General features: G+C 48.6%; 8 protein-coding genes and 1 long non-coding RNA gene across 9 annotated transcripts; 4 read left to right on the forward strand and 5 right to left on the reverse strand.

Moving 5' to 3' along the window:
- Positions 1 to 24,945: 24,945 nt before the first annotated feature.
- LOC118089962 (protein EFR3 homolog A) lies at positions 24,946 to 78,251 on the forward strand. The gene is made up of 24 exons (XM_060277540.2): positions 24,946 to 25,036; positions 37,485 to 37,537; positions 44,080 to 44,156; positions 44,559 to 44,686; positions 45,500 to 45,650; positions 48,816 to 48,937; positions 49,914 to 50,063; positions 50,233 to 50,370; positions 52,848 to 52,926; positions 53,225 to 53,360; positions 56,248 to 56,406; positions 57,857 to 57,971; positions 59,538 to 59,589; positions 61,302 to 61,474; positions 62,751 to 62,826; positions 62,973 to 63,134; positions 64,133 to 64,264; positions 65,863 to 65,930; positions 66,358 to 66,485; positions 68,585 to 68,673; positions 69,161 to 69,209; positions 71,133 to 71,236; positions 72,816 to 72,865; positions 75,563 to 78,251. Exons 2-24 carry the CDS (start codon positions 37,528 to 37,530, stop codon positions 75,666 to 75,668), a joined length of 2,454 nt encoding a protein of 817 aa, XP_060133523.2. The 5' UTR covers positions 24,946 to 25,036; positions 37,485 to 37,527; the 3' UTR covers positions 75,669 to 78,251.
- A 7-nt stretch (positions 78,252 to 78,258) lies between these two features.
- LOC148684930 (uncharacterized) lies at positions 78,259 to 81,135 on the reverse strand. The gene is made up of 2 exons (XR_015951699.1): positions 80,948 to 81,135; positions 78,259 to 78,641 (listed from the first exon to the last, which is right to left on the reverse strand). It is a non-coding gene; the product is annotated as an uncharacterized LOC148684930 (long non-coding RNA).
- Positions 81,123 to 89,544, forward strand: VPS28 (VPS28 subunit of ESCRT-I). Its single transcript, XM_035126050.3, has 10 exons — positions 81,123 to 81,162; positions 82,994 to 83,082; positions 83,769 to 83,797; positions 84,133 to 84,170; positions 86,050 to 86,139; positions 86,433 to 86,538; positions 87,102 to 87,203; positions 87,311 to 87,364; positions 88,485 to 88,576; positions 88,976 to 89,544. The coding sequence occupies exons 2-10, from the start codon at positions 83,046 to 83,048 to the stop codon at positions 89,091 to 89,093; spliced, it is 666 nt and encodes a 221-aa protein (XP_034981941.1). The 5' UTR covers positions 81,123 to 81,162; positions 82,994 to 83,045; the 3' UTR covers positions 89,094 to 89,544.
- Positions 89,545 to 91,559: 2,015 nt separating this feature from the next.
- On the reverse strand, positions 91,560 to 122,406 carry TONSL (tonsoku like, DNA repair protein). The gene is made up of 26 exons (XM_035126144.3): positions 122,326 to 122,406; positions 120,752 to 120,847; positions 119,473 to 119,615; positions 118,588 to 118,771; positions 118,213 to 118,342; positions 116,936 to 117,107; positions 114,906 to 115,020; positions 114,664 to 114,812; positions 114,320 to 114,472; positions 113,400 to 113,525; positions 112,152 to 112,353; positions 110,947 to 111,008; positions 109,653 to 109,742; positions 109,222 to 109,294; positions 108,927 to 109,090; positions 106,668 to 106,791; positions 104,772 to 105,475; positions 102,840 to 102,916; positions 101,970 to 102,120; positions 100,017 to 100,095; positions 98,985 to 99,286; positions 97,983 to 98,154; positions 96,341 to 96,519; positions 96,020 to 96,093; positions 93,851 to 93,984; positions 91,560 to 92,576 (listed from the first exon to the last, which is right to left on the reverse strand). The coding sequence occupies exons 1-26, from the start codon at positions 122,354 to 122,356 to the stop codon at positions 92,383 to 92,385; spliced, it is 4,080 nt and encodes a 1,359-aa protein (XP_034982035.3). The 5' UTR covers positions 122,357 to 122,406; the 3' UTR covers positions 91,560 to 92,382.
- A 12,597-nt stretch (positions 122,407 to 135,003) lies between these two features.
- On the reverse strand, positions 135,004 to 151,316 carry ZFTRAF1 (zinc finger TRAF-type and ring finger containing 1). Its single transcript, XM_035124719.3, has 4 exons — positions 150,841 to 151,316; positions 140,064 to 140,302; positions 138,825 to 139,036; positions 135,004 to 135,710 (listed from the first exon to the last, which is right to left on the reverse strand). The coding sequence occupies exons 1-4, from the start codon at positions 151,213 to 151,215 to the stop codon at positions 135,319 to 135,321; spliced, it is 1,218 nt and encodes a 405-aa protein (XP_034980610.3). The 5' UTR covers positions 151,216 to 151,316; the 3' UTR covers positions 135,004 to 135,318.
- Positions 151,317 to 152,419: 1,103 nt separating this feature from the next.
- On the reverse strand, positions 152,420 to 165,127 carry LOC118089800 (ras-related protein Rab-19). Its single transcript, XM_088676435.1, has 4 exons — positions 164,936 to 165,127; positions 163,377 to 163,539; positions 161,299 to 161,418; positions 152,420 to 155,376 (listed from the first exon to the last, which is right to left on the reverse strand). The coding sequence occupies exons 1-4, from the start codon at positions 165,125 to 165,127 to the stop codon at positions 155,252 to 155,254; spliced, it is 600 nt and encodes a 199-aa protein (XP_088532561.1). The 3' UTR covers positions 152,420 to 155,251.
- A 3,756-nt stretch (positions 165,128 to 168,883) lies between these two features.
- TMEM276 (transmembrane protein 276) lies at positions 168,884 to 172,614 on the reverse strand. The gene is made up of 3 exons (XM_088676434.1): positions 172,251 to 172,614; positions 171,187 to 171,289; positions 168,884 to 170,783 (listed from the first exon to the last, which is right to left on the reverse strand). Exons 1-3 carry the CDS (start codon positions 172,256 to 172,258, stop codon positions 170,268 to 170,270), a joined length of 627 nt encoding a protein of 208 aa, XP_088532560.1. The 5' UTR covers positions 172,259 to 172,614; the 3' UTR covers positions 168,884 to 170,267.
- Positions 172,615 to 174,913: 2,299 nt separating this feature from the next.
- LOC118089801 (flap endonuclease 1) lies at positions 174,914 to 197,135 on the forward strand. Its single transcript, XM_060277535.2, has 11 exons — positions 174,914 to 175,078; positions 176,897 to 176,987; positions 181,198 to 181,300; positions 183,197 to 183,242; positions 183,356 to 183,441; positions 183,853 to 183,986; positions 187,321 to 187,381; positions 188,633 to 188,767; positions 190,166 to 190,317; positions 192,299 to 192,448; positions 194,810 to 197,135. Exons 1-11 carry the CDS (start codon positions 174,997 to 174,999, stop codon positions 194,874 to 194,876), a joined length of 1,107 nt encoding a protein of 368 aa, XP_060133518.2. The 5' UTR covers positions 174,914 to 174,996; the 3' UTR covers positions 194,877 to 197,135.
- A 2,939-nt stretch (positions 197,136 to 200,074) lies between these two features.
- Positions 200,075 to 235,653, forward strand: KIFC2 (kinesin family member C2). The gene is made up of 19 exons (XM_035124613.3): positions 200,075 to 200,360; positions 207,185 to 207,272; positions 208,267 to 208,436; positions 209,857 to 210,112; positions 211,391 to 211,578; positions 212,240 to 212,305; positions 213,335 to 213,472; positions 217,581 to 217,778; positions 219,465 to 219,638; positions 220,664 to 220,811; positions 221,440 to 221,570; positions 223,551 to 223,662; positions 224,842 to 225,023; positions 226,640 to 226,744; positions 230,219 to 230,349; positions 231,156 to 231,279; positions 232,132 to 232,261; positions 232,925 to 233,154; positions 235,286 to 235,653. Exons 1-19 carry the CDS (start codon positions 200,217 to 200,219, stop codon positions 235,409 to 235,411), a joined length of 2,841 nt encoding a protein of 946 aa, XP_034980504.3. The 5' UTR covers positions 200,075 to 200,216; the 3' UTR covers positions 235,412 to 235,653.
- Positions 235,654 to 242,624: the final 6,971 nt, after the last annotated feature.

The following is a 242,624-nucleotide window of genomic DNA, read 5'->3' on the forward strand; positions in this document are numbered from 1 at the left end:
CATCAGCCCATCACCCATTCCCATCACCCCCACCCCCCACCCTCTGAATATACATAAGGGTTTGGTGGCTTCTGTTTCAGTGTATCTGACGAAGTGTGCATGCACACGAAAGCTCATACCAAAATAAAAACTTAGTTGGTCTTTTAAGGTGCTACTGAAGGATTTTTTTTTATTTTTTTTATCCTGAGTTTCAGGTATATCTGCTTTGAGAAGAGTGCACTGCCAGCAGGTAGATAAGAAAAAAACGGATAAGAGCAGAGACAAGAGTTAGTTGCGTAAGCAACGCGGGGAATACACAAAACGTTTGTTGTTGGTTACGCAGACATCCTGGCATTGGAAAGCCAATTAGCACAGGTAGTGCGATTTATTTATTTTTAAAGACCCTATTGTTCTGATCCATTGCGCAAGTGGTAGCACTGAATAGGGATAATTATAGCATTTTCCCTTAAAAAGCAAGAGTAGGTGAGCTGGTTTGCAGGCGAGGGGAGGGGAATCTCAAAAGGTAAAACCTTCATGAGGCCTCACCAGAAAGTCAACACAACGTGGCAAGCTTTTGAGTGCAGCAGAAGTCTTTGAGAAGGTGATATGATAGACATGTTCAAATATCTGAAGGGCTGACACATGGAGGATGGTGAAGTAAAATTTAAGCTGGTTCCTATGAACCCAGAGAAATGGATCCTGACCCAGGGAGAGCCCAAGGATCCAGGCAAACAGACGAATTTAAGCGTCTCCTGCCCACCAAATAACAGAGACCAAACCAGGACGTACGAAGCAAGGCACTTTTATTTCGCTGTTGCAACAGGGTCCTTCCTCTCACGCAGGAGAACAAGGAAGGGGCCCCAAACAGAGGTGTCTTGCCCTTAAAAAGAAATTTGAAATTGGTTTCAGCCCACCCCCCAGAAGCATCATCCATATGTCACAGAAGGGGTGTAGCCCAAGACCGCTCTCCCTAGATTCATCATAGGTACATCATGAACGGGGAGGTCTGGTGGCAGTAATCTGAGCAGTCTGGACCCTGCCCCCTGCCCCCAAAACCTAATCAACAAAATTGAGAGATATTTACGTTTCCCTGTTTCCCAGCCAAGTTAATCACACCCTTTTGTCTGGCACTCAGGTATCAGGATGCCAGGGTTATCATTTTAATTCCTGAGACAATGAGAAGGTTCCCCCCACCCCACTTCTTCCTGGCAGAGGAACACCTGGTCAGAGAGAGTCAAAATGGTGTCAGTCAGGCCTGTTTTCCTGTGCTGCTTCAGACATGTTTCTGTACATTCATGTACATGTTTTATGAACAATTATTAATATATATATATATATATATATATATATATATATATATATATGACCTCAAAATTCTTATAACAATGGCAGAAAGTCATGGATTCAAATGACAAAGAAGGAGATTCCAACTATATCAGGAATAACTTTCCAACGGCGAGGGCTGTCAGACATTGCAGCTGGCTCCGTTAGAAGATGGTGGGCTCTCCCTCCTTGGAGATTTTTAAACAGAGGCTGGGCGGCCTCTTTAGCGGTGATTCCGTCACTGCAGGGGGTTGGACTAGATGCCCTTTGCGGCTCCCTTCTAACTCTTTGGAGTATTGTGAGCCAATGGATCACAACCTCATTATGCAGAACTTCAGGGAAATTCAACAATTCTGCAAAATCTTCCTGGGCATTACAGCATTACAGTGTGTGTGTGTGTGTGTGTGTGAGAGAGAGAGAGAGAGAGAGAGAGAGAGAGAGAGAGAGAGAGAGAGAGAGAGAGAGAATCACCTGTAGCAATTGTGTTACTGGTTCCACTCCACCCCCTGTGACTCGGTGTCCCGAGAGAGAGAGAAAAGATTTCCCACGTGCCTATTTTCTCGTTTAATAAAGGCTCGAAGCTAAAATCTTTTCAAAGCCAAGAACGGAATGAGTCAGTGTGGTGTAGCGACTGAGCAGACTAGGAAGACACGAGTTCAAGTTTCACTTCTTCCAGGAACTTGCTGGATAGCCTAAGTCATGCTCCTTAGATTTCTCAGTCTCTCAGTGTCTCTTCCAACCCTACAATTCTATGATATTATCAGCTTTCTTCTAAATGTGACTGAGCTTATTCAGTCAGTCATTCATTCATTTAGAATCATAGAATCGTAGAGTTGAAAGGTACCCCAAGGGTCATCCAGTCCAACCCCCTGCAATGCGGGAATCTCAGCTAACGCGGCCATGACAGATGGCCATCCAACCTCTGCTTAAAAACTTCCAGGGAAGGAGAGTCCATCACCTTCTCAGGGTGTCAAGTCCAGCTCCTACAGTCAGAAAATTATTGCCTTTCTTGTAACTTGAAGCCATTGGTTCATGCAGCGGCCTTTGAGATATTTGGCTCTCCTACCTCCTCTCAAGGGACCCAGGTGGCGCTGTGGTTAAACCACTGAGCCTAGGGCTTGCTGATCAGAAGGTCGGCGGTTCGAATCCCTGTGACGGGGTGAGCTCCCGTTGCTTGGTCCCAGCTTCTGCCAACCTAGCAGTTCGAAAGCACGTCAAAATGCAAGTAGATAAATAGGAACCGCTACAGCGGGAAAGTAAACGGCGTTTCCATGTGCTGCTCTGGTTTGCCAGAAGTGGCTTTGTCATGCTGGCCACATGACCTGGAAGCTATACGCCGGCTCCCTCGGCCAATAATGCGAGATGAGCGCGCAACCCCAGAGTCGGTCACGACTGGACCTAATGGTCAGGGGTCCCTTTACCTTTACCTTTACCTCCTCTCAATCTCTTCTTTGCCAGGCTAAACATACCCAGCTCCTTCAACTGTTCCTCATCAGGCTTGGTTTCCAATTCCAGACCTTTCATCATCTTGGTTGCCCTCCTCCACAATATCCCAGTTTTCTGCGGTTACTGGATAGCTCAGTTGGTAGACCATGAGCCCCTTGATCTCAGGGTTGTGGGTTCAAGGCCCACGTTCAGCAAAAGATTCCTGCTTTGCAGGGGGTTGGAATAAATGACCCTCGTCATGGTCCCTTCCAACTTACAGTTCTATGATTCTAAAACAGGAGGATTTGGCAAGTTCACCGGCTTCATTTATATTCCACCTTTCAGCCAAGGAACTCATGGCAGCATTCATTAAATCAGAGAGATGGAATGTACCCAAAGGTCATCCAGTCCAACCCCCTGCAGGCTATGATTTCTCCCGTCCTCCATTTTATCCTCACAACAACCCTTCAAAGTAGGTTAGGACTAAGAGACGATGACTGGCCCAAGGTAACCCAGGAAAGCTTCATCGCTCACTGGAAATTTGAACCCTGGTCTCCCAGGACCTAGTCTGATGCTCTAACCACTATATCACGTTGTCTCTCTAGTGCCTGAGAACGTTCTGAAAGTGCTGTGTAACTGCTCAGGTTATAAATAGCTCCTAACTTACAAGCACAGCAAAATAGTGTGATGGAACATTGAATACACACAGATCTGGCAAAAGCTATGGGGGATTAGAACCTCTTTCATCAGGGGCAAAACAAGAAACCACCATGAAAGCAGATTACACCTTCGAACTTACAGAAGTACCTGCAAGGTTGTTGGTTTTTAATTATTATTTTGATGCAAATTATAACCCTGTAACTTTGCCACTATGCACTGATCTCACAGAAATCCTCCCTGACAATCCTGCTGCGTACAAAGAACGTCCTCTTTCCCTCTGGGGTTTAGGTTTGTGATGCTTAATGAACAGAGCGATGTGGCCAAGACAAACAGCAAACAGAGATAGACAATCCATCCTGGTTTGGTGGCTGCAATCCTGGCTCCACACCTTTAAAGTTAATAACCGGAGGCTCACTTGGAGTAACAAGTCCTGCTTCCTCCAGCATTAGCCCACTCCTAGGGGCTCATCTTAAAAAGCAGAGACATTACCTTGCCGACAAAGGTCCGTATATGTCAGAGGGCCTGGTATGGCTACTCTAGAGTAACGACTCCAGCATGGTCTTTTAAGGTTTTTATTAAGTGCTGATTATTTACAGTGTTCAGAGCAGTAAAAATGCATCCTTAAGGTGAGGTGTCTGAACTCCCGAATGGCGATTGGCGCGTTTTCTTCCAGCACCACAGCTTTGGCAGACCCAACCTCTTCCCCCTACGTTTGCGTCGCAATTCGGGAGTTGGGGGAATTGGCCTCCCCCCTGTGCGTCCAACTTCCTGTCCCACCTGAGGCATGGGCTCCACAACCTTGCCTGAGCCTCGGACACCACTTCCTGACTCTCCGCTGGAGGCAGAGCTCTCCTTACTCTCTCCCGCGCTTGGGGATGGGCTGGAACTTAAGATGGGAGGGACTTCCCTGTATCCCTCGTCCCTCACATCCATCCCCCTCCCAGGCTCCTCTCCCCCCCTTCCTAGTGGCTCTCCGCTTGCTGGGGACGAGTGAAACCCCAAGAAGTCTGTGGCATCCGAGCCTGTGGGTGTAAAAATTTCCCCCCAATCCTGCGATCTTTCTCCTTCCCCCTGAGAAGACGGGAATCCCAAGAAGTCAGTGGCGTCAGAGCTGGTGGGAGTAAAAATGTTCTGCCAGTCCTCTCCTGCCTCTGACGTCGTTGACCTCGGTGAAACCCACACCTCTTCTTCCGTGTCCTCAAATTCCGCTTCCCATCTCCATGGAGAGCTGCTGCCTGCTATCCCTTCCTCCTGCCCCTCCCCCTCTCCCTCCCTTTCCATGTGCCAGGGCTTGGGCCTGTGGGGGAACAGGGCGTGGAACTCTTCTACTAAAAATTCCTCAGGTACTTCCGTGGCTGGTATCCACTCATTGTGGGACGGCGGAGTGTCCTCCCATGCTATCAGGTACTCCAGCCCTCTCACCCCTCTCCTTGAGTCTAAAATCTCAGTTGCCTCATTGAGCTGACGGGCGTTTCCCGTCTCCCCTCCTCCCTCTGGAGGCTGATCGCTGTCCCTGAACCTGGTACTTTCCCTGTACGGCGACAGCAGCGATCTATGAAACACTGGGTGCACTCTCATGTCCTCCGGCAGTGCTAGCCTGAAGGCTACCGGGTTGACCTGTTGCGTGACCGTGAAGGGGCCCAGCCTCCTGGGTGCTAACTTCTTGCATCGCCCCCTGGTGGGAAGACCTTCCGAGGATAACCAAACCTTGTCCCCCACCCTGATGACCTCTCCCGGTCGCCTGTGGCGATCTGCCCCCTTCTTGTACGCTTCCTTGGCCCTCTCCAAGTGTTCTCTGAGCTGCTGGTGCACCGTCTCCAGGTCCTCTGCCCAATCCTCTGCCTGTGGGCCCTCTTCCTCCTCCTCCCCCTCCCTCTCCGGGAAAGATCTGAGGTCGCGCCCGTAGTTGGCCTTAAAGGGCGACACCCCTGTGGAGACGTGCACCGCATTGTTGTAGGCAAATTCTGCCAGTGGCAGGCGATCCACCCAGTCCGTTTGCCTCTGGCTGACGTAACATCTCAGGTACTGCTGCAGAATGGCGTTGACCCGCTCCGCCTGTCCATTGGTTTGCGGGTGCCTAGCCGTCGACAAGCTGACCTCCACCTGCAGGAGGTTCATGAGCCGCCGCCAGAACCTGGAAACAAATTGGCGGCCACGATCCGAAATAACCCTTAAAGGCAATCCATGCAGTCTGAATACGTGGTCAACAAACAGTTTGGCCGTCTCTTCTGCCGAGACCGCCCTGGCACACGGTATAAAATGGCACATTTTGGACATGAGGTCCACCACCACCAACACTGCGGTCTTGCCCCTGGACGACGGCAGGTCTGTGATGAAGTCCATGGACACTACTTCCCACGGCCTGTGCGGTGTGGCTAAGGGCTCCAGCAAACCTGCTGGTGGCGCTCTGACCACCTTTGCTCGCTGGCAGGTGTCACATCCCCTTACATAATCCCGAACATCCTCCCGCACCCCTGGCCACCAGAAGTGTCTCATGACTAGGTGAGTGGTTTTGTCCCTTCCAAAATGACCCGCCGTTGGGTTGTCGTGCATCTGCTTGAGGGCCTTACCTCTCAGCTGTTTGGTTGGCAGGTACAGGGCTCCCTTGTAAAAAAGCAAACCCCTCCTTTCCTCAAAGTCTTTGGCCTGCTCCCCCCCCCTCTCAGTTCTCTGAAGATGCGGGTGGCAAATTCATCAGCTGCTGTCAGTGCTGTGAGTTCTGCCTCGCTCACCACTGCTGCTCCGCAGGACCATGCTGATGGGGGGAAAATATGCCTGGGTGCCGGTGGCAACTCCTCCTCCATGTACTCTGGCTTGCGGGAGAGGGCATCCGCCCTGACATTCTGCTCTCCCGGGATGTAGTGGATGGAGAAGTTGAAGTTCGAGAAGAACTCTGCCCACCGTATCTGCCGCTGGTTGAGCACCCTGGCAGTTCTCCAGAACTCCAGGTTCTTGTGGTCTGTGCACACCTGGATGGGGTGCTTGGCGCCCACCAGGAAGTGTCGCCAGTGCTGGAACGCAGCGTGGATCGCGAGAAGTTCCCTGTCGAACACTGTGTAGTTGCGTTCCGGCTGGGTCAGCTTCCTGGAGAAGAAGGCACAGGGTCTCCACTCTCTGTTGGCGTCCAGTTGCAACAGAATCGCTCCCAGAGCCTTGTCCGAAGCATCTGTCTCCAGGCGTAGGGGCGCATCCTGCACCACGTGGAACAGGTGCTGGTCTGAAGCGAATACCCTCTTGAGGCTTTCGAACGCTGCTTGCGCCTCTGGTGTCCACCGGAACTTCCGCTTGCCTCTCAGGCAGTCGGTGATAGGAGCCGTGACGCGAGAGAAGTTCTTGATGAACTTCCTGTAGAAGTTCGCGAAGCCTAGTAGGCGTTGGGCATCTTTGCGCGTCCTGGGGCTGTGCCAGTCCAGGATGGCCTGCACCTTGTCCTTGTCCATCGCCAGCCCCTTGTCTGAGAGCTTGTAGCCTAGGAAGTCCACTTCTTTGGTGTGAAACTTGCACTTCTCCAGCTTCACATACAGGTGGTTGTCCTTCAGGCGCTGCAACACCTCCCTGACATCCTTCACATGCTGCACTGGGTCATTGGAGTAGATAAGGATGTCATCCAGAAAGACCAAGCAGTTCTTGAAGAGGAGGGACCCCAGGACGTGGTGCATGAAGGCCTGGAAGCATGCTGAGCCCCCTTGCAACCCGAAGGGCATCACCAGATATTCAAAAGAGCCCAGAGGCGTGAACATCGTGGTTTTCCATTCATCACCCTCCCGGATCCTAATCAAGTTGTACGCCCCTCTTAGGTCGAGCTTGGTGAAGATCTTGCCCCTGCGTGCCGCTGTCAGGAGATCATCCACTCTGGGCATGGGGAAAGCCACTGGCTCTGTCACCGAATTCAGCCGTCTAAAATCCACCACCAGACGGCGCTGTTGCGTGTCTTTCTTGTCCACCCAGAAGACCGGGCTGCCCCCTGCTGCCTTGCTTTCTCTGATGAACCCCCGCTTGAGGTTCTTGTCGATGAAAGCGCGCAGATCCTCCAGTTCCTGATCTGACATGGCGTACAGCTTGGCTGGGGGTATAGTTGCCCCTGGCACCAGGTTGATCTGGCAGTCAAAAGGCCTGTGTGGGGGTAGGTGGTCGGACTCCGCTTCGCTGAAGACCTCCTGCAGGTCCCAGTACGGCTTGGGTATTGCCTCACCCCCCTTGACGTGCATGGTGGCCACCGTGGCTATCGGAGGCCCCTCCCCTGGTTGGTGCTGCATGCAATGTTCCAGACAAAAGTCCGATCCAAAAGTGATGCATCTCTGGTGCCAACTTATGGAGGGGTCGTGGCGCGTCAGCCAGCTCATGCCCAAGACGATGGGGGGGTCTGAGATGGTTGTGACGTTGAAAGCCAGTGTCTCTGAGTGCCTTCCCACCGTCATTCTCATGGGGGGGGTTTGATGCGTGATGGCCCCTCCCAGCAGCTCTCTGCCGTCAATAGTGGCCACGTGCAGGGGAAAATCCAGCTGCAGAAGTTGGATCTGGTGCTCTTCCGCAAAGTTTCTCGAGAAGAAGTTGGCTGAGGCACCACTGTCAATTAAGGCGAGGACTGTCAGGGGATAGCCATTTGGGAGCGTGAGCGTGACTTCTAGAACCACTCCTGCTCTGGGAGGGGTGGGCTGGCTCTGCTCCTCTCTGTGCGGGTGGGCGGGCGGGGGCTGTTGTCTGCTGACTGTGCCTGGCTGCTGCCCCTTGTCTCCTGCAGCCAGGCTGTCTCGTTTCCCTGCTGTGGTGCTGCGTCAGCTGGGGAAGGTACAACCGTTCCCGCCTTTCCTTGCCACTCTCTGCGATGAGGGCAGTCTCTGACGCGATGCCGGGGGGAGTTGCAGAGAAAGCAATTCCCGCCTCTTCCCTCCTTGCGTCTTGGCGCCGCCGGGGTTTGAAAAGCCCGCGCGCGCGCTCCTCCGATCTCCATCGGTTCCGGCTCTGGGCTTGGCCTGGGCGGGTGTGGGGGCGGCCCCTGGGGTGGGGTTTGGTGATGTGGTCTGTCCTGGGAGCGTGGGAACCAAGGTTTTGCTGCGCGCGTCGCTTGTTTGTCATTCCATCTGGATTCCTGTCTCACCCCCACCGCTAGCGCCGCTTTGCTTAACTCATCCATAGTTCGCGGTTTGGGACCTCTTGCCAGCTCATCCTTAACGTCTGCGTGCAAACCCATGTAGAAGGCTGATTTCACTGGCTCACTTTGCAGATCCCACCCCAGTTTGTGCACCAGCATGGTGAATCTCGCCCAGTAGTCCCTAACTGTCGATTTTCCTTGTGTTAAGTTATGAAGCTCCTCTTTAGTGGCCTCCATTTCACTGTCACTAGCGTACATTATTTTTAAAGCTTCTAGAAATAATTTTGCGTTCTTCATGCAAGGATTTTTTTGCGCGATGAGCGGTCTTACCCATTCTCGGGCGGCCCCCGTCAAATGCTCTATGATAAAGGAGACTCTGTGCGCGTCATCTGGGAATTCTGCTGCATGCAATTCCAGCGCATAATTTATTTCTGTCTCGAATCCTAGGTACTCCCTAGGGTCGCCGCTAAACTTGGTGACTAGGCTCTGTCCCCTTCTCACTTGGACTAGCTGCGGCTGGGGCACCCCCCCACCTCTAGCGGCTTTCTCCTCTTCCAACTTTTTCTGTAGGTCCAAAACCATCACCCTTAGCTGTTTCTCAGTCTCCTCTTTTGTCCTCACCTGGTCCACCAGCTTGTTCAGCTCCTCCTGCGCCCCTCGCGCTTCCTCCTGAGCGGCATGCAATTGCTGCTGTGCGTGCGCTGTGAGGTTCTGCAGCTCCTGCTTCGCTGCTTCGGCCTCCAGCCTCCAATGCTCAGCCTCTTGAGCGCTCATCGCTGCACTCCAAAGTAGCCAAAAAAAGATTCGGGAGTTGCTGTCAGAGGGCCTGGTATGGCTACTCTAGAGTAACGACTCCAGCATGGTCTTTTAAGGTTTTTATTAAGTGCTGATTATTTACAGTGTTCAGAGCAGTAAAAATGCATCCTTAAGGTGAGGTGTCTGAACTCCCGAATGGCGATTGGCGCGTTTTCTTCCAGCACCACAGCTTTGGCAGACCCAACCTCTTCCCCCTACGTTTGCGTCGCAATTCGGGAGTTGGGGGAATTGGCCTCCCCCCTGTGCGTCCAACTTCCTGTCCCACCTGCGGCCTGGGCTCCACAACCTTGCCTGAGCCTCGGACACCACTTCCTGACTCTCCGCTGGAGGCAGAGCTCTCCTTACTCTCTCCCGCGCTTGGGGATGGGCTGGAACTTAAGATGGGAGGGACTTCCCTGTATCCCTCGTCCCTCACAGTATAGTTCAAGCTATGGTTTTCCCAGTAGTGATGTATGGAAGTGAGAGCTGGACCATGAAGAAGGCTGATCGCCGAAGAATTGATGCTTTTGAATTCTGGTGCTGGAGGAGACTCTTGAGAGTCCCATGGACTGCAAGAAGACCAAACCTATCCATTCTGAAGGAAATCAGCCCTGAGTGCTCACTGGAAGGACAGATCGTGAAGCTGAGGCTCCAAAACTTTGGCCACCTCATGAGAAGAGAAGACTCCCTGGAAAAGACCCTGATGTTGGGAAAGATGGAGGGCGCTAGGAGAAGGGGACGACAGAAGATGAGATGGTTGGACAGTGTTCTCGAAGCTACGAACATGAGTTTGACCAAACTGCGGGAGGCAGTGGAAGACAGGAGTGCCTGGCGTGCTATGGTCCATGGGGTCACGAAGAGTCGGACACGACTAAATGACTAAACAAAAACAACAGGGGCTCAACTGTGCTAAGGGATAACCAAGCAAGGCCTTCAGCCCCAGGTGGAAGGAGAATTGTCGTCCCAGCCTCCCTGTTCTGTCGAGAGGCATGGAGAGTTAGTCATGGGACAGATCCTCAGACCCTCTGAGCATGAGCAGAATACTGTAGACGGCTTTCAGACCAGCCTTGACGGCTTTAAAAGGGGATTTGACACAGAGGAGAGGTCTATTGGTGGCCACTAGCCCTCTATGCTCTGCCACCAGAGTCAGAGGTTGTATGAATGCCAGTCGCTGGAAACGGCAGGAGGGAAGATTGCAGCCCCACAGTTGCCAGACTTTGGCACCGGTTTAGAGTGGACAGCATTGGGTTTGGGGGCAATAGCTGTGACCGTAGGTTTGAGCAGCAATTGCTCAGTTTGCGGGACGCTGTGAAATGCAGAGTTTTAACTGGAAAACAATACAAAACAACTGCAACAGTTTGGCACTGGTTTGGAGGGGATACCAAATTTTTGGAGCTCATAGTTAATGTTAAGTACGAACCCCATGTTTGATGTATCGATTGCTCGGTTTTGTGGGGTGCTGCAAAACACAGGGTTTTCGCTGCAAAATGCTGCAAAAACAAAACAAAAACCCAGCTGCAAAACTTTGGACTGGGTTTAGAGAGGATCCCAGATTTGGGGGTTCATAGTTAATTTCCTTGAGATGGCCTCTCTTGTTGTGATCGAATCACTGCCTCTCAGCCCAGCCGACCTCACAGGGTTGTTGTGAGGATTGGAAAGGTGAAGTGTGGACACCAACTTCCTTAGAGGAAGGCAGGATATAAGTCATGGGAGATACGAACCCATTTCCTTAAAAGGATATATTAAAATTATTGCGAGAGTTCAGAAATCAAAAACTAATTGACCCCCACCCAATTTAAAATCTAAAAAAATCATCAGTATTATTATTATTATTATTATTATTATTATTATTATTAAGCTGCATGTTAAAACCTCTCTCTCTCTCTTCTGCTCTGGGTGGGGTGGGAGAATAATTTCCCCACCCAGAGCAAAGTGTTCTGCTGCTGCCATGCCTCTCCTCCTCCCCCCCCCACCTTCATCATGCACCTTTTAAGTTAACTTCAATATTTGCCCAGTTTCTTTTCACTTGCTTCTCTGCTCCCATTCATGGAGAGGAACCTGAGCTCTTTCCACATACCATAGGAAGGGCCCCTGGGATTGCGTCACCATGGGGTGGGGGGGTTCCCCAGCGACTTCACTCCTGCCCGCTTCCTCATAGCTGGGATGCCTCAGGCCATACGGATCCAGAGAAGGAAGAACAGGTTGTGTGCCTGTGTGTCTGAATGGCAAGTGAGCGGATTGTAAAATCTGGGCACTGCTGGGTTCTCAAGGGCAGGGAATCATAGAGAGCCTGCCGAAAGTCTCTCTCTCCCTCTTTCGTAACACTGGAACTCGCGGACATCCAACGAAACTGAATGCTGGAAGATTCAGGACAGAGGGGAAAAACGTAATTCGTTGCACAGTGCATAGTTAAACTGTGGAACTCACTGCCAAAGGAAGCAGTGATAGCCGTTGTTATAAAATCATATTGGGGGTGGGGGTTGCAGGACACCATTACTAATGAACAGAGAGGGGTGACCGAATCTGACAGCTGCAGTTACCCAGAATCCTTCGCAACACCACCTTCGCCTCTGGTCCACTCCAGAGACATTTTTCATTTTTCATAACACCGTCAACTTGGATGACTTTAAAAGAGGATTGGACAATATCATGGACAGTAAGAGCTGTTTGACAGTGGTGGGCTCTCCTTCCTTGGAGGTTTCTAAGCAGAGGTTGGATGGCCATCTGTCAGGGATGCTTTAGCTGAGATTCCGGCATCGCAGGGGGTTGGACTAGATTATAGAAATAGAATCCTAGAGTTGGAAGAGACCACAAGGGCCATCCAGTCCAACCCCCTGCCAAGCAGGAAACACCATCAAAGCATTCTTGACATATGCCTGTCAAGCCTCTGCTTAAAGACCTCCAAAGAAGGAGACTCCACCACACTCCTTGGCAGCAAATTCCACTGCCGAACAGCTCTTACTGTCAGGAAGTTCTTCCTAATGCTTAGGTGGAATCTTCTTTCTTGTAGCTTGAATCCATTGTTCCGTGTCCGCTTCTCTGGAGCAGCAGAAAACAACCTTTCTCCCTCCTCTATATGACATCATTTTATGTATTTGAACATGGCTATCATATCACCCCTTAACCTTCTCTTCTCCAGGCTAAACATACCCAGCTCCCTAAGCCGTTCCTCATAAGGCATCGTTTCCAGGCCTTTGACCATTTTGGTTGCCCTCTTCTGGACACGTTCCAGCTTGTCAGTATCCTTCTTGAACTGTGGTGCCCAGAACTGGACACAGTACTCCAGGTGAGGTCTGGCCAGAGCAGAATACAGACTAGATGACCCTTGGGTCCCTTCCAACTCTACGATTCTATGAGGGAGGGGCTATTGGTGGCTACTAGCCAGGATGGCTGTGTTCTTCCTCTACAGTTGGAGGCAGCAATGCTTTTGAATCCTGGAAGCCACAGGAGGGGCGAGGGATCTCGTATTCAAATCCTGCTTGTTGGTTTCTCACAGGTTCTGGTTGGCCACAGTAAGAACAGGATGCTGGTCTCAATGGGCTGCTGGCCTGATCCAGCAGGCTCTTCTGATGTTATTGCCAGCATCAAGCATAGGACTGGCTAAATGGCCTTCTGCAGGGATCAGCTGAAGGGCAGTGGCTTCAGCTCAGCTTCTGCAGGGATCAGCCCCATGATCAAGATCCTGATCTGGCTGCATCTCTGCCTGACCTGCAGCTGATGTTACTTACATGTGCCATCAGGTGTAAGGCCAGCAGGTGTGGTTTAGGGGAAGTGACCTTGTGGGCCAAACTGGCCCCCACACCAAGTCAGATCTGGCCTTTGGACTGGAGGTTCCCGACCTCTGACACAGCACAGAGTTAATCTAAAGAATGAACAGGGTATCGTCGTGGCCACTGACTTAGATGCATCTAAAAGAGGATGAGACAGATTCAGAGAGGATAAGTTTACCTACGAGATTGCCTTGTGCAACATCTGCCCACTCAGCCGCTTCAAATGGTGGCAAAACTGGCCCTTTTACAGCTGCCACATGATACCTGACCGGCATTTGTAAGAACTTCCTCTTTTAGTAGGGCAGCATCTACCCTTTGGAACTCCCTGCTTCTTGACACCAGGCAGACACCTTCACTGCAGTCTTTCTGGCGCCTGCTAAAAATATTTTTGTCGAGACGAGCCTTCCCATATGCTTAGAAAGCTGGTGCCAGTTTTAATCTGTCCCCGGCCTACTGTTGCCTTAACTTTTTAAAAGTTTCACATTATGGTGTATTGCTTGATCTTTTTCGTAAACTGCTTTGAGGGGTGGTGGTGGTGTTTACAATCAAGCTGGGTATAATTTTCACAAAATAATGGAACTCCTAAGGGTGTCGGCAGCTATACTGTCAATGCCACTGTGCCCTCAATTGGCAGCTGTCCTCTTGCCCTGGTTGTGGGTCTCCCAGAGTCCTGGGAGTCCTCTGGGACCGGCTACTCTCCGAAGGAAGGAGCTGGATTCCCTTGGTCTGATCCAGCAGCAGCTGAGCTCTTCTGACATTCTTAAGGCGACAGAAAGTTCCCGGAAAGTTTGTTTAGAGCTGCTGGGATCAGAGCGTGGACAGGTAAACCGAAGTCTTAAGACCTTGTCTTCATGCCAACTTCTCCCCTGTCTCGTGTGAGATATGATGAGGAAGATTGCAGATTATATAAGGAGTTTCAGCTTGAATCACCTTTGAACAGTCGCCTCTGGCTGACATCCAGAGGTTCCCTATGACTGGTGTGAGGTCAAGGAGCAAATTGTCCCTCCTCCCGGAGTGTTTCGGGATATTGCCCTTCTCCAGGTTGTTTTCTGCTGCTCCAGAGAAGCGGACACAGAGCAATGGATTCAAACTACAAGAAAGAAGATTCCACCTAAACATTAGGAAGAACTTCCTGACAGTAAGAGCTGTTCGGCAGTGGAATTTGCTACCAAGGAGTGTGGTGGAGTCTCCTTCTTTGGAGGTCTTTAAGCAGAGGCTTGACAGGCATATGTCAAGAATGCTTTGATGGTGTTTCCTGCTCGGCAGGGGGTTGGACTGGATGGCCCTTGTGGTCTCTTCCAACTCTATGATTCTATTCCAAATTATTGGAAATGGTGAAGGTGTGGCCCCAGTGTGTGGCAGCCACAGAAAACTCAAATTCCCATGCTAGGGATCATTAGGAAAGGAACTGAAAATAAAATATAATGATGCCCTTATACAAATCTAGGGTGCAATTGGAGTACGGTGTACAATTCCGTTCACCTCGCCTCAAAAGGGATATTGCAGAGTTGGAAAAGGTTCAGAAAATGAGCCAGGGGACGAAGTGACTCCCCTCTGAAGAAAGGCTGCAGCATTTGAGACTTTTTAGTTTAGAGAAAAGGCAAGCAAGAGGCAACATGGTAGACATTGATATCATTATGCGTGGCATAGGGAAAGTGGAGAGAGAAAAGTTTTTCTTCCTTTCTCATAACACAAGAACTCATGGACATCCAATGAATTTGAATGCTGGGAAGATTGGGGACAGTCAAACTACACGGCACCTCGTTAAACTGTGGAACTCACTCCCGCAGGAGACAGTGATAGCCACCAATTTGAATGGTTTTAAAAGAGGATGAGACAAATTCATGGAGGAGGAGAGAGCTACTGATGGCTACTAGCCAGGATGGCAATGCTCTGCCTCCATAGTTGGGGGGGGGCAGCAATGCTTCTGAATCCCAGTTGCTGGAGACCCCAGGAGGGGAGAATTGTTTCTCTTTGGGGGACCTGGTCAGCCCCTGTGAGAACAGGATACTGGACTAGATGGACCACTGGCCTGATCCAGCAGGCTCTTCTGATGTTCTTACAAATCTCATGAGAGATTTCTGGTATCTAAGATAAGGAATTCTCAGCAGGGATTCTTGCTAAACCTTCTTCCTGCCTTCCCCCTGGATAAAACTTCCATGCCGTTCACTTAAAGTACATGGCTTCCCCCAAAGAATCCTGGCAACTGTAGTTTATCCCTTGCAGAGCTACAGCTCCTGGCACCCTTAACAACCTATCAGGGCCGGCTTTAGGTAGACCCCCGGAGGCGCGGTGCCAGTAGGTAGGGCGCCGCGCGGCGAAGCCGTGCGAAAACCATGCTGCGTCCTGCGACGGCGGGGGCGCCGGAGCGATCTCCACCCCTCAGCGCCAGGGCGGCCGACCTGCTCGAGACTGCCCTGCAACCTATAGCTGCTGGGGTTCTTTGGGGGAAGCACTGTGCCTTAAATTTAGGGTGCGGCTGTGGTGTCAGTACTCAAGTTTAGATGTGGCCTGAAGGAATGTTGACCTTCCATTCTTCTCCATGCAATCTTCTTTTCCATGCATCCATTAATGCCGGCAGCCCAGCTGATAAATTGCACAGCCCATCCATCACCAGGACATCTTGTTACCTCCCTGGGCTCAGCTGGGTCTGGCCTGGCTGGCAATGGGCACATGCGCCCGCAGCACAGACACACGACACCAAGCTGTTGCTGCTTGGTTGGGATTCTTAAATGTGCTGTCCCTTCCAAGGTCACCTGCATATTCCCGGAGGACTGACTTTGCTGCTCGTCTTTATATACCCGACCTGAAGAATATGGAGCTGATGATTCAGCAGGGGGAACACAGCCCAGAATAAGTAAGGCGGTAGTACAAGAATACTTGGCTAGTTTAGATGTATTCAAGGGCCAGATGAACTACATCCAAGAGTATTAAAAGAACTGGCAGAGGTGATTTCAGAACCACTGGCAATAATCTTTGAGAATTCCTGGAGAACAGGCGAAGTCCCAGCAGACTGGAGGAGGGCAAATGTGGTCCCTATTTTCAAAAAGGGGGAAAGGGAGGACCCAAACAATTACCGCCCAGTCAGCCTGACATCAATACCAGGAAAGATTCTAGAGCAGATCATTAAGCAAACAGTCTGTGAGCACCTAGAAAGAAACTCTGTGATCACTAAAAGTCAGCATGGGTTTCTGAAAAATAGGTCATGTCAGACTAATCTGATCTCATTTTTTGACAGAGTCACAAGCCTGGTAGATGAAGGGAACACTGTGGGTGTAGCCTATCTTGATTTCAGCAAGGCCTTTGACAAGGTGCCCCATGATATTCTTGTAAAGAAGCTGGTAAAATGCGGGCTAGACAATGCTACCATTCAGTGGATTTGTAACTGGCTTACTGACCGAACCCAAAGGGTGCTCATCAATGGCTCCTCCTCATCCTGGAGAGTAGTGACTAGTGGGGTGCCAAGGAGTGTGGTGGAGTCTCCTTCTTTGGAGGTCTTTAAGCAGAGGCTTGACAGGCATATGTCAAGAATGCTTTGATGGTGTTTCCTGCTCGGCAGGGGGTTGGACTGGATGGCCCTTGTGGTCTCTTCTAACTCTATGATTCTATGCTGCCAGAAACAGCCAGAACATTTCCCTACTGGTGCTCGTGGTCTCCAGATCACAGCATGAGATGAAGCCAACGGCTTTGGCAGTGTTGGGAAGCGGGTGCGGGAGTCCTAGAGACAGTGACTAGGGAAGTTTCAGGACAGATAAAAGGAAGCATTTCTTCCAGTAGCACATGTTTAAACTGAGGAACTCCCTTCCACAGGAGGCCGGGATGGCCTCTAACCTAGATGGCTTTAAAAGAGGATGAGACAAATTCATGGAGGAAGAGAGGGCTACTGATGGCTCCTAGCCAGGATGATTCTGCTCTGTCTCCGAAGTTGGAAGTAGCAAGGCTTCTGAATATCAGTTCCTGGTAGCTGTAGGAGAGGAGAAGGCTCTTGTGTTCAAATCCTGCTTGTGGGACCTGAGAACAGGTGCTGGACCAGATGGGACACTGGCCTGATCCAGCAGGTTCTTCTTTGCCCTGATGTGCTCCCTGCAGCTTATTGCCTATACCTCCTCAGGTGGGAGCCCTTTGCCTACTGCCTGCCCCCCCCCCATTATCAGCTGTTGACGCCAGACTTCTGCAAGAAGCTTCGATAACACACCTCGTAAATGCAGTCATGGGGCTCAGACTTTACCAGTTGGTGGAGTTCAGCTGGCAGTCACCTGAGTGCAAAGATACCTGGAGCATGGAATAAACAAATGGCACGGTTTGAGGGTCAGCGGGTACCTTAGTGCACAAAGTTCAGCCTCTCTGAGCAGATTAGATGCCTAGCAGTCCAGTTTTAAAAATCATCTATCCTTTCAGGGAGCAATCCTAACTGCCCTCTCTCTCCATCTGCAAAGCCCAGTGTGCCATATCTGTACGGCAGACGGCAGAGGTGGCACACAGAGATCTCTTGGCTACTGTTGGCGGATGCCACTTCTGTCCACTGGGGAAAGGCCAAGAGAGGCCTGCCGGTCAATGCCAACCTCCCACCCAGCCGTTCACCCCGAAACAAAGAAGGTTGGCTTAGTTTGCTGGTTAATTAATTAATTTCAAGGGGGGCAAATGCATGGTTCTACGCTTACGCAGCAATAACCACACCTGACTTGGTAGCAGTACATGTGAAAAGGATCTAGGAGTCTTGGTGGACCACAAGCTAAACATGAGCCAGGAGTGTGATGCAGCAGCAAAAGTAGCTAATGCTATTCTAGACTGCATCAACAGAAGTCTAGTGTCCAGATCAAAGGAAATAATTGAACAGTACCGCTCTATTCTGCCTTGGTCAGATCACAGCTGGAATACTGTGTCCAGTTCTGGGTGCCACAATTTATGAAAGCTGTTGACAAGATGGAACATGTGCAAAAGAGGGTGACCAAGATGTCTGGAAGGGCCTGGAAACCAAGCCTTATGAGGAATGCTTGAGGGAACAGGGCATGGAGAAGAAAAGACTGAGAGGTGATATGTACATTCATCCATACATTCTTTTATCTGGATGCTGCCTTTCCATAGTTCAAACCATGCTCAAAGGCATGGGTAGGCAAACTAAGGCCTGGGGTCCGGATCCAGCACAACCGCCTGCTAAATCCGGCTCACGGGCGGTCTGGGAATCAGCATGTTTTTACATGAGTAGAATGTGTCCTTTTATTTAAAATGCATCTCTGGGCTATTTGTGTGGCCTGCCTGGTGTTTTTATATGAGTAGAATGTGTGCTTTTATTTAAAATGCATCTCTGGGTTATTTGTGGGGCATAGGAATTAGTTCATTTCCCCCCCCTAAAAATATAGTCCGGCCCACCACATGGTCTGAGAGACAGTGGACCAGCGTCCTGCTGAAAAAGTTTGCTGATCCCTGCGAGTCAAAGGCATCTTACAACATGAATAAAATTACTAATTCCAAAATGTCAGAGTTGTTATGACTACTCCTGAGTAACAACCTTCCACATGCTTATCTTTCAAAAGTCTTTATTAGTGCACATTATTTACAGTGTAGCGAGCTGCTGGTTTCATGTCTCCTCATTCCGAATCAGAATCCGGCACTGCCCCTTTTCGCGACTTTAACCAACATAAAAGCCTCAGGACAGTGAATCTCCTCCCTTTTCTCCTCCTTCTCAATACCGGTGTGTGTGTGTGTGGGGGGGGAACGGGTCTACGGTCTGTCCTGTTCCTGTCCACCCTTCCCGCCTCTCTCTCTTCCTGCCTGTGGAGCAGGGGCTCTCCAGTGCTGCCAGAGCCCTGGCACTCCTTCTCCGTCTCCTGACTCACCCCTTCAGGCTCCTCGCTTTCCTGACTGCTTGGAGCTGCTTCTGATGGGGGGGGGGGGTTCTCTGTAATCCCTCCCCCTTTCACAAACATAACAAAAGCAGTCATGAACAATAAATAAAACATCAAGAAGTACACATGCAAAGTAAATCATAAGCTCTAAAACAAAGATAGTTTGTTTGGAGTACTGTGTTCAGTTCTGGGCACCACAGTTCAAGAAGGATATTGACAAGCTGGAACGTGTCCAGAAGAGGGCAACCAAAGTGGTCAAAGGCTTGGAAGCAATGCCTTATGAGGAACGGCTTAGGGAGCTGGGTATGTTTAGCCTGGAGAAGAGAAGGTTAAGGGGTGATATGATAGCCATGCTCAAATATATGAAAGGATGTCATATGGAGGAGGGAGAAAGGTTGTTTTCTGCTGCTCCAGAGAAGCGGACACGGAGCAATGGATTCAAACTACAAGAAGGAAGATTCCACCTAAACATTAGGAAGAACTTCCTGACAGTAAGAGCTGTTCGGCAGTGGAATTTGCTGCCAAGGAGTGTGGTGGAGTCTCCTTCTTTGGAGGTCTTTAAGCAGAGGCTTGGCAGGCATATGTCAAGAATGCTTTGATGGTGTTTCCTGCTCGGCAGGGGGTTGGACTGGATGGCCCTCGTGGTCTCTTCCAACTCTACGATTCTATGATTCTATGATACAAATAAGTAATTTGTATTACTTAACCCCCCCACCAAACAATACTCCAGGCCAAGCAGCCTCAGCTTCTGCTGCTGGAGTCAATCAGGGACCCACCCAGATGGGCAATGATTGTGCTGCCTGCATGCTGAGTAGAGCCCATGTCTCTTTTAAAATGCTCTTGGGAGACCAGAGCAGCTCCGCTTTCTGAGATTTCCAAGGACAAGGCAACTCTGGGCCTATAGAAGTCCTAAGGAGCAGATGCACCATCTGGTGGTCACTACCGGATGTGACCACTTCGGTCTGTTTGACTACAGTACAGTGGTCCCTTGGTTCTCAAACTTAATCCGTTCCGGAAGTCCATTCCAAAACCAAAGCGTTTCAAAACCAAGGCGCGCTTTCCCATAGAAAGTAATGGAAAACGGATTAATCTGTTCCAGACTTTTAAAAACAACCCCTAAAATAGCAATTTAACATGAATTTTGCTATCTAACAAGGCCATTGATCCATAAAATGAAAGCAATGATCAATCTACTTTAGTATAAAATAAGACAGTATTGTTGATGATAAAAATTTAAATTATTTTTTTTCTTACCTGCACTGATGATAGTCATTGTTTGGATGGGGGGCTTTTATCCATTTCCGCAGTCACACACTCGATCAATCAGGAGCTGAACTGGGTTCCACACAGTCACAAAAACGAATTAACTGAAAAAGCCTCAAAAACAAAACCACAAAATAAATAGCAAAAACAAAAGCGCCAAACTTAATCTGTTCCGGAAGTCCGTTTGACTTCCGAAATGTTCAGAAACCAAGGCGTGGCTTCTGATTGGTGCAGGCACCCCGGAAGCAACAGCCGACAGCTGCATCGGACCTTCGGCATCTGAAAAACGTTCAAAAACCGGAACACTTACTTCTGGGTTTTCGGTGTTTGGGAACCAAGATGTTTAAGAACCAAGGTGTTTGAGAACCAAGGTACCACTGTGCTTACAGGTAGCTCTGGAAATCAGTTGCCCTCCAGATGGTGCTAAGACTCCAGTCCAGCTTCCATCAGCACCAAGCAGCATGGCCAGTGGTCAGGGATGATGGGAGTTGTAGTGAGAAAAACAGCTGGGGACCCAAGTTTGGGAAAGCCTGGACACAGCATCCTGCAGCAGGATTTGTCCCAGGCCAAGGGGTGAGAAGGCTGTGCCCTTGAGTCATAGAATCATAGAATTGGAAGGGACCCCAAGGGTCATCTAGTCCAACCCCCTGCAATGCAGGAATCTTTATGCTTGTGGCAGGCAGAATCTCAACAGGTGGACCATCCCGCCTGCTACGGATAGGCAACCCTGGATCAGGAAAGTAAAAATTATATACAGTTTATCCATCATTGTTGAGATACCCTTGTCCCAAGCAAGTCTGGGACTAGGTTTCTTAATCTGATAACACTCATAGTCTCTCCCTGGACTTTTGCTGTTTCAACCTAGGTGCTACCGGTACTGTACTCATCCTGCATGGCTGCTCTATAGTTTTGTTTTTCATCTTTTGATTTGTGTCTGGAGTAACAGTTGTTCTCTGTTTTAGAAATGTTATAAAATTAAAAATACCCAAAAAAAGAAGAAAAAGTGAACAGTTACATAATCAACCTATAATTACCACCACCACCTTTCTGTGAGATTAACCGTATTAAAGTCTGGATTTCCGTGTTTCTAGGTGGTTGGTGCCCAGATCTTAAGAATTGAGCGTGGGCCTCAGACTCAGATGAGGGAGTCCCAATTCAGGTTCCCTAGTCCTTCCGGCTTGCCTACCTCAAAGGCTTGTTGTGAGGGCACAAATGGGCCTGCGCATGAGTGAGAGCTCCTTGGGATAGAAATGTGCAAGCAAGTAAACTGATAAATGCATATGAGCGGCTGGGGAGCAAGCGTTGCCGGATTTACATATAAGCTAAACAAGCTATAGCTTAGGGCCCCCACTCTCTTGGGGACCTCCAAAAATTTTAAAGAGAAAAAAAAACCTGGATGTACATTTCCAAAATATAAGATAAAAAAGAAATAAAACCTACATACAGCAACAGTGTTTTGTTTTGTGTTGTGTTGTGTAGGCTCCTATGGTGTAAGTAATGGGTCCCACCCATTAGTGGACTACTATGGTGATATTGGGACGCGGGTGGCGCTGTGGGTTAAACCACTGAGCCTAGGGCTTGCCGATCAGAAGGTCAGCGGTTTGAATCCCCGCCACAGGGTGAGCTCCCGTTGCTCGGTCCCAGCTCCTGCCCACCTAGCAGTTCGAAAGCACGTCAAAGTGCATGTAGATAAATAGGTACCGCTCTGGCGGGAAGGTAAATGGCGTTTCCGTGCGCTGCTCTGGTTCGCCAGAAGAGGCTTTTTCATGCTGGCCACATGACCTGGAAGCTGTACGGTGGCTCCCTCGGCCAATAAAGCGAGATGAGCGCTGCAACCCCAGAGTCATCTGCGACTGGACCTAATGGTCAGGGGTCCCTTTATCTTTACCCTTTATGGTGATAATGATGCGTGTCCAGAGGAGGGCAACCAAAATGGTCAAAGGCCTGGAAACAATGCCTTATGAGGAATGGCTTAGGGAGCTGGGTATGTTTAGCCTGGAGAAGAGAAGGTTAAGGGGTGATATGATAGCTGAAATATACTCGGAGTCAAGAGTGAATTTCATGCTCTTTATTCAGCTCATAGTCATCAAGGAGGAGAAGAGAAGACGAATGGCTCTTTTCCCAAAACCATCTGCTTATATACATTATTTACACAATGGGCCTTGCGTGATTGGCTACTTCAGGGCTACACCTGTGGGCCAATTATATTGTGGATTGACTTTTGCCTGCAGCCTGATTGGCTGCTCCTACAGGCCAATCAGGTAGCAGATTCACTTCTGCCAGCCGCCTGATTGGCTGCTCCAGCAGGCCAATCAGGTTGCGGATTCACTTCCACCTGGAGTTGGATTGGGTAGCTCCCGCTGATTCTGAATCCTATTGTTCTAGGATTCAGCTCAGTACATAACACCCCTCCCCTCTAAGTTCCAGTCCTGCCCGGGAAGTTGCATTCGTAGTCCCCAAGGTCTGCTGGCCGCCTCCGTGTGCGTTGTGGCCTGGGGTGTTCCTTGGTCAGGGGTTCTGGTTCTGGCTCGTGTTCCGAGGCTGCTGGCTGTGCCGGGGCTGTCTGGTCTGGCGCCACTGAACCACTAGGTTGTAGCTCTGGTTCCGGTGTCCTTCCAGCCTCGGGGCGCCCCTCTGTGCCTACTGCTTCTGCTTCCTCTGCCCACCCCTCTCGCTCTACAGGCCTCACTGCCCTGCTGTCCCCTTGGGACCCCTCTGTCCCGCTCTCCTCCCGGGTTCCTCCTGGGAATCGTCGCCGTATCTGGTCGCAGTGGCGGCGCCAACATTGCCCCCCTTCCGTTAGTACCTCGTACGACACGGGACCGGTCACCTTGGTGACTGTGGCGGGTACCCATGCTGGGCCTGCCCCAAAATTCTTTGCATACACTGGGTCCTGGGCCACAAATGTCCGGGGGTTCCTGCCCTTCCCCACCACTACCTCATCCTGAGCTCTGTCGGGGTGAAGTCGGTCCAGTCACAAACCCAGTTATGGTTTCCCCCGGGGCTTGCCGTTTTGCGTAGAAGGCATTTCGGCAAGCTACCACCGAGGGCTGTGGTGAGAAGTGCTCCTTCAGCCGTTCCATTATTGTTTTGTAAGAGACGGTAGCGACATCTCTAGGTGCAAGGAGAGCCCGGGCGATTTCAAACGTCTCCTCTCCACAGACGCTGAAGAATGTCGCCCTCTTCATGGCATCGTTGGTGACTTCTTTCGCTTGCAGGAGGAAGTTGAAACGGGCAGCGTACCCTTCCCAGTCTCCTGATGCTGGTTTGAATGGCGAGAAGCTGCTGTCGGTTGCCATTCTGGGTTCCTTGGGTCCTGGAGCTGAAGCCTGGATGCACGGTGCGATGCAGCGGTGCAGCAGGTGGCGGTGCTGCGGTGCAGTGCGTGGTGGCGGTCAGCTCAGCAGGATCCCACCTTCGTCGCCAGTGAAATATACTCGGAGTCAAGAGTGAATTTCATGCTCTTTATTCAGCTCATAGTCATCAAGGAGGAGAAGAGAAGACGAATGGCTCTTTTCCCAAAACCATCTGCTTATATACATTATTTACACAATGGGCCTTGCGTGATTGGCTACTTCAGGGCTACACCTGTGGGCCAATTATATTGTGGATTGACTTTTGCCTGCAGCCTGATTGGCTGCTCCTACAGGCCAATCAGGTAGCAGATTCACTTCTGCCAGCCGCCTGATTGGCTGCTCCAGCAGGCCAATCAGGTTGCGGATTCACTTCCACCTGGAGTTGGATTGGGTAGCTCCCGCTGATTCTGAATCCTATTGTTCTAGGATTCAGCTCAGTACATAACAATAGCCATGTTCAAATATATAAAAAGATGCCATGTAGAGGAGGAAGAAAGGTTGTTTTCTGCTGCTCCAGAGAAGGGGACACAGAGCAATGGATTCAAACTACAAGAAAGAAGATTCCACCTAAACATTAGGAAGAACTTCCTGACAGTAAGAGCTGTTTGACAGTGGAATTTGCTGCCAAGGAGTGTGGTGGAGTCTCCTTTTTTGGAGGTCTTGAAGCAGAGGCTTGACAGCCATCTGTCAGGAATGCTTTGATGGCGTTTCCTGCTTGGCAGGGGGTTGGACTGGATGGCCCTTGTGGTCTCTTCCAACTCTATGATTCTATGATTATTTCATGTTACAGCAGGTTTCTAGGGACTAGATTATGAGTCTTTGTAAATTGTGTTTCTAAAAGAACTTTTGTTCTTGCCCAACGCCAACGTGTTTGCATTATTAAGTTTGTTATGAATAAAAAATCATTTTAAGTTAGAGCTTAATAATGATTTCACTATTAATATACTTCTTAATAGTTATATCACTATTAATATACTTCTTCTTAATTGTATTTCAGTTCCACAAATACTTGGATAAAATACATATTTTTGTTACCGTATGTGCAAATGGCTTTAGACACCTATTAGGTCCATAAATGACCCTATAGCATCTATTCAACATAAAAAATAAAAAACACCAGCGGCCATTTGTTGTGGACGAAGGGCAGCTGGACAGAGAAAGGGCCCCATTCCCTTCAGGAGCTGAGGGCCTCGTCAACCCTCAATCCGTCCCTCCGGCTGACCTACCTCACAGGATTGTTGTGAGGGCAGAAAGGTGCCTGCGCATGCGTGAGAGCTCCTTGGGATATCCACGCGCAAGCAAGTAAACTGATAAATAAATCTGAGCGTAGGAAAGGAGCGAGCGTCGCCGCGGGGTTGGACTAGATGACCCTGGGCGGCGCTAGGACCCCTTCGCGAACGCGGCGCTGGGGCGAGGGGACTACAGCGCCCACAATGCACCGCGCGCCTCGGCCTAGCCTCCCGGAGGCCCCGAGAGGCGGGCCAAGATGGCGGCGGCGCCTGCTGCTCTGAGGCGGAAGCCCCGGCGGTGAGTCCTGCCCTGGGGGGGGGGGCGGGAGGACAAGAAATATGACCATTATTGTGCTTGATTATTGTTATTATTGATTAAATCTCCGCCCGCTCCCTGTGAGGGGGCGCGTGGTCTGGGGTCTTTCCCTCCCCCCTCCCCAAAAATGATACCCCTCCCCCTTTTATTCGCTTTGGGGTTGGGGGGCGCACCCCATGGAGCTCAGTCCAAAAGCAGGCAACACCCTCCCCCCCCCGGGACACGCTCCTCTGCCTGTGTTCAAACACACCGGGGGTGGACTAGATGTCCTTTGGGATCCCTTCTTATCCCCCCCCCGCAGCTCCTGTGAGAGGCCCCTTCTCGATGGGGGGGGGTTGGGGGCGAGGGGCATGCGCACTTCCTCGTTTTTTAAGGTCGTGTGAGTTTTTCTTAAGGGGGAGGGTTGAGTTTTTGTATCTGAGCCCCCCCTTCCCCCCCCCGTTTGCCACCCCATAAAATTAACCTTTATTATACAACAACTTACATATAACTTAAGACAGTACATACAGTTTCTCATTTAACATAACACCCCATTTAACTTCCGATTCACCTCATTGTACTTTTCTACGTTTTGTTAATCTATACACATTTCATTATTATTTTACTTTCCCATTGTTTATCAAGAAGATTTTGCTATACATATACTTTCTCTATGTTTCAAGATTCAGTCTAGGTCTGTCAGGAGATTTACATTATCACAATAATTTTTATTTACATATTTAAACATATTTAGGGAAGCTTTTAATGTTTAATAGATTATAGTATTTTAATATTCTGTTGGAAGCCGCCCAGAGTGGCTGGGGAAACCCAGACAGATGGGCAGGGAATAAATAAATAAATAAATAAATAATAAGGCATTCTTTAAATATTACCCAATCTTTGCTAACTTTCTGATTTGATTTTCCTCTTATTCCCCCAGTCATTTTTGCGAGTTGTAAATACTCTATCATTTTCGCTTGCCGGTTCGTTTTTATGGGGATACAGTCGCCTTTCCAATTCTTTGCTACTAGCTGCTATGGTTGTGTACATGAAAAGGGGTCTGAGATTTTTTTAAAATCCCTTCCTCCTCCCCCCACCTGCCTCCCCCCCTGCTCCAAGTTGGAGTGGAAACCAGCTTGTCAGTTGAGCCATTGCCTCTCCCCCCCCCAAAAAAATGGGGTTACTGTCTCTTTCCAGGAAGTGTTTCTTGGAGGTTTCTAATCAATTTGTGCTGGATGCTTTCTTTGAGATTCTTGCATTGCAGGGGGTTGGGCTGGATGACCCCGCGGGGTCTCTTCCGACTCCACGATTCGGTGATTCTGCCAGCATCTGCTTGCTTTGTTTTGGTTTTAAAAGCTCCCCCGCCACCTATCAGTTAAAGACTCCCAAGTGAAAACAGAATAAAGAAAGGACCAAATTTAGAGAATACGGTATTAAGGTATAACCAAAAAGCAGGGAAATTATTATGCAACAAACCAGAAGAGGAAGTTGAGGGATGTCATGGGGGGAGGGGTTTTTTGGGTTTGGGTTTATATCTGAGATGATGTTATTGTGATGAAGATACAAATGTAAAAATCAATAAAAACTTTATTTTTTAAAAAAAACTCCCAAAGGGAGAGGTTGGGGCACCCCTGTCCCCCCAGATTCTCCGCAGAGGGAAGTGCGAGGCAAAGCAGGAACGTTCCAACTTCTTGCCCCCCACTTCCTGTTCTCTTGTGGCAACTCAAGAGCCTGGGCTGATAGAATTGCAGAGTTGGAAGGGAAGGGGCCCCCCGAGGGCCATCTAGCCCAGGCAACATCCCCAAGCTGCGGCCCTCCACCTCCAGATGTTTTGGCCTACAACTCCCATGATCCCTAGCTAACAGGACCAGTGGTCAGGGATGATGGGAACTGTAGTCCAAAACATCTGGAGGGCCGAAGTTTGGGGATGCCTGATCTAGCCCAACCCCCTGCAATGCAGGCAAAACATCCCTGGCAGATGACCATCCAACTGATGCTTAAAAAACACCCCACTGCCTTCCAAAAACACAGGCTTCTGTGTCTACACTGAAGGGGTGTCTTGGTCAGGCATCTCCAAACTTCGGCCCTCCAGATGTTTTGGACTACAATTCCCATCTTCCCCAATCACTGGTCCTGTTACCGTAGCTAGGGATCATGGGAGTTGTAGGTCAAAACATCTGGAGGGACGCAGTTTGGGGATGCCTGGTCTTGGTATTGCTAAGGGAACCCGGTGAGCAAAACCCAGCATGGCAGAGCACCCTTGGTTGTAGGCAAAGGCAGTAGGAAAGCGGGGCAAAAATCACATCTAGCTTTTCAGGATATTGCCAGAGAGAACAGCTGCCGTGAATTACAAGAAGTGTGCATGCACACGAAAGCTCATACCAAAATAAAAACTTAGTTGGTCTTTAAGGTGCTACTGAAGGAATTTTTTTTATTTTACTTAAGAAAACCAAAGTTATGGTTTTCTCAAGGAACACTAGGGCCCCTACATGGCGCATGGACAACCAGCTAATTGTGCAGGTCAAAGTTTTCAAATAATCCTGGCCTTATTTTCCAGTCTATGGGGTCATGGGGAGCACACCAGAAATGTCCAAAATTCTGACCCGCTTTTTCCACACAAAAGGTGGTAAACATATACCACCAGTCCTGGAAGTGTTCCAAGCTGAACCCCTGGCACAGTTATTATATGGGGCTCAGATTTGGACAGGCACTCGCCTTGGATCTTGATTCAAAACCCTAAAATCTATTTTAAATAATTGACTTTTTATTTCTATTCTTTGTATATCGTATTGTTGTTTTATTGCTATGGCTGATGGCTGACGCAAATAAAGATTCATTCAATCCCATCTCGCCCAGTCTCCCACTCCCGCTCTTCCTTGAGATTTGCCAGCCTCACAAGAAGCTGCTCTGGTCCTTCGTGACTTTGGCTAGCTCAGCCGGCCTCGAGCTCTTGCCTATCCGTGTATGAGATGGCGCCCATTTCACAGATGGCACAGTAACTTCTGTGCTCTGCCTTGAATTGATTCAGGCATTGTCTTTAGGCACTAGTGAGTGAGTGGAGGGGCAGAGGGCTTCTTCCTCCACCCTCTTCACCCCAAATGGAAGTCTAAAGGGGTGCCTTCAAACAGAAGCCCCAACCTCTACACTCAGAGTAGGGCTGCTAGAGGGGAGGCTGGGCTCTGCATCCCTCCTCTGGTAATCTCCCAGCTCACTAGTAACTTTGCAGACTTTTTTTGTAAAGTTTTTTTTTCCATTTCATTTTATAATGTATCTCTTCTTTGGTGATCACTTGTAGCCGAGTAAGATTGTCTTTCATAAACACGGTTTTAACAGTGAGTCCAGTTCTGGATCCACACGTCCTTCCACAGTGGGGACATTGGTTTCCGGGTGGGAGTTGGTCACAGTGTGGATTTGCAAAGCGTGCCTTCCTCTTAGCGTCTTTCTCCCTTGCATCCTGAGTTTGAGTGCCTTCAAAGCCCGTGACACCTTTGGTAAAGGCTGTTCTCCAACTGGAGCGCTCGCAGGCCAGTGTTTCCCAGTTGTCAGTGTTTATACTACATTTTTTAAACAGAGAGAACAATTGTAACTGCAGACAAAAATTAAAAGAAGAAAAGCAAAACTCTACAATAGGCATGTAGAATGAGTACAATTCTTCTTCATTTCATTTCTATACGGCTTTATATTTTATAGAAAAAAAATCTCAACGTGGTTTACAGCCCATTAAAACATCAAATCAAACAATCCAGAATAAAACAAATTCAGGCTTCAAGAAAAACATTGCAGATCCTTCTCTAAGTGACATTTTGCTTTCCCCTTATTTATTTAGATGCTTCATTTATATAGTTGCCTCATAGCAGAAGTACTCTGGGAAGCCAGTGTTAAAATAATGAAGTCCAAGTAAAGACTATCAAAGTTATCAGATTGTGAATATTTGCGGACATATTGACAAGGCTGCTGAATGGCTGAGTAAAAGCCCATGATCCTTTTACCTCTCTTTAGCTACTTGGATGGTTGGTGAGAGACAACTGAGATGTGACTAAATACAGTATCTTTATTCAGCCTTATGGAACAATTTCCTATTGTTGCTTCACTATAGAACTCTTCTCAGCCAAGACGGTTCCTTTCGGTCCCAAGGAACAGGCATTTATTACCTATAACCCACAATACACACTCAGGTTTTTTTTTTAAAAGTGCATCTGCCAGTATCAGTGTATCCTGGTGGAGTTTAACAGAGCATGATGTTGCTCAGGGTTTTTCTCTGGAGACTGTGCTGCAATTGAAGTGACCCCAAGGGACTCCTCACCTCCTCACCAGGCAAGTGCCGTCGCTGCGTATTTGTAGAAGCCTGCCAAAGTGTACAAATAGGTTTTCTGCATTAAGTTATCAGTGGATATACTTTCCTAAAACATTTGAGGGTAGGTACTTCCAGTCTTTAGCTGACCAAAATGGCATTTTATCTCATTTCAAGGCTGTGGACTTGGTGAACGGTTGCCCAGATCCCTAGAAATGTGATCTTCATTCCTAGAACCATTTGAGATGTTTTGCCCTGAGCACAGGTAGCACTTTGGAGTTTAAAATAGTTCTAAATTGTCGTGATTTCCCCCCACCTTCTAAACAGTGCCCTGGGAAACGCCCTGGGGCTTGTTGGCACTGTAATCACAGCAGAGGCAAATAACAGTTCTGCCGTGTTGCGAATGAGGCTGGATCGAGGGCTGTGCCCTTGACTGCATAATTCTGTGCCGTCCTTCCTCTTGTGAGGAACGTCACACTAAGATGCTGTGTGTCCTGCCAAGGTGGGTCTCTCTCTCTCTCTCTCTCTCTCTCTCTCTCTCTCTCTCTCTCTCTCTCTCTCTCTCTCTCTCTCTCTCTCTCTCTCTCAGTGACAAGGCGTGAAGGGACAGGGGCTGCTTTGTTCTCCGTGGGGTGCTTGTCAGGACTTTGGCACAGCTTTGGGTGAAAGTGCGGGTACTTCGTAGCATTGGGTGGTGGTGATTCTAGGATTTTGTGAGATAAAATGACAGCATGGAGTGGCAGTTTCTCTGATGGTGTAGTGGGAAGGTCATAGCGCGATGCGGTTTTTGGCTCTAGAAAAAAAATTGTGCAGGAAGGCAGGAAGGATTTTTAAAAAATCTGCCTTAAACAGTTCTAGGAAAATATTGTTGGGAATTTCTAGCTGGGCATTTCAGAACTTCTTCCACAAAGAAAAGGACATGTGCTCATGAGAATAAACCAGTCTCCTTTTTTTTTGAGCATAGTATTGGAAAGCTCTGTTACTGAAAAGGATGCAATGATCCAAACTCAGCTTTGATGAAGAAACATTAAAGTAAGGCATTCCCCTCCCCAAGACTATATTATTATTACAAGCTGCCATTAATTTTCACTTTTACAGCCCACACAATGAATCTTTTAAAGATTGCCGTTCTTTTTCTCCCTTTTCTCTTTTCACATGATGTCTGGAAAAGAAAATGTATTTTGAGGATTTTTTTTCCGGAACAGGTGGCATTGGTGCACTGTTTAAATCGGGGCATTTAAACAAAAACATATATTTTTTTAATTCAGTGGAGGTTGTGATTAAAAGTCAGATAAGGCAAAAAGAAAACCATAATTGGATGGAAAGCCAGTTAAAAGCATGGCCGATATATAGGTTAAGTCACACAGACTGCTCTGTATACTACATATGAGGTGATGATGCATATGGCTTCGCCTTTCCTAAAATAATATAGTTTTGTTTTGTAGCAAGTAGAGTGGAAAGTGTAGTTTTCCAGTCAGCTGTCTGTCTGGGTAGATAGCAGATTGCACCTCTGTAATAATGAATATGTAGAGGTCTTTAGACAATTTAAAACCACAGTCTCCCCCCCCCCGCTTGCTGTTAAGACAGTTTTGTAAGCCTGTTATGTAACGTTACAGTAGCACTGGGGTGAATCCTGACCCCCAGAGTCCCAACTCCAACTGTCCATTAGCCTGTGCAATTTAGATCCTGTCTCTGAGTGAAGATGGGGAACTGGCGACACGCTTTCCTTGGTACCATATGAGGCATCCGTATGTTAAGGGACATGAACTGTTGGCTTCCCTTCTGACTGTTTCATTCAGTTAGTTCTTTTCTGTCACTCCGCAGTGAAAAATAAATGTATGTTGGGATCACCAGAGCAGCAGAATCCTCACAGTTGCATCAGATTCCAACCTTTTGGTTCCAAAACTGTATTTAGCCACTCTGTAAGAAACATTTACAGGCTAAAGGAGAGCAGATGTAGCTTGAATGCAGATTTGGTTTAAATCAGGCATCCCCAAACTTCGGCCCTCCAGCTGTTTTGGACTACAATTCCCATCTCCCCCAACCACTGGTCCTGTTAGCTAGGGATCATGGGAGTTGTAGGCCAAAGCATCTGGAGGGCCGCAGTTTGGGGGTGCCTGGTTTAAATGCTCCAGAACATGCGTACCTGACGAGGGAGTCTGCTGCATCGCACCCATGTGGTGGGAAACATGAGCCCCAGCATTGAGCACTGGGCTGGATTTCAGATCATCAGAACAACTGCTTGTCGTAACACTCTCGTACAAGGTGCCCTATGGCCTAGAATGCTGCTGAGCCATAAAATCCCTTATCTACTTCAGTCCATCTGAGTATCAGTTCTAGGATTCTCAAACAGAAGCTCCCAGAAATTAACAGCTCAAGTTATTAGCTATTGCGTGGATATTAAAATCTTCTGCTTCCTGCCCACGTGGTTGCATGTCCTTCTCACACATGTTCATTTTGTTTTGCCTGCAAAATGGATCTTTGAAAGGCCAGCAGTAGATGAAGCACCACTGAATACTCCCCATCTGGTTTCTTTATGTCTCAGCCTAACTGACTTAGCAGGGCTGTTGTGAGGATAAAATTATATAATCGAGTGTACACTGCCCTGTCAAATCCTTGGAAAAAGAGGACATGCATTTGATAATGTTATTTTGCTTCTAGTAATAGAACTTGTTGTACGGCAGGTTTTGTTTCATGCACCTTAGCGTGTCCTCTGTCCTTCACATTCTGCTCCATTCCCGCAATACTGTACTCCATCCCACTTATTTTTGTGCAAGGCAAGATGTGGCCTGAGAGATACCCAGCTGCATTTCCCCTTGTTTTTAACCTCTGTCGTTGTTGTTGTTTAGTCGTTTAGTCGTGTCCGACTCTTCGTGACCCCATGGACCATAGCACGCCAGGCACTCCTGTCTTGCACTGCCTCCCGCAGTTTGGTCAAACTCATGTTCGTAGCTTCGAGAACACTGTCCAAACATCTCGTCCTCTGTCGTCCCCTTCTCCTAGCGCCCTCCATCTTTCCCAACATCAGGGTCTTTTCCAAGGATTCTTCTCTTCTCATGAGGTGGCCAAAGTATTGGAGCCTCAGCTTCAGGATCTGTCCTTCCAGGGAGCACTCAGGGCTGATTTCCTTCAGAATGGATAGGTTTGATCTTCTTGCAGTCCATGGGACTCTCAAGAGTCTCCTCCAGCACCATAATTCAAAAGCATCAATTCTTCGGCGATCAGCCTTCTTTATGGTCCAGCTCTCACTTCCATACATCACTACTGGGAAAACCATAGCTTTAACTATACGGACCTTTGTAGGCAAGGTGATGTCTCTGCTTTTTAAGATGCTGTCTAGGTTTGTCATTGCTTTTCTCCCAAGAAGCAGGCGTCTTTTAATTTCGTGACTGCTGTCACCATCTGCAGTGATCAAGGAGCCCAAGAAAGTAAAATCTCTCACTGCCTCCATTTCTTCCCCTTCTATTTGCCAGGAGGTGATGGGACCAGTGGCCATGATCTTGGTTTTTTTGATGTTGAGCTTCAGACCATATTTTGCGCTCTCCTCTTTCACCCTCATTAAAAGGTTCTTTAATTCCTCCTCACTTTCTGCCATCAAGGTTGTGTCATCTGCATATCTGAGGTTGTTGATATTTCAACAACCTCCGTCAGAGCAGCAATATTTTAAAGAAATGTTTTAACTCTGCCTTTATGTTTGGGGGAATCAGCAACAACACATGGTCGAGCTAGCTAGCTCATTTTACGTATGTTCATGGCTTTTTTTTGGACATTCATTAAGATTGAATTTTGATTATGGTATGGCCGATCACGAAATCAGAGGCATTAATTAAAGCCACGCTGCTCATAGACAGACATCAGAAGTGTACCCACAAAAGCCTGGCGATCCAGGGAAGCTGTTACAAAATTGACACCACCCACAGGCATAGTTTCGCTTCCTCTGTTGTGTTCCTTTGCTTCTGTACACGTGCTCTCTTCCCACAGTTGCGCAAAGAGCCAATTATCTTTTCGGTTTTGCCTCAAAGGGTAAAAAAGCTACGAACATACGTAAAATGAGCTAGCTAGCTTGACCATGTGCTGTTGCCGGTTGCCCCAAACATAAAGGCAGAGTTTAAAAAATTCTTTAAAATATTGCTGCTCTGACAGAGGTTAAAAACAATGGAATATGCAGATGGGTATCTCTCGGTCCGTCCATCCCCTGCCTTCTTGAGCTCTGTACAAGATCACATTAAGAAAGGAATGTCACAGGGGATGCATGTTGATTGTGAGGGATGCAGAAAACATAGTTCCTGTATAGAAAACTAAGGCATAATTCACCTCGGAGTTCTGCGCCAACTCCCCTGTGGCTATCAGGAGCTTCAGAAAAGCTGTGGTTGTGCACTTGCTCAGCTCTTTTCCATTTCATTAGGGCTCGGTCAGAAAAGGGAAGCATCCACTTGAAGTGCATCCTATTTCTCTACTTGAAAGCTTTCCCAAGGCAAGATTTAGAAATGTTTGCACCACTGAACTCTGGCGTGTATGCAGTTGCTCTAGAAGACCCTAAGCTAAAATGTATTAATAACCAAATTTAATAGCGTTAAGCTTACTAAATTAGAATCATAGAGTTGGAAGAGACCACAAGGGCCATCCAGTCCAACCCCCTGCCAAGCAGGAAACACCATCAAAGCATTCTTGACATATGCCTGTCAAGCCTCTGCTTAAAGACCTCCAAAGAAGGAGACTCCGTCACACTCCTGGGCAGCAAATTCCACTGTCGAACCTTTCACCCTCTTCTATATGACATCCTTTTATATATTTGAACATGGCTATCATACCACCCCTTAACCTTCTCTTCTCCAGGCTAAACATACCCAGCTCCCTAAGCCGTTCCTCATAAGGCATCGTTTCCAGGCCTTTGACCATTTTGGTTGCCCTCTTCTGGACACGTTCCAGCTTGTCAGTATCCTTCTTGAACTGTGGTGCCCAGAACTGGACACAGTTCTCCAGGTGAGGTCTGACCAGAAGAGAATACAGTGGTACTACTACTTCCCTTGATCTAGACGCTATACTCCTATTGATGCAGCGCAGAATTATTTGGCCTTATATCTAGGAGTTGGACGGTGGTACCCTAAACATGGGCAGTTTCTCTTTTCTGATAGAGTGGAGCCTGTTTAAGACTTCTGCCGCCTACCCTGTGATCTTAGGCATGTTTACTTGGGGGAGAGAATGCTATTAAATCCAGTGGGAGTTGTTCTCATGTAATTGTGTATCGGACTCCGCCTGTCGAAAGGTCTGGAGGCACATGGCACACCTTCGTTCAGAAGCTAAGCAGGTTTGGCCCTGCGAACAGCCTGAGTGGAAAGACAGCCTGGCAGCCCAAGGGGAGCTGCTCTGAGCTCCTCCGAGACAGAAAGGGCCATCAATGTAAGATCTAAATATTAACTCCTGGATGATCGGAGAGGGCCTCTTCTCCAGGTTCCCCATCACCTGGGGGCAATGGTTAGTTGTCAGGGGAAAAGGGCCTTTTTAGCAGTGACACCCCAATTTTGAAATGCTCTCCCAATAGAGGATTTCTCCAGTGCCTACTCTGATGTCTTTCTGGAGCTGGGCAAAGACTTTTATATTTGCCCAGGCTTTTAGCTCTTGCTGATCTGTTTTGTTCTGGCCTTCATTTTATATCTTCATGCTGCTTTGAAAGATCTGCCTTGTTTCAAAATGTGAATTCTGACTTTCTGCTCCTGCATTTTTATTAAAAAAGAATTTTATTAAATAATTCGGTCATACAAAAAGAAAAGTAAAAAGAAACAAATAAAAATAATTACATTTCCAATACAATTAACATTATTGTAGTATACATATTCCCCATCCCCTCCTCCCTCCTCCCTGTTACCCTCCCTCCCCCTTCCCTAATTACTTCTCAACCTGGGTAGGACTTATCCCTTCCAAATCTATAGTGGATCACACACTGCGCTTGTTTGACGTTTATTTACTATTATACAAATTCTATAGCTTACCAAAAGGTAAATTGGCTAATTAATCCAATAGTCTAAAATAACTAATACAACTGAAGTAACTAGGATCTAGAGCCCTTAAATCTCCAAGAGAAGAGTTGGTCTTTCCACAAAAGTATTTATATAATCCGTAAACAATTTCCATTTGCTTTCGTTTTTTTTCTGGATATGATTCTTTCATTATCTCATGTTTTTTTTGCCAGATTATAATATGAAATTAATTTTTGTAGCCAATCTTCCTTGCTGGGGACCTCTTGTGTTTTCCATGCTCTTGCTATTAGGAGTCTAGCTGAGGCGGTCGCATAACTTACTATACATCTATCCTTCATTTTATATCTTCATGCTGCTTTGAAAGATCTGCCTTGTTTCCAAATGTGAATTCTGACTGATGAGCAGGGTATAAATTTTCATAAATAAAACAGGTTACAGGTAGGTAGCCGTGTTGGTCTGGGTCGAAGTAAAATAAAAAAAATCCTTCAGTAGCACCTTAAAGACCAACTAAGTTTTTATTTTGGTATGAGCTTTCGTGTGCTTGGTATCTGAAGAAGTGTGCATGCACACGAAAGCTCATACCAAAATAAAAACTTAGTTGGTCTTTAAGGTGCTACTGAAGGAATTTTTTTATAAATAAAACAAATTTATTTCCTGGGAAATAAATCTCGCCAAGTCCAGTGGGACGACGTTTGCCTTGGACTGCAACCTTTCTGCTCCTGCAATTGATGGGGAAGAAGAGAGAGCTATGAAGGGCACCAATGTGATATCTGGCTCAACCCCTTTTCTGGCTAAGGAGATGTTTTGTCTGGGGCGGGTGGGTGTTCTTTCACCTTCTCAGACTCATCTCTGTATCCATAAGAGCAACAAACTTGGATTGGGAGGATATGGGTTCAAGTCCCAGCTCCACTGTGGATCTGTTGCGCAGCCTCGGACAAGTTCCTCCCGGCTTTGGTTTATAAATTAAGATAGATATGTAATTTGTAGTACGGTAATTCCAAACACTGAAGGTAGGCAAGAAGAAAACTGCCTTTAAAAGTATGCATTCAGTGCAGCAGGACGGAGCCAGGCAAGGAATGGAGCAGGGAAGCTCAGAAGTGCCTTGTAAATTGCTTGCTGTGGTTTCCCCTGCTTCCTTTTCTTCATCTTTAAAGCAAGGCTGGCTTATCCACTTATCCATTAAGTGGTGGACCTCTTGACATTGGCAAAAGTCCCCAGGCCAGGCAATGCACTTGCACTGTTAGCTCTGTTAGGTTTTTTTTCAGGCAGTGGAGCGGTTATTGTCAGTGGCAATGCCATGTGAGGCTTGTGAACAGGACCGGATTTAGGTTTGATGAGACCCTAAGCTACTGAAGGTAATGGGGCCATTTCTATGTCCAGCTGTCCTTTGTCAACAACAAATTGTCACTGGTTTTTGTGTTGAATATATGTTATGTGGTCATTTATGGACCTCATAGGTATCTCAAGCCATTTGCACATAACAAAATATGTATTTTATCAAAATAAAAAAATCCTTCAGTAGCACCTTAAAGACCAACTCAGTTTTTATATTGGTATGAGCTTTCGTGTGCATGCACACTTCTTCAGATACACTGGAAATGGAAGTGTCAGGCCCTTATATATATATACAGAGGGTGAGGGTGATGGGAATGGGTGATGGGCTGATGGGAGTGGTAAACCTATCACCCCCACCCTCTGAATATACATAAGGGTCTGGTGGCTTCTGTTTCAGTGTATCTGATGAAGTGTGCATGCACACGAAAGCTCATACCAAAATAAAAACTTAGTTGGTCTTTAAGGTGCTACTGAAGGAATTTTTTTATTTTGTTTCGACTCAGACCAACACGGCTACCTACCTGTAACTATTTTGTCAAAGTAATTGTGGAACTGAAATACAATTAAGTACAGTATATTAAGAGTGGATTTTTTGGGGGGGGCCAAGAGAGTGGGGCCCTAAGCTATAGCTTGTTTAGCTTATACGTAAATCCGGCATTGCTTGTGAACAAGACTAGGGGCTGGATGGGTTGTCTCTGGGGGCTGACCGCTTAGCTCCATGCGCTGTCTTCAATGGGATCTTACTCCCTCTCCACTGTTTAGCGGGAGTTAGTTGTAAGCCTGTTAAGAGCATCAGCTGCACCAAGTCAGTGGCTCTGACGCGACGACTTTCTTTTTTCTCTTGCAGTTTATCACATGGTGGAAAATAGAAGCCAAGCCTCACATCCACAATGCCTGGCAGTAAGTATGGCAACCTGTTGAAAATGTAAGCTTTTTGAACTGAGAATTTGAGATTCGGTCCTTAGGAGGAAATCTCTTCTGAAAAAGAAAAGCAGAAACAAAATGTGGCAGGTGTGATGCATCTTTGAACGTGGAGCTCTGGCTTCAGACATTGTAACAGACGTGCTCATTGCTATCCAGAAATGTATTAACTGCCTGGATTTTAACTGCTGTTGTGAATACTCCTAGCAGTTAGAGGGCTTGAGTCTTAAGCTGCTCTGCAATTGTAGCAGTCAAAGTGGAGCTCCCTCCAGTGCAGAGCTAAAACTGCTATTTAAATACTTAGCGGAAAATAAAATGGACACTTATCAGTAAAATCTGGCTAACTTTTTTTTTTGATAAAGACATTCATATTAGAAAGGTCAAGAAATAAATATTCCCACAATTGAAATGAAAGCTTGATGAAGAAAATAACTGGTGTGCGGTTAGTACTGGGGTTCACAATCATGCAGTCTTTAGATGTGGCTGCTATAATTAAAACATGCACAGAAATGGGAAATCCATTGTAGTAATTACTGGCCAAGATGGGCAAGTAGCTCAGCTACTTGTATTATTGTGCATCTTTATTTTTTGTACGCCTGGATATATCTTCCTTTAAAAAATAATCAGTCTTTATCCCTGTTTAATTTTTTAAAAAAATTTCTAAGTTATTCAGAAGCTCTGGTCTAGGGAGAAAAAAGGTTACCTCTCTTTAAAAGACAGACCATTCCTTTTCAAGTGTGACGCCCTTTTTAAAAACACCTTGTTCAGTGACTTAGAAACATCAATACTTTTCTATTCAGATATTTCTAAGATGCTTTGTGTGAGAGAAGCCTTGATCCTTCTTGCAGAACTAGTGAAATACAATGGCCTTTGATTTCAATATTTTTCATACTTTTGTGTGTGCACATGAGTACCGCAGCCTTTCCTTCTGTAGCTGGCGTTGTGTCTTGGCTGCCCTTGACAATGGATTAGAGAGAGAGATCCTCTTAAAGTACCATACGCTTTTCAAGTGTGAACAATGTATTCCTTTTATTGAGTGCAGCAGTTGATCAGCGTCACTCAGGCTAGGAAGAGAAGGAGCTCTTTCAACATAACAAACAGCAGCATGACATTGACTACACAGCAGATGCAACGTTACGGAAGAAATGTTCTGTACTTCTGGAGCGTTGGCGGGCTGCTAAAGTGAATGTCAAGCTTAGGGCTAATAGCATTTGGAGGTTGCTTGCGTGGAAGTGGTGAGCTCTTTTGCTTTCTCTAAAACTGTATCAGAAATGATCTTCAAACAGATTTAGTTATTTATTTGCTGTTTCTGTTTTTACTCTTGCCTTCCTCCAAATGGAGCCAGGGAGGCCAACAACAATTCAAACCATTCAAAACCATATTCTCACATGTATGTGTGTGTGTATAAAAATTATAATTAAACAATTCAAACACTGAAGACAGCATCAAGACCTCTCTTGATACACTGTACAGTTAGGCACCAAATGCTAGCAAAATTAAATGTGGTTTTAGGCGATGTCACCAATATGGGAGAGAATCTGATCACAGCTTCGTTCCATAAGAAGCGGGGCCTTAACTGAGAAGGCCCTGCTCAGCACCACCTCCTGGTTAACCTTGGCCATTGGTGACACTATGAGCAGAGCCTTCCCAGCAGATCTCAAAACCTAGGCTGGGGAACAATAAGGGAGAACCTCCTTTAAGTACCAAGGTCAAATAGGATTTAATACCCTGGAACCAATACCTTGAATTGGTTATGGTGGCCAATAGGCAAACAGTGCAGAGTTCAGTCTATCAGCATTTTGCACTTATTGCAGCCTCTGGACCATCTTCAAGGGCAGCCCCATGTGTAGTACATTGCAGTAGTCCATTTTTAAAAACGTGTAGGATGAGCATTCGGTCTAGGTCTCTTGGTTCAGGAGTATCGAAAGCCTGTGAATGCAACAAAGCAGTACATTACTGGTCTCGACTACAATAGGTTGTAGTAATAATCATGATGGAACCAGAGGAGGAGAAAGGTTATATGGCCCCAACTCATAATTCTTGGTGGGTGTCTGAGGCCCCGCAGTTCAAAAACACCCCCAAATGCCAGTATATTTTAATCATGTTTTTTTTTAACTGGCTGCGCTATTCTGCAAGGTTACTCAGTTGTTACAACTTTTCATAGAGTCATTGTTTTGGAAGAGAGGGGGGGTGTCTAGTCCAAGATAAACTACAGTCATACCTTGGCATCCGAATGCTTCGACTTCCGAAGGTTTCGACTTCTGAAGTCGACAACCCCCGGAAGTCTTTTCTCGCGCACGGCACATGCGCAGAAGTGCGAAATCGCGCATGCGCCGAAGCAGCGCTTCAAGAACTGAAAACCTCGACTTATGAAGACGGCCGCAGAACGGATCGTATTCGTAAGTCGAGGTACCACTGTATAGGATCCCTGACCCATGGCTGCCTAGCTTCTGCTTAAATACTGCCAGCAAAGAAGGGGATTGGGCTAGATCAGGCACCCCCAAACTTCAGCCCTCCAGATGTTTTGGACTACAATTCCCATCATCCCTGACCACTGGGCCTGTTAGCTAGGGATCATGGGAGTTGTAGGCCAAAACATCTGGAGGGCCGCTGTTTCGGGATGCCTGGGCTAGATGGCCCTTGGGTCCATTCCAACTCTACAGTTCTAAGAGTCTATAAGAGCCTCACACTGCCCCAGATGGTCCATTCTTCTTCTGCAATATAGGTCTTGGCATTTAAAAGTCTCTCCTAATGTTCAGCTTCCCCATGGTTTTTATTCATTGGTTCTAGGCTTGTCCTCTCGAGCAACAGAGAGCAAGTCTGTTCCCTTCAGATACCTGAAGGTTGCTATCATGCCATCCCTTAATCTTAACGTTCCTCAAGAGAGCAATCTCAGGTACCTGAAAGGTTATTGTACAGAAGCTGCAGCAGCAGCAGCAGGACCAGGCTGCTATCTAGTCCGGTGTGCTATTTGATGCCTGTCCTCCTGGCCGCATTAAACACCCAGCCCTCTGCACCAATGTGGGTGGCTGGGTTACAGTGTGTACCCGTCTGAATGACATTTATTGCTGCACAGAACCGTATTAGCTTTATTTCTGCAAATGTTAATGCAGTGGTTTTTTTATGGGTAGTATTTTGAGAGAGTTTATTTCCTTTCTCCTTTTACCCTACACTTATTCAGCTGTAACTAATAGACTTATCTTCTTCTTAGGACAATGTCCTTCCAAAGGACAATGGAGAAATGTCCTTTCTCCATTTGTGTGTCTCATTACAAGGTGGCTAGGCTAGGTTACATGCATGTCAGGTGCACTGACCCCCGGCCGTGTGGGGCCAGGCGCGCTCTTTCATTTCCAGAGCTTGGCGGTGCTGGTGCAATTGGATACGTTGGGTTCTCATGTACAGGGTCCCTTGGCGCTTCGGTCACGTGCAGGGCTAGCTGGATAAGTGTCTGCTGCCTGTACCTGAATTTGACATTGCCGAGCCTGGGCAGGAGAGAGCCGGGAAGGTGTAGAGGGGGCAGCTAAAGAAAGGTGGAACTGCAGAACTGCCAGGAGGGAACAGGATGAAGACGTATGTGGCAGTTCCTGTGGCTGAGCAAGATAAGTCCTATGACTACAATCCTGAATGGGAACCAGGCCCATGCGTGTGCCTTGGTGGGTGAATTCTTCAGAGTGCCTTCTCTTCCCCCTCCCTCCCTTGCCCCTGTTTTGTTATTTTGCTGAGAAGGAGCATTGCTTTCTCTTGAAAGTTTGAAAAAACATCTGTATACTCAAACCGTCCTCTTTCTCTTCTTAATATCTTCAATGCATGCAGTTCATTATTTGAGCAAACCCACTGGATTATTTCTTAGTTGAAAGGGGGGCGGCAGTGTGAAGAGAGATGTTAACATGACCCTCTTGTTCAAACATGGAGTAAACTGTGCTGTTGATTTTACTGCAGATATAATTTTAAGCTGCTTTTTGCTTGTTTCCCTACATATGTCTCCCCAGATGCATATTCTCCAGGTATATAAGTCTGTTCTTACTGTGTGGACCAGTTGCTGGCATGTACCATAACTGCATACACTTAACATTGGCGTTGCTGCCTCCTTGCATGGTAGCATAGCAGTTTTCTTGGTTTGATCGAGTGTAACTGCTCTGTGTGCTGAAATCTTGGGGATTTGACCAGTTGGAAGCTAATGCTGCTTGCCCCATATTAGACCGAAGGAAGGAATTTGCAAAGGAGGAGAGGGAAGGCAACTGCATGCGGGAAATGACAAGTGTGCACTTTAAAATTAACATTTCTGAATTCTTGAGTGAGATGTTCTAGATCAGGGATGGGGAACCTCAGGCTAGAGGTGGCCCTCCTAACCTTTCTGCCCTGCCCTTGGAATGCTCCCCAGTGCTTTTGCTGGGCTGGTTTGTGTCCTTGAACTCCCAGAATACCTCTCTTGCCAGGATGGAGAGGGGTGGGTGAGGGAGCGTAGTAGAAACTTGCCTGCAGAATGGAAGTGAAGCTTACCTGCACTGCTGTGCCCGCTTTTGTCTCCAGCCCCGCCCATCAAAGGCACGTGGCCCCCAAAAGGTTGCCTAAAACGGAATGTGGCCCACAGGTGGAAAATGGGTTCCCCACCCTCGTGCTAGACTACGTCTCTAGTTTGTTCCGGCTCATACCCCACTCTTTCCCATTTCCGAAAGCAATATTCAACATAGTTTACATAGTCTGCTAGTGTGCAGGAACCGAGCTCTATAACTTAGGGGCTGCCACAGAGAAGGCCCTGGCCTGCCTCCCTGCCAAATCAAACAGGTCCCGAGCTTCTTGGTGGATTTTGCAAGCTGAGCCTCTGCAGTACAGCTTATTCTCAAGAAACTCTGCCTTGGGTTGCAGTCGAACTTATCCTAATGAGCTGGGATTTTGCTTTATAGCAAGGACAACCAGCAGAGTGTCCCTCCACATGTTCTTGGACTACAGCGCCTATCATCTCTAACCACTGACGGTGTTGGCTGGGGATGATGGGAGCTGTAGTCCATCACCATCAGGAAGGCACCACATTGGGTCCCTCTGCTAGATCCTGCTGCTGCCGCCGGTCAATGTAGCTGCTATGTTTTTGGACTCTCTTTGGGAATGTGGCTGTGGCCGCTTCCACGATGAGCTCCTGCACTTCAGAATTTACCACTGTGCCATCGGTGATAAGTTTGAAGAACGCAGAAGTTAGATATTACAGTGCTGCTACCTTGGGACCAAGCGTGTATCTTTGGCTGTTTTCATGTACAGTAAGTCCACCCATATATTCAAGATCCTCCACAATCAGTTGAAGGGATCACAGACTAGAGTTTGGCTCTATCTCCAGGCTTTGAATGTAGCTTGCCAGGGAAAGACCCCTTTACAGATGAGTCCTGAGCAGGCTTTTTACGCAGATGAATTCCAACTTGGGAGAAAGGAGGGATATAGATATATTAGCATAATAATGATGTAAGACCCATAGAGCTGAGTAGAGCTTACTCCCAGGCAGCTGCAGCCTTAAGTTCAATTCAGCTGTTTTTACTTTGTGCAGATCTTTCCCTTGCATGCTCCCTATATATATATATATATATATATATATATATATATATATATATATGGAAATGAATATCTTGCATTTTTTTCTGCTAGTGAATTGGATACACTTTCTACCCATCTTTCCAAACTGAGTGTGGTTTTAGGAGCATGTGAAACCACTCCTTTGATTTCAAAGGATGTCCCCAAATTTTGTGTAGGCTTCAGATCTCCTTGCTGTGCTTTGATTTTGTGTTTTTGTCTTGTGCTTTTATGCTGTGAACCGCCCTGAGATCTACAGAGGAAGGGCAGAACGCAAATTTAATAAAAATAAATAAGTAATATAAAAATTTTCTGTGCACAAGCTACTGTAATAACTTCTGTATGTGGTGTGTGTGTGTGTGTGTGTGTGTGCGCGCACACACACACACACACACATGCTGCTTTTTTTTACGGCAGAGACTAGATTGTAACACGTACATAATTATATGTGGGCTTAAAAGTCACCACATCTATAAGCATCTTAAAGTCCATTGTCTGCCAAGGTGCATCTTGTGATCTAAAACTGGCTTAAAGCTGCACAGCTCCCCCCCCCAATGTTCATGAGGCATAGGCAAACTCGCCCCCCCCGATGTTTTGGGACTACAACTCCCATAATCCCTAGCTAACAGGACCAGTGGTCAGGGATGATGGGAATTGTAGTCCCCAAAACATCTGGAGGGCCGAGTTTGCCTATGCCTGGTCTAGGATGACTCTGGAGAGGAGCCAGTTTTCACTGCTGCCCTTCATTCAGCTTGTGCATCCAGTTGCTGCTGTCCCCACTATTAAAACCATTGTTAAAATTCCTGAACCCACCACATCTGTGGGGACATTTTCTCACAAAAGTGTGCATGTACCTGAACCTGTGAATTGTGGGTGTGGGTGTCATTGCGAGTGGAGATTCCATTTTGAAAAAAAGGGGCCCCATCTCCACAGAGTTTGGTTCTCATTGCAATTTTTTCCCCCAGGAGTCTGCTGCTGCTGTTCTGCCTTGCGCCCCCGTTACAAACGCCTGGTAGATAACATATTCCCCGAAGATCCAAAAGTAAGTGAGCCCTTGCAGTCTGTGTTTTAATTTGGGGTGGGGGGGGGAAGGGGTTGTATGGAGTTTGAGGTTTTTGTGTCCAGGCATTATTTTATTTTTATTTTTGGCTTTTGTTTAAAGATGTTATCTTGGTAAGGTTGGCCAGCTGGCCACTTCAGCATTGTGAAATCACCCAGGTTGTGATGATGCGAAGTCGACTGCTCAGTAAGATGGCACTAGTTGTGGGCCTGGATACAGCCGCACACGTTGTATGAGTTTCACACAATATACCAGTAGTTTAAAATGTATGCTTTGCTTAGACTAGCCTCGTAAGTCTCATAAAATGAACTGCAGTAAATACCAGCTTGTACAATGCAAACCATTTGAATTTAAAGTTGTTCCCTTGAACTCTCACCTTCGCAGGATGGCCTGGTCAAAGCAGATATGGAGAAGCTGACCTTCTATGCCGTCTCTGCTCCTGAGAAGCTTGACCGGATCGGTGCCTATTTAGCAGAGAGGCTCAGCAGAGATGTTGTCCGACACCGCTGTGGGTAAGACTTCTGCTGACACCCACTTCAAATCTTGCTTCCCATTTCCCCCCTGCCAGTACTGGCCTCCTTTCCTGTGGCAAATGAGAATCACCCCAAGCAAGGAGGCTGTGTGATGTTTGTAAATGGGAAGAGGGTGGCTCCCCCCGCCCCCGCTCTTGAGCTTTCAGTTTGCCACAGAATATCAATACAGTGGTACCTCAGTTTACGAACACCTCGGTTTACGAATTTTCGGTTTACGAACACTCCTAACCCGGAAGTTAGTAAACCAAGGTGCCCAAGGCCTACTGAGCGTCCGATGCCTTCGGGGAGGCCGGGCCTTCGCTCCGATGGCTCCTGGAGGCCCGGAGCGAAGGCCCGGCCTCCCCGAAGGCATCAGAGCGAAGGTCAAACCTCCCCAAAGACACCGGGGCGTCCAATTCCTTCGGGGAGGCCGGGGAGCGCTTCCGCGACTGGGTTGCAGACACGGAAGCGCTCCCCGGCCTCCGCGAAGGCATCGGAGCTGGGACTTCGTTCCGATGCCTCCCAGAGGCCGGGGAGCGCTTCCGCGACTGGGTTGCAGCCACGGAAGCGCTCCGTTAATTTGCTGCTTTAGGTTTTTTTTTCATTGTCTAGAACGGATTAATCCACTTTCCATTACTTTCAATTGAAAAGTTTGCTTCGGTTTATGAACGCTTCGGTTTATGAACAGACTTCCGGAACCAATTGTGTTCATAAACCGAGGTACCACTGTAGCAGATAATATCTGTGCAGGCCAGCTAGTAGAAAGGTTTGTGGGCTTTCCTAGCAAGCCTGTGCTCACCTTTTTGCATGCAGGTATGTCTTCATTGCCATGGAAGCCCTAGACCAGCTGCTCATGGCTTGCCATTCTCAAAGCATCAAGCCGTTTGTGGAGAGCTTCCTTCACATGGTGGCCAAGCTACTGGAGTCCGGAGAACCGAGGCTGCAAGTCCTGGGAACCAACTCGGTGAGTGAACACTCCTTGGGTGCCCCACCTGGTTCTGCCACTGTCTGGAGTCAGTTTAGTTGCCCTGGCATAGCCTTTGGGGAGCTGCACAGAGGATATGGCTAGGAAGAGCCAGAGGGGAATGCAGTTACTTCCAAACCCCTGGTTGTGTGCCCAAGCTGCAAGGCTGCGTACCTGCTTCCCTGGTTATGAGTCTGACTAGCCAAATGTCGTCCCTGAGCCTCCCCCGCCCCTGACTGCATACCATGAAATGGATCATGTCCCTCTTAAAATTGAAGTGGGTGATTACTGGAGACAGAGCCTTTTCTGTGGTGGCTCCTCACTTTTGGGAGATCTCCCCTTCGAGGCCCCCCTCTGTCATTTAGGCACCAGGCAAAAACATTTCTGTTTCCTCAAACTTTTAAAGAACTGCTAATGTAAGCATCCTTTAATTTAGAGGTGGATTGATTTCACCCTCAGTTTTAATCTGGCTATTTAGTTTTGTTAGGGCATCCTAAGCAAGTTTGCAGGTGACACCAAATTGGGAGGGGTGGCTAATACCCCAGAGGACAGGATCACACTTCAAAATGACCTTAACAGATTAGAGAACTGGGCCAAAGCAAACAAGATGAATTTTAACAAGGAGAAATGTAAGGTACTACACTTGGGCAGAAAAAAATGAAAGGCACAAATACAGGATGGGTGACACCTGGCTTGAGAGCAGTACATGTGAAAAGGATCTAGGAGTCTTGGTAGACCACAAACTTGACATGAGTCAGCAGTGTGATGCAGCAGCTAAAAAAGCCAATGCAATTCTGGGCTGCATCAATAGGAGTATAGCATCTAGATCAAGGGAAGTAATAGTACCACTGTATTCTGCTCTGGTCAGACCTCACCTGGAGTACTGTGTCCAGTTCTGGGCAGCACTGTTCAAGAAGGATACTGACAAGCTGGAATGTGTCCAGAGGAGGGCAACCAAAATGGTCAAAGGCCTGGAAACGATGCCTTATGAGGAACGGCTTAGGGAGCTGGGTATGTTTAGCCTGGAGAAGAGAAGGTTAAGGGGTGATATGATAGCCATGTTCAAATATATAAAAGGATGTGATATGGAGGAGGGAGAAAGGTTGCTTTCTGCTGCTCCAGAGAAGCGGACACGGAGCAATGGAATCAAACTACAAGAAAGAAGATTCCACCTCAACATTAGGAAGAACTTCCTGACAGTAAGAGCTGTTCGACAGTGGAATTTGCTGCCAAGGAGTGTGGTGGAGTCTCCTTCTTTGGAGGTCTTTAAGCAGAGGCTTGACAGGCATATATCAAGAATGCTTTGATGGTGTTTCCTGCTTGGCAGGGGGTTGGACTGGATGGCCCTTGTGGTCTCTTCCAGCTCTATGATTCTATGAAGGGGGAATAAGAAACCTCCCAAACATCAGGTGGATTACGGCAGGCCCTGATCAATGACTCCCTCAGAGACACAGGTTAGGAAGAAAGAAACCCTTCCCTCTGGCCATGGTTCTTGTGGATGGTGTGAGTTGGCTGCTGGGAAAGCCTGCAAGAGGTGTAGGTTTCCCTTTGACTGGCCTGGCACCTAGAGGACTGAGAAGACCCTTTTCCTCCTGCCCATCTGATGCTCCATTAATATTCTTTGCTTGCTTGTCTTTGAGACTTTTCTGTGCCACCTGACAGGGCTAGAAATGCACTCTTTCTATTTCTCCAGCAGATCTGTGCAAGCCTTTAAATAGAAGCTTAGCTTGCCCTTTATCTTCCAAGTGAAAGGTATTCTGTTCCCTCGCCATCACCGCTGCATTAGTGATGAGCCCTGAGTGCCTTCTGCTTTTGCACTCTCGACTGTCCTGCCTCTGATACCGTTTCACAGTAACAGAATCCAGTCTCCAAAGTGTTAGGAGTGTATTGCAGCAAGCCTAGGAGTAGCTGAAACGGAGTCAAGGAAGTTTTGAGAGTCAGGCCTGGTCCGAGGATAGGGACACCCGACAGCTAAGTAAACAGGATCGATGTGAGGATAAGGGTCTTGTGAGCCCAGCTCGAGTGCTGTATCAGGGATGCTCCAGGTCTGCCTTGGGTTACTTTTATGTATTTAAAATATTTGCATCCTCTCTTTCCATTTCAACAAAATGTACAAGGAGCTTCCAAAACAACACAAAACCTCATTTAAAATCCAATAAAACCAACATACCAAATCAATCACATAGCAGAATAGAGCCTAAAACAGCAAAGGTGCTACAAACAAACCAGTAACATTTCAAGGCAGCTTTTCAAAAAATGACCACACTACTTATTAAAAGCCTGGGCGCACAGAAGTGATTTGCTTCTAAAATGTCCAGGGGACGTATCTGAAGAGGCTACTTCATAGCTAGAGGTGCAACCACAGGAATTGCCCCATTGCTAAGTGCCTGAGCTCCAGAGGTGAGGCAATTAGAGAAGGGTCCCCAAAATAGATAGGAACTACTGGGTAACATCCCAACATTTGCCCTAGCATACTGGATTCAGCAGCAGCAGCAGCAGGCTATCAAATTACTAACCTGGTGTTTTTTTGGAAAGTGAAGCCTTTTCAACACACTCCCTGTTGCATACTATTTACCAGGTCCTGGAGTGTTTCTAGAGAGTTGTCCTGATGTGGTAAAAATACCAGGTCTCACCACATTGGAAGAAAGGTTAGCCAGGGGGAAAAGACCTGGGGATTTTTAAAAACAAGCGGATGCTTTGCTCTGTGGGATTGAGATCTGTGCCTTTTGCTGCCGGTGCCCTGAAGGTTTGGGGTGTATGAAGAGAGGATTGCCCTCCTGGGAAGGTTTGCACCCAACCTCTTTCCCCACCAAAGAAAGGTGATGATGATGATGATGATGTTGTAAGGGATGTTGTTGTTGTTCAGTCATTTAGTCGTGTCCGACTCTTCGTGACCCCATGGACCATAGCACGCCAGGCACTCCTGTCTTGCACTGCCTCCCACAGTTTGGTCAAACTCATGTTCGTAGCTTCAAGAACACTGTCCAAACATCAGAAATGCTTAGAAAAAAAGATGGATGAATAACAGACATGATTTTGCTGTGTTTCAGTTGGATAATTTCAACTGTGGCTGGGGGATTGCAGCATTTTGGGGCTGGGTGATACCAACTTTCTGATTGCTTTGAAGCTGTTGAATCCTCTCCGTTTCTCCTTCCTCTTCTGCAGTTTGTCAAATTTGCAAACATTGAGGAGGACACGCCTTCCTATCACCGCCGCTATGACTTCTTTGTGTCTCGCTTCAGTGGCATGTGTCACTCCTGCCACAATGACCCGGAAATACGGGACGAGTAAGTAACAATGTGCGACGAAGGGATGGGAGCACTTTCCGGTATCTGCTCTCTAAATTTCCAGGCTACTGAGAATCTCTGCGATGGCAAAGCCCAGCATCTTCCCTCCATTCATGCTCTGCCAAGCACCGTCAGTGGAGTTTAATTCATATGCCCTTTTCAGAGAGTATCGAGTCTTTCTGCTGAGGCTTGCCGGGGAAGCCTCTGCCAAACCAAAATGCTCTTGTAGCTTAAACCAAGTATCCAGGAGTCCATGAAGCTCAATACCCAAATGATAGTCATCTGAGATGGGCTGTTACCCTAGGGGTGGGGGCAAACATAAGTAAATAATAACCTGAGCCACTTTGCTCTGGAAAATGTATTCATCATGTTTTTAATCTCTCTGAGCATTGAATTGTTAGAGGGAACATTCTGCCAGTTGGAAGCTAAAGAGGATGTGGAGAGTGCTGGTGGACTGGTTTTTTGGGGGTTTTTTTGTAAGAACAAATGCTGTTTGATTGTTTAAATGTATATTCATAAATCAGCACTTTAAAGAAACACAGAAGGTGGCTGGGGCACTAGAAGCATGGCAGGAAGGATGAAACTGGCATAGAAAATGGCTTTCCTTGCCAGGGGCAGGTATGTCCATCATTCGTTGAATGAGGTTAGGGTGAAACAGGGCAAAAGAAAAGAAAAAGTCATGCTGGCTCCTGTTTTTATATGCTTGAACCTGGACCTTTATGTCCTCCTCATGTGTCTTCATCAAGTATATATGCCTGCATAGAGGTACTTGCTCCTGGGTCTCAGTAATCAGATTGGCTACCCCTGCTGCCTTTGGGCTTAGCCTCTGGGCTTTCCATCTTCCATAGAACTGTAGAGTTGGAAGGGACGCCCAAGGGTCCCCTACTCAAACCCCCTGCAATTCAGGGATCACAGCTAACATGCAGGGATCCTGCAGCTTTCCCTTCTATGAAAATGCCATTGTTTATTGTGCCAGGATCCGAATTGCTGGGATCAGGGGCATCCAGGGGGTGGTTCGCAAAACCGTAAACGATGAGCTCCGAGCCACCATATGGGAGCCCCAGCATATGGACAAGATTGTTCCCTCGCTGCTTTATAACATGCAGAAGATTGAAGATGTCGACAGGTATGCCCGTCTCTCGGGGGGGGGGGGCTGGGCCCTTTGCTGGCCCTGAGGAGGAGGGGGTGGGTTGGGTGTGGACAGGAGGTGCTGTGGCTGCGTCTTCTGTCATGGCAGTGGAGCACAATGTCAAAGCCTGGCAAACCTATCCAAGTGTGTGTGCCTGTTTTTGCAGCCGGATTGGGCCACCCTCCTCTCCAACAGGAGGCGATAAAGAGGAGAACCCTGCTGTGCTGGCTGAGAATTGCTTCAGGGAGCTGCTGGGCCGCGCTACCTATGGGAACATGAATAATGCTGTGAGACCAGTCTTTGCGTAAGCATCTGTTTACTTATGTACTTAAGTACATTTTTACCCTGCCCTTCCTTCCTAAGGAGCCTGGGGCAGCAATGCTAATGTTAAATGTAATGTAACAATGTAATGTTAAATCAATACAACAACAATCAAAACAAACTTAAAAACAATTAAAAGCAACCATATACCCCTGCAGCTTGTGATTTAAAGGTTGGCAGGAACAGTATCTTTCAGCCATCAAATGCCTGAGTAAAGAGAAATGTTTTTTCCTTTCCCTTCAATGTTAATGGTGAGGACCACAGGTGCACCACACCAGGGAGGGCTTTTCACAAATGAGGAACCACCACCGAAAAGGCCCTGTCATGGGTCAGTGCCGACTGGGCAACAGCCAATGGCAGCAGCAGCACACAACGGGGTCTCTCCTGCCAATTCTAAGGTCTGAGAGGGTTGTGTTGGAAATCTGCCGAATCTTCTAAGAGTTTCTTGGGGGCAGGAAATGCCTTTGAAATAGTTGGCAAAACTCCCTCAAGGCTGGTTTTGCTTTGGCTGCCGAAAAGTCCTGAGAACACTGTTTCTCTCAGCTGTTCTGATCTTCCATATTGCTATATAACCAGTGCTTTTTGGGGGGGGGGGATGCAGGGGGACGCATACCCTTAAACATTTTGTGAATCTAATAGGTTTGGCCTCATTGAGGGGCGGTATTTCAATATGAGTAGGAAAATGAGAGTACCCCTAAACTTTTTTTAAAGAAAACAAGCACTGTATATAACTGTCCTGTATACCTGAAGGAGCATCTCCACCCCCATTGTTTAGCCCGGACACTGAGATCCAGCGCCGAGGGCCTTCTGGCGGTTCCCTCACTGCAAGAAGCAAAGCTACAGGGAACCAGGCAGAGGGCCTTTTCGGTAGTGGCGCCCGCCCTGTGGAACGCCCTCACATCGGAGGTCAAGGAGATTAACAACTACCTGACATTTAGAAAACACCTAGAGGCAGCCCTGTTTAGGGAAGTTTTTAATTTGTGATATTTTAATGTATTTTGCTATTTGTTGGAGGCCGCCCAGAGTGGTGGGGGAAACCCGGCCAGATGGGCGGGGTATAAATAATAAATAATATGTCTGTGTCCCATGAGCCAAAAGCCAATCCTGAAGGTGTTCTTATCCAAAAGAACAAAAAGCAGCTTGGTGTAGTGGGCAGAGTATGGACTTTGACTGTGTCCAGTCCTCATTCAGGTTGGCTCTGAGCAGGTTGCCTAACCTGCCTTCCTGGATTAATATCAGGATAAAAATAGGATGGCCCTATGTGTGCAGGATACAGTGCATTTCCACTTAAATCCCCCCCACCTTCAGCTTCAATAAGCAATGCTGTATGTGATTATATGGGATCCCCCCCCTTCCTCCTATACAGACCTGCCCGTGCTCCTCATTTGAATACATCAAGTTTTGCTCGCTCATAATCCTTGCTGGTTGAAATTCCAACCAGCAAGCCAGATAGTGCAGCGACATTTGGTACAGCCATTTGCTGCTTAATACTCCTTGCATCCGCACAGCAGAGGACGGAGGATACTCTGGAACAGCCAGTGGCTGTTGCGCTTCCGTGCTTTTCTTGGGCTGAGGACTATGTGGCAGGAGCCCTTTCCTCCTGGATAGAATGGGGAAGCAACAGCAAAAAGAGGGAAGAGGGTGGAGATAATCCCTGGAAGAGAAAGCTTCTTGGTTGAAACAGGATCCTACGTTCCAAGTCACCATCTTTAAAATCCCTGGCATGCAAGTGATGATCTGGAGGTTACTCATCAGCCAGGAGTCTTTACATAGTTTGACATTCGACAATCTTCTTTGCTCGCATCAGTTACAAAGGGCAAATAGTTTGTGATTTGCCCCTTCTAATGTGCAGCCTCGACCCTTTCTTGGTCACTTTGTAGGAGTATTTTGAAGGGGGAACCTGCGATTTACATAATCATGCACCCCTCATAGCTCTTCACACTAAGAACATGTTGTTGTTGTTTTTGTAATATATTTATTAAAGATTTTCACAAACAGCAAAACATACAAAAATACAAAACACAAAAAAATACAAAATACAAAAAATACAACAATACAAGTAAAAATACAAAAAATACAAAAACAAAAATTCTAACTTATGACCCTTATTACTAATCTATTGACTTCCTCATTCCTCCTCCTTCTGCGATTCTTTACATATCATCCGTAGTAAACTCTAAATCTTATATAATTTCTAATTATTACTTAAAAAACAAAAACAACTAAGCACATGTTTTGTATTTGGACATCTGTACAAAAATGCACCTGGGGAAACATCCCTAAAAGTTCACCCCTCGTTCCAGAATGTCCCAATTCCTTTAAATACAGTGGTTGCTTATTCAAGCCAGCTGCTGCTTCTCAGAGTAACACGACAGCCAAACTAGGATTTGTCATCCGAAGAAGCCCATTGTTAAATGTTGAAATTGCTACAGGTGCTTAATAATGGCTTGTTTTTAACAGACATTTAGACCATCACAGACTGTGGGACCCCAATGAATTTGCTGTCCACTGCTTCAAAATCATCATGTACTCCATACAGGTATGTTTACCCTGTTTCTATTTCATAGTCAGCAATAACCAATTAAGACAAAGGAGGAAGTTAGGGATGGAACCAGCAGACTCTTTAACCTTCAAACTCTGTCATCTCTCACTTCTATTCAAACGCCTCTTTACAGTATAATATAGCATGGCTTATCCACTGGGTTCTCTGAAGCACCCAACTCGAGTGTTGTGTGAATGTGCCTTGGTATTATCAGTTAGAAAGGTCAACTCCGGAGTCATAGCTGTAATTTTGAAGGGCTATAACGAGCTTTTGCTGTTTCCTTCCATCTTCCCAGGCGCAGTATTCTCATCACGTGATACAGGAAATCCTGGGGCACCTTGATTGCTGCAAACGAGACTCTCCCAGAGTTCGAGCCGGTATCATCCAGGTCCTTTTGGAGGCAGTGGCGATTGCTGCTAAAGGATCCATTGGTGAGACTGGCTAATTCAGGATGGCTTAAAAACCTGGGAGTTTTTGGAAGGGCTAGTTGGTTATGGAAATGTGCAATAGATAGTGCCATGTCTAATTCTGTTTTCCCTCCTCATATATCTACTTTTCTCCCCCAGTAGAAGAACAGTAGATTATTGGAGTTTTTGGTTTTTCCCTTGTTTTTATTATGTATTTTGTGTTTTTGATTTGTTTTTTAATGATGTCCACCGCCCAGAGATCTATGGATGAAGGGTGGTATATTGTTGTTGTTGTTTTTATTATTATTATTATTATTATTATCATCATCATTATTAATTTTATTATTTTATTCTATTAAAAATCATATTCTCAGAATCTCCTTTTGGCAGCCTTGGGGCATGTGTGCTAATGTTAATTTATGCCTTTCAAAGAGCTGTGACCGGAAGTAGCTCCAGTAAACAGAGGTGTGACCCACGTGCAAGGACTAATTGCTGCTAATTGGTCTGCAGATAAAATGCAGGATCTGTGGGCGCAGAGAGAGAGGGAGAGAGAAGGCAAGTGGCAGTAGACCTGGCAGGAAGCCTCGGGCTCTCAGAGCAAAGACAGGAGTCTCAGTGCGATTGTGAAGCAGGAGGGACGAGTGGCCTTGGGGAAGAGGGTGAGCGAATGCCAGGATATTTGTGTGTGTGATAAATGGAGTCTCGGGAAGGGAGTCCTTGCGATGGAGCCTGGTGTCAAGCTCACTGCGTTGAAGACGTGGGGGCCACAGGATACCCAGATGGTAAGGATGCCCAATGTTGCAGAAGATGCACCCTGTGGATTCTCCTCGTTGTCTTTCTGTTGTTGACTTCTGCACATTGTTTTTTTTCCCAGTTGGTGGGTGTTTTTAATTCAGCTTTTTCCAAAACGGAAATTCTTTCAAGCCTCTCTTCTCTAGCCTTCCTGCTGTCATAAACCTGGTGTGACAGATTGCTGGTTTGTTGGTCTTTTGACTCTGGTGCTAACTTGTTGTGACAAACTGATTTTGTTGTTTGATTATTTTTTTTTGTGGCTCTGGAGTCTAAACTTAATGAGGAGTAAGAGGTGCAGAGTGTCCTCGTCCTAAAGCCCTAGAACTTCCTGGCCAGACATCATGTTTTGCTCCACATGTGGGCGCTGGCATCTTTATCATGGAATTTGTACTTTGAAACTTGCATGGGGCGGATTTAGAGATGTGCAAGCAGTGCGCACACGCTGGGCACTGAGCCAAGGGCGCAGGGGTTTGGGAAGGGGGTGCGATGCTCTGACAGGGTCCTAAACTCCTCCCACCTCCTTCCCAAACCTTGTAAGTGCTTTCCCAGCTTTTGGGGAGGAGATGAGAGATCTCTAGGACCCCGTCAGAGCCTCGTGCCTCTTTCCCAAAGCCCCTGCAACTTGTTTACCTTGCTTTGGGAGGGCAGTGTGTGTGGGGGGGCTTGGCGGGAGGGAAGGAGTCAGATTTTAGGCCTTGCACAGGACACCACATTACCCAAGTCTGCTGCTGCATGCATGCAGAACTTCCTGACAGTAAGAGCTGTTCGGCAGTGGAATTTGCTACCAAGGAGTGTGGTGGAGTCTCCTTCTTTGAAGGTCTTTAAGCAGAGGCTTGACAGGCATATGTCAAGAATGCTTTGATGGTGTTTCCTGCTTGGCAGGGGGTTGGACTGGATGGCCCTTGTGGTCTCTTCCAACTCTATGATTCTATGATTCTATGATTTTAGAAACCCTCACCAAATCTGGAGGCAGTTCCTCCTGGCAGCTGGGTTCTCCTCATAGCCCCATCATAGCTCATCGGTAAGGGGCTCTGGCTTTGCATTCTTCAGTGGCATTTCCAGTTGCAAAAAGATTAGGGGAGCAGGGGAAAACACGCACTTCAGGCCACCTCTCAACCCCCCCATCTCAAAGCAAGACCCTAGACTAGACTGGCCAACGCTGAGCTGTGCAGATAGCTGTGCAGATAAGGTGCCTGGCCTGGTCAACGGCAGAGGGAAATGTGTTTGATGGCACCTTGAGGCTGGATACTGTTTGTGCTCCCCGATCACAACTGTCTGCATCCTGGCCCGGTTAAGAAGAGAGCGGTGGCCTCACACATGAAGCGGAATGCTGTGGGTATACAGGCATGCATAGAGGGGCTCACAGACACCTGTTAGAACATGATAAAGGGTGTTTTTCAAATACTGCTGCAGAATCTAGTCCAACGGGGTTGGACTAGAGGACCTTCAGGGTCCCTTCCAACTCTATGATTCTATACTCTGATAGGGAAGCTGCACATGGATATTGATGTCAGGTAAAACATCAAAACATTTACCTGATGTTTTGGAGTCTGTCATACAGTTCACATATTTCGCTGGAAGCGGCCAAGAGTGGGCGGGGTATTATCATCATCATGTTCTGTATATGGACTTTATGTATTTCTCAATTTTTATTATATGATTTATGGTTATTTTAGTGACCCAGGTGGCGCTGTGGGTTAAACCACTGAGCCTAGGGCTTGCTGATCAGAAGGTCAGTGGTTTGAATCCCTGTGACGGGGTGAGCTCCCGTTGCTCGGTCCCAGCTCCTGCCAACCTAGCAGTTCAAAAGCACGTCAAAATGCAAGTAGATAAATAGGTACCGCTACAGCGGGAAGGTAAACGGCGTTTCCGTGCGCTGCTCTGGTTCACCAGAAGCGGCTTTGTCATGCTGGCCACATGACCTGGAAGCTATACGCCGGCTCCCTTGGCCACTAATGCGAGATGAGCGTGCAACCCCAGAGTCGGTCACGACTGGACCTAATGGTCAGGGGTCCCTTTACCTTTACCTTTATGGTTATTTTATTGTTAACTGCCCTTGGATATTTGGATGATAACTAAATAGCCTTTGCTTCTGGTGTGTTTGTCGTCCTTTGCACAGGCCCGACTGTCCTCGAGGTGTTTAACACACTGCTGAAGCACTTGAGCCTGAGTGTGGATTTTGAGCTGGGCCAAGACTCTGATGGCAAAGGTAGCCTCAACAGCCGCACGAAGGAGAGCGATGAAAAGATTGTCCAGAATGCCATCATTCAAACTATTGGTGAGTCAGTCAGATATTCGCCTTAGTGGGTGTATGTTAGCAAAAAAATGAAATCCTGTGTTGTATTTTTGGGGGGGAGAGCTTCATGATGGAGCTGAGCTTTCGAATCCAGGCCTTACATATCCAGGTCCTCACCACAAGGACTGTAGCTGCGACATCAGCCAGCACACTGGTTTCATGTTGCAAAGTGCTTAGAAGGACTTTCTACCAAGATGGGACACAGTTCAGTGCTTCTGTTCTGTTTTGAGAAATTGGGTCAGTTCACCTTGGGAATAACAGACATTTGTGGGGCTCAGAATAAACCCAGCCTTTCCAAGAGACCTCTCAGAAGAGAACCACATCTGCCACTCTTCCACTTTTATAAAGAAACCAGAGGCCTTTCTATTGGGGATAGTCAGGAATGAAATACCCCAAAAGGACATCACATTCTTTTTATATGCCACAACAGCAGCTAGAATTTTGATAGCAAAATATTGGAAAACACTTGAAATACCGACGGTGGAAGAGTGGCAGATGGAAATGATGGAATATATGGAATTAGCTGATCTCACCGGGAGGCTTTGCGACCAGGGAGAAAAATCGGTGGAAGAAGATTGGAAGAATTTTAAAGTTTATCTGAAGAAGAATAGTATTGTAATTAAATAGTAAGAAATGGATTTTGAGGTATATACAATGCTGTAGTTTAAGATCTGGCTTGGTGGTAAAGGAAAATATGAAATACGATAGATAATGGTTTTGTTTGGAATTAAGAATAAGTACAATTTATATAAGGATAAAAGGATTATGAAGTAGAAATTGCTAAAGTGGATTAGCAGTGAATCGCAGTAAGGAGGATCCGAGGAAGTCGCAGTACAATGAGTAGATAAGAGGTTAAGAATATGAAATTTTGTATGTTTTGTTGTTGTTGTTTTGTTATTTCTAGTGTTTTGTTTTTATTAGATGTTTTTATAAAATAATAAAAAATTTGAAAACCACAAGGGGAGCTGGCCTGGTCTGGGTGATCTTTCTCAGCTTATTCTCTTCCTCCCCAGCCACATGCTGGCTCCAACGCTTCATTTCTGGTTTTGTTTAAGCCAGAGCTGCCTATTACACCCCACACCAGGAAACTCAGACCTAATGACTGTCTTAATGTCAAGACTGACCAACATTTAAGGCAGAATTTCCCAGTTTGGACATCAGGGAACACTGGAGTGAAGTGCTCTGAGGCCCACATGGGAGGGGAGGAATGCTTGAGCCAGACTCTCGTTCCCAGCTTCATAAACTGGGGGAGATTGTCCAAACCAGACCAGCGACTCAGATTTGTTAACACAAGACAGTCGTTATTTCAGAAGATCTGGTGGGAGGAAGACGGTGATGTGGACTCAGATTTAATCCTTGAATTTCCCGGCCTTCTCTGTTTTATGAGCAGATGGCCCAGCGTTGCCTCATCCTTCCCTTTTCCGTTCCATAGGTTTCTTTGGCAGCAATCTCCCAGATTACCAGCGCTCCGAAATAATGATGTTCGTTATGGGGAAAGTCCCTGTGTTTGGGTCGGCATCTCAGATCGTGGACACCACCCAGCTGGGGTTTGTGTTTTTCCTCTTGCTTGTTCCAGAACTCTGGCGGCAGAGCTGATGCTCTTAAAACTGTGGCCTGCCTTTTGCGGTTCCTGCTGTCTTTGCAATTCCACTGGCTCTGAGGGAGGATGATCCCTTGGTGTGAACCCTTAGGGATACAATTAGCTATAAATAAAATAATAATTGTTGTTGTTGTTTAGTCGTTTAGTCGTGTCCGACTCTTCGTGACCCCATGAACCATAGCACGCCAGGCATTCCTGTCTTCCACTGCCTCCCACAGTTTGGTCAAACTCATGTTGGTGGCTTCGAGAACACTGTCCAACCATCTCGTCCTCTGTCGTCCCCTTCTCCTTGTGCCCTCCATCTTTCCCAACATCAGGGTCTTTTCCAGGGAGAAATATATTTTTAATTATTAATTAAAAACAATTAAGAATTATTATTTAATTATTAATTAAAAATAATTATTAATTATTAATTAAAAATAATTATTAATTATTAATTAATTAAAAATAATTATTAATTAATTAAAAATAATTATTAATTAATTAAAAATAATTAAGAATAATTAAGTATCTGCAATTGATTGTTTTTTCCCTGTATGCACATACTAAGCATTTGTTTCAGGTGTGGGAATGAGGATTACGGTTGATCCAAAGGCCTCCCAGGGAAAAAATAATTCCAAAAGCAGGGAGAGATGTGGCACGGCGTAGCCTACAGGTCTTGGAGTTCCAGACTCAAGGGGTGGCTGCCTGTATAAGGAGAATGTGTGAGATTGTTTAAGAGAGGAGGTGACCTGAGGGTGACAGAATCAGATGAACATGGCTCACAAGCCCATGAGGTCTTAATTCACTGAGGATTGTCTCTGGTCCTGCCTTTCCCTACGGGCTTCCTGCAGAATTTCCCCAAGAACCAGAACAGTCATGCAGGAATGGCGAAGGAGGTCTCAGGGAATTTGCAAGATGCATGCCTATAAGTCATTCTTCCCCTTACTTGTTGCCTTTTCTGACTCCTTCCCATGGCATGTAGGGAGCTGTAGTGTTTGCAGCATCCCTGAGTTTGCACATGTGACTGATCAGGTGGTCCTTGTGTATCTCAGCGCTAGTATGGCAGGAATGGGCCTCCAGGGCGTTCTGTCACTCCAGGTATCAGTGGGCAGGAAGCGGTTGCCGGTAATGAATCATAGCAGGAGGTTAAGAATGAGATATTACACCTGCCGTAATGAACTCAGCAGGAATGTAAGCGAATGATATCTGTGACGTGCCTCTCCTCTCTTGGAGTTGACTCCTGGAATGCCGTCTGGCAGGGAATTGCAAAAAACGTTGCTGCTCGCAATGTTCTTTGTCAGCCTGCTCTGTGTGCATCTGGGTATGGCATGCGTGGCTTGAGAGGTGGGTCTGGTAGGATGTTTGCCACAGAGCGATGGGGACTTGCCCAAACTTAGTAGCCGGCTGTGGCTCTGGCTGGAAACAACAGCAGAAGTGCAGCTTGCACTCAAGACATGCACAGCTCTAGGGAGTGAACTGAATCATGGAGCCACATTGATCTAAAGTGCAGCTCTTTTCTGCTCCCCTCCAGGGATTTGGGAACCAGGAGGATTCAGATAATGTTGCTGCGGTCTTTGCTTATGGTAAGTCTGATAATGGCTCCGTAGAGGAGGATGGGTGTGTGTGTGTGTGTGTGTGTGTGTGTGTGTGTGTGTGATGTGTCTGTTTTCAGTGGGTCACATGGCCTCGGCTTTTGTCATGGAGCAGGATGTATGGATAAGTTTAAATATTTCGGTTTCATTTCAGCTGTGGGTGAGAACTCTTGTTTTTATTATTTATCTATTACCCGCCCTTCACCCGGAGGTCCCAGGGTGGGTTGTAGTACTGAAACACAACATTAAAAACAACTTAAAAATGAGGTGGGTCCTAAAAATGGCGGGTGGCGCTGTGGTCTAAACCACTGAGCCTCGGAAGGTCAGCGGTTTGAATCCCTGCGATGGGGTGAGCTCCCGTTGCTCGGTCCCAGCTCCTGCCAACCTAGCAGTTCAAAAGCCCAACAGTGCAAGTAGATAAATAGGTAGTGCTCCGGCAGGAAGGTAAACGGCGTTTCCGTGTGCTGCTCTGGTTTCGGTGTTCTGTTGCACCAGAAGCGGCTTAGTCATGCTGGCCACATGACCCGGAAAAACTGCCTGCGGACAAACGCCAGCTCCCTCGACCTGTAAAGCGAGATGAGCGCCGCAACCCCAGAGTTGCCTGCGACTGGACTTAACTGTCAGGGGTCCTTTACCTTTTTAGGCAAGAGTAGAATCTCTCCCACCAACTGCCCCACTGCTAAGTTCACCCTCTTGTGGGGCACCTTGGCCCACATGAGGAAGCATGTCCACATGGCCAGTCAGTCACTGAAACGGAGGGCCAGGTCACACAGGGCACATTTCCAGGTCATGCATGGCGTTGAACAGGTGGCGAGAAGGCACCTGCTAGTTGTGCTCCCATACTCCTTCCCGAGGGCAGCTCACCTGTGGGCCTTCTGCCCTTGTTGGAGCCCAGATCCCATCAGCCCTGACTGTGGGCCATGCCAGCTGGAGCTGTTGGGAAAAGGAATCCAAGAACAGTTGCAAGAGTGTCGCAGGTTAGCTGCCTCTGCCCTGCTGTTGATGGACAGATTGAGGGATTATATTTCTATGCCGCTTTTCATTCGCATGAATCTCAAAGCAGCTCGCAAGCAATAAATAACAATATCGAATAATTAGCAAACGATCAGTAAAGCAATCACAATCTATAAAACACTATTAACAAAACAACAGCAACAAAGCCAAATAGCGTAATTGCAACAAAAGTCATGCTATGTGTAAACAGCAAGATATGATCCAGCCTTAGGTACCTGGATACACTGTGCAAACTCCTAATAATAATAAATAATAATAATAATAATAATAATAATAATAATAATAATAATAATTTATTTATACCCCGCCCATCTGGCTGGGTTTCCCCAGCCACTCTGGGTGGCTTCCAACAGAAAAATAAAACACAATAATCTATTAAACATTAAAAGCCTCCCTGAACAGGGCTGCCTTCAGATGTCTTCTAAAAGTCTGGTAGTTGTTTTCCTCTTTGACATCTGTTGGGAGGGCGTTCCACAGGGCAGGCGCAACCACCGAGAAGGCCCTCTGCCTAGTTCCCTGCAACTTGGCTTCTCGCAGCGAGGGAACCGCCAGAAGGCCCTCGGTGCTGGACCTCAGTGTCCGGGCAGAATATACCTTACGTATATTTGAACCGCTGCCGCCATTCTGAATATTGTGGATGACCAAGAACTGCATCAGTAACACTCGCTTTATCTTCAACTCCTTGGCAGGTCACCTCGGGGTACAATGCCAAAAGCATCATGACTGTTCTCTCAGCCCCGTTCCTGGACCCGCTGCTGTCCTCTTCGCTCACGGAAGACAGCGAGCTCCGGCAGCTGGTTCTAGAAGTACTACACAATCTTATCGATCGGCATGACAACAGAGCAAAGCTCAGAGGAATAAGGTACAACACCAGGGGGGTGAAACAGAGCAAAAATGCCACTTTGCGGTTAACAGCCTCAGGAAAATGCAGTGATGATCGGCACAGTTGCCTCAAAATTAACCTGCGAAATGGTTTTGCTGTATATAAACTAGGGCTGCAGTATTTAGACAAAAAGGTGCCTCTGAGATTGCAAATCCTACCTTGAGAGTTATTTCCCTGTGTGCATGTAGCATCAGAAAGGCAAGTAGTAATCTTTAGAACTTGTTCCTTCTCATATGCAGATGTGTTCAGATTTAATCAGTTAATCAGCTGATGCTTACACAGTTAATCAGTAAAGATTTATTTTAATTAATTTAAGATTAATTAATTTAAGATTTATTTTAATTCGGTGTTAGATCTAACAGGGGTTCCCACTGCCTCACTTTCTCTTGTGCTCCTTCCAGAAAAAATATGGAGAGTCACAACAAGAGGGGCATTTCAGTAGTGCTTCCCCAGGGGAACTTGGCAGGCAGTTGCAATTAACATATTTTCAGCTCCTTGCAAAGACTTTTGTTTTTGCTCAGGCTATTGAGCGTTGGTACTTCAGCTCTTCTGTTGGAGCATTTTTCAGTTGGCTATCTTTACAGTGATCATGCTTATTTATGATGGTGTTTCTCACTTCTCCAGTAGTAATTCTATGACTACTTTTGTGGTTCTTGTTTTAACTTCTGTGCATTTTTGTTTTTGAATTATAAGTCACTTTGAGACATTTTTGGTTTAAGGGGGACATATAACAACAACAACAACAACAACAACAACAACAACAATAATAGCAGCAGCAACATAAATGCATGCAGTCTCATTAAGTGGCATGTTGTATTAGCAACCTGTGTTCTATTCTATATTGCTTTTGGTAAACATAGTTTCTTCTGTCTTCTTCCTTTGAAGAGGACAAATTCTGCTGTTGTGGCAGAATTTTTCATATAGGTATTTTTAAAAATGAACACTTGAGTATGTGAACAAAAGAGAGATGACCAGAGTTGTTCATGACCCACCCTATTCCTGTGACTATAATTTGTTTTAAACTGTTTTTAATATTAAAATTTAAATTGCTCTAACAGGTCCTTATGGTTAAGGGCGGGTAAGAAATGGAAATACCTGTAATAAGTTGATGGTGATAAATTGTGAATTCTCTGGAATTGAACACTAACTTGGAAAAGATGGGGGGATTATAACTTGCATCTTCCTCTCAGCACACAATGATTATAATATGTTTAGGTTTTTTTAATTAAGAATTGTGCATTTGTTCCATATCTAGAATAATACCTGATGTGTCTGATCTGAAGATAAAGCGAGACAAAATTTCGCGGCAAGATGTGAGCTTCATGAAGAAGGTAATTGCAAGAAGTGGGAAGCTTTTCCTTTGCTGGGTTCCTTCTGCATCCCTTAAAGCACGTTGTCACTCTCCAATGATTTGCTCTTACCTTTACAAAATCCTCTCTACCTGCTGCGTTTCCTGAGATTTCCTTCTCCTTTGCAGCACGGCCAGCAGCTGTACAGGCACGTTTACATGGGCTGCAAAGAAGTCGACAACGTGCATAAGAACTTTGAGCTGCTCTACACGTCTCTTGCTCTGATAACGATTGAACTCGCCAACGAAGAGGTGGTGACTGACCTCATCCGCCTGGCCATTGCCTTGCAGGTACGTGCGGCAGGAAGAGTGAAAGGTCTCAGGGGGGTGTCCTTTGGCTGGAAACACGAGTTGTGCATAATAATAATAATAATAATAATAATAATAATAAATAAATTTTTATTTATACCCCGCCCTCCCCAGTCAAAAACCGGGCTCAGGCGGCTCACACCAATAAAATGACAATAAAACATAAAAAGCAATTAATTAAAATACAATATTAAAATTTAAAATGCAGCCTCATTTTAAGTAGTCCATAAATCCAAGCCATGAGGGAGGAAAACACAGGGGTCAGACTAAGTCCAACCCAAAGGCCAGGCAGAACAGCTCTGTCTTGCAGGCCCTGTGGAAAGATGACAAATCCCGCAGGGCCCTGGTCTCCTGTGAAAGAGCGTTCCACCAAGTTGGGGCCAATACTGAAAAGACCCTGGCTCTAGTAGAGGCCAATCTAGCCACCTTATGGCTCGGGATCTCCAGAGTATTGTTGTTTGTGGACCTTAAGATCCTCCGCGGGGCATACCAGGAGAGGCGGTCCCGTAGGTATGAGGGTCCCGAGCCGCATAGGGCTTTAAAGGTCAAAACCAGCACCTTAAACCTGATCCTGTACTCCACTGGGAGCCAGTGCAGCTGGTAAAGCACTGGATGAATGTGATCCCGCGGCCGGGACCCTGTAAGGAGCCTCGCCGCGGCATTCTGCACCCGCTGGAGTTTCTGGGTCAGTTTTAAGGGCAGCCCCGCGTAGAGCGAGTTACAATAATCAAGCCTGGAGGTGACCGTCGCATGGATCACTGTGGCCAGATCAGGGTGAGAGAGGTAAGGGACCAACTGCTTGATGCGGCGGAGATGGAAAAATGCCACCTTTGCTGTGGATGCAACCTGCGCCTCCATGGAAAGGGAGGCGTCAAAGGTTACACCCAAACCCAATCCAGAAGTTAGCCTGAAATGTCTTCCAGAAGGTGTGTCGGTGCCTTTCAGTGTTCTCCCTCTCCTTCCCCCCCCCCACCTTAAAGGATACTGCCATCCTGAACGAGGACAACCTGCCAATGTCTCACCGCTGCAGCATCATGGCGCTGGTCGCCGCCTACCTCAACTTCCTGAGTCAGATGATTGCAGTGCCTGCCTTCTGCCAGCACATCAGTAAGGTGCGCAGTTGCGCCTTCCTTCCATCTTCCTACCCTGGGATGACCCATTTCCGCATTCTTGGGGGCCGTCTTGTTTCTGGGAGGAAGGGGCAAGCAGTATATGTGGCTTTCTTGTTCTGTGGAGTTTTAATTGTGTAAACTTCCCTGGAATTAATCTGATGAGGGACAGGACGGCACCAAATTGGGAGGGGTGGCTAATACCCCAGAGGACAGGATCACACTTCAAAATGACCTTAACACAGGCATGTCAAACCTGCGGCCCTCCAGATGTTTTGGCTTAAAACTCCCATGATCCCTAGCTAGCAGGACCAGTGGTTGGGGAAGATGGGAATTGTAGTCCAAAACATCTGGAGGGCCGCAGGTTTGACATGCCTGCCTTAACAGATTAGACAACTGGGCCAAAGCAAACAAGATGAATTTTAACAAGGAGAAATGTAAAGTACTACACTTGGGCAAAAAAAAAAAAAAGAAAGGCACAAATACAGGGTGGGAGACACCTGGCTTGAGAGCATTACATGTGAAAAGGATCTAGGAGTTTTGCTAGACCACAAACTTGACATGAGTCAACAGTGTGATGCAGCAGTTAAAAAAGCCAATGCAATTCTGGGCTGCATCAATAGGAGTATAGCATCTAGATCAAGGGAAGTAATAGTACCACTGTATTCTGCTCTGGTCAGACGTCACCTGGAGTACTGTGTCCAGTTCTGGGCACCACAGTTTAAGAAGGATAATGACAAGCTGGAACGTGTCCAGAGGAGGGCAACCAAAATGGTCAAAGGCCTGGAAACGATGCCTTATGAGGAACGGCTTAGGGAGCTGGGTATGTTTAGCCTGGAGAAGAGAAGGTTAAGGGGCGATATGATAGCCATGTTCAAATATATAAAAGGATGTCATATAGAGGAGGGAGAAAGGTTGTTTTCTGCTGCTCCAGAGAAGCGGACACGGGGCAATGGATTCAAACTACAAGAAAGAAGCTTCCACCTAAACATTAGGAAGAACTTCTTGACAGTAAGAGCTGTTCGGCAGTGGAATTTGCTGCCAAGGAGTGTGGCGGAGTCTCCTTCTTTGGAGGTCTTTAAGCAGAGGCTTGACAGCCATATGTCAAGAATGCTTTGATGGTGTTTCCTGCTTGGCAGGGGGTTGGACTGGATGGCCCTTGTGGTCTCTTCCAACTCTACGATTCTATGATTCTAAGTATCTTTAGGATTTCATCTATCCTTCTGTTTTTGAACAGTACTTCCCTGTATATAGATATTTTGTCAGCAGACACCTCAGGACCTTTCTGTCTTTCTCTCTAGGTTCCCACCTGATCAAACCTTCTTTTAAATCCTTCACAGGGATGAAAGGCCATTAAGCTGTTAAATGTGCAAATTGACCCTTGACACATTGGCATGTTTGATGATTTTTCTTCCCCCTGAAGGATCATGATCCTGCTTGTTGACAGTCCTGTAACCCTTGAGTCTTCCAATGCATCCAGCAAAGCCAGCTTTTTGCGAACTGTTAATGATCTCCCTGAAAAGAGAAACAAATCTATCTCTGCAATTGTGATTTTGTTCTTTTCTGCGGATGGTTTATTTTTATTTTTGGGTGCTTTTTAGGTCATTGAAACCAGAACTGTGGAAGCATCGTACTTTTTGCCAGAAACCATATTCAGAGACAAGTGCAGGTAAATGTTGCATGTTTTCTTAGCATTGTGGCCAGTTGGTTGACTCTTGCAAATTTAATACCTAAAGCAAACATTGAGTCTCCGTGTTATTTCGCTTTTTCCAGTGCCTGAGTGGTTTCCTAAGGTATTTATTCTCTCTTGCTATATTCAAATGAAGTGATAGCTTGAAAAGCATACTTTGACAGTGTGAAATGGTTTAAATTTTGTTGACGACATATTTGTTAAATGAGTTTATGACAATCCTGATTGATTGGAGGGGGAAGGGACGGAATATTGCAGAGAGGGGAAATGGAGCGTTTGGAGGGGGGCCTGGCTGGCTGGCTGGCACGGAGCGTTCCCCTCCTTCCAACCCCCTGGGTGCTGCACATCCCACTTGCGCATTCTTAATTTCTTGCCTGAACTCCTCCTGCACTTTTGCTCTCGACAGTCTCCCCAAAGCCTTAGACAAGGACGACAAGAACTTGTTTTTCCTGACTCACAAGATTGCGGAATCCTTGGGCGGCAGCGGATACAGCGCGGAGAGGCTGTCTGTGCCTTACGTGCCCCAAGTGACAGGTAAGCAGTTGGGCGGTTCTGATCGTGGCGCCTGCTCATTCACCATGCTTGTGTCTCACGTCCGGCTGGTCACCTGCCTCTTGCCAAGAGCATCAAATAGGGTGGGAGGCAGTGCTCCAATTTCTGGAGGAGTAAATGTCGTTTGTTTTTTTAGCTTCTGGAAGCTTTCACACTCCAAGGATCACAGAGTGTCGTACAGAGTCAGATCTGTGCTCCATAAGACTCAGTGTCCCTACACTGACTGGCAGCAGCTCTCCAGGGTTTCAGGCAGGTTCCCCCCCCCTAACTTTACCCAGAGATGCTCAGGATTGAGCCTGGGACCTTCTGCTTCCAGTCCTTCCTTGAAACCTGGTGGACCTGCCTTCTTCTTTTCAAAGTGATAGTTAATAAATGTGAAGTTACACCTACTGCAAGGCTGCCATGGACATTCTCCACTTGGGGGATAATGCCATGAAGAGCCAGTGTGGTGCATAAGTGTCAGAGTAGGACCTGGGAGGCCTTTGGGGTCAATCACTGCCTCTTAGCCAGGGGTCCCCAGACTTACCTGGCTTTGGGCCGGAGGGCAGGGGAGTGCGTGCGCAGCGGGCCGGAGGGTGGGGGAGTGCGCGCCCGTGCGCATGCGCACACACACTTACTGGCGCGGCGGCGCGCTTCCAGGTATGAAAAATCGCCGAAAATCATTTGTGCGCATGCGTATGGGCCTCCCCCCGACCCGGAAGTGCACCGGAAATGACCTCTTCTGGGTCGGGAGAGGCCCATACGCATGCGCACAAACGATTTTTGGCGCTTTTTTCCGATCTGGAAGTGCGCCGCCGTGCTGCACGCCGTAAGAGCGGGCGGCGGGGTCGTCGCGAGCTGGATTGGGAGGCCAATTGGGCCGCATCTGGCCCACGGGCCGTGGTTTGGGGACCCCTACTCTTAGCCTAACCTACCTCATAAGGTTACTGTGAGGATTAAATGAGGAGGGGGAGAACCATCTACATGCCACCTGGAGCTCTTTGGAGGAAAAGGTGGAATAAAAATGCAATATAATAATAATAATAATAATAATAATAATAATAATAATAAATGTAATATTTATACCCCGCCCATCTGGCTGGGTTTCCCCCAGCCACTCTGGGTGGCTCCCAACAGAACATTAAAAACACGATAAAAGATCAAACATTAAAAATTTCCCTAAACAGGGCTGCTTCAGTTGTCTTCTAAAAGTCAGATAGTTGTTTATTTCCTTGACATCTGATGGGAGGGCGTTCCACAGGGCGGGCGCCACTACCAAGAAGGCCCTCTGCCTGGTTCCCTGTAACTTGGCTTCTCCCAGTGAGGGAACTGCCAGAAGGCCCTCAGAGCTGGACCTCAGTGTCCGGGCTGAGCGATGGGGGTGGAGACGCTCCTTCAGGTATACAGGACTAAGGCCGTTTAGGGCTTTAAAGGCCAGCACCAACACTTTGAATTGGGCTCAGAAACGTACTGGGAGCCATGCTGTCAGAATCCTCTCCCCCTCATCCTTCCTTGGTCCAGGGGCCTCTCCTTTCCTCTGTCCTGCACAACCTATCTCCTTGGATTAGTAATTGCAGGTGCCCAGATTGTGATTCATATGGGCTGCTTGACGATGGACGAGGGGGTCTGCCTCCCATGTAGGTCATTGCCATGAGCTTTCCAAGGGTTCCCCTGGGACTGCTGGGCACGGGGGATGGGGTTCTCTTCTGTAGGATGCCATGCAGGCCGGAGCAGTAACTCTTTGGCCTCCTGTCCCTGCCATCTGTCACATCCGTGGCTGCCACTCAAATTATTTGTAAACTTGCACTGTAACCGCCACTAAATGGTCACTAAATAAAACTACGTTAGCTTTGTCAGAATGCAGAAAATGGTGAAGAAGTCAGTAAGCTCAATGGGTTTTGTCTTCAATGTTAGTCCTGCCCAGAGCTGACCCATTGAAATTAATGGATTTAGCTAAAGCAGGTCCATTCATTTTAATGAGTACTCTGAGTAGAACTTAGTTGGCTCCTGCCCATTGTCTCAGAAGGGGCCCTTCCTCCTCCTCCTCCACAATGAAATAAAGGCTCTTTTTACATTTTATTTTGGGTTGTCTGTGTCTGCAGATGAAGACCGGCTGTCCCGAAGGAAGAGTATTGTGGATACTGTATCTATTCAGGTGGACATGCTCCCTGGCAATGGCACAGAGGACAAGGTGAGTTTATTCTCTGCCAGGTCGTGCGATGAATCTTAAAGGAACTTCTCATTTGCCCCTTTCATTGTAGAGAGAGGGCAAGAATAATTTTGTGCTGTCCATGATTTAGAATCTTGCTCCTGAGGCTATGTTGACAATGCAAATGTTCCGTGTTCGGTATCATTCTTACATTTAATTTCTTCGACCTCACAACTGTTTGAACAACCCTGCATTTCAGAATTTTAGACCCCTGACAAGTAAAATTCTTGTTCTGGTGATGTCCAGTTTTTAATTTCTAATCTCAGCTGCTCAACTTCCTATTTTCTGTCATCCCCACCCCCTTAACACCCAGACTTGTCACCAAGTAATGACTACCTATAAACAAGCTGATCTGTTCCAAATTTTGCAGACAGTCACGAATAAATAAGAACAAAGAATTGCACCCCTCCCACCCCCAAATGGTTCAGTTGCTTATGTGGTTTAAACAAACATCTGATCTTTTCTCCAGGTTAACAACACGGAGGAAATTACCTTTGAAGCACTGAAGAAAGCGATAGGTGAGATTTCCCTCAGTTCCCTGCATTCACCCTTACCAGACATTCCTATGATTTGAAATTAAGAATTTAAGAAAAGATCTTCATCCAGCATTTTGTAAGGAAGATTCTCTGATTGCAATAGCCGCCTGCTGCAATTACTTGAGTGCTTTTGGTGTAATGATAATGATAATGATAATGATGATAATAATAATAATAATAATATATTATTATTATTATTATTATTTATACCCCGCCCATCTGGCCGGGTCTCCCCAGCCACTCTGGGCGGCTTCCAACAAAAGAATAAAACACAATCTATTAAACATTAAAAGCCTCCCTGAACAGGGCTGCCTTCAGATGTCTTCTAAAAGTCTGGTAGTTGTTTTTCTCTTTGACATCTGTTGGGAGGGCGTTTCACAGGGTAGGCGCCACCACCGAGAAGGCCCTCTGCCTGGTTCCCTGCAACTTGGCTTCTCGCAACGAGGGAACCGCCAGAAGGCCCTCGGTGCTGGACCTCAGTGTCCGGGCAGAACGATGGAGGTGGAGACGCTCCTTCAGGTATACTGGACCGAGGCCATTTAGGGCTTTAAAGGTCAGCACCAACACTTTGAATGTTATCGGAGATTCCTGTTGAATCATGTCAGGCAATGTGAAGGTGTGAAAATATCATTTCACATTTGATACCATAAGAAGAGTCCTGTTAGATGAGACCAAATATCTCTCAAGTGTTGCATATCGTGTCCCGCAGAGCTCTCCCCACTCAGCTCACCCAGAACCGGCATTCAGAGACATAGTGCCTCTAAGACTCTTGGCTTTAACCTCCATGAATTTCCTGATTCCTGTTTAAAACTGTCCCGAGTTGGCAGTTATCACATTCCATCGCTTAACTAGTGCTGGGTGAAGAAGTACTTCCTTTTAGAATCATATAATTGTAAGGGATCACCAGGGACATCTAGTCAAAACCTCTGCAATGCAGGAATCTCTTTGCCCCAACATGGGACTCGAACTCACAACCCTAAGCTGAAGTGTCTCTTGCTCTACCCGACTGAGCTACCGAGGCGGTCCTGCCTGTCCTGAACCTTCAGCTTCATTAGGCAACCCTGCTGGGTTCTAATGTTTTGCGAAATAAGACAGTATGGAATCACTTTGGAAAGACCAATACTGTATCTTAGATTCTGACTCGGACCACTTTCATCTCTTGTAATAAACCTCTTAAAACTTTCCTAGTACAGTGGATCCTCTAGTTACGTACCGCTCTGCAAACGTAACTTTCGGGTTACGAACACAGCACTCAATCGCGACGTGTGCAGAAGCGGCACCTCTACAGACTTTTCGGGTTGCGGACAGACCCACCCCCCGAAACGAATTTACCAGTAATTCCTTTCCAGAGGGTCCACTGTAAAGACATGTATGCAAGTGCCTCGAAACCACAAAATTTATTCAAAGAGCATGGAGCACGTAGGATGGAATTCTAGGTGTCCCCTGAGCTTAAGAGAAGAATCTCTCGCAGAACTGAACTTGGGTGACAAAAGCCTTTTGGCAGGTGCTGATAAGCTCACCCCTAAAGGAAGCCTGCACTGTTTGTTGCCCACCCTGTCAAATGCAGCCCATGACTCGCCGCACACTGTGGCCCAGCAAGTGCTTGACAGAATCCCTGGTTTTGCAGTCCTAGCCAAGCAGGAGAACTAGGAGGAGTTTCAGGAATCCCTGACGGGCTGTGCTCAGCTGGATTGCTATGTATTTTGTACATATTTTTCTGTTGTGAACCATCTTGAGATCTTTGGATGAAGGGCAGTATACAAATTTAATAAACAATAATAATTGCTTATGTGTTGTGCTATTCTTCCCTAAAGAGTTTCTGGCAGTTACTTAATTTCCCTCTCTCTCTCTCTCTCTCTCTCTCTCTCTCTCTCTCTCTCTCTCTCTCTCTTTTCCTTGCCAAAGATAACACTGGTCTTGAAGAGCAAGAGAAGGAGAAGAGGCGCCTGGTAATTGAAAAGTTCCAGAAAGCTCCCTTTGAAGAGATTGCAGCCCAGTGTGAAAGCAAGGTGAGCCCAGGGATCTGGATCTCGCTGTGTGAGCCGTAAGGAAATCTGCAGAAGAGGAGCAAGAGGATTATCTTGGAGATAATCTTTTAGGAGTAAAGGGCTTGGAACAGACTTCCTACCTAAAATCTGCTAGATGACCTTGGCTGTTACACCAGGTGTCAGGCTTCAGGGAATCTCATCCCTCCCACAGTGTCAGCCAAGAAGCAGATAAACAAGAAGAGTTCTTACCAAGTGGTTTATTCAATATTCACAGAGACGAAGGAATGCCACCTCTCTTAGATAACGGCATTGCTCTGAGTAAATTCCCACCCCCTCTGTCCCTCCTATTCTACGCCATCCCTGTGCCGGCTGATCAGTGCTTTCTACCTCTGAGATTTCTGTTCTGCTACTCTCAATGCACCCTGGTCCTGGGAAGGTGGGGGCCAGGAATGCTTTCTAAAGACACTGAGTCTGTCAACTGTCTCTCCCTTGATGCTGCTTCTTCCTGCTGCTCTCCCAATATTTCCCAGCTTCTCCGCTCTATGACCTTCTGCAAACCACTGCCCTAAATCTATATTGTCCTCCTCTTCTCAGGAAGGTTCAGGAAGAGAGGGGGGAAGCCCCCACCATTCCTCCTCAGTCCAGTCCCTAACACTAGACTTTTCTGTGATGCTGTAATATCTGGGGGAGGAGGGATTTGAGAGGTGGCCTGGACCTAAATCCACTCTGCATCATCTTACCTGTCATTGTAACAGGGTGTCTGGTCCCTGCAAGGGAATTTGTGGCCTACAGTACATGAGGGCAGGGTGGGGCTCTACGCTGGTTTCCTTTCTGGCTGGGTAAACTGGAAGCATCCAAAGGGCAGAACACAAACTCCCCATTAAAAGTTCACCATCAGAATTCAAGGGTGTAGTCTAGCCAGACGAAAAAACACTCAAGGTGGGGGTATGAAGCAGGGTCACTAGTGTGGGTGGCTGGGGAACTTCTGTGGCCTGGGGAGAGTTCTGAGGATGGAGGGCTCTCCGGCCTGAGGTTCCTCACCCCTGTAGTAGTTGATAGGTTGCATTGAACTGGATCATAGAACTATAGAATTGTATAGTTGGAAGGGACCCCAAGGTGTTGGAGATTCATTCTCCGTGTCTGCAGTCATGGGATTGTTGTCTTATCACATGACGGTGTATGTTTTTCATTCCACAGAGTGGGACATGACAGAGACAGGATGTGTTACTGTGTTCCCTGAAGTGGGACTATTGTCCTTTGTTCATTCTCTTTGCTGTCTGATGCTAGAGAGAGGGAGGGAGCCATGTTCCAGTGCTCCGAGTGTATTTTATGTCAATAAAAGTAGATTAGCAAAAGAAAACCCACAAAAAACCACACTGGATTGCGAGACAGTTTGGCCCCTACTTGGCCAAGTGCTTGCGTGTCTGCCTGAGCTCCTTCCTGGGCTCCGAGGCCTGCAATGACACAAAACCCCATTTTTCTCCCCTGGAAAATCCCAGACTCCGGAAAGGGAAGCAGGTGGTGCTACCCTCCTGCATAGAACTACACCTTGAAATACTTTCAGGCTTTCCAAGAAATGTATTATGTTTTCTCCCTACAGGCAAACCTCCTCCACGACCGGCTTGCTCAGATCTTGGAGCTCACCATTCGGTAAGGGAAATGGCCAGGGGCTGGAGGTGGGGAGGGGGTCCTTCCCTGGAGACACTGGGGGGGTGGTAGTGGTCGTGACCACTCTGTAGCGTTGGGCATAGTGTTTCTGTGGCCAGAGGTGCTGACCTGTCTCTTGAGTGGCAAGAAAACAACGCCACAGGCACACAGCAGCTTACCATAAGCGTTACACTTCCTCGGGTAATCAGCTCCTGCAAGGGAGGGCCTCTATGTTTGGGACCCCTGATTTGTTAAAAGCTGGCACACGCCAGTGCTGTTCTCCTAGGCAGCGCCTCATGTTACTCTGGTGCCAGGCTTGCTGCAGGAGCACTGCGCTGCCAGAGAAATGTGGGAAGCCCAGAACCTCATGATCGGCATCTCCTCCCATCCCGGAGAACTGGGTTAGCAGAGGAGTAGCTGCCCCAGCGTGCCTTGGGGCTCCTTGCAGTTGAAAATGGCTCCTGCCATTATGGACCAGAAAATAATTCTAATGGGTGCTATGAATGGGGTAGTCTCCCTGGATATGGATACTGCCATAAGGAGGACAGATTCAAAAGAAGGGAGACTGCTATCCACTTTTTGTAATGGCACTTGCAATGTGGAATTATTTATGGTGATATAACAGATGGACCCAGGTGGCACTGTGGTTAAACCACTGAGCCTAGGGCTTGCTGATCAGAAGGTCAGCGGTTCGAATCCCTGTGACTGGGTGAGCTCCCGTTGCTTGGTCCCAGCTCCTGCCAACCTAGCAGTTCGAAAGCACGTCAAAAATGCAAGGAGATAAATAGGAACCGCTCCGGCGGGAAGGTAAACGGCGTTTCCATGTGCTGCTCTGGTTTGCCAGAAGCGGCTCAGTCATGCTGGCCACATGACCTGGAAGCTATACGCCGGCTCCCTCGGCCAATAATGCGAGATGAGCGCCACAACCCCAGAGTCGGTCACGACTGGACCTAATGGTCAGGGGTCCCTTTACCTTTAACAGATGGATAAGGGTAAAAGATGCAGCAAATTTAAACCTAAACATGAAACCCATGGAGGGAGGGAAGTCCGAAGCTTCAAAAGAGCCTTGTATTTTAAAGTTTGAAGTGGCTATGTTTTATATGTATAAAATGATCAAAAACCCAATAAAAAGATATATGAAAAGAAAATGGCTCCTACAGCGCCAAGCTGACTTGACATGGAAGATTCACGGTCACCGTTTACTCTACTAAAGCAAAAACCCTGACCATTGAGATTTGCCCCCATCCCTTTTTCTTTCTTTATGGTCTTTAGGAAGCAGGCCTGAAACACATCTGGTTCACTCAGCTTTTGTGTAATGTCTTGAGCCAATTGGGTCCATGTTCGGTTCTTTGCAGGGGCGTAGGAAAGGGGGGGCGGGGGGCCGCCCCAGGTGCCATCATGGGGGGGGGGTGACAAATGATCAAGGAACAATTACTGCCCTACTAGGGCGGTGCATAAAAACCATTTTTAAAAAAAATATGCCTGCTCCAAAGGTCTTATCTTACTACACTAGGGATTATATAGCTACATATGAAATTTAATGCATATCAGTTAATATCTTGACCCTCCTCCACGAAAATAGCTGTTTACTTGGCCGTTTTCCTATGTCGTGAAGGCTGAAATTTCAACAAAGCACGTGCCTTTGCTAGACTCTTTTCGGGCACCTGCTAAAAGCACCTCTTTTCGGGCACCTGCTAAAAGCATTCTTCTTTAGGCATACCTAGATGCTTAGGAAGTTGAAGTAATTTTAATCTTAATATTTTAGCTTTTGCATGTTTTAAAGTAGGGTTGTTAATTTTTCTTGATTTTACTGCTGTGGTGTTTTTTTGTTTTGGTAAACCACTCTGCCTACTTGTTAACAGAGGCTCAGAATCCACATTCCTTTGTAAGAAAATATGAAATAACATAAAACCATTTTTGCAGGCAAAAAAAAAAATCAAGTTTTTTTTTGGGGGGGGGGGTTGGCAAGAAATTTTCTGCACCTGGTACCACCTGACCTTCCTACGCCTCTGGTTCTTTGGGTCTGTTTCTTGCCACAGATCCTTTCCGGTCCTGTTGTGTTCCTTCGTTGAATTGCTTTATGGATTGCTAGCTGCCTTGAGGATCAGTTTGACAGAAAGGCAGGATAGGCAATTCAAAAATAAATAAGTAAGGCAAGGAGAATATCTCACAAGAGAGCCATTCTTGATCTCGCTCTGTTAATAGAGGTCCAGGTTGGCTGGGGTGACCTGAGAAGGCTGTGTTCTCCACTAAATTGATTCTATTATTATTATTATTATTATTATTATTATTATTATTATTATTAGTTGCAAACACATAAATACAGCAAATATACATAAATAAAACTAAAAAGAGAAATAGAGAATTTAAAAAGAAAAAAGAAGCAGAACAAAGAATAGAAGATAGAAAAGTAAGTAACAAATTTGAAAAAAGGAAAAAAAATATAAATATTTTCATTTCAACTTCTACATAGGGAGTTCAAGCCTTTTTTAAACAGCTTCGGCTTGGCTCCTTAATTCATATCTTGACTTCCCACTATCGATGAACGTACTTGGTAAATCAATTTTTTCCCAGATAACTGTTCAAATGGTAAATCTTGGAGAGACGGTCTGACTGACAGTCACTAAACTGCTTCCGATAGCTGAGACGAGACAGAACGTGCCGTGGGATCTTAACCCTCTTTTAATGTCTCCTTTGCAGCCCTCCTCCCAGCCCCTCTGGGACGCTGACCATCACGGCTGGACACACCCACTACCAATCTGTCCCGGTCTATGAGATGAAGTTTCCAGATCTTTGTGTGTATTAAAGAGTCTTCTGGCCTCTGCTGGGCGTCATTTAGCATTCAGAACATGTTGTGTAGAGTTCCTCTGTCACATTTTCATAGAGCTTTCAGACATAGCCCTGGACTTGGGGCAGTTTGGCTGGTGTCTACACCAGAGGTTTCTTACCCTGATCATTCTGCTCTTGAAGTTAAATCTATCTCTCTGTCAGAGTATTTCATGCTCTTTTTCTCTCTCTTTGGCGTAAAAAAAAAAAGTTTACAAGTGTAACACGGTCTCTTTTGCCAAATCATTTTGTGTTTCGGGGAATTTTAGACTAGATGCTACAGGCTCCGTGGCATTCCACGCTGTCTCAATGTCGTAGGATTAACCGGCAAGCTTTTTGCTGGTTTGTTTACTCTTCCGCTTCTTTCGGCACAAAAACCTCAGCACCCGAAGCAATGCTGGGTAGACACGTTGCTAGTCGTAATCCCATGATACTAAACCACAGGCCTGGGGGGAGACCCCTTGCCCCTTCTCCAATCACAGCAGCAAATCTGAATGTGCCATGCTTCCTCGTGGTTCTTCACACATGTGATTTCCCACATCACACAAGCCTTGCTGTGGCAAAGAAAGGCCTCTTTCTGTACAAGCACCAAAATCTGAAATATATTTTTGATGTCTTAATGTGTCCAGTTCATGCCCTGTGCTTTTTGGGAGAAATGTATTTTTCTGTGTTGCTTTTAGAATACCTAAATGAGACAATAGATACATAGATATATATTTGGTATATAGCGTAAGAGGTTAAGGGCATTTTCAAATGGTAAATAGTTTTTTTTATTATTATTAACTAATTCTGTTTGAAATTGTAAAAGAGAAGCTGGCTATTCCTTGAAATATTTCTCTCTGTAGTATAGTGGTATTTTAGTGATATTTTGTCAACTGAAAGGGGGGAGGGAACCCTGAATGGAGCTTCCTGGAGAGGTTAGAATTTTTACAGTGTGCTTCCCTTCCCCTCCCCTCCATGAGAAGTAGTTGCATTTTAAAAATGCACCAACTTCTATCTGCTTTAACTTCATTGCTACATTTTCCTCTAAGGATAAAAAGCGTGAGACATTTGGCTTCCCTGCATGCAGGGAAGAGCACTTAATACCCATCACAAAAGAAACAGGCCAGTTTTTTCTTACGTCCAACTCACAATTTCAGTTTTGTTGAAAAAAACTGAAAGACATCTGCGCTGCCCGATAGCGCCGCTCAGTATGAAAACATCAGCTTGAGGCTTGGCCAGATCAGCATTTGAGCATAAAATTGGGAGGGTGTGGAGAGAGAGGTTAGCTTGACGGTGTACCAAATGCTCAGCCTTCTGTTTTTGGTTTTCCTTTTTAAAAAAATGAAGTAGGAGAGGGGCGGGGTCTCCCTCCCACCTTTTTACTTTGTCAACCTTGGGAAGCACTCGCCAGGCTCAGGCTGGTAACCAGGCCCTTCTTTTCAGTTTGACAGCGCAATCACAGCTCTTAGCGGATGACGAAACAGCCTCTTTCGTGCAGCATTCCCCTGTGATTGCAGCTGCTCCACCCTGCTCAGACCACAGGCGCCCGCTCAGACCTCATAGGACGTGGTGCCATTTTCTTGACACCCTTAGCTTCCACTTTTTGGTTTTGGAAGGTAAGATGTCTTGGCGTCTGACGTCACCAGAGTGGTGTTTTGTTTGAAGACGAAAGTTAATCTGAGGTCGGTGCGCACACTGAGATCATGCACGCCGCTGCTTTTTTTTCTATTGTGTGACTGCCTTGTACAATATATATATATAAATAAAATATATATATATAAAATAAAAGAATGCTGTTTTGATTTGCACTCATGCAGTCAGTGGACCGTGGTGCTGAACACACCCAGCCGCTTCTTCTATCAGCTCTGCATGCAACAGAGGCCTTGCACTTCATGTCGTATTTGCCTTGCAGCCTCACCTGAGTTGTTTTCACCTGCCTGCCTTTGGTGTGTTGCCTAGTGGGCACCTGCATTCCGCAAAGCAATGTTGTTCTTGCTCAGCATTTAATAGGGGAGGGGGAGAAGCAAGCGAGAGCATTTATCTTCTGAGGCTGGGCTAGCTGCAGATGCAGAACAGCTGCCATGCTGGGTCCAAAATGTTCATTCCACTGTGAATTGTACAGGCCTGGGAAAGCATTGTCTTACGCATTGCAGTGCCTTGGTCACGGAGGCGGGACGACGGATGGTTAAGACAACTATCGCTCATTTTGTAACGGTTCCTTTAAATCAGTAAACTTTGGAGAGTGTAAGACACAAAGGCTACGATGTGCTTGTGGGAACAGTGGCGCTGTTCAGATGTCTGCCACTGCTGGTATGTGTTCGTATTCTACCTTGCACCTTGGTGTTTCAGCTGACGACGTGTAAAAAGAATGTTTAGCTTTTCATAGCATTTTAGATTTAAGGCGTAAATGAAAGCTGTTCTAAAGGAGGACGGTCAAGAGAACAACCAAATTGTCTATTTTACTGATGCTTAGATATATATTCTGCACTCTCTGTAATGAGCCATTTGACTAAATGTAAGAACACTGTGAGAATACTGTGCAATCCACATGTAAGCAATAAAATAAACCAAGTAAGTGCAAGCAAGGCTTTATTTTTCTTTCCCAGGTGTTTAATTGGTTTGTGGGTAATTGGGTTCACTTCGGGTGCAAATATAAGCTCTTTTGCATGTATCACAAAGTGCAATAAACTTACATGGAGGCAATAAGGTGAAACAACTGCCTCAAAGGCGTATGAGGCAAAAACAACAACTCTGGAATCCTTAGGAGGACTGTAGCTGAGGGGCAGGGAACATAATAAGAACGTTCTGGATCATTGGGGCTTGTAGCCATCAAGCCATCAGGTTGGTGACCAGCCCTGCCTCTTGTGGGAGGGAGTTCCACAGTTTAATTCTGCGCTGCATGACGAAGGACTTCCTTTTATCCGTCCTGAATCTTCCAACATTCAGCCTCTGTCAATGTCCGCGAGTTATGCTGATAGGAGAGAGCAAAACTTTTTCTAGTCACTTTCTCCATGCCAGGCATAGTTTTAAGAACTTCTGTCATGCAGTGCCAAATGCTACAGCCTTTCTTTATGGGGCAGTCGTTCCATCCCCCGGAATAGAGGCCAAAAGTTATTGAGCTGCTGCTTTTTTTTGCCCAAAGTTGATGAGTTTTTTGGGCAAACTAATGCCGTTTTTGAGCTATTTGTATGTGTTAATAGGAATTCTAAGGTCTCATATATATGTAAATCATATGTATGTATTTGCCTTGTAGATTTATGAACATAAGTATATAAACCACATGTCTGAAATAGTACAAGAGAACAATCCTGAAGCCATTTTGACTCTTCCAGCCACCTCAAAAATTCTATGCTGAGAGGAAGGACAAGCTCCCCTTGTCTCTTTGCTCACAAATCCTGTCTTAAGGGCATATTTGTGTATGAATAGGGTGAGCCTGTGACCTGGATTCTGGATGTTGTTGTTGTTTAGTCGTTTAGTCGTGTCCGACTCTTCGTGACCCCATGGACCAGAGCACGCCAGGCACTCCTGTCTTGCACTGCCTCCCGCAGTTTGGTCAAACTCATGTTCGTAGCTTCGAGAACACTGTCCAACCATCTTGTCCTCTGACGTCCCCTTCTCCTAGTGCCCTCAATCTTTCCCAACATCAGGGTCTTTTCCAAGGATTCTTCTCTTCTCATGAGGTGGCCAAAGTATTGGAGCCTCAGCTTCACGATCTGTCCTTCCAGGGAGCACTCAGGGCTGATTTCCTTAAGAATGGATAGGTTTGATCTTCTAGCAGTCCATGGGACTCTCAAGAGTCTCCTCCAGCACCATAATTCAAAAGCATCAATTCTTCGGCGATCAGCCTTCTTTATGGTCCAGCTCTCACTTCCATACATCACTACTGGGAAAACCATAGCTTTAACTATATGGACCTTTGTCGGCAAGGTGATGTCTCTGCTTTTTAAGATGCTGTCTAGGTTTGTCATTGCTTTTCTCCCAAGAAGCAGGCGTCTTTTAATTTCATGACTGCTGTCACCATCTGCAGTGATCAAGGAGCCCAAGAAGGTGAAATCTCTCACTGCCTCCATTTCTTCCCCTTCTATTTGCCAGGAGGTGATGGGATTCTGGAAGTACTGTAAGTATTTAGCATCTCAAAAGGAATGGCCAGGCTGCTCAGGTAAAGCAATCAGTGACCATTATCAGGTATCTTCTTGTTACAGGTAGGTAGCCGTGTTGGTCTGAGTCGAAGCAAAATAAAAAAAATTCCTTCAGTAGCACCTTAAAGACCAACTAAGTTTTTATTTTAGTATGAGCTTTCGTGTGCATGCACACTTCTTCAGATACACGTATCTGTGTATCTGAAGAAGTGTGCATGCACATGAAAGCTCATACCAAAATAAAAACTTAGTTGGTCTTTTAGGTGCTACTGAAGGAATTTTTTTAGGTATCTTCTTGGCAGACAGGATTTCTGATCACCTTCTTCAGTGATGTATGTATGATGTTTTTGGGGGTGGTCTTGAGCTACAGGGTGGGCAATTTCAAAAGGGCTTGTGCACCATTGTTCTGGGTTCCTCCTGCCTCCTGCATGTGGTGAGTGAGGACCCTGTTGCAACAGTTAATAAAGATCATGCTTTCTAGCCACTTTGCTTCTCAATATTCTCTGGCTGGCCTCTGTTATTTTCTCCTACTGATAGGGAACCCACTTAAGGACACACTACGGGCTCTGGAATACCCCATAAGGGAAAGGGAGCGGTATTTTTCTTATAACATATGGAAAATTGATCACATCATTATCCACTTTACCGCTTTGGCTCTTTAGAGTCTGTCGACTTCCTTCCGTCCCGCCTCAAGGCTTTCTAAATTACCTTTTATATCATTGCATTTAGTACGTTTTCAAATTCTAATTACACTCATTACAAAATAGCTCAAAAGTTAAATAAAAATAGAAAGGTAGAGAATTTTTCATTACAAGTCTTCAGGCAACCTGCTAATGGTGTCGATTGCTTAGAATAATCCTTCAAATACCGTATAAATTTACTCCAGGCCTTTTGGAATACTTGATTACGTTTAACACATTTCCGCCCGCGATCCCGTATGTCCGGCGACCCCCCGGGGGGTCATTTGGGCGACCCTTTTCCCCCCTGAACCCCTTCCGCCTCTGCATTGCAATATCCCTTTTGAGCGAGGCGTTCAGAAGAATTGTACGCTCAAAAACGGCCCTTGGTATGGAATGGGCGTTGCGAAAACGGGCAGCTTCCTTCCCCTGCGATCCCTAATACTGTATTAGAGACGAACCTGGCCCAAAGCGAACCCGGATTCTCCACGTGCGTGTCAGAGCTCCATCCATCGTAGATCTCTGGGCCGAAACGCGCTCTCGGGACGCCAGGCCTGATTAAACGAGTACCGAGCCCCGCAGGGGAAGGGAGCGGCGGGCGAGGCCGCCGAGCTATCGATCGGAGGCGGGGCGCCATTTTCCCGGAAGTGGAAAGGGACAAAGCAGCCGGAGCCGGGTAAGGCCTTGAGCTTGTGTGTGGGGCAGCCCTTGACGGGGTGGGGGGAGGAGGTTGAGAGAGGGGGCGCTGGGAGGGCCAGGTCTTTGGGGGTCCCTTGTCGAGATGCGGCCCCCGCCCGCCTTCTCTTATTTCGGGGTGGGGGCGTCATTGCTCTCTCTGACGGGGGGGAGGGGTGCCCGTGGACGCCCCCCCTCAGCTGGGGCAGCTTCCCCCACCGCCATGACGCCCCTTGGCTCTCCATGGGTCCGTCCGTCCATGAGCCAACCAGGTTGCCCCGCCCCCATCCCTTCTCCTCTCTCTTCCCTCCTGCCTGCCTGCCTCCCTCACAGGGCTGTTGTTGCTGCGGGGCAGAGCTAGCCTGGTCTGGAGCATCTCAGTAATTAATAATAATAATAATAATTTATAACCCGCCCATCTGGCTGGGTTTCCCCAGCCACTCAGGGCGGCTGCTTCTAGCAAAATGTTAAAATACAATAATTCATCAAATATTAAAAGCTTCCCTAAACAGTAAACTTCCTCAAAGGGAGGAGAAAAGGAGAAAGCGCGACGTCCACTGCCCCCTCTCTTTCCCCAGAGGAAGCTCCTCGGGGCAGGGACCTCTCTAGACCACACTTCTTCCCAGTTTGGGGGAAAGGCAGGGCCCGATTGAGGTTTGATGAGGCCCAAAGCTACTGAAGGTAATGGGCCCCTTTCTATGTCCAGCTGTCCTTTGCCAACAACAAACGGTCACTGTTTTTTGTGTTGAATATATGCTATATGTTCATCTATGGACCTAATAGGTATCTAAAGCCATTTGCACATAACAAAATATGTATTTTATCAAAGTAATTGATATAGAAAGGAGCAAACCAGTGATATTTTAGGGAGCAGGCTAGCAGGCGGTGCCCATGATTTACACCACAGGAACCTACACAACACCAAACACTGTTGCTGTATGTAGGTTTTATTTTATGTTTTTATCTCATGTTTTGGAAATGTAAATCCATTTTTTTTCCTTTGAATTTTTTTGGGGCCCCCAAGAGAGTGGGGCCCTAAGCTATAGCTTGTTTAGCTTATATGTAAATCCGGCACTGGGGAAAGGCTCCATTTATTGTTGAGCAACACCCCCGCGTTTGTTTGTGCACTGGAAATAACATTACCAACATCTCCTTAACCGCAACTCCTCCATAGCTGCTGAGGTCCTCTCACAAATTCCGCAAAACCAAGTTTTAGATGAGCTTGCAGTTTTTCCAAATCTGGGAGAATTGTGTACAGCTATTAACCAAATGAAAAACAGCAAAGCCAGCAGACCTGATTGGGTACCTGCCAAAGTCTTCAGAGTGGGCGGAAATGAACTTCACAAGATCGGAAAAAATCTGGGAGAGAGAAGAGATCGCGGCAGACTTTTAGGAATGCCAAAATTATCAATCTCTTTACAAAAGGTGACAGAACTGATTGCAGAAAGGCTACGAGTGATCGCCAGAGAAGTTGTTTCAGGGATATTTAGCCAAGAAGAGCTTGCAGGGTTGCCATCTAAGGGGTAATGTGTAAATTTCAGAAGTAGGGCATTCAATATTATGGGAGCAGCCTCCCAGCCGAGATTAGACAGGCTTCCCTCCCTGGTCAGCTTCAGGTGCTTGGCAAGGACTTTCATATTTCAGCATTTTAAGGGAGTTCTCTGTCCTTGGATTAATTTTAATGGTTCTTATTCTTTCCTTTATTTTATTTTTTTTAAAATTATGTAAACTACTTGGAAATTCTGAATATTAAGTACTTGGAATGCGAAATCAGCAAATGAACAAATGTGGAGGGAGGTTTAGCTGTGACTTCTTACCTGCTCTTATCACAGGCACCTTGCGTGTTGCTACTTTGGATCTCAGCTGCAGACCCTCGGAGGAAGAATGTTTCATGGAATCCCAGCAGCCCCTGGGATGGGAGGTGAGTCCAGTGCTGCTTTTGAGCTAATTCTGGGGTGGCCAGAGCAAAAGCATGGACTTCTTGGACCTTGAGTTCTTAGCCTATGATATGCAGGGTGTTTTTTTTTGAAGTGTTTTTATATATTTCTTTATAAAAATACGTATCAATTGCCCCTTCACATAAAATATCAAGGCAGTGTACAGCAAAATATGTTGGTGTGATAAAATGTTAAATACCATCAATATGAGATAATCCTAAAAGGGACTTGTGCAACTTGAAAGAATTTACAAACAGCTGAATAGGTGTGTTGGCATAAGATCTTGAAGAGATGCCTAAAAATAAATTGCAAGGATGCTGTGTTTATAACCTGTGTGCTAGGTGTCTCCAAACCCTCACTGATCTTGGGCTCCTCTTCCAAATTCTTTTGTGTTCTGGCATAAGGCAAGGAGGAGAGGGCAATCCATGGCTGTTAACCACGATGCTTATACTCTGCCTCCAAACTCAGAGGCAGCAATGCTTCTGAATACCAGTTGCTGGAAAGCACAGGAGGGCAGAGGCTCTTGTGCTCAAATCCTGCTTGTGGGTTTCCTACAAGCACCTGGATGGAGGGAAGCCCTTCTTGTTTTCTTAAGGAGACTTTCCTCATGTTCATGGCAGCCGTTTGGGAGCAAGTTGGTCTCATGCATTTCCGCCTTTTTGTTTTTCAGCCCCAGCGAATAAGCCGGAACTATATGAGGCAAGTGATGCTGTTTCCCTCGTGGCTTAGTGGCCAGAAGTGCCTTTCAAATGAGGCACAGGGAGTGGGGTGCACCCTTCCTATCAGAAGCGGTGGGGAGGGGGAGTTGCAGCGGTGGGGAGGGGGAATTTCAGGCACTCCCCAGATTGCAGGACTGCCAGCCAAAGCGCTCCTGATTTGGCAAGACTCCCCTGGGGAACTACCCTCGCTGCTCCTTACAGGGGCGTTTGGGGGCCTCCCATAGCCCAGACTTTGAAGGTCCTCGATGCCCCAACTCTTCTTTCGTGTGGTGCAAAGATCTGGTGGATCCAGTGTAACTCTCCTTTCCCTTGCAGGAAGTGAAGTTATACAAGAATGCCCGGGAGCGAGAGAAGTGAGTCCTTGCCCCAACTATACCCAGCTCTAGTGTGTCGTCGTTGTAAAGGACATGCTCAGTGAAGGCTCAGGCCACACCTCTGTTCATCTCTCTCTGCCTGGGAAGGGGCTTGATTGACAGGAAGGGGGAGTGACCTTTGGGGGATTCTGCAGTTTGTGGGAGTGGCCTGAGGGGCTCAGTCTTCTTTAGGAAAGCAAAGCTTTACAGATAACATACCCCAAAACGGTTTACGCTGCAGCTTTCTACATACCGGGTGGGCCATTTTTTGCCCAGGAGAGAGGAGGATAAGCATTAGGGGTGTGTGAGAGGCCGCTGAGGAGCTGTGCAGGGCGCTGAAACGATGGTCCTTCTGCCCTGCCTCCTCCCCTCTCTGGCTTCTGGAGAAGTTGCCATTCCTAAGATATCAAATTCTGCATTAATTGCTGTTGGGATGGATTTGGAAGGTAAAGTAGGATGCGTTATTTTTTAATCATCCTTTTACTCACTTGAGTAAGTTGGGTGTCTAGTTTAGCAGAGTTAAAAATATGTCATTCTATTCTGCATTAGACTGAAACTTTGGACAGAGCTGTGTAGCTTTCTCTAATTTTCCAGGATGCCTTGGGCAGGCTGGATCTTCGCTGTTTATCCCTCTAAATCAGTGGTTCCCAGCGTTTTTTTGGTCATGCCCCACCTAAGCATCTCTAAAATCCTGATTCCCCCACCCCCAAATTGACATACACTAGTCCCTTGACTTACAAAGTACTCGACTTACGAAATTCCGAGTTACGAATGAAAAAAAATGGCCACACGCTTACGTTTTTTTCGACACCTGAAAGGAAAGCCGTTGCGGTTTAGATGGGGTTTTCTCGACTTACGAATTTTTCCGTTTCCAATGCATTCCTATGGGAAACCACTTTTTTCGTCTTACAAAGTTTTTGACCTATGAATGTGCATTCGGAACAGATTAAATTCGTAAGTCGAGGGACCGCTGTATAATTCTTTTTACAGTGGTACCTCAGGTTACAAACTTAATTTGTTCTGGAAGTCCGTTTTTAACTCAAAGCGCGCATTCCCTACCTAGGCCTCCTGCAGCCCCGGAAGCGATTGCGTTCGTATCCCGGGACAAAGTTCGCAACCCGGAACACCTCCGTCTGGGTTTGTGGAGTTTGTAACCTGAAGCGTTTGTAAGCAGGACTGTTCGTAACCCGAGGTACCAACTGTATTCAAAAAGTGAACTCCTATTCACGTGGAGGAAGCCTAAAAGGCTCATTCTCGAATTGCCCCCCTTAAAAATCAAATTGCCCCCCTGTGGGGCATGTGCCGCACGCTGGAAACCACGGCTCTAAATAAAATAACAACACAGAAGTCTGCAATGTAAGAGTATAGAAGTATTGTTTCCTTACATAAAGTTGCAGACTCAATTCAGGCCAAAAATAGCAGTGACATAAGTCAGGGAAAATATACTTCAAAATTACAAAATGCATGGTTTCGGTCAAAGATGGGGCTTGTGCTTGGGGGAGCACAGATCCTGCATCCTTTCCCTGTGGCTGCATGATGAGAAAGGGTCTTCTTCAGGTGGGAGGATGTGACGGGGATTGTTTTCCTCTTGTTACCCTTTCTGCCTGGGCAAGCAGAGGATGTGGTCTCACAGAGTGCCCTCTAGGAATTTACAGGGAGCGCCATGTGCCTTAACCCTTTGCTCCCCTAGCAACTGTGGAATTTCATATTTTGAGTGCCGTGTCACTTCCCCACAAATGCAGGAGCCCTTGTCTGAAAGGCACGTGAGAGGTCTGCATGCCCCTATGCCCCACCCCCAAATGCTCCTGGCCTCTGTCAGAGTCTCTTTTCTCAGGGTGCAGCTGGACCTTCCTAATGGACTCGTTTAACTTTGCTCCAGATACGACAACATGGCTGAGCTGTTTGCTGTGGTGAAGACGATGCAGGCTCTGGAAAAAGCCTACATCAAGGACTGCGTCACCCCCAGCGAGTGAGTTGGCAGGCACCTGGAGGGATCTGAGACATTGCCACTCTAGGTTCATAGAATTGCAGGGGTGGAAGAGACACAAAGCGCCACCTGATTCGGCCCCCTGCAATGCAGCTGCCTCGAGATCTGTAAAAGGGGAGAAGAGATCTGGGGCAGCATTGCTTAATTCAGGAGTGGAACAGGGCAGCGTCAGTCATGGGCAGTTGTGGAGAAAAAGGGGGCAGGGCTAATGGCCCAGTGGAAGCTCAGCTGAAGAGGGTGGGCAGCCAATTCGATGTGGTTCCCTGTCCTCCCAGGTACACTGCAGCTTGCTCCCGCCTCCTAGTCCAGTACAAGGCAGCCTTCAAGCAGGTCCAGGGCCCGGAAATCAACTCAATCGATGACTTTTGCCGTAAATTTCGGGTAAGCAGTTGATGCTGAAGGGGGAAGTCTGCATGAATGGCGTTGAATGGGGTGGGGTGGGGTGTTCCTCTGGTCCCAGCTGTGCAGCCAAATTCTCATCCCTGGGTGCAAAACGGCCGAGGCCTCTGCTCCTTCATGCCAGAGTGCAGATGAAGCTGCTTTTTCCAGCTCCTGGCCTGCCTTGCGGTCCTCGAGGGGATCGAGACCATGGCTGTGGGAGCTTGAGGGGATCCCCATGGGAAAGTTGCCCCTGTTGCCCCTGCGAGAGCCAGTGTGGTGTAGTGGTTAAAAGCGGTAGACTTGTAATCTGGGGAACCGGGTTCGATTCCCCACTCCTCCACATGCAGCTGCTGGGTGACTCTGAGCTAGTCACACTTCTTTGAAGTCTCTCAGCCCCACTCACCTCACAGAGTGTTTGTTGTGGGGGAGGAAGGGAAAGGAGAATGTTAGCCGCTTTGAGACTCCTTCAGGGAATGATAAAGCGGGATATCAAATCCAAACTCTTCTTCTTCTGTTCTTTGTTTCCCTCCTTTGAGCGTCCCTGCTTCCTCTGTCCCCTGTAGCTTGATTGCCCGCTGGCCATGGAGAGGATCAAGGAAGATCGGCCCATTACCATCAAGGACGACAAGGGCAACCTCAACCGCTGCATTGCGGACATCGTTTCGGTAGGTGGGCAGGGGAGGGACGACCTGGAGCAGAAGGGCGTCCCTTGGAGGTCCTTCTGCCTGATGCTCCTTGGGCCTGAACTGAAGGGTCTTTCCCCCCCTTGCAGCTCTTTATCACAGTGATGGACAAGCTGCGCTTGGAGATCCGGGCAATGGATGAGGTGAGTGAGACGAGAGGGGTGCTCCCACCCACACTTGCTGCCCTCCACAGGCCGAGGTGGGTCAGGGTGCCGCTGTGAGCACTTAAGGACTTGTGCATTTGTTGTGGGGGGTGAGATACTACATGCTTTTCTGCCAAACTACGGGCACAGATTTCGTTGTGAAATGGGCAGCAGTTGATAGGATCCTGTCTCTAGGTAGAACCACAATGACCGGATCCTCAAAAGCAGAATATAAATCTTAGGAAATGCATACTCCCTACATGCTCATATCCGTGTCTGGTACCATCATCGCCCTGCCTTTTGACACTTGAGATGAGTGTTTTTAGGACCCAACGTATTTCTGTAATTTTGTTTTAACCCACCCTTAGGACCTTGTTTGTTTATTTCATTTTGTTCATAAAAATATTTATATACCGCTAAATAATAAAAATATATCCAGAGCCGGTTTACAACATAAAAGGGATAAAAACCATGCACAAAAAGTGATTCCATGTCAGGGGAAAAGCTGGGGTATAAATATATAATGATAATAATGAAGTGGGTTTTTTTTTAAAGCATCAATAAACCATGGTGGAAGGATGAACTCTTAATTGGCTGCACTGACCTAGCAGAATGGAAGAGTGTCCAGGCATTTAAAAGTTGGCTCAGAAGGCCCCTTGGGGTGAAGGGAGGGGAAGCAATTGTAATGATGATGTTAGCAGGCACGATGATGGCATGCTAGCACTTGCAGGATCAGAAGCGTTCATGCCCCTAAGGGATGCTGGATTGGAGAGGAGCCGCAGGGCTGTCTATATTCTCTCCTTCATTGGCAGTCTCCAAACAGAAGTGGGATAGCCCTCTGTCAGCAATTCTTTAGTTTAGATTCCTGCATTGTAGTAGATGACTCCAGGTGACTCTTGGGCCCCCTTCTGCCATTCTGATTCCATGGTTTGAAGTACGCTTTTCACGATTTCACTATACACTTAGCCAGCATGAAAATTGCTTGGTGTCCAGAGATCAGCAACTGCAGCTGCCCGCCAAACACTTCCTCGAGTGCTTTGTGGCTTGGAAGGGATGGCGGGAGGTTGACCAAGGAGGGCCGCCAAGTGAGCTTCCCTCTCCTCTTCCTCCTCCTCCTCAGATCCAGCCTGACCTCCGGGAATTGATGGAGACCATGAATCGCATGAGCCACTTGCCCCCGGACTTCGAGGGCCGGCAGAAGGTGAACCAGTGGTGAGCATCTTCCCCATGGAATTAGGAACTCTCTTTCTCTCCGCTTACCCTTTTCGATTATTCTAAAATGAAATGGTTGCCTGGTGGGAAGACTAACTACAGCAAAGGCAGCGCCTCAAAAGCTGTAGCTTTTCCATCCCGGGTGGGTTGGCGCAAACACCCGAGGCCTTTCCGTGCAGCTTCTCAACCTCCCCCAGCCTGTGCTCACTTTCCCACTTGGAGCAGGGAAGAGGCCAGAGCCACCTGCCTCTCCTATGGCCCGTCAGAGGCATTTCCCAGAGAGGTTTCTCTTTCCTTCCCCCGGTATATTGTGGAGTTGCGAGGAGGAAGGCAGGATGAGAGGGGAAGAGACAACATGCCACTTCTCTCCCTCTTGATGCTTCTCGCTCTCCCCTCCAGGCTGCAAACCCTGAGCGGCATGTCGGCTTCCGACGAGCTGGACGACTCTCAAGTGCGGCAGATGCTCTTCGACTTGGAGTCCGCCTACAATGCCTTCAACCGCTTCCTGCACTCGTGAGGAGGGGGGAGGACGGCGGGCTTTGGGCCTCGTCGACAGCGGCCACATCAGGAGGTCATAGAGCCATTGTGCCGAGGATGAGAATGTACATTCCTCCCATTGTCCCTCTGAATGCAAGGACTCAAGTTTCCCCTCCTTGGGGGGTGGGGGGGAGAGAAAGAAACTCCCTCTTGTTAATGTTTAAGTTCCACGGCTCTCCTGTTTTCTCATTCATTGCATCGTATAGTATGTGTGTCCACATCTCTAAGGGTGGGGTGGGGAGGGAATCGGATAATGCACCATGGAAGGCGGCAAACAACTGACAGATAACTCTCTCTGCCACCTGAAGGGATCAGAGTTGGAGCAGGTAATGCCTGTGTGGGGCTTGTATTTATTTGAGTGTTGCTTTTGCCTCAGAGAGGCAGACTCTACCGGTCTGAAGCAAATAAAAAAATCTTTCTACAGTGACAAATGGTGGCCTTATTTCTTTGATTCAAACAGCTCTTTTTCCCCCCACCCAGAGCTGGACTCCCAATACGGCTCTAAAAATTGGGACTTAATTCCCTGGTCCTGTATCCCAAATGAGCTTTTAGAAAGCAGCAGCTTCTGACTTCTTTCCGTAGCACGGAGCTCAAAACACACATGGCCTGCGCATCTTCCCCACCCCTATGGCCCCACCACCTGCCCATTCAAGACCAGCAACGACTTGAAAGACACAGGACAGGCTTCCGGTTGACCACGCCATCTTGCTCAGACGGGGGTCCGCACAGCGGAGCGGACCTCGGCGCTTCAGAGGTGGAGGGAATCGTTCCAGCGAAGCGAAACCTCCTTAAAAGCCCCAAATCGAGCTTTTTGGGGACAGATTTTGCCTGGCGGCGCCAAAAGCGGGCTATCTCCTCCCCGGATCGGCTTTGTTTAAGCCCCCGAGAGCGAGGAGGTGAACCGCGGCGGACAGGCTGACATTGCTGCTCTGAGAGTGCGAAGCTGCGAGTCTGGGAAGTGGAGGTGGCCAATTCTTCAAAGAACATTCAGCAAATGAATAGACTGTGAGTAATTTGGATTCTTTGGAATGTAAATTAAGGCAACAATTTGGACCTGGGAGAGAGGGGAAAAGAGGAAGCCACCCCCCCCTACGGTAACATAAGAGACAGTAAACAGAAACCCGAAGCCGTAAACAGAAGATTTCAACTTAAAAGGATTCCTCAAAGGCATCAAAGAGAATCTCCCCTAAATGCAGGGTAAAAGGGGAGAGAGACTGTGGCTGTGATTGCCCTGCAGAAAGAAGTTAAGACTAAGAAAGACCTTTCTGTTCCTCGGGAGCCGGCAGCCCAGACAATCCAGTGAGTTGATCAGGATTTATAGTTAAATTCTATTTCTATCTTTATCTCTGGACTTTTTGGAAATTCTTTTTTGGTTTATATACTTTTGAAATGTGAGTTCGAACTTTATTTTTAAGAATGCAGCCAGCTTGTTAAAATGGAGTCGAGAAAATAGACTGCGATTATATTCCACCCCATGTGACAAGTTTTGACCTTGACAGGACTGAACTATGTCAACAAAAAGGTACCCGCCTGAGTTTCAGCGGACTGTTTTGACCTTAATGTGGGAAGCAAGAATAGAACTATGTCAAGAGGAGACACAACGGCAAGTGTTACAGCAACAATTCCAGATGATTATGGCAGAATATGATTTCTTAGAAGATGAAGCTTTTGAAACTGAAGAAGACGAATGTGAGAATGACAATGATGAGGACTGTGATGACTTAACACAAAATGAAGCCCATCACGAAAAAAATGATGATTTTACTCTACAAAAAGTTGGATGGAGTGCCTCCCCTTCGAGGGGGGCACGATTGGACCTACTGGAACTCCAGAATGACCACAGGGAAGAAGGAAAAATTAAGCAGAGAAGAGAAGAAGCTCAGGGGTCTGATATGGAGGCCTGGATGGCAAAAGACTGTAAACAGGGGGTGGGGTGAAGAGAAAGTGAAGTTGTGATTGTAAGGATGGGTTAATAGGACTATAACTGGACTGCTGACTATGGAACTTGCTGGATTGGTGGGGTGGAGCCAGTACTCGGGGGGGGTGTAAGGTTAGTTTGGGAATAATTATAGGTTTAAAAAGTGAATTGATTCTGGAAAAAGGTGAAAATATGGAGGCCTATAGAGGGGTAAAAATTAGGCACGGGAAGAAAAAATGGGAGTTTGATTTTTCAGTGATTGGACAATAGGCGAAAATGATAATAGTTAGTTTAAAAGTGGTATAAGATATAAAGGTGTATGTTATAAAATATGAATTATGAAACTGTTGAAGATGATAAATAAGGGAGGAAAACCGGGGAAGGGGGGAGGGTGGGGAAGCCCACAAAATATGGTTTAACAATTATGAATTTAACAATTATGATGAATTTTTTTTTGTCTTTTTTCCTTTTTGTCTTTTTTTTTTTCTCTTTTTTCTCTTTTTCTTTTTTTGTATTTTCTTTTTTTTTGGTATGACAATAGATGGTTGGATGGATGAACTCCTGCGTACTGCCCTGGTTCACTGGAGCTCCCTGGTGGCAGGGGGGGGCTTCGGGGGCAGGGGAGGGGGAGGAGGACAGAAACCCAATCATAAAATGGACCACTTCTGACTGTTCACCTGCGTGGGATACTTCTGTGGCAGGGGAGGACCCATGGAGGGGGGTGGGAAGAAGGTGGAAAAGGTGTATATGTATGTACCATCTTTTGTAATTTGTAAAATCAATAAAAATTATGTTTAAAAAAAAAAAAGAAAGACACAGGACAGACGAGACGAGGGACGATACAGCATCTTTGGGTTGCGAGGCATTCAATAAATATTGGAAATCACATCACAGAACTGCTGGGCAGCACAAGGGGGGAAAGAGCAGAAGACCTTTAGAGCAGGACAAAGGCAGACGCTTTTTCCATACCAATATTCCCTTTTCTCAGCCACCACACCAAACTCGGAATATAAAGTGTGCTGTAATTCATAATGGCAGTATTGAGTTGGTCCTATTGGAGCTCTGGGCGCACCTGTGCCGGGCAGGTGTCTAGTCCCACCCTAAGCAGCGCAATGCCAAGCTATCTCACTTCTTGACATCCCTTGAGAGAGAGGACAGACACCCCTGGCTCTCACCTGGTCCATTTGCGGCCCTGGACCGTGTCAGCTTGCAGGAGCCCAGGAGCTGACTTTTAAGTCCACGGCCGCATTGAGCAGCACAATCCCAGACCCTGGGATCCAGCGCCTGCAAAGCGTTCCAGAGGCGGCTTCATGGGCGAGGCCTACAGTACGTAGGGGAGAAGCATGGCACCCTACAGGCAGTGGCAGAAGAGTTTGTGATGCCGTGTGACTGAGCGGAGGGAGGTGCCCGCTGGACCACGCCACAGCTCCGCCACGTCCTGCTGGTCACTCCTGCTCAGGTGGCGAGTGCAGAGCTGCAGCTGAGACACGTTCAAGGAGAGCTTTGTCCATGTCACGCTGTCCAGCGGCCCCCTCACGGAGCAGCCTAAGGAAGGAAGGAAGGAGAAGAACTGGAGGAGCCTCCTTTGTCCAGAATGCGGCAGCTAGACTGGTGACTGGGAGCGGCCGCTGAGACCACATAACACCGGCCTTGAAAGATCTACATTGGCTCCCAGTACGTTTCCGAGGACAATTCAAAGCGTTGGTGCTGACCTTGAAAGTCCTAAACAGCCACAGCCCAGTATACCTGAAGGAGCGTCTCCACCCCCATCGTTCTGCCCAGACACTGAGGTCCAGCTCCGAGGGCCTTCTGCCGGTTCCCTCCCTGTGAGAAGTGAGGTTGCAGGAAACCAGGCAGAGGGCCTTCTCGGTAGTGGCGCCCGCCCTGTGGAATGCCCTCTCACCAGGTGTCAAGGAAATAAACAACTATCTGACGTTTAGAAGACACCTGAAGGCAGCCCTGTTTAGGGAAGTTTTTAATGTTAGGACTTTAAACCTAAGACGCTGGCAAATTAGCAAGGTCATGTGATTTAAGTTGTTAAGTTGTTAAGATGCTCAGTATATATAGAGCGTTTGTTTTGTTTGCCTGTGGGGTGTGGAGCAGTCATGTCTGAAAGCTCTGGAGGTGTTTCTGTTATTTTTCTGCAATAAAGCTGTCTTCGAAAGTTGGGCTTCCGTGGGTCGTTTCTGCTGCAAAGCTACAAGGTTTTTACCACAACAAGAATCCATCCGCTGTGCTTAATGCTCTGCAAAGAGAACTGTTTCTGGTCTGCGCAGCGCAAGTGTTTTACTGGACCAGAGCAGAAAACCTCTTATTCAATGTTTTAGGTTTTATTGTGTTTTTAATATTCTGTTGGGAGCCTCCCAAAGTGGCTGGGGAATAAAGAATTTATGATGATGATGATGATGATAATGATTACTATGGTACTTTGAAAACTGGGCTCTCAGACTACAACAGTCCAGCCACATCCCACAACTATGGCTCAGCTTCCTGAAATTTTAGCTTTAGGATGCATTGAGGTGAAGCTTAGATTACTTAGCCTGCCCTTCATCAAAACAAAGATCCTCCTGCTTTTTCCCTGATCACATCCTAGTTTTCCGCATGCTACTTCCCTTTAGATAAAATAAAATTTGCTTTTGATTTATTGGACTGACGTCAAGAGGGGTGTCAGGACTGCATGAGAAAACCACAGGCTTGCAGGCAAAACAAGAGACAGAGGGCTAATCGAGCTGGGCCACCAAGAATCTATTGCCCTTCAGCAGTCCTGGAGGGGAGGGGCAGTAAGGGGGTGGCGGGTAAAAAACGGCTCCAGCACTCACCAGCCAAGCTGAGGAACTGGAGGCCCCGATTCCTTTCCTCGAGGGCAAGCAGCAGCGTCCGAAGACCAACAATGCCGATTTCAGGATTTGCTGACAAATCCAGCGAGACTAAAGGCAGGCAGGTAGGGAGGTGCCTGGAGAAAGAGAACAAATATGTAAGGAAAAAGAAGGTACCTTTTACCACGTGGTGGACCTGCCCCAGGATAAAAGACTTCTGGGGAAAAATTATAATGAATTTAAAAAGGTGTTCAAGCATACCTTTGTAAAAAAAAAAACAGAGGCCTTTTTGCTTGGAATAGTTGGAGATGAGACCCCCCCAAAAAGATTGTACATTCTTTTTGTATGCCACAACTGCAGCTAGATTATTAATAGATAAATTTTCGAAATCTCAAGAAATGCCCACAATTAACGACTGGCAGATAAAGATGATGGACTTCATGGAACTCGCTGAGATGACCGGAAGGAGACGTGGCCAGAAGGAGGAAAAGGTTGAAGAAGATTGGAAGAAATTTAGAGACTATTTAAAGAAATATTGCAAGATATAATTAACCTTTAAGGAAGTAGAGTATAGGCTCTAGGCAGTATAATAGAAATATTATTTAGGATAGATGGGTAAGATTTTTTTTTTAATGTATGGTTTTTAGAAGAACCTGCTGAATGTAAAAAATGGACAATGTAGCTCAGAGGGGGAGAATGAGGGAAGTCCTCACACATTGAAAAGGACAATGTATTGAATGTTAAATTTTATGTTATGTGTGTGTTTGTTTGTTTGCTTGTATGTTATCTATATATATAAAAATGTAAAAAACTTGAAATTGTCGGCCGCTATGTTCTCCGTAACCGCTTGACCGATCGTCCTGAAATTTTGACACAACGATCCAGGCCACTCCCCGGGGGTTGCTGGGGACATGAAAACCTCAAATGGAATTCCTCCCACAGTACACCCCCTCCCTTCCTGTGAAATCTAAGCCATACCCACAAACCAAATGACATCATCATCAACCAAGCAACTGAAACCACACAGGCGGCCATTATCAGACAGACTAGGCCGCTTTCCAGACTAGGCCAAGTGGAGGTAAGGGGGGGGGCAATAGAGGGCAGGGATACGTAATGGGTCAGAACAGGGGGGGGGGGAACACAGGGATGAAACCTGCCCTCTCCACAATATCTCACCTCGGCTTTGCAGACTAGGCCGCTTTCCAGACTAGGCCAAGTGGAGGTAGTGGGGGGTGAATAGAGGGCAGGGATACGTAATGGGTCAGAACCGGGGGGGGGGAGACAGGGATGAAGCCTGCCCTCTCCACAGTATCTTGCCTCGACTCAGGGGGACTCTGAGGCTTAGGGGGATCTGAAGGGGGGCTATTACCCTCCATTTCACAGACTAACGCACAGCAATGCGTGCAGGGCCAGCTAGTTAGTGTATAAAATTAAAAATTATTATGAAAAAATAAAGGAGAAAGAGAAGAAATGTCAGGGGGGGGGGGCTCGGACAGGATAGGGAAAGCGTAGCCAAGTGCTGGCGCCCCTGACCTTATGCTGTTCTTGTCTAGGGAGCCCAAAGAGGAAGGGGAAAGTATAGAGCACTTTCTCACATACTCCAGGGAAACATCTCCACATATTTTCTCCAGTGTTCCTAATGGCTGTCCTAAAAAAGGCAAGCCAGAATCGCCCCCACACCCAGGTCCGACCTCACTCATTGGGGAATGGATAGAACTGGTTGCATTCTGCTCATCTACGCTGAAGAATTACAGAATTGTAGAGTTGGAAGGGACCCCCCAGGGTCATCGAGTCCAACCCCCTGCAATGCAGGAACCACTTATCTACGAGAAGGAGAAAAAGTGGGAGAGGAGTAGGAAGCCAAACTCTGGAACCTCGAAGGCTCACAGAATCACCACTCTTGATGGCCGTCCGTCCAAGCCATTTAAAAACCACCACCTTCCAAAGTGTCAAACGGCTCTTCCTGTCAGTAACGAGAGCTTCCTCAATTAATCAAACCACACCAGGGAAATGTTTTGCTCAGAGTAGCAAAAAGGGAGGTGAGGAGCCCTTTACCGCTGTCGAGAATGCCCAGAGATATGGCCAAGGCTGACCCTCCCCGCTGCGGAAGACACCCACTCCCTGCCAAAGAAGCACAGGACCCCCATTCCCTCCCTGCCCAAGCCTCCGCACCTAGCCAGCTCTACAACAGCGCCATCGTCGAGGTGATTCCCAGAGAGAGCCAGGTGGTTGAGAGCACAGCCTTCCTGTACGGAGAAGAACGAAGATTCAGAATGCAGAGAACTAAGGTGTGCGAGTGTCTGGATCTTCTCCAAGACCTAGTCGGCTGGGGAAACTCAAACCGCGTCCCTTCGTTTCCTCACACAGTGGAGATGCCAGGCCTTCCTCCTCCTCCCCTGTCTTTCACCAGAGCACAACGGGTCAGCTGGCTGGGCTGGCGGGCTGAGGTTCCCCAGGACGCCCACCTCTCTGCTGGGACCCGATGAACCGTACCTGCGCCAGGTACCTGGCCACTGCGTCCTGCAGAGGCTGCTGATCCCCTGGCCTGGCGCCCACTGAGCTGATGTCCAGGTGGGTGAGAGTCTCGGAGGGCAGGCTCCTCAGGAGCAGCTCAAGGGCAGAGGAGCCCAGGGCATTGTGGGACACGGCCAGGCGCCTGAGGTGCACGGCTCCTGAGGGAAGAGAGCGCAGGAGGAGCAATGCAGTTGGGAGGGACCCACACGGCCATCTGGTCCAATGTAGGGGCCACAAGGAAGAGAAGTGGGAGGGACACATTCCAGTTGCTTCATTTTGACAGGCAAACGCCACAGAAAGCGGCTTCCTTTTCAAGAGACACTCAGAAACGCCCTCGCACCCATCAACTGGGCACAGTTTGCTTATTTATAGAAGCATTTCTGTCCTACCATTTCACAGAATATCCGGCTGGTGTACAAGGTTAAAACATAAAGCGCTTAAAAAAGAAAAATACAGTTATCAAAAATAAAAATTAAAGGGCTGCAAAGGGCTTTCAGCACAAAAAGGCTCTGAGCCACAGCTTGTGGGACGTACGTGTGTGTGTGTGTGTGTCATATTGTTTGGGTAACGTTCAGTTCCCAGCAAAGCTGTCTGCCCCTCTCATCTCCAATATTTATTTATTATTTATTTTTGCATTTGCATCCAACTTTTTCTCCAAGGTGCTCAAAGCAGCATACATGATTTCCTGCCCCCGCCACAATTTCACCCTCACAACAACCCTGTCTGTGAGTAGGTCAGGGCTAAGAGATCCTGAATGGCCCAGGGCCCGGGGTCACCCGGTGAGCTTGATGGCCAAGTGGGGATTTGAACCCTGGCCTCCCAAAAGATAAAAGTCCCTCCCAGAGAGGAATGGCAAATTAAGCTGTTGGATTATGCTGTAATGCAAAACTGACTGGAAGACTCAGGAACCAAGAAGACCTGGACTTCAATAAAGAATGGGGAATTTTTTGTAATTTATCTAGGAGATCACTGTAAACAGATGAAAACACTAGCAGGATTTTTATAACATACCTCATTATACGTCCGCTTCATGTTGCGTCTTACGCGCCGAACCCGGAAGTCCCAGAACGAGTTACTTCTGGGTTCGGCACGTCTGTAACCTGTGCGCATGCGCAGAAGCGCTAAATCGCGCTTTGTGCATGCGCAGAAGTGCCGCATTGCGTCATGCGTGTGTGCAGATGCAGTGCTTCATGTTGCGGCCTTTTCATGTTGCGAACGGGCCGCCGGAACGGATCCCATTCGCAACCTGAGGTACCACTGTAATGTAACGAATATTATGGACGAGATGGAAAGATATAAAATGTGGATTGTGGAAAAATATGCAGTTAAAAAAGTGTACAATGGGACCCGTGGAGGGGGAAATGGGCAGTCCAGAGATTTGTAGAAATCTCTAAACATGGATATGGATTGTTATAAATTAATATTTGTAAAACCAAATAAAAATTATTATGAAAGATCGATCCCTGGTCTCCCGGGTCCTAGTCCAACACTCTTTAAGGGCTAACAGAATTAACTGTGCAAAGCCAAGGCAGACCGGACTTGCTTAACTCATACCGATCACCTGACAGTTCTATAAAATCTAGCTCCGCTGCCAGCCGACTCTCTTTCCTGCTCCTCTTACCTTTCAGGGCATTGGCCAGCAGGAGGCGGTAGTGCTGCAGGAAGGCGGTGGTGAAGCCGCAGGCTTGCAGCCTGAGCATGCTCAGGACCGGGCAGGCCTGGACCAGGGAGGCAAGGGGCTGGGTGCTGCCGTCACCCAAGGGGTTCAGGCTGAGGTCCAGCTCCTCCAGGTTCTGAAATGACAAGGGGTGTGGGTTTGAGTGAGACGGGGGCAGAGGAAGGGCCAAGCCACTCGCCTTCAGATCGGGAGTCAGAACCCCGAGATGGGATGTCTCACATAGGGCCTGAAAGGGCTGCATGAATCTCAGCTTCCTATTTTTAAAATAGCAACAACAATAGCAATAATAATAATAATAATAATAATAATAATAATAATAATAATAATAATACAGTCGTACCTTGGATCTCAAACGCTTTGGCTCCCGAACGATCGAAACCCGGAAGTGAGTGTTCCCGGTTTTCAAACTTTTTCCGGAAGCCGAACGTCTGGCGCAGCTTCCAATTGGCTGCAGGGCGCTCCAAGCGGAAGCCACACCTTGGTTTTCAAATGGTTCTGGGAGTCAAACGGACTCCTGGAATGCATCTTGTTCAAGAACCAAGGTATGACTGTACGTTTATTATTTCTACGCCCCCATCTGTCTGGGTTGCCCCAGTTTCCAGCAAAATAGAAAAACACGACGAGACATCACACATTAAAAACTTCCCTACACAGGGCTGCCTTCAGATGTCTTCTCAAAGTCATATAGTCGTTTATCTTCCTGAGCCTCTAGTCCTCATGGTGCAAGGGTGGCCTTTACACATGGAGACGGCTCATCAAGCGAAGATCTGAAGCCTTGTGGAACTCCCAAGCCCGAAAACCTTAGCCCACCCTCTTCCCACCGTAGTTTGGGCTCCATCCTCAGCCCCACTTGGACATCTCGCCACGCCTCAAGAACCGCAGCCCTTCCAGGTAGACATGACACTCTCCCGCTTCCCTCCGGAGCAGCTCCTCTGCCGCCCCTACCTGGAAAGTGACGGAGCCGGGAAGTCCTGCGGTCAGCCTACGCAGCCCCTGGGGGCCCAGCCGGTTGGCCGAGAGGTCCAGCGCCTGCAGGCCAGGGAGGGTGGCGACGGTGGCCAGCAGCTCTTCCGCCGAGTCGTCGCCCAGGCCTGCCCCAGGGAGGCACAGGCGCCGGATGGAGGTCTGCAGCTTGAGGGCACGGAGGAGAGGCGTCAGGTGGAGGTGGCGCAGGCCCAAGCCCGGGACGTTGAAGGACGGACCCGACTCCTGGCACTCCAGCAGCTGCAGGAGTAACCGGTGCTCCCCTGCCAGCCGAGGGGAGGGAGAGAGACACACACAGGGCACCAGGCTTCAGTCAAGGCAAAAGACTCACAAGCCAAGCCTTCAGGGTCATTGGGCCAGTCCTGCGGAACTCCCCACCACTAAAGATTCGGCAGGCCTGCTGAAATCGTTTCTATGCAGGCAATTCAGAATGCAGCCTTTTCCAATGGTTAACCAATGGTTAACCGACGTCTGATTTCTTTATGGTTTTAATGGACTGTATGGTTTTATGATTCTATTGCTGTAAGCGGCTTTGATAGGGTTTTTAATAATAATAATAATGATATAGTAGTACGCAATTTTTTTTACAGATAAATAAAGATGGAGAATAGTTCGTGGGTTTGAGCCCCATGTTGGGCAAAAGATTCCTGCCTTGTAGGGGGTTGGACTAGATGACCCTCGGGGGTCCCTTCCGACGCTACAATTCTATGGAAAAGCCAGCATAGCCGTCACAGCGACTGCCTTTCGGAAAAGGGGAAGTTTCCTCTTTGAAACCCCGTTGGGAAGCAGCCCCTTCCTTCTCTGAGCCCAACAGGACAGAAGGGGCTGCACCTGAACTGCGGGCAGAGAAGCATCAGAAAGATGCCTGCAGCCTCCTGAGGACACCCCCCCCCCAGGGGAACTCATCTGCCAAGAGAAGCAACCTCTGAAGGACGCGGGGGGGGGGGCTCAACGACACCCAGGCCCCTCTGCAGGGGAACTACTTCAGCTTACCCACAGCCAGGCTCTGGCAGGCCTTGCGGTATCTTGCGATAAGGGGGGGCAGGTCCCAAGACTGCACTTCGGCCAAGACCTGCCAGGGAGAGAAAGAGAGAGAGTAAGGTCAGCAGGGGGGTTAGCTAGGGCCCAAGGAAGGTGGCACTCCAATTGGGAATCCTTTCCTCATATATATATATAGAGAGAGAGAAGTCAAATGGGCCTTAGAAAGCATTGCTAATAACAAGGCCAGTGGAAGTGATTATATTCCAGCTGAACTATTTAAAATTTTAAAAGATGATGCTGTTAAGGTGCTACACCCAATATGCCAGCAAGTTTGGAAAACTCAGCAATGGCCAGAGGATTAGAGATGATCAGTCTACATCCCAATTCCAAAGAAGGGCAGTGCCAAAGAATGCTCCAACTACCGCACAATTGCGCTCATTTCACACGCTAGCAAGGTTATGCTTAAAATTCTACAAGGCAGGCTTAGGCAGTATGTGGACCGAGAACTCCCAGAAGTGCAAGCTGGATTTCGAAAGGGCAGAGGAACCAGAGACCAAATAGCAAACATACGCTGGATTATGGAGAAAGCCAGAGAGTTCCAGAAAAACGTCTACTTCTGCTTCATTGACTATGCAAAAGCCTTTGACTGTGTCGACCACAGCAAACTATGGCAAGTTCTTAAAGAAATGGGAGTGCCTGATCACCTCATCTGTCTCCTGAGAAATCTCTATGTGGGACAAGAAGCTACAGTTAGAACTGGATATGGAGCAACTGATTGGTTCAAAATTGGGAAAGGAGTACGACAAGGTTGTATATTGTCTCCCTGCTTATTTAACTTATATGCAGAATTCATCATGCGAAAGGCTGGACTGGATGAATCCCAAGCTGGAATTAAGATTGCCGGAAGAAATATCAACAACCTCAGATATGCAGATGACACAACCTTGATGGCAGAAAGCGAGGAGGAAATAAAGAACCTTTTAATGAGGGTGAAAGAGGAGAGCGCAAAATATGGTCTGAAGCTCAACATCAAAAAAACCAAGATCATGGCCACTGGTCCCATCACCTCCTGGCAAATAGAAGGGGAAGAAATGGAGGCAGTGAGAGATTTTACTTTCTTGGGCTCCTTGATCACTGCAGATGGTGACAGCAGTCACGAAATTAAAAGACGCCTGCTTCTTGGGAGAAAAGCAATGACAAACCTAGACAGCATCTTAAAAAGCAGAGACATCACCTTGCCGACAAAGGTCCGTATAGTTAAAGCTATGGTTTTCCCAGTAGTGATGTATGGAAGTGAGAGCTGGACCATAAAGAGGGCTGATCGCCGAAGAATTGATGCTTTTGAATTATGGTGCTGGAGGAGACTCTTGAGAGTCCCATGGACTGCAAGAAGATCAAACCTATCCATTCTGAAGGAAATCAGAATGGATGCAGAGTAAAACTGCAGAGTGGAAGAAAAGGAGGACCTTTTTCTGCCTCCCCACTTCCAGCTCCTCTCTGAAGACTGGAGAAGAAGAGATCCTCTTAAGAATATTAGGGGTGGGCGGGCAGGGGAAGGACCAGACCATGTGAAAAATGAACATAATATTTTAGCTTCAGTTCATTCATTTTCAGCTTTGTATTCTTGTTGTATAAAAAAAGTGCCTAGACATTCCGTTGTTGTGCCCATAACCCAGGTTTAAGGTGGCATTTAGCTCCTAGCTTTCCTATCTGTTTCTAACACTGTTCAGGGGAGGTATTAACAACATGCTTCCTTGCCATCAGAACCTACAAACGCCTCAAAACAGCCCTGGACAGCACAGGAAGCTGCCTTCTGCCAAGTCAGACCACTGGGCCATGCGCTTCAGTGCTGCCCACACTGACAAGCAGCTGCTCTCCAGAGAGACTCCCTTGCCCGCAGCTGAAGAATGGGGCTTTGGGGAGAAGCGCTGCCCATTTCTCCCTCAGCTCGCAGCGACCGCTCACCTCTTCGTTGCTCTGCAAAACATCCACGATGCAGTCCTGGGGGGCCAGGAGGGCCCCCTCCTTCTTCAGGGTCAGGCGTGGCAGGAGCCCGCAGGTCTGGTAGTAGCGCTGGGAGGCCTGATCCGCCAGCCATGACACGGGGCGACTCTCGCTGCAAGGAAGGAGAGGGGCTGCAGTAGGAAGGCCACCATTCACACACACACAGCCCTTCCCTATATTCCTGGGCGGCGGGGGGAAAGCCCCACCTCCAGCAAGGACTGTGGGGGATTCAGTCTCCGGCCACGCAGCTCTCATCCAAACAGTGCAGAGGGAAATATTATTTGGGGGAGGTTTGAGGGCAGCAGAAATATCCTGCCCCCTGCCTGCCCAATTTCAGATCCTTCCAGGGCCGGATTGAGGTTTGATGAGACCCCTAAGCTACTGAAGGTAATGGGGCCCTTTCTATGTCCAGCTGTCCTGTGTCAACAACAAACTGTCGCTATTTTTTGTGTTGAATATATGCTATGTGGTAATTTATAGGTATCTATGTTATTCAGTTTTCTAAACTTTAGGTATCTATGGCCATTTGCACATAACAAAACATGCATTTTATCAAAGCAATTGTTGAACTGAAAGACAATTAAGAAAAAGTATATTAACATTTAAATTTTCATTTAATTTTTCTGGGGGGCCCCAAGAGAGTGGGGCCCTAAGTTATAGCTTGTTTAGCTTATACGTAAATCCGGCATTGGATGCTTCTCCTGGTGCTTATGTGGAGAGTTTTGAAGCTGCCGCTACAAAGACAAGGCCTGGCTCAGATCCAGAGCTCTGATGAGGCAGCTCAGCGAGGGAGGAAAGGGCAAAGGGGCCAGGGAGCCCCGGCTCTCTCACCTGTGGGGCACGGGGATGAGGAAGACGTTGTCTTGCACCCGAACTCGCACCCGGATCGGGGGTGGGGGAGCAGGGAGCTGCAAAGAACAGGGGAAGAGACAGAGGGTGAGGACCTTCGAGAAATGCCTGGGTTTGGTTCCTCAGACCAGATGGGCCAGGCCTGGTCCTTCTGCCACTAGAATCGTAGAGTTGGAAGAGACCACAAGGGCCATCCAGCCCTGGACACAGCTATTTTGTTTTCAGTTCCTTTCCTAATGATCCCTAGTATGGGAATTTGACTTTTCTGTGGCTGCCACACACTGGGGCCACACCTTCACCATTTCCAATAATTTGGAATAGAATCATAGAGTTGGAAGAGACCACAAGGGCCATCCAGTCCAACCCCCTGCCAAGCAGGAAACACCATCAAAGCATTCTTGACATATGGCTGTCAAGCCTCTGCTTAAGGACCTCTAAAGAAGAAGACTCCACCACACTCCTTGGTAGCAAATTCCACTGCCGAACAGCTCTTACTGTCAGGAAGTTCTTCCTAATGTTTAGGTGGAATCTTCTTTCTTGTAGTTTGAATCCATTGCTCCGTGTCCACTTCTCTGGAGCAGCAGAAAACAACCTTTCACCCTCTTCCATATGACATCCTTTTATATATTGGAACATGGCTATCATATCACCCCTTAACCTTCTCTTCTCCAGGCTAAACATACCCAGCTCCCTAAGCCGTTCCTCATAAGGCCTTTGACCATTTTGGTTGTCCGCTTCTCTGGAGCAGCAGAAAACAACCTTTCTCCCTCCTCTATATGACATCCTTTTATGACTACAGGGCAGCCTCTCCCTCCAGCCGGGAGGGAGGTAAGCTGTGCTCCAGGCAGGAGATCCCCTCGCCCAGCCTTCTCCAGCCTGGCAGTCCCCCCCGCCCCACCCGTTGTTTTGGACAATGGCATCCATCAGCCCAGCAAACATGGCCGTACAGAGCAGTGGCTAATGGGAGAGGTTGCCCACAACAGCCGGAGGGCGCCAGCTTGGAGAAGGCTGCTTAGCTGCTTCTCCCCAGCACCTGGCGTCTTCCCAATGTTTTTAAACTGTTCCAGGGAAAACTGAAGAACGTAAGAAGAGTTAGCCTTGTTCTCACAGTAGCTGAACTGTTGCTTTGGGGAAACCAGAAAGCAGGATTTGAGCCCCCGAGTTCTCTTCCCTCCTGCAGTTTCTGGCATTTTAAAGCCGGCTAGGTTCGAGTCGCTGCTTGCTTGCCCTTTTCTGAGCCTTCTCCAACTCTACAATATCCTGTCTACAATATCCTGTCGAGGCGAAGCAACTCGAACCGTAATAGTACTCCAAATTCAGCCAGTCCAAAGATCTGTATACAGTGGTACCTCGGTTGTCGAACGGCTTGGCTCCCAAACAAATCGGCTCCCAAACGCTGCAAACCCAGAAGTGAGTGCTCCGGTTTGTGAACGTTTTTTGGGAAGCTGGGTGTCCGACACGGCTTCCGATTCAGCGCAGGAAGCTCCGGCAGCCAATCGGAAGCTGCGCCTTGCTTTTCGAACAGTTCCGGGAGTCGAACGGACTCCCAGAAGGGATTAAGTTTGGCAACCAAGGTACCACTGTAGTGGCATTATGACAGCGGCAGATTTATCCTCCCTTCTCAAAGGAACGGAATTTGCCTTTTCACAGCGGCCGCAAATTGCAGCTTCTCCCGGCCGCGGAGTCGCTCTGCTCTGCGGTGAACAATGCAGAGAGGAGCAGTCGGGAAGCCAGATTCCGTGTCGGACGTAGGAATGTACCTGGCCATAGAGAGGGAAGGAGGATGGGCCCGATCCCGGAGGAGTGCTGGCCTCTCAAGGCCCAGGGAAGCGAGACAGCTTCTCATAGTGCCACTGCAAAAGAAGCCAGACCCGCTTCTCTGACCCGCTTCTCTCCCCAACTCTTGAAACTCACATGTGTTGGTGCCAAGGGGGGCCTCTCCCCACCCCCAGGGGACCCCCCATTGATGTGGCTGTTGCCTCCTGCCCCCTGGAGGGTGCTGGGATCTGCCGCACACTCTGGGCTCTCCGCCGCCACCACCACGCCGGCCCCTCGGAGTCGTCCCAGCGGAGTCCTGTCGACAATATGCGTGAGGCGACTCTGCCGGACCCTCCTCCTCTTCTTGGTGGCCTCGGGGGGCTGGCGGGGAAGCCCCCCGTCGCTCTCGCCCCCCAGGCTCTCCTCCGACTCGGTCCCAGACTCGTTTTCTGGGCTCTGGCGGCTCCTTTTGCGGGAAGCGAGGTTCTGCCCCAGGTCGTCTTCCAGCCAATCGTCTCCCACGTACTCCTCTGGGGGGATCAGGGCAGGCCCAGCGGAAGACTTGGGCCGTTCAGGGCTGGGCAGGAGGCAGGGCTTGGCTCTGCCCACCCCGCGAATGGCAGCCCGGTACTCGGCAGGGGCAGCCGGCCTGGCCTCCCTCTCTAGGTCCTGGCCAAACAGGCGCTGTTTCTTCTTGACCGGCCTCAGGGGGCTCATTGCGTCGTCCTCCTCGGGCTCCCTCCGGGGACTGGGGGACTTTGTGGCAGGATCCAGAGGGCAGGGGGCTTGCGGGGACTCGGAGAGCTCTGCGTCAAACAGCTGGCTGGCCGGCGGCTCTCGGGGAGGCTGAGCCTTGGAGCCTGGAGGGGTAAAAGCAAAGGCGTCAAGTTCACACCCTCTTGGCGCACGCCTCGTTCTCAAGATCTTTGGGGTAAGCTGGGAAGGAGCAAATAGATGACCCAGAGAAGCCAAGGCTTTCCCTCAAAACTGAGCGTGCTCCTTTGGCCTAAGATTTCTCATTGAAGTTGATGGACTATGCTGAAATGGCTAAAATGACCGGAAGAGTCAGAAAATCGGGAAGGCCAACAATTTTAATAAGGAACGGGGGGAAATTTATAACTTATCTTAAAGACCATTGGAATCAGTTAAAATTGTTCAGATTGGAATATCACTTGTAGTTTAAGGGTGAATTCTGGACACAATGGAGACGTAAAAGATTTGGATTATCATAAAAGATGCGGGAAGGAAATGAGGCAGCGGAAGACAGGAGTGCCTGGCGTGCTCTGGTCCATGGGGTCATGAAGAGTCGGACACGACTAAACGACTAAACAACAACAGGACCCATGGAAGTCCAGGAGATTCTGAAAAACTTTAATTCGAAAAACCAAAGAAGCCCCAAAGAGCACTGCAAGGCTTGGCCCCTGCCCCAGCAATAAAGGAGACAGAGCAGGGAGAGAGAATCTGGGCAGGATAAGGAAGGGACCCAGCGCTTACGGCCGCGTCTCACCGATATGCCTTCATTAAAGCTAGGTTCAATGTTTTTCCAACAAACGTGCTGAGACATAGATTTACTAAGGGCCAAGTCTCTTCAATGTGTGCTTGTGAAATTAAAACATCTGAATCTCTACACCATGTTATGTTTATCTGCCCTATGTACAGTTCGGCTCGTGCTAGTATACTAAACTCCATAATCCAGCCTATGGCTGACAAACCAGTTGACCTTGTGTTATATTATTTGTGGCTTGTACGAGTCCGCTGTTTAATTTGATTTATTTTGTTGTGTTGTGTTTTATGATGGGCGTAAAGCCGAATAAACATCCTTTGTTTGTTTGTTTGAAGGGACCCAGAGATCTCCTCCAGTGTTCATTCTCATGAACTTGGAAGCATCAAAGACGACAGCCTGCTAAAAACACAACAGCTTCAAGGCTTCCCGCCAGAAGAAAGGAAGACTCGGCTGGGTGAGAATTCCCAACAAAGCAAGCAGCCCTTTAAGAGTGTCCCCAGGAGCAGGCCCCCCACCCCTAGAGCCCCAGGAGCGAAGCACAGACTCACCTCGGCCTGCCATAGCTTTCTTGAGCAGGCCCTCCATGGCCTGGCAGCGCTGGCGAGTTTCTCGGTCCAGGTCCCTGCCGTAGAGATGCACCCATGCCTGGAGGGTGCCCAGCGGGGTCAGGCCCTGGCAAGAGAAACGCAGGGGGGGGGGGTTGGCCCCAGCAGAAGCAGGAGCCCAGCCAGCAACCTCTTGCCGCCACTGGGCTGCACCCAAGAAGCCTGGTGGGCCTGCCACCCCCTTCCCTGTGGTGGGAGAAGACCCTGAAGCTGCCAGGATGCCATGCAAGGCCACTGTCCCTAAGCCAAGGGGAAGGGGGAGCTGGGAGGAAGCAGGGGCCTGTTAGAAACGTGGGTCTGTACACTTCCTCTGAAGGAGCAGGTTCGTAGCCTGGGGTTATTCCTGGGCCCTTTGCTGTCACCTGAGGCTCAGGTGACTACAAGAAAGAAGATTCCACCTAATCATTAGGAAGAACTTCCTGACAGTAAGAGCTGTTCGGCAGTGGATTTTGCTACCAAGGAGTGTGGTGGAGTCTCCTTCTTTGGAGGTCTTTAAGCAGAGGCTTGACAGGCATATGTCAAGAATGCTTTGATGGTGTTTCCTGCTTGGCAGGGGGTTGGACTAGATGGCCCTTGTGGTCTCTTCCAACTCTAGGATTCTAGGTGGCCTCAGTGGCCCGCAGTGCCTTCCATCAGCTTTGGCTGGTGGCCCAGCTACACCCCTATCTAGACAGGGGTAGCCTAACTACTGTTGTCTGTGCTCTGGCGACCTCAAGGTTAGATTACTGCAATGCATTAAACGTAGGGCTGCCTCTGAAGACGGTTCAGAGACTTCAGCTGGTGCAGAATTCAGCAGCCAGGTAGCTCACCGGAGCAAGACGGGTTGAACATATTATACCGATCCTGGTCCAACTGTACTAGCTACCGATTAGTTCCCAGGCCCAATTCAAAGTGTTAGTTTTGACCTAAAGGTAAAGGGACCCCTGACCATTAGGTCCCAGTTGTGACCGACTCTGGGGTTGCGCGCTCATCTCGCATTATTGGCTGAGGGAGCCGGCGTATAGCTTCCAGGTCATGTGGCCAGCATGACAGAGCCGCTTCTGGCAAACCAGAGCAGCACATGGAAACGCCGTTTACCTTCCCGCTGTAGCGGTTCCTATTTATCTACTTGCATTTTGACGTGCTTTCAAACTGCTAGGTTGGCAGGAGCTGGGACCAAGCAACGGGAGCTCACCCCGTCACAGGGATTCGAACCGCCAACCTTCTGATCAGCAAGCCCTAGGCTCAGTGGTTTAACCACAGCGCCACCTGGGTCCCTTTAGGTTTTGACCTATAAATCTGCAAATGGCTCAGGACCGCAATACCTCAAGGACTGCCTCTTTCCATATGAACCTATCCGGACCCCAATATCATCTTCTGAGGCCCTCCTTCACGTGCCTCCTCCTTGAGAGGTCAGGAGGGTGGCAACACAAGAACAGGGCCTTCTCTGGAGCGGCTCCCTATCTGTGGAATTCTCTCCCCAGGGAAGTTCGCCTGGCGCCTTCAGTCTACACTTTTAGGCGCCAGGCAAAAATGTTCATTTTTAACCAGGCCTTTGGCTGTTCCGATTTACATCCTATGCCCTTTTAAAATGTGGGTTTTTTTGGGGTGTGTGTGTTATTGGTTGTTGTTTTTATTCTGATTATATATATTGTGATCTTTTCTGTGGAACGCCCTGAGACCTCCGGGTATAGGGTGATATATAAATTCAATAAATAATAATATGCTGTGCACTACAGACTAACCCTGGGGGGGGGGCACCAGGTTGGGGGAGGCTGGAGTTCAGCCAAACAGCAAGACAGTGAGTGTATCCTGGATGTGGCCTTTGGGTCCTTAATGCCCTTATCACCCCAAGAATTGGGGTTCCAGTAGGAGACAATGAAGTGGAGAGGAGGAGGAGGAGCAGGAACAAAAGCAGAGGATGGAGGGATGGAAGCAGGTCAGGGAGGCCTGCTCAGTAGGCCTTCCTGAGAAGGCAACGCCCACAGTTTCAAAACTTGGGATTTGTCAAATGCCGCCCCCCTCCCCAGACCTTGAAGGCGGAAACCGCAACACCAGTCGGAAAGGGCTGGAGCCCCATCCCAAACAATACCCAGGAGGAGGGGCTGCAGTTCCCTTTGTGCATCACGGGAAGAGAGGCAGTGTGGCGCAGTGGTTAGAGTGACGAGTATAAATGCAATGAATGAACCGCCTGGCTCCCCAGCCTCCTCCTCGGTGCCTCACCTTGGCGTTCCGCAGCACCACCGACGCCCCCCTGTGGATCAAGAGCTCAGCCACGTCAAAGTGGCCGCAGTTGAGGGCGTCGTGTAAGGGGGTGATGCCCTCACATCCAGGTCCCCCCGGGTCGTCAATGGCGGCATTGTGGTCCAGGAGAAAACGCACAATCTCTGGAGGAAGAGGCGAGGGGGGTGGTCACATCCAAGACAGCCCCAACCGGCCACCAAGAGGAAAGGGTTCCCGGGTGCAGAGCACCCACTTTCGGGCTCCCCAGGAAGCCCCTTCCCTCCCCAGCACTTACCCAGATGGCCGTGGTTGCAAGCCTCGTGCAGAGGGGTCCAGCCGCAATAATCCCGAGGGTTGAGAGGGTGACCCTGAGGCAGAGCGGAGAAACGTACGGATGGTCAGGGGGTCAGAAGTTGGCCAGGATCTCTTCATTCTCATCACACCCGGGGGGAACCTGCTCCCCGCTTCCCTCTCTCCAAATGGGTGGGTGGGGGAGCCTCGCACACCCCAGGTGACAAAACCAGCCGTCAGGGAAAGAGAGGGAAGATGTTTCTACGGACAAAGGAGCTGAACTCCGTGGGCCTGAGCCAGGATCTGGGGGAAGCTAGGGGCAGGTACCAGAAGGTCACAAGAGCTTGCCCTCATTCTGACTGAAGGCATCCCACCCCAGTCCCTGCCCGCTTTCCCTTTATTTTAACGCCTAGCCAACCTGCCCCAGCAGCTCACCTTCTCCACACAGAACTGCACCTGGCGCAGGTTCCCATCGATGCAGGCGCGGTGCAGCAAAGTCTCCCCACGCTCGTTCCGCTGGTTCCACTGGGAGGAGGGAGATGCAACAGAGGAATACCTGAAGGAGTAGACCTGAAGGAGCGTCTCCACCCCCATCGTTCTGCCCGGACACTGAGGTCCAGCACCGAGGGCCTTCTGGCAGTTCCCTCCCTGCGAGAAGCGAGGTTACAGGGAACCAGGCAGAGGGCCTTCTCGGTGGTGGCGCCCGCCCTGTGGAACACCCTCCCGTCAGATGTCAAGGAAATAAACAAGTACAGTATCTGACTTTTAGAAGACATCAGAAGGCAGCCCTGTTTAGGGAAGTTTTTAATGTTTGATGTTTTATCATGATTTTAAACCCAGGCAGATGGGCAGGGTATAAATAAAATAATAAATGATAATAATGATAATAATAGGAAATCAGTAACTTTCCCCCAACTACCCACCCCAGTTTCCTAAGGGAGAAGATGTACGTCTGATTGTGTTTTTATATTTTGCTGGAAGGCGCCCAGAGTGGCTGGGGCAACAGAGTCAAATGGGCAGGATACAAGTATTCTAATATTCCCAACAACCGGCTCGCTGACACCAGGCCCCTCGGGGGGATCAGCTGCTTAGTTTATTCACTTGCTGATTACAAAGCATTTCTAAACCTCTTCATATTTAAAAAATCTCTAAGCAGTATGCAAAAATGATGAAAGCAGGTACACGATATCTGGTGAAACAGGATTATAAAAACAAGAATCCCGTAAGAGGCTTCGATCTTAGGGGATCGGGGAAAGCAAAAAGAGGCGTCTTCATAAGACGTCTGAAGTTTTATGATTATGATTGTTGTTTATTACTTGTCCTTCAAACTGAGGTCCCCGGGAGGGTTACAACAATTTAAAATTACAACATTAAAAACCTTTTTTTAAAAAACTAACAATTGCCAAAAAAACCCCACTAATAATAGCAGTAGCTTCTAATAAAAAGTAACAGAAGTTCGTGCAATTGCTTCTATCATATTTCAATTTCCAGCAACTGGCATGCAGAAGCATCGCTGCTTCCAACTGTGGAAGCAGAGCAGAGCCACCCTGGCCATTGCCAGCTCTCTCCTCCCCCATGAAATGGTCCAATCCTCTTTTGAAAGCCCTCCAAGTTGGTGGCCACCCCTGTCTTCTGTGGGAGCGAGCGCCACAGTTGAACTACGCCCTGATATCTGGGCATCAGACTTAGCTGGCCTCCTGGAGCTGAGTGGACTGGGGCCCTGGGATACCTTGTTGAGCCTGCGGCGTCCAGGGACCGTCTTGTTGTAGCCCTCCAGGTCGTCCTCTCCGCCTGGAAGAGAGGGGGGAGTCCCAGAGTCACCGTCCCTGAAGCAAACCATCCCTTCCACCAAGAAACGGACACCCCCAAAGCAACACGTCTCCTGTTTGCCCTAGACAGCCAGTGGACAAAAGATCCCCTACCGCAGCTGCCTCCTCTCATAGCTACCAGCAACAAGTCTATCCATTTCACAAAAGCCTTCTAACAAGCCAGTCCACTGGCAATGAGTTCCACAGGCTGCGAGGCGTGTGCCAAGCACTTCCATCCATTTGCCTTAAGTCCTTCCTCATGCAAGGCATAGGTTTAGGAGACAAACTGATTGTTGATTGTACAGTGAACCCTCCGGATACGAACTTAATTCGTCCCGGGGGTCTGCACTTGCCCAGAAAAGTCCGTATCCAGAGGCACTGCTTCTGTGCACATGCGTGGCGCGACAGAGCGCTTCTGCGCATGTGACAAAAACCCAGAAATCTACACTTCCGGGTTTGCCGCATTCGCAACCCGAAATTACGTTACCCGAAGGTAAGGTAACCCGAGGTACCACTGCATTTATAGACCAGGCATCCCCAAACTTCGGCCCTCCAGATGTTTTGGACTACAATTCCCATCATCCCTGACCACTGGTTCTCTTAGCTAGGGATCATGGGAGTTGTAGGCCAAAACATCTGGAGGGCCGCAGTTTGGGGATGCCTGTTATAGACCATCCTTCCCTCCAAGAAGCTCCACGTGGTTCTCTCCCCCGCCCCCGTTTTCTCCCCACGACAACCCTGTGAGGTAGGTTCGGCTGACAGGCAGGGACTGGCCCGAGGTCACCCAGTGAGTTTTGTGGCTGAGCGGGGATTTGAACCCCGGTCTCACGAGCCGTAGTCCAACACTGTAACCAACACATGCCATTACCCCCTGGTCTCTCCACCCTGCGGGCAACCTAACAGAAGGGAACAGGGCTCAGCTGGGGCTCCTTCTCCAGACTCTGTGCTCTGAGGAAGGCAGGCTGGGAGGCCCAACACACCCGCCCCAAACTTCCCCAGGGCTCATCGAGCGAGAGAATTGCAAGCCTCCTTCTCCCATAAGCCACGAGGGCAACCCCCAGCCTTGCTCCCACTCCCTTCCAGGAAGCGCTCTTTGCTCCCACGATCTCTCCCCCCCATCTCTCACCGCTATCGGAGAGCTCCAGGTCGCTCTCTTCCAAGGGCTCACTGGCCTGGGCCTCCTCCTCTTCGTCCTCTTCCTCACTGATCTCCCCATTGGAGCGCCAGCCCCGAGAGCCACAGAGCTCCTGCAGCCTGGCGTGCGTGCTCGACGCCTCGGGGCGGCTGCACCTCTGCTGGCAGGCGTGGAAGTGCTGCAGGACCTGGCGCTGAGAAGCATTTGTTTGGGGTTTAAAAGCACGAGTTTGATCCGGCCTCCAAGTACACTTTTAATTTTTTCAGGGTAATATGCAACAACAGGCATTAAAATGTTTGTGTCCAGGCTTGCTTATGTTGCTTAAAGTCGACCCATTTCTAACCACCCCTCAGTGCCTCTCTTTGAGGCAGTCAGTATAGAAATCAAATTTACAACTGGAAGAGACCCCGAGGGTCATCTAGTCCAACCCCCTGCAATGCAGGAATCTCAGTTCAAGAAACCCTGATGGATGGTCATCAAACCTCTTCTTAAAAACAGCCAATGAAGGTCTACCAAGTACCAGGGGAGTCCATTCTGCTGTCAAACAGCTGCTACCATCAAAAGGTTCTTCCTAATGGTTAGTCGGAACCTCCTTTCTTATCATTTGAATCCATTGGTTCAGGTCCTACTCTCCCGAGCAGGAGAAAACAAGCTTGCTCTACCATCCGTGGGACAGATCCTCAGATATCTGAAGACAGCTATCATCTCTCCTCTCCTTCTCCTCTATTCTAAGCTAAACATACCCAGCTCCTTCCACCGTTCCTCATAAGCCTTGGTTTGCAGACCCTTGATCATCTTGGCCACCCTCCTCTGCCCACCTTCCAGCTTGTCAACGTCCTTCTCAAAACAGGCTGCCCAGAACTGGACACAGGACTCCACTTTCCTAAGAACAATTGGGAACACACTTTAAGGCTCCCTCTTGTTTGTTGACATATCACATCAGGTGTGTGACAGGGGAGCTAGCTTCAAGGGAAAGCAGGTAAGAGAGGTTTAGGGAAAATGGTCTCAGAGGTCAAACGGGGACCTAAATAGGCTTGCTCACTGGTCTCCTGACAAGACCAGAGCTAAACACTGAGATTGTTTCCTTCTCATAGGTGCCAATGGCAGAAAACCAAATTGCTGCTCCCCTGTGGAATCAGATCTGTCACTGTCCTTCCTGCCTATGATTAAATACTATGAGGCATCCACGCTAGTACCTTTAGTATTGTGGCGTCATCCTGACCCCACTGCCGGCCTCACCTGCAGCTTGGCGTCGCAGGCCTCCTCTGCGTAGGAGAGCGCCGTCTGAAAACATCTCTGCAGCTCGTCGTAGCTCTCTTTGGCCTCCTCCTTGGAGAGGGCGATGTTCAGCCACGTCTTCCCCTCCTGGCCAGGGACAGAGCAAGCTGATTTCCAGGAACTGCCTGGCTTCTCCTCCCACCTCTGCTGCACCAGTTCACTATTTATTTTGGAGCATTTGTAACCTCCTCTTCAGCCAAAAAGGCTCCCAGAGCAGCTTAGTAAAGGTAAAGGGACCCCTGACCATTAGGTCCAGTCGTGACCGACCCTGGGGTTGCGCGCTCATCTCGCATTATTGGCCGAGGGAGCCGGCGTATAGTTTCCAGGTCATGTGGCCAGCATGACAAAGCCGCTTCTGGCAAACCAGAGCAGCACATGGAAACGCCGTTTACCTTCCCGCTGTAGCGGTTCCTATTTAACTACTTGCATTTTTTGACGTGCTTTCGAACTGCTAGGTTGGCAGGAGCTGGGACCAAGCAACGGGAGCTCACCCTGTCACAGGGATTCGAACGGCCGACCTTCTGATCAGCAAGCCCTAGGCTCAGTGGTTTAACAACAGCGCCACCTGGGTCCCTCCCAGAGCAGCTTACACACAATCAAAACAAAATAGCCCCTACCCACAGGCTTACAATCTTTTTTTTAAAAAAAAACCCTTACACGACACGCAAGGAGAAAGGGACAGGGAGGGAAGAGGAAAAATCAAAGTCAAAAATTCAGGTGCCAGTTTCTAAACAGCTGTTCCTACAATGCCCAGCCGGCACAGATCAGGAGCAGGGAATGTTTGCTTGGCATCCAAGTGGGGAGAAATGACAGTAGCAGAAGTCCTGAACTGCCTCGCTTGGCCCCATCTCCGCCTTGCTCCTAGCCCCCCCTCCCCTTACCTCCAGGGGGTTCCCCTTCCGCAGGTCCAGTTCGGCCTGGTAGTGCTTTATGGCCTGGGCATGGTCCTTCAGGTCTCCAAATGTAGCGGCCAAGGAAACGTGGATCACAGCCAGCTCTTGCTCTGGGCGCTTCAGAGACCGAGCGTGGCACAGCTGGGAAGGAAAAAGACAAGCTCAAACTGCCGTGGCAAAGAGGCCCAGGGCACACACACACACACACACACACACCCCAGCCCATCGCAAGTCTGTCCCAGAGCTCTGGGAGCCCTCAAATGCCAAGTCTGTCCAGCTGGCAGCTCTACAACCCCTCCTCTTCCAGGTCCTTGCCCCAAGGCCACCCTCACCTGCTTCTCGTAGGCTTCCACAGACCGGCGATAATCCCCCGCCTTGGAGAACAGGTCGCCCAGCTGCTCGCAAAGCCCGAGGGCCTCTCGCAGGCTGCCGGCTGCCTCTGCTTCTTCCAGCTCCTGCTGCAGGCGGCTCACCTTCATGGCTGCCAGAGAGAGAGAGAGCCATGAGCTGTGAGGTCATGTGCCTCCGGGTGCCTGGGCCCAGGGAAAGCCCCCAAGGGAGCGTTGCCACTCACCGTAGCGCAGGCTGCGGCAAATGCTCTCCCGCTGTGGCGGCTGCTGGGAGCCCAGGCGATAGGCCTTCTTCAGGGAGCGCTTGGCTGCCACAAAGTCTCCGAGGCTCAGCAGCACCTGCGGGGGAAGACGGAGGGAGGATCAAGCGGGGAAGCTGCTGTCGATGGCTCAGCTCACTCTTGAGAGAGGTCACCCGGGAGGAGAGACAGACAACAGAAATGCCCAGTCAAGAGAGATCCCAGGAAGAAGAAGAAGAAGCAAAAGGCCTGAGAATGAGCCTGCTGGATCAGGCCAATGGCCCATCTGAGCCCAGCATGTTCTCACTATGGCCAAACAGATGCCCAAATGAGGAGCCCACAAGCAGGATCTGAGCGCCACGGCTCCCCCCCCCCTTGCTGTGGTTTCCAGCAACTGGGATTCCGAAGTATTGCTGCCTCCGACTGTGGAGACCAAGCAGAGCATCTGTGGCTAAAAACCATCGACAGCCTTGCCCTCCATGAATTTGTCTCATCCTCTTTTAAAGCAATCTTGGCTGGCAGCTATCATCATATTGATCATATCCTGGAACTACAGATGAAGAGCAGCACAGTAATATTTTAAAATAGATTTTTTTTAAAAAAAAATCTCCCATGTGCCAAGTGCCAAATGAGCAGATGCAGAGTGAGAAGGAATATGGGCACTTGTTAGGATGCTGTGTCCTCCAGCTTGCCTGGGAACCTGGATTCTAGCTTCGCACATGAAGAAATGTGAAGAAGTACTGGTATAATGGCGTCACGAAGAGTCGGACACGACTAAACGACAACAATGGTATGAATAGTTGACGGATCAGAGACAGGGAGGGAAATTAAAGAAGCTCAGATTACATTTTTCCCCAGCTGATTTTTCAAGCTTTGGAAAACACCATTTAAAAGTTTTCCACATTTCTAAACTGGTTCAGAACGAGAGCATTGTTTAGAAGTGCGGTTTGTCTTCCAGCTGAAGTTTGATGCGTGTTAAGTTCATGCAAATTGGCTCATCAATAGACACACCATATGCAAATTACTTGTTAACATCTGGCTCCAAATACAGTTATTGCCATGATACTCAACTTTGATTCTCACTGCTCCTTTTTTACACAGAGTACATTTTGTATGTACATAATTGGGAAAGCCAAAATAATTGATATGAGCAAGGATTTATATGAATGCCTTCCTGTGTCTTGGTCCATTGTACCATTGGACTTGTCGAAAGAGGGACCCCAAAGTTCATCTAGTCCAGCCCCCTGCAACTCTTCATCATCATCATCATCATCAATGGAAGACATAAGCCATATGGCTTCTGCACCAATCATTTAGAACCCATGTTAGAAGGGTGGAGGAGAGAAGAGGCTGAGGAGGAGATTCTGTACTTGCAGAAAGAAGAAATTGAGGGCATACAGGTGAAACTCGGAAAATTAGAATATCGTTGCATTATTTCAGTAATAAAACTTAAAAGATGAAACCAATGTATGACATAGATGCATGACATGCAAAGCAAGATATGTCAAGCCTTTATTTGTGGTAATTGTAATTATTTGTCGTTAGGTGGGTCAATTATAAATGGAATGTAATTCATGAAATGTCATAGCGATGTTTATTTTTGAATTATTGTAACTATTTGTTTTATTACTGTGGAATTTCCAAAAGGAAGCATTTGTAAAAATAAAAAATAAAATAAAATATAAAAAGTTGCATTACCGAAATAAATGCACTTTTTGACGATATTCTAATTTTCCAAGTTTCACCTGTAGCTCTGCTCCAAACAGGTGCCAGATGCAGACTGGGGGAACCTCATCCCACTAACACGAGAATGAATGGGAACCATCTTTGGAGAATGGCTCTGATGCAATTCAACCAGCTAGGAGCGGCTCTCACACAGAAGCTCCACACAGGAGTAAGGAGGAGGCAGCAGCCGCTTCCCCAGGCATCACACGCACCCCGATCCAGGCCACCACTGTCCCCGTCCCCAGGCCAGAGGAGCTGGAACAGCCCCTGCCCCCCTCCGCCCCCCTCACCTGGGCAATGCTCGCACAACACTCGCTCTCCATGTACTTCTCCTTCATCTTGCAGGCGCACTCCCGTGCCCTCTCCAGGCAGCGCATGGCCTTCGAATGCTCCCCCTCCCGCAGGTGGATGTTGCCCAGGTTGAAGTAGGCCCGGTAGAGGTCTTCATACAGTTGAGCCTGCCTAGGAGAGGAGAGGGAGAGGAAGCCTTTGACAGCTGCTTTGGACTACAGCTCCCATCGACAGGCCCAGGCGGCGCAGTCACATGATGCAGGGGGGGGCTAGCGAAAGCACAGCACACGTGCTGACGGGGGCGGGTGGACGATTGCCAGCGTGTAGCTTATCAGTTCAACTCCTCTTAGCTAGGAGGAAAGACATTCACAGCCAGGGTGGATAAAAATCAATGATTTTTTAAAAAAAAAATCAAAAAAATCGGATTTTTTTTTATTTAAATTGATTTTTTTTATTTAAAATAAAATGCTTTTTGAGGAAAATATATTACCATCCAAAGGTTATTCCATCATGAAATAAAGATTAGTTTTTTTAATTATGTAGAATAAGGTTGTATATGTTTAATTTTGGGGGTAAATAAATTCCATTAATCCATTCACAATGTCATGCTCTTCCAAAGGTTTTTGTAAGATTATTGGGCAGTTTCTCTGCCTGCAAGATATTATCACAGATGCTTGGTTTACTTTTGCAGTTCTCAAAACTGAATTTGACTCAGCAGAGATCACATGCCTCTTCTTCACAGCAAAAATGTTATAACATGAACAGAGTTGAGAAAAAGACCTTAATCCTATTGTTCTACAAACCTATGAATACAGAAACAACCCCTTCAGTGCTAAGTTTCAAGAAGTTCAGTGAATAGAATAGAAACAATATTTTTCTGTGTTTGGAGTGGACAGTATTTAAGTTTTTCATGTGTAGGCTGGGCTGACAGTCTAAGTTTCTTAAAATATATATATATTGTTTTTGTTTAGCCAGATTAGTTAACAAACATGGATGTTTGTTTAAGCAAATAAATCAAGCCTTACTGACTAGTGATTTAAATCGTGATTTAAATCAGTTTGATTTAAATCAAATCCACCCTGTTCACAGCTGGTGAAATTAGCAGGGCAGATGTTTGGCAGAGAGAACGGACGTCCAATGAACATACACAGAGAGGAGAGTTTTCCAATTCGGCACATTGCATGGCTCTGCAAAATGCCCACATGACAGGCCCTACATAAAGATCAGGGGGAGAAGGAGAGCCCTAGAGCCCCACAAGGCCCAGCCCAGCCCTTACTCAGAGATGTAGATGCTCTTTTTGATGTAGTAGGCATGCTTGGCCGGGTTCTTCAGGCTGTCGTAGACCAAGCCCAGGTTCAGGTAGAGTCGCGCCCTCATCTCGCTGGCCTCCCGCTGTGGCACTTCCCCTGTGAGAAGGACGCAGCCGGTCGTTACCCCCCTGTGCAGGTCGCAACCCACACACAATCCTCCCAGGAGCCGAGAGTGTGGCCCTCCATTCAGCTCACAGGGCACTGCTTCAGCATCCGCCAAGGCAACACGGACGCCCGAAATCTCAGCAGAGAGAGTCTCAGGACCAAGCTCCTGGCTGCAGCTCCCTGAAGGCCTCCCTTCGCTCCCTCTCGGGTCCCTTCCCACCTCCGCCAGAGAATACCTTCCAGCTGCTCCTCCAACACCTGCAGGCTGGTCATGAAGGCTTTCTCCGCCTCCTGCAGGGCCTCGCTCGAGGGGTCGCTTTCCGCCATGAACATGTACGTGCGGCCAATGGTGGCCCAGGCCCTCTGCTGCTCAATGGGGTCGGAGAGGGAGCGGGCCAGATCCAGGTGACGGCGCTGGTGCTGGAGAGAGGAACACAGAGGGGAGGGTCAAGTCCCACGAGAGACCTGGAAGGGCCTCGCAATTCTGCTTTTCCTCCTCCTGGTCCTGGGCCCACCTCCAAAGCCACAAAGGAGTCGGGAATGTTTTTCAATCCAAGGGCCGCATTCCCTTCTGGACAACCTTCTGGGGGCCACGTGCTAGGTGGGCGGGGCCAGTGGCCAAAGTGGGCGGAGTCATGAATGCTAATGTTACCTTTGTACTGTAGCTTAATTGCTACCCACACTCATGCGTTCCTCTCTATCCTGCAAAGGGATTGATTTACTGTTGCAATGGTTTATGGCTTATCAATAGTAAGGTCCCTGCGATGAAATACAGATGAGACGTCTTGTGACCGTGGAGCAAAACCATTTGGGGGCTTTAATTTTTAAAACGGAACTTCACCTGTAAATCTCAGGGTAGTTCAAAACATAAAAACACAAAATATGTACATAACCTGATCTGATTTGTGTCTTTTGTTCAGATCTACAGACCTCTAGATAGCATCACTGTGATCAACAGGACTTCAAATTTAGGCTACTTTGTAGTTTGTTGAACTGAAAAAAATCTTTGGAGCAAGCACCACTTTTAAGTGATTTTATTTGTCAAAACTGGGTGGTTTAAAGCCGTGATATCTGGGAAGAGCTTCCACCCTCCGGATTCCGGCCGCCTCCAGCCCTCGCACCTTCAGTGCTGCTTCATAACTCTCCAGCTCAGCCAGGCACTCCCCAATTTTCCGGTGGGCCACAGCACAGCCGATGGCATCCTCAACACTCTCCAGGAGACGCAGCTCTTGCCGGTGCTCGTCCAAAGCCTCCTCAAAGCGCCCTGCCAGGACAGAAGGGTCAGCGGTGGGCCTTAGGCGGCAGGCAAAGCAAGTGCCACGAGCATGCTATTGCACCAATAATAATAATAATAATTTATTATTTATACCTCGCCCATCTGGCCGGGTTCCCCCAGCCACTCTGGGCGGCTTCCAACAAAATATTAAAATACAGAAATCCATCAAACATTAAAAGCTTCCCTAAACAGGGCTGCCTTGAGATGCCTTCTAAAGGTCTGGTAATTGTTGTTCTCTTTGACCTCTGGTGGGAGGGCATTCCACAGGGTGGGCGCCACTACCGAGAAGGCCCTCTGCCTGGTTCCCTGTAACTTGGCTTCTCGCAGCGAGGGAACCGCCAGAAGACCCTCGGTGCTGGACCTCAGTGTCCGGGCTGAACAATGGGGGGTGGAGATGCTCCTTCAGGTATACTGGACCGAGGCCATTTAGGGCTTTCAAGGTCAACATCAACACTTTGAATTGTGCTCGGAAACGTACTGGGAGCCAATGTAGGTCTTTCAGGACCGGTGTTAAAGTGGTCTCGACGGCTGCTCCCAGTCACCAGTCTAGCTGCCACATTCTGGGTTAGTTGTAGTTTCCGGGTCACCTTCAAAGGTAGCCCCACGTAGAGCGCATTGCAGTAGTCCAAGCGAGAGATAACTAGAGCATGCACCACTCGGGCGAGACAGTCTGCAGGCAGGTAGGGTCTCAGCCTGCGTACCAGATGGAGCTGATAGACAGCTGCCCTGGACACAGAATTGACCTGCGCCTCCATGGACAGCTGTAAGTCCAAAATGACTCCCAGGCTGCGCACCTGGTCCTTCAGGGGCACAGTTACCCCATTTAGGACCAGGGAATCCTCCACACCCGCTCGCCTCCTGTCCCCCACAAACAGTACCTCTGTCTTGTCAGGATTCAATCTCAATCTGTTAGCCGCTAAGGTGGTAGAGGGAGAAAAACACATTTTAGCAGTGCTTTCCCCCACTAGATGTGCCAGAGCAGGATGGGGGCTTGCTCAACGGAGCGCCGGGAGTCTTCTGCGCCTCAACTGAACAGCTTAAAGGACCACCACCTACTTAAAGTAGCTGTTTAAAGCTATTTTAAAGCTGTCTGGATCTGGAAGCCTGTACAGGAGGACACTCACCATGACGAGCCAGGATCCCTCCCAGCTGGTTACAGAGGGCTGCTTCCTCCTTCAGGTCCCCCTTCCGCTGGGCTTTCTCCTTGTCCTTCTGGAGCTCTGAAGAACAGCAGCAGCAGCAGAAGACCCATTAGTCTCGTCCCCATGGTTAGGAAACATGGGTATTCACTGTGTTAATTACAGGTGAAATTAGAATATCGTCGAAAAGTGCATTTATTTCAGTAACGCAACTTGAAAGGTGAAACCAATATATGAGATAGATGCATGACATGCAAAGCAAGATATGTCAAGCCTTTATTTGTTAAATTGTAATTATTTTTCATTAGGCGGGTCAATTATAAATGGAATGTAATTAATGAAATGCCATAGCGATGTTTATTTTTGTCTATTTTTGTATTATTGTAACCATTTGTTCCTGTGGAATTTCCAAAAGAAAGCATTTGTAAAAATTACAAGAAAAATAAAAAATAATAAGTTGCATTACTGAAATGGACTGCAAGAAGATCCCATGGACTGCAAGAAGATCAAACCTCTCCATTCTGAAGGAAATCAGCCCTGAGTGCTCACTGGAAGGACAGATCCTGAAGCTGAGGCTCCAATACTTTGGCCACCTCATGAGAAGACAAGAATCCTTGGAAAAGACCCTGATGTTAGGAAAGATTGAGGGCACTAGGAGAAGGGGACGACAGAGGACGAGATGGTTGGACAGTGTTCTCGAAGCTACGAACATGAGTTTGACCAAACTGCGGGAGGCAGTGGAAGACAGGAGTGCCTGGCGTGCTATGGTCCATGGGGTCACGAAGAGACGGACACGACTAAGCGACTAAACCACAACAACAACAATTACTGAAATAAATGCACTTTTCGACGATATTCTAATTTTCTGAGTTTCACCTGTATAATGACTGACTATTGCTATCAACATCACTACTGCTAATGACAATATTATTAGGTATATGATGAGAGTCAGTGAAGCAGACTGTTGAGAGTGTGGGCCTTTGACTGGGGGGGGACGACTGAGATTCAAATCCCCACTTGCCCATCTTGGGTCACAGTCCCCACCTCTCAGCCTCACCTTCCTCACAGGGTTGTTGTGAGGATAAAAGGAGGCCGAAGTACAGAGGCCACCTTGAGATCTCTGAGGAGAACTAGGTACAAACACGGAGCTCCTGGGAGAGAAGGCAATAAATCATTAGACCCTAACAATTAAACCCTTGGTTTACCCCCTGCGATGGTGGTGGTGGTGGTGGTGGGGGCTAAGGTGGTCTCCCCGACTTAAAAATGAGTTAAATAAGTAATCCAAGCTCCCACTTCTCTCCCCCCCCCCGTAACCCAACCCAACCCAACCCCCCTCCCTCCAACTAACTCTCTCCCTCCCCCAACCCATCCAGGCAAGGGTGCCAACTTGAATAAAATGGGGGGGGTGTTCCAGTTAAGCCCCGCCCCGCATAATCGATCACATAACGTGGCGCCCCCCCCACTGCTCATTAACTTGGGGGGTCTCGAATATTTTATTGGGGGGGTGAAGACTCCCTGGGGGTTGGCCCCTCCCCCTCTCCCAGGGAAGCCCCACTCACGGCGGATCTCTCGATCCCGCGACCCCCCCATGGCCGCCGCCTGGTCGCTCTCTCTCCGCTTCCGCGCCAAACTCCCGCTCGCCCGGAGGGCTCCCCTCATTGGCCGGGCCCTGGCGCGCTCCTATTGGCTGAGCGCCTTCTGACCGCGCGCCGCCCTCCTCCTCCTCTTCGGCCCCGCCCCTCCCGCCGCCGCTCCGAAGAGGCGGGGCTCGCTCGGCTGCTGCTCTCTGCTTCTGGCTCCGCCCCCCGGGATGCCCCCCTAAGCAAGCAAGCGGACTCCCAGCAGGGCAGAAGCGCCCAGGGGTTAGATCCCCGCCCAACCAGAAAGCACCTCGGGGGACTGGGAAGCAGCAACCGGTCTCTTTCTCAGCTTTCTCCCCTTCTTAGTGAATGCTGATCTTCTGCTAATTGATGTACCTGTTGGGACTATTGAAGAGTCGCTGTCTATTGAAACAGCTCGTCATCCGGAAGAAGTACTGCCTACGTTTTGGAGCATCCATTGTCGCACGTTTACAGGATTGTGACTGTTGAAAGGCTTATTTGCCTCTGTGACTCCATTGCTATATATATTTTCTGTTTAAGCATGTGAAATAATACATGTTACAAATATTTTGTTACTACATTATTAGCCGCGTCTTGCCTGTGTAGTCTGTTTTTGCAACGTAGGGGATTTCCTTTGTTACATTTCCTTGGAATTCCAGCAGGCGGCGGGGAGAGAGAGGGAGCACAGCTGGGAAAATACATCCCCCCCCCTTAATAACTTTGAAACAAAATAAAAAAAATTCCTTCCAGTAGCACCTTAGAGACCAAGTTTGTCATTGGTATGAGCTTTCCTGTGCATGCACACTTCTTCAGATACTGTACACTGAAGCAGAAATCACCAGACCCTTATATATAGTGAGAGGGTGGGGAGGGGTATTACTCAGAAGGGTGGTGGGAATGGGAGATTGACTGATAGGTGTGGTAAACCAGTGGACCACTGCAAGGGGTGAGATGGCTAAAGATAGCTTTATCATGTATAATGAGATAAGAATCCAATGTCTCTATTCAGACCAGGTCTCTCTATGGTTTTAAGTTTGGTAATAAGTTGCAATTCAGCAACTTTTAATAACTTTGCTAAGGGTGGAGTTACAGTCATACCTGAAGAAGTGTGCATGCACACGAAAAGCTCATACCAAAATAAAAACTTAGTTGGTCTTTAAGGTGCTATTGAAGGAATTTTTTTATTTTTATTTTACTTCGACCCAGACCAACACGGCTACCTACCTGTAACCAGTCATACCTCGGTTTAAGTACGCCTCGGTTTGAGTATTTTCAGTTTAAGTACTCCGCGGACCTGTCTGGAACGGATTAATCCACTTTCCATTACTTTCCATGGGAAAGTTCGCTTCAGGTTAAGTACACTTCAGGTTAAGTACAAACTTCCGGAACCAATTGTGTTTGTAAACCGAGGTTCCACTGTAGATGAGCAGCAAAGGCAGATCCAGCTCTAGTCTGCTCTACAAGGACAGCTACCCCAGTTCTGCCTTATTCTGCTGCCCTTATGCTCGGAGAAACACATTTGGAAGCCTCTCAGGGGCATGTTGGGACATGTAGTCCTGCTAAAGCGTAGGTGCCTCGTGGAGACAAACAGAGCGGTCAGTTTCTTCTATCAATCTGAATTTAGTGCATTCGGAATGGAGAGGGCGAGAGATGCCACACGTCCTGCGTTATTCTGATGAGCTAGCCACAAGGTCCTTTCCTTCAACAAAAAAAGCAGTCTGTCCTCGTGGAAGCTGCACAAGGCCACCAACTGGTAAAAATGCTTCATATTGATTATGTTGCAAGGCTTAGGACAAGGAAGTCAGACAACGTGGCTTACGGCTAAGGTGTGAGATTCAGAGCAGGGAGATATGTAGCGGTTTCTGAACCTCTTCTTCACGTCAGAAGAGCCTGCTGGACCAAGCCACTGGCCCATCCAATATCCTGTTCTCACAGTGGCCCATCAGAAACCCAGGATCTAAGCTCAAGAGCCCTCTCCTCCTGTAGCTTCCAGCAACTGAGATTCAGAAGCATTGCTGCCTCCAGCTGTGGGGGCATAGCACATGGCAATTTTTGTGTTATTATTTCTATTATGTATTTTGTGTTTTTATATTGCAGTTTTTTTGTTATGAACTGCTGAGAGATTGACGGACAAAGTATGGTCTACAAATTTAATAAATTATAATAAATCATCATCATCATCATACTGGTTGGTAGCCATTGACGGCCCTCTACTTCATAAATTTGTCTAATCCTCTTTTATAGCCATCTAGACCGGAGGCAACTCAGTATGCTTTGCTGTGGCTGGACTGGATTGCACCCAGGGAGATAATGGAACAATTGCCAGCATTGAGCTGTATAAACAAAGGCTTCGTGCAGAGGTACGCCAGGTAGTCAGGGCCGCAAATCAATCACTCAAGCCACCTTTCTCCATGTTTATTCAGAGGTCCCGCTGTGCTCAGATTACTCCCACACCAGTGTGCATACAATTACAGCCTGCATTTATCAAGGGCATAAAGCTCCTTTCCTAAGGGAGTAAGCTATAGAGGTTGGGGCATTTTGTTTGGAGAAAAGGAGGCGAAGGGAACCTAGTTTAGAAACCCACCTGCTTAAAAGCCCTACTCAACCTGGACTAGTGAACAAGCAAAGGATTGTGATGCAGAGACACTAAACTTATGAAGGTTAGAGAGTGTTGATATTAAATTCCACATTCTTGCCAAAATGGCGTCAGCACAAAATAGAAAGGGATAGAATCATAGAGTTGGAAGAGACCACAAGGGCCATCCAGTCCAACCCCCTGCCAAGCAGGAAACACCATCAAATCATTCTTGACATATGCCTGTCAAGCCTCTGCTTAAAGACCTCCAAAGAATGAGAATCCACCACACTTCTTGGCAGCAAATTCCACTGTCGAACAGCTCTTACTGTCAGGAGGTTCTTCCTAATGTTTAGGTGGAATCTTATTTCTTGTAGTTTGAATCCATTGCTCCGCGTCACGCAACTTCCGGTCATGCGCGGAAGCGACTTCCGGCGCCGGCGTCAACATTTTCTGGTGCCCATAGAAGGGCAAAGCGGCACCAGAAAAATGGCCGCCGGGAAAGAAGCGAATTTAAGGGATAATGCCGGGATTTATCAGCAAACGGGAGACCGCCGGGAAACAGTAAGAAAAAAGGGGTTTTCCCGGCGGATACGGGATACTTGGCAGCTATGGCCCAGTTGTCTAATCTGTTAAGGTCATTCTGAAATGAGATTCTATCCTCTGGGGTATTAGCCACCCCTCCCAATTTGGTGTCAATTTGGGTTGTTCCCTTTCATTCAGTCACTCACACACAATTCAAAATAGAGGCTATCCAGTGAAACTGTCAGGCAGCAGATTCAGGAAATGCCTCCTTCACCTAATGCAGAATTAGTTAGTGGAATCTGGTGAATGCTGGACGATTCCTATACCGGTTTCCAGAAAGAGTTGAACAGCAATGAATGCCACATACCTCTTACCTGATTGTGTCAGGTTAGGGCAGCAGGGAAAACTTGAACCATTGCAACTCTTCTCTTTTAGCATAAGGTTAGTCAACAAAGGTTCTGGTGGGCTGAATGTGTAGAGACATAAAACAGGTCTAACCATCGCACTGTTTAGACCTTTAACCTCCCTCTCCAAATTTTCAATCACTTCTCTAGGTACTACTGTATACCTGAAGGAGCGTCTCCACCTTCATCATTCCGCCGGACACTGAGGTCCAGCACCGAGGGCCTTCTGGCGGTTCCCTCATTGCGAGAAGCCAAGTTGCAGGGAACTAGGCAGAGGGCCTTCTCGGTGGTGGCGCCTGCCCTGTGGAATGCACTCCCAACAGATGTCAAAGAGGAAAACAACTACCAGACTTTTAGAAGACATCTGAAGGCAGCCCTGTTCAGGGAGGCTTTTAATGTTTAATAGATTACTGTGTTTTATTTTTCTGTTGGAAGCTGCCCAGAGTGGCTGGGGAATCCCAGCCAGATGGGCGGGGTATAAATAATAAATTATTATTATATTATTATTACTGCCTCTGGGGACTCTGAGGTCTCGCAGCTAGCAGGGACCATCATAGTTCCCTCTAATGGCAAACTCAGGTGGCTGAGTACAAACAAGAGGTTGGGGCTGCTTAAAAAAACACCCAGTTGGTATTAACACACCCTGGTGAATTCTGAGGGATGCAGAAGGAAAAAATCACTTTAAAAAACTAAAGAAGGGTACCCCTTTCCCACTTTTTTTTTAAAAAAGGTCAATTAGAATAGAAGCTGCTTAGTAGTTCCCAGAAGCCACAGAATGCAGAGTGATGGATGGAAAAGAAAAAGCAGGAAAGGTTGAATTGGCCGTTTTAAGACACTTTTTGCTCAGTGGAGTCATAAAATTGTAAAGTTGGAAGGGGCCCAAAATGTCATCTAGTCCAACCCCCTATTTTTGCATGTCCCACTTGTTCTCTGCATGTGTTTGAAAGCAATTTATGCCAGGTGCCATGTGCAAAGTGCCTAGAGCAGGGGGCCCCCAAACTTCTTTCAAAGAGGGCCAGATTTGAGGATGTGAACATGTGTGAGGGCCAACCAAAGGTGTTCAGCTTTTGTTAGGATTGAAGTTGTTAAGCTTTTCTTAGGATTGAAGTTGCTGAGCATATACTGCCACGTGGGCCGAATTTAATCGACCAGCGGGCGCTGGATTAGGCTCCCGAAAGACACTTTCTGCAGGTCTGTCCTAGAGGAAGCTGCCTTGACTCAAGTCAGCAGTGGTCTATTGAGTAGCCCAATGTTGTTTCTTGTCTGCCACCAACCTTCCAAGTTGATTCCCACTGCTAAGAGGCTTGCTCTCCGGATTCATCTCCCCTCAGAACCCTCCATGCATTATTCCCAATATCCTGGCTGAGTGAGCCTCACCCACCCCCAAAGCGGGAGAGAAGAATCTTGCTAGGCAAGTCTATTCGCTGCACTTTTGCTTTCAACCTCCAAAAAGTTGCAGGCGAGCAATTTGAGTGAGCTTGGGATAACCAAGCATAGTTCTTTCCACTAACAGGGCATCTTGTTTGTGTGAAACGGCAAGTTTGAATAGAGAAATATTGTATTTTTCCGTGTATAAGACACCCCATGTATAAGACGCCCCCTATTTTTGGGGGACTCCTAAGAAAACACCCCTCAGCACTACCCGTATATAAAATGAGCCCCAATTTTAAACCTAATTTTTAGGTAAGAAAACATTATACATGGAAAAATACGGTATTTGCTGCCCATCATCCTTATACATTCCCTTCTCAAGATTTCAAACCACCCACCTTGAGTCTGGGCCACTTAAAAAAAATGTTTTTTTAAATGAACACTGGCCAGGGGATGTACAGACCCTGAATTAATTCCTGCATTGCAGGGGTTGGACTAAATGACCCCTGGGGGCCCTTCCAACTACAGTTCTATGATTCTAAGAGGAGAAAATGCACAAGTGTGAGAATTCCTCCCAAATATGCCACTTTCAGCCACAATTGTAAACTGTTCTGTTATTTGAAAGAATTGCACACGGCAAGAAGGGAAGCTCCTCTATTCTGCCATCCAGGCCCCAATCCTCCCCCCCCCATTTTCTAAAAAGGCAGCATAAAGCAAAGCAGGGAGGGAAGAGTAGAGGGGGAAACACCTGCCTGGGATGCTGATGAGCCCAAGGTCAGCATCTGACTTCTCTAGTTAAAACAGATATTGGGAAGAAGCTCCAGGATAGTGTCACTGCGAATCCAGGAGTGAGCGGACTCGAATACGGGGCATCTTCACATGCCGAAGAGCTGGTATAGCAGCTCTAAGCATGCGTCCCAGGGAAACCCATGTTAAATGTTACAATACGGTTTGTGCGAGATTTTGTCAGCAGGAGATCCAAGCGCATCCGTCTGGGGGAAGTGTGCCTATGCAGAGGAATGCATACATATATTAATTATATAATTAATTAAAATTCTTATTCGCCCTCACATGTTCAACACTCTGAACTCCTGGTGTGATGTTGGCTGGGACAAAACTTCTGCAGCAAAGAGCCAACTTTGACCTCCCAAAGCACGTTCTCAAAAGGTTGTCCTCCTTGCCTCGCTCGTTCCACCCTCTTTGAAATCTTTGCTCCAAACAATTCAGCCAGTTAGTGACTGGAACAACTAAACTACTGAAGATAAAAAGGAAGGAGTGTCATTTACAGTGCCCAGGAGTAGTCTGGGGGGAGGGGCTTATTGTTTTTTCTTGTTTGCATCACATATTTTGTGCTTTTATATTGTCTTTTTTAGGGACCCAGGTGGCGCTGTGGTTAAGCCACTGAGCCTAGGGCTTGCTGATCAGAAAGTCGGTGGTTCAAATCCCTGTGACAGGGTGAGCTCCCGTTGCTTGGTCCCAGCTCCTGCCAACCTAGCAGTTCGAAAGCACGTCAAAAATGCAAGTAGATAAATAGGAACCGCTCCGGCGGGAAGGTAAACGGCATTTCCATGTGCTGCTCTGATTTGCCAGAAGCGGCTTTGTCATGCTGGCCACATGACCTGGAAGCTATACGCCGGCTCCCTCGGCCAATAATGCGAGATGAGCGCGCAACCCCAGCGTCGGTCACGACTGGACCTAATGGTCAGGGGTCCCTTTACCTATTGTCTTTTTATGTTGTGAGTCGCTCCGAGATCTGCGGATGAAGGGCGGTATATGAATTTAATAAAGCCTGTAGCTTTGAACGGGGTCACTGCCTTCTACTAAAGTTAAAACAACCTGTTGCTTCATAAAGTTTTTGCAAAGGAGTTAACTGCATCCCTTGAGCTAGAGCAGGCATCCCCAAATTAGGCCCTCCAGATGTTTTGGCCTACAATTCCCATCATCCCTGACCACTGGTCCAGTTAGCTAGGGACCATGGGAGTTGTAGGCCAAACATCTGGAGGGCCGCAGTTTGGGGGTGCCTGGGCTAGAGCCACTGCACTTGATTACTTTATTATTTCAGCCAGGAGAGTTGCCTAGTAGGCTGCACAGGGACGGGTTTTTTAAGGGGCCACATACAGTGGAATTTCAGACCTGAGTGCAAGTGGAAGAGCGTTGGCACAACCCAAGCCAAAGCCTTGGGACCACAGCAGGATCAAGACTTACAGGACTCACATGGACAGTGGGTTGCATGCCAGCCATGGGCACAGCCAGCCCACACCTGCTTGTCCATGCGCACACAGCCTCTCTTGCTGCAGCGGGTTCGCAACTTCCTGGCTGGACTACTGCATCCCTCTCTACATGAAGGCATCTTCCATTATAGAGGGCAGAAGCAGGGCATTTGGCAGAGCACACAACCCTTCCTTGTATAAATTTTAATAATGAAAATGAAAGAGGGAGGGGTAAAAGGATGCTGGCTACTTCTGTGCTGAAAACACTGAAATACTTGAGAGGAAGTATTGAGGTGCTGAAGGTGGGGTGGGAATGAGAAACAGGCCTCAGGGGGAATTGCTGCAGAAACTGCTGCCCACTTGGTGTGGACAACTGTGGTCTAACATTCTGCTTACGCCGCCAGCCTTTTCAGTGAGCAGGAATTCAGAAAATCTATTTCCAAATAGTGAGAGCTTTTCCCGATGGTGGTTCAGCTTCGGAATATGAGCTGCACGCCACATGCAATAAGCACAGGCCCCTGTTCACCCTTTGGAAGGGGACCATGCTCACCCCAGTCCCGAGTTTGGTTCCGCCTTGGAAAAGAAGCCACGCTTGGGTCAAGCACACACACATACGCAGACAGCCATGGGTTGGCAATACTTTTTTTTGTTTTTGTTTTAACTACATTACATACAGAAACTTCAAACAAACGCAGACCAGAAAAAGGAACAAAAGAAATCATTCCCAACAACATTTAAAACCATCCCTCATTTTTAAAAAGCCATTTCGGTATCATGGGTGGTGCTCACAAAAATGGGGAAGACACAAGGTGGGACAGGCAGCAGCAGCGGAAGCTTATGGCCAGGTGCCCCCAAAGCTGTTATGCTGGAGCAGCTGCAGCCCCCAGCTGTGGCCCATGCCCCATGTCTCCTTAGCCGGCCTGCAGGGTGGAGAGGTGGAGAGGGTGGCAGCCTTTCGTTATACAAGTGCCTGGGGACTGACACCGCCCTTCCCACTTTCTTCTGGTTTCAAGCCGGAGCTTCCAGGTGGATTCCAAGGTCCCCGTTCCCCCCCCTTTCTCCACAAAAAAGAAGAAGAAAATATCAACAGGAACACAAATAATGAAAAATCAGGCCAAGTACAACGGACATACCATCTTGCAAACAAACCGTTAGTTTTCTTTTAAATTATTTTAATTCTACATTCGCTAGTTAAATAAATTACCCACAGTGAATACTGTAAGGAGGTTTGTGGTCTGCCAGTCCTTCAGGCCCTGGCATGGATAAGCATGCTACAATCTTTAGGCGTCTAGCACAGAACTAGACAGATAAGGCTCAGCTACCAAGTAGAAGGGGGACAGAGTCCCGTAGTAAGGACAGGGCAACCCAGGAGGAGGAGGAGGAGGTGGTGGTGGTGGTGAGGCTGGGAGGGAGGGAGGATGAGAATGAAAGCAGGGAAGCAAAAATGCTGGCAGTGGCAAGCCTGGCAGGGAGGTATGCCCAAGGAGGACCCCAATGACACAAATGGTTCCCAGCAGAAGATCAGAAAGTCTTAACATGCTTCTCATGTCAAGCCCTGGAAAGACTTGCTCAGCTTCCACTTTCAAAGTGCTTGTCCTTCACTACATACAGACTCTGTCACTTGGGGTGGCCTCAATTGCTCTCTTCATATCAGGGGAGGAGGGAGAGCTCTGCAGCCAAGTCCATCCCTTGCTTGGCTCTCAGGGAGATTGAGCCACTGCCATGATGAAATCATGCCTGAACAGCTGCTTCTCAGGAAACAAGGAGGGTCCCTTCTGTCCCATGAGCCACTACTGTTCTGACACATTGCCCCCTCCCTCCCATAAATACTGGAGAAGTCAGAAGCTTGGCAATAGATAATAGATTCTTGCAATAACCGTTGGGAGGGGGAAGAACTGCCTTCAATTGTACAGGATAAAGGGAAATGATGTCTACCCATGAACCGCTTCGAAGCTAGCTCTTTGCCACTGGCTAGATTGAGATGATCAGCCACTAAAGGTCTTTGCAGAGGAATCTGCTGGGGAAGGAAGAATGTGGCAGCAGGCCTCTTTTCAGGAGGTAGATGCCAAATGTATTGAAGTGTCTGGGTGGGAGAACTCACACCCAAGATACCCCAACTCTGGAAAGGAGCTTGTTTGTAGCACAATTCAACTGCACTTCACGTAAAGTTACTACATCACAAATTCCTCTTTAAAAAAAAAGCAGCAACAGGAGATGACCCAGTAGAAAAAGTCCACACATGGAAGACTCCATGGGTAGCATCCAACTAAGTTTTAGAATAGACCTATTGAAGTTAAAGAACATGACTAGGTCAGACCCATTAATTTAAACAGGTTTGCTCCAAGTAAAACAAATGTGAATACCATTCTATGTGGTGACTGCCCAACCCTCCATCTCTCAGGCGCTTTATGAAAATATTGACAGGTGTTCTCCGGTAGGATCCAAAGGGAGGGAAAGGAAGAGGCTCCGTGTGGTTTGCCATGTTTTGAATCTCAAGGATCAAGCCCATTTTGCTTTCCACAACCAAGTGAGATGCCAAGCAAACCCCCCTTTCCACTGGTGTTCCTCCAGACACTTCCATCCCTTGGGAGAGAGGTACTGCCTATTGGACAAGATTGTTCACAACCTCATCTTCCTTCTCTTCCCATCCCCAGGATTGTGTTCCGCTTCTTATGAGAGGGCTCTGAGGTCCTGCTAAGAACACTTCCTTCCTCCTAACTACCACGGTAGCTCTTCCAACACCCAACTGGTAAGAGCTACTCCCAAAGACGCTCTTGCATCCAAGTGACCCGACTGCATGCCAAACATCAGGGTCTGGGGAGCTCTGAATATAGGCATCATCAGCACTTCTTCTTTCCATTGCTAGCCTCTGTGGGAATTGATGCTGCCTTTTCCATTTACATGAGGACGAGGTCTGTGCTTTCCTACGGCCTTCCAGAGATGGGCTGCAGGAAAGGCGGGCCCTTGGAAAGCATTCCTTCTTCTGCAGTTACTTAGTATATCACTTCTACTCATTAAGTAAGGTTAATGCTGAAGCCAGTCCCTGGAAGCAAGGTGAGCAGATTTCTTAACTTATGCATTAGTATATACATGAGCTCCTTTTACAAGTAAAACCTTTGCTGTGTGCATTTATTTCTAAGAGCAAACACAGTATGTGAGTAGGGTAGGGAAGAATGATTTCAAGTCTAGACTTGCTCCAGTTTAAGGATTAAGTGATGTGCTAATTCCGGCTATTATTTAGAGGCTGCAATCTTGAAATCTGCTCCACAATAAAAGGATCCATGAGCTTTAGTTCCCTGCCACCCACGTCAGGACAAGCTGCAAGCTTCCTCAATCCACAGGTTCTGCACTTGAGCCCAGAGGCAGCCTCTTCGTTCCAAATACCTGAGAAGGTGCTCAGCGCTGGTTTGCATTCCCAAATACAAGGAAGACAGTTGCATGCACACACAGGCATCTAAGGGGCAGTCTTGTTCCAAGCGTTTTGAGCAAGTGTGCTGCCCTTCACAGACCATTTCAAAGGCTGATCTTGCAGGCTGCCAATTCTCAAAAGCGCCCATTACAAGAAGTTGATTGGAAAGGGGGGGGGGGCTTTAGCATGCAGTCTGCTTTGTGGAGATCTTAAGAACTAGTTTCTGGTTCAGAGTCCTTGCAATTAAAGTCAACCCTCAACTGGTAATACAAAACCAAAACCCTGCCTAGTTGGTCAATAATTCCTAATCACCAGCTCAAACAAACAAACAAGGCACAACTGTATGCATGTCTGAAAAGCTCTTCCTCTGAAGCTCACAACTGTTTCAGATATTCCATGTATCCCACCCATGCTGCTCAGGAAAGAAGCTCTGCCTTCACATTCCCATCAGACAGGATTGATATATTATGGGGCAAGTCCTTTGCTAAACAGTTTAACATGCCACCAGCTGCAGCACCCTGCTAAACAGCTTGCCAACCTTCAGCTCTCGTTATCCCTGGGCACTTTACTTTTTCTCAACACATACGAAGACATTCTCCTACTCTGGGACTCTCAAGAGCATGTATGACAGCCCACCAGGAGCTTTTGCTGCCCTGCCAGGACAAACACAAGACGGGTGTCCACGTACTAGGCACAGCACAGCATGCAGCTGGTGGGCCGCACATAGCTTGGTGGGTCATAGTGACAACAGACCAGCCTACTCCTGGGACATCGCAGACTAATTCCCCACATTTCTAAAAATGCTTCTTTGACTACCACCCGCCACCACTATGACCAGGAGGCTGAAGGGAGAAAGGAGGACATTAAAATTGGGGGGGGGGAACGCTGATTTGCTACCCTTTTAACAGCAATAAGTCCCAAGGAGGACAGCACCTGCAGCAAATTCTCACGTTTTAAAAAACATACCTGATCCAATTAGTCCATATAAAGCATAACTTGCCACCAAAAGTAGCTTCCTTTAAATAAAATATGGCATGAGGATGAGGGGGGAGGAGTCAAAAGGAGAGGGAAGAAAATCATCTTGGATGTGCAATGTAACCAAATAGTTCCTCATGATACAGTCTTCATCCACCACCAATTCCCCCCCACCCCAGTTAAAAATATGTTTAAGAGCATCAAGCAAAATATCCCTGTAGATCTCGTTGAAATTTGGTGAACGGCCACGCTATCCTCATCCATATATCTATATCTATATATATATATATATATTACATACATAAAATCACATTGTAAAATTGCATAATTACTAGAAGAGTCTGTTAACTCATTTGCACAAGAAAGAAAGAAAGGTTTTTTTCAAAGTATTGGGAAAGTTCCCCAAACAGACAGAATAAATCACCCTGCATTCCGAGAAGTCTGCACTGATGTGGGTCAGTTCTATGTGGGTCAGCTTCTTATCTAGTCTGTCAAGATCTCAAGCCTGATGGGTGGGGGTGGGGTGGGGTGGGGACTGGGGTGGAACAGAAGGAACAGGGCAACGCTGGGACCTCTCTGGATTCTCTCCTTATGAAGTGCAATTCAAGCCATGTTGAGGATGCTACTTCCTGCCGGAAAGGAAGAGCCAGCAACTTTTCCATTTGTCATCATTAACCTTCTATTAATCCTAACTTCATTTCAAACGCTTCTTCACCAGCCAGCAGCTCAACCGTACGGAAAAAGCTGATTTGGGGGGGGGGCATGATTTGAACTACTGATACACAAATGGAAGATTGGTGAGCCTGCTACTCATTCATGCCACAAAGCACCCAGTACGCTATTATCTCCCCTCTCTACATAACTTGTTAGAATGTGGCATTTTAGCCCAGTTAGAAGGAGACTGGCAAAAAGCCCCTTGCCTGGGGCGGGGGGGGGGAGGTGTCTCTAAAGATGACTTGGTTATCTGAGAATCTCCCATTTGTTTTATTCCAGTAAATCGAAGACAGAACCCACCACTTCCAGATTCTACCCAATTCTTGCTACTATTATTCAAGCCAGAATGTCTCCCCACCAGGGCAGGAGGACACAGTGAAGGACCTTAAGACCGCCACCCAACCACCCTGACACTACATTGTGGAGATCACACACAATCATGAGACAGATGCAGCCTTTTCACAATGTATTGATTGGTGGTTGCCAGCTTGACGCTCTCAAGCCTCGTCAGTACCCTGCACCAAGCCGATTCCCCAGTCGCCTATTCCTGGCAGAGATGGGGGGAGAGACGAGGAAGGCAGCGACCGCTCAAAGCTGTTGTAATACCAGACATGCAAAATGTTCTCTTTAAAATAATCAAATAATTGTGGAATCATAAAGGGGTCGAGGCAGCCGTTCGAGGTAACTCTGGTTGAGTGGTGCACGCTTTCTCTCTGGCCCTCTCATTCTCTCTCGGTCACTCCTGGAAAAGCCAAGCTTTGCTTACGCTTACTTCTGTATCTGGAATATAAAGAGACGCAGGTTGATGTTCTTGGCTGCCAGCAATTTGTTACATTCCACGGAGTCTATGATGGGGAGCGGCACGTAGTCTGTCTCGTTGTTCTCGTTGGTAAAGACAAAGTGATAGATCACAGGGTTGATTTTCACGTCATCGTAAGGTCCTTTGAGCAGCAGGAACGAGCACTCCATAGGGGAGTTGATCTTGCTCTTGAGAATGAGCTGGAAGGAGAGAGTCCGCTTGCACGACAAGTTAGGGTTTCGTTCCGAGTCGTTAACTCGAGCCTTCAGTACCCAGGTCTGGTTCAGCACCGTGAACCGCGGAGTCTCATAGTAGAGGCGGGTGATGAAGTCATCTGTTCGGTAAGGACGGAACTGAACCTCTGCAAGAGAGCGAGAAGAAGGGGGTTGGGGGTGTGTGGGAAAAAAGGAAACACACAGTTAAACCAGAGAAGTGGGCAGCAGAAAAAAACAAAGCTCAAGTTACCTGTAGCTACTGTGAGGGGCCTTCTTTGCCAGGACGTAAGGAGACAACAAGGGTGAGAGTAGCCATTCAGAGCTAGTTAGGGGGAGAAGCAACTTGGCTTCTTGGAGGGAAGGGGAGTAGGGAAGAGGAGAAAATGAGATAAAACATCAATGCATTTTAACACTTAAAAACCACTACACAGTTTCATCATTGCTTAAGTTTGGGGGGGGGGGAGAGAGAAGCGGCAGGGAAGCTCAAATGTGAACAATGCAATCACTGTTACTACAAAGCTGCCTGCCTAGAGCCACACTGCCTGAAGGAACCCTGTGGGAGTGCCAGGAGTAACCAATCCAAAAATCACCACTCCAGGATGGGAGGCGTCTGGAAGCAAGAGGATTTCTGCTCCATGTTCGTTTATCACAGGACATGGAAGGGGCTATCACCCAAGCATCTTCACGTCTTCTGGTCTTGCCCTCCATTCTTTGCACGATGCTGCCACACTGAATAAGGAGTGTTTCCTCAAGAGGCCACCAGCAGCGGCTTGTAGTGCACAATCACATCACAGCTCTGAAATTCAGACTTTAGGTCTAAGGCCAGACCCTTTACAGCACCCACATTGGAGGCCTCTTCAAGTACCTGCTTGAGAATTCTTGGGCCATTGACAGGCAGCGAAGCTAAGACATGGGGCCATTCAGAATGGCAGGGGAAAGGCCGCTGGTTCCAGATTCATTATGAGTGTCCATAACAACATACGAGTGCATAAAAACCAAGTCAGACAATGCAGTTCATGTAACACAGCACCTTTATTTTATTGGCATTAACAATACAAATCTGTAGATGGCAGAGTTACGTATCACCACAATGCGAACCAAGAAACAGGCGGTGGGGTGTGTGTGAAGAAGAAGCCTTTAGGTTTTCACATAGTGCAGAAAATCCTGGGGTTAGATACATAAAGACAGAGAACAGCACACTGAATCATTGAAAGCTCTATCCAATTTAGCACAAGTCCAGTGTCAGTCTCTTAAAACCCTTCTCCAGCAGAGTCCACAGTGCAACGAAGTGCTTTGTTTTGTTCAAGTATATCAAGATTGTTGGCTCAGTGTTTTAAAAGTCTTTGGTGTACAAAACCCATGGAATCTCACAGAAACTCAGGGACAGGGAACCTCTGTGTACATTTTTGCATTCTTCGGTGTTTCCAGGGAACGGCAGCAACACCTGGACAAAGGAGGTGATGGAGTTATTCAAGCCACACAATCAGCCCGACTCAGCACTTTTGATCTCTCCATGTCAAGCAGCGACAGCCTCTCTGGACAGAGGCCGCCTCTTTTCTAAAGCAGAGGAAGATCTCCACCCCTCTTCTCTCATGGGCAGAGGCTGCACAGTGTTCAAGGACACTGGGCAGGTGAGCGCTACCCTCAACAGCCAGCTCTCAACCTGTGCAGGCTGAACCCACCACCCTTCCCCTCAGCATTGCCATGCAGGCACTGCCTAGCCCATCAGCAGGGCCGTTTCCTTACTGTTCTCAGATCTGACACCACCAGGGTGTCCAACTGAACTGTTTGCCACCCCCACTTCCGGCTGCTTTGCCTGGACAGCAATGAGCTTCTCAGGAGGGAGGCAGCTGGCCACCTTGCTCCATATCCCAAGTTCACCAGGACTCGTATTGTCGGCTTTGCTTTTTCAAGCTCCAAGCACCTTTTCTAACTTAGCCAAGACAAGCAAAATCCTCTTTGCAGGTTGCGGCAGTTGCTGGGGCAACAGAGAAAATCCACTACTTCTCAGGACTGGAGACAACAGGTTAAACTCATTCAGGTCCTCTCTGCAGGAAAGGTGAACATTTACAGCAAAACAAAGGAGGTTTCAGTATCTATTTTCCCACCCCCAATCAAGAAACAGCGATTTTTCCACACATTATGCTGAACATGTTGCCAAGGCTACTTCAGGAGTCATACCAATGGAGTCAGAGGCTTACCTGGAAAAGCAGTTTAGTTCTATCAGGGTAAAATGACAGCTTCCTCCCTAACCTTGAAGATTTACCTTTATGGTTCCCACACTTAAGGGGAAAAACACTTTGCTGCTAGGTCAAGAAAACCAGGAAAGGGCTCCACATCAGGAAAGGATGACAATGTTTCAACCTCTTTGGAGAAGGGGTTGGGTGGAAAACTCCCAAAGTTTTCAAAATACGTATAGCAACCACATGAACAACCAACTCTCTGAATAGTAATCAAAACCTAAGCTGGAAGGTGCAATAATACTTCATTTCGCAAAGAATAGATTTCATGTAAAGTTTACAACCTAAGTAACATGGATACTGTATTAATACACCAGATTCCCAACCAAACTCGATGACTGACAAAGGGCACTCAATATTAAAACTCCGTCCGTCTGTCCGTCCGACCCTCTGTCCCCAACCCCATACAAAGCAGCAGAACCAACACTGGTTTTAAGCCTTAGTCTGAGGCTTGGCTCATCAGCCCCACAAATGCAACTACAATGCCTTACCTGCAGCTATGAAAGGTTCTTCTTCCACGCGACACATCAATGCTGCACAGTGGAATAATCAGCAAAGGAAGAATGCCAAAGAAGCAGTCAGTTCTGCTCAAGAAGATAGCCTCTGAGCGTGTGGCTCAGGGACCAGAAGCTGTGCACAGATCGTGCAGCTTGTGACACCCACACCCGGTCACTTTTCTTCCCAGGCCCTCAGCATCATGTAAAACATTTCACACACACACACACACACACACACAGGTTCACCCTTAAACCTGAACTCTCAAGTGGACAAGGAGGTTTCCTGGGGCAGACATGTCTGAGTAGCCCTGTCTGATCAGCAAAGTCTCGTTCTTCTGATCTAGAGGAACAGTTGCTGCATGTTTATTTAATGAAAACAAATTAATAAATGTTGCATAAGAGAAACACGACCATCAAGACAAATGGCACTAATGTACCAAGGGGGAAAAGCAGGGAATAAGCAACCCAGCATCAATCACAAAAGCTCTTTTTATCTACAGCCTGATCAAATCCCAGCAATTACCTGTATAGCCAATCTTCTCGAAGCTGAGCAGGCCAAATATGCTGTTGTACAGCTGCATCTCCTTTTTATGCGTTTGGTCCATTTCATCCAGAATCTCCATCAGCTCATTCCCCGTCTTGGTTGGGTGTGTGCACTCTGCCTCGTGTACGGTCAGCTCGTGGAAAGGGCCTTGCCAGGGGCACCCAATCCGCTTGTACTTGCACCGAGTAACTCTGCAAGCCGAAAGGAGGGCAAAACTCAAATGAGCAGCTATTTCAGGGAGGATGCCAGGGCAGATGGAGGTGGGGTGGCACCATGTGCAGCAATGACACACAAAGAAAAGGACCCTGGAATTCCAACCCTTGATATGAAAGATTCACAAACTACCAGACCCCTTTTTCTCCCCCAGGACTGCTGCACTGACCACAGCTTCCCAGCACAGATGTTAATAACAGGTATCAGAACAGAAAAGCTGTGCCTTCATCGCCAGGAAGGGGCTTGTCGATATGACACAAATAAAATGTTTCATCGCTGAAGAACAAGACCAGACATTTTAAAGTCATCTTTACCATCACCATTCCTCTCGCCCCCGTGGCCAAGGCAAGGCCATTGGTCTTTATACCACCTGCTCTGGCACCCTAAACCGTGGGCTGCCAACCTTTTTGCACCTGTGGGTCCATTTCAAAACTGGAGAAACCATCATGAACAAAGCCATGCCTATTTACCCTGGCATTTGGCTTTTAATTGGGGCCCTCTGGTATGATGATCTCCTAAGCCTTGTATTGGCTTTTCATCTTACAGTTGGGCAGGGCAGGAGTCATCCTTTTGGTGTTATTGAAGTATGAACACCTTTAATCATTAATGCTCTTTTATCTTTTCAATCTTATTTTTTAAAAAATTGTATTCTGCATGAATTTATAACTGTAAGTTGCTTTGAGGCATTTTATGTAGTAAGCGACATAAATGCTCATAATCAGCACCAGGATCTTCATCACTACCTCCCTACAGTTTTCGATGGAACCATAAGATGGGTAGCACACACACACACACACACACACACACCAAGAGCGTTCCTGCAAAAGCTGATTTGTACAATGCATATTAAGCACAGAACCCTAACTTCACTGATGACTAGATGGAGTGCCCCTTTTCCCTGTCGGCACCATTCCAAGACCTGCCCATCCCATCCCATCCCATCCTAGCAAACTGCCTTGGATTCAACAGTAACTCTTTAGGTAAATGGCAAGAAGAGCCCTTTACCTGTCCTGGCATTCTTCTTTCTGATGCCTCTCCAAAAGAGAGCGAGGAAACTGACGCACGCAGAAGCCACACTCCGATGGCAGCTCGCTCACTGCTTTCTCTACGGCAAGATTTCGGCAGCAGAGGCTCTTGCTGATCTCGCAGCGGCAATTGGGGCAAGTGGCCTGCTCCTCTTTCAGCCGGGCATCTGCCAGCAGGTGGATGAAGCACCCAGCACACATTAAGTGACCGTTTGTACACTGCGAGAAAAAGGAAAACCAGGACTTCAGAGGTTTTCTAGAATTGCAGAAGATTCACTCAACCCCTGTCATGCTTGAGTTCTGCGTAGCTTATGTCATTTATACTTCCATTCTTCCTAATAATAATAATAATAATAATTTATTTATACCCCGCCCATCTGGCTGGATTTCCCCAGCCACTCTGGGCAGCTCCCAACCAAATACTAAAAACACAATACAGCGTTAAACATGAAAAACATCCCTAAACAGTTCCCCATTCAATTTTTTTGTCAATTCTCTACACTTTTAAAAAATGTATTTGCTCAATAAGCCCATTTGTTGCATTCCCGAGTAAGAATACAAAATTAAGGGGGTGCCACCTCTAGTGAGAAAAAGAGCGGGGACAGAAATACAGTTCTCCTCTCTATGGAAGGCCAGCATACTTGCTTCAGACCCAGCCACTCTGCAAGCTCAAGGAGATCCAATTTTAAAGTGTTCCAGAGCAAGAACCCGAGAAGCATTGTTTTCAAAAATGCAGAGCACCATGTTCTCAGCCCACCACACAACTCAGGGACCTGAAGGTGATTTTGTAAGCTGCAAATGAGGCGAGAAAGACTGTACAACCCTGTCCAAAAATAGTTGTGCTTTCAAATCGGCCAAATACATTCAGGCTAGGCAAGCCTGCTGTCCTCAGGCAAACAGTCTCAACAGGTAGTTTATTTAAAGTCACTGGACATACAGCTTGGAGTCATCTAGTCAAGTGCAGAACATTCAATAACAGAGGTGCCTCCTTTATCCACCTTCCTTAATTTCTTGCCAACTTAAAGAGCCCCATCTCAAATGCGTTTATCCTCCCATTCAATCAGATACAGACCTTGCTCAAAGAAGGAAAGTGATCTGTGTAGACCACCCTACACTTCAGCTGCAATTCAAAGACACACTTCTCTAGGATGAAGCCCCAGTGAACACAGTGAGACGTATTTCTGAGTGAATGTGAACAGGACTGTGCTGTTAAGACCTACAGGAGGTTGAGACAATTCTAGAATAGGCTGTCACTCCCAACTACTGCTTACTACATAGGCCAGTACATATTTAGCAGTTTCCAATCTGAGCCTGGAGAGTTTTTGCACATGGATAAAATCCCACCACTCAGAATTTGAGGGCAGGTTTGCAAACTACCGGTACTACCGTGAGTCTAGGCACTAATCAATTTAATGTACTGCATTGATATACGACCTTTTCTTCCAAGGAGCTCCTTTTACTCAGTCACTATTTTATGCTATTTTCATATCACAGCAATGTTATTGCACAAACATCACTCTATTTACTTTTCTGCCCCGATGCAAAACCAGGTGAAGGATAGCAACCAAAAGAACATCCCTGAATCATCCCTTTATGGGGCTTTTAATAGACAAGGCTTTGGCCTTGGAAGCACGATTGCGCCCTGCATTTAACAGACCTGTCTTTCCGAGTCCTCATGATGAGGCGGTGGCAGGTGGCTTGGGAAACAAGAGCCTGGTTTTTCCTGTTTATTCTCACTCAAAACACCACATGGTGCTTCATAACCCAAATTAGAGAAAAACAAAGCAATTATACTTTAGCATCAACACAGGAAGTGGCTGTCAAGCTAGGGTGATGGGAGTCCAAATGTTGGAATTACTGCTACCTATAAATCTCAGCCAATAAAGAGTTGGGGGGGGGGGCATGAAAAGCCATAGATTGTCATTTCACTGCCTCTTTCACCAGTTTGTCTCATGTCGCATACAAGGCTAAGTGAAAGTGCAGTTATACACGAATGCTGGACGGAAGGGACCAAAATTATTCAGCACCCGGCCAACTGCTTCCATCTTGGATTCCTTTAGCCTTCCTTCTTCCTTCAGAGACTCATCAATGTCTGCTGGCACTTGTGCAGAGAAATCAGAGTTGTGTACTGTAATGCCTTTTACGTTACTAAAAAAAATTAAATAAAAAGCAAACATACCTGAACTCTGCTTTTTCCTTAGCCATACCCCCTTCCTTGGGAGATATTTCTTACTCTTGGAATTTATTTACCACTTGATTGTAAGAAAACCTCTAACGCATTGTTAAGTCTACAACTGCCCTCATCCCCGACTACTGGTGAGGCTGCCTGGGGATAATGCGAGTTGCAGTTGACATTTGGGGACTCAGCACTGAAAAACACTGCTTTAGTCTGAGCAACTTCAGCAGGCATCTCCCTCTGGCCCAGTATCGTGCTGGTCAATTTACAGGTCTCTTCTTCAAGCACAGATAGAAAATAAATAGCTTAGACCTGGCATCCCCAAACTGCGGCCCTCCAGATGTTTTGGCCTACAACTCCCATGATCCCTAGCTAAGAGGACCAGTGGTCAGGGATGATGGGAATTGTAGTCCAAAACATCTGGAGGGCCGAAGTTTGGGGATGCCTGGCTTAGACCATGCAAGCATTGTAAACTCTGCCTGCCTAAGGTCACTGCTAACTCTGAAGGCGCCACACTAATATACTCGTGACAGAAAAGACAGATATCTTTTTGCCACCACCTTAAAGGGAACCTCAAAGGGGCTCTAGATTCAGTTAGCTCTCCATCATTATATCCCCAATGTTCTACAACTTCCAGAACAGAAACTTGGTTTTTTCTCTCTGTTAGGAATGGAGGGCCCCACCTGCGTCCTGTGCAAGGAGCCATTTCTCCTAAGTAGGTAACATCGTAACAGAAAACACCCCAAAGCAGTTGCTCCAAACCAAGTGGTCTGTAGACTGAAGTAAAATGAAGGGACAAGACCTGCAGGACAAATGCAAATAAATAACTCTGTGCAGAGGGGCTGAATATTCACAAAACCACTTTCCGCTCAATTTAAAGACCAGTATGAATTCCCCCGACTATATTGGCCAGGAATTCATTAAAGGGAGAGAAACTAGAGCGATAAGTAAAAATCCTCCTTGGTACCAAATGTACACATCACCACACACTCTGCCTTAAACAGGAACACTGGTGTAGCAAAGATTTCACAAGTGACCTGTAAACAAAGCCTTTATGTATTTGCTAACTCCATTTCTACATTGCCAAATAGCAGGCACTCTCTGGGCGGTTCACAAAACAGGTTAAACAGTGGCCCCTCCAAATGCTGCCAGTCTGCAGCTCCCATCAGCATGGTCAATGGTCAGGGATGATGGGAATGATAGTCCACCAATATATCAAGGTTCATGGGTTAGCCAGCCAGGTTAAAACCATAAAATACAAGGATAAAACCATGTGAAAACAGCCACAGCAAGGGCCAAAGCAAAAGCAACAGTATTGCAAATATCTTTTTTAAAAAAAGGCAATCCATTTTTAAAACTGAAGGACTAAAAAGCTTTGGAAAATTAAAGGTTTTCATCCGACAGAGACATCCAGAAAAGGGCCTCAGAAGATGACATTACGGTACACGTGGGCATATATGGCCAGAGGCAGGCACTGCTTGGCCACAACCTGTTTCTGACTTTAATACCAGCATTATGAAATGGGTCCAGGAATGGGCAGCCAGTGCAGATGACAGAGCACGGGCATAATATTCACCATCATAGATGCCTATTTTGAACCAACTGAAACATCTGGAGGGTTTTTTAAAGGCAGCCGCATGCATAACGCATTGCAGTATTCCAAAACAGTGATGACAGAATGTGGGTAATGGTGGCAATGCCGTTTCTATCAAGCTGATCTATCAATCACAGCCCTAAGGCGATGAAAGAAGGCCACCTTTGTATCCAGCAACAGTACTAGGTCCAAGAGCACCCCCAAACTACAAACCTGATTCTTTAGAGCAAGCTTGGCTAATGACCCCACTGGCCTCCAGATGTTGCTGGACTACAGTGTGGACTGAGCCTCCGTTGACTGACCCTCATACAGTATACTCCATTAAGTTAGCAGGGTGGGCATGATGCCATTCACCCAAGGATTCTCAAAGAGGCATCTTGGCAACCATCAGACAAGAGGTATGGCGTTTCTGGGGCAACAGCTACTGAGAGTAAAGAAGGTCAAGTATATTGCAGAGGCACACAACCTCTCAACAGGATGAAGTCACCAGGGATAGCATCACTAACAGAGTCAGGCAGGATCTGACATCACAGTATGGCTGGGGGGAAAGCAGGGGCACACAATAGCTCTGTTTAGGCCACCCAGGTGTAGTCAGGGGTTTTAATGTAGAAACCCCGGGTTCAAACTTCACTCAGATGATTTCAACAAGTCACTATCCCTTGGCCCAAACTACCACATAGAGTGCCTAAAATGCCAGCTGTAGGCTACTTGGAGAAAGGGGAAGGAGGCAAGTAACATAAATAAAACTGTCAGAGAGCCCATTGCCTTTAGCTGCTCCTCTTCATTTACTAATCAACTGCACGTGGGCCTGGAAAGATGGGCCTGGAAAGAGACTGTGGCAGCTGGAAGACCTGGGTATACAACAAACAAGGACAGGAAAATGGGGCATAAAACACACACACTCCAAGTAAAGGAGGATAGACGCATCATGCCAAGAACTGCACTCATCAAAGTAACATGTCAAGTTAAGGAGAGGCTGACTACATTTGCCTATCAAGACATATTCCCTTCAGACACTCATGCAAGGTTACAGATGCTTCTGGCAGCCCGGGAGACCTTTCAGTCACCTCCTAGAAGTTCAGTCTAAACCCTGAATCAATCTACCTGGCAGCGAAGCAGAGCACAAGAGCTGTGGCAGACAGGCAGAATTCCTAGAAACATTTCAGAGAAAAACGATGAATGCAATATGATCATGAAACGCCAAGTCCTGACAAACTAACCTCTCAACAAGCCCACACAGCTGTCAAGGCCTATGCTTACTACTGTAGCAAACCCTTAGTTGGGGGAGGGAATAACTCAGTAGAAGTGCTTCTGCCATTTCCTAAGCTGAAGGCACTCAAGAAACCTCTCCCCTCTTTTTCTGAGTCTAGACAACACCTGTAGGCTCCTGCAGCATTAAGACATGGGCTCAAACCCCTGCTCAGTGACAGGATCAAGAGATACACTGGACTATAATGGGCAAGTCTCTCAGCCTCAGTTCTGCTGCCTGCAAAATATGCCATTATCTGCATACTGCATTTCTATTTGCAACCACCTAGCTCTCAGGGCTGCTGTGAATACAAAATCATCCCAAGCATTTGCACATCATAGTACGAGTTATATAAATGGTACTTATTACACAATTATTTCTGACACCAAAGCTCTTCGGGAAGGACAAGTTTTCCTGAACACTTAAAGCATTCAAGGCTACCTACCAGCCAGGACTGTATCCTGCAACAAATCTGTTTACACTCTCAGGGCATAGCCTCTTCCTGTTTCTAAGCTGCTTCTTTTGAACTACAGGTATGTTGCACAATTTGCATGGGAATAAGCTTTGCGGTAAAACCCTCTTCCTCTCCTCAGCTATTTGCTCCACAATCTGGGCACTGGTCGTCAACTGGTGGGTCAGGACACCCCACTGCTGCATTGCGACTTCTTCTAAGGTGGGAACACACAACAGCAGCAGCAGCAGCAGCATATAAATATATGGTAAACAAGCAGTTAAAAAGAAACTTCCCTACATGTATGGTTGGACTAAAGATGGGTCCTGGGTCTGAAAAGGCTGAAGACTTCAGTTCAAGGGGAACTAGATCTATACTGTGAAGTAGACAAGGCTCCAGGGGTTTCAGACAGGCGAGGGAGGAACCTTTTGCACGAACTGTTACCACTGAGCTACAGCTCATCCCCAGTCTTCTCAATTTAAGCTGCAAGAATACTTTCCTGGGCTTGGAGCAGCCACAGACAACTTCCAGCCGCCATCCTTCTCTGCTTAGGTTACATTCCCCCCAGTGTGGAAAGAGAACACCAGCTTTTACTTGCTTCCCCAACTGTATGGAAAATGTTGTATGGAAAAGAGTGGAAACAACTATTTACAAATCTATGGCACTTACTTCTGAGGCTCAAACCACAGAATGGCAAAACGAGGCAATTATTCTTAGTCAAAGATGTCAAAGAGAAAAACAACTAGCAGACTTTTAGAAGACATCTGAAGGCAGCCCTGTTTAGGGAAGCTTTTAATGTTTAATAGATTATTGCATTTTAATATTCTGTTGGAAGCTGCCCAGAGTGACTGGGGAAACTCAGCCAGATGGGCGGGGTATAAATAATAAATTATTATTAGTTTAAATAAAATATTTGTACAAACCCTTTACTAACACACTGCAACAACAAAAAAACATAAAAGATGTACATCATGAATCAGGAATAATAAGTCAGCAGGTACTGGAACTTTTCCAGAATTTATTATACAGTAATTATTTGTGTCCTGCCTTTCAGGATATTCGAAAGTGGCTTACGAACAACATCTAAATGCATAAACAAAAAACAAAAGAAAATCCAAGACGTAAGTCAACAGGATCCTTCCCACACAGTGGTTGGTGACAGACAACCCAGTTAACTTTAGCAGGTGGCTGATGGTGCATTGGCTAGGCTGGTTCCCTGCCTCTCTCTCCTCTGTCCTTCTGAGAAGACAGCTGTTAGACTGGCTTTGAAAGTGCCACAGCTTTGGCACCATGATCATAAACTTTAAGATTCAGCTTCTAGTCATCATTCTCCTGACCTGCCAGAGCTGGGATGGTAAGCAGAGTGTTTATTAGATCTCACCTACCAGGGGTGGGTGTGCATGTGTCATGTGGAGAGAGGCAGCCCTTGAAGGTCACGGATTTTCAAGATCAAGACCAGCACCTTGAATTGGGTCCAGAAACAAACTGACAACCAGTTATAACTGATGTAAAATAGGCTGACTGTATGCACATCTCTCAGTATCTGAGATAAGCAACTGCATTCTCTATCGGCTGAAGCTTCTCATTTAACATGGAGCCTCATATGTTTCCAACAACCACTGGACTTCAGACACAGATATGTACTGTATTAACACAAAATGCTTCCATTATTGTCACTGCCAGAGTTTAATTGCCTGTGTGCTTCTCCTCATAGTGCTGGAACCAACAATGCTGTTTTTCTTCCCTGGGATCTTGAGCTTGTTTTCAAACCGGTAAAGCTAACACTAATCTTGCTCTTCCCAAAATGAAATGCAATTCCTGCCCTGTTTTTCAGCAAGGAATTATGGAGATGGGACATCTGACATCTCTTTATTCTACAGTGAGGCAGAGAACACTGCGCAGATATTATTAGGGCGCAACCACCAAAGTGTAACATCACCAAGGCGATGACCTTTGCATTTAGGGACTTAACTAAGGCAAGTCACATGCTGCAAGTCACATGTTCCATGCTTCTGGTTCACACTTGGCTTCTTTTAGTGAGTCCTTGTTCTGCATCAATTAAGTGCAAACATTGTGGGGGGAGGGCAGGGGAGAGAACAGGAGGCTTTCATGCAGCTGAACAGCCAACAACAGAGGCACAACTGGACATAAGTCCATTTAATTGTTGATTTGTTTGCACAGATTGCCTGAAGAATCCTCTGTGGCTTCTTTACCCTAAAATGTTTGCAGGAATTAAATGGAGCACAAAAATGGGAGGGAGGAAGCAGGCGCTAAATAAGTGCTTAAGGGAAGAGCTCTTCATTACCAAAACAGAGAGGCAAAAAGCATCATCTGGTAGCAGTACCTGAATTTATGCATGGAGCTCAGGAAGCCCAGAGCATTCTCTTGGTCAGAACTGCAAGGCACATCTGTCAGCCAGCACAACACACCAGACTTCCTCCTCCAGTAAGAGGATCTGGGACTTTTAACAATGTCCATACAACTTCTCTGGCCTCTCCATTTCTGATCAGAACTCCAACATCCCTTAACTTCTTTGAAAATAAGTGCCGACGCTTAATTTTGTTGAGATGATTTTAGTACCTTGCAGCTAATTCTGGAAGTTTTTTGCATTTGTAAGGTGGGGGGAACTACTTGGAAGTTATAGTCTGGATGTTATTTAGGTACAGGAGGTGGGGGCTTGGTCTGCCATATCTTTGGAAGTAGGTAGAAAGGAAGAGAAGAGAAGACAAGAGAAGAGAAGAGAAGAGAAGGAAGAAGCAACCCACAGTTTTAAAAGTGAAGATAGTATCTCTAATTCTGTAGAGAAAGACAAGCAGATCTTTCTCATATAGGAAAGTAGGAACCCAGTTCCTGTAAAATTCATTCAACCTGTAGGCTAAATGAAGCTCTCTGAACCTTTCCCAATCTTCTCACCACTGTCCCTTAATGTGTCTCGACTGCCTCTCTTACTCACTCGCTGGATCATCACCAACCTTACTGTATGCTTGTGAAACATGGACCACTTATAAACGCCATCTCCAACTCCTCGAAAGATTCCATCAATGGTGTCTCCAAAAAAATTTACACATCACTTGGGAAGACAGGCGAACTAATGCCAGTGTACTGGAAGAAGTAAAGATCACCCGTGTTGAAGCAATGATTCTTCAAACATCAACTTCGTTGGACTGGTCATGTTGTGCAGATGCCTGATTATCGTCTTCCAAAGCAACTACTCTATTCCAAACTTTAAAATGAAAAGCGTAATGCTGGTGGTCAACAATAGAGGTTTAAAGGCTGTCTTAAGGCAAATCTAAAAAAATGTAGTATAAACACCAACAATTGGGAAAAACTTGCCTGCGAGCGCTCCAATTGGAGAACAGCCTTTATCAAAGACACTCGAACTCAGGACGCAAGGGAGAAATGTGCTAAGAGAAAGGCATGCTTGGCAAATCCACACCATGATCATCTCCCAGCCGGAAACCAATGTCTCACTGTGGAAGGACATGTGGATTCGGAATTGGCCTCCACAGTCACTTACAGACTCATTGTTAAAACCGTGTTCATGGAAGACAATCTTACTCGGCTACGAGTGTTCACCAAAGAGAAGAAAGAGAAGAGACTGCCTCTCTTTTATAGCTGCCAGGCTGCTCTCCTTCCAATACTCATGCACACATTCACTAGGTATAAAGATAGCACAGAGGGATTCTCATCAGTAGTCATATGCAAGCAAAGTAAGGAATCACAGCAGATGAGACTTTCAGAGCCAGTGGCAACAAGAAGAATCAACACACTGAGAAGTCCCATCCAGCACTTTGAACATTACCATAAAACAGAGTCAGGAGATGGTGGTCGTCTTGAACCCGACTTCAGGGCAAAGGGAGTCCCTGTAGATGAGTGGAGTTGTACAACGGCTCACTCCTAGTCCACCATTTACATCCCAACAACTCTCACTCCTAGTTTATGACTTACATCCCCCCCTTCCTCCAAAAAAACTCAGAGCAAATAAATTATTAACACAGGGGAAGGGAAGCTCAGAGCAACAATTATGAGCAGAACAAGTTATACCACAGGTTGAAAGATCAGCAGCTAAACCTGCCACCCGAGAGGCTAAATTAATGGGTCAGAAGCAAGCAGCACACAGAAAGAGGGATGGGGTGACCCTGCCCAAACGCTGGATAAATGGAGATCTCGGACAAAGCAAAACAAGGTGGGCGTGTCTGATTTGCAGAATTAGGTACTGTAATTGTTTCCATTTTTAGGGATCTCTCCAGCATGGCTTACAGAAATACAGCATAATGGGAAGGGGAAAATATATGGACACTCACTCTGTGCAAGAGGGTGGGAAGAACAATGCGAGAACATACACCACAAGCACATCTCCCCGATTCAATTGGTTACTGCCTCCCTACTTCTGTACTTACCTGCCATGATATTGGCTATTCCACCCAGAATATGCACTGAAGGAGGGGCAGAGGGTGGGGGAGGAAGAGAAGGGGACTGTCCACACCACTATTTTACCAATCAGGCAAGGATAATCAGCTAAACACCTTAACTTATGAGACAACCCACCCGCATGATTAAGTAAGTGATGCTCCTTAGGAAGCATTGGTTTAACATCATTTTTTTAAAGTGTGGTTTTCTCTCCCCCTCCCGTTTCAAGCATTTCCTTGCATTTCTCCCCTCGTGTATTTTCAAAAGCCCTAACCGAACCCAAGGGCAGTGGAGGCTACAAGTTTGAAACAAGCGTATTGAAATGGACCGACACCGGCCGTTTCATGCATTAGGGGAATGGGCCAAAGCTCAGCAGCACATGCCTTGCACGCAAAAGGTGCCGGGATCGATCTCCATGGCACCTCCAGATAAGGCTGGGAGAGAGTCCTTGCTGCCTGCCGAGCGTTTCCCAACCTCGGGTCCCCAGCAGTTGTTGGACTACAGATCCCATCCTCGCCGACCACGGGTCTTGCTGGCTAGGAAGTTGTAGTCCCAACAACCCCCGGGGGCCCCGAGGTTGGGAAAGACGGGTGGAGACCCTACTGAGCCAGGTACGGGCCTGGCTCACTACAAGGTCGCTGCTGCCTGCGTTCCTGCGCGTTCGGCAGGGGCGATTCCCGCTTACCTTCGCGTTCACACGAACACCTGCACCCAGGTGACCCTTCCCGCCCCGGAGCAAAAGGTTCAGCGGGATGCAACCCCCGTGCGCGCCTCCGAATGCCACCATTGCGGGGGGGCTGCCTGGGGGGGAACACGGCACGTGGGAAGAGGACCCGTGTCCGCGTGTACCCGTGTAGCAGGAGGATGCGGGGCGCACCTGATAGACGGAGGCCTTGGGCAGGTCGAGGCACACCGTGCAGCAGAGGACCGAGTAGAGCCGCTCCTCCAGCTTGACGCCGCCGCCGCCTCCCTCGGCTCCGCCCGGCAGCTTCAGTCGCTTCTTGGGTGGCGCGTCGGAGTCGCGGTCGCCGCCGGGCTCGGGCTGGCCCTGCCGGGCAAGGCCGCCGCCGCCGCCGCCACCGCCGCCTCCCCCCGCGCCCGCCCCACCAGCCCCGAGCGGCGGCCCCGGCTCCTCCGCGCCCCCCGGGCCAGGCCCCGCCGCCTCCCCCAGCGCCAGAGGAACCCCGGCGCCCGCGGCCACGACGCCGGCCGCCGCCCCCCCGCCGGGCTCGCGCTCGTCTGGCCCCGACATGACGCTCTGGCTCGGCCGCGGCTGCTCAGCCCTCCGTCCCCAGGCCCGCCTCGGCCGCCTCAGACGCCGCCATCTTTGTTTGTCCGCTCCGCTCCTTCTTCCCCCCGCCCTGCTCCTCCTCCCGCCCCCTCGCGGACACGCCCGCCCAATCAGAGCGAGGGGGCGTTGGAACCCACCGCCCGTCAATGGCGCGACGTAGGCGTGGGACGAGATGGGCAGGCTCTCCGGTCCAATCCCGTCCCCGCTCTCCAGAGAGACGGACAGGCGCCGGGCTGCTCTCGGTGAACGCCCCTCCGACTCAGCCAATGGCCCTTCGCGGAGGGCGGGTCTACGCGCGGAGGAGGAGGAGCCGCCGCTGGGGCAGCACAAAAGACCAAAGCGCCTGAGTGCCGTTGGACTCGCTTTCCCAGAAGCGTCCGCCGATTTGAGTTGTAGTCCTCCGGCTGTTTGGGGCGACGACTCTTCGGCCCACCTCGCGCAGCAGGGGCTGATGGGAGTTGTAGTCCGAAAGCGTGATACTGTAACAGCTGAGTTAGGCCCACCTGCTCTGGGAGAGCCAGGCTGGGCTTCTCAGGGGAGGGAGGCAACTCTGGATCCAGCAATTTGAGGAATGAGAGCTGGGGACATTTTGCTCCTAAGCTATTCTGCAAGCGAGCTGGCCTGCAGAGAAGCATAGAATAGACCCACCAACTTGTAGGGACCCCAGGGTCATCTAGTCCAACCCCCGGCAATGCAGGAAAATGCTAAAGCATCTGTGGCAGATGGCTGCCCAACCTCTGCTTAAAAACCTCCAAGGAAGGAGAGGCCACCACCTTTTTGACGAAAAGCTCTTACTGTCAAATCTCCCTTCCTGTAACTTGAATCTGGGAATTTGGGTCCTCCCTTCCAGAGCAGGAGAAAACAAGCATGTTCTATCCTCCGTATGACAGCTGTTCTAATAATAATAATAATAATAATAATAAATAAATAATTTATTTATACCCTGCCCATCTGGCAGGGTTTCCCCAGCCACTCTGGGCGGCTTCCAACAGAAATATTAAAATACACTAATTTCTTAAAGATTAAAAGCTCCCCTAAACATTTTTCTTTTTCTAAGAAAAAATACTGCTCCTTTTCCCTTACGGGGTATCTAAGAACCCATACAGAGCCCTTAAATAGGTTCTCTATTGGTAGGAGAAAATAACAGAGGCCAACCAGAGAATACTGAGAAGCAAAATGGCTAGGAAGCCTGATCTTTATTAAACAGTTGCAACAGGGTGCTCACAACCACACACAGGAGGCAGGAGGGACCCAGAACAATGGTGTGCAAGCCCTTATATAGACTTTTTGAAATTGCATCCCCTGTAGATCAAGACCACCCCCCAAAACATCATACATACATCACTGAAGGGGTGGTCTATAGCAGAAAACGTGTCTGCCAGGATACCTACTAATGGTCACTGAATGCTTTTACCTGGGCATCCTGGCCATTCCTGAATCTCTTACATATATTGATAGTTTGCTCAGATTAACAGATACTTGCCAGACTGTATTCGATGTAAGCTCCTACAGTCCAAAGACAATTGGAAAGCTTTTCCCATTTCCTTCCTCCTTGCAAGGAAATATTTGAGGTCAATTTGGGAGAGTCAAAATGCCTTCAGGGTTGCTCTCCTGTACAGTTTCAGACGCTATACTTATGCATGTGTGTTTGCCTTGTACGTACATTTATGAACATATGATTTATATATGAGACCTTAGAATTCCTATAACAACAGCCCTTCAGATATTTGAAGGCGCCTAGCTAGCGTATGTCCTCTCAGTCTCCTTTTTCCCAGGCCAAACATACCCAACTCTCTAAAACGTTCCACATAAGGCATGAAGAAGTGCCTCCTTTGACCTGCCCTGGATTTTCCAACCTTCAGCTTCACAAATTAAATCAGGCAACCATTTGCCATCACCGAGGTGTGTGCGCTCTCTTTTCTGAATTTCCAGCTGTCAGTCCTTTGTATTGCCTCCTTTTACTTTTATCTGTGCACCTGAAAAGGGGGAGGAATTCATATTCGCCTTCTTTGGTTTCTGTAGTAGGCTGCAAACGAGAATGCAACAAAAATGGAAGCCCCCCCCCCCAAAGCAACTGGAAGTCTGAGCAAAAAAGCAGCAGGGTGGTAAAGAAAAGGAACATTTATTTGTCGTGCAGTTTTTGGACCTGGGGTTGCCAGACCTCCTAAAATTTGCCTGGCCTCCTACGAAGCGAAGGGGTGGGCTTGAATCACCAGGTGGGCAGGAGCACCTTTATTTTTATTTATTTATATTAAGAAGACTATGAGTGCAGATTGCAAGCCGCAGCCTGGCAGGATAGTTATCACATAAACTCTCTGGGGTCTGCCCCCTTCCCCTCTCCCAATTAACCTCCATCTCTAGGGCTCAGTGGTAGGAGAGGAGAACCCTCATCTGTTCCTTGTTCAGGGAAATTCGAAGAAATGAATATTTATATGTGCTACCTGTTCTTTTCTTAGGCTTGACTTTGCTCCTATTTGCAGTACAAACAAGAAATAGGCGCTGTATTGAGTATTCTGTAGAAATCATTGCAGGCAGAAGTCAGAGGGAGCTCTTGCCTCAGAGCTGACATCTCCAAGCCTAGAGAAGCTCCAGCTGTTGGCTTCTACCTGGCATCATGCAGCCATGAAGGCACAGAGCCCTTGTCTTTTAAGAAGTAGCAAATCAAAGACAATTGGGGGCCTTCCAGCATAATTTAAAGCATTTTTACTTGGATTTTCAGTGAGACTGCCGAGTCATGCTCTGGCCGCAAAAGGGGAAAATGTCTATCTTAATGCCATACTATTGCAAAGTACCTCCTTCCTCAGACAGCCATAAACTCCTCCTTTCCTGCATACCTCAAGTGGAGCACAAAGTCATTGCTTAAGCATTCTGCTGTGTCCAACATGCTAGAAATGCAGGTTTATAGGGTGGGATTCTCCAAAGGGTGGAATTCAGTGTCACGCTGTGATATAAACATTCTGCCTCCACAAGCATTTCAGCTCACCAGGCAGAGCCATCCCCCCCCTTCCCTGTTTGTGCTGTTCCAGGGCTTATACTGACTTCCCCCAGTCAATTTTGAGGGGGATGTCCGATTGCACAAACTGAAGTCTGCACAACATTGCATGCATTGATGATGCTAGCTTAAATTTGATAGCAACAACCCTCAGCAGAATTTGTATCAGCCCCTTTCATAGGAAGAAGGGGCATCTCAGAAGCGACCTGGCTCTCAAGTGATGGGAAGACATCACGGACAAAACCTGCTATTTATTATTCTTGTTAGGGAATAGTTGGAGGCTGCCATGCTTCTGAATCCCAGTTGCTAGAAACCACAAGAGGGGAGAGGGTAGTAGTAGTAGTAGTAGCAGTAATAATAATAATAATAAAATTTATTTTTACCCTTGTTCTCAGGTGCCGCTTGCTGGCTTCCCAAAATGAGCATCTGGTTGGCCACTGTGAGAACAGAATACTGGACAAGCTGGTCCCCATTTGGCCTGATCTTGCAGACTCTTCTTAAGGAGAGAAAGTGTGGAATAGGAGGAGGAGAGCAAGTATGATGTACTGTACTACCTTGTTTGGAACACCGGCAGGACGTGGGGAAAGGCCAAGGATCGCACCCTCACACATGCAACCCCCCCCCCCCCAGATTCCATAGTAGCTCAGAAGCCACAGTTCCCAGAAGTTGGTTGTGTGTCCACAGTGGGGTCAGTTCATCAGCTGGGCAACCTGCAGGAAATGGCCCACAGGTCTCCAAAGAGAAGCATTGCTGGAGGTGAAGCGAGGGAGTCTCATTGGCCCACCAAGATGATGTCCAGCCAAGGGTACCAGCCCCACAGCACAATATGTTGCAGGCTGCAGAGACCCTTCAGGTCAGACTTAGGCGGCTGCTATAGCCCAGCCGTCTCCAAGGAAGGGGCAAATGTCCCGGTCCGATATGCGGCAGACACACAGAGAAAGGCTACCTGGGACCAATGGCCTGGTGCATGAGGCTTCTGAAGCATCCTCTAAACTTTCCCACCGCTCAGCATCCACATCGGCCGTAGTAGCCTGCATCTTGCAGCGGGAGGTGGAGGCTGCTGTGCTGGAATTCGTTCCTGAGGAACAGCCTCTCCAGCATCTCCTGCAGGCTCCGATCCACATTCTCACCTGGAAGAGAGGAGGAGAGAAGGAAGCCTGGGCCAGGTTGGAGGAGGAGGAGGAGGAGGGAGAGCGAGAGAGGAACAAGGCCAGGCAGTGGGCAGGCAAGTCTCCTGTTTGCACGTATTCTGATTGTTACAGGTACATCCCAAAGGAGCCCAGGCCCATGGCAGGCGCACAGGTGCCAAAACATTGGAGAGCCAGTATATTGTAGTGGGTAGAGTGCCAGACGATGACCTGGGTTCAAATCTCTACTCAGACAATGAAGGAAGGTCACGGGGTCTGGGCCGGTCTCTGCTTTCTCCCGGCTTAACCCACCTCACAGGGTTGTTGTTGTAGGGATTAAATAAGGAGGGGGAAGAACCATGGGCACAACCTTGAGTTCTTTGGAGAGAGAAAAAGGTGGGGTGGGAATGCGACAAATAAATAAGCCGGTATCCTCTGAAAAGGCACTGTAATTGGCCCAGTGAAACTGCCACTTTCCAAGCCATGCTTGGCCTTTGTGCCTTTGCTCTGCTGCATACCACTGTCAATCTAAAGTTGCAATCCTAGGAACGCTTAGTGGGGTGCAAGACCCCCCCCCCCATTGGACTTTTCTCAGAGTAAATATCAGGCAGCGTCCTGTCTCCATAGCTGTGTGTCCTGGGCCAAACCTCTTTTATCCTCTCCACAACTAAAAATCTGAGCTGCTTCATCTTAGCACAGCACTCACGGAGCAGGAAGCACCACAGAAGACCTTGAGGGGCAAATGAGGAAGAGGAATTTGGGCGCATTAGTTAAATTGGTCAGGAAAGCTCTTGCAAGAGGGCAATGACATCTGTCATCATCGCTAGGCAGACCTGCTCCCATCAAGATGATTAGAATTTGGACCCTGGCGACCTGAAATATCGTATCGCCCTATACAAACCTGCCTGGGTACCAAAATCTTTGGGTGGGCACCTTCTCTTGGCATGGATGGTGGTGACACAAGAAAGAGCCTTTTCTGTGGCTGTTCCTAAATTGTCAATTGTGAATTCCCAAATTGGCCGAGGGAGCCGTCGCTTGTCCACAGACAGCTTTCTGGGTCATGTGGCCAGCAGGACTAAACCGCTTCTGGCGCAACAGGACACCGTGACAGAAACCAGAGCACACGGAAATGCCGTTTACCTTCCGGCCACGACGGTACCTATTTATCTACTTGCACTGGTGTGCTTTCGAACTGCTAGGTTGGCAGGAGCAGGGACTGAGCAACGGGAGCTCACCCCGTCGCGGGGATTCGAACCGCCGACCTTCTGATCGGCAAGCCCAAGAGGCTCAGTGGTTTAGACCACAGTGCCACCTGCGTCCCTTATTCTTCCACAACCTTCATGTTCAGACAGGCCTTTGGAAACAAAGGTGCAGATGACCACTGGTCTGCCATCAGGGCAAATTGGATTTTAGTTGCTGGTTCTGAAGTTGTTCTGGTGTGCTTTCAACATTTACCTAGTTTGTTTTCATTGCTTTTAAAATTTCATATTCCAACTATTTTTAAACGTTGGAAGCTGCCTGGAATCCTGACTTGACAGAAAAGCGGGCTATGAATATACAATGGTACCTCGCAAGACGAATGCCCTGCAAGACAATTTTTTCGCAAGACGGATGCGTCTTGCGATCTGATGGTGACTCGCAAGACGAATTCGTTTTGCGAAAAATTCCTCTTGCAAATCGCAGTTTCCCATAGGAATGCATTGGAATTTAATTAATGCGTTCCTATGGGCAAAAAAAGAAATTTCAATGCATTCCTATGGGAAACCGCGATTCGCAAGACAAATTGACTCGCGGAACGAATTAAATTCGTCTTGCGAGGCACCACTGTAATCTGTGATATTTTAATGTATTTTAATGTGTGTTGGAGGTTATTATTATTATTATTATTATTATTATTATTATTATTATGAATACTAACATTACTAATCAGAAGGCGGGGTCCTGCAATGCTTAACACTTTCCAGGGGATTCAAAAGGCACCGAGGCTGTGGATGAAGGTGAGGTGGGAGGGAGGCTTTTTGATGGGCTGGGTGGTGCCACAATAATAGCAGCACTGCTGGCCCCTCCCAATGCCCTGTGCCAGGAAAGCTGACTACTGTATTACTTAATATTAGCAAGGCGCCCTCCTCTGCTGGTGCTTGCTGGTCCAGAAATAGAACCCGCTGCTGCGCACCCATTCATTATCTCAACCCCCTGAGATATGCACATTCCTCCAGAGGTCTGGCTGGCACGCTTGCAAACCATCACCCCACCCCAACCTTCCTCCGCCTGTCAGATTGGCTTGAAGGCCCTTCGTGACCTTGCTTGGCGGCCGGGCGGATAATTTGCACCTACCCAACCTGCTGCAAACCCCACGGCTTCACGCAAGACTGGTGCAAGCTAATAAATACTATTTAAAGCAAGGTTGAGCAACCGGCAGGCTTCTGCCTAATTGCATGCTGGGGCCGGGGGAATGGAGCCCAGAGGAGAAGAGGCCACAGTGTGATGCCGCAGCAAAATAAGCTAATGCTGCTTTAGGCTGCGTCAGCAGAAATCTGGTGCCCAGATCAAGGTAAGTGATACCGTAGTTCCGCTCTGTTCTGCCTTGGTCGGACCACACCTGGAGTCCTGTGTTCAGTTCTGGGCACCACAATTTACGAAGGATGTTGACAAGCTGGAAGGTGTGCAGAGGAGGGCGAATGAGATGATCAAGGTCAGGCCTAGGCAAACTCGGCCCTCCAGATGTTTTGGGACTACAATTCCCATCATCCCTGACCACTGGTCCTGTTAGCTAGGGATCATGGGAGTTGTAGTCCCAAAACATCTGGAGGGCAAAGTTTGCCTATGCCTGATCAAGGTTCTGGAAACTAAGCCTGATGAGGAATGGTTGAAGGAACTGGGTATGTTTAGCCTTGAAAAGAGGAGACTGAGAGGAGATATGATACCCATCTCCAAATTTGTCACATAGAAGATGGAGCAAGCTTGAAACATTCAAAACACCAGGAAGAGCTTTCTGACAACAAGAGCTGCCTGACAGTGGAACAGACTCCCTCAAAAGGTGGTGGACTTTCCTTCCTTGGAGGTATTTAAGCAGAGGTTGGACGGACGCCCATCTGTCAAGGATTATTTAGCTCTGATTCCTGCATTGTATGGGGTTAGACTAGATGACCATTGGGGGTCATTTCCAGCTCTAGAATTCTATGCTTCTATGATTAAACTGTTAATTTGGGCCCTGCTAACCTCGCCCACTTTGGCAAAGAGCAGATCAGACACAATGGACTCTATGTCATTTTGTGCCAGCTGCTTGGAAAAATTATGCTGACTCTCGGTGACGATTTTACGAGGCTGACTCGGCATCTTTGAAAACGCCCTCCCATCAGCAGAATAAGAAGCTAAAGAACCTGGAGAAGGAAGGAAGGAAGGAAGGAAGGAAGGAAGGAAGGAAGGAAGGAAGGAGGGGGAGCCTCAGCGGATGTGGAAACAGAAAGCTGCTGTAAATGGAAAGCGCTGGGAGGCGTGAAAGGGATCCAAGGAAAGAAGCGCTGGAAAAGCAGCCAGACAATTGCCAGAGGCAAAAGTGCGCAAAGCTGCAAAAGTAAATTTCACCACGGTACTTGCTTCTTTTATAATAATAATAATCATTATAATCATTATAATAATTTATTATTTATATCCCAGCCATCTGGCTGGGCCTCCCCAGCCAATCTGGGTGGCTTCCAACAGTAAAATAAAATAATTGATTAAACATTAAAAGCTTCCTTAAACAGGGCTGCCTTGAGATGCCTTCTAAAGGTCTGGTAATTGTTATTCTCTTTGACCTCTGGTGGGAGGGCGTTCCACAGGGCGGGTGCCACTACCGAAAAGGCCCTCTGTCTGGTTTCCTGCAACCTCACTTCTCACAGGGAGGGAACCGGCAGAAGGCCCTCGTAGCTGGACCTCAGTGTCTGGGCAGAACGATGGGGGTGGAGACGCTCCTTCAGGTATACTGGGCCGTGGCTGTTTAGGACTTTCAAGGTCAGCACCAACGCTTAGAATTGTGCTCGGAAACGTACTGGGAGCCAATGTAGGTCTTTCAAGACCGGTGTTATGTGGTCTCGGCGGCTGCTCCCAGTCACCAGTCTAGCTGCCGCATTCTGGATTAATTGTAGTTTCCAGGTTACCTTCAAAGGTAGCCCCACGTAGAGCGCATTGCAGTAGTCCAAGCCAGAGATAACTAGAGCATGCACCACTCTGGCGAGACAGTCCGCGGGCAGGTAGGGTCTCAGCCTGTGTACCAGATGGAGCTGATAAACAGCTGCCCTGGATACAGAATTAACCTGCGCCTCCATGGACAGCTGTGAATCCAAAATGACTCCCAGGCTGCGCACCTGGTCCTTCAGGGGCACCGTGACCCCATTCAGGACCAGGGAGTCCCCCACACCTGCCCGCCTCCTGTCTCCCACAAACAGTACTTCTGTCTTGTCAGGATTCAACCTCAATCTGTTAGCCGCCATCCAACCTCCAACCGCCTCCAGACACTCACACAGGACCTTCACTGGTTCTGATTTGAAAGAGAGGTAGAGCTGGGTATCGTCCGCATACTGATGAACACCCAGCCCAAACCCCCTGATGATCTCTCCCAGCGACCGCATGTAGATGTTGAAAAGCATGGGGGAGAGGACAGAACCCTGAGGCACCCCACAAGTGAGAGCCCAGGGGTCTGAGCACTCATCCCCCACCACCACTTTCTGAACACAGCCCAGGAGGAAGGAGCGGAACCACTTTGGACTTCCAGGACTCTCTAGCTGGCTTCTGAGACTCTAGGTTATATCCCCATCTATAAGAAGAGCCTGCTGGATCAGGCCCATCCAGTCCAGCATAGTATCCTCACAGTGGCCAGCCAGATCCCAAAGGCAGGATCTGAGCACAAGAGCAACTCTCCCCTCCTGTGGCCACCAGCAACTGGTCTTCAGAAGCATGGCTGCCTCCAAGTGTGGAGGCCAAGTGGAGCCATGCTAGCTAGCAGCAGTGCCAACCTGGCCTCGCGCCCGTGGGTGCCCAGGGCTGTGGGTGCTGTGCAGTGTGCATGGCCCTGGCACACTGGTGCCTGGTCCCTTCATGAGGAATTTTGTGGGTGCTCGGGCACCCGGGGAGTTGGCACCTATGCTGGCTAGTAGCCATTAGTACCCCTCTTAGAATCATAGAATCATAGAGTTGGAAGAGACCACAAGGGTCATCCAGTCCAACCCCCTGCCGAGCAGGTAACACCATCAAAGCATTCTTGACATATGCCTGTCAAGCCTCTGCTTAAAGACCTCCAAAGGAGGAGACTCCACCACACTCCTTGGCAGCAAATTCCACTGCCGAACAGCTCTTACTGTCAGGAAGTTCTTCCTAATGTTTAGGTGGAATCTTCTTTCTTGTAGTTTGAATCCATTGCTCCGTGTCCGCTTCTCTGGAGCAGCAGAAAACAACCTTTCTCCCTCCTCCATATGACATCCTTTCATATATTTGAACATGGCTATCATATCACCCCTTAACCTTCTCTTCTCCAGGCTAAACATACCCAGCTCCCTAAGCCGTTCCTCATAAGGCTTCTCCTCCTCAATTAATTCGTCTAACCTTCTTTGGGTGGGCGGGCATCACTGCCTCCTCCTGTGGGAGGGAGTTCCACAGTTTAACTCTGCACCACGTGAAGAAATAATATCTTTTACCTGTCCTGAATCACCCAGCATTCGGCTCCCTGGCCTCAACCGCTGTTCCCAAGCCTGTGCCCCCTGCAATGTTGTCCCAAAAGGAATGTGGCCCTTGAAAGTCCGCCTTTGTCTGCCCCCCCAACCCAAGTTTCAAGCCCCTTCCTCCTTCTTCTGTGCTTGGTAGGTCAGTGAAATTTACGCCAACCTCACCTGCATCACCCTCTCTCTCAGCTCTGCCAGAAAGACGAGGTAACCCCCCCCCCGGTGTTACCTGTCTTGGCCGACACTTTGAACCTGCCGGACGCGCCGTGCTCCACAGCAAACCTCTCGGCCTTCTCTTCGGGGACGCAGCTCTCCAGGTCACTCTTGTTGCCCAGGAGGAAGAGATTGGCTTGGCGGGGGCAAGGGTGTCAGGGGGGAGAAAGAACAGGAGGATCTGAGAACAGGTGCTGGGGCTAAAGGCTCTGAGCCCCTGGCAGGGCAGGAGGTGGCCAGTTAATGTACGGTAGGAAGGATATTTGCAGCTCCAACATTTGTTAACCATTTTGTTTGGACCAGCAGCGTTTTCAGCTTCTGAGACTCCTGAGACACTACTGGTTAAATTCATTAAAACAAGAAACCACCACCCACAACTACTTTTTATAAATATTTGTTATCAATAAATCAATTTGATAGGCAGGTGTTAAGAAATGAATGGAAAAAAGAATTTGTGGTTGCTGTGTTGCCTAGACAATTGGAGAGTGTTTTCACTTCTGTAGCAAAGGTAAATGGACCTTAAATTATGACTTATGCAATGGAAAATAATGCTTTGAATTTATCGACCTCCACTATGTTTGTATAGAAAAGGACTGCCTAAGACTGCATTTTGTGGGAGATGTAATAAGGATAATGCTTCTTTAAAACCCTTGTTTTTAGAATGTCTTATACTTATTGAGATTTGGGAGAAAGTAGTGGATTATATGACTCTGTGAAAAAGCTAAAATTTTCAGAGATTACTGTTCTTTTCAACAGCATACCTACTATACGGAATTTGACAACTGGAGAACATAAATTGATTCTCTGTACCCTCACTATGGTCAAAAGACTGATAATGCCGTACTGGAAAGAGAAATGTAAGGCTCCATTCATTCGATGGGTTGAAGGTACCCGATGACACTTGCCACCTAGGAGCAGGCTGCTTATTGACGTAGACTATGCATGGACACTAAGGGACCCAGGTGGCGCTGTGGGTTAAACCACTGAGCCTAGGGCTTGCTGATCAGAAGGTCGGTGGTTCGAATCCCTGTGACGGGGTGAGCTCCCGTTGCTTGGTCCCAGCTCCTGCCAACCTAACAGTTCGAAAGCACGTCAAAATGCAAGTAGATAAATAGGAACCGCTACAGCGGGAAGGTAAACGGTGTTTCCATGTGCTGCTCTGGTTTGCCAGAAGCGGCTTTGTCATGCTGGCCACATGACCTGGAAGCTGTACGCCGGCTCCCTTGGCCAATAATGCGAGATGAGCGCACAACCCCAGCGTCGGTCACGACTGGACCTAATGGTCAGGGGTCCCTTTACCTTTACCTTTATGCATGGACCAGGATAATGAAATTTGGAACACAGTAGGTTTAAAAAGGGAGAGTTATAGAAGTCTGCAGTATCAGAAATAACGATATATCCATTTGGAGAATATGACATAGGTACTGTATATATGGGATTGTAATTGTTAACTGTTATAGTGATATACTATACCCCAAAATATATATTAATTTTCTTTCCCTATCTCTTATGATTTAGGACAGGCATAGGCAAACTCAGCCTTCCAGATGTTTTGGGACCACAACTCCCATCATCCCTAGCTAACAGGACTAGTGGTCAGGGATGATGGGAATTGTAGTCTCAAAACATCTGGAGACTACAAAACATCTCAAAACGCCTATGCCTGATTTAGGACAATGCTTCTCAGAGTGGCTGGTACTGCCTCCTGGTGGTCAGTGAGATTACCTAAGCCAGGCTTTCCCAAACTTGGGCCTCCAGGTGTTTTCCCACCATCCCTGATCAGTGGACCTGCTAGCTAGGGATGATGGACGTTGTAATTCAAAAACAGCTGGCGATGACAGGGTACGGCAGGGAGGTGGGAATGACTACCACGGTACGACTGGATCAAGTTCATTCGTTTTACTGAATTCATCAACCAAAATACTTTTAATTGAATAAATGTGCCATGCATTGCGTCCAGCCCTGCAACCCTATGATTCTGCCTCTGTGTGTCAGGCTGCTGATTAAGGCGCAGCCGCAGAGGTGGAGGGGGGGGAGTGGCAACCGACCCCTCGTACCCCAGGACTCTTCCTTCCCCCCTGCCTTCTCACTTACCATCTGCACAGTACTGCCTGGCCAGGTACAGCCAGTGCAAGAGGCTGTCGAAGGAGAGGAGGTGCTGCAGGCTATACACGAGGAGCACAGCATCCGCGTCCCGGTAGTAGCTCCTGCTCAGGGACAGGAAGCGCTCCTCCCCAGCCGTGTCCCACAGGGAAATCTGCGCAGGTCAAAAGAGCAGGCGGTTAGAGCGCCCAACAGGGGAACTCCCTGCTGCAGGAAATGTCTCAGGCAATCTTATGAGAGACCTGATCTGGGTTTTTCTGATGGCCTAGTCAGGTATGACACGGCCCTCTGTTGTTTTTCTTTCCTGCTTCATTTCCTGCAGACCCTGTCAAGATCTGGGCAATGGCTGCCTGAGAAAAGGGAGTCTCTGGCAGGCAGCTCAAGGGTTGTGGAATTCCCCACATGGCGTGCCTGGCACCTTCCTTATGCAGCTTTCAGCAAATGCTGAAGACACACCTCTCTGCCCTGATCTTTGGCACCTGAGGTGTGTGTTTTCAGGACCCACCCAATTCCTGTGACAGCAATTTGCTTTCACTGTTTCTAATTCTGAATTTCAAATTGTTGCAACCTGCCCTGGGGCGTGCTGGTGAATCATAGAACTGTAGAGTTCGAAGGATCCCAAAGGGTTAACTAGTCCAACACTCTGCAATGCAGGAATTGGAGGGGGAGGAGGAGGAGGAGGAGGAGGAGGAGAAGGAGAAGGAGAAGGAGAAGGAGAAGGAGAAGAAGAAGACCTTCACCTCTCAGTGCTAGGATTTATTCAGGACTCCCAATGCAGGAAGTTCAAAAGGAGGATGGGTGCCATAAATGTGGAAAATTGTAGTCAAACATGCAAGAGTACTAGTTGGTACATGAAGGGGTTAAGACAATAGAGCTGCGTTCCTAGATTCAGTTAGGTCATGCCCCTCTTCTCCGATGAGTGAAGAAGTTAAGCCTTCTCTTCCTGTGCCTCACTTTTTCTCCGCACCATGTAACCCACCATGGGGGATGCGTCTAAGCAAGCTCCAAAGCTTAGAACATGTGTTTGGAACTATATTCTGTAATTTCTATCATAGAGTATTCTGCCTACTGCTACTTGGAATACTGCGTGAATCGGACCTTTGGAATGTTTTGTAAGTAAAGCATTTTAAAGTTACTTAACAGTGTGTGGTCTGTTCATTGCAAGAAAGGTGGAAAGAGGGGGGTGCTTTGCAAGTGGGCTAAACAGGATATGCAAAAAGGTTTAATTCATAGAATCATTGAATTATCAAGCTGGAAGGGTCCCCAACTTTGTGAGTTTAAACTCTGCTGCTGGGGGGGGCTCCCTCCCACTGGAGAGTTTGTTAAGCCCCAAATTTTGAATCTAGGCACCCAGCTGGTTCTTTTAATATTCACCCCCCCCCACAAGACCCTATATCCCCCTCTCCCATGACAGAAACAGCCCCACGCCTCCTCCTTTCTGAGGAGGGAGGGGGAATGCAGAGCAGCAGGCAGGAGAAGCAAGGTAAAGATCGCAGCTTCCACAGCAAGGGATGTGGCCCCCAGGAAATTGAGCCCCTGCGGGCCCTTACCTGGACCTGGCAGTTCCTGCTGCTGAGCTTCAGGGGCAGGGTTTTCTCGCACGTGTAGCTGTGCTGGCCAGGCGGGTGGTCCCCCTCCAGGAAACGCCCCAGCTTGATCCGATGGAAGAGCGTGGTCTTCCCCACCCCAAAGTCCCCCAGGAGGATCATCTTGAACCTGGGGCTCCTCGTGCCTGCTGCCATGGCTAGGCTTCCTCACTAGCAGCGGGTGGCACGCTCTTGGCGGGCAGAGATGCTCCTTGGCCAAGCTAGAGGAGGAGATCTTCAAGCTGCCACGGCTCAGCTGTGGGGAGGAGGAGGAAGAAGAAGGGGAGGAGGAGGAAATGTGACCGGGTTTGTCCAAGGAGGAGAATAACTGTTTGCTCTCTCCCTCTCTTGTTTGGAGGAGGAGGAATCCATTACACTTCCCCATTGCTGAAAGAGGCAAAGCCCAGATCCAGACACAAGCTAGTTAGAAGAGCTCGTTCCAAGTTGGATCACTTTAATTTCCACATTTCTTAAAATGTGGCAACTCCTATCTGGCATGAAGGTGCCTGCTACAGTCACAGTTGCTCCGGGCAGCGCAACCCAACCAAAATCTTAAAATGAAAACTAGCCACACTGCTAAGGAAACAAACACCACCCTGATTTACCTCTTAAAACAGGATATTAATTTCATGTACGTCATCCTCACCTAGATCGCTTATTTGAACGGCACAATCTCCAACATGTGCGGTTGTATCGAATTCTGGCAATGCATGTCTCTGGGTAGCACAGAACTCTTCATCAGGTAGGCAGGTGATTAACTGATGGGATTCTGTGTTACTTAAAAGCCTGCAGGTCTTACCAGCGTACAGCAATGGATGGGGTTGCTACCTATGCAAGACAATGTTACTAAGCGTATTGTCATCTTTAAAAATCACCTACCGCTGCGTTGGAACGCATTAATATATTGAAAACATTATGTGGAAACGGGACAGTTGAGGTGCAAAAGAAAATTAAATACACCAGAAGGAATATGACTTTCGGCTCTTCTGTGTTCGGTTGGTTGTAGAAATTGGGTTTTGATTTCAAGGCTTTCTTGCACAAGAGGGCCAAAAGTTCACAAGGCAGTCAAAGTATAAGATGCTTTGCACAGGAGATTCATCTGTCAATTAATGGGGGGAAAGGCTCTCATCTCTTATCCTTCCAGTCGTCTAAAAGTTTGGGAGGCAATTGGAAATATTCTAGCATATTGTATGCAACTCAAACTAGAATATTGGGTAATGGGGTCAGAAAATCCTTGAAGATCTGCAAGGGGGGAGAAGAGGCTGGGCCACCTTAAGAGGACTAGAATGTCGGAAAGCTTTAAAGGGCACAATTAGTCCATGCAATGGGAAGTACCTGAAGAATCATGGAATTGTAGAGTTGGAATATGAACCAAAGGGTCATTTAGTCCAGCCCCCTACAATGCGGCCCCACAAAGGGGGCGCAGAAACTGAACTGAAGGATGCCTACTTATATGCATTGGACTGCTTCATTCAGTGTTGGCGCTGACCTTGAAAGCCCTAAACGGTTTCGGCTCAGTATCCCTGCAGGAGCGTCTCCACCCCCATTGTTCAGCCTGGACACAGGTCCAGCGCCCAGGGCCTTCTGGGGATCCCTTCACTGCAAAAAGTGGGGAGACAGAGGTCCCAAGTGGCTGTTTGTAGGGAACCAGGCAGAGGGCCTTGTTGGTAGTGGCGCCCGCCCAGTGGAACACCCTCCCATTAGATGTCAAGGAAATAAACAACGATCTGACTTTTAGAAGACATCTGAAGGCAGCCCTGTTTAAGGAAGTTTTTAGTGTTTGATGTTTTATTGCATGTTTAATGCTTTGTTGGGAGCCGCCCAGAATGGCTGGGGAAACCCAGCCAGATAGGCAGGGTATAAATAATGATATTATTATTATTATTATCATCATCATCATCATCATCATCATCATCAGCGCAGGATTACTTCTCTGCAGGTTTCTTTAAGAAACTTAAAGCCACAACAGGTGAAAATGTGAAGATTAAAAACCACTGGCTGGGAAATGGAAAAATAAACAACTCAAAGGCTTCCGCCAGCACAAACTTTGCATGGCATTCAGTGTAGATTTCTTTAGCAAACATTGAAGGGCATTCAACAGAAAGGCACAGCGGGCAAAAACCTGTGCAGAAAAAGATCTGGTTGGTAAATGACACACATAACCTTTTTTTAAGTGAAACTCCATTTTTGGCTACCTTTTCCATGGGTGGCCACCCATGTGCCTCTTCCGGGAAGCCTGCAAGCAGGATCCGAGCACAAGAGCAACTTTCTCCTTTTGAGGTTTGCAGCAACTGGTTTCTCCTCCATGAATATCAATATAGTTGGAATCTCCTTTCTTACAATTTGAACCCATTGGTTCAGGTCCCAGCCTCCGGAACAGCAGAAAGCAAGCTTGCTCCGTCTTCTCTGTAACGGCCCTTCAGATAACTATCTTAGCACCTCTCAGTCTTATACTCTCCAAGCTAAGCATACCCAGCTCCTTCAACCACTCTTCATAAGGCTGTTTCCAGAACCTTTAGCATATTGGTTGCTCTTCTCTGGACACCGTCCAACTTGTTAATAATAATAATATTAAACTAATGTACCCAGGACTAGACAGAGAACTTCAGGTGGGATGTACACTAGACATCTGCTGATACAGCCTAGAAGGTAAAAGGTAAGGGCGCTGTGCTCTAAACCACAGAGCCTAGGGCTTGCCGATCAGAATGTTGGCAGTTCGAATCCCCACGACGGGGCGAGCTCTGTCCCAGCTCCTGCCAACCTAGCAGTTCGAAAGCACGCCAGCGCAAGTAGATAAAAAGGTACCGCTGCGGTGGGAAGGTAAACAGCGTTTTAGTGCGCTCTGGTTTCTGTCACGGTGTCCCGTTGCACCAGAAGCGGTTTAGTCCTGCTGGCCACATGACTCGGAAAGCCGTCTGTGGACAAGCGACGGCTTCCTCGGCCTGAAAGTGAGATGAGCGCCACAACCCCATAATCGCCTTTGACTGGACTTAACTGTCCAGGGGTCCTTTACCTTTTTACAGCCTAGAATTGCATTAACTTTCTTTGCTGCTGCATCACACTGTTGGCTCATGTTAAGCTTGTGGTACACTCAAGACCCCTACATCCTTTTCACATGTTAAGCCAGGTGTCCCCCATCCTATATGTGTGTGTACCAAAGGTGTCATGGGCTTTGAAGACACTCGAACTCAGGACGCAAGGGAGAAACGTGCTAAGAGGAAGAGACGCTTGGCAAATCCACACCGTGATCAACTCCCGCCCGGAAACCAATGTCCCCACTGTGGAAGGACGCGTGGATCCAGAATTGGCCTCCATAGTCACTGACGGACTCATTGTTAATGGAAGACAATCTTACTCGGCTACGAGGGATCCCCAAAGAGAAGAGAAAAAGAGACATGCGTATCTAGATTATTCCTGCCTATGTGTAGAACCTTACATTTGCCCCTATTGGTATTCAGATCCTTGGTCCAAACACCAAAGAAACACACACACACACACACCCTGGACTTGAGAGCACCCCCCTTCTGCCAGGGCGAGGGACAGCCTGGCAGAACCCCGCAAAACAGGGTCAGAAATAGGCACCCCCACCCCAACCCAGCTCCTCCACCAATTGAGACACTTGCCAGGGCAGCTGTTCATCTACCTTGTCTGTCCTCGCGCCAACCGAGTCAGCCACCCGCTTGGCAAGAGGCTTCCTCCTCCGAGGGATCCCCGGAGAGATCCTTGCCCTGGCAGTCACATGCCAGTCACAAGGCCAATGTCCAGAGAGGACCGCCCTTTCTGCTTCAGGAGCTGCTGAAGAGGCCTTAAGCTTCCCGGGGTGTGGAAAGAGGTTGGCCCCGACGGCCGCCTTTCTGTGACCCAGCCTAGTTTCCTGTCTCTGGCAGGAGAGGGCAAGAAGCAGGGCGAATGTTGCACACTCCACGTCAGGTCTTTATTTGGCTCTTTATGTGGGGTTGTGGTTTGTTTGTTTTTTAGTTTTACAGCTTTGCCTGAAGCCACGAGAATTCTTTGCCTCTCCTCCGAGCTCAAACACGACGCGTTTGTGAACCGTGAAATGCAGGCGCTTGAAGCGCAGCCAAGGGCCCTTGACATAGCTGCCAAGTTTTCCCTTTTCTCGCGAGGAAGCCTATTCAGCATAATGGAATTTCCCTTTAAAAAAAGGGATAACTTGGCAGCTATGGCCCTTGAGGTTGCCTGGAGTGGCAGAGGAAGCAGGCAGTTAGCAGCCTCATCTGGGGAGACAGAGGTCCCAAGCGGCACCCCGTCCTCCATCACTTCTGTGCTTGGAAATCTGCACTGGGAGGACATTGTCACGGGTGAACTAGGACGCCTGTATTTCATATACGCTGCCTTCTCCTCCAAGGAGCTCAAGGTGGCGTACATGGCTGTTCTCCTCCCCACAACAACCCTGCGAGGTAGGCTCAGCTGAGAGGCAGTGACTGGCTCAAGTTCGCTTCATGGCTGAGCGGGGATTTGAACCCTGGTTTCCCAGGTCCGAGTCCAAACACTCATTCTCTTTCCAATGAACGCAATGTTTACACCTTGACTCCCTACCAGGCAGCAAGACCCATATGAGAGATGGTTGCACACGGAGCCCCAGGGCCCTCTGATGTAAATCACAGGACAACTGGTGACTTGTCACAGTCAAGGCAGCCCCCCCAAGTTTGATGGCCCACCAGGAGGAGCTGTGAAGGGAATGCCTGGCTTTTTCTGCCTGGCTGATCAGTCCCGGGCATGGCTAACAAGAGGCATGAGAGCCCTTTTAACCAGTAGCCTGTTGGTTTCAGAGCTGTGACACACCTAGCACCTTTGCAAGTTGCTGCAATGAAATCTTGAGTTAATAACTTCGACCCATTCACATTTGGCCTGGCTTCCTGACCAGTGCATCAAGGAAAGCGCCAAGGGACCGGGCGAAGGAAACCAGCGGGCATCTTTGGTGTCAGAAGTGGGATTTCTGACATTTGCAGTGCTGGGTGGTGCCTCCCACACTGCAAGGGCGCAGCAGTCCTTGCACATCTCTGCCAGCTCAGTGTCGGGCTACTCTGGGGGCTCTGCCACTAAACCCAGCAAGCTCTGCGAAGGAAGAAGCTGGCTACCTGAGATGGGTGGCCCCCAGGACCCCTTGCAACGTGGCAGGAGTTGCCAGCAACCTTTCCCTGAAGAGTTTCTTGGAGGCCATTTCCCAAGCCTCTCTGCAGCGCCCGACAGAAGTGGCCAGCCTTTCCTCTGCCTCACCTGATGCTGCGATGGCCCCGCCGTCCGCCAGACCCCCTGGCCCGCAGTCCCCAAACCCTCAGTCCAGTTCTCGGTGCTGTGCTTGCAGAGCCCATCGCAAAGCCAGGTTTGCCACCGCCATGAGGCAGCAGGCGGCGTCCCTTTTCCGGAGCACCAGCAGCCGCTGCATCTGGGTCCCTGCCAGCACCCCAGCCGTGCCCACCAAGAGGCTGCCCGCAATCCCGCAGGCGTTTCCGGTGAAGATGGAAGCGATCAGGACGCTGATGGAGACCACAGAGGTGACTGAGTGGGCCACCATGGCCTTGCCTTCCTCAGAGAAGTGGCCCGAGCTGCCGGCCAGCAGCAGCAGCAGTGCGCCCCCCAAGAGGGCGTTCGCCGTGGCACGGTCCCCGTTCAGCCAGTGGAAGCCGAAGGCTAGCAGGGGGAGCCCCACCACCGTGGAGACCCAGGTGTTGTCTGGGCTGCAGCGGGCAGCCTCCAAAACGAGCCCTGGGGGGGCAGTGAGGTGGGTGGCCATATCCAGGAGAGGCACAAGGGCCTGGAGGAGAAACCCGGCAGAGGTCCCTCGATTGATCTGCAAAGAGAGGAAGTAGGCGGCGAATGGAGCTCAGACTTTGATAGCAAATGTGCTGGGAATTATATTTAGCTGTTGCAGCTTCTTAGCTTGGTCTCTGCAAGCAAGAACCCACCCAGTGACCCTGGTTGGCAACGCAGTTTCAAGAGGAGGAGCGAGAAGCAGACCTTTGCACATCCAGGAGCGCAAAGCCCTGTTTCCACATGCAGATTTTACATTTGCCGGGTGTGCATGTGCAAATAATAATAATAATTTGGCAGGTTCCAGGTTCCCTGTCACAGAGAGCAATTATTTGTCAGCCTGAATCCAAAACCCCTCTAGCAAAGGCCCAGCACCCAAGAGGACAGGCCAGCAAGCAGAAACACCAGGTGACTCCCCAAATCAAGCTCCACCCCTTTCTTACCTGGAAGGTTTGGACAGCGGAGCCCAGGGACACGACACACAGCAGGAGGTTGGAGAGCAGACCGGTCACCTCATCAGGCCAGCCAGGTATAGAGGCCGAGGCTCTGCAAGGGAAGGCAGAGAGAGAGAGAAAGAGGATTATGTCATGCCTCCTAAGAATCATAGGGTTTAAAGGGACCCCCAGAGTCATCTAGTCCAACCCCCTGCAATGCAGGAATCTCAGCTAAAGCATCCATGGAAGATGACCATCCAATACAGTGGTCCCTTGGTTCTCAAACTTAATCTGTTCCGGAAGTCCGTTCCAAAACCAAAGCGTTCCAAAACCAAGGCACGCTTTCCCATAGAAAGTAATGCAAAACGGATTAATCCATTCCAGACTTTTAAAAACAACCCCTAAAACAGCAAGTTACAGTATATTCCTGCGTATAAGACTACTTTTTAACCCAGGAAAATCTTCTCAAAAGTCGGGGGTCGTCTTATACGCTGGGTCATATTTCTTATATGGCGAGTATATCTCAAACTCTATATTTTAACTGGAAAAGTTGGGGGTCGTCTTATACGCCCAGTCGTCTTATACGCCGGAATATACAGTAACATGAATTTTACCATCTAACGAGACCATTGATCCATAAAATGAAAGCAATAAACAATGTACTGCAGTCACTCAATCAATCAATCAATCAGTAGCTGAACTGGGTTCCACACAGTCACAAAAACAAAAAGAGCCGCAAAAACAAAAACGCAAAATAAATAGCACAAACAGGCAGACCTCAGTGTAACACTCAAAACGGAAGTGTGGCACTCAAATCAAAAGAGTAACGCTCCAAATGGAGCATGTTTAGCTTCCGAAAAAAGTTCGCAAACCGGAACACTTCCTTCCGGGTTTGCAGTGTTTGGATTCCAAGTTGTTTGAGTACCAAGGCATTTGAGAACCAAGGTACCACTGGATCTGCTTTAAAACCTCCAAGGAAGGAGTCCCAAGGAAGTCTGGTTCCACTGTTGCTCCTTGGAAGGGAGCAAGCGGCAGCACCAGGGGGTCAGCTGCTTTGATTCTGAGACACTCACTCTGCCATGGCGACTTTTTTCCTGAGTGGGAAGGAGCGTGCAGGTTAAATAGCCCAGGAGTCAGGATGAGACACGGCTGCTGCGCGGGCATTGAGCTACAAGACAATGAATCAGCAAGCCGGGTGTCAGAGGCGAAGCTCTTGCTCTCTGCATCTCATAACCAGGAGACAATTTCAGACAAGTCACCAAGTATCCAGCACTTCCACCAAGATTGAGGGCAGGGGGAGGCAGAGGGTCAGCCTGAACGCTGCTCACCTGGGCGCAGCTGTGGGGCTGAAGACATAATGGAAAACTGATAACCTCCGCTGCCAGGTTAGAAAGATGGTGGCATATTGCTAAAGCAGGAAAAAACCCGACTTTTAATGAAAAGGTGGGCAAAAGGTAAAGCAAAGGTGTTGGACTTTGTGGCCACTTGTGTGTGACATACACCTGTGGTCCCTAAACTTGGTTCCATAAACTCACCGCTAGCGCTTCCTATCCAGCCCTATAAAAAGCTTCATTCAGAATAGAAGTGTGCAGTGAGGAGGATAACGACACACAAAAATGAGAAACAGCAACAAGTTATTGCACATTTATTCAAAGGCCAATTAAAACTATTTACTTTCTTTTTTTGTTTGTTTGCTTCTATGTTATGTATTTTTTGTTTCCACGTTGTAAACTGCCCCGTGATCCTCGGATGACGGGAAGCAAAGAAATTGAATGAATAAATACGACAAGACTGATTCGACACAATGGATGAACTTGACCTAGATTCTCAAAGTCCAGCAGTCCGTCTCATGTCCAGCGCTCTGCTGACCGCTCCCTTGCCTCTTAGCGTGTCCCCTCTCTGGAGAACCCCACTTTGGGAACCGCTGGTGCACATGATTTTTTTTAAAAAATAAAAACCCTCTAGGGTCTGAGTTTGCGTTCTTCCTCCTCCCTCCCAGGCCCTCTTCCTTTTGTGTCGCATCTCCTAAATGGCAAGTCGGACCATTTGAAAGCGGCACTGGGTCCCCTTGCCTCTTAGCACGCCCCCCCTCCAGAAAACCCCACTTTGGGAACCGCTGGTGCACATGAAATAATAATTTAAAAACCCTATAACGTCTGAGTTTGCATTTTTCCTCCTCCCTCCCGACCCCTCTTCCTTTTGTGTCGCGTCTCCTAAACGCCAAGTCCCCAGGGAGCGAAAGTCCTGCAAAAAAAGAAAAGAAAAGAAGGGAGGAAAGCCCAGAGGCCAGAGGGATGGGTTCCCCTGGCCTCCAGGTGCCCGGCCCGGCCCAGCCCGGCCCACGCTTCCCTTCGCGAGTCTCCCTCTCCCTACCCGGCCCGTTTCTCCCCCGGGCGGCCCGTTGAGAGGAAAACGGAAGAAGGAAGAGCCATAGAGTGCGCCAGGCTAGAGAGGCAGGAAGAAACCGTAGATGCTTTCTTTTCCCCTTGGGGGAAAACAAAACCACCCTTGGGAGAGACTCTCGGGAGAGACTCTCGGCCTTTCTCTTTACTTGTTTTAAGAGCTACTGAGCAGTCCCTGGAGGCTAAAAAAAACCCCGCGCTCCTTCTTGGATTGGGCCTTCCTAGTAAGGGCAAGGAAAAAGGGCAGCGGCTTCAATGGCCGCTACTGGGCAGTCTCGGTTGGGACTGAGCGCGCGCAGTAGCACCTAGCCCTAGAGGAAAGTGAGCGTTGTTGCGACAAGAAACTTAGGCGCCGCCGAACATCAGGAAGATGCGTTTGGCTTCCTTGGGTGTTCTAGTGTGAGGAGAGGGGGAAGCTGCAGTCCAGTGGGCACGCTTTACCTGGGAGGGATTCCCGAAGAAGTCAGCGGGACTTACTTCTGAGTAGACGTGCCCCAGATTGCACTGCTCAAAAAACTCCACCGCAACCCGGCTCACCGGCTGCAATAAGGAAGTGCGATCCTGAATTACCAAAGATAAAAATGAACATTAACACGAGCAGTTCGCTGGGAATAACTCCCCTCCCTACCCCAAAAATACGGAGAAAAAGCTGGCAATTGTTCGTTCCTCGGGGCAGGGACCTTTGCCTGGATCAGCCTGCTGCTCATCTGCCCCTCTTCAACACGGAGCAAAAAGGGACCTGCTGCAGCCACATACTAATATTTCAGCTGAGGGTGATCTGGCTACGAGTACAGTTATAATTTTCGATTGCTCCTACGGTATGCATATTTGTGCTTTTATACCGTAAACCACCCTATAGCCTTCGCATGCCGGGCAGTATAGAAATTTAACAACAGGTTTATTATGCCGCTCCGCTAGCGAAGTTCTCATGGTGGGGGGGGGGGTACATAGTAAAAAAACAAAACATCAGAACAATGTTTTTTTCTGGGGGGACGCATACCCCTAAACATTTGGTGAATCTTTGTACTTTTGTCCATTTCCTGTATTTATTTCCCCCGATCTGAACTATGAAATGGTGATTTTCTCGAGTCAAAATGACAGTACTGTATATACCCCTAAACATATTTTTTTTAGGGGGGGGGAAGCATTGCATAAGAATCGTTATTAGGGGAGTTTCAATGGAAAGCACTGCGCGGCTGCAAGAACGTCAAGGGGGGGGAACTCTGCACGTGCTCAAAGGCACTCTTGCCGGCTCTGGAAGGCAGGCAGGTGGGCGCGCCCCTTTCCGGCCTGGGCTCGCTCCCGCTTCCAGCTGGCCGGGCTCCTCCTCCTCCCCGTCCGCCCCGGGGAAGTAAGGGCGGCGGAGGTGGCGGCAGCGGCAGCGCGCCGAGCCGGAGGGGCGCTCGGGGCTCCGGCCATGGGGATCGCCGGGCTGGCCAAGCTGATCCATGAGCAGGCGCCGGACGCCGTGAGCTCCGTCCAGCTGGACGACTACCGGGGTGAGCGCCGCCGCCGCCGCCTTTTGCGCCCATCCCGGATCTCCCAGAGCAGGCACCCCCATCTCTCCTCCACCTGTTTTGGAACTACAATTCCCATCATCCCTGACCACTGTTCCTATTAGCTAGGGCTGATGGGAGTTGTAGTCCCAAAACGGCTGGAGGGCCGAGTTTGGGGGTGCCTCTCACAGAGGATCGCGGGCATTGCGGCCGCTTGGGCTGGATGACCTTTGGGTCTCTGGTGCAAGTTAAAGCTTTGCCAGGGCGGGAGGAGGGGAGCGGCTCGGAGCATGTGCAGAGTGCCTTTTTGGTCTGGCGGAGTCATAGCATCTCCTGGGCAACTGTGGGAGCTGGAGCTGAACTAGGGAACTCGCTGCCGCAGGAACTTGGATGGGTTGGAAGAGGGTTGGACAAATTCAGGCTCTGCCTCGGCAGCTGGAGACCGTAAATGCTTCTGGATCCCAGTTGGAGGAGGGGAGGAAGTGCTCTTATGCTCAAATCCTGCTTGCTGGCTCCCCACTGAGGCATCCGGTTGGCCACTGTGAGGTCTGGATGCTGGACTAGATGGGCTGCTGGTCTGGTCCAGCAGACTCTTCTTCGGTTCTTATGGCTGAGTCTAAGCATGTGCAGAGTGCCTTTTCCTCCAGCCGATTCATAGCTCCTACAACAGGGCTGAATCTGAGCATGTGCAGAGTGCCTTTCCCGCCAGCCAATTCATAGTCCCTTGCTCCTGCACCCAAAACACTCCCATGTGCTCTGGCTTGGCTGTGTGGGGCGCAGGAGCCTCATGTAGAGGGTGCATGGCATCCGAAGGGAGAAGCAGGTCTGGAGCCAGAATTTCTGACTGATGGGAAGGTATTATTTATTTTGTCTGTTTACATGCCACCACCGTGGGGCTCGGAGTGGGGTACATGGGGGTCCCCTGTGGCTTTCCTATCCAGGCACTGCCCACAAGCAGCCCTTCTTGTCCTTAGACTGTCTCCTGGAACAAGTATTACTATTTTATTTTATTTCCTAAAATTTATATGCTACTTGAAAAGCTTTGTCTGCCCACTTTCTCCATTCCATTCCTAATTTTTATAAACTTATGCTGCCACCTCTCTAAACTCTCCTTTTTCCAAACTAAGATGTCCCAAATGCTTCAGCCTTTCTCCATAAGGGAGTCTCTCCAGTCCCTCGATCATTTTGGTTGTCCTTTTCTGAATCTTTTCTAACTCTGCAATCTCCTTTTTGAGGTGAGGCAACCAGAACCATTCCTCTCTGCCTTTCCTTCCTCTCGCCCTAAGCCTACCTCACAGGGTTGTTGTCATGGGGGCAGAACCATGCATACGCAACCTTGAGCTCCTTTGGAAAACAAATGTGGGATCGAAACAGAACAAGCAAATACTGTAGAACAGGGGTCCCCAGACTTTCTGCGCGGCGGGCTGGAGGGCAGGGGAGTGCGCGCGCAGCGGGCCGGAGGGCGGAGGAGTGCGCGCCCGTGCGCATGCGCACACGCACACGGGCGGGAAAAAATCGCCAAAAATCGCTTGTGCGCATGCGTATGGGCCTCCCCCGACCCGGAAGTGCACCAGAAATGACCTCTTCCGGGTCGGGAGAGGCCCATACGCATGCGCACAAAGGATTTTCGGCGATTTTTTGCCGATTTTTTAGATCGTCGCTGCGCCGCACGCCGTGAGAGCGGGCGGCGGCAGCGGGCGGCGGGAGTCGTCGCGGGCCGGATTGGAAGGCCGATTGGGCCGCATCCGGCCCGGGGGCCGTAGTTTGGGGACCCCTGCTGTAGAATAATGGTTAAGTTCTTTTCTCTCCTGCTTGGCTCAGGGCGTGTGGTGGCGATGGATGTCTCTGTCGCTATTTACCAGTTCCACACGGCTATGCCAAAGATCACCAACCGCCATGGGCAAAATATCAGGTGAGAAGTTGCAAGCAAGTTTTAAAAAAGAATGTTTGTTGATTTAAAAGCATTTGTAAGCCACTTAATACTGTTAAACTGTTGAAGTCATGTCTTCTGCTTTGGTCACACGTAGCCGAGAAAGATTGTCTTCCATAAACACAGTTTTAACAATGACTCCGTAAGTGACTGTGGAGGCCAATTCTGGATCCACACATCCTTCCGCAGTGGGGGCATTGGTTTCCGGGTGGAATTTGATCACGGTGTGGATTTGCCAAGCATGCCTTCCTCTTAGCACGTTTCTCCCTTGCGTCCTGAGTTCGAGTGTCTTCAAAGCCCATGACACCTTTGGTCAAGGCTGTTCTCCAATTGGAGTGCTTGTAAGCCAGTTTTTCCCAGTTGTTGGTGTTTACAGTACAGTATACTACTTTTTTTAGATTTGCCTTGAGACAGTCTTTAAACCTCTTTTGTTGACCACCAGCATTACGCTTTCTATTTTTAAGTTCGGAACAGAGTAGTTCATGGGTAGGCAAACTAAGGCCCTGGGACCGGATCCGGCCCAATCGCCTTCTAAATCTGGCCCGCGGAGCGGATGGTCCGGGAATCAGCGTGTTTTTACATGAGCAGAATGTGTCTTTTTATTTAAAATGCATCTCTGGGTTATTTGTGGGGCATAGGAATTCGTTCACCCCCCCAAAAAAAACTAGTCCGCCCCCCACAAGGTCTGAGGGACAGTGGACCGGCCCCCTGCTGAAAACGTTTGCTGACCCCTGGAGTAGTTGCTTTGGAAGACATGTACACACACTTGACTGCGGAACTGGCACTGCTGCAGGTGCCACATAATGCCCATAATAGTCATTCTGCATTTGTAAGAACTCGCTCTTTTAGTGTAGTTGCACTTTGGAACTCCCCGCCTGTTGATATCAGGAAGGTGCCGTCACTGCACTCTTTTCCGCACCAGCTAAAAATACTTTGGTTTTACACAAATCTTCCCAGATATTTAGAAAGCAGGTGTGAGTCTTAATCTGCTTTTAGCCTATTGCTATTTTAACTTTTCCAAAGTCTTAACTAAGGCACCCCCAAACTCGATTCTCCAGATGTTTTGGGACTACAATTCCCCTCACCCCTGACCAGTAGTCCTGTTAACTAGGATGATGGGAGTTGTAGTCCAAAAACATCTGGAGCACCGAGTTTGGGGATGCTTGCCTTAACTTATTGCTGCTCTCTCCTCCCCCCCTTGTTGTTGTTTAGTCGTTTAGTCGTGTCCGACTCTTCGTGACCCCATGGACCATAGTACGCCAGGCACTCCTGTCTTCCACTGCCTCTCGCAGTTTGGTCAAACTCGTGTTCGTAGCTTCAAGAACACTGTCCAACCATCTCATCCTCTGTCGTCCCCTTCTCCTTGTGCCCTCCATCTTTCCCAACATCAGGGTCTTTTCCAAGGATTCTTCTCTTCTCATGAGGTGGCCAAAGTCTTGGAGCCTCAGCTTCAGGATCTGTCCTTCCAGTGAGCACTCAGGGCTGAATTCCTTCAGAATGGATAGGTTTGATCTTCTTGCAGTCCATGGGACTCTCAAGAGTCTCCTCCAGCACCATGATTCAAAAGCATCAATTCTTCGGCGATCAGCCTTCTTTATGGTCCAGCTCTCACTTCCATACATCACTACTGGGAAAACCATAGCTTTAACTATACGGACCTTTGTCGGCAAGGTGATGTCTCTGCTTTTTAAGATGCTGTCTAGGTTTGTCATTGCTTTTCTCCCAAGAAGCAGGCGTCTTTTAATTTCGTGACTGCTGTCACCATCTGCAGTGATCAAGGAGCCCAAGAAAGTAAAATCTCTCACTGCCTCCATTTCTTCCCCTTCTATTTGCCAGGAGGTGATGGGACCAGTGGCCATGATCTTGGTTTTTTTGATGTTGAGCTTCAGACCATATTTTGCGCTCTCCTCTTTCACCCTCATTAAAAGGTTCTTTAATTCCTCCTCGCTTTCTGCCATCAAGGTTGTGTCATCTGCATATCTGAGGTTGTTGATATTTCTTCCGGCAATCTTAATTCCGGCTTGGGATTCATCTAGTCCAGCCTTTCGCATGATGAATTCTGCATATAAGTTAAATAAGCAGGGAGACAATATACAACCTTGTCGTACTCCTTTCCCAATTTTGAACCACTCAGTTGTTCCATATCCTCCCTCCCCTTATTGATGGCTTTATTGTTTTATATTCTTTCTGTAAACCACTTTGAGGTGTTTTACAATCAAGCAGTTTTCATAAATAAATATAGAAATATCATCAAAACAACAATACAGCGTGGAACTAGTAAAACTGTTGGTTTCAAATTACAGGTAGGTAGCCGTGTTGGTCTGAGTCGAAGCAAAATAAAAAAATTACTTCAGTAGCACCTTAAAGACCAACTAAGTTTATATTTTGGTATGAGCTTTCGTGTGCATGCACACTTCTTCAGATACACTTCTTTTCGTGTGCAAGCACACTTCTGTGTATCTGAAGAAGTGTGCATGCACACGAAAGCTCATACCAAAATATAAACTTAGTTGGTCTTTAAGGTGCTACTGAAGTAATTTTTTTATGTTGGTTTCAAACTGTATAAAAACAGAGATTCAGGTTGTCAAAGCCCATCCAGTAAACTAGGGTCCGATCATCTGGGTTTGGAAAAGCCTGATGCCCCCAGTACAGGGATAATAGTGAAAAATGTTGCACCACCACCCTGTGATATTTTGCAGGGTGTGGTGCCACAGGTAGAATATCCCCAGATGACGTCAGTGAGTCTTTCAGGTATTTCAAGTCCCCCCCCCTCTCACTCTTGCTTTAAGCAGGCTGTTTCCTGGGCAATTACTGTTCCAGCTCGTTGTCAAACTGATGCCCCCAGTTTAGAATCATAGAATCGTAGAGTTGGAAGAGACCACAAGGGCCATCCAGTCCAACCCCCTGCCAAGCAGGAAACACCATCAAAGCATTCCTGACAGATGGCTGTCAAGCCTCTGTTTAAAGACCCCCAAAGAAGGAGACTCCACCACACTCCTTGGTAGCAAATACCACTGCCGAACAGCTCTTACTGTCAGGAAGTTCTTCCTAATGTTTAGGTGGAATCTTCTTTCTTGTAATTTGAATCCATTGCTCCATGTCCGCTTCTCTGGAGCAGCAGAAAACAACCTTTCTCCCTCCTCTATATGACATCCTTTTATATATTTGAACATGGTTATCATATCACCCCTTAACCTTCTCTTCTCCAGGCTAAACATACCCAGCTCCCTAAGCCGTTCCTCATAAGGCATCGTTTCCAGGCCTTTGACCATTTTGGTTGCCCTCTTCTGGACACGTTCAAGCTTGTCAGTATCCTTCTTGAACTGCGGTGCCAGTGTGGGATCTATGGATCTTAGTCAATCTAGGGGTCATGGTTTGAGATGCAGCAACAAAAACAGCTAATACTATTCTAGGCTGCATCCACAGAAGTCTAGTGTCCAGATCAAAAGAAGCAATAGTACCACTCTATTCTGCCCTGGTCAGACCCAACATGGAGTCCTGTGTCCATTTCTGGGCACCACAATTTAAGAAGGATGTTGACAAGCTGGAAGGTGTGCGGAGGAGGGGCAACCAAGATGATCAAGGGGCTAGAAACCAAGCCTGATGAGGAATGGTTGAAGGAGTTGAATATGTTTAGCCTGGAAATGAGGAGACTGAGAGGAGATAGGATAGCCACCTCCAAATATCTGAAGGGCTGGGTGTCCCGCGGAAGAGGGAGCAAGCTTGTTTTCTCCTGCTCTGGAGGGTAGGACTCGAACCCAAGGCTTCACGTCAAAAGAAAGGAGATTCTGACTAAACACCAGGAAGAACTTTCTGACTGTAAGAGCTGTTTGACAGTGGAACGGTCTCCCTCAAAAGGTGACGGACTCTCCTCCCTTGGAAGTTTTTAAGCAGAGGTTGGGGGGCCATCTGTCCTGGATGCTTGAGCTGAGATTCCTGCCTTGCAGGGGGTTGGACTGGATGACCCTCGGGGTCCCTTCCAACTCTAAGATTATGTGATTCCCCCCACTGTCTCCTGGTCCATTCCCCCGCGATGGCGATGCACATCTGCACTGGCAGGGCTTGAGCTCGAGGTCTGCCAAGGTCTCCCTGCTCACCCCCGTCTCCTTTGCATCCCTGCCACCTTCCGTGGGGGCGCTTCGCTCTGCCTTTCCCCCCTGCCACCTGCTCACTGCCCCGTCTTCTGTTCCAGTGCCCTGCAGGGCCTCTTTTACCGGACGATGCACCTCCTGGAGAACGGCATCAAGCCCGTCTTCGTCTTTGATGGGAAACCCCCGGAGCTCAAGGAGAGAGTGGTTCGTAAGAGAGGATCCCGGGTGGGCTGGGAAGATGAAACCCAAACACTGACCCAGGCCAAGGCAAAGGCAGGCAGGGACCACATTGACCATGGAGAGAATTAGAAGTCTCTCCCCCCCCCCACATTCACCCCACTTTCCTATTGCGGCCTGACTTTGCCACATTTCAGGGTGCTGTTCATCTGAAACTGCACATTCTTCCCCCCTTTGCAGGCAAAAGCACCCTCTGGACTGGGGCAGGGTCTGCAACAGGGGAGCTTCTGGCCCACGGGGGGAAGCAGCCCCACCAAGCCCCCTCGTTTTTACCTCCAGGCTGCTTTATTTATTTATAAAAATATTTCATCATCATCATCATCATCATCATTTGAATTTATATAGTGCCCTATAGGGACCCAGGTGGCGCTGTGGGCTAAACCACTGAGCCCAGGGCTTGCTGATCAGAAGGTCGGAGGTTCGAATCCCTGTGACGGGGTGAGCTCCCTCCCGTTGCTCGGTCCCAGCTCCTGCCAACCTAGCAGTTCGAAAGCACATCAAAATGCAAGTAGATAAATAGGAACCGCTACAGCGGGAAGGTAAACAGCGTTTCTATGTGCTGCTCTGGTTTGCCAGAAGCGGCTTTGTCATGCTGGCCACATGACCTGGAAGCTATACGCCGGCTCCCTCGGCCAATAATGCGAGATGAGCGCGCAACCCCAGAGTCGGTCACGACTGGACCTAATGGTCAGGGGTCCCTTTACCTTTACCTTTTTACCGCCCTATACCCGGAAGTCTCATGGGACCCAGGTGGCGCTGTGGGTTAAACCACAGAGTCTAGGGCTTGCTGATCAGAAGGTCGGTGGTTCGAATCCCTGCAACGGGGTGAGCTCCCGTTGCTCGGTCCCAGCTCCTGCCCACCTAGCAGTTCGAAAGCACATCAAAGTGCAAGTAGATAAATAGGGACCGCTCCGGTGGGAAGGTAAACGGTGTTTCCGTGCGCTGCTCTGGTTCACCAGAAGCAGCTTTGTCATGCTGGCCACATGACCCGGAAGCTGTCCGCGGACAAACGCTGGCTCCCTCGGCCTATAGAGCGAGATGAGCGCCGCAACCCCAGAGTCGGACACGACTGGACCTGATGGTCAGGGGCCCCTTTACCTTTTTTACCCGGAAGTCTCAGGGAGGTTCACAGAATGAAATCAAAATATAAAACCACAAAAATACATCATCAAAATAAAAATAACCACCCAATGAACCCCCCCCAGACCCCACATTTTAAATGATGTAAATGAGATCAACCAAAGGCCTGGTTAAAAAGGAACATTTTTGCCTGGCGCCTAAAGGTGTATATAGTGAAGGCGCCAGGCGAACTTCCCTGGGGAAAGAATTCCACAGACAGGAAGCCCCTGCAGAGAAGGCCCCGTTCCTGGCGTTTGATGTGGTCAGGTAAGGGCAGGGCTTCACCCTCCCAGGTGTTCCTTGTTCAAGATGCAGGGAGCCATTTCACCCATCAGGAGTTCCTCCCGGCTCCCAGCGCTGCTCTCTGAATACCAGAGCTTTGAAGGAGCAGCAATCGGGCCTTCAAAGCACAGCATGGCCTGATGTCACTGTGACATCAGGCGATGGACGGGCAGGACTGCCCTCCTGTCAAATTTGTCCTGCCAGGAAATAACAATGTTTTAGGGACCTGGCCAGCTGCCTTCTACTGAAATTAGACTTTTGGACTAACTAGCAATGCAGCCAGGTGGGTGCGGTATAAATAATAAAATCAGCAGCAGCAGCTCTGTGTTGTCTCCACTGGCTGGCAGCAGCCCTCCAGGCTTAGAGCACCGGGTGTCCCAAGAATTAGGGCGCATTTGGGGGCCCAGGAAAGGGAGAAGCAGTCCTGCGTAATTTTTCCTTCTGTCTCCACTCCCCTTGCAGTTGGCGAAACGCACCACAGTCTCTGGAGCCAAGAGGAAAGCTGCAGGTAAGACTGTTTCAGACTCCCCTACTTGGGGGTCACTGCCCCTTTTATTGGTGGGCAGTGGGGGCTTCGCCAGGGAGAGCCCCACCCCCAGACCCTCTTCCTGCATCTTTCAGATCCTGCCGTGGGCGAGCCCCCGCAATGGCTGCCGAGAAGAGACTTCGAGAGGCTGCTGGGTTACTTGGGGGTTCCCTATGTGCAGGTACGCAATGACTCCTGCGTTGCAGGGGGCTGGGATAGATGACCGCCCGGGGTCCCTTCCAACCCTACAATTCTATGCTTCCATGTTCACCTATTTACATCCAATGCAGTATATTTACCGTATTTTTCCATGTATAAGACTAGGTTTTTTTATCAAAAAATTCTGTTGAAAATTGGGGCGCGTCTTATACACAGGTAGTGCTGAGGGGGTGTTTTCTTAATTTGGAGTACCCAACAATAGGGGGCATCTTATACATGGAAAAATACGGTATGTACTTATGTGAGAGGGAACCTTTCTATCTCCCCCCCTCTCATAGAATCATAGAACTATAGAGTTGGAAGAGACCCCTAAAGGTCATCCAGCCTAACCCCCTCCCCCCTCCTGCTTCCCTCCCTTTTCTCTCCCTCTTAGGCGCCAGCTGAGGCAGAAGCGACCTGCGCAGCTCTGGTGAAGTCCGGGCATGCCTGGTGCACGGCCACAGAGGACATGGATGCGCTGCCCTTTGGAAGCTCGCTTCTCCTGCGGCATCTGAACTCCAAGAACAAGTGAGTCTTCTGGGTGCGAACGGAAGCAGTAAAGACTCTGGGCATGTGCAGAGTGCCTTCCCAGCTCCCACAGGTCTGAGGCAGAGAGCAGGTGGGAAAGGTTTCCAGGGGGCAGGGTGTGTCCATTCCAAGCAAGATTGAGGCCTGAAACTCATTGTGGAAGCTGGAGTGTAGTGGATTGTTATGGGCTGGGTGTTTGGGAGGCAGCCTGAGTTAAGAAACAGAAGAAGGGCCTTTAGAAGGCAACCCTGTTCAGGGAGGCTTTTAATGTTTAATAGATTACTGTGTTTTATTTTTCTGTTGGAAGCCGCCCAGAGTGGCTGGGGAAACCCAGCCAGTTGGGCGGGATATAAATAATAAATTATTATTATTATTATTATTATTATTATTATTATTATTATTATTCAGCATCCTGTTCTCACGGGGGCAGCAGGGGCAGAGCAAGGCGGGTAGGGGGGGTGACAACGTCTGTGAGAGATGCTATGGCTTTGGCATGCGCAGGCTTCCTGCTGTCAAAATGGTCCGCCCGCTGGCTCCTCCGCAAAAAAAGCTCAGCAACTCTGTCTTCCCAAAAAAGCTCAATAGAATCATAGAATCGTAGAGTTGGAAGAGACCACAAGGGCCATCCAGTCCAACCCCCTGCCAAACAGGAAACACCATCAAAGCATTCTTGACATATGCCTGTCAAGCCTCTGCTTAAAGACCTCCAAAGAAGGAGACTCCACCACACTCCTTGGCAGCAAATTCCACTGCCGAACAGCTCTTACTCTCAGGAAGTTCTTCCTAATGTTTAGGTGGAATCTTCTTTCTTGTAGTTTGAATCCATTGCTCCGTGTCCGCTTCTCTGGAGCAGCAGAAAACAACCTTTCTCCCTCCTCTATATGACATCCTTTTATATATTTGAACATGGCTATCATATCACCCCTTAACCTTCTCTTCTCCAGGCTAAACATACCCAGCTCCCTAAGCCGTTCCTCATAAGACATCGTTTCCAGGCCTTTGACCATTTTGGTTGCCCTCCTCTGGACACGTTCCAGGTTGTCAGTATCCTTCTTGGACTGTGGTGCCCAGAACTGGACACAGTACTCCAGGTGAGGTCTGACCAGAGCAGAATACAGTGGTACTATTACTTCCCTTGATCTAGACGCTATACTCCTATTGATGCAGCCCAGAATTGCATTGGCTTTTTTAGCTGCTGCATCACACTGTTGACTCATGTCAAGTCTGTGGTCTACCAAGACTCCTAGATCCTTTTCACATGTACTGCTCTCAAGCCAGGTGTAGTCATCTACTCTGACTCACACCAAAAATATGAAATAAAGTCAAACCATATTTGCAGGCAAAAAAAATATATAATTCAATGGGGGGGGGGGGTTTGATAAGAAATTTTCTGCACCGGGTACCCCCTGACCTTGCTACGCCACTGCCCACCAGATGCCCATTATGGGAAAGCCGCAACCAGGATTTGAGCAAAAAAGCCACTCTCCCCTCCTTTGTTTTCCAGCAATTGGTATTCCATAGCATCGCTGAGCAAAGCCATCTTGGCTAGGAGCCCCTGATAGTCTTGCCCTCCATGAATCTGTCCAGAGCTCTTATAAAAGCCATTCCATTTGGCACTCATTGCTCTTCTTGTGGGAGTGAGTTCCACAGTTTAACTGTGCATGGCACGAAGGAATTCTTTTATCTCTTGAATCTTCCGACATTCAGCTTCATTGGATATCCGTGACCTGCTAGCGTTATGAAAGAGGAAGAGAAACTTTTCTGTATCCTGTAACAGTGGCAGATTTTGAAACAAAGCAATCCTTATGTTTCCTCTTTCCGCCTTCTCTGACCCCAACACAATACAGCAGCTGTTTCCTCTCCCAGTTTCTCAACCATCTGAGTTTCGCTTCATGTTGCAAATGTTGGCTTCCTGTTGCCCCTTCCCAAGGTGGCTTACAAATCTACCGGTAATGAAACCGCAAACTCTTACAGCAAGAACCACAATAGCAGAAGTCAGTAAAACCTTTATTAAAATGGAATAACAGCAGATTGGAATCAATCTGGGTATGTTTAGCCTGGAGAAGAGAAGGTTAAGGGGTGATATGATAGCCATGTTCAAATATATTAATTAAAGGATGCCATATAGAGGAGGGAGAAAGGTTGTTTTCTGCTGCTCCAGAGAAGCGGACACGGAGCAATGGATTCAAGCTACAAGAAAGAAGATTCCACCTAAACATTAGGAAGAACTTCCTGACAGTAAGAGCTGTTCGGCAGTGGAATTTGCTGCCAAGGAGTGTGGTGGAGTCTCCTTCTTTGGAGGTCTTTAAGCAGAGGCTTGACAGCCATATGTCAAGAATGCTTTGATGGTGTTTCCTGCTTGTCAGGGGGTTGGACTGGATGGCCCTTGTGGTCTCTTCCAACTCTATGATTCTAAGAAGGTTTTTTTAGTGATCTTCCGAAACCTTGAAAAGTCGTTACGTATATCTCTCGCTCTCCCGGCATGTTAAAAAGTTGGCGAGTCTGCTGCAAGACCCAAAATGGGGATAAGCTGGTGCTTTCTAGGAATGACACCTTTTCATGTGGTGTGTGTAATGAGTAGCCTCTGACGACGACAACAACAACAACAACAACAACATATATATATATACCCCGCCTATCTGGCTGGGTTGCCCCAGCTTCCAATACATAGAAACATAATAAAACCTCGAGCAATACAAACTTCCCGATACCGGACTGCTGTGGTGGGTGGTGCCATTGAATGGGGCAGGGGGTCGTAGAATCATGAAATTGTAGTAGGGACACCAAGGGTCATCTAGTCCAACCCCCTTCTTTTATACATATATAATAATTTTTAATTTGATTTTTTAAAAAACATCTAAACATACAACAAACATCAATTCCAAAACCAGATTACTCTGAATCTTCTCCCCATCCCTTCCATGCATCCTAGTAAAAATAATTACAACTGCATGTCAATATCCAATATTTATCCAGATATTTTTCTTTCTAAATTGTCCATAGTTTCCATTACTTACAAGTGTGCTTCAAATCCTGCCCATGTTTTAACCCGCTTGCAATGGTCTTGTATATCAATGATAAACTTTTCCCATTCTTTTTTTAGAAGTTCTTCTCTGAGCTTCCCAGTTAGTTTTCCCATTTCGGCAGAGTCCATCATCTTGATTCGCCATTCTTCCCTGGTCGGGGCGGTCTCTGCCTTGCATAGTCCAACCCCCCTCAGTGCTGGTGTCACAATGCAGGAATCTGTGGCTGGCCGTTGTTGGGTGAGAGGGCGGGTCGACTTTGTTCCCTGGGGTCGTAATGGATTCTGCCTGGTTTCTTTTATCTCCTCTAGAGACCTGGAAGAGATCTCCTTGCCGGTGGTTCTGCAAAAGCTGGGCTTAACGCAAGAGCAGGTGAGGACACGGGCGTAGCAAGAGGGGGTGCAGTAGGTGTGGTCTGCCCCGGGTCTTCCTACTCGAGGGGGTGATAAAATGTTGGGTGCGACTCACCTTGGGGCCTGCAGTGTGCCCGAGCCACGCCTCTTGGGCGCCTGGAGGCTCCACGCTGTCCACCCGCTGCCTCCCCCCAATGTAAGTAATAATAATAATAATAATAATAATAATAATAATAATAATAATAATATATTTATACCCCGCCCATCTGGCTGGGTTTCCCCAGCCACTCTGGGCAGCTTCCAACCGAATATTAAAACAGTACAGCATTAAACATTAAAAACTTCCCTAAACAGTTCAGTTGTCATCTAAAAGTAAAATAGTTACTTCTTGCCTTGACATCTGCTGGGAGGGCGTTCCACAGGGCGGGTGCCACTACCGAGAAGGCCCTCTGTCTGGTTCCCTGTAACCTCACTTCTCGCAATGAGGGAACCGCCAGAAGGCAGCTTGAGGCCCCATGGCACGCCCCACCCCACTCCTGTGGGTATGGCGTGCCCTGCCCCATCCCTATGGGTGCCACGCAACCCGTGCCGCAGGCCCGTCCTAGCCATAGAGGCTAGTGGCGCGGAGAACCACGGCGCCGGGCGCTGGAGGGTGCTGGAAGGGCGCCAAGTGAGCGCAGGGTTCCGGCGATCTGGCCAGGACTGCGCTCCACGAGATGAGAGGCTGCGCCGTGTCTCTCTCCTTCTCTGAGGACTCCGCGCTGCACCTCCTTCTCGTTTCCCCAGCGCTGGGTTCCGCTCAGTCGAGCTTTGCCACCAGCGCGCGCACAGCGCCCAAGCTGCTCTTGCTGGTTCCATGGTGCGCGCGCTGGTGGCGAAGCTTGACTGAGCGGAACCCAGCGCAGGGGAAACGAGAAGGAGGCACAGCCCGGAGTCCTCGGAGGTGGCCTCCCGCTGCTGCCGCGGTCCGCTTGGCACTCCGGGTCCTTGGAGAGGCTATGGAGGGGGGCGCTGGAGGGACCTAGCGCCAGGGCGCTGGATGGGCTTAAGACGGCCCTACCGAGCCATTCCTGTGGGTGCCTTCTATCCCTCCCTATCGGCGCCGTGCCGCCCCAGGTGCCCACAAGGCTTCCCCTGCCGCTGTGAGGAGAGGCTGAGTCTGCAGAGGCAGAACTGGGAGCAGCTGTTCATCCCGCTGTGCCATGTGCCATAGGTGTCTCTCCTCTCCTCTCCTCTCCTCTCCCCATCCCTGGCCCTTTCCTGAATGCAGTTTGTGGACCTCTGCATCCTGCTGGGCTGCGATTACTGCGAAAAGATCCGGGGCTTTGGCCCCAAGAAGGCCTTGCCGCTGCTGCAGCAACACAAGAGAATTGAGCAGGTCCTGGACTCTGCCTGCAGTGCTCAGGTATAATAATAATAATAATAATAATAATAATAATAATAATAATAATAATAGTAATTTATTATTATTTATACGCCGCCCATCTGGCTGGGTTTCCCCAGCCACTCTGGGCGGCTCCCAACAGAAAACAGGATGGGTGACACCTGGCTTGAGAGCAGTACATGTGAAAAGGATCTAGGAGTCTTGGTAGACCACAAACTTGACATGAGTCAACAGTGTGATGCAGCAGCTAAAAAAGCCAATGCAATTCTGGGCTGCATCAATAGGAGTATAGCATCTAGATCTAGGGAAGTAATAGTACCACTGTATTCTGCTCTGGTCAGACCTCACCTGGAGTACTGTGTCCAGTTCTGGGCACCACAGTTCAAGAAGGATACTGACAAGCTGGAACGTGTCCAGAGGAGGGCAACCAAAATGGTCAAAGGCCTGGAAACGATGCCTTATGAGGAACGGCTTAGGGAGCTGGGTATGTTTAGCCTGGAGAAGAGAAGGTTAAGGGGTGATATGATAGCCATGTTCAAATATATAAAAGGATGTCATATAGAGGAGGGAGAAAGGTTGTTTTCTGCTGCTCCAGAGAAGCGGACACGGAGCAATGGATTCAAACTTCAAGAAAGAAGATTCCACCTAAACATTAGGAAGAACTTCCTGACAGTAAGAGCTGTTCGGCAGTGGAATTTGCTACCAAGGAGTGTGGTGGAGTCTCCTTCTTTGGAGGTCTTTAAGCAGAGGCTTGACAGGCATATGTCAAGAATGCTTTGATGGTGTTTCCTGCTTGGCAGGGGGTTAGACTGGATGGCCCTTGTGGTCTCTTCCAACTCTACAATTCTATGACTCTATGATTCTAAGCCATTGGCCTGATCCTGCACACTCATCTTTATGTTCTTAAGATGGTTCCTGTAGCTCAGGGGTCAGCAAACATTTTCAGCAGGGGGCCAGTCTACTGTCCCTCAGTCCTTGTGGGGGGCTGGAATATATATATATATATATATTTTGGGGGGGGAATGAACAAATTCCTATGCCCCACAAATAACCCAGGGATTCATTTTAAATAAAAGCACACATTCTACTCATGTAAAAACACGCTGATTCCCGGACTGTCCGCGGGCCAGATTGAGATGGCGATTGGTCCAGATCCGGCCCCCGGGCCTTAGTTTACCTACCCATGCTGTAGCTCAGGCATCCCCAAACTGCGGCCCTCCACTGTGTTTTGGCCTACAACTCCCATGATCCCTAGCTAACAGGACCAGTGGTCAGGGATGATGGGAATTGTAGTCCAAAACATCTGGAGGGCCGAAGTTTGGGGATGCCTGCTGTAGCTGCTGCAGCTCAGGGCTGATGGGCGAAGAGCAGGTAACTTACTTTCTTACAGGTTAATGCTGCAAATCCTACTCTCTGCAGAAGCACCCACAGCCTGAAAACTGGCCCTTGGAGGAGACCCGGCGGCTCTTCCTGCACCCCGAGGTGGCCCAGCCGAGCCAGGTGGTGCTAGAGTGGCAGGAGCCTGACGTGGAGGGGCTGGTGCAGTTCCTGGCGCATGAGAAGCGCATGGCGTGAGTAGTGGTGTTAAATTCTCGAGAATAATCTTTTGGAGATTATTCTCGATTAATGAGAATATTAGAGAATTTTCATTTAAAACAGAACATTCATTTTAATGCATTGAAAAGGTAACATCTTAATGCATTGAAAATGATATAATTAGTTAATATACATGTTTAGGTAAAGGTAAAGGTGCCCCTCACCATCAGGTCCAGTAGTGTCCGACTCTGGGGTTGCGGCGCTCATCTCGCTCTATAGGCCGAGGGAACCGGCGTTTGTCCACAGACAGCTTCCGGGTCATGTGGCCAGCATGACAAAGCTGCTTCTGGCGAACCAGAGCAGCGCATGGAAACGCCATTTACCTTCCCGCCAGAGCGGTCCCTATTTATCTACTTGCACTTTGATGTGCTTTCGAACTGCTAGGTGGGCAGGAGCTGGGACCGAGCAACGGGAGCTCACCCCGTTGCAGGGATTCGAACCACCGACCTTCTGATCAGCAAGCCCTAGACTCTGTGGTTTAACCCACAGCACCACCTGGGTCCCTAATATACATGTTTATTCATGGGTAAACTTGTTCAGATGGCAACCACAGACTGTATATATACTTTTATTCAATGGGGCAATGCAGTGAATTCACATTCTTTGACACCCCCCCCCCCCCGTAGTTCGCATTTCAGAACTGCCAATGGTGAATGACACAATGCCCAGAAATGTAACTGGATTATTTTATTTTATTTTTTTTAAAAAAACCTTATTCATTACTTACAATGGCAATATCACAGCTTGACTTATTATTTACTAGATCAGGGTCCCCAAACTAAGGCCCGGGGGCCGGATGCGGCCCAATCGCCTTCTAAATCCGGCCCGTGGAATCAGCATGTTTTTACATGAGTAGAATGTGTCTTTTTATTTAAAATGCACCTCTGGGTTATTTGTGGGGCATAGGAATTCGTTCATATATTTTTTTTCAAAATATAGTCCGGCCCCCCACAAGGTCTGAGGGACAGTGGACCGGCCCCCTGCTGGAAAAGTTTGCTGACCCCTGTACTAGATTGTTTTAAATGTGGGTTGTAAAACTGGTTCTTACATTAGAATTTACAGTTTGTGGAGAATATTCTCCGGAGAATTTTCTAGCAGGGAATATTCTCCGGAGGATATTCTCACCTCACATCACAAGGCGTGAGTGTGGCTGCTCTTGCAAGGTGCTTGTTTGACGTAGCAAAGGAAGGAGTGAAGGGACCATAGATGTCAGGATATAGATCAGGAGTTTGCCTCCAGATGTTTCTGGAAATAAACGATACATTGCAAGAACTCAGGCCAAAAGAAGATGGATTTAAAATAAATCTTCACAAGGTTTTATTGATGTGATGCGGAGTTTAAATGGGAATCAATCCCAATGTTGGAGGCAAATAAAGGTAAATTCCAGTAAAAATCAGGACAAGGCCCTGTTTCGACTATTCTTCGTCAGCAAAGATTCACAGGTCAAAGTGTACCAAATATGTTTGCAAACAGGGCCTTGTCCTGATTTTTACTGGAATTTACCTTTATTTGCCTTCAACGTTGGGATTGATTCCCATTTAAACTCCGCATCACACCAATAAAACCTTGTGAAGATTTATTTGAAATCCATCTTCTTTTGGCCTGAGTTCTTGCAATCTATCGTTTATTTCCAGATGTTTCTGGACTACAACTCCTATTAGCCAGCAGAATTTTCTGCTTTTGCACATGCCCCGACCTGCGAAAAAGGCCAGCCTCCTCTTTGGCCACTTTCCCCAGCCTTTCCCTCTATTTCCCTTGAATCTGCCGTCTTTCTTTCTCAGAAGGAGGTGGACTCTCCTTCCTTGGAGGTTCCCAAGCAGAGGTTGGGTGGCCACCTGTCAGGGATGCTTCAGCTGAGATTCCTGCATTGCAGGGGGTGGGACTAGAGGACCCCCGGGTTCATCTTCCGACTCTACAATTCTGTGATCCTCTTTGACCCGAGCGCCTGCTTCGCAGTGAGACCCGGGTTCGACGCCGATTGGAGAAGTGGCAGGCCGCCTGCCTGAAGAGCGCCCTGCCCCAGTCGCCTGGCCCCGTGACGAAGGGAAGCAAGAAGCAGCAGAGGATGGTGGAGTTCTTCCAGGTCAAGAAGCGGGCGTGTGCAAGGTGAGGAGGAGAGGGAGGAGTTGCCCCTTGACCGTTGCAAGGCAAAAAGAGGGAGGGAGGGATGGGTGAGGCAAAGGGATGTCAGTATCAAGCTTGTCAGTATCAAGAAGGATACTGACAAGCTGGAACGTGTCCAGAAGAGGGCAAACAAAATGGTCAAAGGCCTGGAAACAATGCCTTATGAGGAACGGCTTAGGGAGCTGGGTATGTTTAGCTTGGAGAAGAGAAGGTTAAGGGGTGATATGATAGCCATGTTCAAATATATAAAAGGATGTCATATAGAGGAGGGAGAAAGGTTGTTTTCTGCTGCTCCAGAGAAGCGGACACGGAGCAATGGATTCAAACTACAAGAAAGGAGATTCCACCTAAACATTAGGAAGAACTTCCTGACAGTAAGAACTGTTCGGCAGTGGAATTTGCTACCAAGGAGTGTGGTGGAGTCTCCTTCTTTGGAGGTCTTTAAGCAGAGGCTTGACAGGCATATGTCAAGAATGCTTTGATGGTGTTTCCTGCTTGGCAGGGGGTTGGACTGGATGGCCCTTGTGGTCTCTTCCAACTCTACGATTCTATGATGACCGGAGGGGTCACTGGCAGTGCTGGGATGGAGCAAAATAGCCTAAATTCTTTACCCAACTGGGTGCTCAGAATTGGCTCTGGGTCTTTTTTTTTGGTGGTGAACTCACTAAAGAAGTCAGCACAGCATTCAGTGGCAGGCAGGGAGGCGTAATTGGTTGGCAGGAGGAACAAAATGGCAGGGAGGTTGCCAGCTCTTGATGAGGTTACACTTCCTCTGAAGAAGCAGGTTCATACGGTAGCTTGGGGGTCCTCCTGGGTCCTTTGCTGTCACCTGAGGCTCAGGTGGCCTCAGTGGCCCGCAGTGCCTTCCATCAGCTTTGGCTGGTGGCCCAGCTACACCCGTATCTAGACAGGGGTAGGCTAACTACTGTTGTCTAAGCTCTGGTGACCTCAAGATTATTGCCATGCGTTATACGTAGCGCTGCCTCTGAAGATGGTTCAGAAACTTTAGCCAGTGCAGAATTCAGCGGCCAAGTAGCTCACTGGAGAAAGATGGTTTGACCGATGGTTACACCGATCCTGGTCCAACTGCACTGGCTGCCAGTTAGTTTCCAGGCCCAATTCCAAGTGCTGGTTTTGACCTATTAAGCCTTAAACGGCTCAGGACCGCAATACCTCAAGGACCGCTTCTCTCCATAATAATCTACCCGGACCCTGAGATTATCTTCTGAGGCCCTTCTTCGTGTGCCTCCTGCTTGAGAGGTCCGGAGGGTGGCAACATGAGAACGGGGCCTTCTCTGCAGTGGCTCCCCATCACTGGAATGCTCTCCCCAGGGAAGTTTGCCTGGTGCCTTCATTATACACCTTTAGGCAACAGGCAAAAAAGTTCCTTTTTAACCAGGCCTTTGGTTGATCTCTTTTACATCCTACGTCCTTTAAAAATGTGGCTCTTTTCAGGGAGCGGGGCGGAACGTGTTATTGCATTGTTGTTTTTATTCTGAATGTATATGTTGTGATCTTTTCTGTGTACCGCCCTGAGACCTCCGGGTATAGAGCAGTATATAAACTCAATTAAAAACAGAAACAAAAAAACCAACCACTAAACGATCATTGCGACACTGTTCTATGTCTCTGCAGTATGTATTTTTTAGAGAGGCGGGTGAGGCTCTGGTCGGCTCTGAAAGGGATATTGCAGAGGGGGAGATATTGCAGAGCCGCCTTCCCCATCCTGGCGCCATCCAGAGGTTTCGGACTAGAACTCCCACCAGCCCCAGCCAGCATGAGAGTTGTAGTGCAAAACCTCTGGAGGGCACCAAGCTGGTTGAAGGCCAGGAGTGGAGCATCTTCTCCATAAGGCACAGCGGTGAGTCTGGGCAAAGGGCTTAGTTCTGGAGCAGCAGTTCCCAAAGTGGACGGTAGGGGCCCTGTAGAGGGTGGTGGGATTGCTTGGGGGGGCACCTGGGGGGGCAAGGGGGCTCTGGAGGTCACGACTATCAGCCTTGTCTATCAAGCTGGTATCCCTGGATCAAGCCCATCCATTTTGTTGAAATAAGCAAACCCGATCGCTTTAATTGGATTTTGGAAAAAATGTGCAATTAATTTGCAGCTCTTTTTAATTTCCCTGTGTTGTTATCTTCCTTAGTGGATTGTGCAAACCCCTATTCTTAAGGATGCATTTTGGGTGGGGTGGGGGTTTGACCCTAAGAAGTTTGGGAGTCTGCTCCAAGGTGTCCTAGGCATCAAAGGAAGTCATTATGGCATGTTTTGTCCTGCGGGAGTTACTGTCGAAAATGCCTCATGGCTGAGTTGTGCCCCTCATTCTGACTTGGCCATTCCTCTCCGCAGATACCGAAAGCCCGGCAGGAAGAAGATGAAGACCCAGGAACAGCCAGGAACGGCAGCGGAGACTTGAGAAAATAGCTCCCTTTTTCTCTGGCTTGCAAGGGCCGCACTCCAGGAAGTCCAGGCTTGCTTGGCATTTCATTTCATTTATTTAACAACATTCGTATGCCCCTAAATTCTCAGATCACAGTGATCTTCAGGAAACTGGACCCCTTCTTTCCTCTCCTCTGAGCAGGTGGCTGCCTGCCCTTTGACATTTTCCCCTTTCCCTGACCTGGCTGTCTCTTGTACCAGACTCCTGTTCCGCAGGAAGATTCCTTGCCTCAGCCTCTTTCTCATCTTACAGAAATAAGCCAATTCAGACAGAGGTGTGATTCTGAATTCTGGCTGCTGTCCAGTTCTGTGGCTGTTTGAGGCAGGCAGTCTGTTGGGTCAAAGGCAGAGAAGCCAGAAAAGAACAGGACCCTGGACAGCTCCAGGGGGCTCTGCTGGCTGAAATGTCCGACTGCAGGGAGCTAGCACCAGCGGAAGCCTAGCCTTACACAGGCAGCCAAGTTCTGGCGTGGGCCTTCCCCTCTTCAGCGCTGCAGAAAGATTGGCGAAGGGTCCTCCTCTGAGCCAGATGAGGGTGGCAAGGCTGTGCCCTCCAGCTCGAAGGGTCCCAGATCAAGGTGATGTTCCCCATCTCCAAGGAAGCAGCTTGGACCAAGGGCACAGAATTATAGATGTGGAAGGGACCCCCAAGGCTCATCTAGTCCAAGCCCCTGCAATGCAAGAACCACAAGTCCAGGGTCTTTGCCACTGGACTCTGGATCTCCTGCCCCTTATCTCCTGTTTTCTAAATTTACATTTTGTTACTTTTTTGACTTTGCTTCCAGGGTGGTTTTCCTTCAAAAAGTCAACCTCAATTTGCCACTATACATACATATGTGTCACAGGCCTGTGCTGGGAGCATTTGAAGGACCTAGCAACGTCCTTGGCCTGCCAAATCCTGACACAAACTGGATTTTTTTTTGCAAACCAGTTTACCTTCTGTTATCTGCTTGTCCTGCACAGCTGTTCCTTTCTGCACCGCCATTCTGGCAGTTGACAATGAACAAATCTCTGTTCTACCCAAATTGAAACCCAGTGGTATTTTGCTAATTCCTCCTGGGAATTAAAGGTTGCGGCATTCAGTCTCGTGGCCCACTGTGGCTCTGGGTCCAGGACCCTGGAATATTATGCCTCTAGGCTGAGATAAGTTTACAGGTGAGTTTGTGTGTTACCTGCCATCAGGGCCAGGTGTAGACTTGAACATGAGAAGAGCTTGCTGGATCAGGCCAGCGGGGGCCCATCTAGCCGAGCATCCTGTGTTCACAGTGGCTAATCAGATGCCCCAAAGGAATACCCACACGCAGGATCTATGGACTAGTGGCCTTCGATAGCCCTCTCCTCCTCCATTAATTTGCCCGATCCTCTTTTAAAGCCATCCAGGTTGGGGGCCATCACTGCCTGCTCCTGTGGCAGGGAGTTCCACAGTTTAACTGGGCGCTGCTTTGGTGACAATGTGCAGCAACAGAATATTTTTGTTCTTTCTGCCTGAGAGGTTCAAATTGCAATTTGACTCCTATCACCTGGGGACTATTCATATTCTGCCTGTAGGAACTACTCTTTGTCTTGACAAGGGTAAGTAAATACCAGCTTCACAAAACACCCCTGTGAATGTCCTTGGGGTCTGAAATTTTGCCAGAGAGGTTAGAAACACAGGGAACTGCCTTGCACTGAGTCAGACCCTGGGTCCATCCAGCTCATGGTGGCTGGCAGTGGCTCTCCATGAAGACCCTCCCAGGAGGTTCTAGATTCAGGTAGGTAGCCGTGTTGGTCTGACGCAGTAGAAATATATTTTAAAAATTAAAAAATTGTCCAGTAGCACCTTAGAGACCAACTAAGTTTGTTCTTGGTATGAGCTTTCTCTCTCTCTCTCTCTCTCTCTCTCTCTCTCATCTATCTATCTATCTATCTATCTATCTTATCTATCATCTCTACTACCTACCTACCTACCTACCGACTGTCTGTCTGTCTAGTTTTTATTAAATTTTCTGTTTTACAAATTAAAATACTCATTTTACATCCTTAAGATATCAATGACTTCCCTTCTTCCCTTTCCATGGTTCATTTTACATATCACAAATCCCTGCATATTTTACAAAAACTATACCATTCCCTATCCCATTATTGCATCCATTAAAACTTGTTCACACTGTTGAATTTATCTGAATGCTGCCAGCGTTTTCAGCTGTACACAGTTATTTCCAGTATATTCAATAAACGTTTTCCAATCTTCTTTAAATGTATGTCCTTCTGGTTCTCTTATTCTGCAAGCTGTTCACTCCCAGGAGGCTGGATCTGCTGCCTTCTGCATGCAAAGCACAGCTACCAAGGCTCTTTCCTATAGGGCCATTGCCAAGTCTGGTTCCATCTTTGCAGCAGGAGTGAAGGGGCTGCTTCCCCCCCCCCCCAGCAGGACCAGCCTATGATATTCTGCCGCCGTCAGCAGCCTCTGCATTGCCGGAGCTGAGAGAGGCAGCTCTCCAGCAGTGCAGCGACATCCTCTGCATGCCAAGCAGGTGTCCCACTAGGGAGCCTGCATGGACCCTTTGCACCCTCTGTCTGAGATGCTTGCATGTTGAGATGCAAAGGACAGATCCTGGCATTTCAGGTTTCTTTTATCCTGTTGGCACCCTACCTTTGCCTCCAAGGAGCTGCAGGTGACCTACATGGTTCTTCCACCTGCTTCTCATTCAACGCCCTCCCACCCACAACCCCATGAGGTAGGTTAGGCTGAGAGGCACTGACTGGCCCCCAAGGTCCCCCAGGGAGCTTCGGGGCTGAGTGGGGATTTGAACCTGGGTCTCTCAGGTCTTAGCCTAACACACGGACCACTATGCCATGCCAGGTCTCTAATGACAATGCCATAAACGGTGCTGTCACTGCACCAGCCCAACTTCACTGGCTGCCTATTTATTTCCAGGTCCAATTCAAAGTGCTCCTTAAACGACTCAGGACCTCAAAACCTCAAGGGCCGCCTCTCTCCATATGAATCGACCTGGCCTCTTTAATCCTCACTAGAGGCCCTTCTTCATGTGCCGCCTCTGCAAGAGGTCCGGAGGGTAGCAGCACGAGACCGGGCCTTTTCTGCAGTGGCTCCCTATTTGTGGGATCCTCTCCCAGGAAGAGGGAGAAAAGCAATGACAAACCTAGACAGCATCTTCAAAAGCAGAGACAAGACCTTGCCGACAAAGGTCCGTATAGTTAAAGCTATGGTTTTCCCAGTAGTGATGTATGGAAGTGAGAGCTGGACCATAAAGAAGGCTGATCGCCGAAGAATTGATGCTTTTGAATTATGGTGCTGGAGGAGACTCTTGAGAGTCCCATGGACTGCAAGAAGATCAAACCTCTCCATTCTGAGGGAAATCAGCCCTGAGTGCTCACTGGAAGGACAGATCGTGAAGCTGAGGCTCCAATACTTTGGCCACCTCATGAGAAGAGAAGACTCCCTGGAAAAGACCCTGATGTTGGGAAAGATGGAGGGCACTAGGAGAAGGGGACGACAGAGGACGAGATGGTTGGACAGTGTTCTCGAAGCTACGAACATGAGTTTGACCAAACTGCGGGAGGCAGTGGAAGACAGGAGTGCCTGGCGTGCTATGGTCCATGGGGTCACGAAGAGTCGGACACGACTAAACAACTAAACAACAACAACTCCCAGGAAGACTTGCCTGGCACCTTCATTATACACCTTTAGGCGCCAGGTGAAAACGTTCATCTCCAACCAGGCCTTGGGCTGATTAGCATCTTATACCCTTTTTAAACGCATTTGTGGGAGGAGATGTTATCAGTTTGTTGTTCTTATTTTTACTAAGTTTTTTGCTTTTGCTTTTTATATTGCATTTTTATGTTGTGAACCGCCTTGAGATCATAGAATCCTAGAATCCTAGAGTTGGAAGAGACCACAAGGGCCATCCAGTCCAACCCCCTGCCAAGCAGGAAACACCATCAAAGCATCCTTGACATATGCCTGTCAAGCCTCTGCTTAAAGACCTCCAAAGAAGGAGACTCCACCCCACTCCTTGGCAGCAAATTCCACTACAGGTGAAGGATGGTATACAAACGTAATACTGTAAAATAAAATAAGTCCAGAATCCTGGTCTCACAGGGGCCAACCAGGGTGCCTGCTTTCCCTGGAAAACCCTTCCCTTCAGAGGCAAGGTGCTATTTGGACCCCACTTGGCCAGACTCAGGGAGGTTAACATCCCAGATTATGGCCAAAGTTAATGTAAGAACACAATTGACCCACCCATCTTCTCACAGTAGCCAACTCCTAGGGGTCGAGGTTCCCAATAAATCATTTGAGGGGGCTGATGCTGAGGCCCCCCCCCCCAAGTTGATGGGTATTGCCATTTAAATGGTGTGTGTGTGTGTGTGTGTGTGTGTGTGTGTGTGTGTGTGTGTGTGTGTGCTGCATCTTGGAATCGATTATGTGGGGTGGGGCTTATCTCTCCCCCCCCCCCAATATTTTATTCTGGTTGGCATCTGTGGACCAGATCCCCATTATGGGAAACCTGCAGGCAGGATCCAACCCCAAGAGCCACTCCCTCTTCCCCCCCCCGCCTGGTTTCCAGCAACTGGCACTCAGAATGCCACTTATGGAGACAAGAGCATAGCCATTCTGGCTAGTAGTAGCCACGGCCAGCCCTCTCCTCCTCTGTTAAGAACAGCAGGAGATCCAGCTGGATGAGGCCACTGGCCCACCTGCACCAGCATCCTTTCCTCACCTGGCCAAGCAGATGACCCGAATAGGAAACCCGCAAGCCGGGCACCCCTTGGGGACCGAACCCGTGTGTCCTTCTGCCTGCAGAGCAGCTGCCCCACCACTGCGGCACTCGGTGCTTGCGGAGACCTCCCGGCTGCTTCCTGGCCTGGGGTGGGGAAGCAGGGGAGCCCTCGGGGGGCGCGGCGGCGGCCCGGGGATGCGCCCCGGTGCCATCCTCGCGGGCAGCTCAGTCCTGCCTCCGACGGGGGTGGCATCTTCTGGGCAAGAGGAGGAGAAGAAGGAGAAGGAGAAGGAGGAGGAGGAGCCGCGCCCCCCTCGCCCGCCCGCCGCTCCCGCCTGGTCCGGCCCTCCCAGGGACTCCGATTCAGGCTGCGGCGGGCCGGAAGGCGGGGCGCGGCGGGCCGGAGGGCGGGGCACCTCCAGCCGCCTGGGCCGCCTCCTTTTCCTCCTGCTCCGCTGCGGCTGCTGTGGTTGCTGCGGCTGCTGCTGTTGCTGAGCGGAGCTGACTGAGGGGGGCGCGGGGGTTTGGCGGGGGTCCCCTCCCTCCCCAGGTGGGCGCCGCGGATTTGGGGGTCCGGTTGCTAGTACAGAGCCCCCATGTACGCCTTTTACTCGCTGCTGGTCTACATTTTCTACACCCTCTTCAAGAAGGATGGCGGCGAGGAGGAGGAGGAGGAAGAAGAAGAAGGCGGGGCAAGGGGGCAGCAGCAGCCCCCCGACGGGCAGAACGGCGCTCCCCAGGTAAGACCATAAGGCACCGCTCCTGAGGCTGGGCGTTCCGCGGGGCAAAGGAGGGAAGGGGGCGCGGGTGGGTGGCAGCCTGGCATCGCGCGGGTGGCGCTGTGGATGTCACCGGCGTCCTTCGGAGGGGTGCCTGCTGTGGGGGGGGGGGCTTGGATCCAGATGGGGGTGTCTTCGCCCTCCAAGTCGCACCCCGCACCGAGGTCCCTTGCCGGCCGCCCCCCAATAAAATATTTGACTGCCCCCCAATTGTCGTGCATGATTGACATTTAAATGGCGTGCGTGTGGATTAGGTGGGGCGGGGCTTGTCTGCCCCCTCCATATTTTATTTCAGTTGGCACCCCTGCCATAGAACCAGCGCGTGCCAGCGGTGGGCGGGGGGGGGCAAGGTCAGGACTGTGCCTTTCTTCATCGGGTTGTGCCCAGGCCAGCCTGGCTGGAGGACGGGGGTGGAAGAGTGAATTCAGGGCTTAGCTCCCACCCCCCATGAAAGAGCCCTGGGGAGGGAAAGAGCTCCCTTCCGCCCCCTTTCCCTTCCGTGCCCATAGCCAGATAGGAAGCTGCCTTAGTAGTTAGTTGGTCCCCCTAGTATTGCCCGCACGGACTGGCAGCGACGGCTCTCCTGGATTTCAGGCAGGCGTCTCACCCCCTCCCCTCACCCCTCTGTCTTTGGAGATGCCCGCGGGGCTTGAACCCAGGACCTTCCTCTTGCAAGGCAGACGCCCTGCCAGGGAGCGCTGGCCCCCTGCCCATTTCTGCCTCCAAGCAGGCGGCTGCAAAGATGCTCCTGTCTCCGCTATTTGCTGCATTGCTCGATGGGCTGCTCTCGTTCCCTGCAGGGTTGCCCTCCTTCAGACTGGAGGCCTGGGGGTGCTGGGGGGGGGTCACCCTGACATTTTGTCCCTTGGCCTTGGGCTCAGGTGTTTGTGCCCATTTCTAAGCAGCTGGCAGCCTCGTGAGCCTTTGGGTTTGCTACTGTCTTTTGCTGATCAACAAGCCTCTCCTCGTGGCTCATGGCCAAAAGTGGTTGATGGAGCCTTGGAGATGAGGACCTGGGTTCAAATCCCCACTCCGTCAGTGGCTGGTCCCCCGCCCAGGTTACCCAGTGAGCTTTGTGATGGCTGGGTGCAGATTTGAGCCCAGCTCTCTCCCAGGTCTTATTTCAATACTCTAACCACTACACCACACTGCCTCCCATACTTTGAAAATGCAGATAAACTGGTTCCCCCGGTTTATCTTAGGAGGCATGGAATAGAGAGCTGGTTGCTAGACGCAGGAGATCTGGAGCCAGACTCGATAATCAGATAATGCTAATATTATTTACTTTGATATTTTAACCCATGTTCAATGGGACTCAATCTTATTTTACTTTACAGTCTCATTACTCATCTTTTAATTTTCATCTGTTACAACAGTTTCTTTTTGGCTTTATATACGTTATAAAATGAAAATCTCCACAAAATTAACTAAATTACTAGATGCGGGACATTCACCTGTGTGGAGTGGAACCAAATACTTAGAATCATAGAATCGTAGAGCTGGAAGAGACCACAAGGGCCATCCAGTCCAACCCCCTGCCGAGCAGGAAACACCATCAAAGCATTCCTGACATATGCCTGTCAAGCCTTTCTTGTAGCTTGAATCCATTTGCTCCGTGTCCGCTTCTCTGGAGCAGCAGAAAACAACCTTTCTCCCTCCTCTATATGGCATCCTTTTATATATTTGAACATGGCTATCATATCACCCCTTAACCTTCTCTTCTCCAGCCTAAACATACCCAGTGCGGTATGAGTCGCTGTGGACATAATCTGGGTGAACATGCAATTAACCCACCCAAGCAGAGCCTGATTTTCAGTGTCATGGGACAAATGGAGGGGTGTATTGTGTGTTTGTGTCTGTTACTGGTTGCCCACCCACCCAAATCCTCAGTCTCCCATCCGTGCCTTTTCTCCCTCTTGACTCCCTGGGTTGGGAATGTCGTTTTCTCCCTGGGAACCAGATCTCCCCAACTCCTTCCACGCATGCGCGAGTTCATCCAAAGGTCTGCACATTTGTCATGGTCCATTGTCTGTCAGTTGCGGAGGCTGAGTGATGGAAACTGGGTCCTCTTGCAAGGAGCCGTGCCAACTACCAGTGGGCAGGGAAGGGAAGGGGTGAGCGGCTTCTGGGAAGAGCTGCAGGGGATATAAAAGTTCTGCAGGATGTGACGCGCTGCAAGCTGTCTCTTTTCCACCCTGAAGTCCTGTCACTTTGGGGGAAGAACAGAAAGGGCTGGGATTCTTCAGAGGGAAATGATTTCTGTCGGCGGTGTTGACAGGCCAGAGAATGTGATGCTCGTGGCTTATTTATGTCTCTTGAAGGGGAATAGCTAATGGCTGTTTTGGAGAGAGGCAGAGGAGCAGCGACAGGAAGAAATGACTGCATGCAGAGTATAGCTCAGTCGGTAGAGAATGAGACTCTCAGGGCCACAGGTTCGAGCCCCATGTTGGGCAAAAGATTTCTGCATTTGCAGGGGGTTGGACTAGATGGCCCTCGGTGTCCCTTCCAACTCTCCAGTTCTATGATTCTGTTATAGGGAACCTCCTCATCACACAGCAGGAAAGGGGGTCCATGGCAATACTCTTTGACACCTGAGATTTCTGTTTCTTGTCCTAGAATCCTAGAATCCTAGAGTTGGAAGAGACCACAAGGGCCATCCAGTCCAACCCCCTGCCAAGCAGGAAACACCATCAAAGCATTCCTGGCAGATGGCTGTCAAGCCTCTGCTTAAAGACCTCCAAAGAAGGAGACTCCACCATACTCCTTGGCAGCAAATTCCACTGCCGAACAGCTCTTACTGTCAGGGAGTTCTTCCTAATGTTTAGGTGGAATCTTCTTTCTTGTAGCTTGAATCCATTTGCTCCGTGTCCGCTTCTCTGGAGCAGGAGAAAACAACCTTTCTCCCTCCTCTATATGGCATCCTTTTATATCTTTGAACATGGCTATCATATCACCCCTTAACCTTCTCTTCTCCAGGCTAAACATACCCAGCTCCCTAAGCCATTCCTCATAAGGCATCGTTTCCAGGCCTTTGGCCATTTTGGTTGCCCTCCTCTGGACACGTTCCAGCTTGTCAGTATCCTTCAGTCCTGTGACTGTAATACATTTCAAACTGCTTTTAATACTGGATTTTAATCTGTTGCAACCTGCCCAGGGTCCTTAGGGTGAAGGAAGGGCAAGAAACTAAGAAGAGCTTGCTGGATCTGGCCACTGGCCCATCTAGTCCAGCATCCTTTTCTCGCCATGGCCAGCCAGACAACTCTCTCCTCCAGGAATTTGCCAAAGAAATCAAATACAGTGGTACCTCGGTTTATGAACTTAATCCGTTCCAGAAGTCCGTTCTTAAACCGAAGCCGTTCTTAATCTAAGGCATGCTTTCCCTAATCAGGCCTCCCGCCGACGGTGCCCTTCCACCATTCGGATTCTGTTCTTAGACCGAGGTGAAGTTCTCAAACCAAGACACTATTTCCAATTTTGCGGAGTTTGTAAACCAAATCGTTCCTAAACCGAGGTACCACTGTAAATACCAGTAAATTATATACGGTAAATGATAATTGCCTGGAAGGCCACATTCAGGGACCTGCCTCAACCAATCCTTTGGGTGTCATCGATGCAGCCTGCAACTCAAGCAGTCAATAAATGCCTCGTTTCTGTCACCCGAATGCTTGACCTACTCAGGCATGCTCTGCGCGCACTATGGATTTATCACACACAACTGCTGCAGAGTAGAACGTTTGCACATGTAAACAGACATATGTAACCATTATCACATGTATTTTAAAAACAACCCCATGCATGTATGTTTCATATTATTCTTTCTTACATTCAAGTGTTTTCCGTCTAGGAAGTCCAATAAAGTGTGAAGTGACCGTAGCGTCTGATGCTTGGGAGCTGCTTGTTGCTACTCAGTGTTGGGAGAAAGGTACTCTCTGTGCATGCTCAGAGGTACCATTTTTTATTCGTGCCTCAGATGTCTCAAGCCTTACTGCACAGGTGGGGAACTTCCGACCCAGGGGCCCAAGCCTCCTTATCTGACCCTTTGACCACTGTATTCACTGGCCCTGCCTGTCCCCGCAAATATTTTTGCCTGTTTGGATAATGTGCTGATAATACCCTGTGCCCGTCTGTAAGGAGAATACAAAAGGGTGAGAATGTGTGTAGAAACTAGCCCACTGTACAAAGGTAATATTCCTTCCCTTGCCCATTTTCCCTCTGGCACACGGCCCTCGAAAGGTTTCCCAGAAGGGAATGCGGCCTTCGGACAGAAAAATATCTCCTACTGGCATAAAAAAAAGATTTCAGAGCCAAGTGCTGCTAAGCCAGGCTCAAATTGACCCCTTAAGGCAGTCCCGCTCGACAGTCGCTGTTCCTGCAAGACCTCTTTAGAATCATAGAATCGTAGAGTTGGAAGAGACCACAAGGGCCATCCAGTCCAACCCCCTGCCAAGCAGGAAACACCATCAAAGCATTCTTGACATTTGCCTGTCAAGCCTCTGCTTAAAGACCTCCAAGACCTCCTTGGTAGCAAATTCCACTGCCGAACAGCTCTTACTGTCAGGAAGTTCTTCCTAATGTTTAGGTGGAATCTTTTTTCTTGTAGTTTGAATCCATTGCTCCATGTCCGCTTCTCTGGAGCAGCAGAAAACAACATTTCTTTATTTCCCTTCCCTTTAAAATATTTATTCCCACATCTCTGTTGCACCCCTGAGGGGCAGATGCCGGTCAGTTGCTTGCCATGTGTGGAGAGGAGGGATAAATCTCACCCACAGGCAGAGGCCTCTGACAAACAGGCCCATCGCTCAGTGATGCGGTTTCCATGGCGCCTGTTGCCGTGGAAACGGAGCTGCTTCCCGACTAGGGTGGCCAGGCAGCCCCGGCTGATCGGAAGGGGGCATTTGAGGCCTGTCTGCTGGTGTGTGTGTGTGTGTGTGTGTGTGTGTGTGTGTGTGTGTGTAAATGAACTCTGGGCCATTCCTCTGTTACATGCATCCTGTCATTTAAATGCATGCAAATTCACAACCGCCTCTGCTTTGACTTTAAATACAAGGAGCGAGGAACACCCCCACCCCACCCCACCCACAATCTCTGTCACTGACAGAGCAATTGATTCTGTCAAGGAAAGTGGAGGGGTGTTTGTGTTTGTGACAGCTTCCATTTCTAATGCTCCTTTCGCTGCCCGGAGTGACGGTTGGTTTGGCAGAAGCCCATCGGAGCATCACTGCCAGGAAAGGGCCCATAATTGTGGGAGAAATGAAGCGTCGGAGCCAGGAGTGGGTGGGAATTGTTTGGGAATGGGCACAAATCCTAGAGAAGCTGGCGTTGGGAGTGGAGGCAGGGTGAGGCCAGGTGTCGCCATCCTGGCTAGTAACCATCAATAGCCCTCTCCGCCTCCACGAATCTGTCTCATTCTCTTTTAAAAGCCACCCAGGTTGGTGGTCATACAGTAAGATAAAATAGAACAGAATACTGAGAGAAAGATAAGAGAAATAACAAGGTAGAAAGATGTGAGATGTGATCCACGGTAGCAGTCAAGTACCACATTCCTTGTAATGCTAGAGTAGATATGCGAGGGAATGTTTGGTCCAGCCAGTCGAAACTTCCTGTTCCTCCTGGCCTGGGGCATCCTTTCTTGCATGTGACCAGAGGTGGGCGTGGCCTTACCTGTCCAGGTAAAAAAAGGACGAGTCACGCAGCACCCCCTCCCTCCCTTTTTCTCTTTCTCCTTTCGTCTGCTTCCAGCCAGGACTGTTCTGTTGGCTTTCCGCCAACAGCAGCACAGGTATTATCCCCCATATGGGGTAAATCCACATGTTGCTATTTGTCACTTTAAGCCTTTAAGCCTGCCTTCAGGCTTAAAGTCAGCCTGAATGTGAGTAAACTTACTTTTTGTTGACTATGAATAGGATTGTGCTGTCTTTATTCTTTTAAGAGGGATTCAAGGGAATTTACCAGGAACATAGACTTCAATCTGAGGCAGATTAAATTGCATAATAGTAAGAGGTTCTAACGAGCCTGCAACCAGCTTTTTGCTGTGCATGAGAAGGGGAATGTAACTCTGTTACATAAGGAACTTGCTAGTGCAAGTTAGGAAGGATATTAATAAACAATATATTCTCTCCTGCAACCCTGAACATTCCCACAAAGGAAAGATAAGTAAAAGTGACTTCTAACTATCCATCCATTAGGTGTGCCAGCAAGTCTTCTTCATAATAGCCTGATGTTCTAGAGTAATACCCATTTATTCCTCGCTCTGCTGATGTTTCCCAGTGTTCAGTCCAGGCATGAGAGATTCCTTGCTCTTCTTTTCCATCTAAGACCGTGGTTCCCAACCTGAAGCACACGCCCTACAGGGGGGCAATTCGAGAATGAGTTATTAACAGTTAATGGCCTTTTAGGTTTCCTCCACGTGAATAGGAGCTCACTTTTTGAAGTACGGATATGCAGTCGAAAATAGAATTAAAAGGACCCACGGAAGGGATGGGGGGGGGAGTCAGGAAGGTTCAGCGTAATCTCAATATTTGGATTTTGTCCTGTTTTATGTTGTACAGTATGTCTATATCTTTGAAAATCAATAAAAATATTATAAAAAGGAGTTCACTTTTTGAATAATATGTCACCAGGGGGGTGGGGGTGGGGGTCAGGATTTTAGAGATAGGTGGGGCATGGGCAAAAAAAGGTTGGAACCGCTGGTCTAAGAGGTCCAAGAGAGACTCTCCATTTCCTGTTGCCATATATTTTAAAAGATGTTCTTGTGCTTTGTCTCCTGCTGCTTCCACCCCACGTAGGACTGCAAAGCCTTTTCCATGGAGCAATCAAGGAGGACGAAAAAAGCCCTGAGCAAAGACCCCTGGAAGGAGCTGAGTGAACTGGACAGTAAGTCACCCGGACCCCTCCCTGTCCGCCCCCCATCCCCAGCAGCAGAAGTTAGGGTAGCCCAGAATGGTTGGCTAGTCCCAAAGTCTTCCTGTCCTCCCTAACGGGGCCTTGTATATGTGGGAATATTCAGGGTGGCAGGAGAGGATATATTGTTTATTAAAATCCTTCCTAACTTGCGCTAGCAAGTCACTTTATGTAGCAAAGTTACATTCCCCTTTTTACATGCACAGCAGATAGCTGGTTGCAGGCTCGCGTTAGCCTCTCACTATTATACAATTCCTTTTGAATCCCTCTTAAAAGAATAAAGACGCCACAATCTTATTCAAAGTCAATAAAAGAAGTTTACTTACACCAGTTCACAGTTTGATCCCTGAAGGCAGACTTAGTTATAAATATGTACATGTGGATCTACCCCATATGGGGGAATAATCCCCGTGCGTACGCGAGCTGAAAGCTAGCCTAGCAGCCCTAGCTAAAAGCTGGTCAAATGAAGACGAAAGTCAAAAAGAGGGAGGTGTGCTGCGTGACTCATCCTTTCGTTACCTGGACAGGTAAGGCCATGCCCACCTCTGGTCACATGCAAAAGGAAGGATGCTCCAGCCAGAAGGAACAGGAAGTTTCGACTGGCTGGACCAAACATTCCCTTGCATGTCCTCCCTAGCATTTCAAGGAATGTTGTATTTGACTGCCTCTCATGGATCACATCCCACCGTTTAAGGATGGAATCATCCTCATCATGAATAGGGCAACAGTCCTGTCCAGTGTGCAGTGACTCTGGAATCAGCTCAGGAGTTTGGCTGTCCAAACATCTTGGGAGAGACCCTGTGCTGCTGGGCTCAGTCCCCAGGTCTTGGGTTGGGACACAGCCACTCCCCATAGTCTCTCCCCACCCAGGAACAAAATGGGCCAAAATGGATGGGGTCAGCCCCCAAGAAAGGATGCTGCCGGTTGGTGTTTTTTCTCCCTGGCCAGGGGTCTCGTCTCTTGGCAGGCAGCTCAGAGAGCGACAGAAGCAACAATACGGAGGAGGAGGAAGAAGAAGAAGAGGAGGAAGGCCTTGGGTTGGGGGACGCTCCGACTCCGCTCACTGAGTTCCGGTCCCTCAAGACGGAGGCTGCTGCAAAGGCCCTCCTTGGGGGAAAAGACCCAGTCAGTGGAAAGGTGAGTCCCCCCCCACCCCAAATCCATTTCACTTCTGTTCTGTGGTGGTAGAACGGGGTGGGGAGTGGCCTTGTGAAGAACATTAAATTAAATATGGAGTTAAGATGAATGATCGGATGGATAAATATAGGAAGAGGGACACCTGGTTTGCCAGCAGGATGTGCGGAAAGGATCTAGGACAGGCATCCCCAAACTTCGGCCCTCCAGATGTTTTGGACTACAATTCCCATCTTCCTCGACCACTGGTCCTGTTAGCTAGGGATGATGGGAGTTGTAGGCCAAAACATCTGGAGGGCCGCAGTTTGGGGATGCCTGATCAAGGAGGTTTAACTAGAAGACGTGCTTAGCACAGGTTAAGCAGGAAAACTAGCTAATGCTATTCTAGGCTGCATCACCAGATAAAGGGAAGTCATAATCCCACTCTATTCTGCCCTGGTCACACACATCTGGAGTCCTGGAGTTCTGGGCATCACAATTTAAGAAGGATGTTGACAACCTGGAAGGTGTGCAGAAGAGGGCGGCCAAGATGATCAAGGGTCTGGAAGCCAAGCCTTATGAGGAGCGCTTGAAGGAATTGGGGCGTAGGAAAAGAGGAGACTAAGAGGGAATAGGATAGGTAAAGGGACACCTGACCATTAGGTCCAGTTGTGACCGACTCTGGGGTTGCAGCACTCATCTTGCTTTACTGGCCGAGGGAGCCGGCATACAGCTTCTGGGTCATGTGGCCAGCCTGACAAAGCCGCTTCTGGCGAACCAGAGCAGCACACGGAAACGCTGTTTACCTTCCCGCTGTAGAAGTACCTATTTATCTACAGTACTTGCACTTTGATGTGCTTTCGAACTGCTAGGTGGGCAGGAGCTGGGACCAAGCAACTGGAGCTCACCCCATCGCAGGGATTCGAACTGCCGACCATCCGATCGGTAAGCCCTAGGCTCAGTGGTTTAACTCACAGCGCCACCCGCTTGAAGGAGTTGGGGAAAAGAGGAGACTAAGAGGGGATAGGATAGCCACCTTCAAATATCTGAAGCGCTGTCACATGGAAGATGGAGCAAGCTTGTTTTCTGCTGCTCTGGAGGGTAGGACTCGAACCCATGGCTTCAAGTTACAAGAAAGGAGATTCCGACTAAACATCAGGAAGAACTTTCTGGTGGTAAGAGCTATTTGACAGTAGGACAGATTCCCTCCGAAGGTGGTGGGCTCTCCTTCGCTGGAATTTTTTTAGCAGAAGTTGGCTGGCCACCTGTTGAAGTTTCTTTAGCTGTGATTCTTGCATTGCAGCGGGTTGAGCTAGATGACTCTTGGGTTCCACTCCAACTCTAGAGTTATATGATTCTCTATAATATGTTGCTGTTTCTATGACCTTTCTCTTGTCTCCCACCCTGCTCTCTTCCTTGGGTCTTGCTCCCTCCACCCCATCAGCCTCCCGAGTCCCCTCTCCTCTCGGTGATCTCCCACCTCCTCTCCTTCCTGGAGCATTATGCCCAGATGCAGCAGCTGCAAGAGCAGGCCGGCGAGTATCGCTCCCGCCTGCACAAGGAGGAGAGTCGCCGCCGCAAGCAGCTGAGAGGGCTGAAGAGGGCCTACCGCCAGCGGGTGAAGGACAAGCTGAGCCTCATTGAGAGCCTGGAAGGAATCATCTCTGAGCAGCAAGGCTTGCTGGAGAAGATGCACGAAGGTGAGCCCAGGTGCCCTCCCCAAGCACAGCAGGGACTCAGCCACATTAGTTGAAAAAGCAGCATTTTAAATGCATTATAAACATGCAACACCAGGTGGCGCTGTAGAGCAGAAAAAGTCTATATGTGATTTTTACATAGAGGTTTTTTAATTTTGTTATTATGACTTATTTATAGTGGTTTTTTTTCCTGTGTGAAGATCCACCCTAGGTGGCAACCCCCCCCCCCAAGTGTCCCTATTTTCCAGGTAAAATCCCGGATTTACAGAAGCCATCCCGGTTTCTGATTTGATCCCGAAATGTCCTGCTTTCCCTGTTTTCATCAGAGAAATATTGGAGGGTCTGGGTGGGGCACTGATCTCCCTCTCTGCCACCTGCATATTTTGCAATATTCTGCTAGTTTTCATCTAAGGTGCTTCTGCATGTGTGTGTGTGTGTGTGTGTGTGTGTGTGTGTGTAAGCAGCATGATTGACAGGAAACTAAATAACATAATTGACAGGTTGTGTGGCCCATCTGTCAGGGCTGCTTTAGGTCCACCCTGCTCCCCTGCCAATTTGTATCGCTTTATAGGAAAAGCAACAAATGAGGAAGTAAAGATTGATATAATTTCAACAATCCAATTTTTAGGGCCCAGCATGTGTTGTTAATTAGCAAATGCCTCAATAAATGCCTCCCACACGTATTTTCGGAGGAATAATCTCTGAGGCTGACTTCCACAATTCAAATTTTGGGATTGTTCTTATCTCAAAACAAGCTGGAGAGTGCATAAGCCTGGATAAAATTAGCTAATAATAATAATAATAATAATAATAATAATAATAATAATAATTTATTATTTATACCCCGCCCATCTGGCCGGGTTCCTCCAGCCACTCTGGGCGGCTTCCAACAAAACACCAAAATACAGAAATCCATCAAACATTAAAAGCTTCCCTAAACAGGGCTGCCTTGAGATGCCTTCTAAAGGTCTGGTAATTGTTGTTCTCTTTGACCTCTGGTGGGAGGGCATTCCACAGGGTGGGTGCCACTACCGAGAAGGCCCTCTGCCTGGTTCCCTGTAACTTGGCTTCTCGTAGCGAGGGAACCGCCAGAAGGCCCTCGGCGCTGGACCTCAGTGTCCGGGCAGAACGAGCTTCCATCCGAGGGGAAGGGATTCTTCCGTTGAGATTCCTGCATTGCCGCGGGTTGGGCTAGATGACTCTTGGGGATCCTAAGACTCCGTGTGGCGGCATCTCCAGGGGCTCTGTCCCACGCAGAAACCTTCTCCTTCTTTGCCGTAGGTGTGAAGCTGCCTTCAGCCTGCCTGCTCTACCCAGTGGCCTCGGCTGGGGTGCACCAGCTGGTGGAATCCATCAGCACCCTCCAGGGCGAGAGGAGCCGGCTGTCAGAGGAGGTGACAGGCCTCCGGCAGCAGGCGGAAGTGCGGGAGAGAGAGAAGCAGCGGCTGGCCGGGAGTTTCCACCATCAGGTGAGGTCTGGGGTGGCGTTGGGGGTAGTAGCTAGGGGAAGGGCCTTGTCGCCTTCCGGGTGCCGTTGTGCCCTGCAGCTCTCATTGCCCCTGAATGTTGGCTAAGCTAGCTGCTCCGGCAGCTGTGAAATGGAGCCCATCCAGAAAGGGTTTCTTTGCATAGCAGATAAACCGTGGAACTCCCTGCCACAGGAGGCGGTGGTGGCCACCAACCGAAGTGGCTTTAAAAGAGGATCGGACAAATTCATGGAGGAGGAGAGGGCTGCTGGAGTTGCTGGGGAAACCCAGCCAGATGGCTGGGGTATAAATAATAAATTTATTATTATTATTATTATTATTATTATTATTATTATTATTATTATTACAACTACTACTACTATTGGTGGCTACTAGCCACAAGGGCTGGACTCTGCCTTCTTTTTGTTCAGCTGGTTGCACCCCAGAGAGGCGGAGATTCTTGAACTGCAGTTCCTGCATTGCAGGGGGGTTGGTCTAGAGGACCCTTAGGGATCCCTTACCACCCTGCAATTCTCTGATTCTATGACGAAGGAGACCCTGACGAGATGAGGCAGGTCTGCTTCCTGCCTCTGCCCAAAGAGCGGGGATGGAGGGAGCGTAGGGCAGAGGGACGATGACTTTCCTGTTCTTCCTTCATCATCAGATCCAGGGGCTGAAGCAACAGATCCAGGAGCGTGAGGAGGAGCTGGAACGGCTTCGCATGGGCACGGTAAGGAGAGCTAGACGCCCCTCCCCCCATGGCCCTCGCACTCAGGGCAGGGGAGAATTGAGCCTGCGTATTGGGGCAGCCTGTTGTCTTTGTCCATGGAGTTTTCTTGGCAGGGATACTGGAGTGGCTTGCCAGTTCCTTCTCCAGGTGGATCACGTTTAGTCAAAACTCTCCACTTTGACCTGTCCATCTTGGGTGGCCCTGCATGGCATAGCTCATAGCTTCTCTGAGTTATTCAAGCCCCTTTGCCACGACAAGGCATTGATCCATGAAGGGGAGAAAAGCAATGACAAACCTAGACAGCATCTTAAAAAGCAGAGACATCACCTTGCCTACAAAGGTCCGTATAGTTAAAGTTATGGTTTTCCCAGTAGTGATGTATGGAAGTGAGAGCTGGACCATAAAGAAGGCTGATCGCCGAAGAATTGATGCTTTTGAATTATGGTGCTGGAGGAGACTCTTGAGAGTCCCATGGACTGCTAGAAGATCAAACCTATCCATTCTGAAGGAAATCAGCCCTGAGTGCTCACTGGAAGGACAGATCCTGAAGCTGAGGCTCTAATACTTTGGCCACCTCATGAGAAGAGAACAATCCTTGGAAAAGATGCTGATGTTGGGAAAGATGGAGGGCACTAGGAGAAGGGGAAGACAGAGGACAAGATGGTTGGACAGTGTTCTCGAAGCTACAAACATAAGTTTGACCAAACTGCGGGAGGCAGTGGAAGACAGGAGTGACTGGCGTGCTATGGTCCATGGGGTCACGAAGAGTCAGACATGACTAAACGACTAAACAACAACAATTGGGGCAGCACCCACGGGGGGGGGGGGAACGGTGCAGGACTTTCCTTCCTTGGAGATGGCCCTCTGCCAGGGATTCCTCGTGTTGTGATTCTGGCATTGCAGGGGGCGGACTAGATGGCCCTTGGGGATCCCTTCCAGTTCTATAATTCTGGAATTATAGAGGTGGTGGTGGGAAGCCGTTTGTAAAGGAAACCCTTGGGGTTTGTTTTTTTGTCTCCCACCCCCCAGGGTGTGACCGACTCGGAGAAGAGGATCCACAACCTGACAGTGGAGAACGAGGGGCTGAAGCAGAGCCTGAATATCACCCAGGGGCTCCTACAGCAGCTGGCCACTGTCTCCGCGCAGCCCCCTGCACATCTGGTGAAGGTGAGAGACCCCCCTTTCCTCCCCACCTCCTCATTTAATCCCAACAATAACCCTGCAAGGGTCTTCCTTTTAAAAAAAAGCACAACAATTTTCAGGGTGTCCTGGTTTTTACTTGTTGAAATATGGCAACCCTAGAGGCAGCAGATCACCCCCAAGGTTACCTTCGTGGCTGAGTGGGGATTCGAACCTGGGTCTCCCTGGTCGTAGTCCAACACTCTAACCACTGCACCAAGGTGGCTCTCTTGTTTTGTCCTTTGCAGACTTGCATTTTGTGGGAATGTTCAGGGAGGCAGGAGAGGATACATTGTTTATTAATATCCTTCCCAACTTGCACTAGCAAGTTCTATAACTTAGCAGAGTTTTAACATTCCCCTTTAAAAACACAGCGGGTAGCTGGTTTCAGGCTTGTTTAAGCTTTTCAATATAGATTCCTGGTAAGTTCCCTTATTTCCCTCTTAAAAGAATAAACATGCCACAATCTTATTTAAAATATACGGTATATAAAAGTTTACTCACATTCTGTTCACAGTTGGATCCCAGAAGGCAGATTTAGTTACAGATATATACATGTGAGTCTATCTCATATGGAGATAGTCTCTTTGTTGGCTGGGCATCTCTAGCTAAAAAGCTGCTCCAACAATGAGAGGAAGTCAAAAAGAGAGAGGGTGCCGCGTGCCTTGTGCTTTTGTTACCTGCACAGGTAAGGTCACGCCCACCTCTAGTCACATGCAAGAGGAAGGATGCCCCAGCCAAGTAGGAAACAGGAAGTTTTTGCCTGGCTAATCCAAACATCCCCTTGCATGTCCACTCTAGGAAAACAAGGAATGTTGTACTTGACTGCTACTTATGTATCACATCCCACACATTTGTCATTCAAGGTGTGTTGTGCTTTGAAAAGGTCTGTCTGAATAGTGCGGTTTTCCGAAGACATCCAAGAACGAGCAGGGATGACCCCTGCTGAACCTCCATTGGCAAGGAGTTCCTCAGGGCAGGACCTGGCAGGCCAGAGACTTGGCCCCTGGTAAAGGGCTGATGAACCTCAGGGCTGCATGTGGGGCCACCAGAAGCCCCCTTCCCCCATCAGAAGACCCCAGTGGCTGAATATAGCTGTCAACTTTCCCTTTTGGGGGTGCTGGAACTTCCCTTACTCCAGCGCCGTTTCCCGCCGGTTTCCTGGCTTGTAGACTGTCCCCAGGACAGGTGAGGCTGTTGCTAATCCCTTATTTTTCAAACCCGAAAGTTGACAGCTATGCTGAGGCAGAGCAGAAGGAATCAGGCCATCCTCAATGTGTCTAGGGCTGCATTTGCCTAGGGCTATGTGAATTCACCTTGAAGCTGGCCGGGTAGCAAGCTGCTAACCGATGTGCTATAGGAAGTACCTGGGGGTGGAGGGGAAGCAGGTGTCTTCTTCTTTGGAGTGCAGAAGAGGCACCTGCCCAGCCTCACCTTCTGCATCTCTGCTGCTGGTGGGAGGGCAGGCGAGGAGAACTGGAAAGTGTACAAACTCAAGTACAGCTTTAAAAATACCTCTGGCAAAAAAAGGGGCTCTTTGTTTATTAAAGCGTCAGCTCTCGCAAAGAAAGGCTGGCAGGTGATTAATGACTTTTTGAGAAGCGGTTTTTAAAATAAGCATTGGTAGCCGTATCAGAAAAGGACAACCAAAATAGACCCGAAGGAGCATCTCCACCCCCATCATTCTGCCCGGACACTGAGGTCCAGCTCTGAGGGCTTTCTGGTGGTTCCCTCGTTGCGAGAAGTGAACTTACAAGGAGCCAGTCAGAGGGCCTTCTTGGTAGTGGCGCCCACCCTGTGGTACGCCCGCCCATCAGATGTCAAAGAAATTAACAACTATCGGACTTTTAGAAGACATCTGAAGGTAGCCCAGTTTCGGGAAGCTTTTAATATTTGATGAATTGTTGTCTTTTAATATTTTGCTGGAAGATGCCCAGATGGCGGGGTATAAATCATTATAAAATTATTATTATTATTATTATTATTATTATTCAGGAGTTATGCAATCTCCAAGCCAAGGAAGCAAGAAACTACGGTATACAACCTTTCTCCAGTGAAAATAGGGACATCCTAAGCAAAAGCAGCACATTCCAAGATCAAATCAGAAACTGGGACGGCTTCTGTAAATCCAGGACTGACCATGGAAAATAGGGACACTTGGAGGGTCTGTGAATGCGGGAAGGTTTAGGATAGATAAAAGAAAGAACTCGTTCACACAGTGCTGAGTTAATCTGTGGAACTCCCTCCCACTGGAAGTCATAGCTGTCAAGTTTTCCCTTTTCTCGTGAGGAAGCCTATCCAGCATAAGGGCATTTCCCTTTTGAAAAGGGAGAACTTGACAGCTATGCTGGAAGACGTGGTGATGGCCGCCAACCCAGATGGCTTTAAAAGAGGATTGGACAAATTAAAGGAGGAGGAGGAGGAAAAGGCCATCAATGGCTACTGGCCAGGATGGCTCTGTTCTCCCTTTTCAGTTGGAGGCAGTAATATGTCTGAATCCCAGTTGTTGGAAACTGCAAGAGGGGAGAGTTGCTCTTGTGCTCAGATCCTTGGGTTTCCCAGAAGAGGCATCTGGTGAAAACAGGATGCTGGACTAGGTGGGTCACTGGTTTGATCCTGCAGGACTATTCTGGTGTCCCTACACTGATCCTTCGCCAGGGCAGATTGCAACAACTTAAAACCCAACATTAAAAGCAGTTTAAAATGCTTTGCAGTCACGGAACGGGTCCTGCGTTGGCCTGATCCAGCAGGCTCCCGCTCTCCTCAAGTCCTTAACCCTCCTGCTTGCCAGATGTGAAACATACCTGTAAGTAAGTAGCTGTCAAGTACAACATTCCTTGTTTTCCTAGAGAAGAAATGCGGGGGAATGTTTGGTCCAGCCAGTCGAAAACTTCCTGTTTCCTCCTGGCTTGGAGCATCCTTCTTCATGCATGTGACTAGAGGTGGGCGTGACCTTACCTGCGCAGGTAACCAAAGCACAAGGCACGCAGCCATCTCTCTCTCTTTTCTCTTCTTCTCCATCTTCCTTTCGTCATGTCAACTGCAGTGGCTGCCAGTCTGCAGTCACTGGGATCAACCCCCATATGGGGTAGATCCATACGTACTACATATTTGTAACTAAGCCTGCCTTCACGGATCCAACTGTGAACCGATGATGTGAGTAAACTACAGACATACCTCGGTTTAAGCATGCTTCGGTTTGAGTACTTTCACTTTAAGTACTCCGCAGACCCGTCTGGAACGGATTAATCCACTTTCCATTGCTTTCAATGGGAAAGTTCGCTTCAAGTTAAGTACGCTTCAGGTTAAGTACTCCGCGGAACGTCTGGAACGGATTTCATAGAATCATAGAAAAATAGAGTTGGAAGAGACCCCAAGGGCCATCCAGTCCAACCCCCTGCCAAGCAGGAAACACCATCAAAGCATTTCTGACAGATGGCTGTCAAGCCTCTGCTTAAAGACCTCCAAAGAAGGAGACTCCACCACACTCCTTGGCAGCAAATTCCACTGTCAAACAGCTCTTACTGTCAGGAAGTTCTTCCTAATGTTTAGGTGGAACCTTCTTTCTTGTGGCTTGAATCCATTGCTCTGTGTCCGCTTCTCTGGAGCAGCAGAAAACAACCTTTCACCCTCTTCTATATGACATCCTTTTATATATTTGAACATGGCTATCATATCACCCCTTAACCTTCTCTTCTCCAGGCTAAACATACCCAGCTCCCTAAGCCGTTCCTCATAAGGCATTAATTTATGCACTTTCCATTACTTTCAATGGGAAAGTTCGCTTCAGGTTAAGTACGCTTCAGGTTAAGTACGGACTTCCAGAACCAATTGTGTACTTAAACCGAGGTATCACTGTACTTTTATATATCTTAAATCAGACTGTGGCGTGTTTATTTCTTTGAGAGGGATCTTACCAGGAATCTATATTGAAAAGCTTAAACAAGCCTGCAACCAGCTACCGGCTGTGCGTTTAAAGGGGAATGTTAAAGCTCTGCTAAGTTATAGAACTTGCTAGCATGTTAGGAAGGACGTTAATAAACAATATACATATCCTCTCCTGCCTCCCTGAACATTCCCCCACTGCTCTTCCCAGGAGAACGAGGACCTCCGCACCAAAGTGCAGCATCTGGAGGCCACCTTGCAGCAGAAGGTGGAAGAGCTGATGTCCCTCGAGGTGCAGATGGACCGGCTCCAGTGGCGCAAGGAGGAGGAGGTGCGCCACCTGGACGAACGCCTGCGAGGGCTCCAGCTCTCTCTGGAGGCGCAGAAGAGCCGGCCCCCTGAAGTGCAGGTGAGTGCCGCCCCTGTTAGGATCTCCTACTCACGAGTAGGACCCTGGCAGAGACACATGCCCGACTGGCATGTTCCCTCCCTCCCGGTCAATCGGGAGCTTCAAAAGCTTTCTCCAGGCCGAACATCACAGCGACTGATGCCAAGAAACATCAGCACACTTACGGATCCACAGAGTTTGCGCAGTTGCATAACAGAGCTCAGCAACTCAGCATTTTGGCTAATCTACTTTTATTTAGTTACAGGTAGGTAGCCGTGTTGGTCTGAGTCGAAGCAAAATAAAAAAATTCCTTCAGTAGCACCTTAAAGACCAACTAAGTTTATATTTTGGTATGAGCTTTCGTGTGTATCTGAAGAAGTGTGCATGCACACGAAAGCTCATACCAAAATATAAACTTAGTTGGTCTTTAAGGTGCTACTGAAGGAATTTTTTTATTTTGCTTCTACTTTTATTTACATATAAACACACATGGAGCACTGCAACATGGCTCCCTCTCTCTCTAGCATCAGAGAAAGAGAAAGGACAAAGGACAAAAGTCCCACTTCAGGAAACACGGTAACACAAACATCCTGTCTTCGTCACTTCCCACTGTGGAATGAAAACATACACCATCATGTGATAAACTACAATCCCATGACAGCAGACACGGGGAATGAATCTTCAACAGCCCCTTCTCTCAAGGACCCCTTTCCAGCTGCTAGAGGGCAAGCGCCACTCCCAGGGCTGGGGGGTGGGTGGGGTTCTGAAAGAGTTCTCCCCCCAGGAGAGAGGCCGAGTCCCTGCTCTTCTCACCCTGTTGGAAGGGCCCTTTCCTGGGAGAAGGAAGGAAGGAGAGAAGTGGCAGAGAGGGGAAGAGAGGAGGAGGACAAAGGATAGAACGGGCAGCGCCCGATTTAGGGCTGTGTGGGCTGTTGCCCCGCACAAAGTGCCGAGTCAAGCGGGCAGCATCATCATGTGTTTTTTTTCTGGGGGTATTCAAGGGTACATGGTACCAGCGCTTTTTTCTCTAGAAGAAAAGCACTCATGATAATAAAAAACCTTTTTGTCGAAATTGGAAAAATGACCAGAAGATTCAGAAATCAGGATAGACCAAAGTTTTAATATAGAATGGGGAAAAAATTATAATTTATCTTAAAAACCATTGTAAACAGTTAAAATCGTTAATAGGATTGGAATAACATTTGTAGTTTAATGGTGAATTTTAGATATAACGGAAGTGTAAAAGATTTGGATTATAATACAGTACCGGTAAAAGATGCAGGGGGAAATGTTTAACAATAGGCCCCCCAAAGGGGAGGAGGGAAGTCCAGGAGATTCTTGGGAATCTTGTCTTTATGTTGGATATATGATTGTAAAATTGTAATTTGAAAAACCAAATAGGTAAATTTTAAAATAAAAAAGATAAGAATAAAACCTATATTTGTATGGGTACTTGCTGAGAGGATCCATAAAAAGCAGCTGCACTAAAAAGAATTATTGTGAAAATACGAAATATTTAGGAGGAGGTGCCCATTTTCGTCCTCGCTCAGGAGGGAAAAGCCCGTCCCTGGAATAGTGATGAACATCGACAACACCCAGTTACTTGTGTTTTGCCTGTCTGTTGTCCACATTCCCCCACCCTGCAGAGGAAAGGGTCTTATCTCATCACAGACCCTGACTAGCTCCCCCTGCCCCCCCACCCCGCAGTACATCACCAAGACGGTGGAGGTGGACTCCCCCCGTAGCCTCCAGGCTGTGGCAGAGGCCGAGGAGCGGAACCGCGCCCTGATGGAGCAGCTGAACACCCAGGCGGAGAGGTGCCAGCAGCTGACGGAACAACTGCAGAGCTCCGAGGAGATGACAGCAAGCCTGAAGCACAAGGTAATGAAATGAAGAATCATAGAATCATAGAGTTGGAAGAGACCACAAGGGCCATCCAGTCCAACCCCCTGCCAAGCAGGAAACACCATCAAAGCATTCTTGACATATGCCTGTCAAGCCTCTGCTTAAAGACCTCCAAAGAAGGAGACTCCACCACACTCCTTGGTAGCAAATTCCACTGCCGAACAGCTCTTACTGTCAGGAAGTTCTTCCTAATGTTTAGGTGGAATCTTCTTTCTTGAAGTTTGAAGATACGTATCCGAATACGACCATCCCATATCCTCTCCTCTTTCCCAGGCTAAACATACCCAGCTCCTTCAACTGTTCCTCATCAGGCTTGGTTCCCAGACCCTTGGTTCCCAGACCCTTGATCATCTTGGTCGCCCTCCGCTGCGAACCTTCCATCTTGTCAACATCCTCCTTTAATTGTGGTGCCCAGAATTGGACACCGTACTCCAAGTGTGGTCTGACCAAGGCAGAAGAGAGTGGGACTATGACTTCCCTTGATCTGGTCCAGGCATAGGCAAACTCCCTAGTTAACAGGACCCGTGGTCAGGGATGATGGGAGTTGTAGTCCCAAAACAGCTGGAGGGCCGAGTTTGCCTGTGCCTGATTTGGACACTAGACTTCTGTTGATGTAGCCTAGAATAACATTAGCTTCCTCCCCTGCTGTTGACTCATGTTCAGCTTGTGGTCCGCCAAGACCCCTAGGTCCTTTTCACAGGTACTGCTAGTAAGCCAGGTGTCCCCCTTCCTATATTTGTGCATCTGGCTCTTCCTGCCTAAGTGCAAAACCTGACATTTGTCCCTACTGAAATTCATTTTATTAGCTTGCGCCCAGTTCTCCAATCTTCTAAGGTCATCTTGAATTCCCATCTTGTCTTCTATGGCATTAGCTAACCCTACCTGGGCGGGGGGGGGCGTGTCCTGTTCCAATGCTACAATTCTGTGATCCCTGATCTGTGTGGTTCTTGCACTGTGTCCCCTGAACCCCCAGATTCTCACGTGGGATCTCTCCCTGGCAGATCTCCGACTATGACTTTGAGATTGCCGGTCTGCGTCGGGAGCTGCTGGGTGAGATCAACCAGTTGGAGGCGCAGAAGGAACAGGCCATCCGGGAAGCCTCTCAGTGCTCTGAGAATCACCTCCAGCACCTGCGAGAGCAGCTGGCAGGTAGCTGGGATGGGGAGCAAGGTCTTGGCTGGGGTGGGTGGGTGTCCCCAAAAACCATTTCAGACTGTGGGCTGGGGCAAGAGATGGGGAACTGGGTAAGGATTATATTTATTCATTGCACCTGTTCCTCCAAGGAACCCCTTCCTCATTTAATCCTCACAACAACCCTGCGAGGTAGGCTAAGCTTAGAGAGTGTGATGGTCTGAAGCCACCCAGTGAATTTAATTGACTGATTGATTGATTTGTGTACTGCCCTTCATCCGTAGAACTCGGGGCGGTCCACAACATTGACATTACAAAATAAAAAACACAAAGCGCACAATAAAAAATAAGAAGAGAAATGAACCAATAATCCCACTTTGGTCTCTTTTCTCTGACAGGTCCTTTGTCTGATACTCTAACCACTGCATGACGCTGCCACTCCACACTACATCCATGTTCTAGAGAAGATAAGGGCTTGGGTGCTGGAAATCCAGTTTTAATGGCTTGCCCCGTGTGGCTTTCTCTCTTGGCCTGCCAGTCTGCCTCGCAGGGTTGTTGTGAGGTCAATACACGGCACGCTGCTGCTCCAAGGAAGGGCAGTCTATGAACATCGCACACCAATGTTTCTCTTCCTTTCCCCTTCCAGGAGTCCGCCAGCGCCTGGACACCCTCCAGCCTCTCCTCAGGGGCATGAAATCGGACTATGGCAGCCTTCGCGGGCAGGTGCGCAGTTTTGCAGACTGCTACGAGGCAGCCCTCAACGAGGCTCGGCAGCAGGTGAGGCTCAGGGGCGGGGGGGGCAGCAGCGGAGGCTCCAAGCGGGGGTTCTTGGGGGGCTGCTCTGTAGTCTATGTGATGGCATGGGATGGGGGGGGTGGCAAGACCAGCAGCTGCTTGGGCCGATGGATTGAGACTGACAGACCAGGGTGATGCTTCTCTTCCACCACGAGCTGTGGCAAACATTCAAAGCATCAAAATACAGAGCCCAGGGAATTTATGCAAAATACAGAACGTGTTGGCAAATTTAAAAATGGCAAAAATCAGCAATGGGGCAGACACAGAATAAATCCAGGATCTGTCTAACACATAAACTCTAGGCTTATTTGTTCTTGCTTTAACATGAAAACCAATTTAAAAAATTGGGGGAGGGAAAATCTAAGCTTATAAGCAGTGCTTTTTTTTCCTGGGGGGACAACAGGGGTACGCACACCCCTGAACATTTTGTGAATCTTTGTGCTTTTGTCTATTTACTGTATTTATGTTTCCCAATTTGAACTATGAAATGGTGATTTTCTTGAGTCAAAATGAGAGTACCCCTAAACATACTTTAAAGAAAAAAAGCACTGCTTATCCTATATAATAAAGTGCAAGTATCTCTGCGTCCAGTCCCTGTGTCCCTGTGTCCGCGCTACTGCGCATGTGCCCCACGGACACAGGGATTGGACGCAGAGACTTGACGCGCACACACACGCGCATGCTCTCCCCACCCCCACCCCTCTGCCTACCGTTTCCCTCGCAGTCCTCAGAAGAATTGCGGCCTTCTCCTGGGCGCCCGCTGGCCAGCTGGGCTCAGCGGAGCGCCCCGACGAAGCGGGATGTTCTAGCGCCCGTTTATTAAACGGGCTGAATGACACTAGTAAGCATATAAATACGAAGCAAAGCGAGAGGTAGCCAACAAAAAGGTTGGGTATCCTTTGCTCAGTGCGGGATCCTGGTGGCCTGGCCTGGGATGTTTGCTAAGCCAGGAAGCAAATATTGGCTTGTCTCCAGCCCCCACTGGGAGATAGAGCAGGAAAACTGAGAAAAGACCAAGGGGATGATCTGAGAGGTATCTTAAAATATCTGAAGGCCCGTCACCTGCAAGATGGAACAAGCTGGGTTCCTGCTACTCCAGACAGGAGGACCAATGAATTCATACAATCCTAGAATCATAGGATTGGAAGGGGTCCAAGGGTCATCTAGACCAACCCCGTGCTCACAGCTTGTAATCAAGTGACAACTAAACATCAAGAATACCTTTCCGATGGTAAGAGCTGTTCAACAGCGGAACGGGAAGCTGTGGACTCTCCTTCCTTGGAGGTTTCTATGCTGAGGCTGGGTGGCCATCTGTCAGGGATACTTCAAATGAAATTCCTGCATCGCAGGGGGTTGGACTAGATGACCCCCCGGTTCCCTTCCAGCTCTGTGCTTCTGTGAAAAGGTGGAGGAGGATGGGAGGGAGACAGGACAAGGCCCAGACAGAGCTCTGGAGCTGCCTCTGTGGGAGAAATTCCCCTTGAGAGTCCTAGAACAGAGGCTTTCACCAAATTCTCAACTGGTTTATTCAGAAATGCACTACCAGGCAGAGTCTGAAGAGTCTAAAAAGCACTTTCCATTAGGACAAATATATAACCCCCCCCCCCACTCAATATACAGTATAATGTGTTGCTTTCCTTTACAGTCAAGTATATGGAGCCATTTGTGCTTATAATACTATATAGGCAAGAAATACAGGCAAAATATATATTGGCACTTTCATCCTCTCCTCAACCCCCTTCTGTCACCCCCTCATCTCTCATCTAACTTTAGTCTTTGAAACCCTGACTCAACCCTTTTCTTTTACTGTACATGCGGAACCCTCCTTGCACCTTATCTGGAGTCATTTCCCACTTCAGACGTTAGATTCCCTCTCAACTGGTTCTTCCTGGTTTTGTGATCAGGCGTGTGGCGCTGGCCTCGCTGGTACCGAAATCCCACCCTCCCTCCTCTCGCCCCCAGATGTGCTCAGCCATTGGCGAAGTGTCTCACGCCAACCGCCTGCTGGAAGAGAGGTGCCAGCGGGAAGTGCAGCTGCGGAAGAAGTACCACGACCAACTCCTGGAGCTGAAAGGTGCCCGCGAGTGGGGGAGGGCGCAGGGGGTGGGCAGGTGGGGAGGGGGGAAGGGGAGGAACCAGCGTGTGGAGGCTGTGGGGAAAAGGCAAGGGACCATTAGGAAAGAGCCGGCTGGATCAAGCCAATGGGCTACCTAATCTAGCATCCTATTGTCACCTGCAAGCAGGATCCAAGCATCAGAGCCCTCTCCCTCTTGCAGTTCGCAGCAACTGGCATTCAAAAGCATCACATTCCCCTTTACACAGCAGGAAACTAGTTCAAAACTCGTGTGAGTTTCTTAAGACAATTCGCAATTCAGTCTGGCTCGTCCAGATTGAAATGTGTCCTAATATTTTCCTGGTAAGACCCCCTTGAATCTCTCCTAAAAGAATAAAGACGCCACAGTCTGTCTATCTATCTATCTATCTATCTATCTATCTATCTATCTATCTATCTATCTATCTATCTATCTATCATCTATCTATCTATCTATCATCTATCATCTATCATCTATCATCTATCTATCATCTATCTATCTATCTATCATCTATCTATCTATCTATCTATCTATCTATCTATCTATCTATCTATCATTTATCTTAAAAACCATTGCAAACAGCTAAAATCATTAGTAGGATTGGCATAACACTTGTAGTTTAATGGTAAATTTTGGATATAATGGAGATGTAAAAGATTTGGATTATTATAAAAGATGCAGGAGGAACTGGTTAACAAAAGGACTCACAAAGGGGAGGAGAGAAATTGAGGGGATTCTTGGGAATCTTGTTTTTATGTTGGTTGTTGGATAATTGACCGTAAAACTTTAAACTGAAAAACTAATTTATTTATTATTTTGAAAAAGAACAAGGCTACTAAGCGATGTAACGGTAAAAAAAAGGAAAAAGACAAGCTCTCTGAATATGGATCCAGTGGATCCCAGGCAGCTGTTCTGGCCCTCTCCAATCACTCGGCCAACTCCGTCTGCACGCTTCGCCCCTGAGGCAGCCGCAATTGAGCTGTGGGTCAATGGCGAATGGATTGGGCCGGGAATGGATTGTCCCGTGACAGCACTTTTAAAACTGCAACTGCCTGCTGTCACCATCGCCATGGTTTGGTGGGGAAGAAGGCGCATGCAAGCGAATGGGTGGTGATGTCGATGGTGCAACTGTTCCCTGAACACCCCACCTTTCCCCGCAGGAAACATCCGGGTTTTGTGCCGACTGAAGCCGCTGAGCCAGGATGAGCAGCAGGGAGGGGAAGGGGGAACCACGGTGGCTGCAGACCCGGCAGACGACGGCTGCGTCACGGCCTCCTACAAAGGCAAGGCGCGCACCTTCAAGCTGGACAAGGTCTTCTTGCCGCAGGCCACCCAGGAGGAGGTGAGGACCCCCTGCCCTCGGAGCGTGTCTCTGTCTGATGCTCCGTGCGCCTCCTCTCCCTCCTCAAAACGAGGAGGATCTCAGCATCCCACTGGCTCGGAAAGCGGCACGTGGAGACCGGTCACTTGGCACAGTGGAGGGTGAGGATTCGGGGCCTTTGCAGTTGAGCGTGGTGAGCAGGTGCTGAGTGGCAGCCACAGAAGGGGGGGGCTATGTTGGAATCCTGGAAGTGCCCAGTTGGAAGGGACCTGGGGGTGTGTGTCATTTAGTCCAACCCCCTGCCATGCTGAAGGATCCCCTGCAAGTGGCCATCAGACCTCTGACGAAGGGGACGCCACTGTCTTTTGAGGTCGTCCGTCCCCCTGTCAAACAGCATTTCGAATGCTCTGCACCGTTCTGGTTGCCTCGCCTCGAAACGGATGTTGAAAAGGTTTCAGAAAAGAGCAACCCAAATGATGAGGTGGTGGTGGGGAAAACGACTCCCCCGTGCAGCGTGTGGGATTTTTCAGCTAGAATTTTATAAAATTCTATGCGGCATGGAGAATGTGGATAGCGGGAGGTTTCCCTTCCTCTCTCATTACACACCAGAACGTGGGGAAATGCCCCAGCTGAAGGCACCCCACTCTGTAGTGCACATGCGCTGCACTGTTGCGCATGCACACTACGGAGCAATGCAGCCCATGCATGCTATGGAGCGGGGTGCCAGTGACGGTGCTCCAGCGCCACCGCTGGCAAACCGCGAGCAAGCAGCGGAGCAAGGTTTTTTACGGGGCGGCTTGGGAGGCGCCATTGCCCTGCCACCCTGTAAAAAGCCTCTCTCCGCAGCTTGCTCGCTCACCTGCTTGGCGCACGCTTTGCTTCTTCCTGCTCGGGCAGAGGTGAGGGGCAGGCCAGGGAGGGCCTCCCTGGCCCGCCCCTCGCCTCCTCCCGAGCAGGAAGAAGCAAAGCGTGTGCCAGCCAAGCAAGTGAGTGAGCAGCCAGCCGCTGAGCGAGGCTTTTTACAGGGCGGTGGCTGGCTGCTCGCTCGCGGGGGGGGGGGAGGCGCCAAGTGGCACTCTACTCCAGGGTGGCACCCGGTGCGGACCGCCCCCACCGCCCCCTTGCTACGCCCCTGGCCTGCCTGCTGTCAATAGGCAGGGAGTTCCGAAGGCTGGGTGGACTGATTCCTTAGAAACGTGGAATGGGAATTAAGTGGCACAGCACCCGGTTGGCCTGGGAGTGCCTTGCGTCACCCAGATGCCACTTCTGGGACAGGACATTGTGTGTGCACGCCTGGGAATCGTCTTCAAGGTCAGAGGGGGTGCTTTCTCTCCTGGGATCCAGGCGCTCTGTTGGTTTGGCACACAGCTTGACCCTCCCGTCGCTGCTTTGTGACCCCTCGATGTCTAGGTGCCTCCCAGGGAGCCGCTGGTCAGCCCGAGTTCCTGGTTGCCACAGCAGCAGGTAAAACTCCCTCGCTCCGCCCCGGCACAGACAGACCCGCCGCTCACATCCTCACCGGCCCTCACTGCACCTCCTTCCCTCTGCCTCACAGCTTCTGTGTGCCTGTGCCTGTGCGCTTGGCTTGGGCGCCCCTCGTTCAACTCTGCCGGCTTCCTTCTCTGCCCCCTCTGCAGGTCTTTCTGGAGATCGAGCCGCTGGTCATGGCCTGCCTGAATGGATACAACGTCTGCATCTTTGCCTACGGGCAGACAGGCTCTGGCAAGACCTACACCATGGAGGTAGGAGCTTGCTCACCCGCAAATCCTTCTCCACTTCGGGGGAATTGGGGCACATGCAACCGACGTGCATGGCACGCCCGAGCAAGGGGGTTTCTTGCACCGAATGCGCCTGAATTAATTCACCTGGCGGGTTGATGGGCACTTCTGCATGTTCCTGGAACCACAGAACCGTAGAGTTTGGCTGTGCATCTCCTTTCAGATATAGACACACATAGAAGTTCTGTCTCTGTGGTCTCTTCGGAAGGAGATGGTTTGCCCCAATAGCTTCTCTATTTTTTAAAATAGCAGAAATAGCAGTGCTGAAACCAAATTGCCCCCGGAGAGGAATTCCCCAAAGATGAGGGGCTCCTTATGACTTCAGCAGAATCAAGTATAATGCTTCTTCTGGACATTAGTGCTAGACTGTAGCTATAGGCTTGTATCCAGTGTGGAAGAAGAGCAAATTGGATCCATGTGTATGGGGGGCGTTAGGAGAGGGGTAGGCTCAATTTTTCTCCTTGAAATGTCAGTTTTCAGTGTGCAAGGGAGGTTCTAGTGACCCAGTGAGGAAGGAGGCATCTATGACACCTCCCCACCATGTAAAATGCAGCCTGTAAAGCGAACCACTTGGATTTTGCTGATTAAATCAGAAATGCGGCTTTTGTTTTAATGTTTGATGTTTTTTCGTGCTTTTAATATTCTGTTGGGAGCGGCCCAGAGTGGCTGGGGAAACCCAGCCAGATGGGCAGGGTATAAAATTTATTATTATTAATTATTATTATTATTATTATTACCTCCAAGGGTCATCCAGTTCAACCCCTTGCAATTCAGGGATCTCAGCTAAAGCATCCCTGACAGGGGGCCATTCAATCTCTGTCTGAACCCTCCAAGGAAGGAGAGTCCACCCCCTCCCAAGGGAGACTGTTCCACTGTCTAACAGCTCTAACCCTCAGAAAGTTCTTCCTGGTGTTGAGTCGGAATCTCCTTTCTTGTAACTTGAAGCCATGGGTTCGAGTCCTACCCTCCAGAGCAGGAGTAAACAAGCTTAGAATCCTAGAATCATAGAGTTGGAAGAGACCACAAGGGCCATCCAGTCCAACCCCCTGCCAAGCAGGAAACACCATCAAAGCATTCTTGACATATGCCTGTCAAGCCTCTGCTTAAAGACCTCCAAAGAAGGAGACTCCACCACACTCCTTGGTAGCAAATTCCACTGCCGAACAGCTCTTACTGTCAGGAAGTTCTTCCTAATGTTTAGGTGGAATCTTCTTTCTTGTAGTTTGAATCCATTGCTCCGTGTCCGCTTCTCTGGAGCAGCAGAAAACAACCTTTCACCCTCCTCTATGTGACATCTTTTTATATATTTGAACATGGCTATCATATCACCCCTTAACCTTCTCTTCTTCAGGCTAAACATACCCAGCTCCCTAAGCCGTTCCTCATAAGGCATCGTTTCCAGGCCTTTGACCATTTTGGTTGCCCTCCTCTGGACACGGTCAAGCTTGTCAGTATCCTTCTTGAACTGTGGTGCCCAGAACTGGACACGGTACTCCAGGTGAGGTCTGACCAGAGCAGAATACAGTGGTACTATTACTTCCCTTGATCTAGATGCTATACTCCTCTTGATGCAGCCCAGAATTGCATTGGCTTTTTGAGCTGCTGCATCACACTGCTGACTCATGTCAAGTTTGTGGTCTACCAAGACTCCTAGATCCTTTTCACATGTACTGCTCTCAAGCCAGGTGTCACCCATCCTGTATTTTTGCCCAAGTGTAGTACCTTACATTTCTCCTTGTTAAAATCCATCTTGTTTGCTTTGGCCCAGTTGTCTAATCTGTTAAGGTCATTTTGATGTGTGATCCTGTCCTCTGGGGTATTAGTCACCGCTCCCAATTTGGTGTCATCTGCAAACTTGCTCAGGATGCCCTCAAGCCCATCATCCAAGTCATTGATAAAGATGTTGAATAAGACTGGGCCCAAGACAGAACCCTGTGGCACCCCACTAGTCACTACTCTCCAGGATGAGGAGGAGCTTGCTCCACCTTCCAAGTGAAGATGGCTCTCCTATCTCCTCTCACCTTGGGTTTAATGTGCAGCAGGATAAGTTGAAGGTTCTCATTGGAGGGAGAGTTTTGCCCTTGCCCTGGTGCTTAGGCGGAGGCACGTATCCTGGGGCACTAAGAGGGACAGCTGCCCAGTCCAGATCTCACCCAAGAAGCCTTGTCCCTCCCTCCCATGCCTTCATGAAGCCACCATCTTCTCACGCTCCTTTTGGGTTGCCAGTCTGTGGCAGGTGCTGGGCAGAAGACATGTGGAGCTCCTTAGTGGGTTTCCAAGGTTCTCATTACAACAATCCTACAATCCTAGAATTGTGGAGTTGGAAGGGACCCCTGGGGGTCATCTAGTCCAACCCCACAAAGTGCAGGGATCACAGCCAAAGAATCCCTGGCAGGTGGCCATCCAACTTTGGTTTAACCCAACTCCCCATGAAGGAGAGTCCACCACCTTCTGAGGTTGTCCATCCCACTGCCAAGCAGCTCTGCCTCCTGCCTGCTGGAAAGTTCTTGCAAATGTTTAATTGGAATCTCCTTTCTTGAGTGACAGTTTGAGTCCTTTCTTTGAGTGACAGATTGACAAATGGGGAGTCAAAGGGTGACTGCTTCCCTTAAAAAACAACAACCTCTTTTTAGCTGCTTCTTCGTCTTGGGAGATATAGAGTGATCCCTTGGTTCTCAAACTTAATCTGTTCCAGAAGTCCATTCCAAAACCAAAGTGTTCCAAAACCAAGGCATGCTTTCCCATAGAAAGTAATGCAAAATGGATTAATGCGTTCCAGACTTTTAAAAACAACCCCTAAAACGGCAATTTAATATGAATTTTACTATCTAATGAGACCATTGATCCATAAAATGAAAGCAATAATCAATGCACTGTACTATAAAGTAAATATGACAGTATTGTAGATGATAAAAATAAAAAATTATTATTTTTCCCTTACCTGCACTGATGATAGCCATTGTTTGGATGGGGGGCTTTTATCCATTTCCGCAGTCACACAATCCATCATTCAGGAGCTGAACTGGGTTCCACACAGTCACAAAAACAAATTAATCAAAGAAGCCTCAAAAACAAAAAATGCAAAATAAATAGCAAAAACAAAAGTACCAAACTTAATCCGTTCCGGAAGCCCGCTTGACTTCCAAAATGCTAGAAAACCAAGGCGTGGCTTCTGATTGGTGCAGGTGCCCTGGAAACACTTATTAGCGGGTTTTCAGTGGTTGGGAACCAAGGCATTTGAGAACCAAGGTACCACAGTACTGAGTAGGACCACTGATCAATCTAATCCAGTATTTCCCACACTGGCTGGCAGCAGTGGAGTTTCAGGCTGGGGAGATTCCCAGCACACACACACACCCCAGAGATGCCAGGACTTGAACCCGGGGCCTTCTGCATGCTGAGCTTCGGGTGGGACCCTCAGGGTCTTTCTGCTTCCAGGGTGTTTCCGACAACCCCGGGATCAACCAGCGGGCGCTGCAGGGCCTCTACCAGGAGATGGAGGCCAAGCGTGACGCCTGGAAGTATTCGGTCAGCCTCAGCATGGTGGAGATATACAACGAGGTGATCAGGTGAGAGGCGCCCCTGAATGCGGATCCTGCCCTTGAGAGAGAAGCAGCGCGGTGTAGTGGTTAGAGCGTTGGACTAGGATCTGGGAGAGACCCAGGTTCAAATCGCCATTTGGCCATGAAGCTCTCACTGGTTGGACTTGGGGGCAGGGCCAGTCACTGTCTTCTCTCAGCCTCGCCTACCTCCCAGGGTTGTTGTGGGGATTAAACAAAAAGGAGAATCATATAATGTAGAGTTGGAAGGGACACTGAGGGTCTTCTAGTCTGACCTCCTGCAATGCAGGAATTCTGCCCACAGCCACTCGTGGGTGGGCTTGAACTGCCAACCTTCTGCTTAACAGCCAGACTCACTGACCCTTTGCGCCACAGGAGGACCACCATGCTAGGCCAACGATCCAGCTTGTCAACACCCTTCTTAAATTGTGGCGCCCAGAACTGGACACAATATTCTAGGTGTGGTCTGACCAAGGCAGAAGAGAGTGGGACTATTATTTCCCTTGATCTGGACACTCGACCTCTGTTGAGGCAGCCAAGAATAGCATTAGCCGTTTTTGCTGCAGCATCACACTATTGGCTCACGTAACGCTTGCACTGCTGCCAAGCCAGGTAGCCCCCATCCTATTTTCCTGCCTCTGGGTCTTCCTGCCTGAGTGTAGCACCTTGCATTTGTCCCTGTAAGAAATGAAGAAATCCACCCCACTCTATCTTCTCCTGGCAGAAGACTTTTCTCACCAGACAGCGGCACCCCAGGCCTGTCAGGACCTAGCGAGAGGACTGTGCTAGTGCCTCTTCTTCCTCCCTCTTTCTAGGGACCTCCTTGCCAGGGAACCCCAAGAGAAACTGGATGTGAAGCTGAATCCGGATGGGAGTGGCCAATTGCACGTGCCAGGACTGACCAGCGTGGAGGTGCACAGCCTCCGCCAGATCAAAAAGGTAGCTGGACTGGACATCAGTGTTGGGAGCACCTGTAAAGGGGCAAAGCTGAGCATGAGCCCAGGGGTGGGGCTCTACCTAGAGGAGACCAAGGCCTCATCCAGAGGGAGACTGCCTTCGATCCTGGCTGCAACATCTAGGGGGAGCCTTCTGTGTTCCAGGGGGCAACCTTACTTTTCCAGTGGGTTTTGCCCCAGTGAATTAATTGTGGGATGTGATCCACGAGAGGCAGTCAAGTACAACATTCCTTGTAATGCTAGAGAGGACATGCAACGGAATGTTTGGTCCAGCCAGTCAAAACTTCCTGTTCCTCCTGGCTGGAGCATCCTTCCTTTTGCATGTGACCAGAGGTGGGCGTGGCCTTACCTGTCCAGGTAACAAAAGGACGAGTCACGCAGCACACCTCCCTCTTTTTCACTTCCTTCCTTGTTTGACCAGCTTTTAGCTAGGACTGCTCTGCTAGCTTCTCAAGCTAGCAGGAGCACTGGGATTATTCCCCCAAATGGGCTAGATCCACATGTACATATTTGTAACTAAATCTGCCTTCAGGGATCCAACTGTGAACTGATGTGAGTAAACTTCTTTTATTGACTTTGAATAAGATTGTGGTGTCTTTATTCTTTTAAGAGGGATTCAAAGGGAACTTACCAGGAACCTACCATTCAATCCGAGACTGCAACCAGCTATCTGCTGTGCAAGTAAAAGGGGAATGTAACTCTGCTAAGTTATAGAACTTGCTAGCGCAAGTTAGGAAGAATATTAATGAGCAATATATCCTCTCCTGCCACCCTGAACATTCCCACATGAATTCTCTGCTTGAAGTGGCTCTCCATCCTTTTGCCTCCTCCCCAGATGCTCTCGCTGGGCAAGCGGAATCGGGCCACGTACGCCACCAACATGAACGAACGCAGCTCCCGCTCGCATGCCCTCCTCACCGTCAACATCACCGGCACTGAGCTGGCCAGTGGCACCCAAGTCACAGGTATCTTTTTTGGGTTTGTTTGTTTGTTTGTTTTTGAAATATTTCTTATTGGTTTTACAAGATAAACCACATACTTAACAAAAATAAAACAAGATTCCTCCGAATCTTAGGACTTCCCTCCTCCCCTCCATGGGTCCTTTAAATATTTTAATCAGCTGCATATTATAGTTCATCTGAATTACAGGCCCCCAAAGTATCCAAAGTCTTTATAACATTGCAAGAGTTATTCTAAGCCTGCCAAAGATTTCAAGTGTTTGCAGAGTTCTTTCAAATACAATCTATATTCGTCCCATTCTCTACTGAAGTTTTGGTCCTCCTGATTTCTGATTTTCCCAGTCAACCTAGCCATTTCTGCATAGCCTTGTAGTTTCACCTGCCAGTCCGCCTTTGTCGGCATCTTGTCCTCTTTCCATCGCTGGGCAAGACAAGTCACAGGTATCTATCAACCTGCCCTGTCAGCGGCTGCTGAGCTCCTTGGGGTGGGGCAGGGCACCTGTCAAAGGTGGGAGATGCAAGGATGTGGGGAGAGATGGAGGCTGCTATTTCGTTTTTCCCTTCTTTCCCCTTTTTCTATTTGTCCCTCTTTCCACGTCTTATTTCACCCTGTGAATGTGTTAAAGAGGAAACAAACAAATGAGTCCTCCTCCTCCTCCTCTTGTGCAGGGAAGCTGAATCTGGTGGACCTGGCCGGCTCGGAGCGGGTGTGGAAGTCTGGCGCGCAGGGAGAGCGCCTGAAGGAGGCTCAGAGCATCAACAAGTCCCTGCTGGCTTTGGGAGAGGTGATCCAGGCCCTCCGCACCAAGCAGGCGCACGTTCCTTTCCGCAACTCCAAGCTCACCTACCTGCTGCAGGATTCTCTGGGCAAAGGCAGCAAGACCATCATGATGGTGCAGGTGAGAGCAGAGGGCAGGGCAGGGCAAGGTGGGCAAAGAGCCATGCCAGGCACACACTGAAGGGCAAAGAAGTCAGAAGAGAAACCAACTGGATCTAGGCCAGCATCCTGCTCTCATAGGGGTCAAGAGGGAGTGTCAGGCTTTGGGGACTCGCCTTTGTGGGAATGTTCAGGGAGGCAGGAGAGGATATATTGTTTATTAATATCCTTCCTAACTTGTGCTTGCAAGTTCTATAACTTAGCAGTTTTACATTCCCCTTTTTAAACCTACAGCAGGTAGCTGGTTGCAGGCTTGTTTAAGGCTCTTAATATCAGATTCCTGGTAAGTTCCCTTATTTCCCTCTTAAAAGAATAAACATGCCACAATCTTGTGTAAAGTATATAAAAGCAGTTTACTCACATCATCAGTTCACAGTTGGATCCCGGAAGGCAGACTTAGTTACAAAGTATACCGTATACATATGGGTCTATCCCATATGGAGATAGTCCCAGTGTCCTGCGCTGGCTGAAAGCCAACAGAGCATCTCTAGCTAAAAGCTGCTCCAAAGGCGGAGAAAGATGGCTGCGTGCCTTGTCCTTTTTGTTACCTGGACAGGTAAGGTCACGCCCAACTCTAGTCACATGCAAAAGGAAGGATGCTCCAGCCCAGGAGAAAACAGGAAGTTTCGACTGGCTGGACCAAACATCCCCTTGCATGTCCACTCTAGGAAATCAAGAAATGTTGTATTTGACTGACTGCTACTTATGTATCACATCCCATAGGCTTCCCCCCCCCCCTGCCATAGATAAGCATGGCAAAGCGAAAAAAGTCGCTTACCAGTTAAAGAGTCTTTAAATCACAGCAAAAGAGCAAAGCAGCCATTCTCAGAATGAAGGTGTTCCCAATTAAGGTTTCCCCCCCTCTTCCCTTCTAGTCGCCCCTGTCACTTCCGTCTTGCAACCTGGTCTCGCAACCTAGCCCCCTTATCTGCTCTACGTGACCTTGGACTGATAGGCTGGACACATTCGAGCGAGAGAGGCTGTTAGCTCTCTCTCTCTCTTCCTGTTCTTCTTCACTTTGCTTTTCACCCCCCCCCCAGTTCGTCCCAACTTTTGTCTTCAGAACCATGCCCCTCCACAAACCACTGTTCCAAATCTATACTGCTCCACTGCTCCTGGGCAGCTTCAGGATCCTGGTCAGGAGGAGGGGGAGGGGGAGGCTCTCATCATTCCTCATCAGAGCTGTAATCCTCAGCCTGGTCTCTGACAGGGAGCTAGGCCAGTTGCCAGGAACAAAGGGAGGGGAGAATGATGCGCTTGTGCATGAATCCTGTCTGGACAGTTGCAGCACCTGCTGTGGCTGAAACTGCTGTCACCCACATTGTCTCTGCTGTGTTTGCAGCATCCTGGGGACGCAGGCCTGGGCAGTGTGCCTGGAGGTCCTGGGCTGCCCAGACGACAAGACCTCCCTCTCAGCCTCGCTCGGGGGGGGGGGGGAGTCCAAAGGAAAGCAGAGCAATACATTTGGCACCAGCTGGGCTGCAGGAGTTGCCAGAAGGAGCAATACGTACAAGGTGTCGTTCAAAGGCCTTGGGGGCTCCACTCTGGATTAGTGTAGAGCAGGGGTGGCCAACTCCCAAGAGACTGTGATCTACTCACAAAGTTAAAATCTCGCAGTTAAATCTCACAAAGTTAAAATCTACCCCCTTTTTGGTTAAAGTTGTTGAACTTTTGTAAGGAAGGAAAGCCCTGTTTTTTGGGGTTCCGGATAAAAGTTGTAGAGCTTTTTTTGGGGGAGAAACAAAACTTATTGAGCTTCTTTGGGGGGAGCCAGCGATCTACCAGTGATCTACCACAGACATCCAGTGATCTACCGGTAGATCACGATCTACCTGTTGGACACGCCTGGTGTAGAGTTTACTCCTGTAGCCTTTTCTTCACGCAAGACAGTGGGTACAGATTTCTCCTTGGGTTTACTCCGAAGGCGTTCTCGCACGTGAAGGTAGCCACAAGGCAACGTAGGTTTAGGATCCGAGTTTTCCTTCCCCTTGATGGGCTAACGAGATTTAGCTTCGCCGCTGTGAAAACACAGGAACCTGGACCGGAGGCTCTTCCTGTGCCCTTACATTCAACCCTTCCTCTCTGCCCTGCAGATTTCTCCGCTGGAGAAGAACGTGGGCGAGTCTATCTGCTCCCTCAAGTTCGCCCAGCGCGTCTGCAAAGTGGAGCTTGGCCCAGCCTCCCGGCGCATCGACTCCTCTGCCCAGCGAGAGGTTTGAGCTGCCCTTGACCCCGTGAGGAAGAGAAGGACTTGGAGCAAGTGCAATGACAGAGGGCGCAGGCCTCCTCTTCAACAGACGAGCCTTCTCCCAAGCAGGCTGGGCCGGAGAGCGGAAAAGCGTCCCTCTGCCCCCCCTTACCTGAGCACCAGTTTCTACAAAGCTTTCCGGGGGTTCGGATGACAGACAGCAGCCCTGCACTGACTCTGGGATGGCCTTCCTCCACCTGGGGCCCTCCAGCTGTTTTGGGGATGTGGCCCCCATCAGCCCCATTTGGGGCTGATGGGGGCCACATCCCTAAAACAGCTGGAGGGCGCAAGGTGGAGGAAAGCTGCTTTAGGATTGTGGTTCAGCCAGCCCTGCCCCTGCTTTGCAATGCCATTGTCCTTTGAGCTCTTCCCTGCTTTTGACGCTTGTCATATCCACAACGACCCTGCGGTGTTGCCCTCCCTGTGCCTCGCCCCTCAATGGTCTCCTCTTCCCGCTCCTGAGGTTCTGTGCTGGGTCCTTCCTTCATAATGGAGGATGCTCTGTTGCAACCCAGAGGAGTTGTCCGGTCTCCCCCCTCTTTCTTTCCAACAGTTTTGGGGAGCAGCCGTGGTGAGATGAGGGGGCGGCCCTCTCCGACCATCTCTTAGCAGAGCGAGGTGGATCCGGCCGGCTCTGAGCTGTGCCCCTATCTCAGCCCACTCCCTGACCCAGCAAGCATGGATCTCGATGCGCGTGTCTGAATGCATACATTCCCCACCCCCAAATCTCGGCACCCCAACCCCCCCCATTTGCAGACCTTCAGAATGACTTAATACGGATTAGCTGCACCCTGGGCAAAATTTAGGCTCTATTTAATCGCTCTTGCAAATCAGGCTGGCTGATTTTTCCTTCTCCTCGATGGGCTAACTAGATTTAGCTTCGCCGCTGTGAAAACACAGGAACCTGGACCGGAGGCTTTTCCTGTGTGAGTCAGCAGCGTGATGCAGCAGCTAAAAAAGCCAATGCAATTCTGGGCTGCATCAATAGGAGTATAGCATCTAGATCAAGGGAAGTAATAGTACCACTGTATTCTGCTCTGGTCAGACCTCACCTGGAGTACTGTGTCCAGTTCTGGGCACTACAGTTCAAGAAGGAGACTGACAAGCTGGAACGTGTCCAGAAGAGGGCAACCAAAATGGTCAAAGGCCTGGAAACGATGCCTTATGAGGAACGGCTTAGGGAGCTGGGTATGTTTAGCCTGGAGAAGAGAAGGTTAAGGGGTGATATGATAGCCATGTTCAAATACATAAAAGGATGTCATATAGAGGAGGGTGAAAGGTTGTTTTCTGCTGCTCCAGAGAAGCGGACATGGAGCAATGGATTCAAACTACAAGAAAGAAGATTCCACCTAAACATTAGGAAGAACTTCCTGACAGTAAGAGCTGTTCGACAGTGGAATTTGCTGCCAAGGAGTGTGGTGGAGTCTCCTTCTTTGGAGGTCTTTAAGCAGAGGCTTGACAGGCATATGTCAGGAATGCTTTGATGGTGTTTCCTGCTTGGCAGGGGGTTGGACTGGATGACCCTTGTGGTCTCTTCCAACTCTACGATTCTATGATTCTATGATGTCGACCCGAAAGGGAGATCTCACTGCAAGCTTTGGGCAGGGAACAAGGGTCCTGAACCAACTCTCAGGTCACCTGACAAGGACTTCTTTGTTGGCATCCGTCTGTCTTGAGTGATGGCCAGCTCTGATGGTGTCAAAAGAGGATTGGACAAATTAATGGAGGAGGAAAAGGCTATTGATATCTACTAGCCGGGAGGGCTTTGCTGTGCCTCCACAGCCAGAGGCAGCAATGCTTCTGAGAACCAGCTGCTGGAAGCTGCAGGAGGGAAGAGTGACGGTTTTGTGTTCGAATCCTGTTTGCAGGTTTCCCACGGGCATTTTTTCAGCTGCTGTGAGAACAGGACGCTGGACTAGATGGGCCATTGGCCTGATCCAGCAGGCTCCTCTTGTGTCCCCCCGCTGCTGCTGCACTCACAATCATCCCCACAACTCTGGGGATGCCATGCCCCGATTTCTGTTGATTCGAGCTTGGAAGGAGCTGTGGCACAGGGGTGGCACACAGGGTTCCCTGCAGGTGCAGTTGGCTCATGGCTCTGACCACTAGGAACACTGCCTTCTTGTGAGCCAGGGGAGCCTCGATCCACATAGCTCAGTATTGTCTGCACTGACCGGCAGCAGCAGCAGCAGCAGCAGTTCTCCAAGGGTTTCAGGCAGGTCTCTCTTTCAGGTATACCTGGGGGTGGCTTTAGGGTTTGGACCTAGGGCGTTCTGCATGAAAAGCAGGTGCTTCGGATTCCTGCATTGCAGGGGGTTGGACTAAATGGCCCCTGAGGTCCCTTCCGACTCTGCAGTTCTATGATTCTGTGACCACTCCGGGACGGTTGCCCAACAATGTCCAAATAATAATATATAATAATAATAATTTATTAGTTATACCCCGCCCATCTGGCCGGGTTCCCCCAGCCACTCTGGGCGGCTTTCAACAAAATATTAAAATACAGAAATCCATCAAACATTAAAAGCTTCCCTAAACAGGGCTGCCTTGAGATGCCTTCTAAAGGTCTGGTAATTGTTGTTCTCTTTGACCTCTGGTGGGAGGGCATTCCACAGGGTGGGCGCCACTACCTAGAAGGCCCTCTGCCTGGTTCCCTGTAACTTGGCTTCTCGTAGCGAGGGAACCGCCAGAAGGCCCTCGGCGCTGGACCTCAGTGTCCGGGCAGAACGATGGGGGTGGAGACGCTCCTTCAGGTATACTGGACCGAGGTCGTTTATGTGACAGCACCACATCACCTGCCACCCTCCCTGGAAGCCAGGAAGAGGCGTGTTGCCGCCCTGCTTCCTCTTAAGAGAGAGAGGCGTCGTGCCCCCCGCATTTTCTCCTTTGGGTTCAGGATGAAACTTGGACTGAAGGGGAGCTGCTGGACTTTCTTCCTGCCTGCAATGTCTCCGGGAAACCCTGGACTTCGGCAATGAGGAAGCAACGCTGCTAAACAGTCTTTACTAAACTGCAGTCGTAGTTTATTAAAGAATCACCCGGAAAGGGAGGAAATGCAGAAGATGAATGAATGGGCGGGGAACAGGTTACCACTCAAATACCTGTATCCCAGCTAATAGGATTCAGGTGCACATAATAAGATTCCACCAGAAAGCGAGGAGGAATTAAAGAACCTTTTAATGAGGGTGAAAGAGGAGAGCGCAAAATATGGTCTGAAGCTCAACATCAAAAAAACCAAGATCATGGCCACTGGTCCCATCACCTCCTGGCAAATAGAAGGGGAAGAAATGGAGGCAGTGAGAGATTTTACTTTCTTGGGCTCCTTGATCACTGCAGATGGTGACAGCAGTCACGAAATTAAAAGACGCCTGCTTCTTGGGAGAAAAGCAATGACAAACCTAGACAGCATCTTAAAAAGCAGAGACATCACCAGGCCAACAAAGGTCCGTATAGTTAAAGCTATGGTTTTCCCAGTAGTGATGTATGGAAGTGAGAGCTGGACCATCAAGAAGGCTGATCGCCGAAGAATTGATGCTTTTGAATTATGGTGCTGGAGGAGACTCTTGAGAGTCCCATGGACTGCAAGAAGATCAAACCTCTCCATTCTGAAGGAAATCAGCCCTGAGTGCTCCCTGGAAGGACAGATCGTGAAGCTGAGGCTCCAATACTTTGGCCACCTCATGAGAAGAGAAGACTCCCTGGAAAACACCCTGATGTTGGGAAAGATGGAGGGCACTAGGAGAAGGGGACGACAGAGGACGAGATGGTTGGACAGTGTTCTCGAAGCTATGCACATGAGTTTGACCAAACTGCGGGAGGCAGTGCAAGACAGGAGTGCCTGGCGTGCTATGGTCCATGGGGTCACGAAGTGTCGGACATGACTAAACAACTAAACAACAACAATAAGATTCCACACTTAAAGTCACATACATCACACTGCCTCTCCCTCCCCCCTCCCCCCTCAGGGACCCTTCTCCCTCCTGCTTCTCCTGGATGCTGACCAGGACAATAAAGTGAAACATAGCCCCCCCTTCTTCTGCCCTGTGTCTCGACTCTGTGGGTGTCTGCCTCACAAACTGTGGAGTTTCAAGACCAGCTCAATGCCTCCTGGCCTGAGACTCCTGATATCCAGAGCTGGTTTGGGGGCAGGAGGCATAAAAAGGGGGTTGGACTAGATCAGGCATAGGCAAACTCGGTCCTCCAGATGTTTTGGAACTACAACTCCCATCATTCCTAGCTAACAGGACCAGTGGTCAGGGATGATGGGAGTTGTAATCCCAAAACATCTGGAGGGCCGAAGTTTGGGGATGCCTGGACTATGACTGTTTCCAACTCTACATTTCTGATTCTATGATGTGGAATGGGGTGGGGTGGGGGGAAGCTGCCATTGGAAGCAAATGAAATAGCAGGCAAGTTGTTACGAAATGGCTAAGAAATGTTGGCACAGGCTTGGAGGGGATCCCAAATTCTGCGGTTTGTAGTTAATGAAAATACCCCTGCTTTGAGTATCAGTTGGTTTTTCTTGGGGGGTGACCTACAAAACATGGGGTTCACACCACAAAACGACTATAAAACTTTGGCACAGGTTTGGAGTGAATTGGGTCGGGTTTGGGGGATCCCTAGGACTCCAGTCTGAGTACCAGGGGGCCCTACAAAACACTGTGCTCACGCTACCAGACCCTACAAAACAGCTGAAGAACATTGGCACAGGTTCGGAGGGGACCCCAAATTTCAGGGTTCACAATGAGAAATGGGCGAAGCGGTTTCAGGAAACCAATTTTTAAAATGGAGACGTCCAATGTGATTAACTAAGACACAGACGGATTAGATAACCGTACAATCCATACTAATTGCCAGGTGATTTTATCTCTTTTAACGCTAGAACTTGAGGACATCCCATGATGCTGAATGCTGGAAGGTTTGGGACACACAAAAAGAAAGCCCTTCTTAAACTGTGGAACTCCCTGCCACAGGATGCAGTGACCAACTTGGATAGCTTTAACGGAGGACTGGACAAATTCACAAAGGAGGAGGCTCTCGTGGGTCTGCTCGGCCTGCACCCCTGGAGGCAGCAAGGCTTCTGAATCCCAGTTGCTAGAAACCACAGGAAGGGAAGGCGCTCCTGTGTTCGAATCCTGCTTGCTGGCTTCCCATAATGGGTATCTGATTGGCCACTGCAAGAACAGGATGCTGGACTAGATGGGCCATTGGCCTGATCCAGCAGGCTCTTATATTCTTATTTAGGAATAAAATGGCGATTGCTTTTGCAACCCTGGCGGTAATCACATTTATATGGGAATAAGCACCGCTTTGTTGTTGAAAAATACATTTTCAACTCCCATCAGCCCCAGCCAACATAGGCAAGGACTATGGTCAGGGATGATATTTATGGTTGTCCATCTAGAGCAGACATCCCCAAACTGCGACCCTCCAGATGTTTTGGCCTACAACTCCCATGATCCCTAGCTGACAAGTCCAGTGGTTGGGGAAGATGGGAATTGTAGTCCAAAATATCTGGAGGGCCAAAGTTTGGGGGTGCCTGATCTAGAGGGCCACAAGTTGCCCACCCCCTTGGAGCCTAGGTGGGGGTATGTCCACTTTAAGATCCAACCACCTGCTCAAGTAAAAAAAAAAAGCCTGCAAAAATATGAACTGAAGGAACACAGCAACAGGGATGTTCAAAAAGTTTTAGCAGTCCATGCACAAAACAAAACAAAGGCCAACCTTTGGACGAGCACCAATGTGGTATTGTGGTCAGTGTTGGACTTGGACCTGGGAGATCTGAGTTCAAATCCCCACTCAGCCATGAAGCTTAGTGGGTGCAGCCTTGGGCCAGTCCCTGCCTCTCAACCTCGCCTACCTCACAGGGTTGTTGTGAGGATGAAGTGGAGAAGTATGCATGCCACCTTGAGCTCCAAATAAATGTTGGGGCCCCAAGCAGCCCCGTTCCTTTGCAATTAACCACAAACAAAATGCAGCTAGGCCACCAAACACAGGAAATGCTCAGAAAAAGGTAAAATAAAAAGTTATAAGCGGCTCACTCTCCCTGCTTAAAGGCCAGAGAAGGAGGAAACAAAAGGGATATTATTTTTCACAAAACCAGGCATGGTGTCTTGTTTGGGTGCGTGGTGTGCGCACGAATAGAAGCTTGGTCCCAGAAGCTCACCACAATGAGAGATTGTCGCAGTGGGGCAGGGAGGGCGAGAAAAAGGAGTTTAGCTTCCTGCCAGCCTTCCTCCAGGTAGTTGGGGTAGGAGCAGGGCTCAGGGGCACCTTGAAAGCCTGCCTTGGCCAACCTGAGGCTTTCCGGACATTTTCAGATTCCACCCCCACCCCCCACCCCTTCCAGGTTGGCAAAGGCTGGCTGTCAACTTTGTGAATGACCAAGGAGTTAAAAGCAGCTTGATCTCCTTGCTTAAAAGGACAGAGAATAAAGGTGTTTTTTCATTTTTTCATTTTTTTAAGGCCAGAGAAGCAGCTTCACGGGGGGACGGGGGACGGGCAGGGACCAACCCAAGAAAGTCCAGTTATAGTGCTTATTTTATTGCAGGGGGAGGGGGGCTTCCCCTGCAATAAAATAAAATAAAATATATAAACAGCATCTTAAAAGGCAAAGACATCACCTTGACAACAAAGGTCCGTATAGTTAAAGCTATGGTTTTCCCAGTAGTGATGTATGGAAGTGAGAGCTGGACCATAAAGAAGGCTGATCACCGAAGAATTGATGCTTTTGAATTATGGTGCTGGAGGAGACTCGAGAGTCCCATGGACTGCTAGAAGATCAAACCTCTCCATTCTGAGGGAAATCAGCCCTGAGTGCTCACTGGAAGGACAGATCGTGAAGCTGAGGCTCCAATACTTTGGCCACCTCATGAGAAGAGAAGACTCCCTGGAAAAGACCCTGATGTTGGGAAAGATGGAGGGCACAAGGAGAAGGGGATGACAGAGGACGAGATGGTGGGACAGTGTTCTCGACCTACGAACATGAGTTTGACCAAACTGCGGGACGCAGTGCAAGACAGGAGTGCCTGGCGTGCTATGGTCCATGGGGTCACGAAGAGTCGGACACGACTAAACGACTAAACAACAACAACATATTAATTTCACATACTACCCGAGGTTCTTCTTTACAAACAAACAACAACAACAAAATATAATAATAATAATAATTTATTTATACTATT

Source organism: Zootoca vivipara, chromosome 8, assembly GCF_965207765.1.
Source record: "Zootoca vivipara chromosome 8, rZooViv2.hap1.1, whole genome shotgun sequence".
NCBI classification, from domain to species: domain Eukaryota; kingdom Metazoa; phylum Chordata; class Lepidosauria; order Squamata; family Lacertidae; genus Zootoca; species Zootoca vivipara.

Bases quoted from the DNA above. Each gene is read 5' to 3' on its own strand.
- LOC118089962 (XM_060277540.2), top strand. The intron at 48,938-49,913 runs GTAAGTAACAAT...TTATTGTGCCAG, and splicing joins GACCCGGAAATACGGGACGA to GATCCGAATTGCTGGGATCA. The intron at 69,210-71,132 runs GTGAGATTTCCC...TCCTTGCCAAAG, and splicing joins AGCACTGAAGAAAGCGATAG to ATAACACTGGTCTTGAAGAG.
- VPS28 (XM_035126050.3), top strand. From the start codon at position 83,046: ATGTTTCATGGAATCCCAGCAGCCCCTGGGATGGGAG. The intron at 83,083-83,768 runs GTGAGTCCAGTG...TTTGTTTTTCAG, and splicing joins AGCAGCCCCTGGGATGGGAG to CCCCAGCGAATAAGCCGGAA. The intron at 87,365-88,484 runs GTGAGTGAGACG...CCTCCTCCTCAG, and splicing joins AGATCCGGGCAATGGATGAG to ATCCAGCCTGACCTCCGGGA.
- ZFTRAF1 (XM_035124719.3), bottom strand. From the start codon at position 151,215: ATGTCGGGGCCAGACGAGCGCGAGCCCGGCGGGGGGGCGGCGGCCGGC. The intron at 140,303-150,840 runs GTGCGCCCCGCA...TTTTTCTCGCAG, and splicing joins CCAAGGCCTCCGTCTATCAG to TGTACAAACGGTCACTTAAT. The intron at 139,037-140,063 runs GTAAAGGGCTCT...TTCGGCTTGCAG, and splicing joins AAAGAAGAATGCCAGGACAG to AGTTACTCGGTGCAAGTACA.
- LOC118089800 (XM_088676435.1), bottom strand. From the start codon at position 165,127: ATGGCAGCAGGCACGAGGAGCCCCAGGTTCAAGATGATCCTCCTGGGG. The intron at 163,540-164,935 runs GTAAGGGCCCGC...TGACCTGCGCAG, and splicing joins GCAGGAACTGCCAGGTCCAG to ATTTCCCTGTGGGACACGGC. The intron at 161,419-163,376 runs GTAAGTGAGAAG...GCCCCCGCCAAG, and splicing joins CAGGCAGTACTGTGCAGATG to CCAATCTCTTCCTCCTGGGC.
- LOC118089801 (XM_060277535.2), top strand. From the start codon at position 174,997: ATGGGGATCGCCGGGCTGGCCAAGCTGATCCATGAGCAGGCGCCGGAC. The intron at 188,768-190,165 runs GTATAATAATAA...TACTCTCTGCAG, and splicing joins ACTCTGCCTGCAGTGCTCAG to AAGCACCCACAGCCTGAAAA. The intron at 190,318-192,298 runs GTGAGTAGTGGT...CCTGCTTCGCAG, and splicing joins GCGCATGAGAAGCGCATGGC to TGAGACCCGGGTTCGACGCC.
- TMEM276 (XM_088676434.1), bottom strand. The intron at 170,784-171,186 runs GTAAGAAAGGGG...CTCTCTTTGCAG, and splicing joins CCGCTGTCCAAACCTTCCAG to ATCAATCGAGGGACCTCTGC.
- TONSL (XM_035126144.3), bottom strand. From the start codon at position 122,356: ATGGGGGGGTCGCGGGATCGAGAGATCCGCC. The intron at 119,616-120,751 runs GTGAGTGTCCTC...CTGTCCTGGCAG, and splicing joins AGGGATCCTGGCTCGTCATG to GGCGCTTTGAGGAGGCTTTG. The intron at 112,354-113,399 runs GTGAGGCCGGCA...AATGCTTCTCAG, and splicing joins CCTGCGACGCCAAGCTGCAG to CGCCAGGTCCTGCAGCACTT.
- KIFC2 (XM_035124613.3), top strand. From the start codon at position 200,217: ATGTACGCCTTTTACTCGCTGCTGGTCTACATTTTCTACACCCTCTTC. The intron at 232,262-232,924 runs GTATCTTTTTTG...CCTCTTGTGCAG, and splicing joins CAGTGGCACCCAAGTCACAG to GGAAGCTGAATCTGGTGGAC. The intron at 233,155-235,285 runs GTGAGAGCAGAG...TCTGCCCTGCAG, and splicing joins AGACCATCATGATGGTGCAG to ATTTCTCCGCTGGAGAAGAA.